The sequence below is a fragment of the Poeciliopsis prolifica genome, unplaced genomic scaffold (assembly GCF_027474105.1).
Source record: "Poeciliopsis prolifica strain line A6 unplaced genomic scaffold, Auburn_PproV2 SCAFFOLD008, whole genome shotgun sequence".
NCBI lineage: Eukaryota > Metazoa > Chordata > Actinopteri > Cyprinodontiformes > Poeciliidae > Poeciliopsis > Poeciliopsis prolifica.
This window is the reverse complement of record NW_026562383.1, coordinates 15,175,530-15,463,887: the sequence shown is the minus strand read 5'-3', so window position 1 is coordinate 15,463,887 and position 288,358 is coordinate 15,175,530. Positions and strand designations below refer to the sequence as shown.

Genomic DNA, 288,358 nt, shown 5'->3' with positions numbered 1-288,358 from the left:
TTGCTTTGAGTTGGTCTATCACAGCCTATCAAGTCGCAATAAAATTCATTATTCATTGACAAAATGTGTAAAAGTTCAGAGGTTATCAATACTTTCACAAGGCAAGTGTACATCAAACAATCCAAAATATTTTTGCATGTTCCACAATATGTTTTGTTCTTTATCTCAAATGAATGAAGCCACAGTAATTCATTAACTGAAAGGATGTTCTCTACACAGTTATTAGTTGTAGTGTTGAGCAAGCAGTGAAACATCAACCCTGTGAACAGAGCTGCCCGTTGCAGCTGACCCCAAACTCATGGGGTCAGCTGCATTCTAGCAAATAGAAACCCGAAACCTGGATCTTCTCAGCTGACCACCAAATATTCTAAAGCAAATTCTCACAAGATCACCAATCTGAATCTTTTTTATTGTTTGTTTTTGTTTGCATAGTGTTCCTAACATCACACCTTACTTCTCTGTTCATATTTTAACAGTTTTTATATCTTAGTTAAACAGTGTTTTCCATTAACTGTTCAGCTTTTTTTAAAAAAAAATTTAAATCTGTTTTTATGAGCTAAATTAATCTTGTGATTTATTTAAAGTTTTGTCTGTGCAACATCAAAATGAGAGAAGGGAAGGGGCCCATCCTTAAAAATATAGGCAGCATTTTAATTATTACCTAATCTCACTACAAAATGTGTGTCAGAGATGAAAATTTGCTTCAAGATTTCCTGCAGATCAATGAATCATGCAGAAATGTCCATGCATCAGCAGCCTTCTGTGTTTCTTACTCAAAATAATTTCTATGAAAATGTATGTTTTTGTCTTGCTTTAAGAAGATGTCTCAGTCTTTGTAATAGTTACATTCAGCATCTGCTCATTTGAAATCAATTTACTAAGGGAAACTCTATCAGTGCTCATAGTCCTGGAAAACCTACTCTGCAGGATCATAGATATTGAACTTCACATATTTCTGAAGTGAGGTGAAGTCATTATCAGTAAAGATAATGATGTTAGATATCAGAAAAAATAATGATACCAGATATCAGTAAATCTTTACTGATATCAGTAAAGATTATCAGTACTTTACTGCTTCAAAAAGATGTCATTTCAAAAAGATGTCATTCAAATTTATTGCCATCTCATAAAAGATAGCAATAAATTCTCAAAGTGGTGGAAGGCTAACACCTAGTCATCTAAATCAACTTATGATATGTGATTTTAGTTATTCAAAACAGCTCAAACTGAAAATGTTCAGATCCTTGGCATATAACCTTTTTGGATAACAACAACCTCAGCAATAACCTCCGTTTAGACATCAGATTTTTTGAGACCTAAAAATACATGAAAAGAAATCTTTAATATTTCCATATTAAATGCAACATACAACTACATCTTTGCATTTTTCATCATTTTTATGACTCATTTCTGAAGTCAAGCGGCTATGATATAGATATTTTACATGTAGACTGGAATATTTCATTCCTTTACTTTTTATGATTCCAACAATTAGTGTTAAAAGAAAATTAAAACCTTAAATAAAGAGTCAGACACTTAGTTTCCCTAAATGGTTTCTCGGCTGGGTCTTGGAGGATCCAGCTGTCTTGACAAATGTCCCAAAAGGCAATCACTAAAGAAGCGAGTTGTTCACAGACTTCTGTACCTAAGTAAATTTGAAGAAAGCTGAGTGGAAAGAAAAAGTAGGGTTAAAAAAGGTGCATCAGCAATAGAGACAACAGCAGTTCAACTCTCATGAAGAATTTGGGGGAGCTTCTCAAGGAGTGGACTGAGGCTCCTATGGGCTACAAGTGCCAAGCCACTTCTGAACCCGAGGAAAATGTCAGAGGCACATTCCTTTGCATAAGAAGAAAAATAACTTAATTGTTGCTCAGCGGTCCTCTATTTCAGATGACAATAAAGTTTGGATTTCATATAGAAATCAAGATCCCAGAGCCTCAAGGAAGAGGCACAGGATCTATGTTCCCTGAACTCCAGTGTGAAGCTTCCACCGTCAGTGAGGATCTGGGTGTATTGTCATCTGCTGGTTGGTTCACTATGTTTTTGTTTTTGTCTTCAAAGTCTATCAGTTTGCTCTGGAGCAACCAGCTTTGGTTCTCAATTGGAAAAAACGGTGACCACATGAGGAGGGTGAGAGTGTCAAATTCGCTTCAAACACCACGACTGTAATGATTAAACTGTGAACCCATCAGTCAGACACCTGAGATCTCCAGTGAGAGTTTATCAAATCTGGAATGTAATGATAAACTGAACTTTAAAAAGCATATCCTTGTTCTTTCTCCAGTATGACAAATGTGTATCAGATGAAAGAAATTTGAAAAATGTGGGACACAAAGAAAGCTATTTTTCTTTCATATCTTTATTTGTTTAGAGGTTTAGATTTGAGGAGAAAGGAGAAATCTGTTTAAATTCCAAAATCTCTCTGTTTGCTGGGAGAGTTGAGTGTCAAAATCAGAACAAGATAAATATCAATATAGCATAATTTATTTGCCCACTTCCTCTTCTCAATAATATCCTGTGCACATTCTGTTCTGGGCCTCCCAGACAAGAACCTAAACATCAAATTTCAGGACAGGAGTGGCCTGCAGACACTGAGAAATAGAGTTATCACAGAAGCCTTAACTAACATTTGTGTATGCAGGAGCGGTAAAAGTTTGGCATGTTCCAAACTAGCCAGAGGAGTGAAGATGAGTTCAGAGAACCAACGGGAAAGTCAAATGGGATTTGGATCTCTGCTGCACTCTGTCAAATTTGACTTTAAATGAGCTGCTCTCAGGGGAATAGACAGCTGGAGCTTTGCAGACAGATGAGACCCGGTAACATTAGCTATGGCCTGATGGCTTGATGAGAGATGAGAAAATTAATATTTTATAAAACATTTGTTGAAGATTTTCAGACATATTGGATGTGCTCTTGAAAATTAAAGTTTTTCCCCATAAAATATTGCTCTTGTACTTGGAATTATTATTGAAGAAAGAGTTTCTAATGTAAAATTAGAATAATAATTTCATATATCTGGAGGAGACACTGTCTAATTTTGATTTATGCAGTGTGGGCGTGTGTGTGTGCGTGCGTGTGTGTGTGTACAAAAGGATTCAGAGAAAATGGTGGGGGATGATGGCAAATTAGAATGAATAGCAATGGTAGCAATGAGTGGCAAGATTATCAAGTTTTGTCCAAGTTGGAGTCAGGAGCACTTCATCAGAAATGTTATTTTCATGCTCCAATGGCAACCAGCACCATGGTTGATGTATTTCTTCATGGGATTTAAAGAAAAAAAAAATATTATACATACAATGAAAAGGTTAATATATTATTGCTGAAAAAAAATCGTAAAGGCATTTGTGATACATATCTTGATTTATTTCTTTAAAAAAATGAAGACATTGATTTATTTAAAGAAATCAAACAATCAACCAAACAATCTTCTTGGTTGAAAGAAAAGTTTAAGTTAAATTCTGCCAGATGTAAGAATAATTTTGTGATTAACTGTTTGTGAATAAATAATTAGAATCCCACATAAGTTCATTTTAAATCTATCGTTACCCAGCTGTATTTACTTGTCTGCAGTAAGTACATATGTTTACCACAGTTGTTACAGCAAAAAGCAAAAATCCTCATTTGGCACATTTTTGCCTGCAGCTGTACATAACAAATGTATACAATAGGAAATTTATAGTGCTTTTGGTATTTCAGGAATCCCACACAGGATAAGTCATAGTTATTTATCCACTCTTTATCTCACAGTTTATTTTCTCTGTATAACACCAATCAGGCCCACAGAATTAGAAAAGGACCTTAACTCAGACTTAAATGTGAGATGGTCAAAAAAGTATTAATAGGATATGAACGTTTTTTTTAAAATGACACAGTTTGAAGCTCGAAGGGTGTTATTTATGTTGGAAGATGGTAGGAGTGGATGTTCTGAAACCTCTTATATGTTTCACTTTGGTGAACACTAACTTCTATATCTGGGTATCTGGGTGAGAAATACTTTAGTCCTGATATCAATGTTTCCTTGTCCTGAAACATTTAGCAAGAAACTTGAGAAAAAAAAAACATCTCAGCCAGGAATGTACCTTATATATTATTTGTAAAGTATTTTAGCCTATGAAATAGTGATGTATAAAAGCACAACAGTTGAATTGCTTTAATATTGTTAATTAGTATGTAGTTGTTGACAATTAGATTTCCCCTTTTCCACCAAGATGTCATAAGTTAAACCAGACAATTAGTTAAAAGTATAATTAGTGACAAAAAATTGCTGAATACCTAACTAAGTACCTTGAAATGTGACCTAGAATGCATAATTCATAAACTGTTTCCTGTTCAACCTGATGCAAATGTAAAAAGTGCTGCACTGTGACCTCTTTGGACTCAGTCTATTTGTCTATCTAATTATCTAGTTGTGTCTCCTTGGTAAGCAACTGTTGCACTGGCCAACGCTTCATTTAAAGCATTGAGTTTTAATTCAGATGTGCAACACAGCCACACTGTATACATTTTGCAGAACACCAATGGGACATTCAGTTGCATTCCTGTACAAATGGTCAAACACAAAACCACCCTGTATACTGTCATAGTATATAGGGTGACGTATACTGTGTCAGTGTGTACAAATGTATGTTTTTCATCTTGCCATCTGAGGAATGAAAATTGGTAATAAAAGCAATGGTCTTGTTTCATTCAACATTTCAGCTTCCCAGCTTAAAGCTCTGCTGTTCCTGTTTCCACACCACATTTTGTGTTCTCAATTAGTTCAGTCAGTGAATTGGTTCCCCACTAGTTCCCCATTGTCTCCATTCTTGAACTGCTGCAGCCTCTTGTGTGTAAATTTACCAGCTTGGAATGGGGGAGGCACAGGTAGATCCCTTTTTAAAGAAATAAGTAAAGAAAATTTAATCTTCAAATATCTATAGCGCAGGCAAGCCAATGAAAAATAAACAGGACAATAACGAGAATTAATTAAAGGAAAACATTAAATAGAATAATTATTGCTTTATTTTTTTTACCCTTAAGATTTTGGTCTGTCACAGTTTTCCTCCTGTACACCTTTAGTTTTACAGGGACGGCTTAGACTGAAACACACTGAGCATTTGATGAGAATACTGCATGCTGAGCAAACAGAATGAAGAATTTAAGACTGTAGAGCAGAGACAAAACAGAAACCAAGTGACCCATGAAACTCCTTTGGACAGTTCTGGACCCTTTTACTAATTGCTCAAAGTTATCTAATTATGGCCTGGCCACAAAATGTTTTGCCATCAAAGTAAGCATTACTTGTGGTAATAAACACTTTGCATCAGTTCTCATCATTTTATTGGATGAACGAAACATTTAAAAGGAACTCTCAAAAATATTAGCTGCTGTTTTGTTGTTTGTGACAAAGACATGACATCAAACACATGACTTAAATAATGAAAAGATTTCATGTCTTTCCAGGATTTACATTTTATGGCATACAAATTACAAGTATTTTTTTCTTCATAAACTGCTCACTTTTTAAACAGTAAGACCATCTGTGATTATAACTTTTAGAAATGTACCTTTAAAAAAAACAACAACAAAACGTGTCTCTTCACATTGCAGACAAATCACATAAATTCTTTTCTGACACCTACACTCTTCACTTACACACAACTTTACAGCAGTTGCAACACTATCGTAGTATCTTATCTTGCCATCTGAGGCTCATATCAGTTTAAATTTTAACAAATTATTCATTGCAGAGATTTCAAGATTGCCAAATAAAATTAACCTCTGCTCTTCAAATTTACAGACTGATGTGCATTGTAACAAAAAGTTATATTTCTCCTTCTTTTAGAAAGTGAATCGCTTGCATTGAATCAGCTTGAAGTCTTTGTTTAGTTTGGTTTCATGAGTAGATTTTCAAACACATGCAGAAGCTCTATTATCAATGTGAGATCCCCTCAGTTGTTAAGTGAGGCTCCTGCCTTCCTGCATGTTTATTACCAGTGTAAAACCTTTTTCCTATATTGCCTGACCTCTACAAAACTCTTACAAAAACATTTCTCAAGGTCTCAGCCAGCGGTTTGTGATGCTATGACAGCAGATCCAGCATCCCAGAAATTTTGCAGTTAAAAAATAAAGCACATACTGCTTTATTTAAAGCAGTAAATCACTTTCTAAAAGAAGAAAAAAACAACAGAGAAAAACATTGCAGACAAATCGCATTACATTCACCCCCAAAAAACATCTTGACTTCTTTCAAGTGGTAAAATGATAAGACAAACTAGGATGATTTCTATATTGTAAAAGCTGAACTCTACACTGATTTAATATGCACAAATGGTGATCTTTGTTTCTTTTAAACTTTTTTAACAGACAATAAAAAAGTTTTGCATGCTGACTTCACACATAGTAAAATAAACAACATCCTGTATAACAACTCTTTTTTCTTCCATTTTTTACTAAGACAGTTATGCGTTTTATTTGGTCTTTATAGTGATGTGCTATTTTGGTCTGAAAACACGTTTGTAAAATAATAAAATGTGGAGTGAAAACTGATAACCAAGGACTTTGTACTTGAAACAAGCTCATTCCTGGATCTCGTCCAATATGTTACATTATTTGCTCTGACCTGCTTATTGAGAGTATTGGAAACTGAGCTTTTAATTACATTCCTGTCAGATAAATAATGTAGGTCTTTTTCTGATTTGGCACCACGTGCAGACCTTATTGCAATATTTTTTATTTACTTACTGTCCTCTCCTTTCCTTTCTTTGACTTTTTCCTTTTACGTCTGATCAAGATAGTGCAGCACAGTCTCTGTGGATGCTCTCACACAGAGGAGATCACCATTTCCTTCCAGTGTTGTTTTAAAAAAGGATCAGGATATCTACAAAAGTTGCCTACTGTTTTAGAAGAAAGACTACCATGGAGGTTGAGGTCTACCAAGTAAAAACTCAGTGCCCTTCCTTTTCCATTATATTTCCTATAAGCAGGTAATTTCAGCTGCATTTATTCCCACTTGTTAGATTTATAGCCCAAAGCAGGAAGCATGAGTTATCCTGTTTGTCTGCTTCTTACCCTCTGGGACATGTTTTACTGTCAATCATCTTGACAACTTAAGTCAATGAACTGCAGGTAATTTTTCCCCCTACTGCTATTTTGCTAGTCAGCCATTCACTATAGGGTTGACAGTCAGTGTATAAAAGTGCTTTCACATGAAACATCTGGTTTGTTGTAGATGTTATACTCAGAAGGAAGCAAATAAACACTAAAATGGATTCTTGAATTTAAAAAGAGAGATGAATTGTATAACTTAAAAACTTGAATTTCATCAAGCTAATTTATTCACCAATTTGATCAAACAAGTACCTTGTTGCAAAGTAAATTGTGACACAATATTTTTCAAGTATTTGCATGCTTCTCCAATATATGGAGAAATGACGTTTCCACTGAAGAAAATTCGCCATTTATTTTTTAAATTTACAAATAAAAATTTGACTTATTATTATATTTAACCACCCTGAATTAACACTTTGTAGAACCACCTGGTGCTAAAATTACAGATGAAAGTCATTAAAGGTCTTTTTTTTTTCTTTTACCAGTTCTGCACACTTAAAGACTGAATTTGAAACTTTTTGTTTTGCAAAATAGCTCAAGCTCAGACAGGAAAGCATCTTTGAATGCCAATTCATAAGTCTTCCTGCAGATTCTCAATTGGCTCTAAGCTCAAACTTTAAATAGGGCATTCTAACACATGAATAAGATTTGAACTAATTTATTTAAGCACAGCTCTATGTATATGTTGCTATCCTAACTGAAGGTGAAGCCCAGTGGAGCGTCATGTTTATTGCCTCTACCTTGCTTAAATTGTGCAATATTTAGCTCTCTTCATCTTCTCATGAACTCTCACTAAATTGGATTTCCACAACATATGGGAATGAAAAAGGAGTATTTTGCAGTGTTTGTTTCTGTCCACACATAACATTGTGATGGTAGGTCAGAAAGCTTTGATCGTATTTCACCACAAGTATCCTCTGCGTGGCTTGTGACAAATTATAAACAGACTTTTAGTGACCCATTCTCAACAATAAAACTCTTCTTATCACTTATCACAGTTATTCTGTCAACAATTTCTGCCATTTGAGATGTGAATTTCTAAAATTCCTCTGGGACAATCATGGACCTTTATCATGTCTATCTTGTTAATTCCTTTCTTGGCTCTCTTCTCTGTTTCAGTGCAAAGTCATTTCTAGCCAGGCTTTCCAGGGTGCCTTATCCTTTCCACTCTAGATAATGGATTGGACAGTGTGAACTGTCTAAAGCGTAAGATATTGTTTTATAACCTAAAGTTGCTTTAAACTTCTACACAACTGTCCTGTATTGTGCGGAACTGTTTAGAAGACATCTGAGACTTTCACAGGTCAGTTGGAGTTACAGTCAGAATATATAACATGTAAATAATATTTAACTTCTAAAAGCAATTGGCTGCTATGTAATTAATTTAGGGGTATCAGAGCAGAGGAGGGAGATACAAATGCATTTCAGAGTTTGGAAATAAAAATGTGAAGCTCATTTCATTTACAGCTTGATCATGCATATCGTCTTCAATGACTGCATGCTGACACAACAGCAATGCATGTTATTTTTACATGTGGAAACAATGTATATTGTACATTTATATTTTTATATGTCTCTTAAAATATAAAGGTGAAGGTTTTGCATTTGCATGGCATACTTAACTTTATTTACATGTGAAACTCCTGTTTGAGCCCAAAAATCTTCCAACATGGTGCTGGCTTGTCAGTGCTGGTGTGTGGGTGTGACGGTAAATGCACTGATTTGTATCAGTGAGTTTATTGGGTTGTAAATTGCAGAGAAGCCTTTATCAGCCAAGATGTTTTTTTTTCTTTTTTAGATAAATGTTAGAATTTGCAATACATCAGAACTGTGACATTATGTCATTACAACCCTTTAAACCCATGTCGTCTCAGTAATTACGGTATTTCTACAAGTCAAGTCAAGTTTCAGCCTATGTGCTTTCATTCAAGATAAAATTTGCATGTAAACATTTTACTGTTATATGAATAATGTTCATTATGGTCCGCATAACAACCATATTAGTAAATCTGAATGTGCAAAAGGAACTTAAACTGCAAAAAAGTCAACTTTCTTGGCAGCTCGTGAATAGGTAAACTATTTCCAAATTGACAGCACCCAGGAATGATTTAACGTTATTATGCTACACAATGTGGGTGCTTATTTTGCAACACAGACACACACACACATATGCATGCATGGAAAACATATCTTTGCAAATGATTATACAATTTAGTTGATCAAGTAAATTCATCATTTTCAATAAACTTGCAAAACAAATTAAATCATTATGAAAGGTATGCTGAGGTTGCTGCTCAAACATTTTTCAGTTCAAAGAGATTTTACAGATCATTTTGCAGCTCCACCCAACATAAAAACTCAATAGATTTAGAGCACAAGCTGATAACAAAATGTATTACTGTATCAATTACAATCTGATGTAAGCAACAGGACAAAAAAATAATAAACATCTTAATAAAATTGTATCCAGCCTCTTATAACTCAATATCAGTTATTAGAGCAATCAGTTAAAAACGCTTGCAGCCCTTTGCCACAACACCTAAATGTTTTGTCAACCTTGTTTACTTAATGGCCATATAAACTCAATAATTACATGACACCGAAAGATTGACACATTAAGAAAATAATTAAAATTGGTTAGAAATGATTTTGATGCCCTATGAGTAGAACCATTATTCACAGATTGTAAAACATGGAGATATCATATTCTATGAGAAGGAGAAACATTTGAAAAACTCTGGCATAAAGTCAAGCATCACCTTCAACAAGCTAAAGGAAATGAGAAGGTAAAAACAAGGAACTGGTGAACAAATGTTCATTTTGGACCACCATCAGCTCAGTCATATCATGTGCAAGGTGCAAAGGGACTCAAAATTCTGAGAAAAGAGGGGACAAAAGACAAAAGACACGTCACTGGGAGACTGGTCGTGGAAACAGAGGAAGTTGCTGACTGTGGAAACTGTGAAAGAGTTATACAGCAAGACTGGGTTGCTGACAGGAAATAATATAAGACCAAGGAGGCTGGTTAGAGAAAGATAAGAGATCATGACATTGACAAGGTGGAAAGGTACAAGGCGGTGAGCAGATTATACCAAACATTCAGAACCTGCACAGCCTGCTGTGAGTGTATGGTATCATTCATTTAATATATGATTTAGTTTTAATAAAAATTAACTGATCATGAAAATTGATAGCTTTTAATAAAACACATATGAGAAGTATAATATTAATGCTGCATTATTCCATGTTTCCTTCAATTATATATCTATATATCTATATATCTATATCTCTCTCTCTCTCTCTCTATATATATATATATATATATATATATATATATATATATATATATATATATATATATATATATATATATATATATATATATATATATATATATATATATATATATATATATATATATATAGATATATATATATATATCTATATATATATATATATATATATATATATATATATATATATATATATATATATATATATATATATATATATATATATATATATATATATATATATCTACATTGGGATGTCATTCAGAATAGAGAAGTGCAGTCAGCTGGTCACAAAGAGGGGGAAGGTCATTCACACAGAAGGGGTCTCACTCCAAGAAGGAACAATAGCAGACATAGAGGACAGTTACAAATACCTAGGTATACCACAAGCAAATGGCAACCTTGAAGAGGTCACAAGGAAAGGAGCCACAGCTAAATACCTCCAACGAATAAGGCAAGTCCTGAGAAGCCAGCTCAATGGCAAGAACAAAATCTGTGCAATAAACAGCTATGCCTTGCCAGTAATCAGATACCCTGCTGGAATAATTAGCTGGCCAAAGGAGGAGATAAAAGCCACAGATATTAAGAGACAGTTCAGCACATAACAGCAGGGTGCAAGATACTGGCAGGGAAAGCGTACATGGAACGACATAACCAAGTGGCAGGCATAGTGTACAGAAACATCTGTGCAGAATATAGACTGGAAACCCCGAGATCAAAGTGGGAAACACCCCCAAAGGTGGTGGAGAACGCCAGAGCTAAGATCCTGTGGGACTTCCAGATCCAGACTGACAGAATGGTAATGGCGAACCAACCAGATATTGTCGTAGTGGATAAACAACAGAGGAAAGCCGTTGTGGTAGATGTAGCAATACCAAGCGACTGCAACATCAGGAAAAAGGAGCACGAGAAACTGGAGAAATACCAGGGCCTCAGGGAAGAACTGGAGAGGGCCTGGAAGGTGAAGACCACAATGGTGCCTGTGGTCATCGGGGCCCTCGGGGCAGTAACCCCCAAACTGGAGCAGTGGCTACAACAAATCCTAGGAACAACATCAGACATATCAGTCCAGAAATGTGCAGTCCTTGGCACAGCCAAGATACTGCAGGACCTTCAAGCTCCCAGGCCTCTGGTAGAGGACCCGAGCTCAGAGGATAAGAACCACCCGCGGTGGGTGAGAAGGGAATTTATATATATATATATATATATATATATATATATATATATATATATATATATATATATATATATATATATATATATATATATATATATATATATATATATATATATATATATATATATATATATATATATATTATATATATATTATATATATATATATATATATAAAATATATATTCCAGCATTGCACCTTCAGCACATAGTCACAACAATACTTCTAATTATGTCATTAACAGCCATTCTTAGGTGTGCTAGTTTGAGAAGTTTTTTTTTCATCCTTATTGACCATTCTCTTATCTGTATGTTATTGACACAGTTGGGCTCAAAGGGGAAGGTAGGTGCAAATTATTGCCTTTATGGCTTTATGGGTGACCTTACATCTCTGCCCTGGGGATAAAAAGGATGTCACCCCACTGGTCAAGACACAATGCAAGGAACTGGGATGCGAGGTCTGAGATCTTTATGACAGTAACTAATCAGATAGCACAAAAGAAGACTGCGTCAGAAGGAAGCTTTTTTAGTTTTCCTCTATTGCAGATGCTCACCTCAAGAAAATACACATATACTCAAACTTTGACTCTGCTACTGTTACCGCTACAGAGAAAAGTAACTGAGATTGTCTTGTAGTGCCACAGTCTATCAAGACATATTCATGCACCTTGAAAGGTTTTCTGTTTTGGAATGTTAACATACTGTCAGTTGTTAAAAGTATGTTAACAACAGTATGTTACTCCTTACATTTGAGGAGTGAGATTATTAATTCTGGGAAAGAAACATGTGAAATACCATTAATTCTGACACAGCTTCTCAAATAAAAGGCCTGATAGTTTTATGTCTTTTTGTGTAAAACTTGGCTCTACTTACATCTTCCAACTAACAAACAGAATGTTCCCTGTTGGGAAATGAGGGAGAACCCTCCTCTTCTTTCCCTTCCCATGCCACAATCTTCTCCAGGAGATCCTGTCTCCGTAAGAGTCATTGGTGAGGGGCGTCATTGTCTTTGATCTAGTGAAAAGCGGTGGCCAGAACAATGTGGGGGGGATGCTGCTGTTTATTGGGCTGTGTCCCAGGTGTCCCAGGCTGTCTACCAGATTCTTGGTAATAATCAATAATGATATTCTGAGTAGTCTTTTTCTGGTCGAGGAAGAGAGTCACATAAGGTATTCAGGTTGCTTTGAGAGGCCTTGTTGTCCAAGGATCTACCATTGAGTCATATGGAGAAAGTCGCAAGAGTATGTGTGTCCAGAAATGTCTGACGTGCTCAGATATTGTAAAACAAGGTCCCGTATCCCTGCCAGCTCCGGACCTGACGTTCGTAACTACTAATTACCCTACTGGGAATAGCAAAACATACAACAACGGAAGAGCATCCTAATATAATCTGATCTGATCATTTTGTACACACCAATATTTGTAGGAGCTTTTCAGAGAATCCTGATTTTCAAAAACTGACTCACAGAGATTTTCCTGACTTCAAGAACTTCCAAGAACTTTGACGTAGAATAGAAACTAACAAACAAAGAAACAAACGTTTCAAAATTGGCTGCTATGACCTAACAACAGCCGTTAAGATGATAAGTTGCACTTGGAGACTGGAAAACCCCTTTAGTCCCTTGGCCATGACCGAGGAGATTTCTTTTTAATGGTTGAGGAAGGGCTGAAGAGAGGAAGTCAATAAAGTTTTATTAAAATTAGTCATTGTAGTTTTCTTGCAGTAAGTAGCTGACATAAACCATTCAGCACTGTCCAACAATTTGAAGTCCAGTGGAGTACCTCACCAAAGCATAATTTTTTAAAATAATATAACCACAAAGTGTTTTTTGGGGAATTTAACAGAATACAGTTTTAGATGCATCCACCCTTAGCTGAATGTCTTCAATAAGGTTCTGTTTGTCACTATCATGAGCAGGACATCAACGTGCTGCAGCTGTGGTCAAGTCTGCTGATGGATGCAACAACACTCAGCAATGGAGAACCTTCAGGTTGTGGTTTTGATTAATTCAAATAAACCGACATTTAATTTAGCCTTTTAGGAAGTTCTTGCTGGCCCAAGTATAATACTAAAAACTTAAATCAGCAGATAATTTTGACATACATATAAATATACATTCTGGCACTTACATGCACAACCTTTTACATTTAGGAGCAGTCAAAATATTTAAGCCAAAACCCACACATTGACTTTATATATATATATATATATATATATATATATATATATATATATATATATATATATATATATATATATATATATATATATATAATAACAAATCCAAAATAAAATTAAATTAATATGCAGTTCAGGTGCTTCACAGATAAATTGCAGCTTCACCAGAACTCTGATCACAGATGCACTATTTCTCTCTTCTTCATTGCTGTCTGTTCTTCAGCGATGAGGTGCTAGCAGAGCTGCTAATTCAAGATCATTCTGCTCCAAAACTTACTGCATGTATTCCTGGAGCTGCTTGTGCTTAAACTCATAACTTCCTTCCTCCAGCCCGAACAGCTTTCTGATAGCAGATGGCATACTGTATCTGCAGTACACAGCTAAACTATATGAGAAATGTTGGTTGGAGTTTGCTATGAGGTAATCACGAGCAAGTCAACAACTGAGGTCAGCTGTCCACAAAATAGTTTCTTAAGTACATACAAAAATATGAAAAGAGTCAAGCAGAGCCACTCCAGATCTGCAAATGGACAATTTATCTGCCCTATGCAGAGAAGGACAGCACCTATTAGGGGTCCTTGGATGGAAAAGCACCTACATAGCTATATTATCTTACTAGCAATCACTAATGAACCGTTCATTTGATTGGGGATGGGATGCATCTAAAACATGCATGTATGATTATATTTCTTGATGAATAGACTTGGGTACCCCTGCAATAGACCAACATAAAACATTTCATAAGTATAAAGTGGAAGGATAACAATGCATCCTTGAAGAATTTGATGAAGGTGGTAGTTTCAAGGTAATTTGTGAAGTGTTGTGTTTTCTCCCACACAGTTGTTCAGTAGGTTTTTGTCTCAACAGACAAGAGCATCTTCTGCCCCGTATTTGCCGTGTCCCTTGCATGGCTTTTTGCTAACTTCAAACAGGGTTTGCTCTAACTTTATTTCACCAATTCCTTTCTCTGTATTTTTATTGTAACCTTTTTTATTTTGTAATTACATCACAATGCATGCATTTCCTAAATGCCTTGCTGACAGCAATAAATCTTGCATACAAACCATTCTGTCTACTGTTGAAATCTCTGAAGGTTGCTAATCAGTGGGTGGTGGACTGGGAACTCAAGGAGAACTTCGCTGTTGTCTATCTAGCAGGTGTTGGCTCCAGAGGCACAGGATCTTCTCACAGAGAGCTGCTCCCTGGGGCGTAAAAAATGACTCTCTTGTCTCCTATTCTGTAGTATTGACGGCCTTATCAGGGGAAGGAAACAATCTGGGAGCTGCTTCCCTGCATTGTGTGTTATTGTTTCCCCTAGTGAGAGGGGGTGGCATTAGTCAGCAGAGAAAGATAACATTTCAGCTCTGGCTCAAGGTGTTTTTGCTTATGCTTTTGAAGAATTTCAAATCTGGTTTGGCTCAAAAATGTGGCTTATTTTAAAAATAGCAATAACAGTACAGCAAACAAAAATGGACTCTAGGACAAACCTTTCCATAAAAGGCATGTAATATTCTGAGGTTCTGGAACCCTGTGGAATCATTTCAATTTTTATAAAAACTAAGCTCCAATTTTGACACTATTTTACTACAAGAAGCAACTTTTATTTCACTTTAAATCTGTTTAATCAGTGAGTCGTGTTACTGAATAGCAAGAGGCAGACCTATTCACTTCCACTCGCAAAGAACGGTGCCAAGATTTCACTGTGCCAGATTGGTTGAAGAACAAAGAATTTCCTCTGCCATTTATTTAATGGATAGCTGGGCTTTGTTGTCACATCGTTGGCACTTTTCCCACTGCTTATCGCCATAGATATCCAACATCTACACATATTAGTGAGAAGTGCAAGACAAGGTGATTCAATGTGCAGACTAAGTAGTGAAATGTTGCAGTGATCTGAAAAAAGCAGATTCATGTTTGTTAATGTTCACTGTTTGATGACGTCCTGGCCTGCTGGTGACGCAAATCTGACACTTCCTTGGGGAGCAAATGAGTGTCTTTGGTGAATAAGCCTCGAAGGAATTCCACTGAACATCTCCATGTTTTGCTTTATCCATCTCTGACAAGATGATTATTGATATTCTTGGGGATGGCATTGCTTGTAAAACTTAAGAATTTAGAAAAAGAGAAAACAAATGTTTTATTATCCAGCAGAAAGGGAAATCCAAACACTTATTTTATTATTTCCTTCTGAATTTTATGTCTTACTAAATAGATATTTGGATATGGATAATTATAACATCAAAACAGTAAAAATGTCAAATGTACAAATCTTCAAGTTTTTTAATCTTAAAAAAATATTTGTAATCAATCAGACATGTTACGAATTCATTGGCGAGAGCCCAGGTTTTCACTAGCTGAAAACCTGATATTCAGACCATTTTTATTGTCAAAATAGCTCAACCTCAATCAGGTTGGATGGAATAATGTTCAATTTAATTCACAATCCACATTTCAGAAAACAGCATTTCAATAAATTTGTACCCTCTAAATTTTGGACATTTTCTCCAAGCCCATGGATTTGCTGATATTCGTCATATCTAATTATACCTGCAGCAATTCCTGCGGTGTAATGTCTTTGTTTAGTGAGTTAGTATTTAGAATGTAATTTGGCAGACCTCTTCTTGTTAATGTTCTGAGTCACACACAGGGTTGGGATTCATTGGCCACAACGGTTTTTCTTCTCCATTTGGAGATCAAAGGGTTTTAGGCCATCAGTATGAAAGTGCTACACTGTCTGACCTCTCCCTGTTTTCTCCACAGATTTTCCTTCTCAAACAATTTTCACCTGTTAAAAGCTGTTTGATGTTTCACTCCATGGCTAAGAAACTGGATCGAAGACAGACACTGCAATTTTACCTGCAAAAGTGTTTCCTAAGCCCACTGTGTCGTTGGAATTTATTCTTTTATTCTCATTCCTTCTAAAACATAATAGAAACTATAATGTTTTGGCTTCTATTTTACATATTTTGAATCCAAAAACACATTTGTAAAAGTGTAACTGCAATTAACCTGGGGAACAAAGCCACAGTTTATGTCCTGCAGGTGATGCGCCAGCTGAAGGTGAACATTTGGGCTTTCAAAACCTTCCCTGGATTGCACAGAGCATAGATATGTAGCACTTTGATAGATGGTGTCCTCCATGCCTCAGCATAAATCTGTCCGCCCACCAGAGGGTAAATAATTACTGGCACTGAGATTTTATTGGTCAGTAGCTTAATGACTTCAATTCTTAATGCCATTAGTGAAACTGTCACACCTTTTGATCTAATTAATCTCAGATATAAAACTTATGTAGGACAGGTTATGTCCAGCCTTTCAATTTCCAAAAGATATTTTCATATATTTTTATAAAATGTTTTTGGCAGGATCCTAGAAAAATCTGACTATTTGAGTTTCACCTTTATGATGTGGAACAAGACAAAAAGGAGTGTCTTTTATACGAGTGGCTCACCTTTCTTTTTCCAAAAAGGAAACAAAAAATAGCAGAATGACAGTCGTTTTCTTGAGTCCTTTTTGCCAGTCTGTTGCTGCAGTTTTCAACAAAGCTCCCATGGAGAGTAATAAAAGCTATTATAGATTCAGCACGGGTGTAGGGCCTCTTCGTTGAAATGGGATCAATTGCATGAGCAGAAGGCTGTTTCAGACCTATGCTAATGAGAGAGCTCTGCCAAGATGTTGAACAACGCTAAAGCCTAAATCTACCGCAAACACTCTTGTTTGTAAGATCGAAGAATAGATATAGATGGCTTTTTTAGCCCTCTTGTATCAAATGTGACTCACCAGATTGCACAGCTCTGTGGCTAAGATGCACATAAGACAAAATATCTGAAAATCTCTGTGATTTCAAAAAGTGTCAAAAAGTGACTCATTCTAAGTCTACAAGAAACAAAACAAAATACATTAGACCACTTTGATTAGAAAGACTCCCATTCATCTCTTTTAAAAGTATTTACTCAGCGTAAGGAGAGGCAAAATGCATCTTAATGGCACAACTTCAGGGATGAGGTATCTGCAAACAAAGCTCCAGACGCAACTGCATGCACAATCCACAAAATATTTTTTACACAATGGGTTAAGGTAGCGACGCAACAGATGTTGTCTACAAATCACGGCTCATTTGGCACAGGGCCAGTCATTGTGTCTTTAGCCATTTTCAAAACATGTGCTCCAGACCGAACTGGTTGACTTGTTTTCTTCTGGCTGGTCCGATAGGAGTGTTGCATCCTGTCTCAGTGTGCATTCATTCGTCAGTTTGTATCAGCTGGTGAAAACATTTTATGTCTGTGCAGACAAAATATTTTTCACCAAGAAATAAACAAATCATTATTCTCAAACTTGAAGATTTGATTTGTGAATGCAATTGGGGCCAGAGAAGGGAACTGTTGTCACACATTCTTTCACAAACTATAGTCCTGGTTGAACTTATGTGATTCTTTTGTGTGCAATAAACCATAATCAGGTTTTCTTGCATAATAGAGCAAACAACTTTTTTCACATCAGATAATGCTGCATTTTCACACTGAGGAACGGTCCTTTGTTCTGTACAAATGCCACAGAATGCTGAGTAAAATACTGTATCTGTATTTTTGAGCAAAAATAATGTCTTCTGTGCTTTTCATAAAGAAACTAAGGTTTCAGGCATTATTTTTATTGGCTTAAAACAAGATATTGTTTGATTTGGAAAATTCTGGATCTTTTTTAATTAATTAGTTGTTAGTTGGAGGAAAATGTACAACTTGTACAACTGGCTCTACAAGTTAAATCTCACAGTGACAGCTTGTCACTGTGGCTGTGTGGCAGAGTTGTCGTCTTGCAATCGGTTCCAGCTTCCTCCTGCCATATGTCGATGTGCCTCTGGGCAAGGCACTTAACCCCAAATTGCCTACCGATCTGCGTATCAGTGTATGAATGTGTGTGCGAATGGGTGAATGTGACTCTAGTGTAAAGCGCTTTGAGTGGTCAAAATGACTGGAAAAGCGCTATATAAGTTTAGTCCATTTATCATTTACCAAAGTAATTATAGAAAATAAATCCCGCGATGTACTTTACAGTGTTGAGATACTGTAATTGAATCCAAAGACTTTTGTCAGTTTTACAATGTTTTATTACCGTTTAGATTTACTCTCATATTTCTGGGAATGTGAAACGGGTGGACAGGAAACATTACTATTGTCAAAGCACTTGTACAAATATTAGGATGACATACTGATGAACTCAAAACAAGGAAGGTATGAGATTCATGTTATTGCAACTCAGTATCCTGCCATTGAAAGAGAGGATGAGTAAAATTAAGTTAGAAATTATGATTCTTTTGATTTAACTACCCAAAAAGTGCATTACATTTTTTTTCTTTTATATTGTGCTCTATTCATAGATGATCCAAATCATCTACAAATCATCTACAAATAGATTATTTTGGATTGACAATAGGTGTTTTATGATTATTGTGAACTGTTCTGTCCTCATTATAAATAGAACAACTCTTAAAATCTTTGGTTTTACACACAGTCCATATATTTTAACAGGGTTGAAATTAGGGGCATTGCAAAAATTTTATCTGCTTTGTCCTTTTTACAAACAGTTTTGATGCACCTTTGAGTTTTGTGTATTTATTTTTGCTGTACAAGTTGTGGTTGTTGATTTATGTAATGGTGTTAGATTACCTGAGTTTTTGCTGGTTGTAGCTCATCACTTCACATTAAACTCAAAACTTTAGAATTTAATTTGATTTCATCCTCTTTAGACCACTCTTATTCTGGAAGCACTGGAATTGAAATCTTTAAGCTCCACTGAAAACAGCATCATTTTAAGATTTGAATTTGCTGCCAGGGGTATTGGTGCATCCCAACCCCGTTAGGGAGAAGGGTGACCAGAAAATGGATGGATGGATGGATGGTATTGGTGCATTGCACCAGGTGAACAGAATAATAAAACACCAGCTAAAATCTGGAAAAACATGGCGCTTCTGGAATGACATAAAACTCTTTTCTGCTGAAAAATCAGGTCGGTGTCATAAAAGCAAACAATCTTGTAGGGATTTGAGATTTTCTGTGTTTATTTTGGTTTCTGTGTTCTGTGGAGTCTCTGTGTTGTCCTGTCTACCCCTGATTAGTAACGCCTGTTCTTTGTTTCTCCTGATTGTCTCCCGTGTATTTAAACCCACCTGTGTTCCCTGTTCTTTGTTGGGTCCTTGTCTTTAGTCAAGTCTGTTGTCAGTCTATTTTTTTTTTGTTACCAGTTGCTACCAGTTTTGAGATTTAGCCTTCTGCCCATTCTGTGCTGCCTGCACTTTTGGATTATTTGTGTGCTATTCATCATTAAATTGTCACTTCTTTCATTTCAACCTGGAACAGAACATCTCCCTCAGCATCTCTATTACTGCACATAATGACAAATTAAGTTGAGTCTGCCATTTCCGATAAGAAAAACATTTAAATTAGGCCAGAATATTGTTGGTGGTAATAAAATGTGTTTTGTTTTTCTGAAATTTTCAAAGGGATTTTTGTCAAAAACTTGTTGGACTGTATGTCTATTTAAGGATGTATGTATAAATTTGGATTTCTAGAGTGTTAAACCTTTCTGCAGCAATGCTGAAATGGATCCTGCTGCTTATAGCTCAGATGAGAAGAGTCATGTGGATGACACAATAAGTGCAGAAGCAAACAATAGGAGTGAGATACAGCTATGTTATCACAGTTATTATGCAAGTGAAAGAGCGTTATGTAAAAGCAAAGCTGCAAGCATGCACAACATGTGAGAACTAAGATTTGTTGTAGCACATAAAAAATTACGTTAAAATTAAGTGAGCCTCCTTAATTCCACCTGTTGATTGATACTAAACTTGGTGTGGTACGTCTTTTGGGAGTACAGTTAAAACATAAAACTTGTGTCGAGCTCTTGGTATCTTTCTTGGGTGTTCATAATGATCTGATAAGTCAGTTAGTACTTCTAGGAATTTGAAAATGTTATCTTCTACACTTCTGGAATGTTGCCTTGTGGGAGGTTCCTTGCAGTGGAAACATACCCTTTACTTGCAGGCCACATTTATGTCTTTTTGCTGTTCATAATAGCAAATTAAGAAAGATATATTAGAAAATTTTATATATATATATATATATATATATATATATATATATATATATATATATATATATATATATATATATATTTTTTTTTTTTTTGTCTTTTCCAAACCGGTCAGAAACTTAAAATTTCTTGACTCTAGTGACTTGAAGTATATTCTAGAAAGATTTATGCTCCTACCAGATGGTTTAAGCATTGGAGCCCTGAGAAGCATTAACAAGGTGGGGTCTGCAGTGCAACATAAATGGAAGTTCACTGGGATACAATACTGTTAAACTCACACATTCATGCTGCGTGACATAGGTCTGATTGACTCTTGTCACCCCTGCAATCAACATAATGCTCCAAACAGTCTGCCCTCCTGAATGGATTTCATTGTTTACTATACTGCAAACACTTTAAATAGCTCAGAGCTTGAACTTCCTTCACATTATGCTTTGTGATTACTTCCAATATCAAAACAAGATCATGGAAGTTTGCCAACAGCGTTTTCTTCATTTCTGATTGTAGGAATTACATAGCTCCTCGTTGCATGCAGCTCCCAGTCAATTATTTCTTTTCTTCCTTACATGTTATGATAAGGAAAAAAAAACACAAGCAACATGTTCCTAAATCATGCGTTTGACAAACAGCCCATGAACTCCTGGGTCAGCTCTCAAAGGCTCATTCTCTAACCTCACCGTTGCCCTCTAGTGAACAATGAAAGTTTTGATCGGTAGTAAATGCTTTTAGGTTTCATTTTAGTTCCAAGCAAATATGCATATTTCATCAGTTGGCTCTAAATAATTAAACCATTCACACGCCATTTAACATCTGCAACTTTTATGTTTTAAAAACGACAGGGTGCAGAGGGTGGAAATGCAAAATAAATTTCAAATTTCAACTAACATGAGAACTTTTCTTTTATCCTCCAGCTTTTACCCCAGAACCTGCCTGAGTGCAAAGCTTAGTTTGTTACTTATGAGCCTTTGTATTCTCATTAAAACTAAACATGGCTAAGAGATAATGTGAGTCACTATCAAGATCTTCAAACATATATTTATTATTCAAGAAAAATTACACCAATCTTGTGAGTGCTCATGTAATTCTACACTAATATGAAAGATAAATATCAACATAACAAGACCTGTTTCCTAACAGATTTTATTTCTAAATTAGGAGTTTATAAACTTTGAATAGTTAGACAATGGTAGTTAAGATGGGGAAGATTAAGAAGCCTAGATTTGCAGTGTCTTGTGAACAGTTTCACACCTAAAACCTTCTTCTTAGTTGGTGATCCATAAAGTTATCGAGATTTTAAGTGACAGACCAAAACAAAGTACATTTTTGTAAAGTGAACGAATAATGATGGATGTTTTACAATATTTGTCCCCCATATAAATTTGGGTTGCATTTATATTCGCTCCCCATTAATGTAGTGCTCTTAAATACAATCCAGAAATTTAATCTGACAAAATACATCAATGTTTGTGGCTGTAAAGTGGAAAAATATGTAAAACTTCAAGGGTATGATTAATTTTACAAGGCAATGATATCCACACACTTGAGATATCTGTATAATTTGGTAGCTTTTATTTGTGTGACCTGTGATGAGGCCTCCCTTCACTGTGTGTGTGTTTGTATTTAAGGTTTCCAGGTCAATTAGAATTGGCTGCAGCTGGTCAATTTTGTCAGGGTAATTTACAACACCATTTTATGGGAGACTCCCCTACCCCGCTTCTTCGAAGAAACACAAAATTAGTTAAACAGTTTCATTACTGGGTTTCTCTTAACTCTTTGTGGCCCCTATGCTACACACAATGGTCAATCTTTAAGAACAATTACTCAATTATTGTGCAAATAAAATTAAATTTTTTTAGACCTCTAATAGGGATCTTATGACACATCATCTAGAAACATCAAGTTTGAAGAGAGTAAATCTTTACTTGAGCTTAGATTAAACATTGACTCCTCCTTCAGTCCAACAGAACTGAAGAGTTTTCTATTACTGAAGTCAGAAGTTTTTCAACTCCATTCCTCAAAGGCTGATGTCTTACAGCTGTTAGACGTGTAGCTGGTCCAGCACACTAGAAATGGCTCAATTTCCATCCTCAGTCAGTATGGATTCAAGTTTTCCAGAATCCTGCTAATGACCTAATTATTTAACTTATAGAAGCAGAAACAAAAGTCTAAACGTTGTAGGACACCAGCCCTTCAGGACTGAAGTTGAAGACCTCTGACTTAGAATAATTAAGCAATGTTATGGTCTGCCCTGGAAAAAAGTCAAATTGCTGCAAAAAATTATAATAGATAACAAAAAATATGAAGAAAATTGCTGTAATTTTCATAGAAATACATTTTTAAGTTACAAGCCATAGATTTATTTTTTAAAAATCATGTAAAAATGTCCATCTGTGTAGCAGATGGGCATTTTCACACCTCATATTTAAAATAAATGGTTTAATAAAGTCAGGATGATTTTCTTAAATTTATATATTGCTGAAAATACTAGTATTTATACAAATTTTAATTATTATGAAGTTATATCTGTAATGGAAGACTTGACCAGTGCATGCCAATGTTCCACCTGCCATCTCCACTGTGTGCACTAAAGGCTCACTGTTCATCTCAGTTTGATTCTGAAGTAAATGTTTGTTGCTTCTGAATGCAACATTTTTTCAAATGACATTTAGCTTTAAACCAACACACCCAGCACTAACGAGCACAGCCTAAGGGCTCCTAATTTTACCTTAAGTATATCTCCAGGGCTTATGTGAAAATTAGGAAGGTAAATACATTTCACATATGGTTCACTGACATTTGTGTCAAGTCTGCCCTTTTCCAAAGATATTGATTTATACTGAATAAATCAGGATTACGCCAAACTCCTACTCTGACTGTTTAAAACGTTATGTCCTATGATGGAAATGTTCTTTCTATTTTATTATTATTTCTATTTTCATAATAAAATCTCACTGGAAACAAGACCAAATCAACAATCCTCACAAAGCTCTCCAGCTGGGTTTAATTTACTGCCACAAGCTGAGCTGAATTATTCTGGCTGCATTGGGTAGTGAAGATGATTTTCCTCATTTCAAGTCTGTCTGCAAAGATTCTGAAAGACTGGATTTTAATGTTATTGACTGAAACCTTCACATCAGTCAGTAACAGAGGAACAAACCACTGAAGTGAGATCAGTGATCGAGACAAAAGGTATATTCTGTGTTGACGCTATGCTCCGTGAAAAACCTTGTTTCAGATGTTTGCAGCAGGAGAGCCCGTCACTTAGACTGACTTTGCTCTCTTTGAACACTGGCAAAGCTGTCAGAAAATATCCTGGAGTGTTGAATGGCTTTGCAGACATTACATACAGTGTATGACTGAGAATAAAGAGCAGAATTTCAGTGCCTTTGAAAATTGTATCATTATTATACCAGTCAAATTCTTTCAGTTATACCTATGAGTCTGTTTAAGGAATTTTGTGTTGAAAATGTTTGTTTCAATAAGGTTTTGTCCTGCGCAAATGATGTCCACCCTTCAGAATAAAAGTAGCTCTTTAATTCTTTAATGTTACTAAAATATTGCTTTAAATTGCACATTAAAATAGTTATTTTCATAACTCTAGCTGTCTTTTTATTAATTACAGAGTAAAAATATATAAATGTTCAATTTATAGTGATTTCCAGAGCAATTGAATTCATTGAGAAAATTGCAAAATTACTGTATGTCAAAGTGCTGTATTTAATTTTTATTATTATTTTGTTACTTTTACATTCAATAGCTACTTTTTATGGGTCTATTAAGGCTAAATTTGAAACAAATTATTAAATAAAATCACTGTCAAGCTGATTTTAGGACATAAAATTTAAGTACAACCTTTCAATATAAAAAATATTAGTGCAATTATTAAGACATGTTAATTTAATTTAAAATGTAGAAATTATTGTGATTTTACAGTGGTTGTGGTTGCAAAATATTAATTCACTGTGTGAAATACAGTCTAAGAGGGTTTTGTATTGATTTTTAATTTTAGAAGCACCATCTACATTTAATCAGACAGATGATTATCAGTGGCATTTGGGGCTTCCAAAAGGATAATACAGCAAAGCAAAACAATTCTACATCAGAATAAGAAGAATAAAAAAACTGTTTTACTGTCAATCCATCATGATAGAGGTATAAAGTTGCAAAGTGTGTGGACCATAAAGTGAAAACATTACAAATACATTAACCTGTTTGTCATTAACAGTAGGTTTTGGATTTGATTTGGATAAAGATGAGTATATAATGCGAGTAAAAAACAATGCCTCCAATGCACAGCTGAATCACACTGTAATTGCAGATAGACACATTATTTACAAAAACATGCAGTACATGTTACATATGCCTCCCATATATAGTAATCAAAAAAAGTCAGTGGGAAAGGGTGAATTCCAGTTTTTGAAAAGGATTAAATGTCCAGCTTCCGCAGTTACATGTGTAAATGAAAGGAGACCATTCAGGTTGTGCCGTTGCTTTTCACAGAGAATAACCCACTGTCCAGCAGGGGGCAACACTGGATGTTTATGTCCATTATAATGGTCCTCCCAACATTTTAAATGCTACTCATGTCCATTACACAAACTGTGTTTACTTTTTACAGCTGGAAACATCATATCTTAACAGTTGAAATTTTAGTCTTTCATTGACATTTACATCTAAAGCTTTTCACTTGTCTTTTTAAAAGTTAACATGGAAGTCAAATATTTATTTCAGTTGTGCATGTGAATGGGCTGATCTAAGGCTTAATATGCACATCAGGTTTGCATAGTAGAGTATTGTTTCTTTTCCTCCAGGCAACATGAATATGAATGTGAAACATGTAATGTATCCAAACCTATAAATTAAGTTGTTGAAACTTTCAAATTATGATAGTGCCAGACCTGGTGCTCATGCGTTTAATAAAAATGATGAGTATTCACTCATCTGTACATCCATCAGCTCTCCTACAGGTAATTTTTCAACATTTTGGATGAACTCACTCTAATTTACAACCCAATGTTAAATTTGCAATGTAGAAACCACCACTAAGAAAAAATTGTAAGAAGATATAATAAAATTTTAAGAGAGCATACAATATTGTTAATGAAAAAAGACATTTTCTTTCCCTCCAGGCAACATGAATTTGAATGTGAAGCATTTGATGTATGCAAACTTCTAAATTAAGTTTTTTTAAATCCTTAAAGTCTTTCAGAGCTCTAACATAATTTCATCACTTAATGTTGTGTTTTATGCTTGGATTGTGATATAGATTAATATCTTATGTATTAAATCTAATTTAGTGGCTTGTAGAAACAAATGTCACTGCATGTCAGTAGATTTTCTCCATATTGTGTTAGAAATATAAAAATTTCCTCAGTGAATGTCAGGTAAACGATGTTTAAAGTGAGCCAGACAGCAACATAAAAAATATGATTCCTTACACTATGATTCAAACTAGTGATGATATCTAAATCCAGAGTGAAATAATCTCATCTGTCAACCATCCCTCCTCCCCTGCTTGCTTCCTGACAACTAGATAATCTCTGACACAAATCCACTATATATGAAGCCTTGAAAATCACCTTATAGGCTGTCTTGCCAAACACTTACTCACTTACGTCCATTAAAACCATTAACTCTGCATGCATAGTCTGATGTAAAAGTAACAGTTCTCTCCAGCAGGACTCTCCATAGTGAAGAAAAATCTAAATGACCTTTTTTCATTGGAACTCCAGTGGATTGCTTTTCTTTTTTTCTTGTTTTTCTATATATATTCTGTGATAATGATTAATTAATGAGCAAGTTGTCTCCTCATCATACACTTATTATGAATGGAGGTGAGCAAAGCTGGAAATGGCATGTTCTTTTTCTTTTCTGGGGAAAAATATATTCAAATAATGGACTTAACACACAATGCAAAAAATAAATAAGTACATTGGAATAAGTGTATTTGCATTGTGGATTAAGCACACGTTGCATGATTACAATGAAAGCTTCATAAAACACTGCTTGGACCATTGGCTCCATGGCGTATTTGCAGCCAAGTAGTTTGAAGGATTAAAATCCTGCAGAACACAAAACACATGGTGAAACAGTCCAGAGAGACTGCAATATTTATTGATTGACTGATAGTCAGATTTTGCAGAGTTTATATAGAGTTAGTTTGTGCTTTTACAATTAAATAGCAATGCATTTAAAAAGGAGCAATTAGATACAATTAAAGACAATTAGACTTTTAAGAGTACAATTAATCTGGAATAATCATAATTGACAACTACGGTGATGAACAACAAAAAATCATTATTTAATGATCTGGGTGATTTTTCTTGCAGTAAACGATGACACATGGTACAGAGGTTCCTCAACAATGCATTATTCTTTGTAAGAATGACTCTGGGGAATATTTCTAAAGCATTTACAAGCTCTAAAAGGCTCTTCAGCAGCAGTGAATATGAAACCAGTGACGCTGAAGAGGTCCATAAAAGGTTTTTTATTTTCCACACAGGCAATAGACAAGTAGTGAGCCTTCCTAATGGGAATATGGAACATTTATTCAACATTCATTGTTAGTCGGAGAGTTGCTGTCCAGTTGTCATGTCAGCAGTTTGTTCTTTCAGTACGTAGAATATCATGAAAAAAGTTATATATTTTTATCACTCATTTCAGAAGATCACATTCATGCTTTGAATAGATTCTTTACAAACAGACTGAAAAACATCAAGGCTGTATTTCTTGACATTTTGTGGATCATGGCTCACAAATCATGAAAACCCAAAGGACGTTGGTGAACTAAACTGAAAAGGCATGACACAATTCAGAGAGGATCCATACTGATCAGCCAGTATGGCTTGATACTGATTGATCAAACTGAATATTAATAACATTGTTGATAGGCTGCCTTTAACACCCTGTTTCTTAAACACATCCAGAAACACAAACACTATGTGAGACATGTAAGCAGTGCTTGCTAACATGCTGTAGGAGTGCTGCTTGGTCTCAAGACATTACTGGTCTTGGTCCTTCTACTAAAGAAAATACTTATTTGGTGCTTTTGGCTTCATCCTGCATCCTTCATTAAAATGTTTTCTCTTTACAATTTTTAGTGCCACCTATTTGTCTTCCTGTCTTTCTCATAACTTGTGAGTCTGTTCTCTTCACTTCTTAATATGTAAAATATCAGGCTGACGTAGTCTGAGGTTTCACTGCCCATGAAGCACCAAATCTCCTATGAGGATAGTGCTGATGTGCTTTCTTACAGTGGAAAAAAAAAATAAAATAAAAATTACACACACATTATGACCACTACTAGATAAGACTGACAGCTCAGAAAAAATTCCCAAACTACAATTAGCTCCCGGTATCCATTATAGTCTTATCTGTCCATTCAGCAGAGATTTGGAAGTCCCCAGAGGTAAAGCCGCTTTATCCTGAAACAAACTGAAATGTTCAGTGATAAATTCATAATATCATAAAACTTCATTTTCCCCCTATTCAATTTTATTTTTTTGGCATAGTAATAGGAAAAAAAAAAAAAAAAGGTAAAATAGAGGTGAAAAACATTGCAAATAAAATATTACAAATCTTTAAATATAAGAAGCAATGGTAGACTTCCCTTCCTTCTTAAAAATAAATAGACTTTGGTGTGAATTATCAAGGATATAACCATATTATCAATCAAATTTGAAGCAAAGCAAATAAAAAAGCACCTAACAAATATTTTTTGGGATTCACCACCAAAAAAATCCATCATGATGGTGAATTTAACATTTTATTATTAAATTCACAATAAAATATCTTCAGTGGCTTCAATATTTGACAAAGTGAATAATGAAGGAAACTGTTAAAGGAATGCACAATAATAGTATTTTGGGGGAACATGTTATCCTAGATTTCCTAGGAGACTGGAAATTTTATGGCTAAGCAGCATGATAAAATTACTCTTTAATAGAAAATTGCCCTTTTGACAGTTTGCTGAAATAATATTTGATATGAAACTGAAACTACTAAAACTGATTTCAAATTGCCGCATACCTCCTCTGTGCCTTCACTTATTTTGTCATATTGATGATAATAAGAGAGAATACGCTCAGCAACAAATTATCTTGATCTGGACTCAGCGTGGTGTAATCCCTGAGGAGGCTTCATGCAGGAACTGGAGAGCTTGTGTTATTGAGTCACCTGCTGCAATAAAGTGATTGCAAAACTCTTTACAGAATATTCAATATCCATTCAAAAAACTCCTGCAATTTAATGAAGTCATTTTAATATTTGATAATATAATTGTTCACTCATACAGAGAGCGGCAAATGATTTTGCCTTTTCATCAAGATATAAATTGTGTCAATAAAATAAATAAAATGCTAAACAAATGTATTAAAAGATGTATCACTTAGAGTATAACAGACTTCATTTTCTGATTTTGCTCCTGCCATCTTCTATGGAAGATCTACAGCTGAGAGGAAACACTGAGATAAGATAATTGGAAAGTCCAGCACAGTCCTAAGAACAAAACCTAGTAGCAGGCAGAAGATCTCTGGATAAAATAAGTTCACTGGATAAAATAAGATCACTGTTGGCCAATGTGTATCACGACATGCATGACGCTTGTTGCAAAGTTGGTGAGCTTCTTCAGTTACAGCCTGCTGCATCCCAAGTAGACAAAAAAAAATTCTTTTAAACACAGTATGCTATTTTTAGTGACTGTTCAGTATTTTTTTGTTTCATTTTAGTTAAGATTGACTGAACAGTTATTATGCTGGCATGCATGCTTGCATGATAACTGGGAAATCTTTTTTCAGATTTCCCTGCTACATGTTCTGGTTGATTATGCTGTGACTAATTGTATGTTTAAACTGCAAAGGTTCTGCTTCTTAATGATTGCATTGAAAAAAAAAAATTGTGTGCGTTTGGGTCTCTTTCCTCTCACATTTGCATTAATTTTATCTCCATCAAGGAGATAAAAAAGCAACCTTATAAAGGCTCCTAGAGATTTTGTGCTGAACCTCAAAAAGGGACAGAATCTTGATCACCTAACCACATCTGCAATCGGACCAAAATCTATCTCAAATGTAGTGCCCACATCCAATCCACAACTGTGTGGAATGACAACCCCAACTCAGTCTAAATGTGGAATCTGGAAGTCACGTAGATGTGGCCACATTTTGAATGTCTTCCTGGTGGCTCACATCTGGTCCCACTGTAGATAGTAAGTGTGTACTGAATAAGTGCTGATGCTGGGATACATCTTAGAGGCTTATTGTTAAAAAAAAAGAAAAGAAAAGAAGAAGAACAAACTATAATGATTAGGGAGGATTGGAAATATTAAACCTCATTTTTTTTCCCTCAAGAAAAAAAAAAAGCCCATAATAATGGTTCTTAATTTAATGCCCTTTAAATGTTACATAAATGTTGTGCAACTTCATTATTGGCACAATAATGAAGTTAATATGCCCTTTCCTTTTGATTTTTAAGACTACATATTTATTGTTTTATAAGTTCTGTTAGGATTAATTTGGTCGTTTTTCCATTCACTACATCTGTTACATGGTTTGTTTCTGTCAATGTTGCTTTCTGCCATTCCATCACAGATCAGCCTGCTTTGATAATTATCACGCCTGTCCTACGTTCCTCTTGTACTCCTTCATTAATAATTAGTTTCCTAGTTTTCAGTTGTTCATTGCACTGTCCATCACCTACACTGTTTGTTCTTCATGTCAAGTCTCATTTCTGTCCTTGTCACACTTGGTCCTTCTATTTGTAATTCAGGTTTTTGTTTTTGCTTTTGAAGGGCATATTATCCTTGCCCTTATCTTTCTAGAACTCCAGTTTGCATTTAGGTCCTCTTCACTTCTGAAATCTAAAACATGGTTATCTGGTATGAATTACAAATTAAACCTGCCAATCAAGTCACTCTTATCTCCTTATCTGAGGAGGATAGTATTAGTGTTCAAATCAATGGAGGATGTCACTTTTAATCTTTCACATACAGTCCATGAATAATTGTCTTACAAATAGTGTGAAGGTGTTTGACTGTGCTTTAAACCACTCTGCATCAAATTCTAAATTTGCCTGCAGCAGTCTGTGAAAATGAACTTGCTGATGTTAAACTACTTTGTAATGTTTCATGTTTTTTATATTTTATGTCATTTAGGTGACTGCTGTAGATAGGCACCAGACCCCTCATGACCCTGCAAACATAAGCATGTTAGATAATGGATGGATATTACAAACATTAATAAACTAGTAACTGGTCAAAGAGGATTAAGGTCAAGCTTGTGGCTCAGTATGTGAAAAATATTGGAATTTCAGAGGCACAAACCTGCTGATATATTTTTCATGAAAGAAATTGGACCTTTACTTATTTCAAATGATGTAATAGATGCACAAACAACAAAAAGCCTTTGGTGTTACATATAATGAAGGCTATCAACTTAAACACTTCATCAAAAATGTCATTTTGTCATCACACTTGTTATTTTTATATTAAAACTATTATTTTTATGTTACAATTTTATGTTACACGTTACATGTCGGCTTTGCCATTTACCTTTGTGTGCTGTATTTTCTGTGTCACCCAGTTAAATGCATTAATTTAAAAAAAAAGCCTTTCATGTAGGTTTACCATAGAGTACTTTTTAATTTGTATTCTTCTTATCCAAAGAAGTACTAAAGGTAAATGGAAATAATAGATTCAAGTAGAAAATAAACAATGATATTGAATCAATCATAAAATGAAAAAAATAAAATAATTCCAAAGCAACATGGATAAAAGTAATTACTCAAACGTTCTTCACACTTTACTCTCATATTTAACCCTCGTTGGGATAAGTTTGGTCAAAAGCAAGACCCAATCAGCTAAAAAGTATAGCACCTTTATCCTCTATCAAAGAAAGACATTTCTGTTCTAAAGCGGGCTCACACTTCCATGCCACTCAGAAAAGACACAGACACATCCAGACTACAAAACATATGCTTGAGAACAGAGAGTGAATTACCTGTGGCATATCAGCTACTAAACATACCTCTGTGGCAAACAAGCCAACAGTATTTCATAAGTAAATGCAAATTAATAATAAGGTTCCAGATCACTGAGCTCTAGTTCTCCTGCAGGTTGCAGAAAGAAGCTCTCAGATGATTGACCATTACTATAAACCATTGATTGCAAAGAATAAAAACAATCAAACTAATTACATGGGGTCAAAGACAATTGTAATCTTTTGATCTCATTTGAAGAGAGCAATGATGAAAAGAGTCATAATGGCAACTAATAAAAGATGTATTCTCTCTGGCGACAGTAGATTTGTAATTACTGGACATCAGCTGACTGTTCACGAGTTCAGGGATTTGGTTTGAGCCACTAAAATTTTGTTGACATGATAAGTCCACTTTAAATTTTATAAAACCCATCCATTAATTAATTATTCATACCCACTTATCCTAACAAGGTTCTGGGAGGTGCTCAGCATAATAACTGTTCAGTCAATCTGGTGCTCAAATGCATGCTCGTTTAACTACTTCTTGAAAGAAGTAGTTAAAACCAGTAAAGTAAAAATATATTTATATTTGCAAGTAAAATATATTTTCGCCAGTTTTGGTTTATTTTAATGTATCAGTTAAACCAATATAATCATGTAGTTCCTATTATTTTCAAATATGCTATATTATAAGGATAACAAGTTTCTAAGGCCAAAAAACATAGAAAGGCCACATAGGTAGATTTAAATCAAATATTGACATTTTAATTAATTTAAATAAAACTATAAATGTATACTTTAACGTAAAAATGAATTTAAATGCTGAAATAATTAATAAAATACAAAATAAAAACATTTTATAATAATGGGTTACTCTAGTTAGGCTGCTGTGCCACATATTAGATCAAATTTTATTTGTATGTCACATTTCAGCAGCAAGGCATTTCAAAGTGCTTTACATCATAAACACAAACACAAAGTCATGCAACATAGAATAAACAATACATTGTTACATATTACATTTCAAATACAGTTCTAAACCGGTGTGTTTTTAGTTGAGATTTAAAGGAAGTCAGGGCTTCCGCTGTTTTACAGTTTTCTGGAAGTTTGTTCCAAATTTTTGGTGCATAGATGCTGAAAGCTGCTTCTTCTCTCTTGGTTCTGGTTCTGGTGATGCAGAGCAGACCGAAACCAGAAGACCTGAGAGGTCTGGAAGGTTGATACAACAACAGCAGATCTTTGATGTATTGTGGTGCTAAAACATTCAGTGATTTATAAACTAACAACAGTATTTTAAAATCTATTTATTAATCTAAACTGTTCTCATTTCTAATCCCTGCTGAAATGCTGCTGCTTTTTTCAAACACTGAACTGGGGTTAAGTGAGCTGGTCAACAAATCCACTTACATCCTCATCAGGACTTAAAGGGGAACTGTTAATACAAAATTCATATTTTTGTTCTTCCATTTGTGTTTCGGCTGCATCGAAAATCTGTAAAAAAAAACCAAGAAAACCCACACAGCTTGTTTTTGGCAAGAAGTTTGTCTTTTGTGATGTCTGGAAAATGAGTCGTTTTAAAAACCTCCGGGATGAAATGTGAGCAATCAGCAGGCACTTCCCTGTTACCTAGAAACCCCGGCAAAACCCAGCCCGTTACCTAGCAACACAAGCTGAATTCTGGTAGGTTAGGTCAGGGATTACTTCCCGGAAGCGAAGTACACACTTTCCGGAAGTGTAGGGGTTACTTCCCAAAAGTGAATGGATTACTTCCCAAAAGTGAAATACTCACTTTGAAAGAGCATCTTTCCTACCCAGAAGTGAAAAAAACACTTCCGGGAAATGAATAGTTACTTCTTGGAAGTGATAGGGCTATTTCCCGGAAGTGAAGTGTTACTTCCCGGAAGTGGAGTAACACTTCCAGGAAGTGAATATTTACTTCCCGGAAGTGAATAGATATTTCCCGGAAGTAAAAAAAACACTTCCCGGAAGCGAATAGCTATTTCCCGGAAGTAAAAAACACTTCCCGGAAGTGAATATTTACTTCCTGGAAGTGAAGTCGCTTCCCGGAGGTAAATATTTACTTCCCGGAAGTAAAAAAAAACACTTCCGGGAAGTGAATGATTACTTCCCGGAAGTGAATAGTTACTTCCCGGAAGAAAACAGTTACTTCCTGGAAGTAAAATAACACTTCCCGGAAGTGAATAGTTATTTCCAGGAAGTTAAAAAAACACTTCCGGGAAATGAATTATTACTTCCCGGAAGTGAATAGTTACTTCCCGGAAGCGATAGGGTTACTTCCCAGAAGTGAAGAGTCACTTCCAAAAGTTACTTCCCGGAAGTGGAATAACACTTTCAGGAAGTGAATAATTGCTTCCCGGAAGTGAATATTTATTTCCCGGAAGTGATTGTGAAAAATCACTTCCGGGAAGTGAGTAATTACTTCCTGGAAGTGAAAGAACCACTTTTGATGGGTTACTTCCCAAAAGTGAATAACTTACTTTCCGGAAGTGAAGGGGTTATTTTCCAGAAATGAAATAAACATTTTCCGGAATTGATTGGGTTACTTCCCGGGTTATTATGTTTTCACATACCTAATGTGAAAACATGTTATGTTTTCACATTAGGTAACAACAGTTATGTTATGTTTTCACATTAGTGTCTTAACTTGAAATTACCAGACCTTGATGCAGTGACACAAGTTTAAAGGCCTTATATTGAGCCAGGAACCACTGCAGAAACACGTCTGGGTGAAAGGGTGTAGACAAAGGTCTTCATAAGATCCTTGGTAAATTAAAAATGACTCTACATAATACATACAGTTAAAGTTAGCTGCACTGTGGATATTTTAAAGTGGTATACACAGCTTTCTATTCACAGCTATGTTCCTCAAGGGATCTCTTCTTAACTTTACAATACATTTTTAAGAAGAAAGTGGCTATTATTATCACATCATCATTGGCTGTAATGGCCAGAGGTGATCTAACTTTAGATCAATTCTTCCTTTACAAAAAAAAGATTGTTTATTAAGCCCTTTTGCATTTTTCACTCCGAGGATTTGATTACTTTGTGGTTAAATACATCTTTACAAATTACTTTTGGCTATAATCCCTTTCTGGTATTAGCACAGTTTCAGTGCTATAACTATTAATGTTATTGCAAACCAATCCGATTATTCAAGTGAACTTCATTATGCTAATGGCCTGATATTTATTTGGACTGTGGCTATGACAATGGAGTGAGAAGCAGCGTAATGAGCCGGCTTCATCATAAAATCCAAAAGACAAACAGAGGATCGAAATAGCTCCATTAGTGGCTCTGAGCCAAACATCTTACTCACTGTCTATACTGTTATTAATTCCTTATATATATTCCAATAATATTCTTTTTTTATAGTTTGATATAAAAATTGCTTTTGGCAATAAGAAGGTAAAACTCATTCATATGCTAAGATCTTTAAAACAAAAACATTTTCATAAAGAAATGAACATTCCAATGTTTGTGTTCACTAGATCTTTTATTGCATCACAAATCAGAGTTAGTGAAAAAGATTCCTTTCACACAGAACTTTGAAGGGTTAGACTTCCAGAAGCAAATAGCATAATACAGATAAGTCATGAATAGCTTTACCATACTTCCTATCATAATATGACTCAAAACTTTAACAAGTTGTCTCTAATGGATTCTAATCAAAGCACATCTACTCTGCACTCATTTGGTGACCATAATCAATTTTAGTAGAACTAAATCCAGTAAATGTCAAGTTGTCCAAAATATCAGCATTCAAAGCTGAGTGAGCGCTGAAGGACAGTCAGTAAGCCTGAGTGAATAATTGCCTCCGTCAGGACATTTTATAATGCTGATACTTTCCAGTGCTCGATTGCACAGCCAACTGTTTCTTTGAGACTCTGGTAGAGAGGCAAACATGTTTATGTATAATATGTTTTCACATTAGTGTCTTAACTTGAAATTACCAGACCTTGATCCACTGACACAAGTTTAAAGGCCTCATATTGAGCCAGGAACCACTGCAGAAACACATGACTAGTTAGCATATGAATACATGTCCTTCACTGATGATATTCCTCATTTTGTGCTCTTATCATATTACTGTTCCGTACAATTCCATTAAACTCACTGTATTCGCACCATAATTGAAGTAGGATATATTTTAGCATTCAAATGAACTCAGCTATGACTTTTATTCTTGAAATATGCAGATGACAGGATTTTCTGAAATATTACAAAATTGCTGATGTATGTATGAAGATAACTGCTGCTTTCTAATTAAGTCCAAGATTGTTAGTTTTTAACAGCATTCAAGGGAAAGTGGGGGATATTTAACAGCTAGCACTTTCCTATTTTATTATAATGACCATTTAAAATGATCTGAATGATGCTTTATGTGGTGGAAAGCTTAAATTTGTCTGAAACTGTGCAGAGATTAGCCGGGCTTTTGATTATGAAGATGATCAACTCTGAATTTTCATCCTTAAAATACTTATTTTATAGTTTTAATTTTAGTTTTAATTTTCTTTGACTAACAAGAATGCATTTAAGAAAAAGTCAGTCAAGTACTCAAGATGGTATCCACACCAAATGCAATATAAAATTGTATATTTAATCAGATTCTTTGTGTCTCATACAGTGACAGAAGTCAGATACCTAAGACTTCTTTCTCTCTGGGAAGTGCAGTTTAGGGCTGTTCACATGAATATTTCACAATCTTGATCTTTCAGACATATATTTATTCATTATAAAAATGTGAATCAAAGGGAAAATTCACTTCAACAGATTGTCATGAAGCTCTACAGAAGCCTGTTAAATACAGATTCATGTAAACCATTTATCTTACAACATATAAAACATGCAGAGGAGCGTGTTCTGAGAACATGATTCAACAAACCCTGTCCTCCAGCCCAACACTTCCCCAACAGATCTCATCAAATGAAGAATTCACACAAATTAATCAAAATATTCAATTAATGTAAATCTTTAATCAAAAGAATTTACTTTGATTTTAAAACAAACAAACAAAAAAAAAACACATCAACAAGTTTAATGGCTACGTGATCAAATGATTATTTTTGTTTCATTTGAGAAACATGGTTGCTTCAGGAAGAATAAAGCCCCGTATTCAAATGACTAGTTCTCAATCATCTTGTAACTTGAAGCAAAGGATGATGAGAAGGAGTGGCAGCTTGCTGTCAGACCATCAAGTTGAGTAATCAATCAAACTAACAGCCTCAGCTACATCACAACCCACATCATAATTTAAATATACCAAGGTGCTTTTTTTCAAAACTTATCTTCCTTTAAATAAATTACGCAACAATCAAATTAGCGGTTTTATGAAGCGGTAAGTCTTTATTTAATTCAATATTTTTTTATTGTGAAAAGGATCTTTTTGATCATCAGTACATTCTTTTCTCTTTTGTGCGCTCCAGGTTTGACCCCTGTGACTTATTTCTCATTAATGTCATTCAAGGAAAGAATTATGATTGGCATTTTTTGTCTTCAAGGCACAAAACCTTATTAGCAAGTTATTTGTGACTTATCCAAACCATAATTATAGATCATGCATTAAAGTATACACTCTTAATTGAATTTCAGAATAATGGTGCATCTCTGCATACAAAATATGGTCTGGAGATTTCAAGGACAGGCACTGTAATTTCTCCATCTGAAAACACTTTCAACATTTCCTTTGAGATACTTGTCACCAAATAGAATGTGATGGATCAATGCTTTTGAAACCTCATCCATGGATTTTCAACTGATTTCTTTCATACATGTGTGAGTTTAGCCTGAAGTCACATAAAGGGCCTTGTGCAACAATAAATCAAGTAGGATCAAAATTATTGAGAAAAAATGGTGAAAATCTTTGTGTTTAATAGAAGTCAACCAACTTTGTTATTAGTAACTTGCATACAGAGCAATATTATTCATTTCAACTTGTATGTGCATATTTGTTTAAGTCCATCTATGAATAAAACCAGTTTAGCTGGATTGGCAGGAGCAGTGGTGTTTTTTTTTTAATAGATGACATTACTCATTTTTTGACTGAAACTGCTGTCTGTAGGGAGGGGAAGGAGAAAGGAGTCTGCCTCACCACCTCTCGAATGCAAATCATGACACTGGGTACTCCAGGTTTCTACCAACTGTGCTGTAAAAGTGGTCTCAAATTATGTCTGAAGTGTTAATCATCTTATCCCAATTGTGTTTCATTTAGGTCCACGTCCTGTAGTTTTTGTTGTTATCTTATGACAATCTGATGACCTGTCAAAAATGGACTACATTTCCTCCTTAGTGACTGCTAGAGATGGACTACATCTCCTTGGTAACTAAGGACTGATAAAACAGATGTAGAAAATTGCTTGGTACTTCTTAAAGTTATTGGATGAGTTAATATTATAGCATTCATGCAAGAATCAACACTTGAGGCAAGTTTTTCATCAAAGTAAAAGTTTAATACGTACATCAAGTAAATTATGGAGTAATTATGGAGTAATGATGACCTGTTTAGTGGGCTGACTGCTTTGTCATTTGTTCAAAATTAAGGCCTTTTGGATTAACAGCATTCTTACAAAGCAGAGACATTCATCCAAGTTGTATTATGAAAGGTAAGTCAAATTGTGGTAAAAAAAGGAGGATGCAAAAACTAATTTTGACAATATAAATCTAAAAGAAACACAGCAAGGGAAGATGGCAAAAGCAATGAAACGGGGACAAGAAACGTTCTTTCAGAAAATACAAGGATGAGTAGCTGAGGACGGTAAGCAATTCGCAATCAATTCTTACTACTGTGAACAGAATGAAATTATAAAGCATGTTATGTTAGACTACCAGAAAAAAAATAAGATTAGGGCAAGAATTTATGATCCCAACAACCAAAATAACAGGGTGGATGTCTCTGACTCACAAAACAAAACAAATGAACTGATCAAAGCAAGATTCTGTTATCCAACACATTTCAAAAAATATATATTTTTTTTAGTTTTAATAAAGAGCATCATTCCCAGCAAGTAGAGTTTACATAATCAGGCAGTTTTAATAATCATCAGAGGAAAAGGTTATGAGAAAATCATCACTTTCATTTTTGTTTTGCTTGTCCCTGGAAGTTAAACTTTACCTGTAGTTTGTGTTTCTGTTCTACTGCCTTGATGTTTATTTCCTTTGTTCCTCAGCATCTCTCGTCTCCTACCAGGAAGTCATGGCTAAGAAAGTTCATGATTGAGGGAGATATAAGTAGACAGAAGTAGGACACCTGTTTGCCCACATCTTCTTGTAAGAGTATATTACCAGTGAAGCCTGCTTTACAAACGTTGTTCACATATGAAGACTTGTAGCTATGCAACAGTTATAGATAAAATTAGATCATATTGACACTCATTGTTTTGTCTGCAATATTAATGTATATCACTATCTATGTTTTCTATTTTGATTTGTCAAGTGGCAAAAGCTGTGGATCCTTCTTTGCATTGACAATCCTTCTACACATAATTTTTGAAATAGTTTGAATAGTAGAGTGATTCATTAGATATTTGTGGATTTTCAGTTTTTCAACAGTGAAATACTGTAAAGAAACATAAGTTACACAGAAGTCTTTAATTAAGAGCTTGTGTGTCGTCTCGGGTCCAATTCCTTTCATGATCCCCCTGCTCCTGTGATTGCATTAAAACTGCTTGATAAATCACCACCAAGGGGAGAAACGGAACTGCAGCTCCCATCAATCAACTTTTGTTTGCTGATGTGTTTGCAAATCAGGCTTCACAGCCACTTGCACAATACTTTAATCAGTGCCATGAAAGTCACTGAATAAGCCTCACTTTCAATTTCCATTCTTTAGCCATCTCCTGGGGCATTTGACCTTTATCACCTGTCAGACATGATAGGAGCAAATTTGATATTTTATTCAAGCTTATAACAGGAGCTTTCCTACCATTTCTGCACTCTAATTATGTTTTTCATTGCAAACCATTACACTTGTTTGCAACTATGTATTTTTCATGTGGATTGAGTGCATTTTTACATCGTTGACAAAATTAAAATGAATATTCTCAATAAAAAATAAATATACCTTGTAAAACACTAGATTCACATATGTAACAAAAAGTTTGACATATACAATCTGAAATGGATGTGTAGTTTAAAATAATGAAAAATAAACAAGAAATATTACAGTAACCAATGAAAACTCTTAAAATATGTATTTTATCTCTAGCCTCATTTAAAGCTCTAGGAAATACACATTAAAAACACCTTTCAGTTTTTGCCATGTGGAATTTTTTAATGTTTTTAAACAACTGTAAAAATTTAATGTTATTACCTTTGAAAAACTTTGCGACACACAAGCCTGAATGTGTTAAAACAATCACATAAGATAAACTGGTGAAGCTGTAAAAACTGTAAATGACAAGTGAATGTGGCAGTGGATATTCTGAGAATTGTAAATGAGTAACAGATTAATAATGAAGAAGATTAGCTCAAAGACACATTTCATATGCAGGGACAGGGATCTGGGAACAATAGGAACATTAAAGCTTCTTCTGATAAATTTCCAATTAACACTATTTTATTTTTCATTCCTTTGTGTCTTATAGAAAGATCTGAAATTTAATTTTAACTGACGTAATACTGTGGAAGCAAATTAAATTTCCTTCATCTTAGATCTCAGCAGGGATTTCTTTATTTCTCTCTAAGGAAACCTGTGGACGTAGATACGCCTGCACAATTTTTTTACATCTAACTGCTACTCTGAGTTCTCGCTGAGCAAATTCGATTATCCTGTTTGAATATTCTTTCAAACTTTGAGAAAGAAAAATTGACAAGTTAATATTAAAATAGCATCAACTAATTTCTGGGGTCAAGACAAAATTTTTTATGGATGTTAGAACATTCTCCAGGAGTGGCATGTAATTTCAGCAGACAGGGAGCAGGAAGCCAATGACAAAGGAAAAAGATACCAAGATGTTGTTTTCTTGGAACAGGAGGGCCTGTGATATCTTTAAGAAATAAGAAATACTTATATTCATGTATCTGCTTTTTTTTGACATAGTGCAAAAAGAGAAAGCTAGTCAGGAAAATTTGAAACAACTTTATTCGACTATAATTCCTATTTGTTTGATTTTTGCCCAATTTACAGTTCTGATGTCAGGAACAATCTGCACCAGCAAGCACATCATGCTGTGTCTTCTCACATTAACAGAATCTGGGAATGAGATATTAATTTGAGTGACAGTCTCCGCCTCAACTTCAGTTAAAAATTTAGATTTGTACATAAAGAGCGGTCGGTGCAGAACAGAACAGGACACTAATAATAAATGAGATGATAAACAGAAGAAATTCTTAGTACTGGAACTGGACAAAGTCAGGTCACTTAATTTTATGACAAAATGAGCTAGCAGTGGTGTAAACAGTAAATGACCCTTTAACTCAATAAATTGATAAAATTGATGTCAAAATATGAGCCTTATTAAGAGGAAAAAGAAAACCACCCTTTCTCTGTATGAAAAAAACAAGTGTCCCTTAAAATTGATAGGAGCAAAAACAACCAACAAAATTCAAACAATTTTATTTAATTAACAAAAATTTTATCTTTTTAAATCAAGTTTATTTGTATGACATAGTTCAGCAACAAGGAAGTTCAACGAGATCAAAACCCCACAGGAATCATCCATAAAACGGGTAACAAACATTACATTTTCTCAAATCATCAAGAACAGTCTTTATCAAACACACATCAAGTATATGAATCAATGCTTCAGCTCTCAAGTGTTTTTTAGTCTTGATTTAAATGAATGCAGTGTTTCAGCAGTTTTTATATATTTTTTACTTTAAAGTAACCTTAACTTTCTGAAACTTTTCTACACTTATAACATGTTTAATTCTATTATTCAACGTTAATATTTAGTTTGTTTTTTCTTATAACATTGAATTATCAACTTTAGAGATATGAACTGTGCAGCAACTGTAACACAGGAGTTTGCTACAGAGTTTGATCAATTCGATTGACTTTAATTGGTTTGACAAATCATGTGGTCTGTGATCTCTGATCAGGTGCAGTTGTAGAGTACATGAAATCATTTCAAAAATCTGTAAAGCCCTTGAAAGTTATGTAGCATATTACTGTTTCAAAGTGAGCAGAGAGTTTTTCAGGTAGAAAAGGTCAGAGTCCGAGGCTTCAGCGTCTATAAAATAGTTTTAGCATATGCACCTACACGTTGTTTTGTTTTTACTGTTTTTTGCTACAAGTTTGTCAGTGAGGAGACAAGTATCTTTCTGTCATGGAGAAAATGACAACTGACCACAAGTTGTGATGAGCCATGATTTAAATAAAAGAAGAGAAAATCTCAAAGGAAAGCATTAGCACAACTTCTTGTGATATGACTTTAACCTGACAGGGTACATCAAGAGCTAGCTCTCTGTCAGGGTGCATCAGCTGTTGTGAGGATTTGCTTATTACTAATCTGGTCCCAGAAAAAGCTGAAAAGGCACTTAACAAACCAAACATCCTTTGCAGCTTGAGAAAAAGCTCAGGCTCATATTTCTCCCTTAGTTTCTTATTATAAGGTCTCAACCAGTGGTAGAGAGACTGTCTTTGTATGAACATATGTTGTATGAAGTGAGTTGGCCAACATGACATCATTACTTGAAGAATTAAAACAACGTTACAATTTTGAAAGTACATATGGTTTGCTATGTGGTGTAACAAGCTTTGCTTATTAAGAATCAGCAAATGCAATGAGAAATACAAACGTATCCATAAAAATACTGCTAAGAGTTTCCTACTCAATAGAACCATCTCTGTTGCAAATCTTAGCTCTAACTCTGTATCTTTTCATCTAGTCAATAAATTACCAGCAAATTACCATCTAATTTGCATACTTTGAATAGAAACTATTTTCTTTGTCCATCTTGTCCAGACATTCCCTTTACATTGCCATGAGAGATTGTGACTCAGTTTTTCACCCACAACCAAAAACATGTGGAATGAATTTCCTAAATGTCATTTATATTTCATACTTTTGATAAGTAAAAATAAAACAGCATATGGTGAAGAAAGTAAACTTCTTCACTGGAATTTTGAGCAATTGCCAGCACCATCACTTTGCAACAGGAAAGTCAATTTTAATTGAGGCCTGGGGACTTTCTTGATGGAGTTTCTATATTCTTGCCAGCCATGTGTGGGTTGACTGCCCATGACTGTGGGCTACCTCCCACAGTCCAAAAACATAACTATTAGGTTAATGGCATAAGTATTGTCCTTGTGGCTTTGTGATGTCCTTTTGACCATTTGAGAGTATACTCCACCTCTTTCCTATTGATCCCTGGGGATAGGCACCAGACCCCCTGCGGCCCTGAATGGATACGTGGGTATGGACTACAGATTGCTAAATTCTCTTCATTCACTAGTTTATGACATTGAAGACTGGACAGAAATAGGGTTGGCTTTCTGCTGTTCTGGGTGAAATAGACATGAAAGCATATTGTTGTGTGATATATATTTTTTTGTCACAGATCACTCAATTAGGGCAATTTAGTTGGTCTAAAAGAAGAAGCTCTCCAATATACTGGTTGAACTGGCTGCTTGTATGTGCAAACATTAGAGGCAAAATTGTTCAGTTATGAGAACACCATGCCATAGGTCCTCGGGGTTTTTTTTTTTTTTTTTTTTGCAGAAAAATCAATAGAACCAGCACATGTTGCTGTGTGACTAAGAGAGAGAAGGTGAATAGAAGGAGAGCTAAAATTATCCTATGCTGTGAAACTGAGACCAAGTGAGATTTTCTCCATAAATAGCAAGAATGCAATGTGACTGAAACAGCATTGTTCATGCAGCTATATGTAAACATTATCAGCATTCATATTTCATTCTTTAAAACATTTGTGATGAAATTGATTACTCTACATAAAATACCACATGATATGGATTGCTAAGCTAATTTATATTATCTCCAATTCACATGTTGGAGTAAGTGTATTGAATACAGTGCTAAAGAAATGTATTAGCCCATTACCTGGGCTTGGTGTGTCTTGTGGATCCAGCTATGTGAACATCAAAACCTTTTTCTGGTTAACATTGATTCAATACTGACTTGCCACATTTGATCTTGGTTACAGTGGCTGTTTCATTTGTTACTCTAATCAGGACAAAAATAAGAAATGGACTGTGGTTCTTCTACAGAGGGACATCAGGGGTAGATTGATATATTATTATAATATGTGGTAAGTTTTCTGTATATCTTAATTACATTTCAGTTTTAAAACAGCATGAATGTTGGTGACCATCCATCTATAATAAAATGTTTTACCCAGAACTGCTTTTCTGTTATCAGGTCATTGCACCTTTATACAGCACTTTATGGTGACTCATTGATACCTGTTTTCGGTATAAAAATCTGTTTCATAAACTGAAACATTTAAGGCAGTAAATACTTTTTTACAACTCTTCTTAAATCTCACCAACCTGACATTCAGCCTCTGTCTCGGTTACTGTAAGTTTGTAACTGTGAAACAGAAAGGAAGCCTTTTGGTCTGAAACCAACCTTTGTTCATGCACTTCTCGCACCAAAAGCAATAATGTCCTAATGCTGAAGCACTGCTCCATTAGACCTGAAGACACAATTAGGCTGGCAGGTACCTACCAGCATCTTCAAAGCTCGTTAATTACCATGGCGAAGCTTATTTATTTAAGCCACACAAAAAAGGGAGGTGAAGCCGTTACCCTGCTTCCAGCTTTTATGCTGAGCTGACAATCTCCTGGCTTAAGTGAAACTGGATTTTCATTGAAGTGCAGTTTTCCTCGGAACATTTTTTTCCCTCACAAGTTTTGTTCTCACAGTCCTCTTGTTTGACCAGACCAGTAAATACCATTAAAATCAAGCAACCATGTGAACAATCCTTGTCAAAATCTTGTTTTTGTCTTTCAAAAAGAGTTTGATCAGTGAACTGTAGCTAATCTCTAACTTACGGATTTAAATAAAACCCTAACGTTGTTACATGTCTATGATGTCCAGGCACTTGATTTATTTCAGCACTTCTTCATCCATCAATGTGGTCTTAAAACTTGAGGGCAGTGGGGTGTCAGTTCAACCCCAACAAGAATTGCTTATAAATTATGTCAGGTATGTTGGGTCAGTCAGAAACTTTGGAAAGTGTGTGAAAAGGGCATTTGACCAATGGCTAGGAAGTTATGTGGCAATACATTAGTTGTATCACCAAAATTATGACCTGTAGTTTCCAGGTGAAGCTGAAAGTGTTTTTATTTCTCTTATCTGACTGTTGTCCCATTGCACCCAAATATTCCCTTTCATACCACTTCATTGTAGCATTTTTAACTTCAACATTATGCATAACGTTGTGCTGATCTGTCACACAAAATTCCACCAAAATATTGAAATTTGTGATTGCAGTATGATAATTTGAGAAAGGTAAAGAGTTATGAACACTTTTGAAGGGAGTATATCTTCTTCACAGTCTCTTTTCATTGCAAGTGTTTCACTTCCCACGAAAGCCTTTTTTCCAGACATAATTATCTAATTTTTATAGGTGATGGTTGTCCTTTGTCCTGCAGACAGCACTTATCTGCCATCTGATTAGGAGTCAGTGACACTAAATGGCAAAGTTCTCCAATGATAAAAAAAAAAATCTTTTTTTTATCATATGCTTACCTTCTATTTGAAGGTAAGCATATTGCTAAGATACGTACTTGATAGACTTTTCTTCACCTATCTTTTATTATCATGTTACTGGACTAAAAAAAGCTTCTTGAAACCCTAGTGAAGGTGTTATGACATGGTCTCTTGGAGCCCTGTGTGGGCTTCATTTCCATACATCCTGTTGTTGCGAAGTGTCAGATAAATCCAGAGGCTGAATGAGTGCTGAGAGGCAGCTTGGGGATGGGAACAAGTTCTAAGGCATAAATATGTACATGGTCATTAGACATCTAACTGGAACAAAAACACAAACATAAAGACCAAACTTTCACTGAAAAGTATCCTCCCCACAAACATTGAGATATTACAGAAGGAACAATACTAAGGACCTGAGGAAAAAAAAAAGAAAACATTGTTGGAGAAGAGCAGATAAATATATTGTGACCAGGACTGGTACTGCTAAATGCAGTTGTGAATGTACTTAAAGTGAAGTGTTGATCAAATGTTATTACATATATTAAGTTGTGTTTTTGTTCCATAGCAAAAACATTATAACTAATTTCAGATAGAGAGCTTAATTTATTTAATGACAATCTAATACAAAATACAAAAAAATGGGAAAAATGGCCATTGAGTAAACCATATGGGAAATAAAACATAATAAACAATAATTTCCAAAATTGATTCAATCTTGTTGCTTTAAAGTAACTTTAAAAGAAATGCATACATGATAGTGAACACAGTAGTCATCTCTACCACCCTGTGGCCTATTCATTATGAATATACTGGAGTAAATACTGATTTTTAAAGCTTTTTCTACATCTGTGGTAGAACTGAGTGTTAATAAGAATTTGATAAAAAGAATTTTGTTAATCAAAGTAGCTTTAGAGAGTAAGAATGAGTTTTACATTCTCACTTTGGTCTTATTCCATTTCTGGCATTATGTCAAAGTGAGGATGTATATTCTCTGAAACTCTGCTCAGATTTATTTTTACCTCTCCAGATTCTCAAACAGCCATCATGACTTGCACAGAAAATCCTCTTAAAAGTGCCTCAGCACGCCTGCCTGCATGCTTTCATTTCTGAGTCAAGTGCAAGGAGAAGCATCTTGGATAATAACATCTGGTCAAAGGTAAAGGCAATGCAGAATTGCTTTCTCTTGCTGTATGACAGGTTGTGCCAAAACTGTCACCTCTATTATCAGAGTTATAGATGTTAGAGACCATAGCCTCTACAAGTCGGTTGTAATTTATGAGCTGCAGAAAATTGAGATGATGATTCTCAATGTGAGAACTGCTGGTGGCAATCAGTAAAGATGTTTTCCTTTTTCTCTGTAATATGCATCTATAACACTCCTGGTCAATTGTTATTTGCTGCTCTCTCTTTGTGTTTCAGATCTACCTGGCTGCCACAGTTGCAAGGTGTTGGAGCTCGTCAGCCACCCCATGTTATGGCCCAAGGGCTTTCTTCTGGGTTTTAACTTTCCTGTTCTAGAACTTCTCATTGGTGCTGATTGGAAGCGGAGGCCTCTGGCCAGTGTCTCCATAATGACATCAGATCCAGGTTAAGATGCGCCATTCCTTCTCACTACTCTATCTCATTTCTTTCTGTCTCTCTGCCACTCTCTCCTCTTTCTCCCTCTCCTCTCCAACCAGTTATAATTTTTGTTAAATAAATCCCATTTTAAGTTGTCCCATGCGTTGCTTCCCTTTAATTTGTTATGGTACGAGAGCCAGACCATAACACCCTTTTTCCCTGGGCCTTGATCTGAAGTGATCTTGTCTGTCTGGTGACGGTTTGTGAGGACTTAAATAATTTTGTTGTGAGCATATTGTGAAGAATCAAGTGTCTAACTGAAGTAGAGTTTCTATTCACAGTTGAAGCTGGTAGGGGTTCTATGCCATTTTGTTAAACTGTTTTCTCCTTTTTAATGGTTAGCCAGGGAGTTCAGGTTTTGTACTTTTTTTCCAGTTCTCCTCTAGAAAGTATTTTTTATTTTACAATTAAAAGGGGGGTGTTTTGTTTGTTGTTTAGGCCTTGGAGACCCTGAAGCTTAAAGCTTCAGGTATTTTCTGCCTCCTGTGATTTAGGTTTTACCTGAACTGTAAAATAAACTTTCTTCTGCTACTGACATCAGCTGTTTAGATTACTGATTTGTGTGTGACACTCAGTGCCAGAATTTACCCTTGGTGATTTTGGGGAGGTGTTGTAACATATAAGAACACAGAAAAAATTATTTAGTTAATCATTTACGATATATAATCACAACAACTGATTGCTGTGCCTGTGCACATGAAGTAAATATTAACACATTTGCTGGAACCAGGCCTAATATCTTTCACAGAGATATTAAACTGTTCACAGTACACCAAAACCCACAGTTTTACCAATTTTATCCTCACAGTGAATAAAACGCTTCCCTAAACACAAAAAGTAACCTGCACAATTACTGGCACCACTAAGGTGATATCTGGGAAGATCATCTCAGAATAATAAAGTCCTTAAGAGTAAAAAGCAAGAAAATCCACCCAAAAGAGCATTTTGTTTTGGTTTAATTATGTAACCCACAAGCCAAAGATAGCAGCTCTACTTAAGAATTGTAGCATTTGATGAAGCAGCTGCAAAAATTTTAAAAGCCTGAAATTGACCTTTGTCCCAAGAGTGAAGTTTCCAAAGATTCTTCCTTTTAACTCAGTGATACTTTACCAGTGAATGTTTGAAGCACTTTCTGTAACACCTGGGGGACACCGCTTGGTTAGGATCTCTTCTGTCTCATGTCTGTAAATGATTAAATGGAGGTTCATCATTGTATCATCTTCCAGTTTTGTTCACTTAAAAGCACAGTGAACTGAGCTAAATTTGAAACTCCTCTAGTATTTGATTTTTGAATCACATTCTGCTGGCAAAAAGTTCTCTATCTGAAGTAAAGGAATATTTCAGAAATTGAATTTTTGACCTACTGTACTTTAGGAGCAAAAAAATCACACACATGTGATGGTGGTGGAAATAATATATATGGGAGATGTCTTTTTTTGCCAAGTGGTTTTGGAAAGGTATTAAGCGTGTCCCTGTTTTCCTCATAATACTGTGATGAAGTTCACTGATCTAGTGAACTTCTTAGAAACAAAAGCATGTCTCTTCACGTTTCTCTCCTGACACTCTATGCCACAATGCATAGTGCTTGACATCTTGACCTTACATATGCATGCTCAGAAAGTAATACGCTACTTATTGAGCAAAATCACGTCAAGCATATAGGAATTTTGTTTTCTCAAATTAACTTCAGATAAGTGAAAGAGTAAAGTGCATGTATCCTACTTTTCAATTGCAAAAGACAAACAGGAGTAAATTAAATACCAGAGACATTGATTGCTGTGAAATGAGGAAGCATTGAGGAGTGCACTGAATTGGAAACAGCTTCACTTGTGCTGTGAGCGATGCTTTTAAACTGTATTGAACGAACATTTCATGCACAAAATTAACTTTGCTTTTTACTTAAGAGAAATGTAGTGAGAGTGTTAATTTTTCTTCCTGTCTGTGCTCTATCATTTCCAGTACTTCCTTGAGTTTGCAGAAAACATTAACAAAGCAGTGGCAGGAATGTTAAATCAGCTCTGACATTAAGAGTCTTTGCTTGAGCAAATTAGTTACACACACAGGAGCAAATAATTGTGAGCAACTGAAGTCAGGTATGCCCTCAGGACATAGTGGATGAAATGCAAAATGTTGCCCCAAATACCATTTTAAACTTGGTTTGTATTTAAAGCATGTGAAAAATGGAAAACCTCAACAAAAACACTTTGTGAAGCAACACAAGCCTTTCTTTTCATTTAAAATAATCAGTACGGCGTATACTGTGCAAAAAGCTATCTGTCAGAGTTGAATTAGTTGTATTTAGAGTATCTCAATATTGGCAACATTGAGTAGTCATGACTTTCCATGAAGGAGGAAGAAAATAGACACCTGACATACTAATTTGTCTTCATTCAAATCAGCTGCTTCCTGAGTCTTCCCAGTGGCTAATGAGGAATTCAGAGTGACTTCACATCTCAGCTTATCATCTCTAAACTCCATGGGCTTTCCACTTACATTATGTTTACTTGACGGACCCTTCAAAGTGAGGATGCTGCCATTTGCTTCACACAATGATGTTCAATACTGTGCTTTAGGAATAGAAAAGCACATTAGTTGTCTTTTTTAACTTATGTTACTATATTTGGACTTTTCCACAAGCTTTCAAACATCCATTTTTGTTATAGCTAATATGTAATCTAAACTCTACATGCCTGGACAACCAATGAAATCTGGAAAAACTTTTAATGACATGATGGCGGCGGCTGATTGCTTTAGAGATGTCTTCTTCAACAATTAAAAGAAAGTTGGTCAGGATGGACGGGAACATGGATGTGGCTAAATGCAGGACAATCCTGAAAGAAACAAAACAAACAAACTGACAAGTTCTGCAAATCACTTGACCAAGTGGAAGCTTTACCTTCAAGACAACTATAAAGATATTGCCAGAACTGCAACAAATTAGAGCAGATCAAACCACCTTAGGAGCACGGGCTTGATTGTTTCTCTTTGTGTTGCTCTGTGACAGACTGGTGACATGTTCATAGTATTCTCAATCTCTCACCTCTCACTCTTGATATATGCACTACCACATCTGTGACCTTACAATGATTTGAAGAGATTCTGATGAATGGCTGGATATGCAAAAGTGACAGGAACACATCTCAGAACACTTAGAGGTACAACGGCCCTGTCACAAGACAAAGAAATAGTGATGATGACAGGGGTGCTAAATATGAAAACATCTGTGATATACCTTCAAATTCCAAAGATGTCTTGTTTGATTTAGAGCTGCTGAATTTGAAGACAAATAACCATTGCAAAATGTTTTCAGGTTGGTGATGTGGCCCATTATCCTTTTGTAATCAGACATCAGGAGATCAGTACAACTGAAATGGAAATGGTCAGATTCTGAGATGAATGGGATAGAAATAGTTGGGAACAGCATCCATATTATTGGAACAGATGCAAAGTGAACTCAGATTATTTTATTCTGTCACAGCACATAAACTATTTGAAAAAGGAAACAAAGAGATTCTTTAGAAGACAAATGACAAAGAAAAGATTAAGTAAATAAATTGTAATTTCATTCACTTATTTAAGACTCACATTTAAAAAATCTGACAATTTCTTTACAGAAAAAGAAATAAACCAGCAAATTTATCCACATGTCCCTGCATGCTTTTAAATTTAGGAATTCAAAGCTGGATGTTTTCTTGATATAACCTCTCACACAGATGTACATATTAGTCGAAACATTATGACAACTGACAAGATGACCCCTATTAGACAGCAAGTATTTGCCGTTTAGGTTAGCAGGTAATACGAAGACAAACACTGGTGAGCGACTTTGACAAGAACCACACTATTTGGACTAAAAGGATGGGTCAAAATATTTTCACTTTCATCGCTCCTGTTGGATTATTTTTGCTCTACAGTGATAAGAAGGTCGACCGAAAAGGGATAAACTAATCTGAAATCAATAAGTTTGTAATTCTCTGAACTGGAACACAGAACAATGAAAAATAGAAGTGTGCCATGCCATCCATCTGGAGAATATCTTGAAAGACAGCTTGTACCCAAAAGTGGTGCTGATCACCACATTTCTCTCTTTCAGGATATTGCATAATGTTACAATTCAAAATGGAAGACTAATGGAATCCTCACTTATTGAATCTGGGAATTTGTCACTGAAGGGGGATTTATATGATATTCTGTGTGTTTTCATTCCCTAGACTGACCAGTAGATAATCCCTAAAATAAGTCCTGACTCAACCCTAAACTTCTGCTTAGCTCCTGGTTTGTTAAGCCTCTCAAAAATATGGCTAGTACTTTTTTTTTCTTAAGCTAGAGTTATTGTGAGACATTTGTACCTTATTGAGATAGAAAAATACTTGAATGACCTCAACTTGGATAAGAAAAAACTGACCAACAAGAACAGAGACCAGATCAAACATAATATTTTTTTTTTATTCAAACAAGAACTGCTTTTATATCCAAAGTAGCATAAAATGGCTTTCAATTGAAATTCTATAAATCTTGAGTCTATTATGTACTGCTTTACTTTGGAGCACCTAACATTTCAATTTTGGGCCACGTGACAAATGTGGTGTTTGATGCAAATGTGACAGATTCGAAACATATAAAATAATGTTTTGAAATTTAATCACATTTTGAGATTTGAGTTTAAATTTGGGTTGAGATAACAAACAAGAGGGATGTTCAGGCATATGCTGTGACAGAAGGCTTCATTTCACGTCTCTTCAACTTAGTGTGTTGCAAAATTATTTTTGACCTTTGAATGTGATGTGCTAGACCAACACAAAGCAATGATTAATTTTGAAGTCAGTAGGAGGTGTTCATATGTTTTAAAATTAAAAATGTGAAAGGATTGTTTTGTATTTCCGTTTGCAAGATACTTGGCAGAAATAGTTGTGGCTGCAGTCACTCTAGTCATTTTGACCATCATCTCCGTCAGGTTTCCACAGTTGTAGTTATTTAATCCATTCTTCCATTCAGGCTTAGTCACAATAAACCTTTCCATAGTTTTTTTTTTCAGTTTAAATAAGATTCTAACACTGACAGGGCTAATTTTACACAAGTATACAGTCCTAATTTGTGGGTTATCCTGTTAGAAGGAAAATCTTCTTCTTATTCTCAAGTTTTTGCAGCCTCTAAAATGTTTTCCTCCAGGATTGTCTTAGCTCCATCCACATTCTCATCAACTTGTTGATTGCACTTCCTCGCTGAAGAAAATAAATCTCTTCAGCATGAAGTTCCCAGCATCCTGTTTCATCAAGGTCGATGGTGTGTTCAGAGTGATGGGCTATATTTCTAAAACATGTAGTGCTTTATATATGACTAAAAATTTTAATTTTTGTCTTGTCTGACCAGAACATCTTTCTTTACATGCTTCGTTTGTGCCTTAAATCGCATCTGACAAACCTTACTTGGATTTTTTTAAATTCTTTTTTTTAGAACATGTGCTTTCTTCTTGTCAATCTTCCACAAAGGTAAGATTTGTGGAGTTAACAAATAAGAGCTGTCCCATCGATAGATTCTTTCACCGAGGCTGTGGACCACATTGTCTCCTCCAAACTTATCGCAGACCTTTGGACCTCTGTTCTTTTCTCCTTAGCTACCAATTTATTTGAGCTGCTTTGTCTTGACAAGTTTTTAGAATAATACCATTTCATGCCAATCTACATTACACCTTAAAAGTTTCAATTGTTCTTACATCTAACAATTGTATGCTGCAATTGTTAGGTGTAAATATTCCCAACAAAATATGCAAAAGTCTTTATATTTTTAAGACAAATTAGGAAAAATGAATGTAGACCACTGTGTGTAATATATGCAAACAACATACATGTATAGAATTTAATATTTTCTCACAGCATGGCAGGTAAGTATTTACTTTACCTCAAAGTCACACACTGACCCAGCATTGATCGTGAAAACTATACATTAATTTGTAATAGAGTAACAGAATTTGCAGCATCTCACATAGGACTCAGCCCCTTTTAATGACCTGCTTTTTCAAATAATGCTGAGAAGATGCAGAGCTTTTAACTCACCCTTAAAGCATGGCTTGCTGCCAGTGATAGCACCTTGTATTCGTCATGGCTGTGCTTCGAGGCTGTGTTCGCTTTGAAGTGTAGGCAGTCATTAGCAAAGATACCAGTGACAACAGTTCATTTAGTATAGCAGTTCAATTGTAGAACACTTGCTTGCCTAAAACCCTCAGAGAGGTTATTAATGCTACTTAGAGATGAAAGTCTGTTTAAACAAGAAAACTGAATTGACCGGCTTAATGGGTGCTTTATGCTGGCGGTGTAAACTTAGGTCAGACTCAATCGACGGGTCGAAGTCTTTCCACTTTTAGGATTCATCTCAGTTCATTTGTCATCTTAAAGTATAAAACCATTTGAATATTAGAGCTAATGCATGAAAAAAAACACCTTTTTTCTAGCTGCAAATATCAATATTTCAATTGTGACCCCTTTAAAGTATTCTACTTGATCCTATTCCAAGATGCAGATGTTTACCTCTGGTTATTATGCTCTCAATCTGATCTTTGATGAGTTTTTGAATCACAGTTGCAGGTTACTTTTTGTCCTGTGGAACCAAAGTACAGTTTTGATCCTAACAGTGTTTTCCTCTTTTGGTTTGCTCTCTTTAACATATTTTTGTGGAAATTTGAAATTCTAAAACATAAAATGCTCTGCAATTCTGCAAGATCCAGTTATACACTCTCAGAAATTACTTTGGCCATAAGTATTCAAACCCAATGAACATGTTAAAATGTTCTCAAAAACATTCGACTTTGATGTACTATATTTAGAGTTTTGTGTTTCAGAGCAGTACATAAGTGCTCACAGTTTGAGATAAACTTGTTTTTAGTACATGCCTAAGTAACCTGTAGAAGGATGAGTGCAAAAATTAACAGTACATGTCATCCTGAGCCACTACAGGCACAATGGCAGCAGCATGCTTTGGGTACACTTTTTTTCAGCCGGGACAGCAAAGCATTGAAAGTCCAGTGGCTGTCTCATTCACAGCAGGCCAAAAAAACCATAACATCATCAGTGGTATAAATTAATAATTCTGTTTTAGACTCAAATCTAAAAATATTGACACTTTATCTGCAAGACACTTTAGTGTTTGCAGTCATCAATCTTTCTGGAATTTTAATGTTCAACATCATATAGTTTCCTACATAAATAGAATAGAAGCTCAGAACAGAATTTTCCATGGGTCAATCAATGTTTTCTATCTCTGGCAATTTCACAGTAAACATTTAGGTTTCCCTTCACAAATACTTTGTCCTCTTTGTCCTATGATCTGAGCCTTAGGGCTCAGATCATAGACGTTTTGGCGTTTCATTAGACAGTGACTCACCAGAGCATGCCACAGTTGGCATCAGCTGCACAAATAAACCAAATTGAACTGGTCAGATCTTCAGCCAAATGAACCTGGGAGTCAATTGACTAGAAAAAAACAGGGCTTATCACTTATGCCACCTGAGCACTGCTCGGTATGTGATTTCTGAGCCAAGATGTCAAATGCCGCCAAGCTTTGATTAACTCACCTTCAGGCCTGCACAACAGCGCATGAGAATATGTATTCAACGGCTGTCATTTCACAGAGTGCTGTAAGTAGCTCTCACAAAACCCTGCAGTGAAGTAAAGCATCTCAGCCTGACTCACAGGATCATTTTGTCCTTTTTATGTGTGCTGTACCATGTTATGTACAATCATTTGCTGCTGGTTTACTGTATAATTTACAGTCTGTTATTAACTTGCATTACTTTAGATTATTTTATCACAGTGGACAGTAGTTGGGTTTTGTTGTCCAGTTGGAGTAAACACAGATGTTTGAGAAAGTAAAACGTTGTGATTCCTACAATGTGACCATGTTGCAGTTGTGCTGTGTGCCAACTTTCTAAAAAAGACAATTCTAAGTACCGTGATATCTATGAAAATACAACACTTTGTTGTTTTCTTTAGAGAAATGAAGCCATCTTCATAATGTTGAGCTATCAAAATCCTTGCAAAACCCCATACAAAATAAAAAACTCAGGAAGAAATTAAATGGTTGAGTAAGACATTTTATGTATTTCTAAAGAAATACATAAAATGTAAACATTTCTAAAGAAATACATAAAATGTTCATGACCTTTATTATTCCGATGTTAAACAGTAAAAGAATGTTACTTTTCTCAAATTACAAGCACAGTGGTCTAACCTCTGCCAGGTTTTTTTTAATCCTCAAGGTTTGGCCTGACCATTTGCTGCACAATCCACCCTCTACTCTGTGCTGTCTACCTCTTTTCTTTGAGCGACTGAGCAGAAAACAGCACCTTCTCTGCAAATATGAGGGACTATAAAATGGGAAAAAATTGGAGTCACAGATTGAATTTGACCTCCTGCCTGTGACATTTTAAAGACATACATGAGGAATCTGCAAGGATAAAACTTGTTCACATGAATTAGATATTTCTAAATATGGTGACATTGAAAAAGACTCACCTGCAATTAAGATTACTAGCTGTTAAATACTTAAATTAAATATGAGGACTTATGACAGGGTAAAAGTCATAATTTTCTCAGATTTTAGCTCAGCTTCTGTAACAAAGTATTTGTGATTTCTCATTGTGTGATTAAAAAAAATCATTTTATTGGGTTCAATTTGTAACTTTTTGGGGTTGGTAGCCACAGACTTCGTTCTTCTTTCTTTATTATGATTTATTTGTCAACTGAAGTTGGAGCCACTGATTTTCTCACGTTAAGCCCATGGGCTAATCCAGTCACAGCTTACAAAGACCAGCAGGACCTCGGTTGCTGCCAGATTGCCCATCTCTTGCTACAGTAACTTGGTGCTCCTTACTTCTTATATCTATATGAACTTTTCTCCCTTGTGTTCTACCACCACTTTCCTGAGATTGACCTCCAGCCAGCATAGAAGCTGATCCACTATCATGTGATTGTGTCCTGGTTGCAGTCCTAAACTGGAAATCCCTGCAATACCCAGGAGTCCTGCATTATTCTCAACTGTGTCTCCTTCTTTACCATCTGCTATTTAATATCAATATTATCTCTGAACCCCTTACGCTTGTGCTTGATTTTTGATATTCTTTTCATTAGAAACTGCCACCTGAGAGAAAAGTGGTACTTGCCGAATTCAACGCAAGTGCCACAAAAGTCGAAATCCTGCAGGTTTTCGACTTTTGTAGTAAAGTTTTCTCTCAAATTATTTAACTTTTTGTTCAGTATTTGTTTCCCTTCATGTGGATTGACTTAGATTTTCAGGTTTCAAAAATATGTTTTGAAATGTGAACTTACAGAGAAAACCAGAATCCCAGATAGGCGCCATAGTAATTACCATCATTATGGAAATTAGGAACTTATTAGTATTTTGTGCCAGCTGTCTTCAGGTGAGGAAATAAATTATTTTTTGATGCTGCCATTCCTGTAAAGACTTTATTATTATTTGTTCAATTTTCAACATGGAACAATAGAAAAAAGAATACAACAGACGGTTTGTTTCATTGTCGAGGGAAGCTGTGTGATATTTAGTAGGAGCAGTGAGGGAATTAATTAACATTTGGGTGTTCTATTCTTAGCAGTGAAAGTACAAGTCACATGGTCAAGTCAACATTCAGATTCTTGACAGATCTCTGCTTGTGTGATCTAAAAGCATGAAGCAGAATAATGGGACATAGTAAGACCTGGCACTCAATGAGAGAGCCTCCTTCTCATATAAAGGTCATGTCTCAGATTTAAAAAGTAAACAGCCAAGATATTATACTCTGCTATGATATACATTCCCAGTCTAGACACATTTTATTGGAAAATGTTTCAAGCTCTAGATACCAGGAATTTATACTATATGTGAATTGTCCTTTGTTTACAGTTTTATATTCAGTTTACAACACTAAACAATTCAATGCACTGAGCAGAGAATATCTGCTTATATTCAAATAGAAGGAACTTTTTTTACTTTTTGATATTCACATGTTTGATTAATGCATTTGGCGATTATGCATTTATTTACACATAACATTACTTGGCCAGCATCAAAATGAGTGCCACAATTGTTTGTTTTAAAGATGAGTCTTTCTGCCTAAGGACAATTTTTAGGGAAAAACATTGTCTGAAACTGTAAAAAAATTTAGCAATCGGAACTAAACTCACACATATATAGATTGCTACATGGGTAAAACAGTATGCTTTTGAAATCCAATCTTTTTAAATCACTGTTTTCTAAAGCTGAACACTAAATTTGGAGAAAATAATGGCAATCTGAATAATTATTTTTGAGAGGTAGAGCCAGTTAATCTTTTGTTCCTTTGGTTCCTTTTGTTTGGAATGTGGAGATTTTTTTTTTAATGCTGGATTGTGTTTTGTTTCTGGTTTGTTCTTTTTTTTCTAGTTTTTGTGTGTCAATTTCTTAGTTCCTGTTTTGTATTGTTTTCCAGCATGTCATAGTCCTGCTACCCTCACATTTATCAAGTATCCAATAAATTGACTCTCACTTATATTTATCCCAATGATCACTTCCCTCAGTATTTAGTTCATTCAGTACTTGTTAAATTATCTTGACATTCTCCATGTCTCTGGGGCTGATTCTTTGCATTTGCCTCATTTGGATCATTTTTCTGCCTTGAACTCAGTTTCATAAGTTTTCATTATCAACAGCAGTACGGGCATTTATAACACTTAATTCTTTTGATCAGCACTTTGGCAGGTTTGCTAAATCTGAAAACATTTAGGACTTTTTGCTTGACTTTTTGTAAATTCTAAAGCACAAATTTAATAAAGTTCAACATCTGTGTTGATGATCTATTTATAGAATTAAGAAAACTTCCAGTGAATGTTTATATTCATGCTCTCATTTTGAAGACAGTGACAATTGTTTACACTGTAAATACTTTTCTGTTCTGCTCTTCCCTCTCCTCAAGTTCACGTTTTTATGACCCCCCCAAATTTTATTTCAAACAAGAAACGTGCAGAAACAAACTAAAACATGGTTGGAAGAGAACAAGATATGACCATAAATAAAATATCTGGACTTTATACTCAGAATGAATCGATGTAGAACAACAACCTGTAGTTCAACAGTAATCACTTATGTCCTGCCTACTTTCTGATTGAAGACCTGCCATATCCAATTAGATAAAATCAGCAACAGAGTTAGCAATACCCAACAGTCGTGAAACGGCTCAAAGTCAATCTTCAAGCATCAGTATCTTGAAGACTGACTTTACTCCCTTGGCAAAGAGCAAGTCAAAGTTCTGCAGGTGCCTGCAAACGAGCAATCATTTGTTTATTTGATCCAGGTGTGTATTGCACCATTGAGAAAACTAAAACATGTTCTTGAAGACTGACTGGACACCCTTATGTAGACGGCATAAATATACACATTTTATGAACAAATATTGAAAAGTAACTTAACAACTAACGCGTATCAATAACTTTCTTTTGAAGTTAGGAAATTCCACCGTCACCCTTCACCGACACTTTGCCATTTCAATGTTTCCGACTTTTTCACCGTAAGCTAAATAAACTTGACACTTGCGCTGCATGTGTGAAATGTCAACCGCCCCTGATGTGGTCAGATCAGTGAGCAGACTCTCTTGTTTGTCTCTCCTTTCACCTTTCACCATGGACGGATGTATGGAGCGGATGAGCGCGGCTCTGATTGGCCGTACAGGGACGCGCTCCCAGAAGGCGCATCAGCCGCTCTCCTCTCCTCTTGTCATTTCTGCTCATACGACTCACATGCCCGTGAACGCCACTGGGCTCAGTGCGCGCATCTCTGCTCCAACTTCAAACAGGTCCCGTCAGCTTACTGGAAAGCAGACGGCTTTCACGATGGATGCTTCCGTTTATGATATCATACTGGGAGAGCTTGAGGAGCTGAACTGTAGTTTGATAGAGCATTTTCAAGACACTTTTTATGAAAACGCTTCATTGGCTCTGCTGAGCGCTGATGGTAAGATGGATTTGTTTTTTGTTTTTTTTTTCTTTTCTTCAGATTTTCCTTGTGTTATTGCACCTTGAAAATACCTAACAGTCTGATTTATTTGTTTTGCATATCTTGCCCTGTCCTAAGGTTTATATTGCAATGTCACTACTGATGAAATTGGAACCTGCTGGCCGCGGAGTAGCACTGGCAGGATTGTGGAGAGACCGTGTCCTGCTTACATCAACGGAGTAAAGTACAACACAACGAGTAAGATATTTAAATAACAGCAAAAGTTTGATTACATATATGGAAGGCAAAAAAATGTTTATTTCTTAAAAATAATTCAAAAATAAAAGTGGGCTTTTTTTAAGCAATAATTTATTTACATAGAAATAGGTCTTGAGTAATAATGCTGATAATTGTCAAACGTCCTGATTTCATGTGATGGGATCCACCAGTTTGCTGATTCACCATTGGCTCTTTTTAGAAATGTTTCATTTGTTGTAGGTTCATTCAACCTTTTCTTGCTTCATTGACCTTCCGTCTGCTCTGATGTAAAGCATTACTGACAGTAACCTATTACACCTGCTGTTGTTGAAACTACTACTTGAAATATATTTTTTTCATGAAACTTTTAAGGGCAATTCAATTTCTCAAAGTGTAAAAGTATCACTACCTATTCTCACATTTTGTTATGTTGCAGCTCTAAACTTCAGCACTTTCCATTGGGATTTTTGTGACTGTCCGTCATAAAAAAAAATTACATGATTCTAAAAGAAGATTTGTACAAGATTATATTTGGCTTTGAAGATAATTAAAAATTGTGGTGTGTCTTTAGTCATCTTAAAATAGTAATTTCCCAGAACCTCAGTCTGCAATAGTTGCAGCTGAGAATCTTTGGAGCTTTTCTTCTGCTCATCAAGGCACAAACATCATTGCTTATTCATCTCTTGCAAAAATAGTTTAAGATCACATTAAATAAAGACCATCTATGAGCACCAGTTTTTATGGTCTTACCGCAGATCAGGGGTTTGAAGCTGGAAGTAATTTACAATAAAACTTAAATCATAGGTCTTCAAACTCTTATTCAGTTTTTAGGTTTTTCACTTAATAATTGCATTGAATAACAGAATGACACTAAAAGTACCAGAAATTATTATTTTTTTTTAGATCTATTTTTTGGCAATAAATTGCAAAATGTAATCTTTTTGCAAAAATAATTAAAATAAATAAATAAATAAATAACACCCCTTGCAAACATTTATTTTCTGATATAATCTGAAATTAAAATTGGTTCTTGATCATAAATAACACATTTTGTATTGTATATATTTGTCAAATAAGTAATCTTTCCTTTAATAGTCATGAAATATTTGGGGTTAAAATCTTTGTTGAATTTAGATGTATTAAACACAAAAATAGCTCTTTATACTGTAAAGGCTCCTGATCCCTGCAACAGACCCTTCATTTCTGACTGGTTCATTCTTTCGCATGACAACCGCTTAACCATTGTATTGCATCTCTAGCTGTACGCTTAGCGTTGTTGTCATGCTGGAAGCTGAACCCAGTCCCCAGTCCCAAGTCTCTTACAGTATTAATAATGTTTTCATTGAGAATTACCCTGCATTTTACTGCATCTATCTTCTTCGTTTCCCTGCCCCAGTTTAAGAAAAACATGCTGCTTCTGCTATTTTTCAGCTTGCAGATTTTGTGTGGAGCTTGACATGGACGGTTCTAGACAGGGGCCGACAGGGCCCACTGCCTCTGCAGAACTAGTCCTGCCCCCTGTTTTATGCAAGGTGTTGCACTTTTAGCTTCATCTGTATTGAAATAAGACTAACAGTTTTCATCTGTTCGGTAAGGAGTCTGCAACCTGCAACCCCAGAGCTGCATGTAGCTCTTTGGAATTGTGGCTCACTTAATTCATTTTTTGGCCTCACTCTGTTAAAGCTGGTCTAGAACCAGCACTGATTGACATGCAGTGTCAGCTTTGCCAAATAAGTTGTTTTGGTGGAAGAAAACATGGCTTCGATGACAGCTGACTTTGAGCTTTCACTGTTGACCTGTTTGTGTGCAAACAGAGCATGTTGGTTATGTGCTTTATGCAATTTAAATATAGTTCTATGAACAGGAAGACTCGGGCCCAAAAACAGTTGCCACATATTAGTGGCACACACACCTCCAGTAAAAATTTATATTTATACAAAGTGAAACCAAAAATGTGAATCAAAAATTGCATCTCTTTTTGTTCTTCCCAAGTTTTCAAACAAAAGATTAAGAAGGTAACTACTCCATAAATTGTTGATGCTGCCAGAATCTACAGACTGTGGTGCTGTTGTCAGTGGATCGCTCACATTACTGCAGGTAGATGCTAAATGACAAACAAACCCTGAAAAAAAATATCACGCATTTCTACACTGTCCAGTCATCAATATTTCAATAAGGTGCCAATATCCTGTACACAGAACAGAGGGATGCATAATCAGATGACTGGAGCAAAAAGTAGCAACTCACATTTAAACTATAAAAAGCGAGGTAAAAGATTATAACTGTTGGAAAGTCAGCACCTCACCGATTGCATATGGATGAGGAACCTTTGAGGTGATAATGTAAAATGCGCTGGTGTCAGCACAAATATGATGTTGCACATTTTACAAACCGAATTAGGAATTAGAGATAATAACTTCTTCATGGAAGCACTAAAAAGCTTTAAGTAAGTTGATGTAATAAAGGTCAAAATGGGAGTAAAAGCAGTACCATGCTTTCAGCAGAATATCAAATCTGGTGACAGCTCAAAGGCCACATAATTTTACAGCTGTAATATGAGTTTGTTGAATTCAACAACATATGCCAAGTGGGTGGTGTTTATTTACCGGCTTATAAACTCAACTGGCTATTAGCATTTGTAGTAGCTGAGAACAGCCTCTCTGAGCACAGACACTGTCATATTATGTAACTCCTGTACCAATTATGAGACCCACAAAGCCATTAGCTCAGTTTTACAAAATAACAACACTCCTCTACTGTTCCAAAAATGTTGCGTTTCCTGTTTAGTTATGGCCTTTTTCAAATAACAAAGTCACCAGATTGACCAACATTAAAGGAAAAAAAAAATGTTGTTGTATTGACAGCAGTGATGTCAGTGCTGTAGTTTATTGCTCGGCCTGTGTTCTTTTTGTTAAGCGTTCATCCTGACATTTATACTGCAGGAGGTAAAAGTGTGGTTGGAAATTTGAAGTTCTTTCAGGCTATTAGACCCACAGATGACAAAAGGAGGGTGGGTTGCTCTTTTGTTGAGATTGATTGTTTCATGAAGCTGCTGTTTTGGTTTATTTCTGTGGCTTTAATCAGACAGGGCTCTGATGTCATGTTCACAAACGTTTTCAAAGAGGATGAGAAACTGTAGCCAAAAAATAAGGCTGTCTATCCCAGAGACTAGAAGAAAACTACAAACTAGCACTGTAAAACATCCACAATTTCTTGCAAAAGTATTCAAACACCACAATAAAGTATTTTTTGCATTTTAGCAACTTACAGCAAAAACATAAATATATTTTACTGTTTATTTTTTATAGAGCATCCTAATTGTGAGGTGAAAGGACATGGTTTTGATATTTTAAATAAAACAAACTAGCAAAATCTGTAAAGTGTGACATGCATTAATTCCCTTTTAGTAGATTTCAGACTCTACTGTCTGATCCTAAGAAGATTCTGTCTCTAAATGCCTGTTAGGGTTTTTCTGTGTGAAGTTTTATGATTTCCTGATCCATGCGTTGCTTTTTTCTGGGTATGTGTAGATAAAAATTAGTAGTGATGCCTATATGCTGTAGGGACTCCTTTCAGCAAGAATATAGAAGCTGGTTGGAGTTGATTGGAAGTTTGGATTGAGTTTAAATAGAGCAACCTTTCTTCAGGCTACAAAAGGCTTGAAAGTGGAATGGAGGGTCACTTTCCAGCTGGACAGCAGGTCTGAAGATACAGCCAGAGCTACAGTAAAATGGCTGAGTTTGAAGAAAATTCATGATTTAGAATGGCACTGTCAGACGTAAAACTTGCTTGAAAATTGATGTTCAAATGCTCTCCATGCAATGTGACTGAGCTTTACTTCTTTTGTAAAGGAAACTAGGAAAATACTTTTTCCCTGTAGATGTTTGAAGCCGATACATGTGTCACAAAAACAGAAAAGGGCGATTTTCCAAAGAACTGAGTCTGGTGGACTGAATACAAACACATTTTTAAATATTTTTAACAACAATAACAAAATCAACCATAAAAATGTTTAATTCACATTTACCATGTTTGAAAATGTTTTCTTGAACCTCACAATAGTATTAGTTTCTGTTGCTTAATAAAACTAAAATCAAAATGGAAAACATTGAGGCTTATAGTTGTAGTATGATAAAAAAAGTAAAGAAAAACAATTCAAGAGATATAAATACTTTAGCAAGGGACTGTATTTGCCTGACACTCAGTACTGCTCATGTTCTCCACCTTACTAGTTTCTCATCTGTATTGCATGAGCACATTGTTACCTTTCAATTCAGAGTTATTCAGTATTGCAGCTTTGAGGTTTCTTTTGAGCTTAACAAATGTTATGGTTCCTTGCTTGCCTTGAGCAAATAGTTGTAATCTCACATAATTTCCTCTGCCGCATCTTTTAATGAGCCTATGCAATTGCATATTGTCCGATTAACTCAAATTATGCTCCAGCTGTTTCATTTGTTTTTAAGTCAGGATATAGTTTCCTCTGGTGATTCTCTGCTAAATTTCTCAAGTGTGGTATTAAATTCTAAGTTGGTTATTATAGACATTTATGTTCTGTTATGTTTTTTGTGATGGCTTCACCACAAGCAACAACATATCTAATTAAAGTTTATGAAAAAGACAAGAGCCTAATGATGGAAGTATTATTTATTATGCTAATTATGCAATTGCTGTTTATTTTAAATAGATGAGTCTGTTGGTTGCTCTGTGTGCATGTCAGAGCTGTAGGTAAAATTAATTAATTAGTTTTTCTCTGTCGCTTTGGTACATTTCTTGAATCATCCATAACATTTGTAAAGCAGTAAGTGCATTTCTCAAAACAGTTTGTTCAAAATGGCAAAACTCCACAGGTTACCTTCAAAATCCTTAGCTCATCTCTCAAAGTAAATATATGTAATTGAATGTGCCAGTCTCATTGGAATGACAAGTCCTTGTGTCATTGTGTACAGTTAAGACAGTCCTGCTGCTAAGCCATGTATTGTCAATAAAACATTTCACAGTGGAATTATTTTTTGATGCAAACTATGGCTTAGGTTTTGATGAGACTTGTAAATTGTAATTCTGAGAAACTAATTTGCATAGTTTCATATTTATACTTTTACTGTTTATACTATAATTTGTTCACAAACCAGGCCATTGTAATACAGAAAGGAGAAAATAGTAATGGAGAGCTCAAAGTAAAACGCAAAAAACCAAACATGGGAACATAGCACAATGTTCTTAAGAAAAACAGTTTTTGCAGTGCTGCAGGGTTTACAGTGAAGTCTTCTACTCCTCCTGAAGCTCACCGTGAAGTAATGTACCATGAACAGATTTGGAGAAAAAGACAACTGGGAATGTATAGAAATATTCTTCACATATTATAACTTCTTCTATCATTTTATATGTACAGGATTATTGGGTGAACTTATGCTTAAATGTTGTAAAGTTTAGACGATTCAACAAAGACCCATGCAATACATTCTAATCAATATGACATAAGTAATTGAAATTAAAGGAAAGAGCAGACAATTGGATGTAATCACTTGTAAGGGTGTACAAAAGCGTTGGCAGCTTGTTCAAAGAAATTGAAAGTGGCTTTTTTGATGTGCACAAGTGAGAAAAACTAATTGCAAAGAATAAAACAGGACGTTTAGTAAATGTAAAGACATCTCTGTGGGTGTGCAAACAGTCATTATTACTCTAGACAGTAATAGTTCCCATTCTGCAGCACACAATGGGAACTCTTCCGGAGTGCTCCTTTCCCATGAAAACACCTCTTTTTCCATCGCCTGCAGTATTCATGCTGTCTGACCCATGGCCTAAACCTAAGTGCTCTTTCTTGACACGACCCATTTCTGGTCATCTTCGGTGACTTACTTTCATAACAGTTCCATTTGGATGTGAGTCTTGACTGTTTGGCACACACACATGTATATAGTCTGTGCTAAATAAGCAAATGAGACAGGCACCATACTGGAATTATAAATTCACAGTAAACTGGAGGTATCCTTGTGGTGTTTCCCCATTGAAACTAGGTATAATTGATGGTCTAGGAACAGCTTCAACAATCATAGATGAAAGATTTTTGGCACAAATTAGGGAGAGATCTATTGCTGAAAAGTGGGTTCAAGGGTGAAGTTTTGCTCCTGACAGGTGGGTTGAGTGCAGCTGTGGTTCGAATCGCCTCTTCACAGCCAGACAGTTCTCGCATTGACCCTGCTGGTTGGATTTGCCCTTTCTGTGAGCTGTTTGCATCATCAGAGTGTAATCCCCCACAAGCTGAATGTCAATTTGGGCAACATCCAGCCCTCTGGGACCCTTCCCAGTGTACAGCTGTCATATATAGACCTTTATCTGAAAACCATCTTCTCGCATTTTACAAATCATTTATTTGTAAAAATTTTGTTTTCTATTATTCTTAGTTTGACATGTAGTAGAAAAAGTGAGTTTTGAATACATGAAAGCTTTTCTCTATAAGTATATTTTTAATATGTATACTGATGTGATATTCACACCAGATGTTGGTAACAACCCAGGTAATCCACCCATGCAAAAAAAGCAACAACAAAAAACAAACAAAAAAGAAAAACAAATTAGTCCATTAATAATGCATAAGGTGGCACTAGGAGCTGGCATTAAACATGGTTCTGGAAATGCATCAGCTGTGATGGCACCATAGGTAAATCCTAATCTAATCACATTCCTGAAGTGCAATTTTTTTACCAAAAGATTTTCTAGTTTCTGGTGCCTTCTTCCTTGCACTTTAATCTTTTTTAACTTTTCAGTTTGTTCAAGATTGACTGGACTATAGCAGTGTTATTGATTTTCGTTCAGAAAATCAGTATATGGATTCTGTCATTGTCTAGCATCCATTTTGCTCTCTAATCTGATGTAGGTTGTTTATCTGTTCAAATAAACTGTGCACTATAATAGGTACATTTCACAGCAGCTGAACTTCTATATATATATTTAAATAGGTTCATTATTATAAACAAACATTTTGACTTAAAAGCATCCATTTTTACCATCAAGACTGTCTAGATGGGGTTTACCAGGAGATTTTCTATTGTCTTTAAACTTCAGTTGCTCAGTCAAAAATTGACATGAATGCTCAAAAATGTGTAAAGGATTGTTGGACAGACAATTCAAAGCTTCAGATTTTCTATACATTTTGTTTCATTTTCTGTCCATAAATAACAACCACAGCAAAAATCAGATCAGAAAACTTCCTTGGGCTAGTCGCTAACCTGATAGTTTTAAAGGCTGGAGATTGATACTCCAGATTGATACTGCTTTATGCAAACATCCCTTTGAATGAAGCAAGCTGAGGGCGACAGGTACACATTTAAAAAAAGGGAGATGCATAGGCTTAAATTTCAACAGAGTTTTTGTGAATCTGAATTTTTTTCTTGCCATTGCTGTAAGACAAGGACCAGGGTGACACAGTTAGACACGCACACCCACAAATAAATATATGCAGATTAAAAAAAAAAAACTTGTGTTTGTGATTAAGTGAATAAATAATGGTTTCAATAGACCCCAATTACTGTTCATGCACTATGGTACAAGAGAACGTGCCAGTTAAAAGAGAACTTGCTGTTGTGCAACCTTAAACTATGTGCTTTAGTTCTCTCCTAGTTCCTCGCTTCAAAAGCAATGTTGTTCAGATCAACTTTCTCAAAAATGGTTATATGAACTTGCACAGATTGAAAGCAGGGCTGCTTTTTAATACTGGCACTTTTCTGCTATTTTTTTTTTTTTTTTTTTTTGTGACTTTCACATGTTATCTTCCATTCCACTCTACTTTAAACTGCAGGTACAGGTATAGTAATTGATGTTTTTTTATATCTTAGGTTGACTTGGGTTATGACATTTGGTAAACATATCTTGTCAATAGCGCCATTAAAATATTAATGAAGAAAATTATTCAAATGTTTGGTGCTTCTTTTCCACACTTGATGTTTAAATGTAAAAACATAAAAATATTTTAGCTCAGCTATAATTCGAAATCCAGAAAGAAAGCCCAGACATCTTCTTGTCCAGTGATTCTCTCCAGTTCCTTCTGGTGGATCTCGAGATGTTACCACACCTGAAGGCAAGTTGAAATAGAGCATTTCAACTTGCTCCATTTCAGCAAGTTGAAATGGAGGTGCCAGGAGATATACTGATCAGATGCTGAAACATCAACTAGCTCCATGCAATGTGGAAGAGTAGTGGCTCTTCTGGATGATGGAGAGCCTCATCCCATCTCAGAGTGAGCTCAGCCACGCTATCTAGGAAGCTCCTTCTTGGTGATCCTACACAGAATGTTTTTTTTATTTTTTTATTTTTTCCAAGCTTTGGCTCCTGGGGCTGCATGGTGCCCATTTCAAAGAGACTATTAAAAGCCCGTTTCACATGGGGCCACACCTGCAGGGAGGAACATTCAGGTCAGGTGCGAAGGGTGTTAGGTGGAGGCAAGGGTGGAAATCTGGGTGTGCAAATCGCCTGCCTCACAGTCTGACTCTCATGACATACATTTTCAGCTCAGTCTCAAAATCATTTTTGCTACATTAGAGTTCCTGTCATGAAATATTCAGTGAATCATTACGAAGATTCAGAAGTGAGAGAAATTAGGCAGATTTAAAATTTTTAAGGACGAGGACAAGGAAAATTAATCTCGGTGTTTCTGTTGGAAATGTAAGTAGTGTAAAGCACTTGATTAATAGGATTTTTTTTTGCCCAGCAGCAAAAACATTTATAGAACTCCTAATTGCACAGCTGATGCCAATCTGTGGAGGGCTTCTAGGTTCTACAACAAAATGACAAGACTCCAGAAACATTTAGATCCTGCTGGGTTACAGTGAATCTCGTTTGCTGCCAGAGCGAATGTAAAATGACAAAATAGGTCAGACCAAGAATAGAATTAGGACCGAACATCCCAAGAGCAGGTGTTAATTAACACAAAACTTTAAAACATGCCAGAGTAGGTAAAGTCAACCTCATCAGACAGTTGAGTACATTGTTTTGCAGTCCAAGGTTTGATGCATTTTGTTGTGTTAAACATTTTGAGTTAGGATGGAACCAAGAACATATTCTCCTTCATTTACCTCCTGAGTCTCAGGGGTGAACATTTAAGGTAACAGATTTGCGTGCACGAGAAAGTTGACCTACTCTCATATTTTCAATACAATCCCTTGTGCTCTGAACTCCCAGTTGTTGAATTTTTAAATGATTTAGTGCAAAACCTTGGTGGTTCTGAATATAAGCTCAAAGTCAGCAAAATGCATCAGTTCCTTCAGAAAAATTAGTGATCTTACATATCTAACAGGCCTGTTCAGGTATGTGGTTATGAATTCTTTACCATTTTTGCAAGTTCATATTAATATTAATGTCAATGGAGAGTGTCTTAAGAGCTTTATGCATTTTTAAACCTCAGTGCTCCTGTTTTTTGGGGGGATGCATTTATGTAATTCTCTGGTCTACATAAAACGAACATTAGAGTGGGACTGAATTTTCACATGCGATTTCTCTGCATTGCTACATTAATGTAATTTGCCTTCTGTCAAGCCCCAGGCAAGATTACATGTTCAGAAGGCTGAAAATTATAATATCTATTTCGAAGTTTTAGTTTGGAAAATTAAAGCAATATTTTGGTGGTCTGTTTGTCTTTTTTATGCTTACTCATACTGACAAAATATAGTTTACTTAGGGAATTCACTTCTTTCAGGTCAGAAAACAAAATACATGATACGTGTTGCATGTTGTCCACACATTATGACCCACCCATGTCAACATAACTCACAGCTCAGATTGCTTTTTCTGCAATAGAAATGTATTGATTCTCTTATCGGGATTAATAAAGTCTGAGACTTATCAGGACCGCTGTGCATCTTGGACTCAGAGAGGACAGTGAACCTTTATCTCTAATCGAAGAAGATGAGTGCGTGCCACCCTGCTTCACTGTCGGGAGTAGAGATAGCACGGAAATGAGATGATTTAACTGAGATATCCATGATCATTGAACCTAAAGGCAAAAAAATAAAAAATAAACACAGGCTGGAGAACATATGCAGTAGCTCAAAAAGGTATTAATGTAACACTTGAACTTTTTCCAGTTTTATCACATTATAGCTACATACTTTGATGGACGTTTAATATGGCACACTAACACAAATCAGCACATAATTGTAAAGTGAAAAGACAATATTACATAGTTTTTATGAACAAAAATATGCATGGAAATGTATTCAATTCAAAGTAAAAAAAAAAAAAATTAAAAATTTGGAAGAAGGTTCTCTGAGTAGTTAAGATCCAAATGGAGATCTTATTTTCATTCACAATGGCTGGATATAATGCACAGTTGTTTGAAAGAAACTTTTTAAGACCTGTATAATTTTCCGAGCATTTTGCATTTATGTTTTTCTTGTTGATAGCTCTAACAGTTTCCCATAAAAATGCTTTGAAATATTCTGTTACAAGTTCAAGAGGTAACTAGACTTTTCTGAGATACATTTCTTGTGGTCTAAAGTCACCAAGTTCTGCTAAAAGAAATGAGACAGTTTTCTGAATAACATTTTGTGTCCCAAATAGAAAATTTGGCTTTTATTTCCATGGATCAACAGTTATGCCAAAGTTTTGTGACAGAGCTGTCTGCCAATGACTGCACTGCTGTCTGGGTGCCAGGGTTTGGTTCACACTGCTGTGTTGATGCTGTGGGCCAATTCAAGATGTAACAAGACTGCGCCCAAACAATTCCTCCACCCTGATATATTCCTTGAACAGCAGAGAGATTAAGAATGAAACTGTAAATCAAGGATATTTCTATTGGGTACATTGTTTAGGCTGTTTGCTGCTTATGCTGATGTGAATTGAGTCTCTGGGTATTCTCTCATATGGAAACAACTTGGTTCATGGCTAATGCAGTGTATTTTGTAAACACATCCAAAAGAAAAATGAGGAGTGGATATCTGAGCTTGTCATTATTCTAGACCTCCGGTCAGAAAAAAAAGATTCTTGCTCTACTGTAATTGTAATTTTCTTGTTAAAATGCATAAAAAGTTTTTGCCTTCAAGAACCTTGTTTTGTTAATTCACAAGTTATATGGTCACCTTCCTAAAATAATAGTCTAAGTATTTTTTTGTCAAATGTTATTTTGGCAAAAACAATTCTATCTCTTTATTTCCAAAGGATGTTCTAAACAAAACAAAAAAAGAAGAAAAACACTAGTGGCAAAACATAACTGAGACAGTTATTTTGGAAAGGTGATGTAAAACTTAGTATTTTCCCTGAACACAATATAATATCTACAAATTATGTTTCAGTCCATTTGGTCCTTTTAAATTTTTTGTTGTCATGTTGCAAAATCCATTTTAATATGTGTAAATTATTTATGCCCAATCATGTGTAGTATATTATCTCACATTTGACAGGGTGCACTCCACAATTTCCTAAAGCAAGTCCATAGATTTTAGACCAGGGAACATTGTCACCTTTGAAGCAAAATGGGGAGATTTGGAAACCTGAGAACCTGTCAAGGGTGACAAATTGATGTTTAGCTGCTCTGTGGGTACTTAGCTGCACTACGTGACACTCGTGGATAATTCTGCACAATACAAGACCTTACAAATGGAAGAATTTGGAAGGAAATTCAAACTATTCTGACTTGATGTACTGATGCGCTCTGCTGCTATAACCGACAGAGGAGAGTGACTATCCCTTCAGGCACTGGCTCCTAAAACCCTTTGCAAAGCCCCCAAGCGCAGAGGAGGCACATTTTAATACAGGTCACATATGTGTGCACTCAACTGGGGAGCGTGTCATTTGGCTCCTAAAGTGAGGTATTTTGCATTGACCATTTAGGGTTGAATGGGGATATGGATAGGGCAGAACTAGAGGCAGAATCTGTTTGCAAACCTTGAGGTGCATCTATAATTTATGGTGTGCGTAATTGAAAAAAGCTGGATTTTTTTCAGGGACTTACCTAATTTTCGGCTTTAGGACGCATGCGCAGTATTTTTAATTTTTTATTTTTATAGCTCCTATGCAATGTTGTCTAAATAAGACCTATTCCTCTGCAGAGCTCAGTGACATGCTGATGAGGGAATTTTACTATATAAATCTTTGGTCTTGGAGAAAACATACATCCGAATGACACAGGATAAGAGCTTGAGAAGACTGGAAGTAGGGACTCCTGTGCTGGACTGACGTTAGTTTTTCCATGTGTATTTTAATAGGACTCAATAATAACTCTTATTTTATTATCTTTTGCCACTATAGCTGGTAATGTGTGAGAAAAACCTACAAATTATTTAGGGTTACAGTCTTTTTACTGAAAGATTAGGGAAAAATCTTTTTAGGGGAATACTTGGCTTTGAACATTGTAATTATTAACTAGTGTTACAGAAACACACTTCTCTATTTTTTTTCTCGAAGTTTCTCTACACTTCTGCCAGGTGAGAAGTAGCTCAGAAGTGATGCATATAAGCATGGTTTGCAGTTTCAATTAACATATGAGATTAAATACCTGCAAATTTTGGAATATGCTTACATAATGTTAAATTTATAACCATTCAGAACACAATATAAATTACTTTCATCACAATCGAGCAATGGGTCATTGGTATAAAAATTTTCAAATGTTATATATTTGCACCTACCCAAGCTGGATTTCTGTTTGGGTTTCATGAAGAGATCAATGGACCCATCTTTTCTGTGACTGCTCAGAATAAAGTAGCTGCACCACAGCTGCGTATGAAATACTTTTCCTGCTGTGAATTTACCCACTTGAAGCCTTTGATACACCCTTTCCTGGTTAGACATGGCAAGAGGTTGGTCCTTCAGCAAATTCAGGTCAAACATGTTGCAAATTTCACTAGTCACTGCACACAAAGTCCCCTATGGGGCCCAATAAGCACCAGCCTCCTCTGGCTCTTCTTACAACTGCCACAGCAGGCGGACATGACACAGTGCTCTACAGAGCGTGACAGAAATATCTAAATCATACAGACATTTAAGTAGACAGTTTTACTGAAAAAAAAAGTGTGCCCTCAAATTTTGGCTTTTGTGGTGTCCTGTGAAATTAGATTGATAGCTGTTGAAAGAAAGGTCTTGCCTACCTTGCTGAATCTGTTCATATACAATGCTTTGCAAAAATATTAGTATCTTGTTGACTTTTTGTCTTTACATTTTGTCATGTTACAAAAGCAATTTTTTTTTTTCTTAAAATCAAAGGTAGGGTACACGTTTGTAAATTTTTTAAAGAATTTGCTGCTCCACTCTGTCAACACCAGTCATCTTTTATGTACATTTACAGTCTTTTAGAGTAAGTCTCTAGCAGCATGTTTGCCCATTTGTCCTTGTAAAACGGCTCAGGCTCTGTCAAATTTGGTAGAAGATGTGTATCCATAAGTTTTATAGCCTTTCTACAAATTATCAATTGGATTTTGATTTTAACTGTCACTGGTTATTTATAATAAAATGGTTTCATTAGTGGTGGGACCGATACATTTTTTTTTATCAAGGTAATTGCATGATATGTAATGAATTATTCACTAGTTGTCTACATTTGATCAGAAAAAGTGTTTGCTGCTGCTTACATATATACCAGTCTAAACTCAGGAAAGGGAATAAATTTGTCCAGAGGTATGTACTAATATTTACTCAATTTCTGCTTAACTCAGCGTTCGTTTGAACAAAATGTACTTCTATAAGTATTTTTCCTCAACCATGTAGTCCCCATCTCATTGATTCTGCTATGCATATAGCTGTGAAGTGAAAATATCGTAAACAATATGTTATTTCTGGAAGTGCTTTGCATTACTCTGACATATGTACACTACTTAATTATTTCAGAAGCTTTTTGTTTCAAAAATAGATCAAGAAATTAGTTTTTTCTACAGAAGAATTTTTTTTCACAATGTCAGAATTTACACATTATTTTGTATTTTACCTACCTAATTATTTAGTTTTTATAAATTAAATCAAATGTTATGGTCCAACACTCACTCAGTTCATGTGTTTAAAAAAATCTTCTCTCATTGGAGTCATATTTTTATTTCATTAAAAATATGTTGAAGTGCTTCAGTTAAATTTTAGACTACTCTGTTGAAATCTGTATATGTAAATGACGGTCATCAGCACTGGTGTAATAGAAAAACAATGTAGTATTCTGACTGTAATTTTGGAATGCAATCAACCAAACCTCAGAAATGTTTCACACAAATTCCACCCACAATCTCATATTCCACCAAATGGAAGGGATACCAGAGGCAATGTTTCGCGAAACCCTCCCACGTCCCCTTTTAGGACCATCAGACCACATTGCTTTCTGCTCATACTGTCAGTTTATTTCCAGCTGTTGAAAAATGGATCACCACATTCTGATGAGATCCTTTTAGAACCCTATCCCCAGGCGCATCAAACTAAACGCTCAGACCAGTCTGCATCCTGACCAGTTTGCATTTGAAGCAAACAAACCTACAGGGAGTTTCATATCCCCTGCCTTATATCCCATCATCACAAACCCTGGAAATAATGATTTTGACACAAGTTTTTAATATCTACCTCATGAAAGTAGTAGGACTATCAGTGCTGGATATTGGACTTCCTCACAGAGAAATTTTCGGCTTGATAAGCAGAGGCACTTCTCTGTGGTGCTCAGCACAGATCTGCCTGGCTATATTCCCGCGGGGTTATTTGCTCATTTGTCCTCTCTTTAAAGTTTAATAAATGACACATAGACAACTCTGTCATAAAATCTACCAACTCAGAAAGGGCACTGAGAATTCACACGGGGGAAAGTAGTTAATTAAACCCAAAGCTCAAAGTCAACAAAACCAAGGATCTGATTGATGAGTTTTAGAAAATAAAAGACCAAAACACACAAATCTGTCTACACAAATAGAGTAGAGGTGTAACGAGGTAACATATTGAGGTCTACGGGAACCTGGGAAAATTAGCACACGCCTAATTGTTTATTTAGAAAACCTGGAGAGAACTTCACTTCTCAATTATTTCTTTGGCATCCACAAAGGAGCCATAGTAACATCACTTCTATGTTCCAAACCACCAGGAACACAGAAAAGGGGAATCTGAAAGGCCATTGAAGGAGTTGGACACCTGCAGTGTAGGTTGTTGCATGAATGGAGTCCTGAATAAGACTGCTTCAAATTAATCAGTCATTTGATATTCTGGGGGGTCGATAGGCAAAATGCAGTCGAGTCCTTGAGAAACCTCTCTATTCTTAGCAGCAAGCAGAATCTTTGCCACTCTGGGCAAGTGCCTCAATGGCTCATCTCAAAAACCGCAGCTGCATTGACAACCATCGATGAATGAGTATTTATGCAATGAATTTCAAGTAGTTTTATGTAGTGGCAGTTTCCTTTATAGAAAGTTATTTACAAAGGTTCTTCAGTTTACATTTCATATCTACAGAAATATGTTTTAGACAGATAAAAAAAATACATAATTGCTGAGAATACTGTAAATGTTCACTAATGTCTCTCTGTTTTGTAAAAGTCCATACATTCTGCCCACTGTCAGTCAGTGTCTATTATTAACAAGCATGAGATTAGCGAAATAAGGGACAGAAATTAAGCAGGAGTTGAGGACAATTTTGCATCTCGGTTTTCAGTCGCACTCACTGTAAGAATTGGAGAAAGTCTGTGATATAAGTGAGAACAGAAATGCTTAAGAGTACAACTTCAGAGTGTAACACAGGGCATTTTATTGTATAATTGGGTATTTCTTTTCTTTTTTTGAGAGCTATTTTGAAAATATGTTATGAAAGTCTTAATGTACTATGTTTATTTTGCTGCCTGTTGAAAACTCTCCATGATAATAGCTTTAGATTTAAAGCACTGTTTGCCTTTTAGATGTGAAACTATTAAATCATTTTTAACATCACTCAAAAACTTATATTAAAAAAATAATAATTAGCTGACATAGGTTAACGTATTATGATTACACCAAAAATAAATGTTGATTTCTTTTTTGTGAACACAAATTAATTTTTACTTTATCTGAATCTAAACAATGGTCAGATTAAACAAATAAAAAAGCTGTTTTATATATTTATGCTGGGTGAAAGTTTATGAAACATGACAACATGCTGTTTTAATGTATTCTCATTATCCAGACATGCTATGTTCCATGATTAGCTTGCTAGTTTCACTGAAGGCCATACTTGGCACACAGCCCTTTGCTCACATGTTCTCGCCAACTGTCTTCAGAATAGCTACAAGGGGCAAGTTTTTGACAGAAAGCAGGGAAGAAAGTGTTTGCCCTTGCAAATATACCTAACATGTCATCAGGCCATGGTGAGAAACAAGAAGCCTTAAGAGACACAGCTGTGACTAAAACATCTCTGCCTTAGGCTCCATTAGTGCTTCAGTGGAGATAACAGTCCTTCTCAAGAGCAAATTATTATTCTTTTCTAAATAGATGAAGCAGACTGTCCCATCTTCTTTTCACACCAATTCATATGACATGCAGAGATGAATACAGTTATCTGATTATTTGTTCTTTTTGCCACTTGATCCAGGGCGAATGTTTGCATTACTTAAATGAAATAATTGTTATTAAAACAATTGGATTCAAATCATACCTTTCAAATATGCCCAAAAGTCTTTTCTATCAGTTATTTCTCATAGATAATCTCAAAGAAAAAGATAAGTTACCATGTGACCCCATGTAAATTTCATGGGATTGTTTTGTAAGGGAAAAGAAAAAGATAAGTTAGCAGAAATACATTTTAATTTTCCCTCCTACAATGAGCATCTTAGTAACGAGGTTTTACAAAAAGACTTTTTAGTAAGTATACTGTTACGCTTAATAAATTTAAAGCAAATTTGTTTCCATGAAATCCTTCCGATAATGTTATTATACTACTTAAATTGATACATATGTTCCTCATATTGGTCTTATTTCTTATTATGTAATGGATATTTTTATTGCTTTCATACATATTTATAAAACTAACAACCATGTATGCATTTTTGTTTCTCTCTTTATAGACATCTCTAAGCTCTAAACAGGTTGACTCAAAATCCATTCTTATCGAATAGAACAGTTGTGAGTTTTCATAATTATTTAAGATTTTACATGTTATAGCACAGTTTCAGAGCTAAGAAGAATATATGTTGATTTCAGTAAAACAAATATAGTTCAATGAAATTATTAAAAATTACATAAGGATATTAGGTTTCAGTTCTATTACCTCTCTTTTAGAAACAGCTTTTCCAATCATGTTCATATATTTTAGTTTTCCAATAAAACAGCACTAGTCCTATGTCCATGGTAATATTTGAAACTCTCTGAGAGCTACACTTGTCTTTCTTGACATTTAATTTGAATTTGCCATTATGAATCACAGCTGATTCATAATTCTGAGAGGTTTACTTTGTTTCAACTTTAAACCAATAGATATATCTGGTATGATAATAAATTATTGTTTTAAAAACTATTTTATCTACAGAATTGCTTCAAATAATATGTATTTTTAATGCACTGCCATCCCACAAATGTGTCTCTAGTGTTTCCCGCCAATTGCGTCTGAAACTCATGCAAACTGTTCCCTTCGCCTGAGTTTATCTGGAAAATCTACCTTCTTTACTTTGGATTTTCATTTTTATAAATCTTCCTGCCAGACATTTACTAAGCTAATCTGCAAGAGCAGACCCACTGCAGGTGCATAAATGTTTCACTAAATGGTTATTTAGGTATACACATGTTTAGAAGATCTGTGGAGTGTGCAAATGCAAGAGAATTTTTAGCTTACATGTTGTGCTCCTGGGTATTTTTTCCACCAATTACTTGAAGCATTTGAAGTGGAATAAAAGTGCCAATCATAGATCTTTCCTCTTTCTTTTCCGGGTGTATGAACGTTTTCACTTCTCTCGGACTGGCCAAAAGAGAGAGGCCTGGTAAATACTGAAATATATCCTGAAACTTGTGGTCATGAATATGTTTACATTTAAAACAAAACTATCCTTTTTTTCTTTTGCCTTTGAATTGTTGTTAAACATATACCATGAAAGTGGGTGAAGGCAGCACATCTAAGTTAACTAAAGACAATTTTGCACAGTTGGCAAAATAAAGAAGAAAAAACTGCAAACTCAGACCATCTTGATTTTATCTTTAATGAGAGGCATTCATGCACTCCTCAAATGATTCTGCAGTAGTCATGGGTGTTTCCCAGCTTCAGCTTTGATCATCAGTGATGGTTGCGTTGAAACCTCACCATCTCATCAGTAACTTCTGCAGCTCTGGCACAAACAGCAACAAATCTGATCTGACAAATCTCATCTTCTTTGTGATCTTGACAATGTTTCTATGCAAATAATTTAGCAAAAACCAAAAATGTGGATGGACACCTTATCAAATGACTGTGCATTCCATGTAGAATGTAACAAGATTGTGTTTAAAATAATTTCCAGAGAGAATGAGCATAAAACCAAATCTCTGCATCTGCAAAAAATAAAGGACACTCATTCCAAAAGGCAATTTAGAAATATTTAAAGGTCACCTAAAGGTCTGAAGAACTGTCCTAAACAATACAAATACATTGTTTAAATTTGCTGTTCATCTGTGCCTTCCTTGTGTCCAAGAAAGTAATTGTTTGCAGAATAGGATCTATGGACACACCAACAACACTTTCAGAGAAAAATGTTCCTGACCTGCATGGTTGTAAAATAAAGAGATCATATTGATCTCGCTGCTGCTTGGGTGAGCAACTTGCTGTCAGAGCCTTTACAATAACCCCATAGGACTTGAAATGCTCAGCAGAGGTTAGCCTGGGCTTTTGTTAGCAGACAGCCCCCTGCCCGCTCGGCTGCTCTGGGTAGCAGCATCTCCGACTGAAATAATTGTCAGATGTAGAAGGAGGAGGAGCATGGCACTGTGGCTTACAATAGTTCTATAAAAAATAAAGCTAAATCAGGCTTCTTTTTTGATTTTGTCAAAATTGCCATCGTTTTAACGCATCAGTTCCAAATCTTGTATGTCCCTTAAGTTAAAGCATATTTGAAAGTATCACAAGCATCTACTGTAAAGGTGGATGACTAATTTTGGCAGCCGAAATATGCCAGCAACATTCCTGCACAACTCTGTCTGCCTGTGTGTGCATGACACAGAAAAGGATGTGTCTTTCTTTAGAGTTGCTCCTTCCCCGGGGCTGTGCTCTTTATAGAAGCGATGAGTGTGCATTGATTTCACAGAGGAGTCTGATTACAGAACATCTGATTCGGTTTGGTAAATATCCGTCTGATTTTCATACTTATAAACCTTAAAAAAATGTCAGAGATAAGAAGCAAAACAATTTTCCAAATGGAATTTAAGTGAAGATGTATCATTACACCTGAAATCATGGGTCACACGTTATTTTTTTCCTATTTTGTACAGAGACTCAGGTGATAACGATATTGTAAGAAGTTTTAGGCAAGGTTATTAATCTAGAAATTGTGAAAAAAAAGCCATCATCAATAGAACAGCAAGAAAGTTTGTTATTCAATAATATTAAATAATTTTATTTGCGTAAGTAATCTACAGAAACATAGGTTTCAATACAATCTTGAAATGTCTAATTTCTTGTAGGTGATCTAGTCAAAATCTGTGTTGATAATATCAGAGTTTAAAGTTCATCCCCTCTGACACAGGGTCTTGTACAGCAAAATGAATGTGACAAGGACGAGGTTGTATTTTCTTTTTTTTGTTAAGTTGTGCTGCTGCCAAGTTTTATCCTATCAAACTTGGGTTACTTGAGGACTTTAAAGGAGTCATAAATCACATTGGAGTCATGTTGACTTGCTCATGTTATTTTATTAAAGATGAATGTGTGAAAAAAACAACAACAAAAAAAACTTAATTTATACAAAACAAAATTTAATCTTTTCTTTATTAGGCAGCTTAATTGAAATTTATTTGTCATATGCAGCATGAAAGTGCTGTTTGGCCTTTGTGAAAAGCAAAGGAAATCACATAAAACTTAAAGGAACAGACAAGATGTGCTGGTCCAAAAATGGAACCATCATGACAGTGTGAAGGCAACGTCTCACAATAACATGGAATCATAAAATGGCTTCATGATGCTGTATAACCTATGAGCAAAAATGACCACAGCCTTAAATATAACTTTCTGACTTTTCCAAAGTCCCACCTGAAGTAACTGTTTAACAAATGCTTAATTTATTATGCTAGGGTATAATTTTCCATTAAAGTGTTTCTTTAATTGAATTTAAATGTACTTATATGTCCTTATATATAAGCTTTACTTAGGTTGTTCTTTCAAAGATAAATATAATTTATTTATCTTTGATAGTTTTAGAGAAAAGCAACCTAAGTAAAGCTTGGTAATAAAATCAAAAGTTTGCATGTTCTGTCTATGCATTTGTGATTCTCTCTGGGTCTCCCACAAATCAAAAATATGACTGACAGATTAGTTGGTCTTTCTGAATTCTCCTTTGGTGTGACTGTGTGCTTGCATGGTTGTTTGTCCTGTGTCTCTGCGTTGCCCTGCGATGGACTGGTGAAACTGTCCAGGGTGTACCCCGTCTCTTGCTCAATTTCTGTTGGAAATTCACATCAGCAACCCAAAGACAAGTGGGTAAAGACAATGGTTGAATGATTTAAGTGTAAGTGTCAAGAGGCTTTTTGGTCCCTGAGCAATTTCAGGGAAGTGGTTAACTGACTAATTTGACTTTTATCTGAGGATGAAAAGAAAAGGGAGGATAAATTCAAAGTCAATGAATAGGGATGACACTTAATTGCAATCAATTGGTCCAGTAACATTCTCAGAACCAGCTTGCATTCCCAATATGGATGCTCTTACACCTCTATCTCTCCATCTTGTTTTCATGTCATGTTCCACTCTAAAGCTGTATGTTCTGGTGCAGGTTATTGGTTGGTCATTCTGCATTTACAGAGCTTTACTCAACACAGACAAATGTAACACAGCCTAAATGAAAGCAACATTTATCTCAATTAAAACTAATGAGGATGATTAGTGCAGGCTTTGATTCATCCAGGTAAGGCTTCTTTATGGCTTTTAATTCCTGGTTTTGTCTTGTTTTGCTGTCTATATTAGGTGATGACATTCTTCTTGTAGCTTTGTGCTGCTTTAGGTACATTTTACTCCCTGAGTCTGTTCTCTTATGTCTCTCGTGTCAAAATTTTTACGCATTTCCTTCCTTTCCTGGACATTTTGTTTGTGGCTTCTTGCCTGCAGCGCCTTTTGTTTTGTTTAAGTTAATACATTTATTTCTCTCTCTGTCGGCCTACATTCATGTCCTCCTCTACCACACCTCATGACACTGTTCCGATTCATCCCAACATCCCTGCAGTTTAACAATATTGGTCATATGAAAAGCAGTTAAAAAAAACCTCATTGAATTTATGCACAGCCATCTTTCCTATGCACTCTTCACCATTTTCAAACAAAGCACAAAGTCTATGACTTCTCAATTTGTGATATTTTTTGAAAATAGAGACAAGGAGACATGTATACTGACCTTTTTCTTTGCAGCAAGATTCACTGGATGTCTTCTACTGTTTTAATAGCAGTAGGTTATTTTTTTCTTTCTTTCCTTTTTGCCATTTAAAAACCTCCAAAAGGAATAAACAATTTTTTAAATAGTAACTTGCTAATTTAAAATGATCTTTGTTAGTGATTTGAAGAATATTCAAAATATAATAGCAGCATTTGTATTTTTATAATGTGTGACTCTTTTAACATTTTGCTCAAGTCATTGCATTGTAGACATTTGCTGTCTAAGACATGCCTGAGCCTGAGTTGTTTTTTTTGTTTTTTTTACCTCACATACTTGAAGTGATGACACTGGGAGTCAGAATATTCTGACTCTAGCACTGGCAAAGCAATGTGAAAATTAGTCTTACCATTTCAGATTAACTTTTTCAATACACATTTAGTTTTACTAAGCTTTTGGCTTAATAACAAAGGCTGAAGTTATCACAACTGCTTTACACCACAATAAATTGCAAGAGTAAATCAAGCTCTTAACATTGACAATGATAATTACCAATATATCTGTGGATAAAAACATTCAAAATGTAGATTTTCATGCTCTCTCATATCTGTTGTTAGTTTAAATATATTTTACAAAATAATTTGAGTGACTAATACATTCTTAGTGCAACAAACATTATTCCACCAATCTCTCTGTTCAGAAAATGGTTAAACATTAAATCACTGTAACAAACATATTTTTATTACTGGTGAAAAACAAAACTGCTGTAAATGTTTGGAACATCTCTGCTCTATGAGGCAGCTCAGGTTTTGTTTTATGATGAGGATTTTCACAAGATGTCTTGATTTTTTTAAATCTTTTTTTTTTTATCTTATATTATATTTTTTTTGAAGTTTTGTATCCAAACACACTCATCTCTGGGAAACCGAACATGTCTCCTTGCTGAACAGTATCATGGTTAGTCATTACTATGGGATTTATCCTTGCATATAATTTTTTTTGACAGTTTGAATGGAGCTCCTTGAGGCATCTAGAAATTGTATCCAAGAATAAATCAGACTTGTGAAGGTTCACAATTCTCTTCCCGTTATCTTCCCTGGCATGTATTGATTTTCTCGCAGTTTCAAACTGCTTCTGTACAGGCTGACTTTACTTTGCCAATGAGTTCAGGATCCTGTGATCTCTGCCTTAAACAAAACACTGCTTGAAAAAAATCTAAATCAAGTTGGTGATTTGACAAAGTAGGCAAAAAGGGAATGTAGGAAAATCAATAATGTTTTGGAAGTTACTATTGTTAGCCTTCAAACCCACCTTGTTGGCGCTGATGCTGATATGCAATAGGCATCAGTAGTAAAAGGTTAATGAACAGCATTTTTTTCTAATTTTCAGCTCTCTAAATATTCTTACGGAAGATAAGTTTCAAGAAATAAAATCTGTGCACCCACTTCAAGATGTGAATGGAATTAGTTATTCTTAGTATAACTAGATGAACTGGACTGAGATTTCTGCCTCATGGCAGAATATAGTACAGGTGACAGAGTTTAATGAAATGGGTGAATGTTTGTTAATATCCTCTCCATTAATATTTTAGTTTGTTGATATAATAGGGTTTTTTTGTCTCTGTGTAGCCTCTGACATAGGTGTGTATCATACCACAGATTTGCTCCAGTTCCTGTTGTCTTCATAAAATGTCAAGCTGCAGTGAGCTGTATGATTCCAATGCTTTTGCTATTCCCCAGTTTATTCAGTACACAGCCTATGAAATTCAATTTCATTTGGCTTGAGAATATCACAGAAGTAACTGGCTCAGGTGTGGGCCAGTTACTGGGGCTTTCAGGCCTCAGTTTTGAGATGATAATCTCTACTGCCACTTTAACCTCATCCAGTTTCAAGCACTGATTTTACAGACTGTTCAGCAAAATCCAGAGACGAAGTGTGTAATTTATTGAGACAAGAGTGGTAGTTTGGCTTTTGAGGAAACATGTCACTATTTATTTCTCTTTTTTTTTTATTGAACACTCATATGGTGCTTGTTAGTGACATCATATTTGTTCATGTATAAAAAGTGAGACAGCTTGGCTTTGTTGGCAGATTCTGCATCAGTTGGTGCATCAGTCACAAAGCTCTTCCTACTATGCACTTTTCCACATTTAACATGTTGTTCTTTCTGGATTCTTATCAGCACAGTTAATAAGAAAAAAAAGCACAAAAAAAATACATACAAAAAATACAAAAATACACATATACATGTACATGGGCATCCACACAAGCTCACTTTCTCGCTATTCTCTTTACTTCACTAGGAAACTGAAAAAGCAAGAATTCATATAACTTTTGACGGGAACCTTTTCTGTTCCCGTGGGCAAACTCCACCCACACTGAGTGACACTCAGCAGAAATTGGGTAAAACATAAAGACTCTCTGCATGACTCATTTGTCTTGATTTGAATCAGCGTGGCAATTTGACCCAGAACAGTATTCGCGTCTCAAATTTAATTATCAAGATCACCCCTTGAAAAAAACAATTCAAAATGCAATATAAAAAATGTACAAAAGATCAATTTCAAGGACAAGTATTGCTTTTTTGTGTGTAGGTATTTCCAGGTGTAAGACAAAATGGGGGTTAAACATTCCACAGGTCAAATTGACCCAGGAACATTATTGGTGTATGTCAGAAACAAACATAGCAGGAGGGTTAATGCACAATGCACAGATGGTTTGTCAGAAGTGCATTGTTCCTGCACTCATGCTTTGAATTAGTCTTGCCTCAGTGGAATACTCACAGAAGCGAACATCCCAACCTGCTTCTTAAACCCAGTGTGTGCACCATCACTGCTTGTTTCATAAGAACAGCATGATATTTGCTTTAAGTGCCTGTGAACTTATAGCTCAGATGACATGAAGGTGCAAATCCCTCTTAACTCTGTTTGCAGATATCTACAAGCTACAAAATATGTGAGAGGTTGGAAAGGATGCTTCGATAAGTAAAAGGAGATTACATCCTAGCATTGGCAGAAAACACCTGCTGTGTGACTTGCTGGATTTTACCTTCGCTGTTGCAGATGCTGATTATTTTAAGCTACATATAAATTAGGCAGTTTCTTACGTTTACTTCCTCAAACGGCTGCAATGTTCTTTTTCATGACTGTGAAAAAACAACAGGATAGAGGATTGGATTATACTAATGTGATACTGACACTGGAACAAAAAAAAATCAAAAATTTGAGTACAACCTGTTTCAAGCTGGATTATTTCAGTCACTCTGAAATGGAACATTAAATAAAACATTTTTTCAGAAATTGATTACTTATACCACTTAATATTATTCACAAACATTTGAAATTTCTAAATTAATTGAGCAGTTGTAAAACTGAAGGTCAAAAGCACAACATTTAAACTCTGATGTCATCTATTTAGAACTATTTTTTGACTAATCATCAGGAACAACCTAAAATGGGATTGTTAGGGCTTTAAGAATTAAATTTCTTAAACAAATGTAACAAGTGCAGCATAATCAATTAAGGAAAACTGATCTGTATATTGCTTTTGTACTGAAATTATTCCTTGGTTGATGAAGTCAACATTGCGATATAAAGTGCCAGCACTGAAAAAACTACAGCTTAAAATCTTACCTTACTGTTTATCTAACACATTTCTGGCTGCTGTATTCACACTGTGCAAGAGCAGCTATGTCAGTGCAAATATGACAGGATTTAGATGCACATATTCAGGTTCTTGGAGAAATGTAACCTTTCCAAACTTCTGTTTGTCCGATTTGACATGTGGATTGAAAACCACTTTCCTCTCTGAATTGTCACCAGAGAGAACCAGGGGAGATGTGTGGGTGTGCTATTGGTGCTTCTGGCTGGAAACAGGAGCTCTGTATGTATGCTGAACATAGACATTTGACAAGCCAGTTCAAGGCCCATCTGTTGAATTAGTGTGTGGCTGAAAAGAGACTACAATTTGGGCACAAATGATAGAAAGATGCATGGCACAAATTTATCTATTAAAATGTATTGGAAAAAAATTCAAATTGTTATTTAGATGAGTAGAATCAAAAAGTTGCATGACAGTCAGTTTCACATCAGTTTCAGACAATGACAATTTGTTGCAGGAAGAGTGCAGGGAAAAAAAAGTCATCCTCCTCTTAAAAGCATTGATGTAGCCTACTTAATTTGTAAAATAAAGTTGTCGAGTTTATCTGAGACTGATTGAAACATTATTTGTCTAGACTGCACATTGATTCCACATCATGTTGCACCTCGTCAGAAATACTTATTGTGTATTTAATCTGTCTCTTGGATTGTATCATTCCTTCAAGTTCCCTTGCCTGTCTCCTGTCTTTGACTTGTCATAACAGAGACACAAAACAGAGTGAGATCAAGGTAATACAGTTTAAAAATAATGTGTTATTTTTCTTTTAGGCCATCTCACCGCTTTCCAATGACAAAATGTCCCATAATGTAACACTAATTTCAATGCAAATGTTAATCCTCTGCTGCTGTCATTGCTTCAAAAGGTCCTAAAGGCATTTTTGAGGTGCTTCTTCCTGTTCCAGCATATTGCTTTGGTGTTAACGAGTCTCTGTAATTCAGGATAAAACTGTCTACACCTGGGTCAGATTTGTCTCATCCCACAGGGAGGAAGCGCATGTAGAAAAGAGATTAAATTATTTATTCATACCTTTATGTATTTTGGAGCAGTAATTCAGGAATTAATTTGCTGAAAGACATCATAAATTTGTGATTTGCTTATACAAAAATATGATTCCTTTTAGTACTGACAGCATTAATCTTAAAATCACATATCAAAAGAACTTCAGTGGGACAGTAGACCACGTATCTTCAGTGGAAAGATTGAAATACTCACTTGAACTATCTAATGAGAGCAAAAAAGGAGAAAATCACCTTTACATGTGCAGTGCTGCTGTGTTTCAGAGCAATTCTGTTATTTAGTGTAAAGCAGATAAGGGGCTCACTGAATGTGCTCTGAGGAAATTCAAAATTAAATATTCAGTTCAGAGTTGATTACGAATAGCAGGTTTTTAAAGATAGGCAAGCAACTGACGGTAAGAAGCTTTGCATATCCTTGGCATGAATAAAAATTGTCCTGCTCAATTGGCATTCAGTGCCAGCATCACATAGATGGTATAATTCAACTTTGGACCGAGCTTTGAAGAAATTACTAAGATGTTTAGTGTACCTGTGAAGCACTTTATAAACACTCCACAAGGAATAAGTTTTGCTCACTGTAGTGTTAAATGTCATGTTTTCTGGTGATTATCTGTTATATGTATATACAAATGTACTATACTGTGATGTTTTTGAGGGTAATTTGAACTGAATTAGTAATATTGAATTGTTTTGCAAACTGTAAATATTACCATTGATGCCATGCATCTGGAGTGAAAAATAAAGATTTTGTTTGTTTTACATGTTCTACATTGTAAAGCATTTTTTTTAAATGAAAGAAATCTGTGCTAGTTGTGTGTTACTAAATAAAAAAAAGTGTCCAGCTCAACACTTGCAAACCTACTTTAATGCTCTTTAGATATGCACATTTGCATTCATATCAACATTTCATAGTATTACAGACACACATGCACACAGCAGTATTAGGGGAGATGGGGAGTTGTTGCAGGAATGCAGTAGATCTTAACTCTGGAAGCAACTCGGTTCATTGGGGGGAAAAGGGCAGAGTTTAACCTATGGACTGTGATGTGTAACCATGCATGTCAATTGCAGTGCTCATAGATTGTGTTATAGCATCATAATGTTCTGTTGTCCTGCTTCATAACCTTAACACATTGCTTTGACTGTTGTCAGCTTTAAAGACTATTGGCACAGCTTCTGTTTTTGTAGCTCTACTGGGAGAGCTTAGGATATGTGTGTAAATCACACACATGATACAGACAGATGGGAGACTTAAAACAGTCTTGCTCTGTTATCCTATCAAGTGTCTAATGTTTTGAAAAACGTATATAGATCTGTTAGTAAGAAAAGTGAGCTCAGAGGATAAGAACCACCCCCAATGTAAGATTTTCTTTCTTCAATAAATAAGAATGCACTGCAAAGAGAGCAAATTTCAAAGATCTTCAACTTTCTCCTTCCAAGATAAAGCAAATGAAGCATAAAGTGGGACTTGGGTGATGTATGATAAAGCAGACATGCGGGTGGAGATAGGAAGGGTCCAACCTTCCTATCTAGCAGCATTTTCTTGGCAGTGATGGTAGTTGTGCTTTCAAGCACAGAAAAGATTCTTGTGAAGGAATGTCATTTTTTTGTTTTTAAATTTTCTTCCCTCCAGCACATTTCCATTCTATATATAATGTCTCTTTAGATTTAAGACACCTTTTTCAAAAAAAATTACAAATTCCTCTTTTATGTAATGCATTTGTATTGACTCCCATTACTCTTGTTTTGCAGGAAGTGCTTACAGAGAATGCCTGGATAATGGTACATGGGCATTGAAGATCAATTATTCCAACTGTGAGCCCATTTTGGAGGAGAAGGTTAGTGTGGTCACATGAAAACAATTTCTCTTTTTTTTAAATAAAAATACAGATTGCTATTACAGATGAATACTCAAAAATATTGTTGCCACTTACTAATGCTCATTGAAATGTGCTATTTTAATGATGCAGATACCCCCATCAGCCCTCAAAAAGCAAACAAAAATGCTGTCCTGCCTGTTTAAAAGCTTGAGGAAAAAGAGTGCTGTTCATATGTGTTGTGCCTTGACCTGGTTACCTCTCATTTTCTCTCCAGACTCAGTATTTCTGGGTCTTGCTCTATTTCCTTTAATAATTTTAAGCCAAGACATCTGAAGTGTGTCAATGACATTTGCTTTTCAATCCTTGTTATACAGATCAAAGTATATTATGGATTTCTTGCTGTTTCCCATCATTCATACGGCAAAGAAACAATCTGCAGTTGTACTCTTTAGTATTTGCAAAGTGATCTAACAAGGTCTGAATTTGTAAAACGTCTTCTTTACATCTAGCTATCTAATAACTAATGTGTGTGTTTCCTTTTTCAGAGAAAATATCCCATGCATTACAAGATAGCTCTGATCATCAACTACCTAGGCCACTGTATTTCTGTGGGAGCCCTAATCGTGGCTTTTATTCTCTTCTTATGCTTAAGGCAAGTATAGAAATAATCTGAAATGGGGCTCCTGTGTGCAACAGCCCAGATAGAAGATAATCAGTGAAACTGATGTTGCATCCTAATGCTGCTTGTCATTAGCTTGCTCATGTCAGATGAACAAATCTCTGCAGCTCGACTCGGTAGCTGACTCTACTCCCAGACCTGATGCATATTTTCTAACACATCTGTCCTGAAGGCAGCTGCAAGTGCTAGTTTCAATACAAGAAGCCTCACTGTTAAAGTTTAATTATTATGTAACTGAAAGAAAATTTGTATCTCTTACTGAGTCAATCTACTGTAACACTTAATATTGATTACATTATTCAATATGGGTCGTACAAGCACTTTGACCTTTTTCTTGAACTCTCTGCAATCTTAAGTAGCTTTCAAGATAGTGACCCATATTTTAAGACCTAAAATCTCAGTTTGAATGAATATGCTTTTATCTCTGGAGGCATGGCAATAAAACACAAAGGCTATGACTACATTTCAACAATAGGTTGTATGTCAACACTTTGGGATGTCAAGTTTTAAAGTATAATTGCATAATGATGGTGTAGTGAAAAAAACAAACCTATGATGCTCCCTGCTGCCTGCCAAAAATCATGATTAATTTCTCTAACATGCATTCATTAAATTCAGCAAGACTATAGCCCTCAGGCCCTCATGTTTTCTTTCTTTTCAACTGTTTTAGCAACTGATTTGAGGGGCATAGAAAGATAATGGACTTTCATAGGGTATTTTGCACAGATTTATAGTATAGAAGGAACAGAGTATCTCAACTTTAGTTTATATTAACACTCAAACTCAATTCAACTCATACACAGCTGTGACTAGCACTTGGCAGACTATAAACCCTTCCTAGATACATGCATTTATTTAATTCCTTTGAGCCACAGATAGTCTGCAGAAACCTCTGTGAGAGAACTGCTGCATAAACTCTCGGTGATGTGACTGTAAGCCAAGCATCTGTTACACTAGTCCCACTCACACCGTAATCCTTTCATCACATATCAGCTTCAGGCATGCCAGGCGTCATGTTGGTAGTTTATCCTAAAGCAGGGGGTGGGCAATTATTTCTTCCAAAAAAACACACAAGTAGCTATGATTGTGGTGGAGTGCCTGATTGTTGGCTAAATCAATTATTCCTAATATAAATGTGATAATAACCCCTAAATATGACTTTTATTGTTTGTTTGTTGGTACCATTAATCATTAACACTGAGCAAAAAGTGCAACGCACTGCAGAGATAACTGGACGTTTATATTATGTTATGTTATATTATGTTATGTTATGTTATGTTATGTTATGTTTTAGGAGCATACGGTGTCTTCGAAACATTATCCACTGGAATTTGATCACCACCTTCATATTGAGGAACGTTATGTGGTTCTTGCTTCAGTTGATTGACCACAATATCCATGACAAAAATGAGGTATTAACATTTTTTATACTAATAGTAATTACAATAGGCAAGAGAAATGACAAATTACATCATGTTTATTGATGCCAGTAGTCTGTACAACATAAATAGTTTCATAATTGTAACTTGATTTCTTTTGAATAATTTTGTCTCTTTTTCTTCTCAGCCTTGGTGTCGATTGAGTACGACAATATACAACTACTTTGTTGTGACCAACTTCTTCTGGATGTTTGTTGAAGGATGCTATCTTCACACTGCTATTGTTATGACCTATTCTACTGATAAACTGAGAAAGTGGGTTTTTCTTTTCATTGGTTGGTGTAAGTATGCTCCTGGTTTTATACCATATGTAAGGCAAAGGTGAACATGCTGACATTAGAAGACAATGTTCATCAAAAAATAGAATGGAGACATTTCTGAGATGATTTCTTAAAGATGAATTCTAGTATCAACATTTTCCACCAAACATCAAAAGGAAATTGTTCATAATACGGGGAATTATTTGTAGTTATGAATACAGAAAGTATCCTGAAATATGCCTAATTTTGATCCAGGAATTTAATTTATTTTTTTTTTTTTTCTGAAAAAAAAAATCCTAGTAGGACTAGTAGCCCTAATAGGACTTTCCATAAGTTAAGGTATTTTATTCTGGCTAGAAAACCAAAAAACAAAAGAACTATGTTTTTGTTCGTTACCTCCAGTAAAAATAATTTTCTTTCATTGTGGAGCAAGTACATAAGCAATGAGTTTAATCTTGTTCTTCTTAAAAATCAGTTTAACGTTGAGCAGTGTCGTCATTAGGTCTTTCCACCAGTATCTGATGCTATAAGCAGTTGACGTCGGAAAACATTTTTGTTACAATTGTCACAGTTTCCAAAATAATAACTAGTCAACAGAAAGAGCTTAGAACATACAGACAGTTGTGTAAGTCAGCCAGTCTGACCTTGGTTTTCATCATGTAGTAGACATGTCATCAGAGATTTTTTGCAACTACACAAAGTTAATGGATCATCCACGATCCGACAGAAATGCATAAATAAATGTAGTTTGAGTTAATGCAGCTGAAGCACACCTCCTGGTTTGACTGCTTAAGTGTAGGCAGCCGACTCTTCTTTCTGCCTCAACACTCAAGTGAGTCGAGCTGTTCACACTTCAACTGCCTTAATTTGCTCATTCTACCCTACATCGTACATGTCAAATGGAAAATAAGGGAACCAAAACGGAAATACTCGTTTAGCCGTACTTGGGGGAGGGAGGGTAGATCTTAAGTTTCCAGGTCATTTTTGATTTAATCTATTTCTACTTTTGGAACAGTTAATGTTCAACATGATTTGTTAGAGTGCCTTAAAAAAGCACTTAAATTCCTGGAATTAAATTAATTCTGGAGTTACCAACTGTCTTAATTAGTGACTGAATAAAGATCCACAGATGTGTCAACATGAAAACTAAAATTCAGTCACTCCACAGATCTCACCTTTAAGGGTTCACAAATCATGTAAGGAACAAAGCAAAGAGCAGCAGTGTAATGCTACAGGGATGCTTTTCAGGAACAGCACAGCTAATCAGAACTTTTGGGGAAATGGTTTGAGCTGATTTTCATAGGAGAATGGGAAAAAAAATCTAGGTCTCCATACATGAAAAGCTGGTAGAGCCATTTCAAAATACATATTTTTTTTCATGTCTCATCTATGTACTATTTTTTATTCAGTAAAATCCCAATTATTTTTTGACACTTTTTGAATTTGACACTTTTGAATCAAAATTTTAAGGAGTTTCATAACATATTGTCTAGTAAACAATAAATAAATTATTCAAACCATATCCACAATTTATTTGAGTCCATTGTTAACTAAACAACTTTGTTGTAATGACAAAACTTTTTCTCTTTCAAGAAAAATAAATTTAAATTACTGTTCAAGTTTAAGCTGAGTTGATGACACTTTGATGTGGCTGGCATAGAATATTTAATGAGCATTCAAAGTTCAACTCATGTGACACTTGACAGATTTGTTTAAATGTTTTATTTGTTTACCATTTTAAATAGATAGGAGTCAAACTTAATATTGGAAAGTTTAAAGCATGTGAGAGTTTTATAACAGAAATTTTTCTTAGATATTTAGCATGTCAAGCCATCCTCAGTGTTTTCCTTACACTTTGGATCCATCATTGGTTTGAGAAAATTAGTTTTGGCTCCCATGATGTGGTTTATGTCTGTCAAGTGTCTTTAGCTGTAAAGTGCAGTTTAGGTGAAACCCTTTCAGAGAATGATAATGGGTAGATGTTTTCGACATGTTCGCTTTCCTTTAATATCACCATTAACTGATTATTCTGACCTAGTTTTTTCACTGCAACCTTTTGAGATTAATGGAGATTATTTCTTCAAAAGTCAGAAGAGGACTTTTAAAATGAACAAGTGCAAACATACTGCTAAACAAAATATGTATTTTAGATCATCTTTCCTGTCTGTGTTCCAGGCATTCCGTGTCCAATAATTGTGGCTTGGGCTATCGGAAAATTGTATTATGAAAATGAAAAGTAAGTATTTTTTGTTTGCATTAACATGACAAAAGATAGGAAAATTGATGCATTTTTTCATCTAGATTTTTTAAAGATAGTTTAAATGTATATTTCTTTATTTTTTGTTGTATTTTTTACTTTCAACAGATGCTGGTTTGGTAAAGAGCCTGGGAAATATATGGACTACATTTATCAGGGACCAATTATTCTTGTGCTTCTGGTCAGTAGCTGCAAGAATCTTTAACATGTTGAAAAATGTTGCAGTAGACTGATGATCTTTGTTTGCAACATCAAACTCAGGCATCACTTTATATAACACAATGTCCATCAAAGAAAATAGTAATGAACGAAGCTCTAACCAGAGTTCAAGTTTGATGATCTATCAAAATAGGACAGCAAGTCTGGAAAAAATGTGGATGATTATTATGGCATGTAGACCTAACAAACAGGTGAATATTAAAGTGCTCTTTGAAGAGCAATGTCAACCTATATTCACCACAGTGATGACTGATTGTTAATGACAAAATAATATGTGGTAAAACTAAAAGTCTGGAAGTATTTATACAGATAATATTTCTGCTGCAGTTTTGAACAGCTCTGTTATTCTAACGTGCATAGACATTCATTTGTCATCCTACAAATGACTGACGCAAGAATATTTTATACGGAGCAACAATACTGTGATTTTTGTAAGTCTGACTTTCTCCTCATATCGGTCAGTGTTTTACTCTTGACAGTCTAATTGCACCAAGTAGTTGGTGACATGTTATGTTGAGGACGCTATCTCGCCACTTAAAATTTACAATTCAATCTGAGTCAGGTTTCTCTTATGATGTTGTTTGACCCTAAAAAGTCACTTTGAGCCAACCCTACTCGTAGTGGTAGGCGGGGAAGTTAAAATCCTCAGACAGGATCTGTGCTCAGTCATTTCCTTTCTTTAGTGGGCTTATTTTCCAGCCACATAGAGGAATACATATTGCCCACAGCTAATTTATGTTAAATATTTAGGAGGAAAGAAGACAGAACAGGCATCATAAGTATTAACGTAACAAAATAAAGCACTTTGTTACCCTACAAACATTATGCTCATGAACAATGGTCTGACTGTATACTCACTTCATTTGTCGTGTTGTTGCATAAACTGTGTTGTAGTCTTCTCTCTCAGCTGCAATTTGTTTATTGCTTGCATGTACAACAATTTTATACATTTCTGTCAGGAAATGAATCTTGGTCAGAAAACAATCTCTATGATCTCTGTAGTCATAGAAAGCACACATGTGATTCAGGATCATGCTCTTCAAGACACTACAAAGAAAATAGATGTGTGGTAGAGCCTTTTTGTAGTGGAAGCCATGGCCCAAAAGTTTCTTTTTCTTTTCTTTTTTTTTTTCTTACCTGATAAGCACATCAGAAAATGTCTGCATTGAAAAACAACATACCAGCTGATTGTGACTTATGTTTTATGGCTTCATATTTAATTTTTTTGGGCACTAGTTTAAACACAAAAGTGAGATGTTTCAAAAATAGACCTATGAGTAAAATTGTGAAACAAAAGCTATTCCTGTATGCCATCCAGATTTTGGATCTATAAAGTGAATCTTACTATTTTCAAAAAAGGAAAAAATGACTTTTTGTGGGACAGTTTTATGCCATCCCGTACAATTATGTGTTATTATTGTAACTACCTTGGATCCTTTGATACAATGTGTTCCTCCCTGCTTTGCTTTGAGTTGTGTTTTGACTTGGGCGGTTCTGTGCTCTCACAGCTTACAGACAGCACAGCAAGCTTACCAAAAGCTCACTGAACTGTCTGTTCTCACCAGATAATTGTCCTCTGTGTTCTTCACGCCAGGTCATTACCACAGAGCTCAACTATGTTTTGTTCTCCCTTTTTTCTAGATAAACTTTGTTTTCCTCTTCAACATAGTACGGATTCTCATGACCAAACTGAGAGCTTCAACCACATCAGAAACAATTCAGTACAGGTAAGAAAGTTCAGTGTATGCTTGTAGTCGATGATCATGCTTTCTACTTCTTCGTCTTTATGTAAAAAAACAAAACAAAAAACTGCAAATTACTTTTGATTCTGAAATACACTTTGTGGTATACAAAATAAACACTTTGGACTATGCACTAGGGCACATTATGGGTTATGTATTTATAAACTGCAAGTGTTGACACCTGGGATAAAAACTCCAAATACTCAGATCCTAATGATCTTTTCTACTTGCAAATTAAGACATGAACACATCATGCAGTGACAGTTGCATGACCAACTTGCTTTCAGGTCTGCTGATGTTTCTAAAAAAACGGATTCACATTGATTAGTAAAACTATTACGCAAGAGGAATATCCTCAGAGTCAAACGGACTTGCCCTTTTATTCATTATTAGATGTATGTTTCATTTTTCCCCGAGCGAGTGTCACCCTGCCCATGTCAAATCCCTTCACTGTGTCCTATAATTGAAGACCAAGAGATGCAAGCAAAAATTTTCCTCATACACTTTCTTTGAAAATAAAAATATTGTCATCTTACCATTTAAAGATTGCTGCAAGAAATTCTGTCAATTTAAAGCTAAGATCAAATTAATCTGCCATAATAATTGTTCCCACTACATCTTCTTGCCTTCTGTGTTTCCCTTACAAAGAACCAATAGCAGGCATCAGGTTTGGATTTAACACTGTGAACACAGTAGAAAGGTTTTGGATTAGATGTGTCTGTCATGCTTAAGTCCCATATCAGAGTGAGGTTGGGGTAATTATAGTGCTTTTTGCAAAAAGACTCTTTTATTTAGTCCCACCATTAACCACTAGAAAAAAGTGGAAAACCTCTTATGTGCCTGATCGCTAAAACAGCAAAGCTTGTTCTCAACAGCTGCTATCAGTGTACTTTTTTTTTGCCTTCCCATGGGAATATGTTGAAGAAAACAAAGTGTTTGTGGCATACCAGCTCAGACTATTTATATTCAAATTGAAGGTTTTGAGGCTGGCTGTGACAGGAGTTTGTTTTTGTGAGCTTTGAAGAGATAAGCAGATGGTATAGCAATATGTAAAGCATAATATGCATAACATATTTTCTTTTAAATGTAATCTCCTAATTGTTTCCAATCTGAATTTACATTTGTTTCTAGTGTTTATCAGAAATAAACATTAGGATTTATATAAATGTCAATCCTCTCACAATCTTCGATGTTTTTAAAGTGGATTTCATGTGACAGGCCAACACTAAGTAGGTCATAATTGTGAAGTGTAAGAAAAAGCATAAGTGGCTTTCAGAATTTAAAAATAAAACAAAACATAAGTTAGGACACAGATAAACAATTCAAATACCAGAAAGTCAAACAACCAGAAAGTCAAACCCAGGAGAGATAAGCAGTTGGTACGGCAATATGAAAAGTCAGAACCACAAGAGCTGACTCAAGTGAAAACTGACTTCCCTCTTTTTAGCCTTTCTCTGCTCAGCTCTCACTCTCAGAGGTTCTGCTCTGCTTTCAGCAGAACTCTGGTTTAATTGGTGGCCTTGTGACAAATCATATGTGAGGATATAGGATCATACCACTATGTGGAAACAGAAAGGTGAACAGACATGACAGTCAGGTGGATGATCTCTCTGTCCTCTCAGTCAGGGGAGAGGAGGAAAGTGCATCGAAAAAACTCATAAATAAACTGACACCATAAACAAACAACATCTGACTGCAGTTTAATATAAATAAAATAAAGATGTATCATTATTAAGGTTCTGTTTGTGAGATTTGTCTGTAAAGCGAATTACACAAGCTTGTTAATTCAGTTTAGTGTTTAATGACAATTAAAAGTTTGATTGAAATATTACACAAAAGTAATAATTGCTGCTTTAACATTTCAACAAAATAAATACATAAAATTGCTCTGCATGCAAAAAAATATTAAATTAAAAGAGCTGAACTGCCTATCACTGCATCCAATCTGTCTGAGCCTGAGCTATTATGATTAAAGATACTTGGATACAAGTTTGAGTTTCCAGATTTGCCAAGCTGGTGGAGATGAACCACAGAAAGATTCTGATGTAAAACTAGTAAAAGGTGACTGCACTAAGTATGGACTCATGGCCAATGAATACAAATGGACAGCATATCTTTCAAATTTGTATAAAAAAAAAATAAAATAAAACATTGTACTCATTTAACTTTATTTTGCCAAATACTGATAAAATGCAATAACGTTTGCCCTCATCACAAAATAAGGAATATTCAAAGAATCATGTATGTAGTCTTGGAAGGAGCTGTTTAAAAGTCACTTATTGAAAAGTAGTCATTGGCTTAAGAAAACACAGTCTCTGACTATCTTGTGACTTGATATTGTGATGGGGAAGTGTTATTTTTTTCTGCACAATGTCATATGATTCCCAGAGTAAGATATTTCTGTAAGTAAAAAAAAAAAAAGAAGAAAAAACGCTGCTGCTCATGTTAATTTCTTGTCTTTGCAGAAAGGCTGTGAAAGCCACACTCGTCTTGTTACCTCTGCTGGGAATCACCTACATGCTGTTTTTTGTCAATCCGGGGGAGGACGACATCTCTCAAATTGTTTTCATCTATTTTAACTCCTTTTTACAGGCTTTCCAGGTGAGAATGATTTTCTTTCACACAGTACAACAGTGGGCAACCGTCAGTGTTTTTTTTGTTTGTTTTTTTTTGCCAGGGTTGCATCATTTATTTGAGCGGCTTTTGAGTTTTCTGGTAGGAAGATGATTTGAGGTAGCATTCTGGCTGTGCTTACACAGTCTATTTCCCTCCTGCCTTATGTTCTGTAATCTCACATGTCAAGAATAGCAGGCCCATGTGGGCTTGATTTCTGCTCTGTAGCTATTCCTTTTATTGGTGTATTTTTTTAAATCTATGAATAAATGGAAGGAGGGCTGGTGAATCATATTTTTTCTGGAGTATAATGGTAACTTTTTTATGTGAATTGTGTTTTATAGCATTTGAAAATATATAGTCTTTTATTCTACTTATGCTGATAATGTGTCTTATTCTACAGGGATTCTTTGTGTCAGTCTTTTACTGCTTTCTAAATGGAGAGGTAAGTCACTGACGAAAAAAAAAAAAAAACATTAATCACTGTGGGTTTTGATTCATAGTCCTAATAAGTCCGTTACGTTTCCTCAAATATTCCTCATTATATTTTAAACTTAATCTGACAGAAGCAGCTGTAGCTGCTTAGTCTTAGTATTTCTCAGACTAAGAAATAGTCTGAGCTGCACATTGAAATTTTCACTATGTAATTATCATCTGATTAAAAATAAAGACAAATTCACAGAATGCCAGTTGCTGTCTGACAGTAATCAAAACCAGATACGTTGCTGGCTCTTCCATTAAGAAAAAAGTCCAAACTTTAGGGCTTGCTTGAAGTTTTAAATGTTTCTAAAGATCTCATTTTGCACATCCAGTGGAATTCAAATAGAATGTAATAAAATGCTTTTTAATCTAAAGAAACTTTTGTTCATTTTAGCAAGATGTTAAAATGTCAAGTTGAAAAGGCAAGTGATTGCTTATTTTATACTCAAATTAATTTAGTTCAGCATCTTCTACAAGGTTTACTTTATGTAATATGAAGCTAAACAAAACTATTCCTATATATCAATGTTTTCTAACACTTTGCGATGAACTGTTAAGGTACCAATTTATATTATTATTATTTATTTATACTGAAGTATAAATAAAAATATCTTTTGTTTCAGAGTTTTCTGAAGAAGTTTATACAAAAAGAAAAGTTGGACAAATTGATAAATCTCCATGTTTTCCCTTTGGACAACAGTTAGATAACAAGGTCAACACCACTTCTGTTTGTTCATAAGAAACGTTCTTCAAGGACACGGAAAACTGAAGAGCTTAGGAATATGAAAACAGCTGAAGCTCACTCTGTCTTAGTCTGCTAATTCTCATTTTTATAGAGATAATATGGAGTCGTGTATTGATTGTTGCTAGATTTTTATCTTTTTTGAATCTGATTATGATTGTCACTGATTTGACTTTGCTCCACTTTGACTGCCAGTCAAAGCGGAGCATGTTTTGTTTGGCTAAGTTCCTGATCCAATCTTTTACAGATTTTGGTAGTTAATAGAATTTACAGCCAAAAGTCTGGCTTTAATTGTACAGGAGACAGGCAGAGAATTCCCTTTTTCTTGCATTTGGTGGTTTAAAATTAGTCTTTAAATAATTTGTTACTCTCAAATTGACAATAGAGTGAAGATCTGTTTAGCCTTAAATGTGTGTCAGGTTCATAAGTCAGCGTTTGACATGTCATGCAAGGAAGATATATATTGTCTCTTTATAACCTGCTGTTTTTGTTCAACATTTCAGGTCCGTTCTGCAGTGAGGAAACGGTGGCACCGTTGGCAGGATAACCATGCTCTTCGAGTGCGAGTGGCACGAGCCATGTCCATCCCCACATCGCCGACCAGGATTAGCTTTCACAGCATCAAACAGACCACAGCTTTGTGAGCGTGGGAATAAACTTCATCCCTTCTGACATGCTCATCCACAAAACACAGAACAGCCTTCATAATTTTGGTTCAGCATTCTAAATTAGGCTGAGTACTTCACAGTAAACTGCTTAGTGTTGTGTGCCTAAGTCAACAAGACACTCCTTTTTACTGCTGAGGTTTCAAATTCTCATAAATTAGTTTGTTAGACGATGAATTGTTTTATGAAAATGTCCAGTGTGTAAAGTACACAATTTGAAAGTCTTTGAAGAGTGTTTTGCAGCAAAGACGCCATTCTTCAACAAAGTAGGTCTTGTTTTGTTTTCAATTTCTGTCAAATAGCTGCTTAGTGGTTATTTATGGGAAGACAAGAATTTAGAATTTGCAACTCATACACTCATAGACAGGATATTCTTGTTATGCTGAAAGAGTGCAATCGATAAAACTTGAATTGTAATTGACCACAATGCAGCCACTTGTCTGCCAAAACAACCATTTGATCAGAAACAAAGAAAACCTAACTTTAAAAAAAAACAAAAAACTAAAAATAGTTATTTTGGATGGAGGGGGTAAAAGGGAAAGTTTTGTCTAATTCTGTTCTGCTTTAGATGTTATCCCGGCATTTGTTCACATAATTTTACATTCACCTTTCCTCTTGCTATTTGTTCCCAGCATTTTTATTTCTCCTGTGTGCAAAAACATACAAGAGGGTACTGTCAGAAAGAATTGTTTACTTCAGGACATGTTTTATGCCACTTTTTCTCCAATCCCAAGTTCAATCTCGAGTCCAGACAAGCAAATCTAAGATTAGCTATTATTTTAAGAAGTGAAAGTGATTCTTAGCCATTTATGCAATATTTGCATATAGAGTACAAAGTGTTGTGCACGGACTTATCATGCATGTGAAGTGAAAGCAGATTAAATTCTTTTTGGCTTTATGAAATCCTTGTGGCTTTCTCATAATCGGTGTCGCAACTAAGCTTTTGCTGCTGAAGAGGGGAAGCCTGATGGAGAGGGAACCAGTCACATCCCTAAAGACGTGCTTCGGTCAGGTCAGCGTATTCTCTCAATGTAATGCCAGCTTTTACGTCTCACAAGGCTTATCCCACAAAGTCATGGAAACAGCCACGCTTTGGTATTTGCCCCAAAAAACTTTTTGCTGAGGGATTAAAAGAGGATGAGAATTATTGTTTTTTTGGAAGAGATTACAAAAATAAAAAGCATGTATTTGAAGATCTAAAATGCTACTGATGTTTAAGCCTGAGTCATTAGATCATCTGCTTAATTCTCTGCAGTTGTTGAAAGTGTAGAAACGAGATTTTCAAAAATAATTGTATTAATTTTTTAATTTCTGTTAATACTCCAAGTAAGCGCTTACCAGTTTTCTGTCATTTGTTTATGTCACACAGTGCGTCAGTTAAATTGCTAAATTTATACATGTGTATCTCAGTACATTTTTTATTTAAAGTATTTATTTTTGGTTGTTTTGATTATTATGGTTTATTGCAAGTGAAAACCCACATTTCAGTTTCTCAGAAAACTGAAGACCAAAATATATTTTATTTAAAATAGACATGTTGACTGACTAAAAACTTTGTCCACTACAATATGCGAGTTCATTACTACGAGGTTTGTTTTTGCATTGAATTAGAACGTATCTCATCTAGATTCATGGTCCGCTAGTCCTGCTTGTCTTCTGGGCAATACTCTATAGGTTGTTTTGGGATTAGGTCAAACCAGTTTGTCACATCAAGCACAAAGACATTATGATTATTAGTGTGGTCACTTCTGACTTTGAAAGAAACTCAGCATCTCCATAAGGTTTGTCAGAATAGGAAAGCATGAAGTGCTCTAAAAGTGCTATATGTAAGGGTCTGCTGACTTTGGATAATAGACCAACAGTGATACATTAAAGAGCTTTTTCTTTCCAATAAATTCTTGAATAAATCACTTTGTGAAAGAGCCTGCGTGTTTGGCAAAGATCTTTTTTGACTTGCGAGGAAGATGTTAGTGGCCTGTTACTCAACAACAGTCATATCAGCAGTCCTGACAATAACTATGAAGGCTATAAGACGAATTTAAACGAGGCATAAGATCATTCTATAAGATAACCTGCTCTCAAATTATTTTTAATTAGCGGTATCTAATAAGATTTTTGGAGAAAATGGGCTTTCATTACCTGTACGGGATAATCAATAAAAATTAACACTTTAATACATTAACACTAGTAGTTTTACCTTTTTTGGAATAGATTGGTGAAATAAGATAACTTTTTGATAATGTTCTAATTTATTGAGAGACACCATGCTTTCTGGAGTGTACATTGTGGGGTCTTGGTAAAAGTTTGACCAAAAACTGTGTTTAAATGGCATGTATAAAAAATAAAATATGTAACCATCTGTTTATGTAAAAATGTGCTTTTCATTGTTATCTTTGTAAACTTGTGTTAAACTAAAGCTAATTTGTTATTGCTGTTCTGTTCGACTACACTAATAGTGGTTAGTGTAGAAACTATCTACCCCAGACTGAGTTGTAAATATTAAATCTGCTTCATTTCAGAGTCACAACATGTGAAGCTGTACTACAGCACATCTTTTCATGATTCCTACTAGTTAGATAAAGTTAAAAGGACTACATGATGCTACTGTTGTAAAAATGTGAAATAATCTTATAAAAACATTTATTTAAACTCACCAAAGAGATAACCTTTGTTTACTAACTTACACTTTTTATTGTCTACATATTTATATTGTTGTCAGTGGAATATAGTTATTGAATCTGTTTTTAACATGATTTTTTTTACATCAATTTCTGAACATGAAGTGTAATCCACAAAGTCAGATGTCAGATCTGTAGATTTTAAGGAAGCTACCCATACTGCCTTACAAAACAACAAGAAATGTATTTTTGTGAAAAGGAAGTCGTCTCTACTGGTTCCAATAAAATATTCTGTGTTATTGTGCCACTGATTTTTACTCATTTCTGAACAGCATACGCATTAAAACTGATTCATATCTTTCACAAAATGCAATAGAAGAATATTTTTTAATATTACAACAAATGTTCTAGCTGATTTTAAAGGGGGGTTTCTGCAACATTATGTTACATGCACAGACACATGTGTAGCATAGTTACTTGATTGTGTTAAAAAAAATGGCTGTGTGTATGGAAAATACATAACGCCATCCTTTCAAGCGTGTTTCAGCAATAGTATTTTGATGATTTACCCTTTGTGATGAACTCAGTCTTTTTTTCCATCATCTCAGATTCTTGTCAGGACTCTGGCACTTCAGGACTTTTATTCCAGTTGAGAATATTTCTGACAGGGATATGAGTAATTTAGGACCTGTCTCTTATTAATGGATCTTGGATTTTTGAAATTTCTTTGAAATTAGTAATGTATTTTTAATTTAATCAAAACAAACCAACATCAAAATCTATGTGAATATATGTTTTAGATAATGTGATTTTGATATTTTAATATTAGTTTGAATAATTGTTGCTTTTCTAATATGCAAAACCTCTTGGCCCATGTTATCCCTTTTTCTGTTTTAAAAAATTGTGTGAAAATTTAAGTACTGAAACACCATGAGATAGTGTTATTCTTACTCAAGGAGATAGCTTCTCAGACAGGCCTTTGCCCAATAATGCTAAGTAATCTGACATTTCCACAAATTGCACTCATATTTTTCATTTGTTTTTCCACAGGAATAAATTCAGCTGTTCTTTTTTTTTTTTTTTTTCACTGCCGACATACAAATCGTTCCTCTCTACTAGCAGAGGGGGAAAAAAATCAACTTTTCATGTTTCATGATATGTAAACACTAAATAATTATTCATTGAAATGTAATCATTTTAAACTGGTGATGAAAAAAGACGGCGTAGGAGAGAAGGCTTGCTAGATGTAGTTTTGTACATTTCAGGCTCAAGTGAAATGGAGCAGAAACTACAGCCTTTGCCAGCAACCCTCAGGACTCATCAAGCCATACATCCTCAGACAAAGAGATAAAACTCTAATACGCTTTAATGGATGCTTGTTGAATCAACTAATAATCTTGATAGTTGTCAGTATAATGAAAGAGGAACATTAGATGTCAGGCTTTCCTTTACTGTTAAGTAACTAACCTAAATTACATCACATTTATGTAAAATGTGTTGTAACAGTTATGACCTTATCTGAACATATTACAGTTTGGGCTCTAAAATAGCAACAAAACTGAGGTGGATGCTTCTGATTTGGTTCAAAACTGACCAAAATTAATAAAAAGAAATTGTTGCTGTGTTTGTTTATTAACTGGGTGATAGATAGTCGTAAATATCTATCACCAATATTTCTCCTGAAAACTGATCTGATAAATAAATGCATATTCTGAGTTTGAAGAAATGGTGGTAGGTTGTAGGTAACAGGCTACATTTTGACCACTGCAGAATATGAAATAATGAACAAGAGTGGAAGCCTAACTGAAAATTGGTTTTGGCACTCTTCCAGAATCTATTACACAGGATTTAGATTGGGGATAATGAATCTGCTTCCCTGGAGGAATCTAAAGGTCAGATATTGGTGCTGAAAACAGCAGTATACACATTTCATGCCTTTTATTGCCAATCATAGTTTCATTCATGAGGTTTATGAGATATCTAAACACTACAAAAAATTTGATAACCAAAAAATAAATAAAATAAATAAATAAAAAATCAAGTCTGTGAATTAAAATGTTTAGAGTGAGGAATCTAAAGCCACAAATGCAATGGATGGATAGAAGAAAGACAAGATTCTTTTCTTTCAAAAACACATCCAGATCTGGCTACAGTATATATACACATTTTTATATACTCATAAAAATGTGTATATATATTTTTTTTAAATGATTGAAGCTAGTTTTATTTTGTTAAGTCACACAAAATCTCACCTTCTAGCAGGTGTCTGGCTGGAAGGTGGATTTGGGTGGTAAAAACAACTTCTGTTAGTTTATCTAGCTTTTTTCAGACTTTTATATCCACTATCTAACTTTGCCAAGCTTACTCCCAAAAGAATCACAAACTGTCTTTAAATAATAAAAGAATTGAAACTTGCTGCAAGTTTGCAGTATCATAGCTGAAGAAATTAGTACTTTCCTCCTCTAGCACAAGGTGGTCTTTCCTGTCTTGTTTCTTTTTCTGCTGTCCATATTTATTTATGACAGTGTCCCCTGGTCACCACTTCCTCTCTCTGTAGGTGGAGCTTTGGATTCTTGGCAGACTGACTCCACACAGCTGTGGATCATCTATGTACTCATCACCATGCAAGTCCATCTTCTCTGAACTTCCCTCTGACTCATCAGTTCCTGATTAGACCCTCAGTGTTCTTACTTTGTCTTCTCACCTTCTTGTTAACATAATTTACATGTCTTTTTTTTCTGTTTTGTGTTTTTCTCTATAATCTTGTTTTGAAAATTTGACATTGTTTCACAGAGAAGACAACTGATGCACAAGGAAAGGCATAAAATGGGGTGAGAAACAACATATCAAAGGAGGTGATGTGTAAAAAAAATGACACATTGTCAGTATAGGTGGAGTTTGGTGGTAAAAATAATAACTCCACCTAGTTTATTTATGTCTTTTGCTTTGAAAAATGTTGCAATGAATCAGGCTGCTTTACTTAATATTATCTTGATAAAAAAGTGGGCAGAGAATTCAAGTCAGGAATAAAACACCAGCCAGAAACATTGAGGGCTGTCAACCTCTAACTTGAGCTTGAGTGTATGCAGTGATTTAGTGTGAACTAGCAGGTAGGAAATGTCTTGTAGGTCACAGCTCAGATGTCAGATGAAGCATCTGCATTTAGAGAAAATTAAAGAAATAGGGTAGGAATAAGAGTGTATGTTTGCTCATTGGCAGTGCAGACACAGGCGTCCCCAAAAATCCTCTTTATATCCTACAGACAACAAAATGGATGTACTTCAGCTAAACCCTTATGAACAAAACATAGACTAATTGGAAAAACAACACTTCATTTGCGCCCCTTCATTGTTTCTACATTTTACACAACCACTGCTCAAGAAGAAAAAAGTTGAAAGAAAGCTAGAAGATGCCCATTATGAAAAATTGATCCAGTTTTTCTTGTCAAACTGGTTTATTAAAAATTCAGCAACTTTAGATTTCAAATATGAATTGCTGATCATTTCTGCAAATTAAAGGAATGTGAAACTAAACAAAACTAGAGTTTTGAAGATTAAGAAAAAGATGAAACTATGATGTGAGAAGCTGTTAATGCAAAGCATTCTGAAAAAAAACAGCAACTTTAAAACTGTCTTAAGTTCAATAAAAAAGACTGTGCTAATCACTAAGCCTCATTTGTTAGTTTTTAAAAAATATTTCTTTAAAACATGTCAAAGTACCGTAATCATGCTGCCTTACAAAGAAATGTTGATCAACACCTCCCTCTGCTGGCTACAAAGGGGAGTTCACTACCTATCCTTTGGATAATAATTAAATGTTGTCATTTGGATGATGATGATGATGATATATATATATATATATATATATATATAATTTTTTTTTTTTTTTTTTTATTTTTTTCTTATGTAAAACCAGATTTGCTAAGAACATTTATATTTGTAATTTTTACTTTGTGTACAGGCGTTCATTTATTAACTTATTTTAGGATAATTCATTTCCCTGTGACACTTAAGAAATCCTGACAAATAAGCAGTTTTTAGGGTAATCTTTTAATATTTCTTGTTTTAAAAAACAATAGACTGTCCTGTCGAAACGGTGCAAAGAGCTGTAATGGATTCCTCTGAAACACAGAACTCAATGAAACATATTTATGTACCATGATCTGAAAAATGTGCAGAGAGGCACCGCATCAGCTTGATGAGTCTTAGAAAATGAGATGAAGCATTTATAAATGTATCTTTCATGACACATGCAAATGAAAATTGTTCAAAGTGGATTTGACAGACATGTAAATGCCTTCTGTTTAAAAGGTGATATAATCCTTACTTGACAGTGTAGAAAATTACTTTTTTCTTTTTTTTTTACTCCAATTGTCTTTTTGTGTGTCTTGAGATATAGCACCAAAACCACATTAAGGCTTAAATGGCTATTTTATGATGCCATGATGTACTTTACGAAAGCTTCATAATTTATACAGCCATTAGCATCTTCTTGGTTTTGCATCAGCTGCTCCACTTCATCCTCCCTCATCTTCTCCCCTGAAAGCAGTGACACTGTCAGCTCAGTGTGCATCATTATTACCAGCGTCTTATGAAATCTGCTAACTAAGACAATTCCACTCACCAAGGGTTGCCAGCACGTGTCTGAGCTCAGCGCCCATCACTGTACCATTTCCCTCCTTGTCAAATACTCTCAAACCCTCAACAAAGTCTTCAAACGTTCCACGGTCCTTGGCTTTGCAGATGTGTTGGTAAATTGGAAGGAACTGGTCAAAGTCAAGCATCTTGGTCTGCATATCTGTTGAAAGTATTAAGAAAGAACAGTGTTTCCTAAAGATTTTCTTCTGGGCCCCCCATTGGATTACAATAAAATCTACGCCCCCCCATACCCACTCAAAAAAAATAAATAAATAAATAAAAATAAATCAACTGGGCACACACATTGTTCAATCAGACATAAATCAATACGCCTATATTGTTTTAAACTCCACTTTCACACTTCAGGTTGCAAAAAAAGACACTACAAACCATCTTTACAGTGAAACACTTTTGTGTAACTGTTTTTTATTATTATTTTTTTCATTCATCTATACCGCTTCCCACGGCCCCCTGTAATGGCACCACACTTCTTCCTCATCACTGAGAATGAAGGTTTTGGGTGATGTTGTATGATGATTTAACCTTTAATTTGAATCTTTCATGTACAGGGATTTTTCTGTTTACTTTAGATGACCAATTGCACCCAAGAGGAGTTGTTGTTAAGAAATGTTTGTTTTGCATTATATGCTGCTTTATTTTCCTGTACATTTGACATGTTCGTCATCAGTTGGTAACTTTCTTTAACAGGTAACTGGAGTTCTGAATTCAAAGTTGAAGATCCCAGATGCCCTAAAAGCCTAAAAGTACCAGGAGAGGATGACCTCACATCCCCTTTCAGGAATGACCTTCAGGCAGACAGAACAACTGCTGGGGCAGAGGAGACTCATTGTATAGCCAGGCAAAACATTAAGGTGGGTAAGTGGGGGATTCTCAGAAAGTAAAAAAAAATAATTTCACCAAGAACAGAGAATATTTGATTATGTTTTATGGCCAATATTCTGGCATCTCCAGACACTTGATAATTGTAAGGGCTTATGTCAGTTTAATTCTCATAGGAAAGATCACCTGATGATTTGTAATTCTCAGTCAACAAGCATGATATACAGCACTCTGAACAGTTTTCCACAGTGTATTTTTTTTATTAGTTAACATCTAAGTGCAAATTTGACAATAACAAAAAAACATTAATCAATAACTGACTACTGTTTCCTTGTTCATATTTTATTTGCATTTATTATCAACAAAATTGTAATTATTTTTACTCAGAGGGAGGGTGTAATTAATGCTTCAGATCAATTTCATTATTTGATAGGTCACTGAAAGTTTCACTTTAATCACCATTGAGACTGGGTGATTTCTCGACATTAAAGATTTAGAAAGTAACGAATATATGTAAGAAAAAAACAGATGGCTGCCCTCAATGTGATGAAGAAAAAATAAAAAGAATGACTAAAATTGTCATACAACTAACCTTCAGCTTTGGGTTTCCCAAGGACATACATGATCTCTGCATTGGTGGGATTCTGGCCCAAAGCCCTGATCAGGTCACCACACTGGGCATAAGTTATTTTCATCTCACTGGTTGGTGTTCGGTCAAACAGCTGGAAAGCATCTTTGAAGTCTGTGAACAAAAAGAATAGCTAACATTCCTTCTGAAATTAATTTTTTGCTCATTTCTGTGTCATCTGAGAGCACGAGCAGATCTTTCTGAAGTAATTATCTGTAATGTCATTCCTCAGATAAAAAGCAGCACTGCAGCTTTCCTGAAGGGTTCCACTTTTCTTTGACTGGCATGCACTTCACGTGTTTCAGAGGACAATGACATGAATAGGAAATAATTATTAAAAAAACAAAACAAAAAAATAACATATGTTTGATCTGGTGAAACACCAGCTGTTGCAAAATGTTTCCCACACTGAGAACGATGCTGTGAGTGCAGCCATTTATTCTCTCTATAAATAACCCCAAGCCCATGCAACACAAAGGAAAAGGCAGCAGCTCTCTAAAGCCTCACCCTCAAGTTGTTCTGGTGTAAATTCCAGCTGGGAAAAGACAAACCAAACAGAGCAATTAGAAGACACTAATCAGTCAGAGCAACAAATAAAAATTTAATTGAAAATAAAAATACACAAAGTTGGGGACAATTAAGCAGTCTCTTTTCTTTCTTCTATTTTGAAAAACAGTTGAGGTTACATTTCTTGATTATAATCCAAAGGTTTTAAGTGACCTTAGAACTAATTCCTCCATCTTTAACATGCTAACTCTGCACTATGCTATTCATCCCAGCTTATTTTAGGTGCATTTGATGAGTATTTTCCATTGACTAAAATGTAAAAGAAATAAAATGACATAGCTAAAAATGAACTCTTATTTCTGCTCAATATTCCAAATTTCTTTTTTGGCCAAAATAATAAATTATTATAAATAATAAATAATTATTATTAATTATTTGTGACATTATTATGATTTTTTTTTTAATCTCTATATATTACATACATTTCCATTATAAGATCATGGTAGCATATTCATTTGAAAAAAAGACCTTCCTTATATAAAAATCAAATCAAATCAAAATAACATTTGAATATCAGACTTTATTAAACAATGTTTCTATATTTTTAATTTGCTTTATTAACCTTTCATTGTCTAAACTAAATTGTTGTTTCTCAAAGTATAAAAATTAATAAAGATGCACAATAAAATTAAAAACTGTGGTACAAAATGCAGAATGAGACAGACTTAAATGTAACCATCCTGTGAGACAGGAGGTGTCCATTGTTTCAGCAGTTCATAGTTTATAAGTGACCTTGGATCAGCCCATTGTTACCACTTGAACTCTATACTCTACTGTGGACTTTGTGGAAGTTTATTTTTAGGTGCACTTTATTTTAATAAAAGGAAAGCAATATATTTAAAATGCCCAAGTAAGAAATGAAATAGCATGCTTTAGAGAATGTCTGTACATGTTGACCCTCCGTTTGATTCATCAAGTCTATGTTTAATGTCTGGATTTTTACAAAACCTCAAACCAGAAAGACTCCGAGAAGCTAAGAGAAAAAAAAAATCCAAACCTTATCTAAGCATGTTTTAAGATACATCAAAGTGGCTATAATTATCTACATATTTTCTTTCTTACCAGTTTTCCACCCTTGTTTCCCTGTAACAAATAGTGTGGGTGGTCTGCTATTTGCAGAAATTAGAAAAAAAAAAAGTCATATTTTGTGGCTTTAACCACACTCTATTGTAACATGGCGGCTAACTCGACCTAAAACAACATTCATCCCCTCAGAAAGGGGCCAAGTCAGCATAAAGTATATTTTCCATGATGTTTAAAGCACCAGTTAGTTTACATCTGTACCTAATACTGAGACAGGCTTACAGCTTCCTTCAATAAAATATCCCATTTGGTTTTGTGTGCTTATAATTTATGAGATATTCTACAAAGATGGGGAATGAGAGAGAGAGACAGAGCTAAGGATAATTAGCTGCAGTAAAATGTTGGGCTTGCAGTGCCAAGTTTAGATCACTTGGGGTCACTGATGTTCATCAAGAAAAAAAAAATTAAGTCAACCGAAAACATTATTATGTCTAAATAGAACAATGTGTATCTATGCTAAATCATCAAATCATTTTGCACTTCTAATTTAAAATGTTTTACCGTTACTGTTGCTGGGTCAAATTCAGGAGTCTTTGGGCGCTCCGGTTCTGGGGGCTTAGGGGCCGCTGGTGCAGCAGGCTTTGGCTCTTCCTTCTTCTTGGGGGCCATTTCTAGAAGCACTCAGGACTGTGCAACAAAATGCTGGACACTGCAGGCAGAAGTGGGTGATTAGGGCCTCCCTTTATGTTCTGGCCACAGGTGTCACCTCCACCACCCCCTCCATGCCCAACCAGGCAGCGAACAACAGGGAGAAGACTATAAAAGGATATGGCTTTGTGCTTCTATTTAAGACAAACGTTTGTTGTTCTCTGAGTGTGTCTGTCTCTGTAGGTGTGTGTGTGTGTGTGTGTGAATGGAAAACTACATTAGCTAAAATCCCAGGACAGCAACCTTCTATTAAACAGGCTATTTTAATCAGGAGAAGGGAGACCTCATTCATATTCACCGATCTTCAATCGCTGACCTTGTTCGATGAAGTGTGGCAGTTATTAGCGAGGAGAGGATGAAGAAAACGATAATTGTTGAACAGAAGAGGAAGAGTTTTTTAAAAAAAGTTCCTTCATCCACAATGAAGCATGATGAATGGTAATTATTCTTGATTACCATTAAAACTTTCAAGTGAGAGAGGGTTATTCACAAGTCTTTATGATAGTCGTTTATCTCATATGATCAAAGGGATTTACAGGGCTCAGATTTAAATCCACCTCAAAATAGGGGTCATAGAATGTTGTTTCTGTCTGATCTTGGCCTTTAGTTAAATAAGTCGCACTAAAGCTCAGAGTCAAAATAATAGAAGTTTACATTGTTATTGTCATTACCACTCAAATAAAGATGAAGTGCCTGATGTTTGTATGGTTCACACTATAATGGATTAAAGGTAATACAAGTCAAAGTAATTCAACTAAACATTTAATTAAAATGCTAATTTTGTGGAGTATTGAGTCATAAGGGTCAAGCTTCTTCTCCATGTTGTCTTCATAGCTCTTACAATTTTCAGACTTGACAAGTTCGGTTTAAGATTTTTTTTTTTTTTTTTATGATGGCTACCAGCAACATTTGAAACTGTTCAGATGGACAAAAGCTGAACACAGGACAGTCTTGGAAGGAAAACTTGCAAGGAGCTGAAAACGTCCTGTGTCTTGGGCAGAGGTTCACCTTTCAGCAGACCTGCAACCCTAACCAGGCAACAATACATTGGACAGGTTCAGATCAAATTGTTTTTGTGATCTTGTGCTGCAACCGCAAATGTCCAGAAGCAAATTGAACTGAGGCCCTGTGACAAAGCCTGAAACTGCTGTAGTCACAGAGGCTCTTCATTAAAGCTACCAGATAGAGCCATAGAAAAGTCTTTTTACAAGTCTTAGCGTTAGTTATCATTGCTGTTTTCATTTTGATAACAGCAACTCATATATTTTGATCAGTATTATGCTTACCAAGCAAAAAATCTGAAATTTAGTAAAACTCTTCAGCAAGAAAAAGTGTATATATAGTGATTTATGTACTTTTGTCTTAAACATATCATCCATAGGAATTAATCTTTGGCATCTCAATTTACATTCCTAATGACAGGTAAGATAAAAATTCAAGATTATATGCTTATGGATTGAACCCTTCAACATGTGACTTCATAGTCGGAATCAAAATGAGAAAGGTTAATTAAATATAGAAATATATAAATATCTTTGCACAGCATGCCACAGTAGCCCTTCTTCTTCTAGGTTGGACATATTATGTGTTCAGAAGTGGTGTAATGGTTAATTTGGCTGCAGCACATGGTCATCTGATCTACTTTCGCCTTTTTATTATGTTGAAGACATTTCTATGCGCACAGTTGCTGCTCACTAAGACCTTTTCTGTTTCTCTTTAAAGCAATGGTGGTTTCTCATTTTTTGAAACAATTAGATGATTTAACTAGCTTGTGTAACTGACACTCAGATACGGATGAAAACCTTTTATGAGAATCTGAGCATAAAAGAGATTAAGCTTGCATAGGTCACTGATATGGCCTCTCTGCAGTAACCCCCTTTTACTGTAGAGAGGTCCATCACTGACAGGCAGCAACTAGAATTTACAACACAACTGGCCACATAACATCAAGATCCTAAAACATCTAAGACCTGTGCAGTTTGCTATTTTAGAGTTGGTCTGTTGTCTAGCTGGTATGTACCTTGGAGGGCCTCCAACCTTTGGACAAAGCCAATTGTTACTCCGACACATTAGATGACCTTGAATGCAGATGAAAGAAGAGTGGATAAAAACATTGCTGTTGAATGACAACCTCAAAATAGCAGAGGGGTTCTTTTAAAGCCTCTTTCAAAATGTAATAGTGTTGACTTTGAAAAGAAATCTTAGCGTGAATATACATGAATTTTGAAGAATTGTGTCTGTAAATGTCTGAATGTGCTACAGGAGCAGTTGTGGAAGAAAAATAATGGGCAGAGACGAGGGAAGAAATTTCAGGCAGAAAATTCAGTTGTAAAGTTTTAATGCAGGTTATGCATTATAATATATATAACAAAATTTCAACATTTCGTTATATTTCTTTAAAAAGATTGTGTGGATCTAGAATGAGACAGTTTCATAAAAATCCTTCACAGAAACTCAGGTTACAGAATACCCATATCAGTTTTAATATTTGTGCAGTAGTTGAGGCACCTGACGAATTCCTGTTTGATGTGTTTAGCGTGTTGCCAGCTGCAGTAAGTGTACCATAGTGAGAGAGCATGTAATTAAACTGTCACCTATCCAACTTAGACTTATTGTAGGACACAGTTTGCAAAGCTTAGGCAGAACCCATGCCAGTTTGAAGGGGCTTAAGTTTAACACAGACTTTGACACAGTGTTTCTTGGCAGGAATTAATTTTGTAGAATTGATATGCTTAAACAAATTTGGGGGTTGGCAGTAGGGGTATGGGCTGACAGATAATACAAGTCTTAGAAAAAGATACTGTTGAAAGAAATTACACATGGATGATCCTGAAGTTGGTGCTTATATTTCTGCAACGTTCGACTGTGTCCTTGCTGCAACTGCATCAACACATCTGACCCTAAATATTAGGGACAGATGCAATCTATGTAGCAGTGCTACATGGATTGAATTTTGAGGGGGGAACTTAGCTATTTGAGGTGTCCTTGGACCAAGGACACCTCCAAAAGTTGCAGGACACCAGCCCTTGATGAGTGGACTTCAAGACTTTTCCACTGAAAAGAATCTAAAGTGTAGAACTATAAGCTTTGACATCACTTTATTCACCATCAATAATTTACCTTGAGCCCCGTGATGCCTGGAGTTTGAGTTCCTAGTTGAGAGTCTGGTCTGTATTTGGTCATTTGTAGTTCGAAATCTTACATATTAATATTAAACATAACTGAAATGAAGTATTACTAATGAGGGATTCTTTGTTGTTATGATTTATTAAATCATTTATCTATTTGTGCGAACACACACACACACACAAAACTGCATTTTGCATGTCACATTTTCTACTTACTCAATGCCAGCCTTCTGATCCTTGTTAAACCTTGTAAGCGTCTGTGCTGTCGAGCAGCCAAAACAACAGCTGAATCATGCTGCCCTCCCTTGGTCACAAATTAACTATGAAGCCTGAGAACTGTTGTTCTGCCCAAGAGATCTAATTTAAGATCGTTGCTTCTTTTTTCCTAAAAGTTTAGGAAAAGAATACTTATTCAGCTTTGAATAAATTAATGTGATTGGAAACTCAGTTAAATCACAACTTTTTTTAAAATAACATATTCAAGTCTGAATGAGTTGCCTTTGCCCTCCTGGAGTGATTTTGGATAGACCAGCCACTCTATGGAAGGCTTTGGGGCTTCTTTGGGGACCCTGACCATTAATGTTGGACAAAGTTATATTCCACATCAGCTATTGTTTGGTGGTCTTCTTAGAAAATGTTACTCCATGTAGTGTATAAAATGTTTGTCAATATCCAGGCACAAGGAACAAAATGACCAAATTATCTCTAATTACTCAGTAGATAATTTAGGCCATCAAAAAAAGACCATCCCTGTTAATTATGAGAAAAAAAATTGAGAAAATATTCACTTGCTACTTGAAGAACATTCAAATAAAAAAATTCTTCAAAAGTATTTTTGAGATAATTGAATAATAGCATTGGCATTAATGGTTGCATAGCATATGTGTACGAGAAAGTTGAAGTCTTTTGATGATCTTGGTTCCTTTTATTCTATTTCTGAAGTATCTGAGTGGGTGATCTGTCTAAACAACACAAGGTTTTTAAGAAGAAAATGAGTTGACCTGAATCCAGCTGAAAATAACTCCCCAGGAGGTTTTATTTGGAACTTGCTCTGAGACAAAGGACAAACATTGACCATGAGGTTTGTGACATTTCCAGACTATAAATCCTAAAGAGAATAAATGGAAAAGAAAGAGGAAGAAAAGAAAAATCCTCTTAAATGAAATGACCTCACTTTGGCAGAGGGTACAAGTTAGGATAGGCTAATCTGATGAGACAATGATTTTAATAACACTGTAATTACTTTTGTTGTTTGGATTATGAGAAATATAAACTTGCCCAGACAAGTAAGATGCAAATGTGTGCAAAATAAGTAAATTTTTAAATGAACAAAGTATGAATCACACACATCCCTTTTAAAAAATATGGCTAGCAATAAAAAAAACACATAATTTTGCCATAGAAAGGGACTAGTAGAAGCAGATGTTAGTAGATACAAAGAGATCAACTGTGATGAGTTGATGCTGCTAAATACAGGACAGTGAAAGTCATTTCAAAGTAGCAGAAATGGCAGCAGATGAAGCAGAGAAAAAAAAAACTTCAGTGTTCTTGCTGTCTTCACATGAACCTGAGTCAAGCCTCCTGGAACATTGCCAATTATGCACATCTGGGAAATTGGTCCCAAACACACTGACAGCTGAATCTTATTATTCAGGTGAAATACAAAACTCTGCATGAAATTTAGTCATTTCTAAGAAAATGATCCTTACCTGACACAAATGGGTCAGGTAATGATTCCCTTGTTCACTAGTTCATATGTTCAAATGTCTCTTTGCAATAAGGTCTGATGAGGTTTGTTGCCTGTCACAGATATAAGCTGCCAACCAGCTGATTCAGAACAATGATAAATGATGTGAGAAAGATGATAAATAGTAATATATAGGGGATGAGACAGGTAGAGATATACAGACTGCTGTCAGTCCAGTGCATGGTTCCTTACAATGAAAACAGTTTGGGGGGGTGGATATTAATCATGCCAGATGAATGTCAAAGATCAGAAGCACTTTGAGTCTGTAAAAAAACATGATATGAGCTGCATGGAGCTGCAGTAATTAGCTTAAAGGCACATTTAGCCTTTTACAAAAACCTTTCAAAAGAAAGCAAGAAAAAAAAGGCAGACTCCAATCAAAAATAAATAAATAAATAGATGATATCATGAACAGAGTTTCTCTCTGTTAATTATTTGAGTGCTATTTAAACTATTTGAGTGCTATTTAAACTTTTGAACTGGGAAATTTTGGATCATCATCTTCTGCATGGAACAGTCAATCACATCTTTGAACTATTTCCACAACATGCCAAGTACCTTATGAATAAAGCTCGCCAAATAAAATACCTGAGACTCAATTCACAACCCTGAATGAGAAAAAAAGTGATGAAATTGTCCACAATGATATAACAACATTGAACAGACTAAACGCATACAAAGATGCTGGACCTAAAGATATTTTGGTCATAACATTGAAATCTTCTGCTGAGTAAGCAAAAGCTGCAAATATCTTTGCCATCTCTCACCAGCAGTCTTTTGCACAGTTTGTCCTGCTTTTTATGAGAAAGTGAATTCAACAACTTGTCAAGAGCCACATTAAGCACTCCTAACACCTTCTCTGACCCTCTATGTTTACATATCAGCACACAGTGTACTGAAACCAAGACACAACAGCAACATAGTCAATCAAATTAAAACAGGCATCCCTCAGGGGTACTTAGTCTGTGCTCGCCAAATAATCATTGAGTGTTACTAAACTCAATGATTCTGTACAAAACATCTTTTTTAAGTTTCTAATGACACAGTAGGAGCTCTGATACAAACACTAAAACACATTTTAGAGGTTGCATGGCAATTGGATTAAAGAGTCAATAAAAGAAAAAGCAGTTTGGGTACTTCAGGAAAAAACAACTCATCCTCACAATTTTTCTGCTGGACTGAGATTTCTGGAGTGGCTAAGCCCCTCCAGGACTGTGCTGTTTTCCTCAGTCACTTTTAAGCATTCCTCAGATCCTCCTCGACATTTGTCAAATATAATGTGCATTTCTCAAAATGTTTCATATAAACAGTAAAACACACTGCATTACCTACGGAAGCCAGTCTCTTTCACAAAATCCCCAGTTCATCTCTCCAGAATAAATACCTGTCAATAAACATGTCAGTGTCATTTGAATGACAAATCATTGTGTCTTTGTGAACAGATAAGACAGCCAAATTGCTTAGTCATGTTCTTTATATAACAGCGTACTCTGGGGGATATTTTGAGTTAAATTCCAGCTAAAGTTTTGATGACAATTATGGCAAGTTGTAATAGTGACAGATTATGTAATGGGAAGATTTATATTTACCCTTTCAACGTCTGCACTGTACTGTAAAAGACAGCAGTGTAGAGCTAAATAAATAAATACATAATATGCATACAAGAGATTGGAAAATATGCCAATATTATTTTATTTATTTTTACTTTTATTATTCAGTTATTTTCTGAAAATAAAATAACCTGATGTATGTCAGGTCGTCATCTGCCTCAGCTACGGTATATATTTTACAGCTTTTGATTAATTTTTGATTAGATTTTTTGATAATTAATTTTTACCTCCATTTATCGTTCCATGAGCACTGACTGGTCTTAATCACAGAAAAGAATGCCCCAGTATGCTGCTGCCACTGCCATTGTTCAATGTGACTTCAGCACTTTTCAAGCACACAGCATTTTGCAAAGTTATCTTCTGAACAGAGCACCTCAATACAATCCTTCTTAAATGCACACTCTGTTTTTTCAAGCTATAAATTCTTGCCCCGAATCAAACAGTTCATGAACCTGTCAGTTTACACCACTTTTGGTTCTATGTGGTGGAGGACAGATCTAATAGCCATGTTCTCTCTTTGTTTTTGGACAATGGATCAGTTCACACAAGTTGTCTGATTTTAAATACTACTGGCATTTAATAATTTTGTGTATTATAAATGAAGTAGGCTGTACTGAATTTTATTAAAGGGCATATGAATAAAAGATGATACATATTCCTATAGAATTGCATTTAACTTATGAAATAGACTGATGTAAGGTTGAGATTGGATAAATAAATGTTTCACAATTACATTGTATTGTAACAAGTGATAAGAGAGTGGCTTAGAAGTAAATTATTTTTTTTATTTACTTCAGAAACTTAAAATGTTGTTACAGTCCTTACACCCATTAGAATTCACCATCATATGGCGCTTCATCCGCTGCATTATGTTACTGTAACCCAATCCAACTGGATGCAACTTTTGAGAGACTGCAGGGGGAAAAAGCGGTTTGGCAACGGCCCTGCAATCTGTTGAATGTGGAGTTTGTTTTAGGAGTGAGAAAATATGTCATTTGGGGAGTCGTGGTTTATTCCAACGTAAGAGCGAGCGCACCAATAAGCGGCTTTCACGCTCCACCCTACCTGCCTCCTTCCAGCCCCCACCCTGCTTCCCCTTTTCCATCCACATACTCACTACTGAGCCCGACCTGCCGCTTTGCCACATCTGGACTGGAGACGCTTCCCAACACGAGAAACTTCAACTTTTTTTTGTTTGTTTGTTTTGATTTTTGTTGTTGATGCTTTGACTCTGCTAAATTATACCATAACAATCACTCAGGCGTTTTTGCGAATTATCAGTCCGTTAAGGTGATTTCTTTTCTGTCTGTCGATAGTAAGTAAAGATTGTTGAGTCTAAGCTGGCGTTTCTGTCTCGTCTTAGGTAAACAGAGTCTCGGTTTGGGAGTTTCATACATTCAGTTTTGTGTTAGATTGCCACGCTTTTATTCAGTGCGCTGCACGTTTTCAGCCAATGACACACGATCTGCAGCATTTTGGTGGAGAAGAAACGAAGGAAAGCGAAACTCTATCTATGAAGTCTAAACACGCAGATTAAACACATGTACATTAGTAGTCGTGAATTTCACTCTTCGCTCTTGTCATAACATTGTTAATATTTACTTTTAAATGTGAAAAGTGAAGCGTGTCTGTGATCAGTGCGCTGAATGAATGCGTTGATGGTGACATGAGTCAAACGGAGTGAAGTTGTGAAATTCAGCAGACTCTGGTGATGGAGTGAGACAATTTGAGGTTTTATTTTATTTTATTATATATATAAAAAAGAATCATATTTATTTATTTATGTTTGCGTCTGACTCGGGAGGGGAAACTGGAAGAAACCAGTAGGCACAGAGCTCCATACTGAAGTGTTTAAGTTAGTCTGCGGGGAAATTTAAAAAGACCTAAAAATACAGCGTTGGTTTCTTCCCTACAAAGAATCATTTGAACTTCCCACCGCAGAGAGAGAGAGCGACATAAATAGTTCTGACATGTGGATGTAATTTCAGAAGTGAAAAAAAGGAAAAAAAAAAAAGACAGATGCGCAGAAATAAAGCGAGCGGGCTGAACCGGACCATATAGTAGATTATAGGAAATTAAATCGAGGGCAGAGCGGGCGATTAGAGTTATGATTTCACAAGCAGCCAAGAGCGTCGAAGGGCCAGATGGAGTGAAAAGACGCATCACGCTCCACTTTGAAGAGAGTTAAGTAGATTAAATAATTGCTTTCTGAGCTCCATCAGCTGTGTGTTTGAATGACTCTCACTCTTGGAGGTAGAGTTGCCTCAGGGTCAGGGATGGGATCTTCTCTGCAACTCCATAATCTGGACTTTCTTCTCATCTCACTCCTCAGCAGCCTTTGCCTGGTAAGTCATTCATTTACTGTCTACAGTGTAATTAGCGTCATTTTGCTGTGATGTTGCACATGTGAAGCGTGGGGGTCCAGATGTGCTTCCTCTGCGCTGTGACAGCTTGTCAAACACAGAGAAGTCAAAGTATCAGCAATTGCAATTCTCTCCACATGTGTTTTGCATTGGGAATATTGAGGAGCATTTAACTAGGTTTTAAGGAAGAGTTAATTAAGCAACCCTAAGTACTGCTGGTGTTGTCATTGGTCTTAATTTCTAATAAATCTCCCCATTATGAATAGGAGTCTAGTTAAACTCTCTTTCCTCCAGAATTAGAAAAAAAGGAAATTGACTTTTTGCTCAAATGACTTCAGTGTAATTTACTAAGTCTGTGCTGCATGTCATAGTTGAGTAAATAGAGGAATTGCAAAATACTCCTTCCAAACAGTGGACATTCACTGTTTATATACCTTTTTAACCAGTGTCCAGGGGTGGGTTTCAGTGACTGGGGGCCTCTGGGCTAAGACTATATGAATATATATTACACAAATTTCTCTCACCCATGCAAATTGCAATAGAGTAATAGAGTATAGGGCTTCTGCTTGTGAAAAACTATTTTTCCAGAACACTTTTGGATTTGTAAAAAACATTGCTTCAAAAAATATAGTCATCCATACAAAGCAACACACAAATGTAAAAGTGTGCCTGCTCTGTATGTCGCGATGTAACACAGACACTGAAACACACCATAAACAAAGAAAGCAAAACTTGCTGTTGTGATGTTATTTTATGTATTGTTTTTAGATAAATGCTTGTTGGTATATGAAAATCAAACACATTAAAACACAGTTCCATATGCAATATTTTCTTTTCAAATAAAATACAGTATGAAATTTTTTTAATTATTGCACTTGCAAAAGTCCAGCGAAGCCATGAGCTTATCTTCATTTTTCTTTTTTTAATAAATTGTGGCTGTATTTATTTAGAATATTCTGAAATCTAATGTGTAATATAATTGAGTTGCATGTTTTTTTTTTTTCATCAAAACTTGCTACTGCTCAACTCAACTTTTATTTTGTTTAATCATTTTCAAGCTCATGGCAACCTAAAAGGTTTTAATAGACGTGCTGTAAAACTGGCTCGTCTTACACTTGCCAACTTTTTCTTGCTCATCAACTTTGAGGACAAAATGTTCACTTGCTGACTAATATTTCCCACCTACGAACAGTTGGGATGATGAGTAGATAATCCCTATTAGCCTCTTAACCCACACTGCTTTAAAACCACTGTAGGGAAGCTACAAGCAGCATGTCTGATAAGCAACTGGCTGCAGGCTAGGTGTCTGAGGAGATAGCCTGACTAATTAAACCAGCAGTTAGGTTTAGTGGCTGTTTCTGCTTTGTTTTTGGTAAAAAAAAAAATAGATTCGAAACAACATAAAGAAAAAAAAATATGGGTAATGTTTTCTTATTTGTATGAGTACAATAAACATGTTGCATTATTTTAGCAGGAGTTGGAACAACATGATTTTTGATTTAATTAAAGCAATTCTAAAATGTTATCTTCTTTTTTCTTTAAATTCTTTTTAAAGATGATGATTGAGTGAAACTGTATTATAGTTACTCACAGGGGCGCCATGTGGGGGGAAAAGTGATGACAATTCAAAGGGCCCTTGACCACAGAAGCCCCCACAAAAAAAAAAAAAGAAAAAAAATCGGGGTCCTGTAGGTATCATAGGGCCCCATAGGGCTTTCTCTGTGTCTTTGCACTTTTTACGATTACACAACAAAAACAATTTATTTGTTGCTGACAGAAATTCAAGCAATCTTTATAAAATGACAAAAAAAATAAATAAATAAATAAATAACAGCCTCCTATCTGGTCTGCAGCTAATCCACACAATTTTACCTTGGCTTGCATCTAAATTACAGATATCTATTGCCCCATCCCTCCTTACCCATATTCTCCTTAGAGAAATTAAAGCTGCAGTATGTAACTTTTATAAAAAAATATATTTTTTTACATATTTGTTTGAACTGTCATTGTGTTGTGACAGTATGGCATGAGAGACAATTTGGGAAAAAAAAAAAAAAAAAAAAACATTCTGCTTTCTTCCAGTGCTATCTAGAAACAACCAATCAGAGGTAGGAGGTGGGTTTTAGCACTGTCAATCACAATATCCTGTCGCTGCTCATCCTCCCTCCCCCTGCAGCTATACAGCTTGTTGTGAATGCTCAGTCTAGTTAGCGTAGCTACCAATGACAGCAGATAAGCAATTTTTCTGTAACAATAAGTTGTTTTTCCATTATTAGCACATTTAGCAGCAAGTGAATGAAGTTGATTAACAACACTAGGACCCTCCTCCTGGTTCTGATTGGTTGTTTTTGGTCAGAACGTTGCATTACTTTAGCTAACAACACTTTAGCAACACATTGCATTACTTTAGCTAGTAGTTCAGGGAAGAGGTGGAGGAGGCAGATTTTTTTTATCTGTTTCATAGCAAACCATCATGACATGGTAACAACTTTAACAAATATAGAGGACGCATATTTCTTTATTAAAGTGATATACTGCAGCTTCAATAAACTACAACTACATATTATATTTTGAGAAGTCTGGATTGTTTTATGTATATTTTGCACGTTGTCTGTGATTGTTGCAAGTGAGAAGAGGCATTTCAATGTGATAAAACTAATAATAAAAACATTAAGCAACCTATTTGGATGCAGTATGTGGACTGTTGCATGTAAAATTCACTAGCAGTAAAAATTGTGCCAGTATCATTATTGGACCAAAGAGAGCAAGGCAGTTGTAAGCCTTTAAAATTGTCATGCTTTTGATGGGTCAGATAAGAAACTGTAACAGTAGTTGTACGGGAGGGGCGCTCAATCTAATTTTTTTGTGATGGGTCCCAAGATTCCTGGCGACGTCCCTGTTTACTCAAGCTTAATAGGCAATACTTGCCTATGCCTAGTGATCCAAGTCTTGTTCCATTTTGTGTTTCCTTCCTCTAGCAATAAGTGAAGGAGTATCTAGCTCCTGTTGGCAAATAAATCATTTTAAAGCTCTCACCTGGCTAAACTGTGATTGTCAAAGTGCTTCATTTCTGCAGTCTAAATTCCCATTTGTGTGGTTTACTTTAACACAGGATACTGTGACTTATAAATGCCTTTTTAAATATTGTCATAGCTGTATCTATAAAGTCTGCTGCATGCACACACAGCGTAGGCAGAGCAACACACTGTGTTGGTTTTGTGTGTTTTGGCTAAAGCTGTTGTGCATTCAACAGGCAGTTTGCCCAGTCTCTGAGGTACAGTGCATTTTCCCAGTGATGTGGTTCATCACTGCGCCACAGTGGACCTCTGAGCTCAGTGGCAAAGATGGCACAAGAAAACAATTAAATGAAACTGTATTTATAGCTGGTTCAACATTTAGCTGCTAAAAGGCTCTGTCTGTGAATGATGTTTACCCATTTTTATGTTAGGTGTTTGCTCAGTCTTTCCCTCCACCCTAAAAAAAAATAAGTTGTGGCCATCTAAACTTAGAGTGGAAAGTCTGGCTTTTGAAAGCTGAAATGAGACTTTTTGAGTTGAAACATCCACTTGTCAAATTGCCAGATTATGCCTTCCAGGGGCTCTGTATTGAAGCGAGAAAAATCTGGAGATTACAAGCTGAAATCTAAACGTCGGAAAACATTTTGACATTAGCATCTTCACAGCATATTTATCTAAATTAACCAACAAGAGTTGTGTAGTACCTATTATTGTGTCTTACATCTCAGCAGTTAAGCGGCAGTGACATCCAACAGACGAAGCATTAGCTCACAGCACCTTTGTTCGCTGTGACAGGCTGCCTCACTCTATTATTACATTTATTAGGAGGAAGCAGAGCTTTCAGGAAACCTTAGTGGGGATTTAATTTCTACCTCATGACTGTGTTTTCCTCCGTGATGACTTGCATGTGTCTGGATACTCAGAGTGGATTTGAATCTGCTTGCTGCAAGTTTTGTGTAAGGGCTAGATTGACAATACATAATAGCAAAGAATGTCAGCTTTTGTTATGATCTGGGCAAAATTAATCTTCTTTATTCGTTGTTCATAAAAGCAGGCTTAGAAACCATGATGAAGAAGTTTAATTGGAATTATATTGCTAAACTTCCACAATGCTCATATTAATACTTCAGATGATTATCAAATAAAATAAAACTAGTCAAAAGAAAATATTTATTTTCCCAGTTAAAAGTAGAGTAGAAGCTGGACAACATGATACGTTTTACTCCATGGAATTATATTTGTATTTTACAGCTTTGTCAAAATGAATCCAACAGAACAAAGGTACACAAATAACTTTTTTTTGTTCTAAAGCAGTAATGTCAAAGCTGCTAAAATTCATACTTCCATGCCCAGCATAATAACATTTTCTGAAGCTTTATTCATTTGTCAGATTTTCCCCAACATAATTTTAGAATGCAGTTTACAGTGCTGGATAATCTCTTTTCAATCTGTCTCTGGTAATTAGACTCAGCAGATATTTCTCACTAATTTGAAACGAAATGGGGGGAGTATTTGTAAAATGGACTTTCATATTAAAATTCATTTTTGCATGCCTTTTGACTGATATCCAATATGACCTATGCTAATTTTTCCCCCCACTTGTGTGTGTTTGTATGGAATGTGTGAGTGTATCTGAAAGAGCAAGGCATGAAATATCCTCATTAATGTATTCCCCAAGTCTGTTTTTCACTCAGTGATGTTGATGAAACAGCTGAGACTGCAGTCTGTTTGATTGCTTCTTTTGATTGGTCCTGGTTGTTAGCTTTCAGTACAATTAGTCTGCAGGAAGAAAAAAAGCAAAAAGTCTGAATGCTCATTATATTCCAGGTAATTTATTCTTAATTCAAATTATATTAATTATAATTATTTGATTCACATATATTCACATATATAGTTATAACATTTTTAGACAGATTTCTTTCTTTTTTTTAAATTTTGAAGTGATGATATAGTTTTACAATTTAGAATGAAATGGTACACACAGTCATATTAACGAATCAGGACACCTTTCAACAGCCTTTGTCTTTTTAACATAGTTGTATATATCAATACAGTCATATTCAATATATTAGGAAACAGATCTTAATGAGTCCTGTTTGTCAGGTTAAAATAACAACCATTAAGCAGACATTAAAGATAATTTTAGTTAAGCCCACATTTTTAAAAATAATTTTTGTGGTCTGATGTAATATTTTCATTTTAAAAGTCGTGTTCTCATTAGTTGTTGGCTGAAAATAATTAACATACGTAAACACTTTCAAACATCCATCTGTGTGGAATTAATCTTTATAATGTGTTTTACTTAGTGATAAGTTCCTAAAATAAATATATTTTTCAATATTCAAATTTACTGATTAGGTCTACATATAATATCAACTTTAATAACTGAAAATATCAAGTAACAAAATATGACATTTACAGAAAAATTTTATGAAAGTGATATTTTCTGGTGAGGAACAAATTAGCCATTTAAAGTTACCCACATTGAAATGACTGACATTAATTACAGATATAGTTATATAATATAGTTATTAGGACATCATCCTTTTGGTATTTTGAGGAAGGTTTGTGAAGTTTAAACCTCAGATATATAGTTTGAGATGCTGAAGTTAAAACCATAGTAAAAATAGTAATGACAGTAATAATAAAAAACCTGCCTGAGTCTTTCAGAAAAAAAGTAGCAACCCTTTGATATTGTAAGAGAAACCTAAAAAAGTTTTGAAAATGACTCACAAGTGGAAGTCTGAACATCTAAGCACTTTTGAGAGAAGGCCACAAGATGCTCAAAGTAGTCTCCACAAACTCTAAAGTATCCACATCAGACTTACTGCAGACTCTTGTAAACATTACTAGAAAATGACATGTCTTCAAAATAATGAAGAGATTTCACAAGTTTAACACTCATGGGAGGTGGTTACAGAAGAAGTGTAATGGTTTTAGTAGGTTTCTCAACCACAACACTACACTAGGACACAAGTAATAGAGAGTACTTGAGGACATTGTGAGACAATCCTTAAAAAACTGAAGCTGGACTGCACCTTGCAACATGACAATGACCTAAACCTATTCCATAGCTGAGAATTAAGAAATGGAAAGTCCTGGACTGAGTCAAAGTCAATACCTTCATCCCACTGAGACACTGTGAGGTGACTTGGAATAAGGCGATGCATGTAAGAAACTGTCGCAAAATCTCACAGCTGAAAGTCAATAAGCAGCCTAAGTTTCCTCAGGCTGATGTCAGAGTAGTAAATCTTTATAAGAAGTGTGTCACTGAAAGTACATAAGCCAAAAGTAGTTACAAGGTGTCCTAACTTGTTCCTTAATTAACTTTTTTTTTCTGTATCTTCTGTTTAATGAGGAAAGTAAAATATTTTGTTATTTAAGTGTAAGTAAATAACACTCTTTTCAAGAAATAAGAAATTATTCGATATTAATGTGTGATGATTTCTTAATAAAAGACAGAATTCACATTTTAAATGGCAGATTTAAAACAAAGCCAAAGCTGCTTTATTTAATTATTTTACCCAATATATTATTATTTCACAATAAGTGCAGTGATCATTTCTTATAAGTAATTTTCTTTCTATGCCTATTGTATCAAACCCCTGACTAGCTTTAAGCTTTTCTTCCTCACTGTTTCAGACCCTTTAAATCTGATTTCAGCCATTACCAAACAGTTTTTGCAAAATAAGTTGGTGACCACAGTTGACATCTTAGAATGTTTTACCAATTGGCAATATAAATTACAATTTGACAGCATTTTATTATACACACACACAAAAAAAATGCAATGTTTGTAATTCATTTTAGACTGTCAATTTTATTGCATTTATTGTTGATTTAACAGTTTCTTGTTTTTATTTCTGGATATAAATTTGACTAGTGAATTAGGGACAAAAATTAATTTCTTATTTAAGATATAAATACTGATCCTGGTATTTGCCAAAAGGGGCTTGTGGATTACTCACCCCTTGAAAGCAAACTTTTTATATACACATGTGCACACACGTCCAGACATAACATAATCTGACCAAGACTGAGCCACAGGCTCACAACATGACATTACATTGGGCCAAAATTATCTGTTATTCCACAGACTGCACTCCAGCAATTGTGAACATGCAATGTTTATTTGCTGTTACACTAAACAATTTATTGACCCTCTTATTACCATCAAGCCAGTGCAGACAGGGCTTGCCATGAGGCTTGTTTGGCCTTTAAGGCTTGTTTGGCCTTTAAGCTGTTATTGCACAGTAGGAATCCAACAGTAGTGGTCAGAAATTGCCAAAAAAATGAAAGATGCTGTTTGCTTACATTTCATTCATTGGGCATTTTTGATAACCCTACAGCAACAAAATCAAAATAAATTCATGTTGTCTATGTATAATTTTGGTCGAGAGGGAGTAAAGATGCAAGTCAAGTCTTTCTACACTAGTTAAGAAACTTAGTATTGCTTAGATAAATTTTTCTAGACAATGGTTTACTTTTTAAAGTTGTTTCAAAACAAACGTCTGTCGGAAAATGTTAACAATAGATTCTTTTTGGCCATGATAATAATAACGTGCCCCAACCTCAATGGCAAAACACTTCTCTGTGGTCCATGCTTCACAGAATTATGATTGGGCAACTTCTGTGTGCTGGTTTGTGCTGAGTCAGTGCCAAGAAGATTGTGAGTTTATTTACACAAAGGGCAATTATGAGATTGAACCAGTAACATCAAAAAAGAATCCCAAATTTAACAATGGACAAGTCTGATCTACTTTTTTAAACATGGTTCTGTCTTTTTCACATAAAACATATGATATGTTAGATCTGAGTAAAAGGAAAAACAAGTGCTTCTACTATTGCTAAAACTTTACAATGCAATAAAGGGTTATCTATTGGTAAATTGATTTTGATGCCATTAAATTCATGTCATGGTTGGCTAGTCCTTTTTTTTTTGTTAAAATTGAGCTTAATTTTTTATTTGCAGCTCATGTAACAATGACAAGATTTCATTGCCTTTAATTTTAGTCAGTATATTAACAAATATGAGATTTTTGTATTAGCGGATTCTAATATACATGGGTGGTAACTCAAGTAGAAATGTTCCCATTTTCTAAAATCAGTGTTGATTACAGCATCCAGCTCCATAACAAGGAGCTGCTGTGTATTAAACTACACCAACCACAAGAAATGATGGGTGGAAAAAAAGGTTCCCTGTTCTGCAAAAATCACATGCCTCTGCTTAGAGCTGGAGGAGATTATAGATTCAGGCCATTAAAATGGTGTTCTGGGGTTCTAGTGATCCTAAAGACACGGGAGTACCACTGAGAGTAAATGATTACATAAGTCCCAGTATTTGTGTCACTGCCTTTTCAATGAGAATCTCAATGGGATGTGTTTATACAGGCCTTTGTGGCTGCAGGGATGTGGTATTTCTCTCAGCCACAAAGACTTAATTTATGAATGCAATTAAGAAGGCGTCAAAGCTCCTGGGTTTCTATTGTAATCGATACCATTCGCTGTCCCAGAGCCAGTTAATTTTTAGCTTGCTTAAGTCTCAGAGTAGCTTTTTTTGCCCTTTAAAAGTTAAAAACAATGTTTCTAACCAACATTTTAGGTTCAAATCATTTAGACACAGATTAAAAGATTGATTGCTGATATTGTACTTTCCAGCCCTTCAAGTGCACCATTTCCATAAATGGGCAGCGCTTGTCATATCGCAATTATCCATTTAAGATTTTCTACTTCTGATGTACCATTGCTCAAAGAAATATGACTCAAGTCATCATGTCAGTAGCACATCCTAGCAATTTCCTATTCACCAACCTCTGAAAGCAGTTCCTTTTGAGTTATCCGGATGTCCAGTGTGAACTTTATGCTGCTCCTCTAATTGTTTATTTCTGTTTGGTCACTTGTTAATTAAAGTTGCAGTTCATTTAGCCCACACAGTGAGGCACCATTTTACATAACTGAAAATCTGCTCACCAAGAAAGCAATACAAACATGTGCACATGTTAGATTGACACAAGCCTCAATCCAAGCAGGAGAAGATCCATTTTAGGGTGTATGAGGTGTATCAGTCGAAGTGGAACGGTTTCAGCGAAGGCTTACCAGAACTAATCATCTGTATTCACGGCTCATCAAAAATGTTTTAAAATGTGCAGTGTTTTGCTGCTTTAAAGATCATGTTCTCTGTGTTCTAATTTCATTTGGAAATGTTGCTCTTCAGTCTACCATGCAATGTTCATTAAACAAAAAAGACTCAGGCAGGATGCAATGCCAGCCTGTAGTGTTTGCATAATATATCCTGTTTGATCATTTTCATTAGCTTTTCAATAGTCTTCTTGAGCTAAGGATCTATGGTGCAGGCTGTTTATTATTATAAAGCTTTACAAAATCATGTCAAGAGAAACTGAAGACCAGACCATCTGGCTGTATCAATCTTATCTGAGAGAATCTATTTATTGAATGATTGAGCATATGGCCTCAGACTACTTAGCTTTGTCAGTTAAACTGAACTGAACTGAACTGAACTGAAAACCAGTTGTATCATTCTTGGGAAATTTTGAATGAAGATGGGATGAAAATAGACACATTGACAAAACATTGTAAATGTACAGTAACATTTTTAGTGATAAACTCTTCATACCAACAGTGTTACTAGAAGACTGATATTTGTTATAATACAATACAGTGTCACATTTACATTTCTGCTATTAAATCTTGTTTTTATTATTATTTTTAACAACCAAAAAGAGATAAATTAATTTGAACTCTTACCAGATGTCAGTTCAGTTAACCTTCTGGAAGAACAAGTCTGGCACTTATTTGACTTTACCAATGTGCTCATTTTGTTTGTCTGATATCAAAGGTCACATACAGAGGTCTCACAGAGTCCGTGTCTGTGTGGGTCAGAGCCTTTTAAAAAGCAGAAGAAGGCCAAAACATATTAAGCTTTAAATGTTAATGTTGGCCAGTATTAAAGCCAAGATAAAATGTTTTGATCCACAAAGGAGCTTCTTGCAATCATTCACTAAATCTATTTGGTTATAAAATCATCAACCATAGAGCTCAGTGTTGTGGGCCCACATTTCATTTAAATCAATTAATGAAACCTGGAGTTAAATTCACCTGCTCCCAGTTTCTCAGCTCATCTCTGACCAGCTGACCAGTGCCAAACTTACAATATTTTTTAAATATCTGCCAACATTTTTACAAGCACATGCATTCCTGGTATCTTGCTATAATACATATTTTTATTTATATATTCTAAGCACTGAATCCTGAATTTTAAGAAGTTAAAAGTCATACACCCCATTATGCTTCAAATTGGTTTTGCACAAAAACTCCCAGAATTTGTAACATTTTACATTTTTGGTTTATGTATTTGTTTTTTGAGTTGCTTCTTTTGTTTTTCCTTCATCTGTAAGTAAATATTGACCATCGTTAGGAGTTTTGTATCACTGAGAATAGAGTGCATTAGTTTCATCACCTTGTAAGGCAGAATTATTATCACATAAAAACAAAGACAAAGGGGGAGCTTTTTAAACTGTTCTGTCCAACATGAGTTTTCAAAACTGACCTTTTCTGCAGTGGTTACCTCAGAATTGTTCAATTTATCAAACTTGCTCCACATTTTCAGTAATGTAATTGACCAAAAATATTTCACCACCTTCTGCTTTGAATGTGTTCTTTATTTGGAAAAATCTAATATATTTCTAAATTTCAAATACTCCTACGTCACTATTCTGGACAAACATAGTGGTGATTCTGTAGTATTTTCATCCATCTAGTCAAACTTTCTTTCCATAATTTAACATAATTATAGAAAGAAATTTGCCAGAAGCAAATATATCTGTTTTTTTTTTTTTTGTTTGTTTTTTTTTCAGTTTTTTGTTGAATTAATTTTAGTATATTGTGATGGGCTGGTGACCTGTCCACAATGTATCTGTCTTTCACTCAATAGCAGCAGGGCCTACTTTTGGACATGGTTGCTACTTACACACACAATACTCTGCTGCTATTATCTCAGTTATGTTAAAACACTGTTATATATTTAACACTCTACAAAGTGCGTAGGGAAAGTAGAATATTTTATTTTGTTATTTGTACATTGCTGAATTGAGTTCTTGATTCTTTATAATGCTTTTCTTTACAATACTGTAACTTAAACATATTTATAGAATCATGTTCTACATGCATTCAGGTTTTTAGCTAGCTGGTTAGAGTGGACCCATCTGGCCATTCTGAGCACTTGTGTTACATGATGGGGTTGTTTTGCAGCTCCCAGTCAGTTTTATAGTTGGTACTTGAAAATCAAATCTGTCCATTTAAGTCCACCCTCGGTCTATTTGTAAACTGCTTCCATTCGTTATTTGTAACCAGATTACCAGGAACTCTATGCAATATTCTCATCATATGGTTCAGAGGCTCTCCTGCTGCTGGACAGAATAGAAGTAAAGTAACTAAAGATCAAATGTAAATTAAAAAAACACATTAGTTGTACTTGACAATACTGCTGTCTGTAAATGTATAGCTCACGAGGCTTGAGACTGTATTATACATAGGAATGGATTGCTGTATGTGTTGGAAGTTATTGAGATTGATGGGACCTGGAGCAGCATTGCTGTCTTTAGGAGTGTCTGACTGGACACCTGTCAGTGGACCTGCACCAATTATGCTATTTCTTGAATTCTCAGTTCTGCTATTTCTTGAATTCTCAGTACTGCTGCCCCCTTTCTGTCCTCTTCCAGCTACCAGCATGGACCTCATGTCGGCTTGAGGAGATTTTTTTTCTCCTTCCATTCTCATGTCAAACCTTTTTTGTCTCATATAAGTCAGTGAACTTTCAAATGTTGATGGTGTTTGCAGCATTACAAGTGATTTGCCATAGCTGTGACACCAACACTGTACTTTTGCTCGTATGTTCCAGTACTCCAGGCCAAATTTATTTTAGGGTAACCTAAATGTTCGCCAGTTTCAATAACAGTCACCCAGTAGCCCTACAGTTCATTTAAACATTTGGGCCAATGCCATAAGGAATTGGCTTAGAGGACTATTATAAGAAATATAGTGCTTAGAGGACCTTGCTAATAACAAGAGGTGTAACAATATGATGCGCATTATGAGGATCAAATAAAAAACTGGATTTCATAAACAGATGTTGATAAAATTAGCTTAGTGAAGAATTGACCAGTTAAAGTTTGATTAGTAGCTACATGTATTTTATATGTTTTAACTAGAGGTTACCAAGCGCAGTCAACCTTGAAATAGCCCTTTAGTTACTTTAATACCACTAAGCAGCTCAAAAGCAGATACCAACTTTAGCATTGTTATTGGCTGGTAGCCAGCCAAAGTACTCACTGTGAGTTATGTACTTGTTTCTTGTCTATCTAAGATGGACTGAGTAATAAAAGACCTTGTTTGGTTTAAGGCCAACAGATTTAGTTTTTAAACCCAAAAGACAAACTTGAATAAATGATACAAAATGAGAATATAAAAGAGGTCCAGATAGCTGAATGCAACTCAAACAAACTTACCTAAATGAGACAAAGTACAAAAAGGGGAGAACATTCAGAAATCTAACTGAAACTAACATAAAATCCCATTTCCTCCCCCCATGATCCCATTGTTTTGGTATGAACCAAACTGCTCCACCTCTTTTCCACCTCTTTGATTCCCTCTGAGGAACTGGAGCAGCTGACACTGAGGTAACCCCCAAAAAAGAGATTAACACTTGACTTAGTGTAAACTGAAATGTGTGCACTTCTTGAGCGTTTTGATTGTGTAAAACAAACATTAATTGTTACTCTGTAAATTAAATCCTATATTTAAAGAAACAAAAAAAAAAATTGTGTGTTGAGATTTACTATGATTGATTGTAGCAGTGATCATTACCACATTTGTGTGATTGTAGCTGCAGACATCACACTGTCACTTGGTCAGTTTCTTTATTTTAAACATATGCCAAGTTTAAAGGTGATTTACACTACTTCAGTGCCTGTAATCAAGTGTTGCCAACTGCACCTGGCTAGCACTTAGCCAGGTACAGTGAGGCACAGTTGGCATCTGCCATAGGCCTTCCCACCAGGGCTAAACTAACAGCTGTTTGACAGCTTTTTAATTCTTTAGACTATATTTATCAACTCTGTTTGAAAATATGTTCAAGTTAAAAATATAAAATACTGAGACTGATCAAACTGGAACTGAATGACATTGTAGTGTAGAGAAACACTTTTAAACATATTGTGATGTATAAAACATTTGCTTCATCAAGAACTCAAGTCACAGTTTTTATTAAAACTGTGACTAAAACTGATACTCTTGAACACTTGAGGTGAAAAATGAAATAACCACTTTTTGTTTTGATACGTTATGTATGCTGTATGTGCTGAATGCAAGAATCTTTGCTTGTAAATACACTTGTCTTCCTGGAGAATGGACCAGATAAATAAATAGCATTTTTTGTGAGATACACCTTACACTTTTTAGTCTGTAAGAGTGATTCAAATGAATTTTTTGCCAACTATTTAGAAACAGAAACTATTTTTTCTCATTTTTGCTGTTTGTAATTTGTTACCCACTAGATAAGCAAAGACTGGCTCTTAAACCAATAATAGTCAGCTTTATATGATACTTTTTATTGAGAGAGGGCTGATGTATAATTCTCTTACTTGTCATTAACCTCAAAAAAAATTATGATTTTATCACCATCATTTGCAAGAATTGTATCTAAATGGATACTGTTTGAGATATTGATAGTGTTTGTAAAGTTAGAGGAAGCTCACTGCAAATATTTTTCTGCAGTCTGTGTTTAGGTGAAAGATCATGTCTGGAAGTCATCGAAAAAAAACACCTGAAATTATATGTCTGTAGTCTCCAACTTTGAGAGCTTTGTGTGATTGCGCAGAATAGTTTGAGAGAAAATGGAAATCAATTGAGGCAAGAAAGTGGAGAGATTTAAAAGTGTCAGGTTTTCTGCACAGATGGTAATAATATTTATCACAAAACAATTATGTGTTTTTTGTGGTTCGCTTCAGTATGTTGTAGATTTTCAAATGTGAACAGTCAAGTTCCTGCGTGAACACTCATGTTGCTATGGACTAGGAGTTACTTGCTGTCGTCACAGGTCACTTTACATGTTTGCTTGAATTTTCCCCCGATAAGCGCAGGGATTCAGCTCACATATGCAACCATTGGGAAAACGCCTTTTATACACACTGCAAAGCTTTACAGTAGCTGAAAGGCTACCTGAGATTATCACCAGTTTCTTTTTTTTTCTTACAAACACACATTTCTCTGCTCATTTTTGTATTGAGTGACATGGCACTTGGTTTTCATAGGACCTATGTGTCCAACTTGTACTTACTTGTGTTAGTAAAGGGAGGCTCCAGTTTCACTTGCATGCTAAGGTTATGCCTTTGCTGTGTTTGACTCAGGAAGAATTTGTTTTCTTAACTTACCATGACCTCTGCAGCTTTTTTCTCTTAACTTTTCCACTAAAAGAATGTGTAACTTAAGGCCACTGGACCTCATTTAAAAAACGAATGATAGGCCTGTACCTCTACAACATCAACATTTAATATATTGGGTGGCTGCATTTCAGGCATTTTTTTTCTCTTTGGTTACTTATGCTTTTGATTTATTTATTTATCTTTTTTACCTTGACACTTCTATTTTGTTTATATTGATTCAATGATCCCTTTGAATTCTTCATCATGAAACATGACAAAGGTTTTACTAAATCCTATCTGCCCATTTCAATCATAAACCTCATCTAAAGCTTTTCATTTTCTTCATAATAATCAGGTCATATTTTAATTGAGTGACACTGGCCTAACTATTTATTTCACAATATAAAACAAGCTCCTTTCTTCCACAGCAAGTCTTTAATAGTTTGAAGTTGTGTTTTTTGATGAATTTAGTTTTCTAAATTTATGGGGTAGTAAAGTATTTTAGTGTGTGGAACAAGTGGATTACATCAACAAAAATCTTGAGTCATTTGTGGGATAGCAAATTGTCAATATTGTGCTGAGACCTTCATTTTGGGCAATATGTTTGGAATTCCAGACTGGCTCTGTTCAAGTTGACATGTGAAAATTCTCTGCAATGCAAAGGTTTTTCCCATAGACGGACAGTCCACCGAAGCCTCAACCCCATCCCCACCGTAAAATGATAGATTACATTTCAAGTATTCATATCATAAACTTTCAGTTTGCCTTTAGTTTTTTTTTTATTACAATAGGAATACAATTTAAGATAGAATTCTGAATGAATTCCTTAATTATCACAGCCAGAAAGAGTAGTATTTCACACATGTGACCCAGTTGTTTATATTATTTGGATCCAGCTCAAACTCTGACCAGGAGAGCTCCCCAGTTGGATTGCTTATGTCAGAGAGGAAGCTGGATTTCTTAATAAGACCCTTCTTAGTTTCACTGCAAAACTCTGAGGCTTATGGGGTTTAAAGATGAATTTCACAAACTTCCAAGTAATACAGGAGAAAAATTTAGCCCAGTGGAAATCTCTGACAGTTTTCACTCAAATTATGGCGCAGTCTATTCTTAATATTTAGAAATCAAAAGCTTAACATCTTATACTGTATAGATGTTTTATTTAAGTGGTGCATTGGTTCAGTTGTGGAGATTCAGATCATCAGATTGTATAATGACTGTTTAATGTGTGCAACAAGGCAAACTAAACAAAGTCAGAGTCAGAGATATTTCCTATTTAAATGTAACTCATCATTATGTAGTTCTAAGAAGGTTTTGAATGTAGGTTTTTAATGAATAATGAATTGATCCCATTTTTACAATCTTTAATATGATGTTGCTCTCCAATTGGAGCATGCAAGCAAAACAAACAAAATTAAAAAAAAATAAAATTGCTGCCTATTTTCAGATTGTTCCTAATTAAAGAGAGGCCAGTCACAGTTCTATTTTCTACATTTTAATTAAGAGCTAGTGGTTAATTTGCTACATTTAAATTCAAATTTTACTTGTGAGAATGTAACAGATTAGATACAAGAGACATACTTTATTTAAGTGAAATCTACACACAGTCATCACACAAAGGATAGAAAAGCTCACAAATATCAGATTTCTATTTAATATACGTTTAATGACAGCAAGTTACAAAAACGTCAAAAATCTTATAGTCCTGGTAAGATGTGTACTAAAAATATTTTGTTTTCAAAACCTGAAATTCAATTATTGTGCAGAAATGTTAGCCTATGTCTTTATCACTATTGGGGTTCATGAAGTTTATTTTGCTCTTGTTTTGTTTTAATCTTGTTTTCATGTTAATCCTGTTTAAACATACAGCGCCCACTGTCCTGCATATTTTAGGTGTTTCCCTGACTCCACTTGCCTTATTTAAATAGAACACAAATATGAAAGACAGTGGGCTCTGAGGATCAGCAATGAAAACCTGTTATAAAAGCATTGAAAAATATTCATATTAAATTGCTTTTTTTGCTACAATTTAAGCCGTAATATTTTTCTATTGTGCACATAATTTATCTTTCTTTTACCTGAGATTTTAAGCAATTTTCAGTCAAACGGAAATTAAAAGCTGGCACTGACAGACTAACTGCAGTCTTCTCAGTTGGAGCGTACTGAGTTCAGTACATCTTATGTCTGTTTGTGTTTCCTTAACACACAAAAATGCCTGCGTGTCTTTATCCTTGTCTATTTACATTAACATTTATTTAATTAAATCTTAAAATGCACTTAATGATCTATCATATATTTTGCCTGGGCTATGATCCAGAAATGTCTCATTATATAATTTAAGAGCATTTCATACTGCATGTTTTGACAGAAAAATGTTCTTATGTATTAAGGAGATCTGCAAGATTTGTTGGCGTATTAATTTCATTTTCATTTTTTTCATTAATTTAATTGAGCCAACAAGGTCTTGAGATTAAGCCAAAACCTTTTGTTTTGGTGAAACAAAAGATTTCATCCTCAGGGTTCCAAAGAGAAATAAGTGCATAAAAACCTGCATGCTGTCATTCATAAGACAGAAAATGCTTACGCAGGAGAAATAGTAATATAAATGCAAACTTGGCATGTCTGCAGTCCAAAAAACATTTTTTACTTTTGTAGGAAATTATTATGTAAAACAGCTGTCTATTCTGAGTGCTATGTAAAAAAGATTTTAAAGCTGCTTAATTGCAGAAGTGTTTCCAAGGTAAAGGTATTGAGCAGTTCAGTCCATTGGGAGCCATAAAAGAGAAAATGCTTATTCAAGCTGTGAATCACCCTGGAGATGTTTAACATTCATATCTTACCACTGCTGTTGTGATAGGATACAATGCAAGAGGCATGGTCTGCATTGGTTGGTTACCTAGGTAATAAAATCATTTAGATATTTTCGGCGATATCGGAGCAAACTGATTCTGAAAATTGCCATCTGTGAACCTGCAATGTGACTTATTTTACAAAAACTGTTCATGTGGTCTAGAAACCTTTTATTGGGATACCCAAAAAAGTGCCAGATTGAACACAGTTGTTCTGTTCCTTGTCAACATGTTGCTTTGCAAAGCAGACTGGTAAAATAGAAATGCACTTTTTACTTGCAAAAAAGAAAAAACAAATCATTATCTGGAGTTGTTTCAATCTAAAAAAAATCTAATATTCTTTTTCTGAAATTTACATAAGCATAATTCTTTACATTTATTAAGGGAATTTATTCATTAATTTATTTTTTTCATTTGATTGGCAAGTCTCATTGGCAGTTGACAGATAGTCTGAATACATACCCAGTGAATATAAGCTTGTTATACTTGTGTTGCTTTATGTTGTAAGTAGCAGAGAAGAATAAAAGTGAGTAAAAGCTACTTCAAAACCTTTTTTTTAATTTATTTTAATCATCTAATAAATAAATGGTATACTTTTATTACAATATGTTAACTGGATCAGGAATTATTGTTGCTTTGTACTTTAATTGAAAGCAATTATATACTTTTATGATTTTTTTTTACTTTTTCTTACTCTTTTAATGCTTACAGTGGTAGTTTTGCAAGATGTTTATTTTAGTGCCTGCTCCTCACGTGGGAGTTGTTGGTTTTGTATTTGTAGTTTTTATCTATTTTTTATAATTTTAATGGCAATCATATATTTATATTCCCGGATTTTGCTTGATTTTTATTTGTTTATTTATTTTTTTACAACATTTTATTCTTGTGTCTTGTTCATGTTTCTTGATCTGGAAGCCATCTTTTATTACATATTTGTTTTTTTCTTTTCCGTTCGATTTTCATGGCAAGTTTTTTCAGTATTTAAATTTTATCATCCTCTCAGTTTGTTGCTCATTTCTGCTCTTTTGCTTTCTATTTTTTTCAATGAAAATGCCTTCCTGCCATCTCCATTAGTCTGCACCTGGGTTCCTCCTTCCATCTAGCTGCAAGACATAGGTCTGGTTTCGAAGCAGGTACTTAGTGTCTCTTTGCATGGGTAGGAAATTAGTTTTGCATTTACAATATTTCTGTGTGTCAAAATAAGAACGTATTATATAACAGTAAATGGCATGAGCCTTAACATCTAAGCCTTAACATCTGCCTCAGATGTTATTAATTCATTACCAAGTTTATGGATTACTTATCAGCCCCATCCACAATACTTGTAAAATGTTTTTTTATTTTTCTTTCTCTACATGTAGCAAATAACTCAACATAACACATAATTGTTGGGGAACATCAGTGTTATGACTTAATATATTTTCACTGCCTGTTCTTGGATCCTATATTATAGTAAATCCTTAGTTAGAGTTACAGATCTTTCTTTAAATACTGAAATATTGCCACTAAATGCTATTCTGTAAGTGATCCAGTTATGGTTCAGTTATGAATCTATAGCTGAAATTCATAGAGTAATATGACTTTTTTTTGTCCTGGTCAGATTTTACTGCTGTTTTTTTTTTTTTTTTTTTTAAGCATTGGGACAATATTGCAAACAATAAAAGTGAAAGAAAAGTTTCCAAGCAATTTGTTAAACTTCCTAACTTTCATGATGACATCTCATCATCATGACACTTTCATGATGATGACAATGTCAGCATTTTGATGGTGACAGTTAAGGAGTTAATTGAAAAAAAATAACTGAAACTCAAAACAATAAAGCATAATGGGCACAACTGTCATCCAAACATTAACCTTGAAACAAATCCGCAGCTTTCTTTAAATCATTTTGGTGAATTATTTTAAACACTATTCAAGCAAAGCAGTGCTACTTATACCGTTACAAATTCTGAATTGTCCAGTTCTCTTATCTTTTCTGTGTAGCACAAGTTAGTGTCTGAAGCTCAGTGGAGTGGACCTTAACAAGTAAGAAACACCTTGAATAATTATGTGATGCCTAATTAGTCTAGAATGGAGTTGCTTTATTTAGTAGGCAGTCACAATCAGGGGGTGTTGCAGAAAGAGTGTCCTTGTCCTAATTCTGACAGGCTGCGGGAGACTTGATTCCTTTGCCTAACAGAGGAGAAATGGTTGATTGGAGTGGTGCCCTCTAAATATTTCACCTTTTAATGTTTAAACGTTTTCATCGCTGATTGCAATGTTGAGCTCAACTCTCATCATTTACAGCTTATGGTGCAATAGTTGAGTTTTATCACTTCCTGAAAGAGTTCCCTTAAGTTTGTTGTTATGGCATCAAATTATATTTGGTAAAATACTGTTTTAGTTTTTCTCAGTCAGTTATACTTTGTCACATTAGGGTTAATTAACACAGTGCAACACAATGCAGCACAAGGACTGAATAGGTGGAAAGATTTGTATGCCGAATGGGCTCAATATGGGTTCACATTCAATTATCATCAGTAACCCTTCTTTTTTTCATGTCAAAATAAAATATGAAGCTGAAATAATCTATGCAGGGAAGGAGTTACTTTGCTGACTGTGTGTCAGGATTGCAAATCTCATGGCTTTGCCTTTACAAGAGCTTTATGAAAAATTTCAGTGACGTTGTGAGTTGATAAAAGTGAATTCAAAAACAGCAGACAGCTCACCTGAGCTTGCATAAAGTTCACCTTCATCAAAACAGTTTATATTTTATGTAATGGATCAAACAAAAAAATTAAAAATAATGGAAAATTGTATGTGGTTTGCATGTGTTTACTAAAATATAGTAAGTCTATAAAGTGTGGCATGCATTTCACCTCTTCTGAGCCAATACTTTGTAGAGCTATTCATAGATATTCCAGCTGCCCTAATGTTCATGTTATATTCTGCCAGTTTTGCTAATCTAAAGTGAATTTTTTGTGTATTTGTCTTTGGAGAATAACTCAAACTATGACTGTAAAGAGAAATATTTCTCATCTTATTAGAGATTGTGTAATGGATTTACGCGTGAAGTTCAAATGTGACATTTTAACAAATGGATATTTTTTGCATTACCATGGCTCTCTTGGCTGCTTCTGTTGTCATTGTTCTCCTTTCCTGGAAGTTTAATCTAAAATTTTTCCGGTATTAATTTGTTAAGAAATTCAAAAACGCGTATTCTTTCAACTAAAACGGAAAATTCAGCTAAAAGACATTGACGTTTATGGTTGTGATGTGCCAAAAACTCAAGGGGTGTGAGTACTTTTGCAAGGCACTGTATTTCACATATGTACTAGCATTTATTGAAACTCATGGTCCTAACATTGGAACCACCTAACTCCTAACTACTATCTGTATTTTTAGTTGTCTTGGTATAGTCATTAATATATATATATTTTAAATATCCAAAGTATCTGATTGTTACATAATATGTTGTAGTTTTAAGCTTTTGATGAAAATTGAAATGTTGCATTTGATCTGCTGAACAGGAGTGACAGCCCTTTCTTGCTTACATAATGCAAAATTTATCCTCTTAAAATTTTAGGGAACATTGCAGTCAAAGCTATGTGATTTGTCTGTTTAAACATTCACACACACACATCCTTGTACCTACAAACTGAGGACCTTGTATTGACTTCCATTTATTTTAGCAACTGTAATAATCCTAACCAAAACTAAATTCACACCATACCTCTAAGTAATAGAGCCCAGTAGAAGTGTTACTTTCCACAGATGACCTCCCTTTGTTGGTAAATATTGTGAAAGTAGATCTCTACAAGTCGCATATACAAGTACGCGCAAACACATGCACCCAAACGCACACAATGTTTCCATCTGGGACAAAAGTGCTGTTCTTTAGGCTTACGACCAAAGCAGGGTATAATTAGGAGCTAAATGCTGCTTCAAGTCAGAATGTGGTTTGGAGGCATTTCCAAAGGACAACCAGTCTTGTGGTTTGTGGTTTTTATCATCAAATGTAAATTGCACAGTTGAAGAGGAGTGGCACTGACTCATAGAGTTTAGAATATCCAGGGACCTCATCCGCTAAAACATTCATGTGGTACAATATGTCAGAAGTAACATATTCATGTTTTTTCCAGATAGTGGACAGACGGGTAAAAAGTAGTTTCAACACAGTTGTAATTTACTAGTCCCAACAATTTTCTGAAAAAAAAAATAAAACATAGTTCTCGGTGGAAAGTCCAATACACCTTGGGACAGAACTTTGAATGCATGCCAACAATAAGGAAGTGAATGTTAGCCTATGGTGTAAAGAATGGCAGATGACCAAAACAAGTACATAAAACAAACATTCTGCTGTATTTGCATAAAAGAAGCTCTTCATGGCAACCAGAGTAAATATTATTAGAGCATTATTTATCGTCCATGTGATGAGGTGTGATCTGGAAAATAAAGTTTAAACTTTATAGCTAAGTTTTCCCTAATAACTTATTCCCACTGAACAATCAGTGAACAGAGAGGGTTCTTATTAGAAGGCTTTTTTGAAATATAGACATTAATATGAGTTGTGTTTCGAGTCACACTGTTGTGATGTAAGAGTTTATGCTTTCAGAACAAGAAAATGATGCAGTATAGCAATGTGTGTGCTCATTCTTTGTGTCTTAGTGATCATTACATACCCAGATAATTCATTAATTGCTTGATTACAGAGTGAAGTTTGTCTTGAAATAAAAACCAGACATTAGAAATCCACTGCAATATTTCCCTCGTAAACACAACCACTCAGAAAAAAAGAGGAGCCTTTCATTTTATACTTTGAAACAAAGTTATTTCTTTAGAATTACTGTGTCAGTTATATAGTTAAGTGAACCTACTGATTCTTTAGGGCGCCTTCACAAACCTTGAGCCATATTACAATTACTCCCTCTGGGTCAGAGTGGAGTCTCAAGTGGAGGAGTTCTAGTATATCCATTACTTGTTCATGAGTAGTGATAGGATAGCATGATAGATGGATAGACAGCCTTGCCTCTAGTAATATAAACTCTGCTCTGATTGCCTTAGTAGAGAAAGATCAGTCTGTTTACTGGCCATTGGGATTAGCTAGAAAGAACAAAATGTTAGAGACTTGATGGATGGATGGATGGATGGATGGATGGATGGATGGATGGATGGATGGATGGATGGATGGATGGATGGATGGATGGATGGATGGATGGATGGATGGATGGATGGATGGATGGATGGATGGATGGATGGATGGATGGATGGATGGATGGATGGATGGATGGATGGATGGATGGGATGGATGGATGGATGGGATGGATGGGATGGATGGATGGATGGATGGATGGATGGATGGATGGATGGATGGATGGATGGATGGATGGATGGATGGATGGATGGATGGATGGATGGATGGATGGATGGATGGATGGATGGATGGATGGATGGATGGATGGATGGATGGATGCCTTCACATTGAAGGAAATTCTTACTACAGAATCTAGTTGCTCTTTGCAGCATCATGTGGGATATTCAGAAGTGACCTTTTCATCACTATTGATTGAGCATTGAGATGACTTTGTGCATGTACAAAACTTCCATTATGCACACAATAAAAAGTGTGTCCCAAATGTATTAAATTATTCTGATATATTCTGATAGCTACTGTAAGTCATTTAATAGTAGGGTCATCATGCTGTATAAAAACTTTCTTAAAATAGGTTTTAAGAAGATTGACCTACATCAAAGTCTTTTTTTCAATCAGAAAGGGTAATGATATGTTCCTCAAGACTGCTGTGCCTTTTGTTCCACATTAAGAAGAACCAAGAGTTGCCTGTTGACTGTAGGTAATTATTTCAGAATTGTGTGGTTTTTGTGGTCTGTTTTAACTTCCTGCCTTATCAAGATTTTGTTTTGTGCTCGCTACCTCACAAAGCATTTAACTCTCTGATTCACTGCTCAGCATTTCAGGAAATGACTCTGGTTAACCATGAGTTTTTATTAAAAAAATAAAAAGAAGAAGAAAAGAAAAGCAAAAGTCAATCCACAACGAGGGTTTGCTAGCAATGTAGCAGAAACCCAACGTCTGCTTGGCATTTGAATGGCGCCTATCCATATGACTTCATTTTTGGTGTTCAGTTAAAAGAAAATGTTCTTTCATCCTGTTTTCCTGACTCCTTTTGAAATTAACACATGCAGAGTGAAGCTGTTCAGTTTACATTCACTCTACAAACTGTCCAAAGTGACCAAATGCCCAGGCAAACTGAAATCCAAATGTATCTTCATTTATTTTTTTAAATTAGTTATTAAACATAAGTGGCATGACACTGACAGAGCAGCCTGAATACATTTCTGCCTTATATTCTTGCAGAGCATTGCAGCTGAAGTCGTCATGCTGCAGTTTGCATAGAGAAACAAACTTGTGGTTTGTATTTGAGACATCATATATCTGTGGAAAACACAGATATATGATATATATGTTTTCTGTTTTTTATACTGGCACAGACCCAAAAGTGGTCAACAAAAAGAGACTGTGTTTTGAATCAAATACAGTAAATAAGAATGTTCACGTTTCTCCCCATGAAAGTTGTGTTTGCCTTGGAGGTTTGGACTCTGGCCAGCGCAGGAGGAATAGTTTTCAGAAATAATCTGAGGGCATACTTATTTACCCAGAATTCTCCTCTTGAATTTGCAAACGATACTCTTCTTCCTCATGTTTGAAGGTAAATTAGAAATAAAAAATATATTTTTTGTTGTTTTTACAAAAAAGAAAAAAGAAAATATACATCTGTTCATAGTTTCTGATTTTATTTTCAGCTTAATTCCCAACAAGAGTTCCATCTGATAGTCACAAAAATACTTATTGCAAATAGTGAACTCATTCTTGCTGCATGAATCTTTTCACTATCCATAGCTGGTCATTAGTTGACTGAACTTTCACCTAAAGCAAAATAATGTCTCAATTCTCACCTCACTAACTGAGGTTAAAATTGAGGTAATGTCTCTGGAGCTGTCAGTGGAATATTCTATATTGGCATAGTTATTCCAGTAAACAGGTTGTATCTATCCTTGTTCGCATGTGGTCAGATGTTGTTCCATCTGTGGTTGTTTACCATGCAAAGCCATAAACGTCTTCATTCTGTAGCCTTATTCAGTTCCCAGACTGGACATCCTTATTTCTGCACAGAAAGCAATGAAAATATTGATGGATTGAGGTATTGTGGGTTTGTATGGAGAAAACCCTCAAGAGCTTGGTATTTTGCAGTTTATGTAACGATTGCAAAAATCAGAGATTTGTTTTCAAGGCAATTTATGCCAGTCCTTGTACTCAAATTGTCAGAGATTTTATTTTTGCAGAATATAGATGGATATTCCAGAGTTCCATTATTTTACAAATCAAGATATTTGGATATGAAGGGTGAGAGTGATGTTCAATTTATTTACTTAGGATTCCACCACATTTAATGTACTTATTTTGGCAATCTGAAAGACTGAATACAAATAGAAATTTACTAATGCCAACTTTATATATATATATATATATATATATATATATATATATATATATATATATATATATATATATGGCTTATGGTTTGAAAACTTTTTTGTGAGTTTCCTGAGAAAATGCTGGAATGACTGGAGGAGTTTTTTTTTTTTTTTTTTTTGTTGATGCAAACATTCACATTTGTGTAAAGCTATATTAAAATAGAAGCAATTGCTTGTGTTTTCAGTGAAACGTGATTGTGCCATGAAGTTGCCATACAGGCCTAGACATAATAAAGACAAAAAAAAAAAAAAAAAAAACACCAGTTAGGAGAATTGTGAAGTACAAAGCTTACTTGGGTTATAAAACAATCACATAGTGCATGGAGCACTATTCCATTAACCATCCAAAAACTAAAAGTATATGTACAAACTGATAGACTGGCCAAGGAGATCAGTTATGTAAGGAGTATCGTAGAGGTCTATAGCAACGCTGGAGGAGCTTTATAGATCCATAAATGAGTTGGGAGAAAATCAATTCATAGGGCAGCTATTAGTAATTGCACTCAGCAAATACGTCCTCTGTGTAAAAGTAGCAAGAAGAAAGACATCCCTGAAAGAAAGCCTTAAGGTATTCCTATAATTATTTCCATTTCTATTTTTATTTTAGCTAATTCTTAAATATAAATTATTTTTCTTATTAAGGATTAATTTTCTCTAAACTATTTTAAACAATTTCCCCAGACTTTGGATGCAACATAGAGGTTCTTATTTCCTTTGCTGTGTGGAATTTTTACTTTAGGCCTCCAAACAAAATGAAAAAAAGTCTCAAAACAGCAATATTAAAAAGTATACACATTTGTTCTTATCTGTCCTTTAATCCTGAGCATCCTGTGAGCATATTTATATTTTTATTTCAACCTTTCTTGTCACGCTCTGTTAGAAATGAATGTTGCTGCCTACAAAGCAGTCACATTTGTCACTGCCAACAAGTGATCCATGAGCAAACAGCAAGTCAGTCAGTTTAACCCATTAGAATGAAAAATGTTTCCTTGACTGGAAAACCGCACCTGAGGCTCCATGTCAATCGTCATTACATAGCTCAAAAGATCAAAATGCATAACTGTGAAAAAGCTTTTAGGAATACATGTTGTCAGTTTTGACTTTCATCATGCACACACAAAAACAGTGGACACAGCAACCACAACACAGACTGCAGCTGTAAACAGCATGTGAACACTGTTTATCCATGAGGAAGAGTCTGTCTGAGAGGGCATTTTCATATTTATTCTTTATGGCATCAAAGGCAGAAGTAAATACAGCACTGGACTCCCAGATGCATGCATGTCCTCCTTTGACATGTCCTCCTATGTGGCCACTGTAATTTGACCTTCAGAAGACGGAGGAGTCTGTCAAACATCCGGTCAACTATATTGCCCATCCCTACTAGAGATCCTTTCTAAACAGGACGGACTGCCAGCCTAACGCTCCGGCAGCTATTCTGTCTTCCTATTTAGATCACTTAAATTCAAAAGCTCTTGGTTCTAATTTGGCTTGGAGCAAGAGCGGTTGTAATTTGGACTGACTTGCTGCAGAGCCAAGAAAGAGGAGATGAAAGAAACATAAATAACTGTGACTGCTGATAAAAATGTGCACCTGCTCCCATTCAAGGTTTCTTGCAATTATCATGTTAATAAAATCCCTCACTAATTGACTAATTGACATTAATTGGTGTTTTAAGTTAATTCAACATGGATTAGTTAGAAACATTTGGTGAAATGGTAAAATATAAATATCAATGGTTTAAATGTACAGGTTTTTGGTCTCATGTTATCTTTGTGTTTGTTTTTTGAATATTTCAAAACAATCTTTATGTTTCACGTAAAAGTCATTTTCCACAAGACAGAGTGATTGACACTGTCTTTTTACATACCAGTATTACTTAGTGTTAGAGTTCTTCCTTTCATTTTATTGCTCTGTTTTGCAGGTTTATGCAGATGATGTGCTGACAAAAGAGGAGCAGATTGGCCTGTTGGTCGAAGCAAAGAGAAAATGTGAAGATAATATCAAGTCAAGGGGTAAGATACCTGGTGAGTACCCAGTGAGTAGAGTCTGGCTCTTTGCTTTTGGGTTTCTGATCCTTCAGTGAGTATTTTAATTTTGTCAAACTTCAATAGGCTTCTGTGTTCAGATCCAATCTTTCATATTTGAATAACTCCTGATGTTAATATGTTACTATCCAAAAATGAAATACAAAGTGTTGCTCTTTGCTTATGTTGTTGTACAAGCTATTTTGAGTATGCCATATAGACACTGCTAGCTGTGCTGTGGCACTTTATGACAATATGTTCATTTGTATGTAAGACTGATAAAATCTTGTATGTAAGACTGATAAAATGTGAAATTACTAAGAATGGTAATTTCATGTCATTCACCTCCATGCCAACTCCAGACCAGGAAAAGTCTCCCGTAATGTTCTGTATTACAACAAATTTTAAGAAACTTCTGATATAAGTAACGCTATGACAGTATCACGAAGAGGATGCTCAGGATTGTTCATAATTTTCTTGATTTATGTAAAATCCTTTGTTGCACCATTATCTGAAGAGGTTCAACAGAAGTCCCCAGAACCAGCCTTTTTTAATTCAACTTAAATTCAACTAAAAAATACTCTATTTCTCTGGATAGAGCACTGACTCTCTTTCTGGGAGAAGTGAAAAAGTGACAGGCTTTTGTGCGAACCTAAACTCTTTTCAATAGCTACCTTGACATTTTTCACATTTCCCATCCAACAGTCACCTTAGAACTTGCTTAGCAGTTATATGGTTTATAAATGACATCCCCTTGTTTGCATTTCCCCCCTGTGTTTTTCCTGAAACTGAAATTGAAGTCGATCATCGAGGGTTTTTGTGTTTATGGCTGTCCAGAGAAGAAAATTTTCCACCAGACCCCATCGTCTGCTGCATTGGTGGTTACTGTATTATTCTCATCTGATTGTTCAGCAAAGACTGAGGGTTATACAACCAAGTCATTTGTAATACTATATTTGTAACCTCAGAATAATGAGGTCGGCACTAAATTCTTTGACCCTCAAAACGATACTCTTTGTACATGAAACATATGATTAAAAACATACCGTTCACAAAAAAACAAAGCTATTGTTGACTCTCCCCTGTGGTCACATTCCTTTCGGGGTATTACCCAACATTTTATGGTTTTCATAAAAGCCCATGAATCTTATATTAGATTTAAAAAGTCATGCTTACACTGATAACTTTAGTAACTTAAGAGCATCTTTTGTTTAGTCAATGAATGTAGAGCATCCTCCACACTTATTGAGCTGATGCATATATAGTCTTAAACCAAAAAATTGTTTATGAGAGTTACATAAACTTGAAAGAAAATATTTTAGACAAAATTGGTCCATGTCATGGGAAAAAAAAAGTCTGTCAAAACATTCTTTGATCAATCTGTTTATCATATGTACACCAATATTCTTAATCTATTTTGGCATTTCGAGTGATGTTTGTCTGTTATCAGCCTTCAGCATAACACTTCTTTAAAATACCATTTTAAAAACAAGCTTGGGTAGCATTACATTTAGTCTTGACAAAAATTGCATATTTAGTTTATTTAACCAGTCAAGTACAGATAAAGTTTTAGTTTTCTTCCAAAGAATTTGCAAGAGAATAACTGTGTGTCAAACAGAGACCTCAATTAAAAAATGCAAAAGACAAAAGGGCAAAAATATTTAAATCTCTGTCTGCTGTCTTTCTGCAAGACGTTTGCTTAAATGGCTTCTTTTTGGGTAATTATTGTTGGATCACAAGGCTAAATTTGAAAATTGTCTACATTTGACTGATTGCAGGAGCAACACATTCCACTTAAACCGATTTCACTCACCAACATTCAGATATCAGATGGGAATTCTCGCGAAACCTCTTGAGGTCAAACATAAATTCAGAGTTAACAAACATGACTGAAAAGGAAAGAAGCAATGGTGATAGTTTGTGACCTATTTTTAAAAGAGACAAAATAGAAAGAGACGATACTTTCTGTTGTGTGATGGTAATTACTTTTCTCTGTGTTTCTGTCACCTCACTTTCTCGTTGGTTACATATCACATTCAAAAGGCTGCATTCTTGTTTGTCAATAGGAGAACACTCCGCACACTGCAATATTGGGCCAAGACAATCAAACATGATGAATTTCCCCAATTTTAGATCAGAGCCGTTCCAGTGTGCCCCAGAGCGGATCAGATCACTCTTAGCACTCAGCAGGAACATGTTGAGATATTCCAACAGATAATCTCCTCAGATTAGAGCCATTCCAACAATTAGGGTATCATTAAGATTGCTGTAAGTGGAAGATCGGGATCAAAATTAGCAGAGAAATCTTGCTGTGTGAACCTGGCATAAGCTTGTTCCCAGTCCAAAGAGCTGCATGTTATTAGTTCAATTCATCTCTCTAAATTTCCCTTTGGAGCTAGTGTATGTGTGAATGCTTGTTGGACTTGTGTTCTTTGAAGGACGAGTGATCTGTCCAGGATGTACCCTCCTTTTATCCTCTGAGTGAGGGACATAGGCACGAGCTCCTTTGTAAACCTTCAATTATAAGCTGGTAGTCCATGGTTGGCTGGATGGATTATCTTTGCATACCAGGCTTGGCTTACTATCTCTCTCTAAATAGATGTGTTTATTAGAGTACAAAAGAAAATCTAGGTTAAAAGACATATAAGTGCAATTCATTTTACTACTTAGTATCATAGGTGAAGCAGCTTACTGCATGGCAAAGACTCCTGGCTGGTAGATTATATCAAAGCTTTAACCATATCACTTTTATCAGGAAAAAATAGCTCTGAATTGAACAACTTTGAATTGGACTATAACAGAAGAAAAATGCTTAAACTCTAAGTGAACCAGATTTGAATCCATACTGACTCGACAGCATCACACGGTTTCTGCAAATTTGAATATAGTCAGCAGCAATACTCTGGCAGGCTGCAGCATTTGAATAATGCTTAATTTGTTCTAAGCAGTTAAAAGTGTTCAAAGTAAAATTTGCCCAACATGCTATTAAACCATTAATAACACCCTGAACCGAAGATACAAAGCATATGTTAATGAAATTCACATCATATTCTTGGTATCTGAAATGTATAGCTAAAATTGAATTTTCTTTAATATGAGGAATGTTTGTTGGATCTGCATGAGCTGTGTACTTTTAGTTTACTGTTCATACCTGAGTATGAACTTTTGCTCTGTAGCCCATTTGCTTTAGGTTTTGACATGTTGGGCTTTTATGTTGTTATAACTACCATAATTGTTATAACTAGTTATTTGAGCAACTGTGGTATTTCTATCATCTTGAACCTGCATGCTCATTCTCCTCTGACTTCTGACACCAACAAAGCATTTTTGCCCCCATTTTTTCCTTTCTCAACCAATTTCTGTAAACCTACGAGTTGCATGTGAAAATCCCAGATCAGCCCTTGGATGATGCCATTTGACAGGCATCACGGTAACAGCCTTTGAGCACTAGTTTTAGATTTCCAATAACATGGCATATTTTAAAGAAAATTGGAAATAATTGTTAGTGTCATGGGTTGTGGTGGAAGAAACAAAAGCAGGCTGGAGGAAGGTTCAGCACTAAATAAAAGGACAGGGAACCTGTAGTGTTTCAAATTAAAATATGTGTTCTGACAAGGCTTTTTTTTAACATATTAAACATATTTTAAAAATAACAACCTTTTAGAAACTATTAACATAAATTACGTTTAGCTGACACTGCTGTGTTATAAGCAGTTTATTTAGTTGGCTGATATGATTTTCTCACCTTCTAGGAAATTAGATATCATGTTTTCATTAACTCTACACCTAAAAGCATAATTAATGGAAATGAAGATTTGAAAATATCAGCTTGTGTGTGATTACTACACATAATGCATAAAACATAATACATAATACACTCCTTTCACACATATTGAAATGAGTTACTGGAAGAAATAAACTTTGCAGTAATATTCTGAGTGAAGCTCTGTTTAATGCTGGAGGCTCTGGTTTGAGGCTACATCAGAGCATCAGTGTAAGAGAACTGACCCTGCATACCCAATAATTCTGTGCTACACTGTTTGTGATTCATCTGGCATGTATGTGTCTGCCTTCTGACCTCTTTTGGAAGGTTGAACATGTCAGTTTATAAACAAAACAACTGAAGAAATTAGGCTAAACATGTTTCCTTAATGACCAGAAAAACATTTCTCTGATGAGCTTGTGGCATATGCCTGGATGAACACAAACTACATGCTTGCTTAAAGTATGTGAATGGATTTTTGCTTTTTCTCTCAAGATAATGGTTTTTGAATTGCTCTGATTTTGCTTCATTTGATTTTAAAAGCCACATCTGGCATTTTGTAATAATTTAAAGTGGAAAGCAGGAAAAATGTCTTTTCTAATTTTATAGTTCAGTTATGTAGACTTTTAAGATCTTCTGATAAATTCCTGTAAAAACATTGCTCTTGCTTTGTGATGACCTGGCTAAGTGCAATTACTTAACATTTGGAAATGCTTTCCTCTCTTGAACCAGAGGGTTTTCTACCAGATTACTGGGAATTTAGGGGCGATGCGCATCATCCCAAGGTTTTTCCCTATGAGCAGAGATCTCTTATGATGTTCTTGGGTTCTGCATATTTATGTATCAAGATAATTGCTTCCAATGCATCTATTAGTACAGCTTTTCCTATCCACTGTAAGGATTTCTTGATATCAGTTAGTTCTTTAATCTGCTGGTAGTACATGAAGTGCAGAGGCTTATCTAGTCATTGTTCTTTGTGGCCTTTTTGCTCCCTGTGGTTTTCACATAGGATGTGTCTGCCTGGATGTTTCATCTTTAATCCCTGATAGAGGTTATCACTAGTTTCTGACATTTCAACTTATGCTTCGTGTCTTGCAAAAAGGTTTTACACTGTTTGAACTTTTTCACATTTAGTCAACTTATGACCACAAACTTTGATGTATTTTATTGGCATTGTATAGAACAACAAAAGTGAAATGAGACAGAAAGAAAATAGTACATGTTTTTTTTTTTTAATGTTCCATCTAGAAAAATCTAAACCTGTGGTCAAAATATTTTGCTTTCATACCTCTAAATAAAATTAAGTACAACCAATTGCCTTCCTGTCATCTAATTACTCCACTTGTGTAATCTATTCTCTATGTAAATCCAGCTGTTAGTCCTCAAAGATTTGATAGAGAATGTATCATGCAAAGTGGTTAAAGTTGATCCACTTCCAATAAGACAACCTCAAACATACAACCTAAGCAACAAAGGGTATCATGTGGGTTTGATAGTAGTTTAATTAGAATAAATGAATAAATAAATACAAATTCTTGAATATTTATTTTAATTTCTTTTCACTGTTTTGTTCTAATTTTGTCACATAAAGTTCCAGTTTGTGGATGCAATGTGAAAATAACAGAAAAAGGTTTAAAGAGTAGCAGTGCTTTCACAAAGCACTGTATATTATATATATATATTTGATCTTTTTCATAATTTTTCTACAATGTTTTGATAGCACTGCATTTGATTTGGATTCTTTAAATAGACAAAAGTCATCATTACATTGCTGAGACAATGTTTTCCTTGAGGGGGAGCATTGAGGTTTGCCTGGAGAGGACAGTGGAGGGATGTGGGATCAAATCGCCAGACCTTGCCAGTGTGAAAATAGCTCAGCCCTGAAGCTTGTGGTTTTGGGTGTAGAACAACACCGGGGATCATTATAAAAGAACGTATGTATGAGGAGAAAATGCAAAATGTGTTTTGACATCTGCAGCTTGGAATCAAATGGGTTAGGGGGGGAAAGAAAACTTTCTAAAAACCCCAGTGACATCACTAATACCCAAACGCCTTCATAGTCACGTTTATATTTAAATCGTGGTCAAGAAATTTACGGGAAATTGCACACTTGTGTGTGTGTCTTTTTTGGTGTTTAATTTAAGCCTGTAAGTAGGTGGTCTTTATGGTAATAACATCTATGGCAAAAGGAAAGCAGCTTTTCTACTTTTACTTCCAGGATGTGTGGTCAGTGTGATTTTTGAAACTAAACTATGTTTTTCTCCCACCAATGATCTACAGGAATCAGTCAGCTCCACCAAGTCTACCCTTTAATTTCATGCACTCAGTGACAAACGAATAAAATGCAAGTCGCTGTAGCGTCACATGGTTCTTTGCAACTCACTCAAGGAATGAGAAAATAATGGATCTACTGCAAAGACGGGATCATTTAAGTTTTATGTACAGCTACTTATTAGTGGTCAGAGTGGTCAGATGTTTTCAATAAGACAACATAAATGCCAAGCCTTGAGAGGGAATTTTGCCATGATTTTGTGGAGAAAAGAATGCTACTCCCACTATTACATCCTGGGATCAACAAGCTTTCTATTTACCAGACTATCTCTCAATAGTTGGATAAATGGATAGACCTAGAAGTAACCTATGTCGCACAGTAATTAAATTTATCCATAATAGTCCATTTAGAGTGCTATTATGCAGCCAGTTTTGCAGAAAAAAGTTTATAAATTAGATCCATGCTGAAACCATTTCTATACAATAGAAAACTTGTATGATTCTCAAAACAATAAAGCACTTATGGAAACTTGGCGCAACTGCCAGATGTGGCTTTTAAAATCAAATTAAGCAAAATCAGAGCAATTCATAAACCATTATTGTGTTAACAAACACAGTAGATTCAATTGGCACCTTGTTGTCAACATACTGGGAACACGATTATGTTGCAACAAATGGGAAGTAGTGTGAGAGTGTGCGTTTCATTGAACGACCCCTACTTTCCTTTGACTCAACACAAAAAAAGGTCTTATTTACTGTCAGACTCACCGCAAATTACACGGTTGCTTCTAATTTACATAAACACACAACTCGAGGGACTGGCCTACTTTTTAAAAAGAAAACACTACCCTAAAAAATGAACACCACTGCTGCTCTTCTGTATGTTAGTTGAGATTTGTTGTAATACTGTAATCATAGCAGAGAGCAGAGCTTTGTGGTCTTTTTTTTTAAGTCAATGTTGTTTTTGTCCTCAGATGGCTTTTGTTCACCAGAGTGGGATGGCATTGTGTGTTGGCCTGAAGGACATCCTGGAGACCTTGTGTTCACATTGTGTCCAGACTATATTCATGACTTCAATCACAAAGGTAGGACTTGGTCTCCAGAGTTGTGACTTTTTTAAATTGATTTAATTTGATAGAAAACCCTTTTCTTAATTTACATGTAAATTGGCCCTTTCATATTTTGAACTCATTGTTCTTTGGGAATTCTGGATTTAAACTTGTGCTGCCTCTATCTGATTTTACATTTATGAGAATTAATGTGAACAAATTCAAGATTTTTTTTGAGTCTTTAAATCCTTTTACCAGATTTATGAGCTCATTTTAAGCCAGGAGCAAACCAAATTAAATGTAAGTGATTTAAAATTGGTATGCTTCTTTCAGAATGATTTTCCTTATTAGAAAGGCATTTTTGCCCTTTCCAAAAATAATTGAAAATGACTTTTTCATAGATCATTTATAGTACTTGAATTTTATATAAGATATCCATATGTCTAACGATGTTAGAAAAACCCACAGGCAGTCATAGCGTCCCGTTTTTCACATGGCTGTACATGTTTTCTGCAGGTTTTAGTTTATGTATCCACTGTCCTAAACACAAATAATAATACAAAACGCCGGCTTATAAAAACATGCTGCACTTTAATTGTGATTTTTAGGATAGTTACTGATGTTTTACATATTTCTCCTGTGAGACTTGGTTGATTATGCAGCTTGAATCTATAATTAAAACCTAATGTTTTTTTTTTCTTCTCATCCTTTTGGTATGTAGGACTGGCATACCGTCGCTGTGACAGCAATGGAACGTGGGAGCTCGTCTCAGTCAACAAAACATGGGCCAATTATAGTGAATGTTCAAAATTCCTCCACATTCACGACTATATCCATGAAAAGGTGGGACGCTTATCTTTTCTGCTTGCATCCCTAATTCTAATTATGAGCAACAGCCATGCACCAACAGGCCAAACTCTCATACTCAAGACATTGCAACCATCCTCAGTTACACAACAAAAACATGTAATTAGAATTCCTGTGAAATGAGTAACACATTACAGTATATTTTTTCATTATTGTGCAGCATTAATAAACTATTATGTTATGAGTTTAATTTTTAGAGATAATGAGAGGGTGGCAGTGTGGTTGTGCTTTGAAAATGCATCTAATTAGCTAAATTCCTGCTCAAATATGCAGCATTGTCTTATTTCTTTGATTTAATAATATGACATACAAATTATACTGCTCAAAAAGAAGTTGGTGTTGAAACACTGTAGCTCCTCTCTTTATACTAGTTTTGCGGTTTGAGAGAGAGAGAGAATGAGAGAGATAGATAGAACAGTCTTAAGGCTAAAAAAGTCTTACTGCTGTTTGCCTCAAATGATTGGTAAGGCGACATGGCTGCAACTCATTCCAGATCCTCAAGGTGTTTGATGGAGTTTCTGTCAGGGCTCTGCACAGGATTTTTCAAAGTCCTGTTCACACTTTTATCAAAACTGACATTTTCTGAGCTGTTTGCAGATTTCGTCCACACTCAAAAGATTCAGTTTCTTTCAATCACAGTTTATGTTGCATATAACTGAATTCACAGAGATTGTTAAAAACAATGTCCTTTTTGGTTTGTAACTTTCACTGAATTGGGTGTCATTGAGATTAAAAATATTTTATAGGAGTTTCCTGGTCAAAAGCAGCACCAATATAGAAGTCAAGTCTGCAGGATCGCATTTCCTTTCGATGTTAGAAATCACAACCACAACAGAATGGCATTTTATATAGGTTTATTCCACTTCTGTATCACCTTCTCCTGCCTGTGTTTCCAATAAGGTACAAATGTAACTTGAACAAGTTAATGCCTGAGTGGACAGGTGATCAGTGTCAGCAAAACACAATTTACAATTACAATTTTTGGGAGTCATTGGCCTAGCACTGCTTTAGACATGCTGTTAATCTTCTAAAATTTGATGCAGCTAATGCTAATATGTATGACATTATTTTAATTGGAATTCCAGTGTAGATACATATATTTAAATGACAAAAACTACCAGTTTGATATAATATGAGAAGCTGGGACCTAGATCTGAAAGTCAAGTGGCTCTCACTTTGGCCATGAAGACATTAACAAAATCTTTGAAATTCTACCTGTGTTATTGTTATTGTTATGTCTTTACTAATCATCTTTCAGTGCAGTTAGATAAGAGTATAAGCAGAGTAAGTCCACAGATGTAGTTTTATCCATGTTGAACTGTTTTTTCCCCTAATGACAATATGCGTCCTCATGTTTTGACTTGAGGGTATTTTTAGCTTGTTCTGTCTTAATGGTTGGAGAGAAAAAGCAATAATTACACAATTAGGACCAATATTGAGATGATGTTTAGCACTAGCTGCTAAAATTACTTTTTTTAATGCATCATAAAAGTATGTTATAGTCCACATGTTGTAATGAGGACATGGAGCAATAAATATGCAATAGCATATATTTAGCATAATAAAACTTGCAAAAAAAGAGAATAACACATTATCATTGTAAATTCTGTGTTCTTACCTTTTTCTATTAGTCTCATTTTCCCACTTAGATGCTATTGTATCTTTATAGAAGATACATTTAGTACTCCTGATATTAGTTATGTTTGTATTCATGACTCATTTAAAATACAACCTCCAAACTTTTAAGTCAAAGGCACTTTTCAAATAGTGTTAATGTGTTCTAAACTTTGATTCTCTCTCCTTTTAGCTTCTAAAAAGAACTGTACAGCTGTCGCTTTAATGTCTTCGGAAGTTGACTTTTTCCCCAAGGAGCACTTCCAGTAGTTAATCAGAAATAAATATGCACAGAGTGAAGCATGCACAGAAAAAGCTGCCATACCGCAGACCCTTGCCACAACTGAGAGACACGTTTTTCCTGGCTCAAGATCCTGATACTAAATGATAACAGCAGCACAGCTTTCAAGAGGTTCATTGGCTTCTGAGCATATTGATGTAGAGGTTTTGGTAGAGGATCAGTTTACCAGTTCCTACCTGCCAAGCAACTACTGCATGTTGCTTTCACATTTCAAAACTTGACATTTTTCTTTGACAGGGTAGGAATAAATTGACCAAGCCCTTAAGAACAAACTTTGATTACAATGATGCAAGTACTCATTATACAAAAGTTATTGACTGTTTGACTGTGGTTCTCAAACTGTGAAAAAATGGAACTTATGTTATTTTTATTTGTTATATTTTTGTAGAAAAAATGCACAAGTTGAACCATAGTATTTTGAAAAAGTGGGAAGAATTATTTTCTTTTTATATGATTATATTTCATGCTTGTATGGTTTAATGTAAAGCTTCATTTGTTCTTTTTATGTATTTGTTGTATTCATATATGTTCTTTGATTTATGGAGAGCCCTTTGATCTACCTTGTGTATAAAGGTGCTTTCAAATGAATTTGCCAAGTCATATGGTGTGTTCATTCGGGAGCTGTAGCACACATTTGTTTTGGTCTCTGGCGTGTTAAAGATATGTAGATTCATTCTCTACAGATCAAAAATAATCTGTGACAGTCAGGATCTTATGGTGATCAAACTGTTAAAAAAACAAACATAACATACTTAAAAGAAAATAAAAAAATCTGGGTTTCTTTTATTTCTGCTTGAAAATCATATCTGGATTTGTGGTGCAGCATAAAAATATTGAGATCAATATCATTATGCATTTACAACAGTTTGTTTCAAAAATGATTTGATTCCCCTAATTAATGTTGGGAATATGCAAATGAACTCAGTTGTATGTCTGTTCATTATGGCTTGCACTATTTCTTTGCTTACACATTTACTTCAGATGTTGATGATGTGTCAACTTCTTATATTTACCTCACAGAATAGGTTGTCCTATAATGTTTGAATAGAAAATATATTTTTTTAAATCTCCCTAATAGAATATGAGGGATTGGGGTCAAAACTTGCACTAAATCAACATTTTAAAAGGAACAAACATATCTCTCAAATAGGTGCTGTGCTGACGCTTTGCATATTTATCTTTCACAGGAGGTTTTCCACCGTTTGTACATCATCTATACCGTTGGATACTCCATCTCTTTGGGCTCAATTATGGTGGCTGTTGTCATCCTGGGATATTTTCGGTGAGTCTACTCCGTTCCCTTCTTTTATTCTTCTAACCTCAGATGTTCCCAAGGGACAGATTTTGACACCAGGTGAGACGCTAAGGGTGGATCATCAGGAAGTTTGATGCTTAATAATAGTGAGTGGATTTTTTTAGTCATGCAAGGAGCACATAAATGTCAAGATGATTGTTAAATCGAGCTGTCATTTAAAAACACTATTTTCCATTTATTAAGGAATTAACGTAATACTGCATATGCTGCATTACATGTGCAAACTGTATTAAACACCACATTTGATGTTCACTTTGACTTTAAACAGAATACAATCTGATTACGTCTCAAGCACTGACTACCTCCTGGCTTGCAATAATACAGACCTCATTGCCTGACATTTACAACCTTTTTAAATTTTCATGCTGGATTCTGATGTTTAGACTTTGTATGTGTGCTAAGAAAGAAATCATTATTGTATAGAAACAATTAAGAATAAAATGTTGCTTCAAAATGTTTGGTTTTGTAATAAAAAATGTCCAAATTGGTGCTGACAGTGCGGTGCAAGAATAAACAGTCCTCAAATTTTATCAAGGGCTGTGAATACATGTTATCTCCTTCTATGGGATAAAATGTAATGTTTTATGTGAATTTTCTGTTATAATATAACTTAAAGTTGTACAAAATTGATCCTTCTCAGGTGTTTCCTTTTACAAATAAAAATCCAAAAAGGGTTACATGCAGTTTCAAAGTTCACCGGAATCAATACTCTGCACAGTCATCTTTCAAAGTAATGACAGACATAATCACATCTTAAGTTTGAAATTTGTTACCCATTCTTGTTCTGAACCTACATGGCCTTGTGTGAAAGAGTAATTGCCCTCTAAACCTAATAACTGGTTGGGCCACCCTCAGCAGCAAAGACTGCAATCAAGCATTTGTGATAACTTGCAATGAATCTTTTACTGTGCTGTGGGAGACTTCTGGCCCTCTCATTTTTGCAGAATTGTTGTAATTCAGTGGCAAGGAGGGCTTTTGAGGTTATGACACAGCATCTTAATAGGATTTGCGGTGGTGGTGCAAGGGCGTGGCATGTCGGCTTGGATTTTTTATCCCTTAATAATAAACACCTCCCTTTAAGTAATGCATTTTATGCTTACTTGTGTTGTCTTCAACTAATATGTAAAGTACTTTGATGTTCTGGAACACTTTAGAGTGACAAATACATGAAAAAAGGAAATCAGGAAGAGGGCAAACACTTCTTCACGCCACCTTTAACAAGTCCGATCCTTGAGAGCTGTCCTCCAACTGCGAGATTCATCCCTGCTCCAGCACACCTGACTTATATTTCAGAATTACCTCCTTGACATCTCATGCAGCTCTGAAGAGACCTAGATTCAGGTGTTAAACCCAAAGAATTTGTTTAATAGTAGGAGTAGTAAAGCAGCTACTCCTACTATTAGGAGTAGTATAGTAGCTCTCAAAGCCTGGACTTGGCCAGCCTCTATCTAATCCATTCCATTGTATCTTTGGCAGAAGGCTTTGAGTTGTTGTCCTGTTTGAAAGTGACCCTCCACCTCACTGGCAATTGGTTATACTGGACTTAATTTAGGAGTAACATAGTAAAGTGACTTGTTAGAGATTTTTTTGCTTTTGCAAGCCAACCAATTAAAAATAAATCTTCCAGTTAAAAACTATGTTTTTGGTTTATGCCTTAAATTCCCAATGAAAAATCCTGTAGTGAAAAAGTTTTGTGAATACTTTTCCTCGGCTTTATAGTTTATTTTACTTATTTTTCTTAAAATCTTACTTCTGAAATGGAGAAAAAGTCTGTAACAAGGTTGAATTTAGACCATTTTGTTTCACGCTGAGCAGATTGGTCAGTATTTGCTTATTTTGTGAGGCACAGGGAGTATCAAGAATCGATGTAAAGGCCCTGTTTACTAATGTTCCAACTGACGTAACTTACAGTACACACAGTCAGTCAGAAAGGTTTTAGGAATGCTTCCAACTGGCACCAGGAAGTATACGTGCCAAATGAGTTTAATAAGTTATCCCAGGGGCCCATCTGACATTCTGGCACCAGACTGCGAAGTGCAACAGCCATGTCCCCCCTTCAACACATCAGCTTTTAGAAAGGAGAGCTCATAAACATTTTCCAGAGGGAGCAAAGGGATATTTTACATTAGCACTTGCTTGCAGGGCCTTTTTTTTTCACCTGGGATGTGTGCTGGATTGGTTTTTCCTGAATCAATAGTCCTCTGAGGGCACCTTGTCAGTTCATTAATGAGATTTAGTGAAAGAAATTGTGGACAGAGCTGATGGTGGATACAGCAGTTTCATTTCTGTCTCTGGTAGACGTGTAGCCTTAAAATTGTTGGCACCAATAAATAGTCAGCAAATATTTCCTTTGCCATTTTTTTACTGTAATAACTTAACCTTAAAGTCTATTGACCCAGCAAATTGAGCCCAGCGGATCGTGACGCCAAAGGTCAAGCCGCAAGGAATGTTTAGGATGTTCTGGAAGTGTTTGAGACTGATAAAATTTGCATACTTCTCCAACTGCTGCACACATGCTTACAATTTGTTTTACACTTTAATTTGAGCATGGCGATCTGATAACCGTGCTTTTCCTAAAACTGAAGAATGTGTTATAGTCAGCTCAGAATTCAGCTGGCTCTAATTAGGATGAGCATAGTTTATGTTCGATGTGGTTTTGGCCGTTCAGACACTAATGCACACTTTTATAAAACTTTTGAAACTGTTTAAAAACATTTTTTTAGTAAATAACCTTGCTGATGTTTTTTTTTTTTTTTTTTTTTTTTTTCCCAGACGGTTGCACTGCACCAGAAACTACATCCATATGCACTTATTTGTGTCCTACATGCTACGAGCTGTAAGCATATTTGTGAAAGATATAGTTCTCTACCCTGGATCTGCTTTGGAGAACATGGAGGGAGTCACAATGGAGGACTTCAAGTCCATTACTGAAGCCCCACCTGCCAGCAAAACACAGTTTGTAAGTTAATCCCATGAGTCCTTTAGTAAATGCAGGAACATAGAAACTGTTTTTATGTGTGGTCAAAGGCATGCCTATTTGTACACGATCAACTGTGAGATCTATTTGCACACAGATTACTTGAGTATCAATGTTCACTAGAGTTTAGCATTCTGCTTCCGAGGTGGAAGTGATGCATGGCCTAAAACTCACCAACTTTTCCTGCATTGGAGAAAATGAACTGCCCTGTCTTTCACCCTGCCAGGATTTTACTAAGCCAGCACTTGGCTTCCCCTTTCAGAGTAAAGCTAGAAAATGGGAAATTACTGTTTACCTTTCACAGTTACCTTAAAATACAAACATTTGTGTAATATATTCTTACAGGTCACAACTTTCCTTGTGTTTAACTAAATCAACCAAAACAAACTACAGAAGCTTTGAACTTGTTTTTTTTTATGCATGTATTTTGGCTTGCTGTATTAATTAATTCAAACCATCATTCAAGTTAATAGAAAAAAAAGTAAATATCCAAATGAATGCAGAAACTGGTCTTTTCTATATCATATGTTACTAAATCACAAATAAAAACTAAAAGATAAACAAATTTTGTAATATATGTAAAAACTACATTATGAAAAGTTCCAGGCAGGATGACTCCACAATTGTTAGCACTATTGCCTCACAGAAAGAATGTCTTGGGTTTGGAAAGCCACATTTTACTAAGGTTCATAAATCAATGAGTCTCACAATCTGTTAAAAATCAATCAGCCTCATAAGCCAATGGTTCCCAACTCAGTGACAAAACCTCCAATTGTATATTTTTGGACTCCTGGATACCACCTAAATGGAATCAGTTGTTATTATAAGTAGACCAATAGTCCAATGAAAACACTTGGAAGGTATTTGGAGAAAAGCAGTGCTATAACAAACAAATTCAGATCTTTTAAATTAGAAGGTGCAGGGTCAGACTTAAAGTTAGGTCAGTCCCGACAAGGAAGACAATTACAAGAGGCCACATCCATATTTCTCTGCATAAGGTTAACTGGTCACCATAAATTGGCCAAAAGTATGTCTCAGTGTCTTATTGTTTGTCCATCTTGTGTTGCTTTGTGATCTTCTGACTAGCTTTTTAGAATATAGCATGCTCCCCACCCATTGACCAATGGAAGCTTAGGCCAGCTATGACCCTGCAAGATCGATGCATATGAAAAATTTAAGTGTACATGAGGAAGTTTCCTCTCTAAAACAATTGGACAATCTGAACTTTTAAAGAGTATATCAATAATAAATCACAAAGGGATGTGCTAAAAGAAGACACCAGTGACATGTTAGCAGCAGGGAAAGATTACATTGGATTCACAGCTATTAATGACGACACACCAGTGCTGCAGCAATAGCTGCAGCCATGTGGAGGTTTGACCTCACTTTGAGTCAAATCAGTCAATGGCTAAATCAATCTTGTCATCTGTGACACATCCATATGATGTCAGTACACAGCAATGCATCTGTGCTGATATAAAATAAGTTTGACTTATTATCAGAAGTGTACATTTTGTCAAAGTATTTGTGGATTTTTACTTTAGACTGAGAAAGCAATATATATGTATTTCTACATCAATGTTAATTCTTTTTGTTTTTCAAATTAAGTAGGATTCCTTATTCTTCCTACAAGGCAGCTACATAAAAGCATTAATTTTTTTCCTTTTAAAAGATTAAAAGTAGCTACAAGTAAAACCTGCAGACATGCACACCTTCTACTATATGTTTCTCTGTGATGATTAACTCAAAGCTTTAGCATATTTTATGTAAATGAAAAATGATAGAAATTGTCCGATAAAGTTGACATGGGAAAAGCTTTGTCTTTCATAATTAATTGAGGCTCTAGATTAGAGAAAGAGAGCTTAAAGGCAATGCCAAAACAATTTTGCATACATTCCTTTAAAAGGTATGCATTTTGTGATGTAGCTTTCAAGAAACTGGGATGGCTGTATCAAAAGAAAGATTTTCTTCTGAGAGATCATTGTTTAAAGTTGCTTTTAAATGAAGGGTTTGCTAGTTCAGTTTCAATTTTTGCTGTATGACACATCCACAACACAAATTATTTTCATGACAAGGATCTGAACTATTTTATATTAATGCGCTATGATAAAATTTTGAGAGCAAGAACTTCAATTAGAAAAAGCAGTCAGTTTGGTTAATTAGTAGAAAAATAATTGTAGTCTGGATCAAATAACATGACTGATGAGCGCTAACTGAAAGCACGCACCAATAACTATGTAAATACAGGCAAGATGGGAATAATGCATGAGGTTAGGGAAAGAAGGATAAATAAAGCATGTAAAGAAAAAAGAAGCAAAGAGAAAAGGCTTTCTAGGAGCTTAAATGAGGGAAAACAAAACAATCCTTGCAAAACAACATTTTTAATTTTGTACTCTCTGCAACAGTTCATGGAACTGAGAGTTTCTTAATTAGAAATAATGCTACAGTGTGCCACATTTGTTTTTAACCATGAGGATATCTGACAAAAATTCAGAGAAATCTTGGGTGTTTATAAGCATTAGTGATAGCAATAAATTAATTCTGAGAATTACTTCATTCAGTGCATTTTAAGTTGGCTTTGGTTGTGTTTTAATTCAGTTCATTTCAACTGATTCCTGTGTGTTGCTAAGATGCGCCACTCAAGAATCATGACAGTTACTTGGAGTTGCATAATTAACTTGACACTGTTATTGCGATTCAAGTGATATTTGAATGTTGGACTCTAGAGTTGAACTAAGTTCTTAGCAGACATCGACAAGATTAGAATCGGTAAACATAATAGCAAACCAAGGACATCAAAATAATTCACCTGGGTGGTTTTTCATGATGACTGTTGATTAATTTGCTCTGCTGTGTCTGCTTTTTTTTAATAGATTACCTGCAAGGTGGTGGTGACCTTGTTCATGTACTTTCTGGCGACCAATTACTACTGGATTCTTGTGGAGGGCCTTTACCTGCACAGTCTCATTTTTATGACTTTTTTCTCAGACAAAAAGTATCTTTGGGGATTTACACTGATTGGATGGGGTGAGTTCTGATACTTTTATATTGCACCTATTGGATTGACCCACACTAATTAGTGAAGAATTGTGAAGTGAAAAACAAAAAAGAAATGACTTTCAAGATACTTTACAAAAAAAAAAAGATTCTTAGAAAGAAAAAGCATGGTATACATTTGTATACATATAGTTGGAAAACAAATCTCATGCAAGAAGCCCACTGATTGCACAGGATTTTATTTTGATATTGAAGAGGAAGTGGGACAGGATAGAAATGTTTGCCAGACTCTTTAGATTTTTACATGGTAAAAATTTTCCGGTCCATGTAAATCAATGAAAAGTGTCAGTGCCCACATAATCGGTATCTATTGCTTGAAGATTGCTGTAACATGAAATAAAAAAATTCAAAACTTTTTTGCAAGATACCTGCATGAAGATTGTTACTAGTTCTAGACAGTTGACTTTTGATCAAACAAACTTTATTAATTATAAAATGTCTGAGTTTTTTTTTTTTTTTTTTTTCACTTTTATGAAAAAAGTTAAAAGCTGTAGGAAGCATTGTCACATTGTCACAATATCATTGATGATATTGATTTATGGAAAAAAGTAAAAGCAGTGAGTAAAATCTCTGTTTGAACGTGGGTTTTACGGTTCCTGCATTGTACACACTGTGCGTATAGTTCACATAAGCACAGCGCATACAATGTGGATGCTGTCCTATCCAATTTCCACTCATACAAGATAATCGAACATAGCAATTTGGACACTTTTCAGAATATGCTTACATGAAAGCAAATTAGAATTTTTTTCTAATTAATTTTCTAGGAGTACCAGCTGTGATTGTGACAATCTGGGCCACTGTGAGAGCCACGCTTGCTGACACAGAGTAAGTGATCTGCATAATTAATATCCCTATTATTCCTGTCAAATTTTTATCTGATAAGGCTGATGTTCCTTGAAGCTGATGATTAATGATCTTGAATCAAGCCTCTGTTTATAGTTTAAGTATTTTTAAGTTTCTATATGTTCTATAGTCTGGCCAGCACCTTGGAGGTCAATTTTTATCTTGAACCTTATTTAATTCGGTAAATCTTAAAAGGTAAAAAAAATAACTTTTAACTAGAGATACAACATATAATTAGAAAATTGCTTATGATTTGCATTAATTGTGCATTGCACTTACTATTTACCCTTTACCATGAGCATTTGCAATATTTACTGAAAAGTGATGTCATCAGTATTTCTAGCTATTCTCTTTGAATGTCAAAGTCCAAAAATGCTTAATAAAGGCATCAGATTTATTTGGCATTTAAATGTGTAATTTTGTCATGCCACAAATCTGAATTTACTACTTATTGCGAAAACCTTGGGATGTGAATTAAGAAATATTTAAATGAATGAATGATTCTCAAACTCACTGGTTAGTTGGTGTAGGAAAACCTTGATGTTTTTGTTCATATTTCCTTGTTTAGATAGTATCTTAAAAAAGTTTCAGTCAGAATAATGGACTTTGCAAATCATATATTAGCCATTGGCCAGTCACTGGCATCAAGGTACACTAAGACTTTAAAAAAGGTTTACTGTTTGAATGTCTGACATTTTTCATCATTTAATATCTACTATTAAAAACCTTTTAAAAGTGACTCCAGCTAACTTTGTAGACAAGAAAGTAATGTATTATTACCCACTGTGCAGCTGTCTAAGAGAAGGTTGTAACATTTTTATTTCTTATATTTCCCTAAAAAAATGATAAAAAGAATTAGTCACTGACTAAAATTCACTTCTTTTGGTCTCAATTCCTGCTGCCCCTACCTGAACCGGAAAAATTAAATTTAAAGTCAAGCTTTGAAGCTGACATAAAATAAATGGAGAGAAGTTGTGATCCACTCTCAAAAGTCCAACTCATCAGGCAAAAAATGACAATGGCAAGGTTAAACATCAAAACCCTCCGATAATTACCATCACCTTGAGTGTCTGCTTTGATCTGTGTTAGGACCGACTGACACTGTGTTCAGCACCTGTTGAATGGAACTAGACCACATATTTTCCTTCTAAGTGGGTTGAAGTCCCAAAGATAATTTCTGCTTACATTCCAGGTCTTTTGGGGCAGAAAAAAAAACAGCCCAGCATGACATTTACAACTTAAGCATTTCCCTGAAGCTGTAAAACAGCACAGAGACAGCATAGTGCTTAGATCTAGATGCATGAGTATCAAACTGAAAGGAGCGGATTCAGAATCAATATATGGAATATTTAGTGATTTTAATTCCCAGCAAGCGAGCAATTTCCTTAGCCCTTTGAATGACACAGAACAAGTTGGAGAGATGTATTTGAATCTCAGGAGGAATAAATCAGTTCAAGGGGGATTAAAATCTGAACTTTAATATGAGTGCTTTGAAAAATCTAATTAGTTTTCATATAACACTTGTGTCTGGAGGTGTTATAAATCTAGAGAAGATGGGGGACAAAAACAATGTCCTGTCAAATCTCTGTCTCATTCCTATTACATCGTGAATCAATGCCAGATATCATTTAAGACACTAAAGTGGAGAAGAGAGATTCTGAATCTGCTTACCCACTTAACCCTTCTTTAGCTTTTCCTGAACCCTTACCTACTCATCTTGCTGTTTATTTCTGCAGGTGTTGGGACTTAAGTGCAGGCAATTTGAAATGGATATATCAAGTGCCTATTCTGGTGGCGGTGGTGGTAAGTATATGCTTCCAGTTTGTACTTTATTTCCTTGGTGTGCAGGAAATTACACCACTTGACGGCACCTGTGGCCTAACAACTGTTGAATGAGAAAGAGCTTATTATGTTTCCAATTATACCTAATCCTAACATTATGTTTCTACTTTCTCTTCAGATTAATTTTATTTTATTTTTGAACATCATCAGAGTCTTGGCAACTAAGCTACTAGAAACCAATGCTGGGAGATGTGATACCAGACAACAGTACAGGTATGGAGAAGTCTTAGAAACATTTGATTCAGAATTCCTGAAGCTGTCCTTCTCCATTGGTTTGTCATGTGTTGTTTGCCAACAGCAAGCCCTCTTCAATGGGAGTAGATGGAATTGCATGTCTTATGTTCTTTATTACACCTAAAATAGAATCAAACATTTTTTAAAATACAATTTTTACACAATTTTTCTTTTAGAATATGTTGGTAATTGCAAATATCACATCAGTGTTACAGGATCACACATCAAGATTAATTTAGAAGTGCAAAGAGGAGGAGGCCCACAATTAACTTATGGAAACAATAAAACATTTTTTCTTCAAATAGTTGGAATATCTGGCCATATGTGGGATTTTGGTCATTTTATAGACCTATTTCATCTCTTTCCACAAGATGATCGTGTCATCTTAAAATGTCTTTCTTCATGTCTCACCCCACTTATGTTTCATGTTCACATATGACAACAAATGTAGTGGGGTGAGCAAAAGTGTGAGAGTAGCTATAATTACAAAGTTTGCATTTTTGAAACTTGTTTTTGCTATTTTTAATGTTGTTGCTTTTCTTTTGAAAATAATCTTTAGGCTGTGAAATGTTCTGTTGCAGAAAGCTCTTGAAGTCTACGCTGGTGCTGATGCCACTGTTTGGAGTCCACTACATTATATTTCATGCCATGCCATACACAGAGGTCTCTGGAATACCATGGTTGATACAGATGCACTACGAGATGCTTTTCAACTCCTTCCAGGTACAAAAATCAGTTTGACCTGACTGGGATTTGTCCACAAGGTTTATGTTATCATCATTCAACAGCTACAGATTGTCAAACTGTTTTTCATTGTTTGATTACCGATTTCTTAGAAGATCCTCATTAAGATACAGAAAATGGCAGGGATACTGATAACTGTGAATATCAAAGAAAATGTCAAATTACACAGCTTAAATGCCATATTAAGCATGTGCTCACTGCTTAATTTTGCATAATGTATAAACCAGATTTTTTTTCTCTCTCTCTTTTAGGGTTTCTTAGTTGCAATCATATACTGTTTTTGCAATGGGGAGGTAAGAATTGTGCTTTGAAACATTCTTTTCAATGTCCATGACTGTAATCTTATATAAATCAGTTGATTATTCTTTAAGGTACAAGCTGAGATCAAAAAGTCATGGAGCAGAAGAACCTTGGCCCTTGATTTCAAGAGAAAAGCTAGAAGTGGGAGTAATACTTACAGCTATGGACCAATGGTATCACACACCAGTGTAACCAATGTCACTGCCAGAGGACCCCTGGCCGTCCATCTCACCACAAGGCTAGGGCCTCTGCCTGTAAACGGCCACAGGAATCTTCCTGGTTACGTCAAGAACGGCTCGGTCTCAGAGAACTCTGTGCCTTCCTCAGGACAGGAACTTCACATACCTGAAGAGGAGCAGTCCGCACAAACACGGCCTACTGTGGAAGAGAAACCCACTCCTGTTGTCGAGGAGGAGAGGGAGACGGTCATGTGACCTCTAGAGCACAGCATATATAGCGAACAGACAAATTGTGAACACTCTGAATGGTCTGAAGGAGGAAACTGCATGAACCAAAAATATTGGCTCTTTTCCTCCTGTAAACTGAGCCAGCACACTGCAAACTGAGGAGGCTCGAGGGAAAAGAGTGTCTTGATTTTTCAACTTGGCTGAGAGATAAAGACGGCAAGTTCATAAAGGCGGATAGTTTTTGTCCTTGCATCCACCATCTGCCAAAGACAATTTGTGAAAGCCTAAATCAAGGTGAAGTTTCTGACTTTCACTTCACTGCCATGACTGATTATATAGCTTCCTGTTCGCTTACAAGGAAAATGTGTATAAATTAAGCATAAGATTGAGAAGACATCAGCCTTACTCATTTACTGTACATTAAAGATGGGAAACTTTTCTCAGCAAGGTTCAATATGAATAGAAAAACTCATAAATGCTACAATTTGTAAAGCCTCAGTTCTACATATTGGCATGGTCACATTTGTTCTCCACTGACTCACATCTGTGTCAATGTAAAAGGGAAGGTACTCGGGTAATTGAGGTCCTTTGTTATCACACACTTATTTTCATACTTTTCAAGAGGTGATTAATCGAATTGTGCATCTCCAGAATCTTCAATGTTCATGAAGTTTTGCCAGGTTTGTTTTTTCTTTTCATTTTTTTTACAGCTTCAGGTTTTTTAGGCAATATAAATTTCAGTCAAATTAGAAAAAAATATGAAGGATTGAATTGAATTTATAAATTCCCCAATTTTCTGTTAAAAAACTATGGTCACACTACATCATGGAGCCAATATGAACTTTCATTGACATTTCTTGGTACTTTCCTTAAACTGACATTTTCAGGCATTTTCATGCTGGGTAGTTTCTGGAGTCAAGCTTTATTACAAGGTTGAATAATCTTTGGGTGCTTTCTGGGGACTTGCCGAGAAACTCCATGGACCTTACATGTAATGTTTTTCTTTTGAATCTCCTCGAATTTGCCTGTAAGTAAATATAAACAATATGTAACTTTCATAGTAGTTACCACCAGCTTTCCACTACTTACAAGAACTGTTCTGTGTTATAAATTGATGTACAATTTAATAAGATTTTAAATGAAATTAATGACCATTTTTAGGAGCTTGACTGTATTGTGAGTTGACTCATAATGAGTACTTTCCTGACTTCAATGAATTTTCACAAACTGCAACAGTGTATGTATATATTTTGGCATTTTGGAAGAATGTTACTTGTCACAAATATGTTTCTTGAAAGTTCGATGAACGTTTTATAAAATCTCCATAAGATTTTCAGAAAACCATCTGGTAAGTTCGATAAAATTTACATTAAATTCACCTGTGACTTCAATAAGACTTTACATAGTGAACATTCCACAAATGATAATAAGAATATCAAAGTAAGAATATTTCAAGTGGAATTTGAAGTAAAGGTAGAACATGAACAGTAATGGTTTGATTTGTTGTCATAAGGTTTTGAAAGTGAAAATTAAATCCATGAGATTACATTCCCCAAGAATTCAAAGAGTAGTATTTATGCTAGATACAACGGATAAAGGATTTTCACAAAAGGCCCACAATGTGCTGCTTCATTTTCGTTCACATTCAAGTCGCAGTGTTTACAGTACATTCGCAGTTCAAAAGTACATTCGAATTAAGAGCTGAATGTTGTTCCAAACATACAGTATATGTTTTGTAGCTGTTGTGTCATATATTTGCTGAACTGTTAAATGAATGTCGGAATTATACGTTGACTTTAAACACAGGTGGTAAATGTATTAACATGTGACAGATATTGATGGAGTCAGTTACTGACACATGCCACAAAACATTAAACTCAGTAATTAATTTGCACGGTTGACTGTAGGGCATATTATTTAAAAGGCATGGCATGTCCTCAAAAATGTAACACTTCAACATATTTTTGTATTTATGCCCAGTATTAATTTAAATTTACCAAATCCTCCCAAAGATAGTGAAATGTCTTCAAAGATGTTGTTTTGAACTTAGAATCTGAAATCCATAATTATTAGATCAGATTTTTACCTATAATATAAACTCTTGTGATGGATTATTTATACGCATTCAGGATGCACTACCATTTCAGCCATATTTTAAACTACAAACTCAAATTAATTTTATACTTTATTTTTTTAGTTTTTCAGTACATCTGTCAGTAAGTCTATGAACATAATTGCTAAAAGAGGTTAATGTGTTTCAGTTCCTTTTGTTCATCTGTTCAGAGACTTCTGTACTTCAGCCATCGTTTTCGAAGGAAACAAAAACTGCAAAGTCTTACAAAGTCTGTAACAAAGGGAAGTTACTTAATTTTTTTACAGACGGCCTTCATCCTAAAATAATGGCAATGCACACTAGTAGCCAATTAAAAAAAACAAACAAAAACAACTGAAAAACACACTTTTTGCGGTATGTTTTAGATACACATTGTTTTTGCGGTGAGGGGGATTACAACTTATGTATTTTTTACACCAAATCTGTTAAAATGTCTTGTGATAATGTCTTAGCATATTAAGAGAAACATAATTTTCTGGGATATTACAGAAGTATACATAAGCATTGCAGAAATTTTGAAATTACTCCATATCACTTCCTTAATCCAGATATCTTCCACTTTATCAGTCACAACTACAACACAAGATTTAGGGGATCCAATTCACCTGATGCAATGGGCCAAAAAATATAAGCTCCTATAGTAAATATATCTTGAACAAAATGTGTTCAGTGAAAACAGTTTGATTATTGTTTAAATGCCTTATGTAATAAGGTCAGCCAGAATCCGAGTACTTTTAGAAAGAAATGCTTGCAATTTTTATAGTAGCACTTTATTTTCCCTGTTATTATTTTTTTTTTACAATTCTGTTCTGATTTTTTTTTCATACAAAGATTGTGTTTCAGAATTTAAAGGTGAATTTTCATAGAGCTAATGTTATAAGTGTTTATATACCTCCTCTGGAAGTAAAAAGTGTGTTTTGTCATTTATTTATGTGCAAATGTATTCAGTGGAAGTGGTATTTAGTCTCAAAGCCTTGTGTAAAACTGTAGTATATATATTGGCAGTATTTGGTTGAATACATCTCTTCGGTACTCTGTAATTAAGGCATTTGTAGATGTCAGTGTAAATATTCTAAACAATGGTTTCTCTCTTATGTTCATCAGTAAATTGTAAGACAATAAATCTGTAATTTCATTATTTTTTTGCTGCTTTTCCTTGATTTCCACTCAAAAACGTAACAACAGTGTCTGACAGTGTTTAACTTTACTTTTAATAGAATGTACAAACTTCATTTTAGAAAAGAATAGTTTTTTGCTAAGTGAAATATAAAAGTTATCTTTTTCTTGAAGAGGGATCACAGTTCACTTTTGTGATTTTCTGCCTCCCCCTTTAGCACCTCCTTTGCCTCCTTTTTCATCCTTCTCTCCTTTCTCGCTCTTCTTGCCTTTTCCTTCACCACCTTCTTTCCTGGATGCTTCTTTTTCCCCCTTGTCCCCCTTTTTCCCCTTTTCCCCTTTCTCTCCCTTTTCACCCTTCTTTTTTGTGGAAGCCTCGTTGTCATCCCCTTTCTCTTCTTTGGCACTCTTGTCTTTCTTTCCCTCTTTGCTCTTCTTCTCTCCTTTTTCACCATCCACTTTCCCGGACACTGTTGGAACCTCAGTTTTTTCTTCTGGCTTTGCAGCTGAAAGAAGTAAGAAAAAAAGAGTCAAAACTTCTAAGCAGCAACCGTCTCTTCCTGGATATTTCTAGAAACAGTTGTATTGACACCTTTCTTGAGGAATAGACACAAAATGCCTTAAATGGCCCTATAAGAACCTGATCATTTATCCAAAAAAATCATCAAGAAAATAAAGAAAAAAACATCAACTGTCCATATCATATCACAGAAGACTTCTCTTGGACTAGTAACACAGCATTGCTGTGTACATTTTCACTTTTTCTGCAGCCTAAGAAAAGCCAGAACACTAGCTTATAACCATCCTGTCCACCTTCTTAAAAGGCACAATCAAGAGAATCCTGACCAGCTGTACCACTGTGTAATCCCATGTGTTTTGCAGCAAGACCCTCTGAGCAGGTGGAAGGTCTTGCGGAGGCTTTTTGCATGAGCTGGGAAGCCGTTAGTATTGTAGGAGATGCTTCTATCTTCACTGGTTTTCACTCTGCTGTCATCTGGAAAAAGACTTCAGTTTCTGGGCCAAAGAGGATGTACAAAGTACAATTATTTTTTCAATGTGCAAAATTTTCCCCTCTGAATATTTTTTTTCTGCATTCTCTGTGCATCTTTGTCCTACTGCAGTAAACACAGGAACTGGCAAGTGTGCGAACAAGTGAGAATGGCAAATTAGAAGATAAAAAGCTAAATGAGAAAAGCACAAATTAGTGATCATTTTGATCAAATATTTAACTTAAAGTTTTGGAACAACATTGCCAGGCCTATCTACTAATATGTTCTAAAATAAAAATATGTTTTAAAGACTGCTGCATTTAAAAAAATAATTTTCATCATATTTTGTTGCCTTAATCTTTACCTAAAATATTAATCTTCCAACATGTAGAGCATCAATTTATCAGAATTATTAAAAGAGGAATCTGCCTCCTAAAAGAGCTGACACTGTTCAGACATTTTTGCTTTATTCATGCAGCTATTGTGATAAATTCCACTTAATCAGTCCAAAGGTTCACAGGAAACAATTTTGTTTCTCAGCAACAGCTTTTAAACACTTTAACCGCTCCTCTAATTGGGGGCTATGTTAAGCCTGACATGTTTTCTCTTTCTTTTGTCAAACTGCCAGTCTGTTTTTTTTTTTTCTCTTTCTTTTTGACATCTCATTGATTAATACCTGGTTGACTTTGTGTTAAATTGAAGCAGAAATAAATGTTTGATTTGTTCTCTACTAATTTGCCATTACAAAATGACACTATTGTCTGGAATAATTTATCACATATAATACAGTGATGTATCCAGATTTATATGGAATTACACATCTTCTACTTGGAATTAAGCGGGTATAAGTGGAGGTGAAAGTAGAGAAATGAAGAACACACACACACAAAACTATGCATAGTACTTTTGGATAAGGAGGCAAGAGGGAAGGCAGTTAAAGACTAAGTCTTGTGACTTCCAGCATTTTTTTCCCTACTCACTGACTGTATATGTAAGATATAATGCCTCTGAAAGAGGAGAAGCTCATTATTTTTCTTGCTTGACTCTACTGTCCCAGATATGTTTCTCCTCTTGGCACGTTTGAATATATGGCAATATAGAAATCTTCAATCTGTAAAAAGTTGGGAGATCAATGTTGCAGGCCAGTTTATATTCTTCACAACATCTAGGCCCAGTATTCGTACAAACATCCATTCCCTTTCACGTTTTCTCCTTAGAAAAGTAGTCCCATAGTAAAATCATAGGTGAACATAAATAATAATAATTTCAAGGCTTTAGAGAAATGCCAACTCCTCAGTTTTCAACACCAACAAGTGCTCTTAAAGCTCTTGTTGAAAATTAAAAATGATTGCTCTCAAAAGCCCATAGAACTCTAGGATTACGTTATACTATTTTGAAATTCTTTATAAGTATCACACTTGCCAAAAAGAGATTGGCATAGTTCTTTGTCATTCTTAAAACATGAGCACAAAAAAAAACATATATATAGTTTTTCCTTAATTAAAAAATCCATGGCATAGCCAGAATTTTGGCATCTTGTGTTTATTTATTTTAAATATTAAAACCAAAAGTCTGTGAAACATAATCGCTAATTTATTCTCACTGTGAGATAGATACTGCTTCACATTCAGTGACGCTATTTTCAGCATGTATTACTAGTTCTTCCGGGATGTCAGATGCTGTTACCGATTTAATTTCAGGCACACCAACATCTTGACATAATCCGGAAGGAAATGCATAAATTTACATATTCATTTAGCATTTTTGCTGCCTTCCTGCTTAAGTCATTCAGAGCCAAACGGTGGAGCAAAGTTTATCTTACAGAACAAGTGATAACTCCATGTTCATTTTCACCATTCCTATATGGCTACTGTCCCTCTTCTTATGCCAGTGACATGGTGAATTAGCCGCATAGTGCCACAGATGAGTATCCACATGCTGACATCAGAAACTAAAGCAATGTGGAGCAACAGTAACTTCATCATGTTGTTTTTATTCTCTAATGCCAGTTTTATTTCAGACATGCATAAAGGGGAAAAAATACTTAAGCGTGTCATTGCTCTATATCAATTACTCATTACTCAACAAATGCATTTCCTTGACCGCAAAGAAGATGAAGCAGAATCAGCAGAGAGGATAAGACTCTTCTGACACACTAAAAGTAACAAATAGAAATGGCATCTGAACTAAAAACAGATGTAAAAGAACAGTCATGATAACAGCAGAGTCCAAGCTCTTTATTTTATTCAAATCTAATCCCACAGTTAGGAATATGATGATACAAACAAACAGGAGGAGGAACAAACACCATCCTACAACAGGTAACAGGCATGCCGCATACATGGCAACTCAGTCAGGCTCTTTTCATTGCAGTTTTGCTATTGCAGCTGTTTCAAAATCCATGTACAAAAATATCATGCAAACATTCAAATATTTCACAACTCAACCTAGAGGTGCTTTTGACATGCTGTGTAGGGCAGCAAAAACTGGGGTATTTTGTCTCAGAGATTCTTGGGGATTTACACATGCTTCCATGTCTAAATCAAGTGGGATACTTTACTTGCTTCATACCAGAAGTTGTTTAGCAACAGTTAACACAAGGCACAGTTAACACAAGTTTAGTAACTTCAGGTGCCATGTGTCAATTAAAATAGCTTTTTTGTGTTCTTTTGGAAATCTTTGACACATTTTGTCATATTTCATTCAAAGTCTGAAATACAGGAATTATAAATTCATTAGATCTTTCAATACAATGAACTGAATACAATATACAGAGATAATTTTAAAATACATTTTGAGAATATGCAACTTTTAGAGTTTAAAAAAAAGAAAAAACAATAAAGTAGCATTTTGAATACTTTTTCGGCATTGAGAAAGATATCAATATTACAATTTTGACCAGTTAGACCTGGGCCTAATTATTCTACACCAATTACAGATTGAAATGCAGCTTGAAATTTGTGACATTTCATCCATAAGAAGAAGCATGAACTCTGAAAAATTGAAGACCTCCAACATCAACAATTTAACAATTTTAGGAAGAACTGAAAAGTAAAGCCATTGGTATCCATTGTTTTGAAAAGAATTACAAATAATTTCTTTAGACTTTGAAACTGAAATTGGATATCCTAAATAAAAGTCAAAACAAAAGTTTTAGAATGACCTAATCAAAGTCTAAATTTCAATCCAAATGGAATGTTGTAACCAATCAGAATTGGTTGTTTACAGTTGAAAAAACACTATGGCTTGGTTAAAATCAATTTGCAAAAAAAAAAAAAAAGAGCAGGCAAAAATTCTTCTACAGCAATGTGAAAACCTCTGTTATCTCAAATACCTTATGGTAGTTGTTACCACAGAGAATGGCAGGAATGTGTTATTAATATTAAATGTTATAAGGGTAATTACTTTTTACATGGGGTTATATTGGCTTCTTCCTTTCATGACTTAAACTATTTCCAAGCTGCAATTTTTCTGTACCAGAGTCACGTTCGCCTTAGGTTAAAGAGTGGCAGGTGGGGTAGTTCATTTTGTTTTTTTACCACTTTCTACATATATAACATGCACACTCCTAAATAAACACCAAGTGTGGTGAAATCCACAAATGTTCTAACCAAATCTTATTGTAAAAGCAGCACCATGTATATTTAGTAGTTTCATTAAAGTTTCATTAAAGAGGACATCAATACCAAGCAAAGCCTGAAAATTTTGTGCTTTCTTTTCTGGCAGCGTTTTAGAAGTGATACTTTGGTGGAGCTAAAGGGATTGATTTATCTTTTGCCACCAGCAGTTTTTAACGAAAATTGCAGGAGCTGAATTGAGAGCGGAATAAAAGCATTTTTGGATAAATGAATGAAGGTGCCTATAGAGTGGCTCCTACTGTAAACACTACACTTTGCAAAGCAATTGAGCCAAAGATGAATGGCTGGAGGAAGATAAGAGCAGAAGAACAGGTGGGAAAAAGATCATCCCAGCTCTGGCAAAGACAGAGTGCTGGGGTGGTCCTCGTTCACCCTAGCCCCAGAGAGAGGGCTGGGGTTAGGGTTTTGAGTCTGGACCTGCTCAGACACTGTCTGCAATGCAGAGGCATCTGGGGTCGCTGGAGGAAAAGAAGGAAGAGAAGACAAGAGAAAAGGAGAGGAAAAGTGGAGATTTTAGGAACAGGACTTTACAAGCATGAGACAAATATAAAACGAAGAAAGAATATATGATTTAAGAGGACAGTGTGAAATAAAATAGCTGTTAATCAGAAAGTGTGTTTGAGACAATAATGAATTTTCTGGATTTTATTTTAAATTTAGTGTTCCCTACTGTTCACTGTTAATAGCAAGTAGACATAAATAAATCATGAACTGCTAGATTGAATAAAAACCACTGCAGACATAGATGTACAAACACCCTCTGAGAAAGTCAAATCAAGTATTTATCTGTTTTTCTCCCATGCCAGAAGGAGCAAAATTTTTAGCTTAAGAACTATGGCACAGAAGGAAAATTAAACTTCTAATGTCAACTTCAGAGCTAAAGCCTGCTGCTGCTTTTATTACCAAAGCACTTCTGTCATGTGTAGATTCAAATGGTATTACAGAGAGGTACTTACATCCTGGGATCTCAGTCAGCTCATTCAGAGGTGGCACTGTCTCTAATGTGTTGGCATATTTTTTGGCAGCTTCTCTTTGTGCATGTCGTGCCTCAATTTCCTTTTTTGTGCGCGGGATACGGCATTTGAAAATACAGCACAGAGTAATAACTGAAAGAAAGGCGGGGCAAAAAAAAGGACATGGTGAGTTTAAATTATTTAAACCTCTTATTCATCAAAGTGCAAGATGCACTGCAAAATGAATGATGCAAACTCCAAAACACACATAAAACAACAAATGTGGCAATCACAGAAAACAGAAGCAAAAGCTACCACCAACAAAATAAATGCAAAAATAACAAAAAACTGCTACAATCACAATTCACTCCACAAAGTGGAACAACTTCAGGCCACCAGAAGTCTGCAGTAGGGAATATTACTAAATTTGTTGCTCTTATAAAATTGCAAAAGACTGCATGTTTGAGAAAGACACAAAACAAAATGCAGCTTTTCTACTTTCTTCCAGCTTTCTTCTGGACATCCCGTTAAATCATGACATACTGTCTTTACTGAGAGTCCAGTTGTATATGACTTGGTGGCCGATTCTCACTAGTGGAACACTTGGAACGAGTTTGCAGCCTTTGTTTTTCTCTATTTGCAGCATTTTCCCTTTTGCTTCTATTTCTTGTGGTTGCAGAAATTTGCCTATGTTTTTTCTTTTCCATTTGGTTTAGTGGTTTTAGACTTTTGCTTCTCTTCTCTGTGTTTGCAGTAAATTTGCTGCATTTATTTTTGCCATTTGCACGTCAACCATTGTCCAAGTTATCTTCCCGATCTTCAGTCAGACTGACTCCTCAAGAATTTGATAGCAGCTGTTAATAGTTTTCTCTATTTAATTTGACCTTTAAACCTGGAAACTATGCTTCTGATGATTTCTCCAAGACTGTGTTTTTTCTCATTTTTGCATGCTTATTCCTGTTTGTGCAAATCAGTAATCTGTTCTTTGAATTCTAACATAGTTTTCGTGTGATTTGGGGAATCTTTTTATCTCAACCCCATAAATGAAACCCTTATTTGGTCACATCAGGTAAACTTGAGACCATACAATCTTCTCAAATACTTGCTTTTATAAAGATTTTCATTGCATAAGTTTCAGACTGTAGTCACTGGGTGACAGATAAAATACTTGCATTTTAGATGTGCTTAACTATTAAAAAAATGTTTTGTCAACATTTGAACAATTCTGAGTTTTCCCAATAAATCAAATTTGTAGGAGGGGTTACATAATGGTAGATGTCTTGCAGTCATAGCTGTAAGAAACTGAATTGACAAAGGCATACTTACCAACAGCCAACACAAACACTGAAAAGATTCCAATGACCTGCCATAATCTCAGCCCCCAGAAAACGACAGTCTCTGAGTTGACAGGGTCCGGCTTCTTCGGGGGCTCTGTGGGTAAAAGCTATAAGAAAATGACAAAACAAACAAATTTTTCACACAAACCAGAATTTTGGCACTATAATGTGTAATACTGTATGTCTCTAATTCAGAGATCTAATTAAGATCTCTGCTAATAGTATTTGCTGCTAGACAATTTGCTACAGATGTGTGTAGAAGACATTTTGAAACATTTATTTCAGCATTGACCTCTATAACTGGAGCTTGACAAAGAACAATTATACGTTTTCCCAAAAGGACATGTTGTCGATGCACCCTCTGATAAAATCATCAATAGAATATTTCCCTGGCTGCTGTTTATTGATCACTTGGCTGGATGTGGAAACTCTACACTTTAATCCATGAAGCTCCAAGTAATTGATCTAAAAATAGGCCATAGTTGTATTTGCTACCATTACTGAAAACACTGCAAAGAGATAAAAAAGAAAGAAAAGAGAAGCTGGATGTCGACACAAAATTAAATCAACATTGGAGCTTTTTCTTGTTGAAACCAAATTATTTCAGATTTTAATCTCTGTAAATTCCACCTAGGTTTAATGTAAATTTCAGAGTAGAGTTATTAAGTTCACTGATCTGCGTTGTTCCTATCAGTAGTATCTGTCAGAGCAACAGGTTTGGGTGTTTTGCCACAAACTCAGACAGAATTACACATTTTGACAGGTTTTAAATATTTCACCTCTTCAAAGCAGTTTGTAGCTTTAACTTGCAATTGCTGCAACTCAGGCAGTGGAAATACTTCAATTAGGAACCTGTTGTTTCTCTACATTGCAGATGCAGATGTGACATACACATCACATTTAAAGCCTATGTGGAGCCTCAGCCCAAGTTTAAGATGTTTTCGTCCAGGATCACCAAATAGTAAATGGACCGAACATATAGCGCTTTTCCAGTCATTTTGACCACTCACTGCGCTTTATAATAGAGTCACATTCACCCATTCATTCATACGCAGACCAGTAGGCAATTTGGGGTTAAGTGCCTTGCCCAGAGGCACATTGACATATGGCAGGAGGAAGCTGGAATTGAACCTACAACCTTCCGATTGCAAGACGACAACTCTGCCACACAGCCACAGTCGCCGTGACTGGAGCCTTTGGCTCCGATCCATTTATCTTTCTGTCAACTCCCCCCATCTTGCCTGTCCCTGCCCACCATCAGCCCAGAGCATGATGCTGTCACTACCATGTTCCACAATGGGGAATGTATGCTAGTTTTCCTTACCATATGAAGCTTTCTATGTTGACCAAAAGGTTACATTTTGTGTATCAATGTGGTTGGCGAGTCTTCAGGACAAGAGTTATGAAGAAGTTTATTTCAGACTTCTTATGGCTTCCTTTCAATAATGACTTTCTTCATGTCATGAGTGGTGTGTATGAGGCGAGAAAACAGGCTATTCTTCTTCTTCATGTACATTATAGGCTACTGTGCAACAAGCTAAAAATTTACACCACATATTTATCAAGCATTTAAAGTATTTTACCACAGGCCTGAGCTTCAGTCATTTTGCTTTCAAAGCTCAAAAGGCAGCATGTGAGTAACCAGAGGGACTACCTCTAGAAGTTTCTGCCATTTTCTCTTATCATTAATGAAAAACCTGTTTGCTTCAGCCTTTTGGCAACTGAAAATATCTTATATGTGGTATTTTTGTACATGAAAAAAGAGAGAGTTCTTCTAACAGAAAAGGCAAGTTGTATATAAACATTTAAAAGTAATACTTGTGTCTTGGTTGTTTTGATTTCCCATGGGGAACCTTTTTGGTAATCATATCTGACTTGTCTTAGATGCTATAACGTTGCTTTTGTCAGTGAAGTAGCTCATTCCCTCTTATGTTTGTGCAGTTTTTACATAAACCTCTCAGTTTCTAAATCATTTCTTATCTCCTTTTAGCTTTTTATTATGTCAGACCAGAAAGAAAATCAACTTATCTCTCTTCTATTCAACCTGAACACCAAAGAAACAGCAAAAACCAATACTTGTCACAACAACCCTGCTTTGCTTTTATCACCAGCTCATGCAGTCGTGTTTTTTCTTTTTTCCCTCAAAACCACCCAATCCCAGTAAGAAGACAAGTCAAGTGACATAAATTACTTTTATGGATGCTATATGTTACGCAACTAAACACCTGCACCTATATCTGTGAAGACTATGTTGGAGGACATGGCGTGCCTTCAGGGTCTTACCTCAGGATCCGGGACCTGGGAGAGCACGGAGGACAGGCACTGAGACAGCAGCAGAGTTCTCCATCCCCACAGGAGGAGCTGAGGTGTCCATCCAGACCGTTCCCCGACCATTCTCTCCCCCTGGTTCTCCCTGCAGCCACCCTGCCCCTTCTTCCTTCTGCTCTCTCTTCTTCTTTCCCTGTCTGACTGCCTGCTTACACTGGCGCCGTTTACAGGACGGGACCACAATGGCCCTTTCGTGATTGATAGTGAGAATGATACTGATGCCTATCCACTGCTGTTTTTTTTGGCTTTCCACCACAACACAATCTGAACCAAAAGAAACAAGTGATCCCCTCTGCAGCCAGCTGAAAACTACTCCAGTTCAATGGAGGAAGCCGGTCTTGCAGTTAGGGGACATTAATTAATTAGCAGAGCTGGTGTGGTTTACAGCCGGCTCACCCAACTGAGGACAGGCAGTTAACTAAGAGAGGGGGATGGGCCATGCAGTTGGCCATGATGAGATCGACCTATTCAGGTACAGCGAAGCGAATGGCTGTGTGTCATCGCTTTTACAGCCTCAGAAGGTTGTAGAGTGAAAATCCCCTCAGCCTCATCCTTTCAGGGTGGCAAAGTATGATAAGCTGAGCTGCTGCTGACTCCAATGTTTTCTACAGGCACTTGTCCAAGGAAAGTAAAAAGAAATGAAGAGTAACTGCTACAACATTGGCATAGACTGCAGTGACTTGGTTTTTTTTGTTTGTTTTTTCTTTCTTTTGGTTTTGTTTTTTCAGTTCGGTGAACTTATTTTTGCCTGGCTGTCTCTTATGTTTTTGTTTTTTTTTATTACGCACAAGAATCAATTTCATTAATGAAAAAATGCTCAAATTATGTCACTAATGTTTTTGACAAGATTTTCAGCTTTTGTTTGAAAATGCATTGGTGATTTAATTATATTGGCAGTCGTTGCTTGAGACATTTTTTAAATTATTATTATGTAGCATATAGGGCAACAATGACAGCATTCATTTATTTATAAAAATGGCAACATTTTTATAAATAAAAATGTTGCCATTGACCTGCAAAGTTATTACTGCCGTATATACTTTCTACAATGTGCCACATTTCTACAAAAAAAAAGCTTAGGCTTTTTTGGGGGATTTTATATACATATAAATATATTTGGATTTAATGCCATACCTCTAATTTAGAGCAAATGTAACCAGCTGCTTGTCATCAAGAGAAGAACTCCCAAGTTGCACACTCCATAAAGCATTTTTTTATAAAAAGCAAGAAAGTCCCTTGTGAGAGAAAATTTTTTGGTAAACTCAAATTTACAAAAAACCATGCACAGAAGAACATAGCAGATGTAAGGTACTGTTTTCAAATATATCTAAAATTTAACTTGCAGGTAAAACTTAATACATCAACCCTCCAATGAAACATGGTGGCGGCAGCATAATGTTTGGGGATTTTTTTCAGCACAGGTTGATCATACTTGTTTTGAAAACGGTTGCACTGAATTTCAGAATAATCTTGAAAGAAAACTTGTTCAGGTTTCAGTCTCAGTCTCAAACTTTACTAACAATTTTCTTACAACCCAAAGAATTTTTTTTAGATTTGTTTTTATAACATCATATTTTCTCTAATTTAGAGAATAAGGGAGAGAACTTCACTTTCCAGTCGGACCCTGAAAAAACCTTCAGAGCCAAAATAAAATTGTTCAGATCAAAGCTGGTCAGAGATAAATTACAGAAAATATGATGTCATAAAAACAAATATCATAAGAAGATTTTTTTGGCTAGTAAGAAAATTGTCAGTAAAGTTTGGAACTGAATCCCGAACCTGAATGGAGCGCAGGAAGATTAAAGGACCTTACTGTCACAAATTAAGAAGTTGTTAGAGTTTAAGATGGCATTCTTGTTGAAACTAGTTCTTAATCCAGTGACATACATATGGTCATGTAAGCCTAAATCAAAGTGTGCACCTGAGTTTAGGTCTGGTGACCGTAAAAATCACAACCTATGACTGACATCCATTTCATGTTCATCAAAAGAATCCTTTACCTTTTAATTCCAAAGGATGAAGGTATTGTCATTCTGAAAGAGGCCAAATCCATCAAGGGAAAAATGTTTCATATTTTCAGTGACATTTTTTCTGCTGAGGGGTCAAGCGGATCAAAACCAGCTCTGCAAAACAGAGTTATCCTCAGAGCCACCAGCTCCTTTTATGCTTCTGATATTTTATTAAAACTGACACACCCTATATATTATACACAGAAGAACAGTGGATTTCATTCATGGCTGCACTATACATTTAAAAGGGCTTGTTACATTATAAAATGTGGTTAAAGTAAAATGATATAAACAACAACAACAACAACAACAACAATAATAATAATAATAATAATAATAATAATAATAATAATAATAACAATAATAACAATAATAATAACAATAATAAAGTATTCGCCTAAAGTATTCACCTAAATCAATACTTTTTAAAAAATAAATTTTTGTGTAGTGAACACAAGCTCCCAGATTTGACCTTTTGCAAACATTTTATTGTCTTCTTCAAAAACACTGAATAATTTTGTGTAGTGTGATGTGGATTGTGATGTGTCTTTTTCTGCTGAAAGAATGTTTTGCACAATTTATTTTGACCAAATCAGTTTAAAATTTTAATTGCAATAAGTGATTTTTGTATTGTATTTTTGTTATAAAATTTCTATTACCAAATCAAATGTCTGTTAGTTTGTCCTCTGTCTCTTCATGGGCTCTGTCACTCTGACTTTTTACACAGTCAGAGCATTTTCTGAACTCACCAACATCTAGAGAAAGCCTCCGCAGTACTACTATCCAATCACAAGAAACATTTTTTTCAATATTTATTGAGTTACAGTTAAGATTTTACTCATTCATGCACCAGTTTATAGATCCCGAACCATCACTTTGTTCAGTGTTATGCTTTTGTGTCACTGTTACCAAATCTTGAAAACAAAATCAGTCCACAGTTGTTGCTCTGTTTTCAGTCACTGTATGTGCAGAAGGTCTCAAACTGTGTCGGTGGTAAATTTGCTGCAGACCCCACTGTGTGAGGTTGATTTGTTGTTTTCTCTGAAAGCAGGTCCCTCCTGAGTGTTGACATTAGACACAGAGAGGAGATGAGAAAATAAAGACGTTAAAACCCCCTGCAGGACACAGGCAGAAGCAGGAGTTCATGTAATACAATGATCAAGCAAACATGTGAAATATTGATTAAAAGTGAACATTTTATGGACCACAAATATTATCATTGTAAAATACAATAAACTCCATCTTAATTTAAAAACACATTCTTTCACGCATTTTCTTTTCTAAAAGGAATGTTATACAGTGTTGTACAATCAATTACAACACAGGAGAACATTTTACTTGCAGATCCCTGAGATTGCTTACTGAGAATACATAACTCATTTTCTAAAGGTTATCCTGTCAAAGGCAATGCAAAGTAGATTCAAGATGACAACGCAAACATCTACTCAAAAATCCACTGAGTAAGTGCTTTATCTGCTTTACCTGCAAATGCTTACTGTAGCCAGTTGAGTTTTTTGTTTTTTTTGTTTTTTTTCATGATATATGACTTTTTATGTTGCAGATTATGGGTATTTTTAGTTGTTTGGTGTGCTGATTTTTTTCTTTTCTTTTTTCTTTTATTTTACAATCTTGTAACATTGTTGTCTTTGTTTCACACCATTTTATTTCCATTTTTTCCTCCTGCTTTCAGTTGTCACAAGAATTTAAAAACTCTGGCTTTCATTTCTTAGGTCCCTCTTGTTGTTTATTTCCATGTAGAATTTTGTTCATATTTATGTCAGTTATTTCACTATTCTCTCTTATTCTTTTAGTTTTATTTGTGTAAAGATAAGTTTATTTGCTCCATATTCTTGCCAAACTCTGTCATCCTACTTGTAGGTTTATATCCCACCTTCTGAGACAAAACTCAGAAAGTATTCCAGCAGATGGAAGGACGCGATGGTATTGTCATACTATCTTGCTTGTTTGGCTTACAAAATTCTGAGTAAAGTTCCAAATTAAGAAATTTAATCACTTTCATCACACAGTATTTAACATGTACAGTTGCTCTACTGTTTAGTATTTCTGAATTTTTATAAAATCTTTTATGTTAGTTTTTTGAGAATGAGAACACAATTTGATTGGATGCTGATTTTAAATGATTTAAAATTTAGATTTAGTATTTCAAAGAATTGGCAAGTTTACTTTGTAAAAAAAAATAAAAAAATTATTTGTCTAACTTTTTGTTTGCTTGCTATGCTTTTGTGTACCTGCATCAGAAATAATCCTGTGTATCAATGAAAATTACTCTATTGAAAGGTTGGTGATTCAGTTCAGAGGGAGGAACCATGCCATTCCAGTTCCTCTTCCAGGGGAAAGCAGCTTTTACCTTCCTGGAAAGACAACATTCAAACAAGGAAATATTCATATGCAAAATTCAGAACTGCATATCCTGACATGTAGTTTAGTTCATTTAGTTCAGTTCAATACAATGAGTCTGAGCAGTTTATTTAAGGCCATTCTCTAAGCCTCAACGACCTTCTTTAAATTTACCTTTCTGTACTATTTTATACACTCCGTTAGATTTGAGTATGTGGGCTTCAAAGCAGGGAAAGAGAGAAAGACACAATGATAGATACTTTTGATGAGCAAATAGTACTATTAAGGTTCAATCTCAATTGTGTGAAGAAAAGTTAGTACTTTATGTTTACCTGTTAAAATTAAGTTCTTGTGTTAACATTGTAAAACTGAGAATAAATATATTTTCATTATATAATCATATTCTTCTCTAAAAATATACACATTGAGTGACAGGTAGCTTTTTTAGAACTGATTTGAGACTAATTAAAAATATTATGGCTTATTAATGAGAATTTTGATTTTTAGTACATGGATATAATTAAGTAGCTTATCAGTTGCTACATTTAATGAGCTTTCAGAAGAGTTCCTAAGAAATGTTCCTTGAATTTTTACCTTGAAAGAGTCTTTCATTAATGCATTTCTAAAGAAGTACAATACATTGATCTTCCTTTTCTCTTACTTTGGCTGGTTCTTGGAAAAATTAGCGCCTCATCGCTATTATCATTCTCTCTCAAACCAAACCTCTATGCATCTTTTCCATGGTCTTCATCTTTTCATCCTTCATGTTAAGTTACACATTCAAAATCTCTTATCTGAGATTTCCACTCCCGCTATGCACATCTCCGAACCACTTCTAACTTATCTTTCTTGCTTTATCTTCAGATTTCTTAACCTGAGCTTTTTGTTTGACATACTCTTCAACTTTGGTCACTCCTTTAAGTCTCTTCTTGCCCTTGTGGAACTCTGTCATGCCTGCTTTCCTCCTTCCATACTGAAGTATCTCTCTTGGCACCTTATGTATTTTTTAAAGATCAAAACATACATTGTGGATGTCTTTTTTTTCTTTTCTGCTGTTTTGTGTCTGTGTTCTCAATAGCAAAAATTGGATCCATAGTGCCTGTTCTTTGCATGAAGCCATCCTCTTCACTGATAATTCCCACTTTTTCAGAGGGGCAGTATTGTGTATTTTGCAGACACATAATGTTATTTCAAAGCATAATTAAGTAACTATGTTATCTTTGGTTATTATAAAAATGATTTACCATACATATCAAACACAATTTCAAAAGAAATCTTACTTTCCAATTTGACACCAAAAAATTGGCCTCTATTTCTTTAACACGCACCTATTCTTTCAGCATGTCATAACAACAATGCCTTTTCATTATGCTGTTTACAACCGTTCTTTGAAGTGTTGGCTTGAGATGTATGATGAGTTCAGCAGACACTCAGCTCTACTATGTGTTTGCTAATTGCTAGGGCCAAGTGAGAAAGGTGTGAGAAAAGGTTATTTTATAAGGCAGAGCTGGGAGGCTCCATGGCCAATTCAAGTTTTTCTCTAATATGGATTAAAGAATCAAAACAAAACTCCATGTATGTAGGGAGAAAGCTAAAAAAAAAAAAAAAAAAGTTAAAATAACATCCCCTCCCTGCCTTTAAGCTCACTTCAACAGTTATTTCTCATATTTCATTGGATGGCTCTTTGGCTTTTTCTCTCTATTTTTATCCCTCAAGGATCAGCTCACTCCCAAATAACATTTTACAACCCAATGGAACCTGACCATTCCTGTTTCTGCTTATTAAAAAATGTAATGTGCATTAGGGACCAAAGCCGAAGGGATTTTGGGAATAATTATTAAACCCTTGTCTCAGACTGACAGAAACAGCTCCTGGCTATGTAGTTGTGATTCTTATATCCAATTAAAATTATATTTTTTAAATAACTGAGGCTCTATGTAAGCTTCTTCATCATTTTTATAATACAACAGTAATTTTAAAAAGTCAGTAAACGTGTGTATCACATGTATTTATAAGTAACAGAAATCTTTATGTTTTAAAAGACAAGTCAGACATGTAAAATATATGACAAGAGCTGCTACTTGTGTTCTCACTAAAACTAGAAAAGAAAACACCACTGAATGATTAAGCACCAAAATACATGAAAGCTTGCACTCTATATTCCCAGAATCAGAACCAAACATGGGAAACAACATTCAGATGTTATTCTCCTCTAATCTGGAACTAAGTTCTAGACAACTGCAAAAATCCTGGAACACTGAGTTCCTTTAAAGTTAGTCATTTTGTCTAAAGCTCCCTTTGATTTGTAATAATAAGAACATCATCAATTGTAATCTGCATTCTCACTTGTCCTTACGTTCCTTTAGTTTGCCACTGCTATGTAATGTTTCTTGCTGGTTTGCTTTTTTGGATTTTTATCATGTAAAACAGTTTTGAATTATCTTCTTATACAAACACACATGCATTGCCTTGTACTGAAAAGTTTTTAAACCATAATGAAGTGGTTTAGTTATGTAAGAAAAATACTAAACCAGCTTGGATAAGTATGGATCTACATTGATAACACATGGACTAATTTGAGATGTTGAAAAAGCTTGCAAAAAAAAGAGGGTTTGAAAGATCTGAGCCACTGCCCTGGGTCAGCATTCGACACACACGATCTCCTGGTTTATACAGGATATACGTTACAACCTGTTGTAGTAAAGGAGTTGATGAAGAATTTGCTTACTTTAAAACTTGGTGATACTGTTTCTGAATGCTGAATTCAATAGAATTTCAAAGTATTTCAATTTTACAACTGCAGTAAGATTCAAAAGAACAGATGAAAGTCGCCACTAAAACAGATTCACTTCTTGAGGTGATGGAAATTTGACAGTGTCTAGTAATTTGGTACCGATCCTGTAATTCTGTTTCTTCACATCTTTCTGTTGGAGCAACAGCATCAGGGGTAGTAATTCAAAGAAACTATCTCTGTTGGGAGCCCCCTGGAAACCTCTTGACTTGATTGTGATGGAAAAATTGTCCTGCAAGTATCTCTACATGATTGTCTCCTTTTTCTCTCTCTGTCTAAAGGCCAGCAACATTCTCTGTCTGTGCAATTTGAGCATTGATTTAAGCGTAAGATGTGTTTACTCCAAATAAAAAAAAACAAATAGTATTTGTACCAAGTGCCTATTTAATAGATTTACTTGTATGGTTACAAAGGGTTTCTCCCAACGTTCCTTCTCTTGCAGTGTTCTTTGTTAGAGTTATCGCTTTAAGTAATTTTCTTTTATTTAGCTTTTTTTTTTTAATTACATCAAAATTACTGTTTCATCTCTGAGGTTACAATACAGAAAGTCAACCTGCATGTCCATTTTCTAATATAGGAAGGTAATAGATATGTGTGTATGACAGTTCCGGTCCACATGTCGGGTCGGTCTGCTGAGCTAGATTCTGTACACCAAATACTACTGGCAATCAGCAAGGAAAGGATGAGGAAGGAAGCAAAACTTCCACTAATAGCCTGGGAAGCAGACAGGGAGAGACTTCCAAAATTAGATATTATCCTACACCATACATTCACTGTGGAGCCATATATAAGGTAGGGCAACAAATCCAAAGCTATAAATGCTTTTGCAAGTAATTTTGCTCTTTCGTTTAATTTTAGAATTTGTATTGACTTACACACAATAGATAAGTGTCAGGAATCAGGTTCAGGTACTTTAGTGTCACATCTTGAGTTTGATGATCTTTGACTGTACTCCACCTTTACATTGCAGTTCAAGAATGAACTGACTGGGACACATTGTGGACCAGTTAACTATAATTAGTAGATCCATCTGTTGTGCTACAACAAACATTTGTACATTGACATTCATGTGACGTGCAAGGACATTATTTCTGTGAACAATATAAGCAGTCTCTTGGGGTTTCGTGGTGCACCAGCTTGTGTCTTTCCTAATGAATTTCTGCCTTTCTCTATTGCAACTTGTCAAATGACAGAGAAAATTGAGCCAAACCAGAAGACTGTTATCAGTGGTGCTGATGCAAATATTTCCAGAATGTGGACCCTATTGCATTCATGAGTAAAATGTCACTGCCATTTTGCCAGGACACAATGAGGGACTTATTAAATAACTGCCATAATGAAAAAAACATACCTTCATAGAAACAATCCTCTTTTCTTTTTAGATTCCTTCCTGTTCATCCAGTGAAGAATGAATAAACCCAAAAAACTAATTGCTTTTTCTAAATGCAAAAACAGAGCATTTTTATTTACCAAAAGTTTAAAAGCATATTAAACAGCAACTCCACAAACTCAATTATGGAGCTTTAAAAGAAATCCTAACAAAACCATATCTTCAGCACAAATGTTGGAGATGTTGGAGATTGATTATTTGACTGAAGGTGCAAGGAGTTCAATCTACAGTGAGAAAAGTCTTGAAACAAGCGCGAGCCACGTGTTAAAAGTAGCAATCACGTTGCAAAGATGACTAGCAGAGAAATAGCAGCTTTTAGTGGGGAGCTGTACTTTGTTGATTGCAGCTTTACAAAAAATTCTGTTTCCCTTGCCAAGTAACTTTGTTTTATCATTGCCTTTTGCTAAGTCTTAAAAGGAAAAATGAATCTGATATGCTGAGGAGTGCTGGGTACTCCTGTTCTGGTGCTTTAGAAGTGATGCATTTCTATCTCACTGTGTTAAAGAAAAAATATACACCTATTTATTCCATCAAAAGCAAAAACAATGCCTCTGAACTGCATTTTCACTTACTCAAAAAACGAAACAAACAAAAAAAAGAAAAAACCTAGATGCCATTTTTATCATTATCTTGGTTATTTTGTTTAAGGGCAATTTGTTCAATGTCAGATGAAACTGTGAAAAGGAAACCTAATGAAGACAAACTTTTTCAGATCTTTAACAAAAGGAGGCCCAGTGCCAAATAATGACCCTTCTCCCCTGCATGTTAGTCTGGCATTCAGACTTGAGAGAGGCTGATTGCTTTGTTCCAAGCTAGTAAGATTGTCACAGAGAGGCCAGCATGTTCAGCTGCTGTCAAACTGATGAAAACGACTGCATGCCCAGAAGGGTTTTTGTGTCTCTACATTCTTAGTGTTTGCCTCAGATAATTTAGTATTTTTGTAGACCTTCTTTTTTAACCTGTAGCTGTTGAGACGCTAGTAATCTGCTTTCACCATACCTAATGAAAGCAATTATTATACATTACAGTTTTTGCTTTTCAGTAATTTTAAGGGTTTTCTCCAAGTCAGAGCAGTTTTTCAGCATCACATAAGGTCTTAAACACAGCTTAAAAATCTATTTTGATTTGAACTTCTTTCGTATGAGGCCCTTTCATTGTGCTTCTATACAAAACATTTTTTTCTATACAAAAAAATCCAACTTATTGAAAAGTCTTAGGATAATGCATCTGCTATGTCAGCCATGTTTGATAATTTAATATTAGAGATTAGGGTTTAATGTAGTGTATGTCGGAGTGCCATGCAAAAATTTTCAGACCATTTAGACTTTTAAAAATTACATGATAACTACAAACTTAAATAGATTTTATTTGGATTTAAACCAACATTAAGCACAGGTTTGAAGAAAAATAATAATTGTACAATTAGGCAGCTGGTTCCCTTCAGAAGTCACCTAATAAATAAACAAAGTTTATACATGTGTAATTTAATTTAAGAATGAGTGCAGGTGTTCTGTGAAGGCCTCAGGGGTTTGTTAGAGACCATTAGTGTACAAAAAACATCGTAAATCCTGGAAAGACAGAACTTGTGGGGAGGTTTATTGCAGTGTTAGGTTGTAAAACATTCTTCCAAGATGTTCAAAACAAATGCAAGTGGAAAAAGTATGATACAGCTACAAACCTAACGAAAGTCTGTGGTAAATCAGGAGGAGCTGTAGCGATAGTAGCAAATCATATCTTAGAATGGCCTACTCAAAGTCAAAATCTAGACCTGCCAAAGTCTATATTAATTTAGAATCTTTGCTAAGATTGACAAGTTCACAGGCACTCTAGACTGTTGGGGTGAATGAATTTTGTCAAAAAAAAAAAAGAGGTATCAAATTTCAGTGTCTACACGTGCAAAGCTATCAGAGACATCAAAATACTTGTGGCTGTAAGTGGGAATTCCCCTCTAGTTACACATGCACACAGAACTTTTCAGATTTTTAAAGTGAAAAAAAATGCTTCTGTTAAATTCAGCTGTTAAAGTCTCTGGTTGTAATGTGACAAATTGCTGAAAAAGAGTTCAAGGGGTCTGAAGACTTTTTCAAGGAATTATTTATTGTAGAACTAGTCGCATTTTTTCTCCACCCTTTTCAATAGGTGAAATTTTAAAATAATAATAATAAAAAAACACATATTTTCTTGAAATTGTGAGTCATTATGTTTTTCCTACAGTAACTTATATTCTAAAGAGTTTTATAGCACTTTTGGCTTTAAATCACATGGTACCACGCAATGTCAATACAGTTTCTTAATAATCTTAGGTACATCGGCGGACATGAGCAACTGTACTGCCATCTAGTGATACCACACCTAATTAGTCCCTGAAAAGAACATAAAGTGATGATCCAGTGAACATTAACGTGACCAATAAGAGTCTAATCATTACTTCACTTGTATACCATTTAAGTTGTTATTTAATTTCTAATTACTGTAAATGAGCACATTAGAACTGTTCTGTTTATTTTCTTTCCATTACATGTAAATGAGAGCCACAGGGCAATGAATAAACTCACAGAGGAGTAAACTGTTTTTCTGGCCTGAGGAAAGTTCACAGATCCCTCGTACACTGATTGCTAACTTTAACCTCTGCGTTCACAGCTGCACTGTTTACTTTAGTTTCTGGATGCAGTCAATGGTCTGCAGGAAGCATTGGTCCAAAACGAGGGAATACCTCTGAGGAGAACGATGGAGAAAGGAGTCATTCAAAGCTGGAATGACAAATAGCCGAGGCTGTTTACGTACGCTGTGTTTACATAAGTTTGTGTTTGGTTTGGTGGCTTATTGGGCATTTTGGAATAAATCTCCACCTTTCTGCGTAATACAGCTACATAAAACAAGAATAAAATTGTTTGCCAAAGTGTAATTTATTTGAAGGTGATGACACTCCGAAATAACTGAAGTCAAGAGCAGACGCATTAAGCTGTGAAATTAGCTTACCTGAAATTCCACTATAACCTCAGTAGTAAACAGTAGGAAGCTTCATAAAAAAAAAAAGCTTACTGAAATATTGGAAGTGCTTGACTTGTTCCTATCAGTTAGTATTTACACATACACATGGTGTGCTCAAAAACATTTAACATCTTTCAGGAATCACATGGAACAAGGGACAAAAAACACAATTTACTCCATGGTACGAATCATGTTGTGTAATTTATGCCAAATCAATTCAGATCCCATTGTCACTAACCTGCTCATGCACTGCCACCAACTCACTGTCACCTAAAAAGGTTTCTCACCCTTCATCTGGGAGGTGCTCAACACAAGATGTTTTTTGTTACTGTGAGCATAAAGGCTGTCTTCATCATGTCCAAACTCTGATATTTTTGTCTTGTGGCTCTTTCTCACCAGGTCCAAATGGGACCTGCCAATCTCCCACAGGGTGCTGGAAGACATAGTGCGGTATTTGAATCAGCACACTAAGTCAGCCATGGTTTTAAATTAAGCGTGATGTGGAGAGGATGGAGACGACAGGCGGGGCAGGTTTTTTTTTTTTATTCTGAAACACCTTTAGATACATTAAAATAACTCATATGTACGTATGTATGTAAACGCTACACCCATCAGCAGAACTGAGACAACGTTTGGATTGAAAGTCTTAGTCTTTCTAAAGATTTTATTCCAGACATAATTAGTAGTTTTTCATTAACGTTTTTGCTCATTTCTAAAGTACAACATCTGCTTAAGGTGGAAAGAGCAGACAAAAGCAAAGCAAGAAGGTATGAAAAATAGGAAAATGGAGAAAATGATGGTGAATGAGGCAAATAACTAAGGATAAATTCCCTACTTTTTTCAAATGCTTTCCAAGATGTCTTGGATCACTGATCAGACTTTATTCTGTAAATGTGTGATATGCTCTGGGAAATGAATTACAGTCAGTTTGTGTAGCTTTAGTTTGCATTCACTTCTAACCACAATTCCCACACATCTGGTTTCAAGTCAGAAATAATTAGTGTGGATATTTAACAGGAATATCAACTTTAGGAGGAACCTAACAGAGGTTTATGCAATCTTGACAGAAATTTTTCTCTTTTATTCGCAACCATTCACAGCCAAAATGAGTAAAAACAGGAAGAAAATACAGGTAACCCATTTAAAAAATTATTTAACAAAAACTTAGTTTGTTTCAAAAAATAAAATTGATTTGTCTAAAACATAAAAAAACTTACAAGGATATATATTTCTACAAAATAAAAGTGTCAATTTACATTTATGAAATGACTATCGGAGACAACATGACACGAGGGGGAAAATAGATTAAGGTCAAGCCATTCGCAAATCAGCAGGAACAACTGTCTGCTCCTATCAAAGTTAAGCAGGAAGCTGTTCCACAAAAGTTCTTCCATAGTCCTTAACCTTAAGTCACCTGGTCTGCATTGCAAATCATTCAAACTGAAGTGAGAGTAAGATATCTCCATGATTTGTGTGTGTGTGTTTGCGAATGCGTGTGCATGTGTGTGGCTCAGGAGGAGAACTTGTTTCCTGCAGGCTGTGGTTTGTCACATGTGACAAGAGAAGGTAGGGCTGAGCAGCAAGAGAGCTTGAGCAGGGAGCAGCCAGTTCTCCTGGTTAGTGTCTTGACAGTGCTGTCACAGAGCCTCCAGGAAAGAAAAAAAAACCAAAAAAAAAACACGCTCGACTTGTCTCATCACGTCACCATAGAGCTGTACGCCGTGATGGAGAGTGCTCTTTTGGGATGCCTTAAGAGACTGCGTTTCCTCCAGCTGAATGACCAGACAGGAGACAGCGAACAAGAGCAACATAAACAACCAAATGATGATGGGCAGAAGCTAGCCCTGTGCATGGGAGTTGAGGCTGTTGCCTCAACACATCACTAAATTTGCTGTGTGGTTAAGTTTTCATGCGATGGAGAGCAGATAAACTGTCATGTTTAAAATCAGGAGCAGCTCACAACATAATAAGATTGCAAGGTAAAATTTATTCACATTCCAGAGTTTGATTTGTCTGTTTTTTTTCTGCCTTGTAGCTCTTGCCCTATTTCTCCTGAGGAACAGTAATGACAGCATTGAGTGAGACAGACAAGGTTGAGTTGAACAAAGGTATGCTAGAAAACCCTTGGAACCCCTGGAGTTGAACCCTGGGAAAACGTTTTTTTAGCAGAATGCCCACCTGGTCATACTGGCCCTTATCTTTCCCGTGCTCGACGCAGAGTCCTTTACTCTGTTCACGCCCTTTCTAACTGCTGCTCCAGCATCAACGTTTTGCGTCGCTCCTCTTGGTACTTCTTCTCTGCCTCCAAACACATTTGTTTCATGTCTTTCTCTCTGGTAGATAAACATTTTTTGTCTTAGATAAAAGAATTAAATCATTTCTTAATACACACACTTCATGGCTTTTTCTTTGGACATCTAAAGCAACAATAAAATGATTGGACAGTGATTCTGTCTATCATTTTCTATCATTATTAAACCTTAGACCATGGATTTACTGTTACAACCTAAAAGATGTAAAAATGACCCATAACATTCTTGTGAATAGATGTTTGAATGGATCTCAGCCAAAATTTGGATTAAAATCAATAAAAAATCAAGAGTTGAGTTCAGATTTGGTTGTTTGTTATAGAAGATTGTTCTATCCATGTCAATGATGTAGGAGAGTATTTCAATGGAAATGAGAAAAACTAACTTTACTGAGTTCCAGGATATTTAACTGAAATCAGTTAAATATACTGATTTCAGTATATTTAAAGTTTTCTGGCAAGCAGAAACATTTGTAGAGTGTGCATTACTTGATCTGTAGAAGCCTAACCAGCTCCAGGAGGCGGTCCTTCTCCACGCTGAGGACTTTATACGCACTGCTCTGGGTGATCAGTGCACTCACATCCGCAGAACAACCCGGACACTTTGAATGACTTCTGAGAACATCAGACACAATCAAACAGTTCATAGTTTTAATTTATTTAACATTGGTGCAATAATAACTGACATTTAAAAATAAGAAAAATCATATACATATACAGCTTACTTACTTGAATTCCATCTCACCTCCCACAGATGCAATTACCAATTTATGGCCTAATTTAGAGACTGAACTGAAACAGATAAAAATATGACAAATCATAAAATGTTTTACTCTTCTTGCTTCTTCTGTCATTGACCTCGAGTCAGTTATTAGTTATTCTTTGTAAAACAAGTGAGCTTAGTTCCTAGTGGAGATTACCAAATCATGCACTTTATACCACAAAACCAAATTTATTATGTTTCAGAGAGTAGTTTTTATGTTTCTCTTAATAAATGAATAAATTGACAATAAAAAGAATCAAATAATTCAGATATGTCTGAAAACATACTCTGCTGGAATTCTTGTGACACTGTCTCCATCTTCAGGGTCGATTCCTGAACTGCAGCTTTTTATTTTAGGGCTTAATTGTCTGTCCACACTCTCTTCCTTCAGTTGCTGTAAAAACAGATTTTTTTTACAGTGGTTGCTACAACACTAAATATTTCTGCTATTTTTTACCTTGTTGGAAAGTTGTTGCCTTTCCCGCAGCTCTTTTATTGTAGCGTCTTTCTCTGCTACCAGGAGCTTCAGTTTCTGGATGAGGCATTTGTTCTCTGGGGGCCCACTGTCCAGCTGTTGTCTTGGGCTGTGTTTGTGGCTCTTGATCTGTGTGCTCTGCTGTTGGCCGAGTTGCTTCAGCGCTGCCTGCATCTGGCTCTGCTGTTTCTGCCAGGGGTTAACAAAACAAGGTTATGGGAAAGGAAGGACCCAGAATATTTCTCTTTCCCACTTTTATCTTATCTAAAGGCTTACCAGCAGGGCATCCACAAGCCCAGTGTCATGTTTCCCCTTCTCTAATAAGGAGGAAATCTGCATTTTCAGAGTTTTGATTTCCTCTGATTGAGTTCTGCTCCTAGCTTTAGAGGCTTCAAGCTTTTTCTTCACATCCTCATGTTCTTTCAAGAGCCCCTCGTGATCAGCTGAGATCCTCTACAAATTTACCAAATGCATTAAGCAAAAGAATATTAGTGCCTTCATGTATCATTTCGTTTTTAAACTGAGTTATTGTTTAAATACCTCAAATGCCTCCCTCTTTTCCTTCTCTCTGGTACGGATGTAGTTGAGGTTTCTATTTTGGGCAGAGGGTTTATGATGGGCCGCAGTACCAGACAAATCCTGCTCCACACTCTGAACATCTGCCTGTCTTTGCTGGCACAGCTGCTGCTCTAGCTCCCGCACCTGTTGTATGAATTCAGCATTTTCTGTGACATAACTTTCAAGTGCATCAAACTGTTCTTTTTGATAGAGATGCACATGCACAATCATAATCCTGAAAACCAACCAACTTCTTGAAATAAGTTTTCATAATGAATGATGGACATTATAACGGACATTCGGTCACCATCTATGTTTTCCAGCTTACTCTTGTTTGAAGAGCAAGAATCTGCTGCGACCGGCCTCTAAAGCTCCCAGGGTTGTTGAGCATCTGCTGAAGGTTGATCTCTTCTCCAACTTCACTCAATAAAACCTGCAATAGTTCATCATTTTAAGAGTAGACATAGACAGAATTTATCATCACTAAAAGGCACATTTAAAATGTACATAATGAGCAAAAATTTGTTGTAAGCTTCCAAAAATAAAATAAATACATAATAATGAAAAGTGTCATCATAAATATATAGAATAAAAATAGATTAGTGAACATGTCATTAAAAATACATCATGTTGATGAGGTATGAAGTAAATAAAGTGTACATTATGGACATTATGGTTTACCTTTTTGTTTTGTTTTTAAACTGTGCATTATTTCTGTAGGGCAGTAAGAGGAGTGTGTATTTAACAAGGCAAATTATGCTACTTGAATCAAATAATCTATATACCACTAATGACAATAAATATGGAGGTTGCTGTATCAGTCTTGGCCAGGACATCCTTATAAAATTGGAGACTTCATCTCAAAAATATTATTTCCAGGCCATGTGTCTTAAAAGTTATTTTTATTCGTCTCACTTTTCAAACTTATTTTTGAAATGCAGCTTGTGTGGTAAGAAAATATTCACAGTCCCATTTCTGATAGTCAGAGATTTTAGGGCCTTCAGTTGAAAGGCCCTAAAATTCAATTAAGAAGTCATAAATAAGCATGATTAGAGCTCTGTCAGGTGGAAAAGAAATAATGAGATTACCTTCTGAGCAACCTTCAGCTCCAGTTTTGCAGACTGAACCTGGTTTCGATATTCTGTCACTTTAAGCTGGGCAGCTGCTAATTTTTCTTGCAGAGACTTGACCAGCGGGTTTTCCTGTTGCTCAGAAGAAAAAAATTATGTGATTTAAATAAAATGCTATCACTTCAGGTTTCGAATCAAGAGAATGGCATTACTCAGTTTCTGTTTACCTCATGGTCTTCAGACAAGCTCTTATCCAGGGTTTTTTGTGTGGTTTTCTCTCCAGGTACAACATTCTCCAAAGCACACTGCAGCTAAACAAAATGTTGCTTTTGATGGGTTTTGGCCTGTAATTTCAACTTTCCATCCAATAAGTCAAATAAACAGAGCTTTACCTCTATCTCGAGCTCTTTGATCCTATTGCTGCTTTGCTTGGATCTAGTCTTCTCTTTCTCAATTTCTGCAGTCAGCTCTCTATTCTTCTTGGACAGCTCAACAATCTTGGTGGCAGCTACAGCTCCTGCTAAGCCTGATGAACCTAAAGGGATAATTCACAAGATGATTGTGAAGCCCCATTAACTCTTATATGTAAAATACATCCAACTTGTCTGCTTGTACCTGTTAATGCTAGTCTTTCTTCTTCTCTTTTCTTCTTCAGATGTTTGATCTCAAAGTCCTTTTCACTCAGAAGTTTGAAGAGCCTCCCATTTGCATCTCTGAGCTCTCGAATTTGGTCTAACAGGATCTCATCCTGCTGCTTTGACAGACTTTGAATGACAGATGACACACCATCATCATATAATGACTAGTTATTTATGTACTTGTAAGCTTCCAAAAATAAAGCTGACACAATACCGTTTAATTTGAACCAAGACCAAGTGAAACTACTTACCTTTCTTCAGGACTGTCTTCCTGAACGACTTGCTTCGACAGATTTAAATCATCCTGATTACCTGTCACACTTAAATTATTGGGTTCTTTTTTCTTTTTTCCTTCCAGCTTTCTTTTTTCTTGCTGTTTTTGCAGCTCTTGGAACTGAAGCCGCAAGTCATTCAAACGTTCATCACTCTCCATGATAAACAAGGTAGTGGAAATAAGAAACTACAAAAAGAAGACAAAATTATAGTGTGTTAAAGAATTTAAGATGCTAATAACACCGGCATCTTAAGGTCTGTTGCTTCTACTTCTGTTTTTCATTTGTTCCCACCTTTCAAACACACACTGCCCAAAATCACTTAATGCTAATCGTGAATCTAAAGTTCAAAAGTCCCAATTAAATCTACCCCAGCAGAGCTCCCAAATGGCTTGTTGTCACCTAACCTGCTGTGCATACAATTTACTAAACTATAATTTAGAAGCTAACATTGTGCTAATCTGCGACAAGAAGTGACATGGTAATAAGGTACCTTTTCTTCTTTTAAAATTCGAACAGAAATCTGTAAAGGTTACAGGACATCTAAAACTGTAAAACCGTGATTATAACATACCTGTAATTTATACCAGAGTTAAGATATTTGACTTTTTAACTGCATGTTTTGTTAACTTTGAAAATGAATACGTCGCTCCCTGAAGGTGACGCTATTGTCGCTATAACAACACAAAGATTGTGACTGTGAACGCGATCTCGCGTGAACAGGGAAGTGCGTGTTCTTGTTAAAATACACAATGACAGCGGCCATCTTGCTCAGAGTTTCTGACATCTGTTCTTGTTTATTGACAGGAGAGAACTCAGTTAAATTAATAGAAACTACCGGGACACGATAGTGCATAATGTATGAACCAGCTTGTTAGTTTACATTTTTATCAGTATTATGTCTCTCTGCTGTTTTTTTAGTTTAATTGTATTTATTTTTTTCAACCATCTAAATAATATTGAAATTATTTTTTAGGCTACAAGACCTATTTCAACCACATGGTGGTGCTGGAGACACTAGCGTTTGGGTTTACCGAGTAGTGCTGATTTGAGGTACTGAGACCTCAATTATTTTTAAATGCTATCTTTAATATCTAAGTATTTTCTCTGTGCAACCAGTCATCTTGTATCAGTAATTATAACTACAAAAACTTCTAAAATAATTTTGATTTGCTAATTTTATTTAGCATTTACTCACTCTATGGAAGAAAATCAACAAACAAAAAATAATAAATAATAAAAACAATAAACTTATGTTCTTTATTGTAAAATTAGATCTAAGAAAATTTAGAATTATGACGATAACCATTGATTGTACTTTCTTTTTTGTTGTTGTTGTAAATATTAATGTATGTGATAAACATCAATCTCAAGATTATCGGCCATCACTAAAGATAAGAATCCCCTTCATATTGCAAGAATGTTTTGGACCAAGATTTCATCTTAATTAAATATTAAAACAAATAAAAAAGAAATAAAGTAAATTTAAATCTTAAGTTAATGAGAGGATGAGCTCCTAAATGTGTCCAGTCATGCTGACTCTGCTTCTCCGGTGTTATTGTTGTGAAAACAGGAGGATCGTGACATCCGTGCTGGAGATGGTGAAACTTGATATGCAGCAGCTGTACACGTTGATCCATTTTCTTTACTAAAAGAAACGTAACCTTCACAGCGTGCTGTCAAAGACACAGTGGCACAATGTAAGGATTATGGTGCTATAATCAAAAAGCATCCAGTGCATGTCAAAGAGTAGACCGCCATAGAATAGAGCAGAGATTAGATTGGAAAGATAAAGATAAGACTTTTCTTTTTATCACAAATGACAAACAGAAGATGTCTAAAGCACCAAAACACCACCAGTAAATAAAGACAGTATAAATACAGTTTCCAATAAATAAATAATTTTGCAATAGCTGTTTGTTTTATTTAAATAGAATGTTCAGTTATGCATATACAAAGTTGATTAATAACAATAATTAAAAAACTTTAATATTTTTAAAACCTTTTTCAAATACATGGGGTACGATGATTGAATTAAAAAAAAACAAAAAACAGGTTTCATCAACAAGTTTCAACAAGTGAGCGAGCTTCACAATGACTATCAAATTCTGAATGAATGCACGTGATGGGGGCGGGACATTAGAGGCTTCTCAGCAGATCAGCCACACATTTTATTGCATTCATGGGAGTGTTTCCTGTGTTTCGAATTGGAGTAAAAACAACATATTATTTTACAGTGTTGTTTATGGTGAGGAGGGACACACTTTGCATCCCTCTTGGGACAACAGCTCCTTCTTGAAAATGAGATCCAGATCTCAACGGGGTTTACCTGGTTAAATGAAGGAAATAAAAAAAAAAAACTGTGTTTGAGTAATTATTATGGTTGAACACACATGAAATACAGTTCTTCCTTATACAAAGGTATAAGGAAGAACAAAGAAAATTCAGTAAATATAGTTTTATGAAATGTTTGTTTAAAGTTAATGTTTGCAGCCAAAGTGACAAGTTCAGCTGTTTCTCAAGATGACAATACAAATACAAATAATATTTGTTATTGAAATGCTAAATTGACATCACAGTGTGTTCAAAAAGTATGTGTAGGAATTTGGTTTAAAAAGCATCATCACTGATAGCTCACAAAGTAGTTCAAGAATTAATTTAGCTAGATTTAAGTTGTAATAGCCTTAAGTTAATAAACACATTTTAGCTTGAAGAATATTACATGAAGAAAATAATTTATTACAAAAACATTATTGCCCACACTGCTAGACTGATGACTTGTCTGTTGTCTAGCAGGCAGTAATTGGTACCCCCCAGAAAAATGTAATTAAAGAGGGCTTTTCACATAATTCTGCATGGAAAGTAGAGTGGAAAAACTAAAAACTGCAATCTACACAAACACCACTGTACATTATGTCACAAAAATAAATGGGATGAAGCACTGATTCACTAGCCTGTATAAAATTATTAGCATGTCTAATTTGCCTTCTGTTGTCCACAATGAAAAAATTGCCTACATTTGATTGAGCCACTTATTACACGAGTACAAACATAATGTGTTGTAAGAGGATCAACAATTTACTTTAATTTAGAAAAAAAAAAACAAAGTTAAAATGCTCAAATTTAAGAGAGCCACAAACATTTCTCTGGATTCTTCATCATATCAGTTGGTTTGAACATAAGTTCATATTGAAACTGATTTTAGAGCTGCTGCTTTTTTATTCAACAGTCTTTAGAAAGCTAGAAGATTTGCTGAGTCATGCTGACAAATCCACCCCAAAGGTATTTTCACGTTGGAATGCCAACCATGCTCTGTGATGCAGCCAGTACTTGCGCAACCTTTCCTGCATGTCAGGTAGATGGTTTGTGTTGCCAAATAAAAACTCATCTTTACAGCAGCCCTTAACACACTGCCTTCATCAGAGACATACTGCAATGTCAATAAAGTAATTCACTAAAAGCTATGTGTGTTTCAAAGAATACAAAGCATTTTTTTAAGTAAGGGTAAGTAGATTATTTAATAAATGAAGAAAGGACACAAGTTTGAAAACAGTGGTAGCTCAATTAAGTGGCTAGCAAAAGCAAGTTGAACAACTTGCTGTGCATATCATCATATAAAACATGAAACTAAGAACTGTTCCAAGTAAAGCACATAATATAAGTATACACACAGCAGAGATTCAAAACTATTTCAGAAAATGAAGGTGACTTTCACAAATAGCCTGGTACATACTTGCATATAATCAGTCCTGAAAATACCTCAGGAACTAATTAATGTTTGCCACTAAAACGGGCTACATTGTGTTTAACAATCTACATCACAGTTTATAAATATAAAACTCACTTGATTTTTTTGTATCATTAATATCTCATTGGAAAAATATATGAAGAAAATACAGATAAATAAAAAAGAAAATGGTTACGGTACAATACAGAGAATCTAAATAAAAAAAATCTGCATTTTTATTCATTTGTATTTATAACAAAAACATGAATTGTTCTTGTGACAGTGTGCAAACATCTGTTAAAGCTGTTGTCAGGAGAGGTGTACATTTTACAGAAAAAAAACCCAAAAAATCCAAATTAAAAGGATTTAATGTGGAAATGCTTTTAATTTGGCTAAAGCCAAAAATGCAACATAAAGGTATAGCTGACTTTCAACAGGACAATGATAAATAAATACGAAAGCCAGAACCTTCTGTTTGTGGTCATTACTAGAGTCAGATTTATCCTGGTCATATATACTGTCAAATTCGCCTGCAACTAATTTTGTTTCAGTGTAGTATATAAAACATTAGAAAAAAAATACATCAGTGTTGTCATAATTCTCACCAACACCCACCCCAGGTACGTTTGGAGTGGCAAACATTTTCTTTAGAATGGTACACCATCAGTTGGTTTTTAGTCATCTGTTAGCCTCCGAATATACATCTATAAATGTGAGAGTATTAAAGACACAAAAAAACTCATTGTAAGAGTCTCTGTTCAGTTGTGTTTTCCAGTGTTCTACCGTTCTTTAGGGGCCCTGATGTAATCGTTGTACATTGAATACAGGACTCCTAAAAGAGAGAAAAAAGCAAGAAAAAAGTGAATACATTCTAATGTAAATGAGATGAAAGATATCAATAATATAAAAGCAACCAAGATAGGAAACAAGATAATAAATGATACATACCTACTGTCATGGCTCCAACCACAAAGCCCTGTGCAGCTACACGCATGTGAATCAAGTGCACTGACATTTTTGTGTCCCCTCGATTTTTCATTTTGTACAGCTGGCGTGCAACGATGCCAACAAATCCAGCCAATCCTGCAAAACAACGAGGGATTATATAAAGCTCAATTTCAAAACTGCATACTGCAACTACAAACATGAAACTTCATAATTCAACATGGAGTTATTTACTCTATTACCATGGAACAAAACATACTCACCCAATGGAACAAAGGGATTCTCCTTCACTTTCCTCATTAACTTTGAATCATTTCCTTCTTCGTAAGAGGACATCTTGACTATGGAGCACACAAAATTGCTGATTTTTAAAACATTTTCACAGTAATTTTCAGAACTTTGACAATTCAGTCAGTCCAGAAAAAAAGCTTATTATACAGTTGGTTTACTGAATCTTATCTCTCCATATTTTTAACACATTCTAAAGTTACAGTCTTACTGGTTTTAATTTACTTTGGCTGATCACGACCTGATAGAAGGTGACATGAAGGACAAGAAAGATACATTTATAAAGTACGAAATAATTTAATTTATAGATCGTTATAGCAGACGTAAGTTTTTGTTTTGTATTTCTGTTCAAAAACGAACGTTGCTTTAGTCTTTTGAAACAGTCGGAACGTTAATTCAGGGCCTAAGCAGCCAGGGAAACATGAAACAATAAAAACAAAACGTTCATAATCGGCTGTTTACCAACTGACGTCATAGTTTTAATGTAGAGAGGGGAAAAAGATTTTACCTGCTTTGGAGAAGCTTTGCAAAGTGACTATCTGATGAGCTTCGTGAGAGCTTCTTCGGACCACAGTTTTCACGGAAGTAATATTTGTAACACCGCACCGGCAAGGCTCTGATATAACTGTCTCTGACGCCGGGCTGACGTCACGCTCCCACGTGGTTAGTTCAATATTAGAACGAAAAACACGTAGGTACAACTACCGCAGTTCGAGTTGATGGCAATTTTATGATATAACAAGTTCAGCTTATACTAAACGTACGTAGAAAATAAAAAATAAAAAACTAATAGCGCTGCCGTCTTATAAAAGCATTTGAAAGTCTTGCTAATTTAATCGTACCCTATTTTGATTTGTAATGTAATGTGTAACTTAATTTAAAATAGTAGTATGCATTAATATTTTTCCGAATGTGACAAAAATTACATTTACTCGATTCCAGTAGACAGTTATGGACATAGACGTAATACAGAGTGAAAATGCGCCAAAAGTACAGGTAATTCCGTGATGTCTTTAAAGCAACACTAGCTTACGTGCTCGGACAGCGAATGGCTCCACCCCCGACAGAATTTTAGTAGCGTCATAGTGCTTCCCAGCCCTGCACGTGTGATCTTCCTTCTAGGACATAATGTGGAATAGTGAAAGCAATTGTTTTTTTTTTTTTTGCTTTTTTCTTATGACCTAAATTTGCTGACACTGTAAAAATATGATGTGACCAATCAATTGCAAATAGTTGCAAGAAATGAATATTTTACTGCAGCAACAACGATATTTTCATATGACAAACAAACAAATTTGACCAAAATACTGTATTTTGTTCCTTATTCTTATTGTCTGCATTTTAAAAGAAACTAGAATCTTTTTGTTCAGAGTCGTGCCCATGTGCAGTAAAGAGCTATGGCCACTCTGGAGGAGCTGCCAATATCTGCAGGTCCTGGTAAAATGATCTGTTGATAGAACAACTGTTGTTGTTTGAGAGAAGACATCAAAAAACAGATCTGAACCCTAATGACCATGTGGCATTTCCTTTATGTAATTACAAGCTCAGAGCTGAGGGATCAAGAACCAGATGTACCAGATGTACTGTCAGCCTTAATATGAATTGAGGCTCAGAGGTGAAAGAGAAATTACCAAATCTCCCTAACTTTCACAAAGAACAGTTAAATAGATATTTCCCTTTGTTTCAACTTTTCTTTGTAAAATGTTGTTCTCTCATTTATGCATTTATCTCACGTTATTATCTCACATTCATAATTTTTTATCACCTAAAATTATAATTATCAAGTACAAAAAGCTGACCTATCACACTTAGATTTTTACATGGCCTTCTTAAAAGAGACAAACATCTCAGAGCCTAACCTTGTTCAAAATAAAATCCAAACTGTAGTCAAACGGTGTAAACATTGAGGCGACAATATTCAAAAAGGATCACGGCTCCACTTAGTGGTCTATTACTGAAAGTGCACTAAATTGAATGCAGTGCAAGTTCAAATTTATATGAAATACAGTACATTGCATCCTTTGCAAGTTGGTTGTGTTATCTTTACAATCTCGAACGTCGTTATTGGGATTTAATGTAGTAGACCAGAACAACAGTAGTGAATAAATATGAAGTGAAAGGGGAAAAATACACATTTGGGCTGCAGAGTGGCACAGCTTGTAGCACTGTTGCCTTGCAACAAGTAAATCCTTGGTTCGATTCCAGACTTGGGGTCTTTCTGCATGTTATTCCTGCATGGGGTCTCTCTGGGTACTCCAGATTCCTTCCACAGCCCAAAAACATGCCTTTTGCCTGATATATTACACAGTTTTAAACATTTTCAGCTAATATAGATTTTTGAGGACTGGTTTTTAAGGATCTTTGTAAAATGATATCCAAACAACTGCATTCAGAACACCAACTGTATTTACTGATAGTCAAATTGACATCTGCATAAAAAAAAGGTTGTTCTGTTATTTAATTATATATATCTATATGTATAGATAGATATAGATATATATGAAAACCAGTAGGTGGCACTATAGGTCTGCTGATCTGCTGATCAAAACACAAGGGCAGCTGGGTCCTCCTTCTTAGTGTAGTATACTTTGCAGGCGCCATTGGCTTTTAGTATCACAGCATTTTCTTATTTTTAAAGATCAAGATAAAATGATGGCCTATTTAGAACATACAGCATTTTCACCAGTTTTCTGTCCAGCTATTTACCCGAGACTGTAAATGTTTTTGATGAAAAACAATCCTCCCATTTGTAACCTCTCTCTAACACATTTCACAACTTTCTGTCTGTCATTTTGGACTGCATTGCTAACAGACAAACAAAACACAGAATTAGACATGCTTCTGCTGCAGTCTAAAGTACACATTGCTCTCTCATGCAATAAAGATCGCATCATCGTTGCAATTTAGTTCATGGCCATCATGATAGCATGAAATACATTTCCCTCATGGACCCAGCAAAACCAGTATTACCGTTTGCATGTTCAACTGCATAAAGATTAATCTTGAACAGATGATAGGGTTGTGAGCAAAATGAAGGTCAGTGGACTGTTTCATCAGTAGTTCAAGGTCTAAATGTTTTCAAGGTTTTCTGTTGAGTTTACTTTGTAACCAGAACATGTAGTATAATTATAAGAGAGTACTAATATAACAATGAGGTCACTTGATTGGCTGTTTTTTTAAAGTATGCACTCAATACATGCTGAAAAATGAAATAAAAAATAAAATGAAATTCAAATAGAATAAAAAATTATCTCCTGGTTTGGTTTGAAAATTAACATTTTCTAACCAGAACAATTAAGTTATTATTTTTTTGATTACTGTTACTTCATTTATTCCTTTCAAATGCGATTGAAGCTTTTTCCAGTCAGTGTCCTAGAAAAAATTTCACAATTTCAACACTTTCTTTCCAGGCTTCTGTAATTTTTTTGAAACTTTCCAGGCTTCTGTAATTTTTTTGAAACTTTTCTCTGCAGGGTAAAGATGAAATAGGCAATCTTAAAAGTTCAGACATCAACTCCAGTCTCAATATCTTTTGAAATTTTATGCTGGTTTTACAATTGATTTCACATACTGTTTCCTGACAATTTCAGTGTAACTTGCATTGTTCCAGCTGATTGGTGTCACACTCCATCAGTCAGCTTCTCTTAGATGGTCTTCTTATCCACATTAAGACATGAAGGTAATTTGTTGCTGTGGCATCAAACCCATTGAGAAGCATTTCTCACAATAAACAACAAACAACTGTAATTATTGATGTTCAATTCAGAAATTTGTGCTTTTGTAAATTTATTCCACTTTATTGCTTTCCCCTCCCCCCATTTGCATGTTCTTGTTCTGTGGGACAATCCAGGCATAATATGGGAAAACATGCAAATTCCACACAGAAAGGTTCCATATGATACTCTGTTTTATAAGATGTCTGTTAAGTTGACCACCTCTTTATTACTCTGCTTCATTTGATTTCCATCTGCTTCTTTTTATCTTTTTGTCATATGGAGTTTGTTTAGTTTATTTGAAGTTTAACACTGACATTCCACCCAAAAAATGAATGTCTCCATTTCAGACTCTAACAACAAAATAAGAACACTTGTTACATACTTTTTTAAAAAAGTGATTTGAGTCACTTTATTTTTGGATATTCTTAATACTTTTTCTACTTTTTCATCTATGACTAGATCATAACTCATTCTCTGTCATTTTGAGATAACAGTTAACTTGCACTTTTTAACATTCTAGTTAATTGGTAGATGTATGCTCTTATATAGTATGACATTGGCTGACATGTCACTATAGAGGAAGTCATTTTTCCAGAAGCAGCATAACACACGGATTTCAGCTTGCAGATGTGCTTCGCTGCAGTTTTTCGGATTTTGGAAAAAAAAAAAAAAAAGCTGTTTCAGTTTCCGTGATGCAATTTCAACAGTGTTTGGCTATGAAAACCACTGAACATTTGGAGCAAAAAAGGGAAATATTACAAGCCTGAAACTATTCAGAATGTTAAGTACTGGGGTGAAAGTCCTGTGAGACAAAGTTCCAAATACAATTTCTTTATTTGCAGAAAAGAATGAAAATAAACTTGAATCTAGATCAAACTTGAGGTGAATATTTTTGTCGCTCTTTTTCTGCTGAGGGATTTTATCTCCTTTCCTGGAAATCTGCAACCCATTTTTTGCAGATGGGAGGAGCAACATGGTGCTTATTACTCTGAACCAGGACTTCATTTCAACACCACTCTGTGGCTGCCAACAGAAACAGTCATGGGTCTGTTGCTGCCTGTCCTCTTCAGCTGCTTGGTTGCTCTGCTTGGAGGGCTGTACCTTCTCGGAGTTTTCCGAAAGAGGCGCCCAGGAGAACCCCCTCTTGACAAAGGTCTCATTCCGTGGCTGGGCCATGTCTTGGAGTTTCGCAGAGACAGTTTTAAGTTTCTGGAGAGAATGAAGAAAAAGCATGGTGATGTTTTTACGGTGCAGCTTGGAGGATATTACTTTACATTTCTGCAGGACCCCCTCTCCTTTGGGGCTTTTGTTAAGGAGAGTCGAGAGAAGCTGGACTTTAATAGTTTCGCCGTGCAGCTTGTTAACAGGGTTTTTGGCTACAAAGCTATCCAGAATGATCACCAAGTCCTGCAAAATGCCAGCAATAAGCACTTGAAAGGGGAAGGGCTGGAAATAATGACACAAGCCATGATGAGCAACTTGCAAAACCTTATGCTGCACAGTGTGGGCTCAAGCACAGGTCAAAATCCTTGGAAAGAAGATGGACTGTTCATCTACAGCTACAACATTGTTTTCCGAGCAGGTTATTTGGCTTTATTTGGAAATGTGCCACACAAGTCTGAGGGAGGTGAGGAGAAAGCCAAAAAGAAGGACAGAACTCATTCAGAAGCTCTGTTTTATGAATTTCGTAAATACGACCAGCTCTTCCCCAATTTAGCATATGGAGTCCTTCCTCCAAAGCAGAAGTGGGAAGCTGACAGACTGCAGTCCTACTTCTGGGATGCTGTCTCTGTGCAGAGCATGAAGGCCAAGGACAACATCAGTCGCTGGGTGTGGGACATGGAGCAGTCCAAGGAAGAAGTGGGCATGGACGAGTCAATGATCAACAGGTATATGTTTGTGCTTCTCTGGGCCTCTCAGGGCAACACTGGACCCTCTTCATTCTGGCTTCTCCTCTTCCTTCTGAAACACCCTGAGGCCATGAAAGCAGTGAGGGAAGAGGTTGATAAAGTTTTGAAGGAGACGGGGCAGGAAGTCAGACGTGGTGGCCCCTTGGTAGACCTGACCCGTGAAATGCTCATGAAAACTCCAGTGCTAGACAGCGCAGTGGAAGAGACCCTTCGGCTCACTGCTGCACCCCTCCTTACCAGGGCTGTGATGCAGGACATGACACTCAAGATGGCTGACGGACGTGAATACTTCATTCGCAAAGGTGACAGGATGTCAATCTTTCCTTACAGTGCGGTCCACCTTGACCCAGACATCCATCCTGACCCACATGCATTCAAATATGATCGCTTTCTGAACCCAGACGGCAGCAAGAAAACTGACTTTTTCAAAGATGGAAAGAAAGTGAAGTACTACAACATGCCCTGGGGGGCGGGAGTCTCCATGTGTCCTGGGCGATTCTTTGCCACCAATGAGCTAAAACAGTTTGTGTTCCTCATGTTGGTGTATTTTGAGTTTGAGCTGAAGAACCCTGATGAGGAAATTCCTGAAATTGACTTCAGACGTTGGGGCTTCGGATCGATGCAGCCCATCAGAGATGTTCAGTTTAGATACAGACTCAGATTTTAAAGACCTCTTTCAAAACATGTTATAGTTATTCTGTGAGTATTATTATGTGATTATTGATCGATTAAAGAGCCTTACACTAATCGTATGGGCGTCTTGTAAAAGCTAAACAAGAATAAATAACATATATTGTAAATTGCTTAAACACCAATTCTGTAAATGTGATCAAAGAAATTGTTTTTCTGTATGTTTCAATATCTGTTTACATACCATTTTCTTTTTTCTCCAGAAAATAGGAATTTATTCAATTAACTCATTTTGTAGACCTGTCTTGTATTCAGAATAAAATGTAAGAATTAAATAATTAAACAAGTTAGGCAGCATTCCACAATGTTGTTGTTGGTTAACCATCGACACTTAATCTAAAAACTAAATCTTTCTTTTGTAAAAGTGGAACTACTTTTTATGGAGTTGTTTTTGTGAAAGGATTTTGGCATCTCTTTGGGTCAAATTGACCTCTCATTGCATGCGAAGCACAAAATTGGACCGAAATTTGACCTCAGAAGTATGCTGTTTAGACAGATAAGAACAGCAATTTGTGATTAATTGGCTTATTCGGCAATTCTGAAATGGAACAGATGTTGAGATCTAGAGGTCCGATAATTTCTAAGGAAGTCCAACACACACTCAGTCTAGGGGTTGCCAGAATCCTGACATAAATTAAGTGCAATATGTGATTGGTCAAAACTTTCCAACATACATCAGTGAAGATGAGAATGTATGAAGGTAGATCCTAAGAATACTTTGAGATTTTGGGGGAGATTTTGGGGACTTTTGATTTTGTACTGACAAATCTGAGTATCAATAAATCTCCACCTGTCATGGCAAGCAGTAAAAGAATCGCGTCTCTGAGTGTTATTTGTTTAAGTATAATTTACTGTGCTAAGATGTAATTATCCTACTCTAGTAAACAGATTTTTTTTTCTATACTGTTTTCATATGGTTTTATATTGTTTAATTGTGAGCCCTAAAACTGTGAACAATTTATAGAATAAGAGAATAAATGTGCTCCTTGGCTTCCTGGGTATAAGGTCTATAAGCAAGTTCTTCCATCATTAGTCTCTCTATTAAATCCAAATGAACTTTTATTTTGTGTTTCTATTGTGCTCTCTTTTTCTTTTTCTTTTTAACACATAACTTTAACCCCACCCTTGACTGTTTCATAACTGCTGTGTGACATGATTGCAGAATCAGGTCACAGAGCCTGGTTCTGTGTTCTTCCTTTCAAAGTTCTTCCTCTCAACTTGCCAAAACTATGAGTCAGTTTTCTGCTTATACAAGAAAAGCTTACATGAACACTTAAGCTTTTCTGGCATTTTTAACATCACAAATAATATAATCAGTTGTAATTTTGTATTTTGTAATTTAAAGCTTAAAATCACTTACTCACATCAATGGATTCTTTTGGATCAATTAAAAAATGTAATGTTAATTTATTTGGCCACAAAGTCAAATGTAAGTTTATTAAAGTTTTTATTGTCTCGTCATTGTTTTACATCCTCAGATAATTAACTAAGACTTTCCTTTCCAAAAAGAGTTTAGACAAATATATAAAAATTCCCTTTTTATTATAAGTTATATAACAAATGTTCTATTACATGAAGTATCTGATAATTTTCCAGTACACATACAAAAGATTGCACTTATCACCAAATTAAGACTGTGTTTACTTCCATTTATTTCAATTAGTCCATTTGTGCCAAAGCTTGACAATTACACTAACTTTTGCTCTTACAAGTGAATTCTTAACCCTAACTTAAGCTTGACCTTCTCTTTGTTATAGCACAAAACAGGAAAGACATCAGCTGTGATCTTGCTTATGAGATAAAAAAATAAAAACTGCCAGTCCTTCATTTGAAAATATCTGGAAAACATTACAGACATCTGCTTTGGAATGAATGACACAGCAAGAGAGATTACATCAGAGGCTGAATCACCACATGGCACATAAATTTTGTAAGCCTAAGCTGGTAAAGCAACCACAAAAATGCTAAGCATTGCTTGTTTGAAAGCATTGTGAAAAGCATTTTTCACTACAAAGTAGATATTTTTTTGCTCCTCCTTTGTTGCCTTGGTTACACATCTTTTGTTATTATTTTGCAAGAAGACCCATTCACAAACCATACACTGCACGAAAAGTGATGTTCTTGACCCTGTACACTCACAGGAATGCGCAAAAGCACTTCACCAGGCCAACGCGAGATCTCTTATTTAGTCAATGGATGAAAAAAAGTGACATCACAATTCATCACTGACGTGACTGGTTGGTCGACGTGTCCCCATAGCACATGACTTTATCAATAGACCCCACTTCAATCAGTATTTTTAATGCTGTAATAAAATCTATATAAAAAAATACAAATATAATTTTTAATTTTTTTAATACAGTCATTGCTGTTTTTTTTAAAAAAATGGGTGAGCTACAACAGGAACAACAGTCAGAAAGGCAGGTGCTCAATGGTTGATTTACATTTGCATGACTCCCAGCAACTTCTTTCAAATACAAAAGCCTCTCCTCGGCCCAAGAGGAGGGGAGTGATAGGACAGACACACACAGTTTTTGACAATTGTTGACAAAAAAAATGTTCTGACTAATATCAAGAGGTTCTCTGTTCATCATTCCCCCCAATGTGTTGCAATCTGTCAAGAAACACACTAAAATCGTAATTATTACACTATCGTGTTTTATGGTGTTGTTTAATCCATACTGACCATTTAAGCATTTTTCATAAGTTATTTGCTTATACATATTGCCTTTTTAGTTTAATCCTTGTGTTAGTTCACTTATTTTTATTGTTTGTGTTTTGGACTTGTTCCCTAAGCACAAGCACTTACTGTTTATGCAAGCTTATTTTTTTTCTTTCATCAAAGGTTTTTGTGTGTTTGGTTTGTTCTTTCTCCTTTTCCCAGCTTACAAGAATGCCTTCCTTTCCAGATCTTCTCCAGCTGCCTCTATTTACCTATGGTTAGTCCCTCTGGTTCCTGCAGCAGTCTCTTCTCTCCCTTTCTGTATTTAAAATTTCTAATTTGCATTGTTCTCTTCTGGTTTCTCTGACGAGCTTTCATAGTTCTCAGTTGCTCCCAATTAATGTTTGAATTGTAATTTAACTGTTTTCCTATTAGCTGGAAGAAAAACTGAAAGTGTTTTGCCTACCTTGATTTATGTTTGTGGTTAAGCAGTTAGCACTAAACAAACTGGTTAAAATATCCATATATCATGTGAAATATGTAATAATGTAATTTTATTTAAATGGTTAATTCCACAGTAGTTTTTCCATACAGTAAGTTCTATGCTGTTTTTTTTTTTTTTTTTTTTTTGCCACTGTGAACAGAATACATTTTATATCAGTAGCTTATACCTTAAATCTATGACACCTTATTTCTGAGTGAATGAATGTGGTTGTAGGGTTGTGATGCTGCCATCAATAAATAAACAGTTTGTCAGTCACGGTCATGTAGCCGGATGAGCTGCAGAACAATGGGTCTTTTGGTGGCATGCTGGTCTTCTGAGAGGTCTGCCTGTACTTGGTGGAGAGGGGTTTTGATGAAAAATAACCCATTGTCGTTCTCATCCTGCAACTGAGCCAGTACACTGAAACGATTCCTTTGGATGTCAGTAAGGATATTCCTCCATTAAGTGTAGAAAGAGCTAATTTTTCCCACATGTGGACAGGTAAGTAACCTCTTATTCCCTCTTAACTCCCCCACATACACCTTCTTTTCCCCCTGTCCCTCTTCCCCTCTTATTAAGATGTAGGTTATTTCACTTGATTTTGTAATCTAAAATAAAAGGTTGTATCTGAACCAGTATTTGTGTTTCACTGCATACACAAGTTGATGAAATAAGTTTGAATAACAAAAAATCAAGGCAGGAACAACATCTGCAAAAAAACCACAAACAGCAACATGATTTACGCAACATCCTTTTGAGATCGTTTTATAGTGGTTTGAAAGCGATTTGAAGTAATTTAAACATCATGAAAAATTTCCGTCTTTAACAGATTAACTGTGTGATCCCAACACAGTTAACTTTTTTCTTCCAGAGAAGAAAAAAGTTTGTTTTGGAGTATAAATACGAGTGCTTTGTTTGTCTTTTGCATAGTTTCTTGAAATGACTATGACTGGGAATTGATGTTGTACTAATGATTGGATTGACCTAAATTACGACAAACTGGGATGTATCATCTAAATCTGCAATGCCTTATTTTACTGACCACATTTCCAAATGCACCAAATGCTTATAAATGCATCAACCTTGAACTCTTCTTGTTTGCTGATATTTATTTCGAAAGCCACAGCAACAACGCTGTTATCGTTTCACCTTGTCAGTAACAAAGTCTGGACAGGTCATTCACCTGTTTTTGATAGAGCCTGAGATAATCAATCATTTAAAAATGGATATAAAACGAGCATAGAATTGATAAAAGCAATGACTTCCATCTAGTGGACATTTTTTAGAATCAAGCTAATGAATGGACTCTACTATAGATGTGTTTTGTTGTTGTTGTTAACCAGATCTGTTGTTCCTTCAGCTGCTATTTTTTACAATGACTGAACAGTTAAGAATTAACAGGGTCGTTTTAAAGTTTTGACATTTTGTCGTTTTGTGACCTAAGGTATCTGATTTTGTTTATTTGGATCAGTGTTGATTTTTGCTGCCATGAACAAAAAACAAAACAAAAAACTTGCTCATGCAGAATATTTCCCCTTCTCATTTGCAATAAACCTTAAGTTCAGTCAGACTAGATGGAGAGAGCATTTATGAACACTGACTTTCAAGTGTTGCCACAGATAAATAATTGCATGTGGAGTATTTCATGATGAGATAGGCCATGTTATTATATTTAAGATAGGCAAATATAATTACATGGCACATTTCAGCTACATCACAACAGAGTCTTTGTAAGATGAAAACATAGTTTTGAACCAGAAAATTCTTTGCTTTATTTGACTTGCTCTTTCTACAGGACTACAGTGTTGCAGTCCATATTATCTTGCTGGAAAATGTTAATGATTATTTAAAGTTCTTAGCCACACATTTCCAAGAAGTTTACAAAAGTTTAAACAGTTATGAGTTTGCTGCATACAACATTGCCATCTGGTGGCTGGACATGTTTAGTAGATGTGCAACTCACCTACATAATGATTCAGTTATTGTTGGCAGGTTATATTCTTGGGGTTGGGGAGTGTGGTGCCTGTTTGTGTGGAGTTCTCTGCTATGAATGACTGGGTTTTCTCCAGGTACTCTATTTTGCTCTGAAAGTCTAAAAACATGCCGTTTGAAATTATCCTAAGGTATTAGTGTGTCTGTAATTTAACGGGTGGGAAACCCATTACTTTTTTACCTTGTATAGCAAACACTGATCACTGCAAATAGATAATGGTTTTCATTAATCAGAATGAGGGAATCAATTTGGACATATAAAAGTATTTCAAGCTTAAAGATTTTGTGGGATTGTTGTAGCATCACACAAATTCTTTAATTTGCTTCACATTTCCTGACCACATTAACTAATGTTTTGTTTTTTTTCTTTATGGCAGTCACAAAACCTTGACCTTCAAGGTTAATATTACAAGCTGATTGCCTTCTGTTGTGTCCTCATTAATAAAAAAAAGCTAATGCACAACACATCCCTTAGTGTATGCAGAGTTGTGGTCCGAGTTTTTTGCATCAGAGTGCATCAAACACAATAGCTCTACTGCAGCAATCTGAGGAAATCCTGTAGCATTGCTAGCAGTGTTATCAGTGTCTTGAGTTCACTGAGTTATAGAGGAAGGCAACAGCACTAAGGAGAAACAACAATAATGCATCACTGATAGTTGGAATGACCCTGACTAGGTCTACTGTGCCTTTAGTCTTGCCTCAACTCCATCACTGACATGGTCAGTTAAGACAAGATGATGCTTAAGATTAAAGCTCTGCAATTCTGAAAACAAAGCTTTGATGTTTTGACCATTAAGATTATATTTCATAAATTGAATTCTGATTCCTCAAAGGAAAATCTCTGCAGCATGTGTACAAATTACCTGAAAATGTTAAAATTATATATTTATATTTTTTTTTTCTAAAAACATTAAATATTGCTAAAAATGCTGAATCATATAGTATTTTTTTAAATGACATAATTTAATCATTGTTTTTACAATTTTATTTCTCCTCATGTGTCATTAAATAATAAAAACTAGATATATATTTCAACTTCTTTCTGATTGTTTGGTAATTTCCACCAAACAGTCAGTGAGCTGCTTTGTTGAAACATGGGAGGCTGAGGAAAGTTGTTGACATCCTCCTCAAGGCTTTTCATCTTAGTTGTTTCAGCGTTATCCAGCCTTAGCTAAACTGGCACGGGACGCACTCGACCCCAGGGTAGGAGATGCTCGGCTGAGAAACCAGGAGAAAAAAAAAGTGAACAAATGCGATGGGACTGCCACCACTCACAGGCTGCCTGTGGGACAGTCCCTCACAGCCTGGCGAGGGTGCTTTAATGATAGCGTTGGGAGAGGATGAGAAAGGAGGAGTCCGAGCACTAAGCTGAATATGTCTTTATTTTCTTTTTCTCTTTTTTTTTTCTTTTTTGCTTTGGTGTCTTGTGTCACTCTTTTCTGTGAGGGGTAGAGGAAGAGGAGGATAAAGGCGGGCATCCAAATCACAGACTCAAGCTTGATTTGTTACATAAACATGGACCTTCACAGCCCCCAGTCTGCTCACATCAAATTTGCTCTGTAAATATATGTGGATGAAACTCTTGGCATGACATTGGTGGTGGCCAAGGAGAGTTGTCTAGATGTTCACTCCACAGCGCTGCATCACTTCACCTCACAGCTCACAGAAACCTCTCAAGGCAAGGCTCTTTGTAAATAAAACCATGACTTTTTTTTCTTAAATTATTTTCTTCATTATCTCTTATAACAATAAAACATGTATTTAATATTTTAAAAAATATGTGTTGTTAGTAAATTATTAAAACCTACTCTTATAAATATTTACAACATTTTTGGGCAATCGCATAATAAGAGTCCTTGTAACAGGAGCAATGTCAAATAATGTCTTGCAGGGGAACTCTGTTATATTTTTCTGGCTATGGGCTGTTCAATCAATATTTATCAGCACCAACAACCGTTTCCCAAAGCTAAAACAGCCTGACTCGTTCGAGGACAAAGGGACAGATCTTTCTTTTTTTAAGTTAAACAGTTACTGGGCTGGTGTTGTGCTTTGACATGTGTTTCAAATATTATAAGACACTTCCAGAAAAACAAACTGCTACTGTTTCCTAATTACCTAATTATCACATTATCACAACATGTAGCTAAAGCTACATAAGAGATTTTACAGGCTCTCAAAATATAAAGATTTTTTACCTTTACAAAATCCACAAAATAATGCTAAAGAATATGCCAGTGTATATGGACAGCTTAATGTTATATTTTTTCATAACTAGCATACAGTATTTAAATCCCTACTCTGTTTGCTTCAAGGCAATCTGGAGTAGAAAAAATTGAATCTAACTCATAGGATTTGACAATATTTGACTATATATTCTACTTGCAAAACACTCTCTTTTTTGTTTTTTACAAATCCACTAAGAGACTTTCTGCCAGATTTTAAATTCTGGCAATATTTTACCAAAACTTTATTTTTCTTACTGTGAAGTGACTTGCTGATTTCGATGCATGGGTGATCTAACTATAATGATAAAAACGTAAAAATCTTCCTTTACATTCTGCTTTTTGACAAAAGTGACTCGTATTTGGATTTTTTTTTTTTTCATCTATTGTTTGTAATCTCAGTTACATGTGAACAAAACTAAATCGGAGACATGATGCGGCCACCACCCTGTTTAACTGTGGGCATGCTTGTCTCTTGGTGATATGCAGCATTTTTTTAGCTTTACTCATCTTTTGAAAATGTGGCGGCAACTATAAAATATTCTTTGGAAGATTTTAGATAAGCCTGGATATTTTCTTTTCACATTGTAAGCACTTCTTCTTTTCACATTGTGTTATTTACACTGAAGGAAGGACCTTTCTGTGTCGAGTCATGGAATTTGTTAAAGGCAGACATAAGTTGGGTCATTCAGGTGTTTAAAAACAACCTTTGTCTCTATGTCAGTCTGCACAAACATACAATAAGTCTGATCATTTTAAGGCTCACATTAAAATCCGATACACTAAAAAGTTATTTTGGTATTTTAATTGTGTGACAACTCAAAAGCAAAATGATTAGCACATGGTTGCGGTCAGATGCGATGTTTGTCTATCGCATTTCAGATACTGTAAGATGGGGCAGAAATTACAACAAAAAATGATTTAACTTGACATGTTGATGTGGTAACTTGATGTTAACTTGATGTTACCACATCAACAGTAAAAGCATTAAAAGAAAAACTAAAGTTTAATTTCCTTACCAACTAAACCATCTGCAGTTTGTGGGTCATTTCTGAAAAATGCAGAATGTGTTGCAACTAAAAAACACGTGTCTGTTGGTCCCTAGGGCTTATCACATGTCAAAACTCTAAATAGTGCGGCCAATCCAACAGCCTTTCCTTTTCTCATTTTCTTGTTGCATCAGTTCTCTTAGATGAAGAGTCTTGCCTCTGAGGTGAGGCCTCAGGTAAAACGGTTCTGCAGGTTCAAATGGTGAACTCTGGGGGTTCTATTTAGACCAAAATTCACTCAAACAAGTGATTTTGAGGCAAATATTTCTGATAATACTTGCAAGTTCTGCTTCCTTTCTGTTTTTGTGATAAATGGTAGATGGCTGTGTGATTTGGATGCTAATCAATTTGTCAAATTGTAACCAATCGGGAAAGGGATTTGTAGTAGAGACCATTCAACCCAAGAGGCCAGCACTGAGATGGTTTGATGTAAAATATTGCAGGATTTGACAAATATGTATGAAAATATAAAAATGTTGCACATAAAAATAGAACAAAAGCGCCCCATAGTCAACAGAAATGAATTTATTTGACTTTTAACTTTGTTATCACCATTATATTCTCCTTTACGTTGGAGTTTGTGGCTGGATGAGACAAAATCCAACCACAAACTCCAAGATCAATGACTCCTTTTATAAGGCTCTGTAACAAATTTTGTTACTGCTGAAGCTACAATCTTATTAATGTAAACAAAGTAGAATTGTTAAGCATTACTCTTTGCTTTATAACCATATAAATATCACAGCAAACGATTACCAATGACCATGTAAAAGAAACACTGTAAAACAATCACTGTGACAATGACCAGGCCTCTGTCATTAATGCAAACCAGACACCAAGTCGTTTATCTGTCCTCTGTTCAAAAATAATTTCTCGTTCCAAATTCTGAGAGCAAGTTCTGGCAAACAGAATAAAGTCAGGAAAGAATCAACTTTCCAGTTTTAATTTTCCATGAATCACACCCCAGTCCCCTTCTGTTCTTTGTTGTCTCGTTACTGACTAAAACAACTGACTATGTGTGTGAGAGCATTTGATAAAGAAACTTCTCCACATATGTGAGAAAAACTCAAATATATTTGATAATGGTATCCATTTGGTTGCAGCAGAGCAAGGTGACAGTTAAAAGTTTGAACCCAAAGTTGGAAAGGACATGTTGCGGGAATGCAAAGCGTGACCTGTTCGGTTTTCTGTTTTCTGGCTATCTGCCGGGATGAAAGATCTAAATATTATGACACTTGACATGACTGAGCGTACCTGCTGGTTATATTTTAGCTGATCTGCACCAAGGCAAGGTGGCTTATGTCTTGGTGACACTTCTGTTCTAAAAGTCCCTTTCTTTGTCTCCCTAAAGTTGTTTCTTCATAACTGTCACCCTGTGTAAACTCTTATGTAATCGACAAATAATAAAGAGGTTGCAAATCTGCAACTGTGAAACCTATGTGATTGAATCGGAAAGAAATTAATGTAAACATATCACAGGACCCATTTGTGAAGTCTTAAAATTACATATCCATTTACTCAGTGAGCTATTGTTGTGTATAAACATAAAACCAAGACAAAGATGGAAAATCAGAAGCACAGAGACCAAGGCAAAGTAAGAGAAAAAGCGAGAGAGGGAGACTCATCAGCTGTTGCAAATGGGGTGAAGGGATGGTGGGAGGAAGGGGCGTTAGACTGTGTTGCAAATAACACGTTCCTTCAACTGAGTGTTCGTTTCAATCTGCAGTACAATATCCTCAAGTCTGAACCCTTGGATGAGGGTCATTTGCCAAAGGAGGATTTTTTTCCTTTTTTTTTTTTTTTTTTTTTACGTCTCAGATTTTTTTTATACTTCCTTCTTGGGCAGAAGACTGGTGTAATAGAAACCAGACACAAGCCAGCATGTGAGGCATCCGTCCAGTATAGCGAGATCTTTCTTTGCAGACTAGGCTAACAGGATAAGAAGGAAATTCTCGACCAGGAAATTAAGCATTCCCTTCAGTTTTTAGTTAATCTGGATGTAAATATGACGGGAAAAAAACAAGTGCTTAGGGATGGAGTTGTCCCATAAAGAGTCAGGTTAGGCAGAAATAACTAGGGAGGACAAATGAGGACTCCAGAATGGAAAATTCATGTGCAACTTTTTCAGGTGAGTTAATTCTGTTACATTTTTTTTCCAAAATGCATTCTGTGAAATTCTACTGGCAACTCTTTGCTCGTGCTTTTCACTGATATGATTATATGTTTTTTACTAATATGCACGTATTTCTTGAAGGTCCAGATTCAAAAATCAAAATTTTTAAATCTGGACCTATTAGATTCAAAACTAATAATAATGCTGATCTTTTTCCCTATTATTTCAATATATATGTTTTATTATACACTTTATGTATTGATACAGTTTTTGATATAATGTAATGTTTAAAATGAAAAATATATACATTTTGGTAATATATGAACAAATAAAACAAATTGATCTCAATTTTAATTTTAGAAAAAGCTGAAATTTATATATAGTAAATAATTTTGCATGCATTTTCTGTGTATCTTTTTCAGTGGATTTTCTTCATGTTAGTTTCAAAGCCATACATTACTGCTCAACCATGCAAACTATTTTGACTGACTGAACTTTTGTTTTTGGGTTTGATCTAAGAGTGGAAAGAAATAGTGTGCAACAAAAATCTGTTCTATATAAATGTACTGCAGTTGGTCAAAATAATTTTTATATATGTGTTTAATGATTAGTTACTTTAAATCAAAATCAACATAATGTAGGATCATAACAAAACAAAAAAATAAAAGAATAAAAGGATAGGAAAAAATGTATACAAAAAGCATGACTCTTAATTAATTTGATTTAAAAAAATATATCTTATATATATAATATATATATAATATATCTTATATACATATATATATGTATATAAGATGCATGTTTGTTAATGTTGATGGTAAATATGAAGTGCATGGTGATGATTTTTATTTATTAACTTTTCTTAGAATGTTGATTATTAATATTTTGAGTTTATTTTTCTTCGTATTGATTTTTTTTTCTCAATATAGGCACGTCAGTATCTACTATTTTATTCAGGCTAGATAATGCTGCGACAAACACCTTAACCGTTATTACCCAGGTCTTTCTTGAAAAAGAGATTTTAAAATCTCTATGATACATTAAATAAAGGTCATAAACAATCAATAAGGTGTATTTAAATATAAGTAACAGAACTGAACAGGGCTGTTGTAGTACTATTCTGGAGCAGACATTTTAAACTCGTCATATTTTCAACTCTCTCCTGCACCGGGAGTCCTGGTAGAAGAGAAGAGACTTTCTGGTTGGGGCAACAAGCCTCTACTGTTCTCTCAGATGGTTGGGTGGATGGCATATCACACAAGGCACTACAGTATCACAGTCGTGAGATCAACATACAGATTGAAGTTCTGTAGAGTGAATGTAAGTGCTAAGCTGTCTCCTCTTCACAGCTCTGATTGCCTCACACTATCTGCAATGATGTTGGCCGTGAGGAGCGTATGACCCTGTGCAATCTTATGTCATCCTCTTGTTTTGCTTTTTGCTCTTGTGCCTAACTAGCAGCATGTTGTGCTAAAGCACTCTGACAAGATCAAACTTTGAACTGTGAATGGTCTTTTCGCCAATCCACATGGTTGCCATTTTATGTCCAGCTGTAAGGGTGTGGTGATTAAGGGCCTGATTCAGTTATGACAATGACTCCTAATTGTAGTGCCTGATGAAGGACTTTGTATTTTAATCTATTCTCCTCTACTTTGTACATTTTTCTTCAGTTTCAGCAGGTATTCTTTGTATCCCATATGTTTGACATTCTGTTTGGATTGTGATCAAAATAAGTACAAGAAACTACATAAATTGTTTGTAATGTATTCACTGGTTGTTTGTTGTGTGCTTTTTTTCCTTTACTGGTATTTTGATTGAGCAGAGAAGAGGCACTAATAAAAACTGATTGACCCCAAATTACAAACAAAATACAAATTAAAAGGGAAAGGGATAAATTTGTGTCAAGTTTTATGTTTTCCTTTCTATGAAGTGTATAAAACTGTGGTTTGGCACAGTTTTATACACTGTGCCAAACTATGAGTTCAATGTCTATCAATATGTCGGTAGAATTTCTAATTTTGTCTTTTGTTTTGCAGATCGTAGTTAAAAGCTTGTAGGAGCAACATGAGCTGGAGTTTTCTCACCCGCCTTCTGGAAGAGATTCACAATCACTCCACATTTGTGGGGAAAGTGTGGCTCACTGTGCTCATCATCTTTCGCATCGTACTCACAGCTGTTGGAGGTGAATCCATCTACTCTGATGAACAAGCCAAATTTACCTGTAACACCAAGCAGCCGGGCTGTGACAATGTGTGCTATGATGCCTTTGCCCCCCTCTCGCATGTTCGCTTCTGGGTCTTTCAGATAATCATGATTTCCACTCCATCCATCATGTACATGGGTTATGCCATTCACAAGATAGCCCGATCTTCGGAGAATGATCGCAGGAAGCACCAAAGACTCCGCAAGAGGCCGCCTCCTCACACAAGATGGAGAGAAAGTCAGCCTCTTGAGGGAGTCCTGGAGGAGGAGGAAGATGATGACGCTGAACCAATGATCTATGAGGATGCACTGGATGTCCAGGAGGGCAAGGTAGATCCTGTGAGCAGCACTGGCAAAGATCCACCAAAACATGATGGCCGCAGAAAAATTATGCAACAAGGCCTGATGAGAATCTATGTTCTCCAGCTCATGTCACGAGCTATTTTTGAAATTGCTTTCTTAGCTGGACAATATCTACTGTATGGATTTCGAGTTAGTCCCTCTTATGTGTGCAACAGGGTACCTTGTCCACACAGGGTGGACTGTTTTATCTCCAGACCTACAGAGAAAACAATCTTCCTCCTTATTATGTATGTGGTGAGCTGTCTCTGTCTTGTGCTAAATGTGTGCGAAATGCTTCACTTGGGAATTGGCACATTTCGGGACACTGTTCACATGAAGAGGAATCATGGCCGACGTTCCGTATCCTATGGCTACCCGTTTTCACGCAACATCACATCCTCCCCTCCTGGGTACAACCTTGTGATGAAAACAGACAAACCCAGCAGGATTCCCAACAGCCTCATTCCCCATGAGCAGAACATGGCCAACGTAGCCCAGGAGCAGCAGTGTACTAGCCCAGACGAGAACATCCCCTCCGACCTTGCAAGCCTGCATCGACACCTGAGGGTTGCTCAGGAGCAATTGGATATGGCCTTTCAAACATATCAGACCAAAAACACCCAGCAGACCTCCAGAACAAGCAGCCCTGTTTCTGGGGGCACCGTGGCAGAACAAAATCGATGCAATACAGTCCAAGAGAAGCAAGGAGCAAGGTCAAGATTAGCCACAGACAAGGCAGCAACCATCGTGAAAAATGTAAAGACCTCTGTATGGATATAGAGATTCATCTATTCTAGAAAACTGATGTTAAAATGAAGTTTTAACACCAGAGTTCGAGAGATGTAAAGGATGAAGAGAGTTAACTATGGACAGCAACAACCTAGATTTGAATCACACCAAGAAAAGGCATAGGGACATTAATAGTCTAGTTTTGAATATAAATAAAAAAGTAAGAACATAAACTTCAAGGTCAATATCATAAATCTTTACTGTAGTAATAGATGTTGGTTATGGATAATATGTACCTGCTTAGTTTAGTATCTTTAATTCCAGCTACATTTCTTTGCAAACTTTTATTCTAACATATCATCACAGGAAATTGAAAGAGATTCACTTGGAGCAAATAAGATTTGCAATTAGCAATTGTGGTGGAAAATGGAAGTGAAGCACTTGAATTGCACCATGAATCTTTTTTTTACATAGACTGTAGCTAGAAAAGTGCATGTTTTACATTTAGATAATATTTTTGGATGAGAAGCAATTTAAATAGAACTATTTTAATAATAGCAGAGAAGAAGTAAGGATGTTTCTGGGAAACATTTGCACAGTTTTGTGATCTTCAGACTCAAGAGTGTGCAAAGCCCTAATGTCTGTCATAATCTTCAAAAAAAGCTTTGTTTTATCATAAAAAGTAGTGAATAAATACAAACTGTAACAATTCTCTCTACTAAAGAGTAATACATTTGAGCAGACTATCCATTGTTTACAGCTGGAACCAGTACAGACTGTAGAAGGAATCCTGTTCCTGTTTAGCCATTTAGAAAACTCATCTTAAATTCAGATTGATTCAAATGGTAATTTTTTTCTCTGTTATTAAAATTAATTCATAACAGGGGATACTTCCTTCACTATGTTCAAATCTCAAAGTGCCTCAAACTCCTAAAGACTGTTTTAACATTCTCTTTATGGTTAAATTAAATAATTTGAAATTTCACCGAAAGTCATTGAATCTTATTGCCCAAACTATGGTGTGTCCCTTAGAATACAAGTTTTCTATGCTAAACTTAGAAACTTTGATAACAGCTATGCAGTGACAATGCTGTTCAAGTAAAAATAAATCCAAGCTTAGACAATTTAGAATACTTTAATTAAATGATTTAGCTGAAAATAATTATGTCACATTTCACTAATCACATATATTTAAAAAACAGTTTTCCATAACTGGCAAAGCATTGGACCCATGTTAATTCAACATAGTAACACAAATAACTTCAAATTATGACAGCTTATTTCTCATAAAATTGCTTTGATTTACTAACATAAGGTTAACAATGTCTGCAGTCCAAAAGACCTTTTTCTGTGTGTGGTCAGTGGGACAGAGGAGGTTTTTGTCCATTCTTCAGATAATTAAGTAGTGTAAAATTATGATGATTTCCCTTTTTATACAAGATAAATAAAGGGATTGAAATATTGGGTGTGCAGAATTATTTCTTTTTCCTTTGGCTGAAAGCATATGTGATCTACGAATGATGCATCTTGGTATACCATTTGCTCACACATGTACAAACCTTGAGGATGTTGCACATCAAAAACTGTTACAAGTACCGAGACTAAAAAATGTGTGTCCCTTCATAAATAAATAAAATAAAAATAAAAGGGCAAGCAATTAGGTCTTGTAGCAATAACTTTGTTGTCATTTAAATTAGTAGGACTACAGGAAACAGTAAACTTGTAAAATAAAACACAGCAATATTTCTTATTTCTTAGAGTTTTAAAAGCTTGTTTCAGTGCTATGTAAAAGTATTTATACCATTTGAACAGTTTGAAGTTGTGTCACATTATTCAACCACAAACCTCAGTGTACATAATCAAGATTTATTTTATTTGAACACATGAATATGCTAAGATTGCTTAAGCTCAGTTCAATCTTAGATTGAGAGTCTGTAGACTCTAAACTGCAAGTGAGAATCCTTATGTTGTGTTTTCTGCAACAGCTTTCTTTAAGCCACTCTTCCAGTTTTGTGGAATGATTAAATAATAGTAAATAAAATAGATTTTAAAATAGATAAAATAGTAGCCTGTGCAACTCTTCCATAATTATGATGGACCTCTTATAGAAGGTTAATTCATAAGATAAAACTTATGGATGGTCCACCGTGAATAAAGTGGATTTCCTCCACTTTATTCACAGTGATCGCTTTATTCCAGTGATCACTGTGAAGTGAAGGAAATTGTGAATGAAGTCTCTAATTAATGCCTGACCTGTCGGTTTAGTTGGACGTCTGTGTCTTTAAGAACTGCACTTACCCCATATTGCTTTCATTTTCAGATCATAGATTGAGTTTTGCCTTCTGAGATGTTCAAATCTTAACTAAAATTATGTCACAACAAGTTGAACTCTATTTACTGATTAGGCAATTTTTAAAGGCAAAGAGTTGTACTTGATTTTATTTAGTGTTGTTGGATTAAAGTTGGCTGAATCCAAATGTACACCACATTATTATTATTGTTTTGAAGAAATGTTCAGAACTTGGCATTCTTATTTTTACACTTGACAATTACAGGCTTTTTTATGTCTTTAACATAACATCAAATAAATGAAAGATATTGATGGTTTGTGACTAAAGGGATAAAGTGTGAAACGGTTGAATGGGTATGAAAAATGTTTAAAGGCACTGTATATGAAATGCTGTCAAATGTAACGGAAGAAAACACACTTTGATCAAAATTTTATGTTTTGATTTAATGTACTCCTTTAATTTTAAAGGAGTACAACGGAAATACAACATAAAATGGGTTTGCCAAATTTGTTTCTGAGAAGCTATTACTTTGGTAAATTTAACTGTTATTAGTATTTCTGCATGCAGTCTTCATTTGTTTACATTAAATGAACAATCTAGCAAACAAAAATTGTGTAAAGTTAGCAGGAACTTCAAAAGGCTGCCGTAAACATAGTTCTACTCTTGCTCAAACAACAGGTATCCCAACAAATTTCAAATTACATTTATTTTAGAATTAAGAGAAAACTTAAGAACCATAGCCAAAGTGAAAAGTTCTTCACAACACAAAAATGGATAGGCCATACATTGTATTGCTTAGAAAGAATTAGCACAGTTTGCAGGCTTCTTTGACTAAAAAAAGTACCAAATTAAAAAAAGTAGCAAATGAAGTGTCTTCAACCACCTAGTTTGACAATCTGGACACCCTGAAGCCAAAATCCTTTTGAAGCAACTTTTAATTCAGTTCTAGTCGTCTGTCTGCATGGGTGCACATATACATAAAACAAATCAGATTACTGTAAATAAATTTATAGTTTTCAGACAGAATAACACAGTCATCAATAGTAGATGACTGTCATTAATACAATGACAGAAACAACACATCTCTGAAAAAATGCTACATACACAGTGAAATGTGGTAGTTACACATCATGATCTGGGGTTGCTTTTATTCAGATAATACCAGATTGTCCTCAAGGTGGAGGAAATTGTGAATACGTTATTATAAATGTCAGAGAATTTTGACAAAAATCTTACAAGGGGGAGGGATAAATATTGCCAAGTGAAAATGTGAATTGCTTGCAATCTAAATCCAAGAAGACTTGAGATCAGAACAGAATCAAAAACAAGTTCAATAAAGTACAGCAGCTAAAAGAAAGTATTAAACGATTCAACCTATTATCAGTATAAATATTTCTATTATTTCCATTGACACGATGTTCACATCTATGAATACTCAAATAAGCCACAGACACAGAAAAAAAAATTAAACAATTTAGTCCATAAATGAATCTTATGTGTTTGGCCTATGAAAGGGTATTCATTGGTACAGTATTGATAGGTTTGATAAAACCAAGGAAGCGTTCACACAAAACTCTGTTTTAAATCATTATTATTGCATTGATTCTATGCATTTCTAAACTTCTGAATGTTCCAGTGATCATCGCTGGAGCAACAATCTGGACATGGAAAGGAAGAAGATGTAATCTGGCAGTGGGAAGGAAGGAACCGTGACCTGAAAATGTGAAGGACATCATTTCAACGTAAACAAGCCACAGTCACGCCTCTTTTAAGATTTCTGAAAAGTGATGTTTTTAGGTGGGAACATCGTGATGTGTGTTATATTACAGAATATGATATTGGCAGGTTTTATATAGCTGAATCAATGGTGAATAGAAAAATGGACCAGGATATTTTTGTTAAGACTCCAAAGTTGTAAAGAATAGAGTGAATTATCATCTAGGAAAATATTTCCAAAGACACAAACAAATAATCTCTTTATTGGTGTGTCCATTATGCTCTATGTCATTCCAACATTTTTGTGGTAACATTATTTGTGGACAAGTCTGCTTTGATTAATTTACATGTGCAGATTGTTTGGGGTTATTACTAACATCTGCTGTGAATTTCACATCAATACAAATTTTAGAAAAATATTCACACAAAAATGTTCAATATCTATTTTACCCACTGTCTAAATGTGTAGGTTATAATCTCCATGCAAATTATGGCTTTTGGTAAAAAGGTGGAGGGCAAGCAAAGTACTTGTGGGACACTAACATATTTTTGAAGCCCTTTTTATATTTCACCCATTAACAGATTTGTTTGTTTTTAAGTTGAATTGTATGGCATACATACAATAAAGGTGAAAAAGTTATGAAATAATTTATCTTGGTGTCATTCTTGTATCATAAAAATGTGGCATTCTCTGAGCGTTTTCACACGCACTGACACATATCTTATATCTTATCATTTAAAAACCATAATTAAGTACGGCACTGTTCAAGAAAGAAAAAAAAAAATTGATGAGGTGAGCTAAATGAACTGGATCCCAAAAGAGAACCAGAATTCCCGTTAGTGAGACCTAACTGAAAAAAAAAAAACAAAGAAACAAAAAAAAAAACAACAAAAAAAAAAAAAAAACACTGATCTCGTGCTACGCTATTTTGGAGCAATGCATTTTGGGACACCAAGATGGCGTCCTCTATGTTGATGTAGGTTGTTGTGTTCTCAGTGATGCAGATTGATTCTTTGTAACTGAAAGAGTTTAAATAACTATCACACTGCTATGTCGCCGTTTAATATGGTAGGTTTTAATTTTATCCGGGGAGGGTTCACTAGTCTCGGTGTTAAAATCGGAAAACACAACGGTTTGTCCGAGACGCTTCTCTGGGGAGCTGCAACTCCAGTGAGGATCCGGGTCCGAGGGTACACTCTGGAATCCGGTAAAGATGGCCACGGTCAGTTTGTTTGTTACCAGCTTCCACATAGGACCCTGTTGAAGATTCAAGGACCGGACACAAGCCCGTTTCTCCAGGGGATTATAACCAATGACATGAGGCTGCTCGAGGAGCCTGGGTGCACTGCTATGTATTCACACATGCTGAATGTGCAGGGACGAACCCTGTATGACATCCTGTTGTACAGGTGAGAAATTGTTGCACTTGTTTGCTCAATATTTCTCATTTGCTCACCTTTAATTAACTATAAAGTGACACATCTTTGCTGACAGGCCTGGAGCTTGTCGTAAGTGAGAGAAACAGACATGTATAGAAAGTGAAAAACATGTCCTGCAAAAGTAAATATTCCTGGTAGATGCTGAAATGTTTCACGATCCTTCTTTCCAAAGAAGCTCAAGCTCAGTCAGACTGAACGAAGAGCGTCTTAACTTATTCTTAACTGAATATAGGTCAGACTGGTCCATGTTAACACTTCATATGCTTTCATTTAAACTATTACACTGCGGTTTTGCCTGAATTTATGTGAACATTTTTCTAAACTGTTAGGCCTGCTATTAACCAATGCTTCACTCTCTGTTGATCTGTTCCTTAACGGGATATAGAAAAATACTTTGGTACAACAAAATGCAACACACATAATTTAAATTTATAAATCAGAATGATTGAGAATTTTCCATTTTTAACTTTTAAGTTATTTTGCAACTTTTCTTGCTATTCTCTGTTGTCTTCAGTTACAGATATACAGGCTGAACTATAGCTGGCATTAGATAAGGCACAGGGTGCACCCTGCACAAGTTATCAATTGGACACAGAAACACCAGACAGTAAAAATAAAGAACATGCGCACCAAAGAGACATTTCACGCAAGCATAGCTAGACTATGCAAACACCATTCAATCTATTTGGCCTGGTAGGCTTGTTTCCACTAATCCCTGTCATGCACACAGCTTATACAGCCAGGTTATCATTCAGTTATCTAAAAATAATCAACATGGGATGTTACATTCTCCATCACAGAATATTTTTTGTTCATATCAACAAAACAATCTTCATCAGAATGGCTGAACAAGAAAATAATCAATTCCAGATCTTAACTTAAACTGGTGGGACCTTCAAATAGTTCTATGTAGATATGCTTGCAAAGCCAAAACTTGTGAATGAAGTTGCAGGAAATGAGGGAGACCCGAGGTCCAATTAGCGTAGAAATAAATATATTTTTTAAAGGGAATCTCATAACTCACAATTTTCAGATCCTCATCCAGGCCAGTTGGCATATAATTATTAATTGTTGCAATATAAAGCCTGCACATACTTGCTGTATTTCCCTCCAGTCTGAAAGAAGCAGAAGGAGGACATGGTGTTTTCTTGGAGTGTGACAGCACAGTGGAGAACTCAATCTTGAAACACTTGAAGGTGTACAAGATCCGGAGAAAGTTGAGCATCAGCCTCTGTCCGGAGCTGTCTGTGTGGGCAGTACTTTCACAGCAAAGCAACCCAGATCAAGAGACCAGAAAACCTGAGCTGTCTGCCCCTGAAAAAGCAGTGGTATGGGAGGCTGATCCCCGAGCTGTGCAGATGGGATGGAGACTGGTGTTGCAAAATCAGTTTAACCCCTTGGATATCATTGCATCTTGTCAAAAAGGAGATACAGTGGATTACCACAGACATCGCTACTCAATAGGTACGATAATGATTAAGAAGATAGTTTTTGTCAGACAACAATAAAGAGTTTGAGTAGTCTTAGTGTATGCTCTTGATATTCTGTGACTTTCATTTTTCCTCTGCTTCCATGCAGGACTTCCTGAGGGAGTAGACGATCTTCCCCCTGGAGTCGCACTACCGCTGGAGTCTAACCTTGTCTACATGCAGGGTATCAGCTTCAGCAAGGGTTGCTACATCGGTCAGGAGCTCACGGCCAGGACTCATCACACTGGGGTGATTCGGAAACGCCTCATGCCAGTGCGCTTCTCATCTCCGGTCCAACAACTCGAGGAAGGAACCGCACTCCAGACGCAGTCGGGCAAGCCAGCTGGTAAACACCGATCGGGCGTCGGGGAGCTGGGTCTAAGCCTAATCCGCACTGCTCACGCCAAAGAAGTGTTGACGCTGAAGTCTTCTGACGACACCTTAGTGACACTTGAGGTCTCTGTGCCAGACTGGTGGCCTAAAGACGTGAAAATTAACTGAAGAGGAGGTCGTTTTATAGCTCCTTGAAATGTGACATGGATCACATTTGACAGATTCATGACCGGCAAAACCCTCAAGTAGTTTGTTACACTGCCATTGCTTTAAACATGTTTTTTTCTGAACCAAAACCTACTTATTTATCGCTTATGTATTGTTTATTATTGATAGAAAATTGTATATCTAAAAGATGATGCTGTGTTGGTGCCTATTAAAAAAAATGAAGATAAAAGCAACACAAACACTATTATTTCTGCTTTTTATATGTCAGGCAAAAACAAAATTCAAACAGACAAAAGCGGGACTTTAGACAGCAATGAATGTCATTGCTTTATGACAACATTTTTTATACTTAATGTGGCACTTGTTTAGATGTTGGGCACAATTATTCCTGATAAAGGAGATGCTGCCCTCTAGTGGACTGTATTGTGTCTCTGATCTGCTGTAGCAAGGTTTCGGGTTGCAAAGTCGAGGTTGAATGATCAAGCCGCTTAAAGTCCTCGTTGCACAGTAGGCATTCAATAATGTGGACCACTCTCTGTAGATCGAAGGCAGCGTGGTAAGGTCCAAGAGCGGTGAGGGTCTCTGAGAGATGCCGGGAGTAATCAGAGGAATCTCCAGAGGAGCAGGCATTCAAAAAGGCCATCCGATTTTCAGCAACAATTTTCAGAAAGGAAGCAAATTCACTGTAGTCAATGCCAGAGCAGGCTTTCATAATGACCTGGAGGAAATATCAACCAATAATCACTATCACATTTTAAGCATTTCTTGCATATTTCCAAATGATTGTATAATCTCATGTACACAGTACCTGACAATGCTGATGCCATGAATCCATTGTGTTTCTCCACTCCTCTATCTCTTTCTGAACAGAAGACAGCTCATTCTGTAGGAACTGCCACATGATGTCAATATTGCAGCCATTAAGCCAATTATGATTAATGGAGATGGTGTCCTCCTATTAAAAAAAACCAAATATAAACAAAAGCTAAATTGTATACTTTGATATCATAAAAAATGTTCATTTATTTTCATAATTTGGTTCAAGATGTGAAACTAAGATTCTTAGTGGAATATTACCAGTGTTAGTTTCTGTTAATTTCTGATAATTTTGATGATTATTGGTTACAGCTAAAAGAAAGACTCAGATTTTGCAGTAAATTAAACAACTTGTTAAGCCACACCAAAACATTATTGACTTTTTGAAGAAACATGCTGATGAAGTTAAAATATGAATTTATAACAAAATCTGGAAGGAGTACGAATAATTTCGGTAAAGAAGAGTGTTGCTTTTTATCTGGTGTTCAGATAATGATTACATTCATTGTCTGGTGACCCAGAGTCTGGAGGCAGAGTGAAGAATCACAGAATTCAACTGGGTTCAAGTCCAGTGTCACACTTCTACAGTCACTGGTGATTTGGGGAGCAATGTGGTCTGCTGGTGTCAGTCTACTGGCTTCTATCAATTCAAATTCCAGCAGGGGAATATACCACAATATTTTGAAGCACTTAAAGTTTCCCTCTCCTGACAAGTTATATAGGAGACGCAAATTTTTACAGTCAAGCTTGGCTGGGCACCTAGCCAAAAGAATCAATACCTGGTTAATGATACTGTGCTTCACTGGTCAGAAGACTGACCAGACCTCAAGCCCACAAAGAATCTAAACGGTATTGTTAAAATAGGAAGAAAATTATGAAAGGCAGCAGACCAAGCAACTCAGATGAGTTGGAAGAAACTAAAGCAACCTGTGCTTCCTTTAACACTTCAGTAGTTGCATGCTGATTTCCATGCAGCCGCATTGATGCAATTACTCAAAAGGGGCAGAAATATATGACTGTCATGAGCTGATTCGTTTCACTTTTGAATGAAATTACTCTTTGAATATATCCTTGCCATATTCTAATTAACTCAGATGCATCGTTATACAAATAATGTATATTTTTTTCACTTCTCACCAGATTATAAACTTGGTGGTGCCAGCCACTTGGCACAAAAATAATTTCACCAGCCTCTTGAATTATTTCAAGCGGTTGGCAAGCTTCTTCAAACTGTGGGAAAAGGCCTCTGTCTTGCAGTTCAGCTGAAGTAACATCATACGGGAGGTTTCCATGGGTGTCTCGTAGAAAGTCCTCCTGACCCGGAGGATACAACAGCCACTTCTTCCTGCCACATATATTTGCAGACCAGCTGTACGAGCGGAACACATCAGCATGGAACGGGGTCCTGGAGACAACAAGTACAATGGAGTTTTCCCCAAGAGATTGAAAAGGTAACCCCTTCCTATGGTATCAGTATAGTTGGATCATACATTAAGATTTTTATACCATGAGCCTTTGGGTCCCATGTAGACAAACCGGTAGTCATCCACTTCAAGTGTATCCCAGTATTCATTAAGCCAATCAGAAGAAAAGAAGACTGGTGTAGTGTAAACATTATGGTCTGGAAAATCCCTGTTAAATAGGATACATATTCCACGTCATTCCAGATGTCTTTGTTCATCACCTTATTTGCCTCTATGATGGTTTATTCTGTGGGGCTTACTGTGTATTGCTTAATGTGTAAATTATGTAATCTGATCATAATTAGCAAGCTAACTTGGAATAGGTGTGGGACAGTATGAGATTTTCAAATTAAGCTAAAAATAAAACAACACAGCTTCATTTTATATTCACTCAAAAATATAACAAAACATTGCTATAATTTCAAATAGAGAAACAAAAACCAGTAATATATATTAATAAAACCTAATATAATAAAACCTGTAATATATATTTTTATTTTCATTTTGATGCACTTGACAGCTACATTAAGTAGTAACTTAAAGCAGCTACTTGACAGCTTAGCAGTATCTATAATGTTGCAGTTTAAAGAATTTCAGACAAAAAAAAATACATAATTTCTATCTCATCACTTTCTTAGTTTTTCAAAATGGTTTGCAATCTTGTTTTCTACCTTATACATGCATATATACAAGAGAAATTGTATTCTTCTGAATAATCCCTGTACCTTGACATATGCCAGTCTTTCAGATAGAGGCATCCTTTGGGTGATGAGTGCCCATTCTGGATGTACTCCTTCCAGTAATGTATAAATTCCTTCAATGGCATTACTTGTTTGGGGTTGGCATTGTATTCCTTCGCATTGCAGTTTGCAACTGGGACAGGAGTCTCATCTATAAAAAAAAAATAAAGTGGGACAGAAAATACAATAATAATAGTCAGTTAATATGACGATGTTCGTTGCAACTGTGGATGAATAAATAGTCTTGTTATTTACCAAACTCTTGCAGCAGTTTCTGAAAATTAGGTTTGCCTTCTTCTGTCACCCATTGTTTTCTACATTTCCAGTCTTCTGTGAATCTTCTTGAGAACATGCACGGGTGATTAGGCAGCAAATACTTCCTGAAAAACTTAGAGTAGCTCAGCTCTTTGTCAATGTAGTCAACAAAATGCGAAGACCAAAACTGCTCATATGACTGTCGCGGCATTTTGACAAGGCTGCTGCAGTTGTGGTACGCTTCTCTGTCCATGGTGGTAAACAAGACCCCGGCTAACAGGCTACCAGGCTTAGCCAGCTGCTACATCGAAAAGCGAGTGAACAAATTAGAATACGTCCGCCATCTGTTTTATTAGAAATTCAAATACATTTTAAATACATTCTTTTTTTCACTACGACAACAGGTCGCCATATGGCTAATATTTCTTAACGACGAAAACATAACACCGACACCTTTTCTGCTTATGTCAGTAACATTGGCATTTAGTTTCTTTATCGCGAAGGCTGCGGTTCCTCGGATGTATCCATTAAAATGACCGTCGTAGTCATAACTCGTTATTGAACCCCTACCACAAGAACAGTGACGTTTAACTGTGTAGTGCAGACATAGGCATAGACGAACTAACGCCGCATGTGAGTGCATGACCTCACGTTAGGGAATCGCCATGTTGTGGGTGGCATGTAGGAAAATCAGAGTGACTCCAGTATTTGCATTTTATTTGATATTTTATGGAAATGTGTTTAATATAAACAAATAACCTAATGCAAACTGCCAATCCCCTTATGGTTCTCTCTGTCTTTCTCTTTTTTCTCCCTTTCTCTCTCTGTGTGTGCGCGTGTATGTGTGGGAACGAAGAAGATACAAATATTTAAAGCAAAATAAATTTTGCTGACTTCTCTTCACCAATTACACGGAATTTGCTTTTTTATTGCTTACCATAGTTGTGGAATGTTATTCCTAACAAGCAGTTGCAATAACAATGACATTATGATCATTTTTGTTATTGATTACCACTTGAATACGAGTAAGAATTTTATATCTGCCATGTAATGTTATTTTTTGTTTTGTTTTGTAACGAATAGTAAACTGTTTCAAAGAAATTGTGTAAATGATGTAAAATTGTAAACGATTTAAGGTGAAGTTATAAATTATTGAAAGTGAATTTTCTAAATTATGAATGTTGCAGATTGTTTATAGATGTTTGTCTGTTTTGATTGACATTGTTGGTTTAATGGTATTTGTACTTTGTAATATTTATTTTTTCTTTGTTTTGTACGTCCCTGATAACTGTTTTAAACTTAAACGAATAATTCAAAATTATATAACCCTGATCTGATGTTTTACCTAATGTACTTGTGCTGCTTTACAAGTTTAACTTGCCACTCGAAATACGGCGGACACGCTCGCGTTTGTTCAATAGGTGACAAAAATCTAGAACTGCTTTCAAGTCGGAAAGTTAACTCGCCCGTACCCGGGTGTGACATCACTTCCGTGATAAACAACGTTACACGGAAGAATACGTGGTAACGTCATGCCCAAGCTGGTGTTTTCGCTGTTTATGTTAGGTTGAAAAGACATTTAGCCAAGAGTAAGCAGGGTACTTTAATGATAATGGCATTTTGTGGCGTGGATGACAAAACGGAATTTGTCTGATCAGGCGCCTAATCCGAGTTCATTGGTTTGCCTGCTTTACTTTGAGGAAAGTATGTTCCTAACCAGGACACACGTAGATCACGCAGCAAAGCAGACTCGTAATATAACTGTGTAGATTAGCCTAGCAGCAACGTATGTATGTTGGCTCTGAAACCTGTCTGCTTTTCATCTAGGTGAACTTGCTTCTCTGCTTTCAAGATGAGCCGGGATGCTCCCATCCACAGCTGGCCTGGCTCTTATTACTTGAACAGTGAGAAGAGGTGGGAGAGCGGAACCCTGTCCCTCACCAGGACCATGGTGCGCTTCATCTCAAGCCAGAGCAAGGAGTGTCTCGCCAGCTTCCGCCTGTCCAGTGTCATGGAGATGAAGATGGAGTCATCTAGTTTCATCTTCAGCACCCTCACAGTGCTGGAGGAGGGAAACATCAAGCACTGGTTTGGTTCTCTTAAGCCCAACCGGGTGGTGGTTTTTAACGTGCTTGAGCATTTCTGGAGAGAGCGGCTTCTTTCACCCACCTCAGAGGCTCGAGGGGCCGAGGGCCATCCTTCAAAGGGAAGGGAGCTGATCAGCCTTGTAGCGGGAGCTCAGAGAAGACTGGAGGACACTGGCAGAGTCCTCAGCCACCAGGGAGAGCAGTTTGACAACATGATGGAAGGATTGGAGAAGATTGACTCTGATCTGGGTGTTGCTGATAAGTAATGATCAATTTTCTTAATTTAGCTACTTTTACTATATTTTTTCTATAAAAGCTGAAAACAGTAACAACGTAAGTCACATGCAGATCACTAAAAAATGAACACAAATAAGTGCATCTATATTAAGTGGAAGGAAAATGATACATGGCTTGCAAATCTTTTTTTTTATCCCCCCCAAATATAATCTTTGAATTGTTGGATGCACATGAAGTCACCCCGTTCCTGGACCAGTTGGTTGCTTTGTTCCAAAACAATTTTATCTTGCACTAACAGTTTATGTTTGATGTCCTGCTGCATGCATGATTTCTCAAGACTTTTTCTTAACAGTGGCTTTAATCTTGCTACTCTTCTGTTGAGGAAGAAAAGTGATCTTGTTTCCACTTGTGTTTCAGGAGAGGGCTGGGTTTGGCTATGTGATATTTGTACAGTACTTAACAGGTGTTGGTTATGCCTAATATTTTGCATCCATTGTTATTATGGTTTGTTAAACTTCAGCAGAGAAACAAAATGGGTGGTTTGATCGGTTTTACATGGTGTCGAAATTGTAGGAAAATGTAATATATAACATTGATTATTGCCCATATCAGCAGTATTAATTTTGAATATCAATATCAGCCCACATTTTCATATCACTTTATCCTTAGTTTGCAGTTGTCCTTTCTCTTAGAATGTTTGAATGATGGAGTGAATAGTGTAACCACTCAGTTGTTTGGTCTTCATAATGTTTGCGCTCTAATGTCTGGTTCTTGTTTTCAAACTTGGGGTCTTCTGAAGGCAATTGGTCAGGCTGGATTTCATTTAGGATATCAGTAAAGGGGGCTGAAAAGAAATCAACGTCTCTTAAGATTTTTATTTGTTAGAATGTTTATTAATAGAAAACACATTTTCTCCCTTTAACTTCACAGTTATATATTATTTTGAGTTGATCACCAGTAGTTTTGTCAGATCTCAATAAAACATTTTTAAGTTTGTGACTATAACATAAGAGAGCATAAAAAAAGTACAAAGGTTACAGGTACTTTTACATGGCACTTTATGTTATCTGTGTCTCTTCAGACTTCTTTCAGAACTTGAGTCTCCATCCTGGTGGCCTTTCGGCAAACTCCCCTGGAAGACTCAGCAGGAGGCCAAGGCTGAGGATGCCTCCAAGGCTGCAGCTGCCTTCTCCGCAGGCAAAGTGTCCAGCAGAAGCAAAGTGATCACGAGTATCCCTGCAGTGGTGTCCAAAGGCGGAGACTCGGACTTGAAACCTGGTTGTTTGCTGGTGCTGGTGTCCTCGCTGGAGGTGCGAGACACCAACTGCCACCTCCTCCACCGATTTGAACGCAACGAAATCGACGAAATTAGGGTGCACAGCCCCTACGAGATCACAGTCAGGCAGCGGTTCATAGGGAAACCAGATACATGTTACAGGTTTCTGTCAGCCAAGATGCCAGAGGCCATGTCTGTGTTAGAGATGCAGTACAAAAAGAAGATGGAGTTTACAAGTGAATACGTGGCCTTCAAAGCAACTCCGCTTTCATCTCCTGACAAAGAAGGGACGATCTGGAACGACGGTAAAGCAAATGTTTTTTGTTCTTTTCTCATGCTGGGCATACCCTACCCTGACCACTGAGTGGCAGTAATGATCTATGTTCTCAGCTTGAAGCATTCAGAAGGGCATCCACATTGAAAAACATTTCACCACAGTTATTGGTGTTTCTTTGTGACAAAAATATATTCGGATGAGTCAATTCACCCTGATTGCCTCAGTTGCTGCACTCAGAGTTTGCTGTCTGGTTTTCTTATAAACAACATATTGTATTCACTCTGCACTTTTTCACCACCTCCACCCAATGGAAGTAGATTTGATGCAGAAGTGCCAAGACACAGAGCTCCCAGTGGAGGTCCCGGCAGGAGAGCTGTCCCAGCTGCAGGTGCAAGCCCTCCAGCCGTCTGTCAGTCAGGCTGAGGCCCAGGAACTCAAGCAGGTGAGAGAGCTGGATTTCCATTCCCCGTATTAAAAAAATATGGCTGCACTATGGAGGTCTTAAACAGGGAATTTGTAAAAACAAAACAGGTGGCTGAGCTGAAAAAGCCCACATGTTGTCTGCATAGTGTCTCAAAATGACGTTTGCTGTTATTGTAAATAACCTTACAGTTACAGCAACATGTATTTTTATGTTTCCATTCCAAGCCACAATTTTCTGCTATGATTTTTATTTTTTATCCCATGTATTTAAATGTTATTTGATGAGCCCACAAACCAAAAGTCCATCCTGGGTTTAAGAGAGGAAAAGAAGTACGGTCAGTTATTTGGTCAGTGCCTTTTCCATTCAGTACCTCACAGCACTGAGAGCTGTTACAGACATGGTCTGTGGTGGCAAGAACTAAATAGTGACGCAAATTCAGGCGCATTGCGCTGACATTTTTTTCTTATGTTTGTGACTCACTGCTTGAGGTTGCTGAGATCTTGAAATTACATGTGAAACTTACAGTCACCCATTTTTGCCTTGTTCCATAAGTTTGAAACATGTAAGACTAAAATAAATGAATGACTGTAAGATTTACCTACTGCATACACTCAATGGCCGCTGTTTTAAGTACACTTGTTCATTTGCTTGAAATCAGTCAATTATGTGGCAACCATCTATTGCATCCAGGCATCTACATACAGGAAGCAATAAAATGTGGAAGAAAGAAGGTCAAAGACACTTTTAACATGGCATTCATGTTGGGGCCAGATGAACGGTACTGTTTCAGAAACATTAGATCTGCAGGGTTATCATGCACATTCATCTCTGAGATTTATATGATACTGTCTAAAATAAAAAGAAAGTATTCAAGGAGGGCTAGGTATGTTAGCAAAAAAGGCTTTGATGGTAGCCGAGAAGAACTCCACGGTCTACTTCTAGTGTGGTTGCTAACCATTTCCATCCCATTATGACCACAGAGTATCTTCTAATGGCTACTTATAGCAGCATACAAAGTATCAGATTATCTCAAAAGAGTCAGTGAGTTTTACTCTATGCTAATGGTCTCCTGGGTTACCAATTCTGTAATATAAAACAACTTTGGGATGTTGTGGAACGGCATACTAGCATCATTAATGTGCAGTCAATAAATCCGCAGCTACTGGAGGGTGCTATCATGTCAATATAAATCACAATCTCTGAGAAATGTTTCTGACATCTTGTTGATTCTATGCCATAAAAATGTAAGGCAGTTCTGAATGGAAAAGGTGAATCGAGTCGACAATGTACTATGAAAGCATACCTAAAAAAAGGCAGATCAGTTAAAGACTCTAGTACTCAGTTCAAAGTCATGTGATAGCGTGTGTGATTCCAGAGAAGCCAGAAAACTGAAGACCCCAAAGCTCCCTGGGCCACACATTTCTCAAAGTCTTAGGTTTGACAAGTCTACAAGAGTTCCTGATGGTGTTACAGTATTCTTTGAACACACTTCATGACTATTCTCCTATCCCTGTGATTCACTGTTATGACCCTTCACTATAAATTTAGTTAAATATTACACAGCGCTTCGCTGCTGCTTTGGCGTAAAAGCTATGTCTTAAATAAACGTTTGAAACCATTTCCAGCACTGGGCTGGCCATAAAGCTCAGCTTGGCCATTGTGCTTTCAAATGTTTTATTGTCCTCTGCTGATAAGGGTTCACAGGCTGCCAGTTCCAGGACACTATGCAGTACTAGTGCACACACTACGCTCCTAACGTAATTCAAGATGACAATCTCGTCTTAGATACACCGTCTTAGACAGTGTATTTAGGCTCGCTGTTCCGAGGCCTGATTTAAGTGCTGATACCTACACTGCACTGCCGTATGGGGGGAGTTACAAGGCATTAGTAAAAGTAGAATTAAGAATAAAGAATATATATTTGGTTTAACACTAGACTGGAAGAAGATAAATATTATTGCCTCACTAATATGGCAAAACTTAAATCAGAATAGTGTGGATTTGCTTAAATGTTGCTTTTGCAAGGACATCACGCTCTTAACTTTTTCCCTTACTACTTCTGCACTTAATCTGCAAAAAGTCAGTAAACTAGCAATCATGTCATAGATCAGTACAAAACGGAACTTTTGAAACTGAACCATGTCTGAATGTTGAACATTTACTACAAAATAAATGTGATGAACCATAAAATCTATTTACTATTTGAGACACAAAAATCTTTTGTTCCATGCAGACCTGTAATGTGTTGAAGTTTTTATTCGTTTTTCAGTTTTTCATGTCTAAACTACCTCAACAATTTTCACTCATATTATTCTGTGAGCTGTAGCCTAAATGTTTAATTTTGGAGGTTTTTTCATGATTTATAATCTCGCTATTGTGTAAGCAATTACTGAAAATACTGCAAGGCATGACGCTGTCATGTCATTTTAGTTTAGAGTGTGAAGTCACAGACCTGAGTGGAGTAAAAGCACGTGTTTCTTGGAGTGTATTGACATTATCTGCTTTCTAGTTTGTTGCCTGTGACTGTTTTCATGCCCATGTGGAATGTCCACAGAAAGCAGTTGGTGAAAATCTGACATCATCTCAGCTGCTACACGAGCATGGTTTGCGTGAGTGTGTATAAAATAATACAAGCTAGACAGTTTGGTAAAGTTTGAAGTGAGTGTTTATTGAGTTTTGTGTGGCAGAGTGCAGTATATTTAAACTGTCCTCCCATTAGTCATCACAAACAGTTTTTAGACCGTGGACATGTAGTCACAATATTCCCTAAACTCACAGAAAGTAGTACATAAACAACACTCCCCTGAGAGAAGATAGCACTTCTTTCTTGCTGTGTTGGCAAGCTGTGGCAGCTGAATACCCTTTATATCCTCAGTGTTAACTTATTGCATCATAGATCCTCAGACATTGAACATCAAAACATATTCCTTGAGAGCTAAAGAAAAAGATTATAGTGCTTTAAATTAAGACTGATGCCCAATGTATTTGCAGACATTTTAACACCCAGTCGAAAATGCTATGCCTATTAAAAAGTATTCATACCCATAAAAGTTTTTCAAACATTTTTGCCATAATGATTTCAAATTTCAAAGGATTTTATTGGAATTTTATAGACCAACATGAAACACATGTACAATGTGAAACAAAGAAATTCTTTTGGGGTCTAGGGACTGCAGTTTTTGCCCATTCCTTTTTTAAAAATAGCCAGAATGCAGTCAGATTGGCCAAAGAATATGCTGTGATTCAAATCAATTCCATCTCTGGCTTAATGTAAAGGGTTGAGGTAAAAAATGTAGGCAGACCTTTACCTTCTAGAATGTAAGATTCTTCCACCTGAGTGCATATCTGCTGCTTGCCCCTGCCCTGGGCCTTCTGGGTTTTTTTTTTTAATTAAATAATAGTCAGTCTGGGTGGACAGGGATGTCTGCGATTACAAGGAGTACCATTGTGTTATATCCTCTGGATGTTTGGTAAAACAGTGCTCTGTTAGATGACAAATGCTTGGGGATGTTGTTATAACCCATATGGGTGTAAGGCAATATTCACACTGGAAGACTCTAGTTTGTAAAATTGTTATTACCTTGGTTTCTACTTATTTATGCATTTTCCTTTGGAGAACTGTCAGCCGTTTTACCTCAATCACATTTTGTATCTCTTTTATGCAAAAAGCAGCACAATTTTGAGGGCATTCAACTGCCTTGCTTTCTTGTCATGACAGTTTGTTATGCGACAGATAATCTGTGAAAACACAAATCTCCTCCAGCTCCTCCCTGACCTATTACTGACAGCTAAAGATTATGAGCTACAGTGCTAAAACCCATCTTGTACCTCTGATTGGTTGTTTTACTGGGAGAAGGCAGATTAATTAAATGATTCTCAGATAGTCTCTCAACATATTGACACTCTCAACAAATATGTACTTTTTGTTAATAAAAGATGCATACTGCAGCTTTAATTTCATTTAGGAGGGAATGGTTCAACAGATATCTGTAATTTAAATGTAAGATAAGGCAGGATATATCCACAATATCTGGTCTGACAAAAGGCTGATTTTTATTATAATCTAATAACCCCCCCGCCCCATATAGCGCCCCTGACTCTAAAAAACTGCTCTCTTGGTTAGTGATTTTGAAATAGTCATCCCGGTATGTTGTTACATGGTTACTCGTGCTCTCAGGAGGCTGAAATGTGAAAATATTTACCCAACTGAATATATCCTTCTGTGTGGTGTTATGTTTGTAAGCAGATGCTGATGCAGCTAAAGAACCTTGCACTGGAGGCAGAGTCGGAGCTGGAACGCCAGGACGAGGTCCTGGACGTCCTGACGAGCTCAACAGACCGAGCCACCATGCACATTGGGAAGCACACATGTCGCATGAAAAGACTGCTGTAGAGGAAAGACTTGGAAAAAAAAGCATGTCGCTTCGTGATGTGCCTTAGATGGCCTTCTGCTTGAAGAAAGCATTAAAAACTGAGTGCATATCTGCTGCACGCAGTCTTGATAGTCCTTAAGATTTAGTGCTACTTAAAGATGTAACTGGATGGATCTCTAATTTGTAGGGCGATCCTGAGGTGTCCCCACAAGTCTAGTTTAAATATTACTTGCTGTGAAAATAGAACTTTGGCTCTTCAATGCAATTAGGCAACACATACCTTCCAAAGTTTGCACTACTTCTTTAACAAAATACTGTTTTCAATCTTTATTTATTTAGCTGTTTAAAATGTATTTTCTTTTAATGTATGAGTTTCCGTTTGCCAAATCAGAGTTTAACATTTCAAAAACATCACTTCCAGCCTTGTAGTCTCTTTTTTTTTCATGATTTGGAAGGATACAGTTAACTTCTCTGATTTCATGATTTTATGATTTTTATGATTTGGAAGGATACAGTTAACTTCTCTCTTCCCAGTGATGCATTTGTTCTAGATAATGTATTGTAATAATTCAATGTTATGTTTCTCAGGTTATGTTTCACTTTTTGAAAAAGAGTCTCTGTCTCTTTCTTATGCATGTGTCAGTATGACTTATTTTACAGAAATAAGGGAAAATGTTATTTGAAAAAAAAATCAATATATAGTTGAACACTAATGAAACTTTGTACATTCTATGAAAAGAGAGAAATTACACATTTATCTGTAAGATTAATTTATGTTATGTTATGTTAACATTATGTATCCTTTGTTTTTCAAACTCTGAACTTTTATGTTTTAACCTTTTACATTTTTATATGCTCTGGGTGATTTTTTTTTGTCTGTTTTTGTGAAAGAAAATGCGAGAGAGGTTATGTGTGTCATGAGATAAAAAATTGACCTAAACTGGAGCATGTCAAAGTACTGTACCTTTGAAGCAGTATAGCAACTTCTGAAATTACCTATGTCTATTTCTACTGTTAACTTAATTTGTCATTGGATGTAAATAAGTAATTAGCTTCAAATATCAGTAAGATTAACCTAATTTCACTTCTATTGTATGCACTGAATAGCATAACATGTGCAATAAAATTGAAATAAGATCATCAAATATACATATTTTTAACTTTTAAGTTTTTGTGGAACCTCTAATTAGCACATTGAATGGTTTGTTAAAGTAACTGTTACATTATTACTTATTACAGTTGCTGTCTGCAGAACTTTCTTCTTTTTTTTTTTACTGCTCATTGATTTTCTTCACTCCTCTTGCCTACTTCCATTGAGTGAAGTAGGAAATCAATACAAGCCAATAACGTCTTTTGACATAAAACTGCTTAATATCATTTAAATTATTTTATTATGTAATACCACTAACATGTCTTACTTTAAGCTGGTCTTAATTGCTTTTCATTTTTAGCAACATTTTCACTTTATGAACGTTCAAACTTCAATGCCTTGGGCCACCATTTTATTCAGCGCTGATACCCAAGAGAAACATTTTATATGATTGCCAATTCTCTGCAAGTTTCCACTGCCTGGTCAATAAAAAAAAATATATATATATATTTTTTTTTTCAGAGGTAAAATAAAAACTAAGCATTGTGAGCCACAAATTGGAACACAATTAAAAAGAAAACGTCATCAAATTGATATATTCCCACCAAATTAGTGTAGCCAATACCCTAATGCCAAAGTGTTGTAAAAGTTTACATTTGTGTCATAATGTTTTACATTTATAAATCACAGTATGAAGTATGTATATTTTGTATGTAAACATGTATTTTCCATGAGCAGTGAGGTCTGAAAACCAACCCAGATGGTCTGTGCTTGCTATTGCTACCAGCTGCAGGAATACTAATGCTAAAGTTTCAAACTTGTTCGCAAAAAGTCCTATTTACACAGAGAAAATTACCATAAACATGGTTTTAACTTCTTTGGAAGATGTTTACATTACTCTGTGAACAGATTTTATCAACAAGTTAAAATGCTAATTACAAAACTTTTAGTGGAAGTTGACATCATATAAAAGGCATGATTTTATTTGTGTAAATTGTGGTCTTAGACATCTTCCATTATGTGGCTGTTGTTTAGGTTTTAAGTGATGAAAATCTATTAAAGCAGTTTAATTTTTGTAATGACATTTTGACCTTAACATGATCAACATTTTGTGCCATAGAACTTGGTATTAAAAGAGAGGTATTCAAAAGAAGGCAGACAGTCTCATTCCAGTCTGGTCCCAGTGAGCGTAAACTTATCACTGCCATGAAAAATTGGATCATGAAAACACTTAGCACAACACAGAGCTCTTACTCTTGTATGACACCATAAATATTCTTGCCCAGATGAGAGTGATTTAATTGTGGGCCATTTATTTTGTTGATTCCACTGATAAACAGTGAAATGTTTGGAAGTTCCGAACTTCAGAAGCACGGCACATGGTTTCTTGAATTCCAACCTTTAAAAAAAGAAAAGAAAAAGCTTAGGGAAACAGACTACACGCTGGCGTGGTTTCGAAGCAGCACTCGCAATACGAGGAAGTGGCGGCGGTCTCGTCTGACCACAGATACATGAGATCCGGCTTTGCCTTCTAAACGGATGGTATGGAGACACAAGGGATTTTGTTGGCCTTGACTTCCAAGCCTGTTTACATGATAGTCCTGTGGTAAGAGCTTTCATTCAAAGAGGCATGTCTCTACTGAAGGCACATCACTCAGTGCTTACAAGGAAAAAAAAAAAACAGCTCGAGACTGTGGGCAACGAGGGCATGAGGGTTGCACTGCACTCCAAATGATGAAGTCATATTTCTCTTCAATTGGGTTTTCGATGTGTATTAAAAAAAAAAAAAATCTGCTCTTTTGTTCAATTTCCACTTAGCATTGTAGACTCACTTCAGTTTTAATACATAAATTATGAAAGCTAATATTACACATTTGAAAGTATAACTTTTGTGTTAATTAAGCCAGACCTAGACACAAGAGTGAATTACTACAGAAAATCTTGGTTTTAGTCTGTTTGGCTTTATCTGAGTATAACATCCTGATTCTTGACTCACATCTTGGACAGACCCTTACTATTGCAGGTGTTGCTACGTTTTCTTTTGCTGTGGGAGTTTCTGGTTTCAGGAAACAAGGTCCTGCGCTTAACATTAGAACTGGGAGAATACATTCCTGGAAAGAAGGTGCCTGAGCAAAACCAGGGAGTCAATGCGCTCTTGCACATAGAAAGTGGTATGACTCTTTACATCAACACTTTCTGTGTTCCTCTTACTATGAGATGATTTTTTCTTCTTTATTTAGGCAAAGTTATATATCATATATAAGTTAGCATGTGGATTTCTATTTAACCTTGATTTTATTTAATGTCCATATGTGCAAATATGTTGTTTGGATTTGATTCTATCTATGGTTTCTATCTACTCATGAATTTCCTCAGCATGGCTATTAAGGTACTTTCCCAAATGCTGAGCTGCATGCTGAAATCTTGTGCTGTTGCTCATTGTAATGTTTTTTGTTGATCTTTCAGTGGCTTGACTCTTGGTTTTCTGGCTTTTCCCATTTCTGTGCAACATTGATAACATCGACAGGGCCAAACCAAACTGGCCGCTGTTTTGTACAGCAGTGTCAGTCTCAAATTCACTCCAGGTGAAATCTGACATTACAGCTAACCATTTAGCAATTTAAATGTGAACAATGTATTGTTTGCTGATTGTATTACTTTTGCTTAGGGTGCTATGCCTCCACCACAGGCATTGGTACTCGTAGTGTTGTATTCTACAACTCTTGAAGGAAAAATTTAGAATAAATATTGTAATAGAATAGTTGCTTGGAGACCTACCAAACTGGCACTCGTAGGCTTTTTAAAGGAGCTTACTATGCCCATGTCTGACAACAGTGATGAATTTACAAATTGTAATTTTCTCTACATACTCAGATTCTGCCTTACTTATGAAGGTAAAATTGCATTATAGCAGCGCAGCAATCAAAATGTGCTTTAGAAGACCTTCTGAAAAAAAAACTAACTTTTTCTTCAAATTTGATCAGGATCCACCTATGTGCACAGGCATAGCTTAATCTTCTTTGCAGTACTTCTATGCAGTGCTTATGCAAGCTTTCATTTTCTCTAAATACTCAGTTTGTGTCTTACCTGTGATTGTAAATGTGCACTACAGCAACACAGCTATCAAAATGTTATTTAGAGGACAGTGTCTGTCACTCTACCCAAACTTTGTAAGACCATCTGTAGTTAGTTCATTGGCAAAAAGTCAATTCAGTTTGATGCTATGTGTGGTGGATGGATGCAAATTAAAATACTGAAATACAATTACACTGCAGCTGTATTCAAACTCTCTTAATTTGCCTCAGATGAGAAAAAAAACAGACACAGCTGAGGCTGATTTTTGTGGCTAACCATGTAGAAGGGACATATGTAGAGAGCTGTGTTTGATTTACTGCAATAAGAAGACATTTTGTACTCACAGAAATCTAAAAATGTATAAAATGGATAAAAAACAGCTACAGTTACAGTTAGGTGGTCTGGGTGTTAACTCGTTAATCAAGCTAGTCAAAGCTACAGTATGAAGTGTGTTGAGCACTCTTCCCTCAAAACTTGAGTTCTTACTTACCTTAAATCAAAGATTTAAATTGAACAATCCTGAGTGATAGCTGTTCCTTTTCACCTTTATTTGCATCAATTAACGATGTGGGAAAACTTATCTAAAACAGCAGTCCATCAGAAACTCTTGTTCCAGATGACATGACACATTTTAAGAGCGGTATAAAGAAAAATTTTAATTTTAAAATTAAATTGAAATTAAATCAATTGAGCTTTATCGAATTTGATTCCCTTTTTGATGACAACATCTAAAGCCTGTCTATGTATACCTCCCCCAAGCAGGTTGTCAGGGCATCGGCCATTTCACATAGCATTGGTACTTTTACAAGTCGGCCCCCCAGAAACCCTTAGCGAGTCTGTTTTTAGTGGCTCTTACTGCAAATGGAAACACTTAACTCCCACAATAAATTACCTACCAGACTCTTGCCACACTGCAGAACCCCAGCGTTTGGAGCTATGGATTTATATTTCATTAGAGTGTATTTAAATCTGCTATGTTGTAACGACTTTGGTTGAAATTAGCCGATAAAAGGGCTGGAAATAAATGAGTCAAGTAAAGGTTGTTGCACCAGCCAGCAGGGGTTGATGTCTGATTAAAGCTAAGGATGTGTTCCACAGCCACCTCTTTGTTGGCTGACACCAGGGTCATTTTAGGATAAAAATACACTTTCCTGGTTACTTATTTTCTGTATTAAGTAAACAGTCATTAGTATGACAGGCCATTGATCTCAAGGCATTAAGTCTAAACTATTGTTTATGCTGTGGCAGGGTAATTAAAAGGGACAGTCATATTGCCTGTGCTGTCTAATAGTGGATCCATAACAAAAACAGTAATAACAGCACAACTCCTTGGGGTCAAGGTCTGGACACCACTTAAACATGCAGAAAAGCATAGCTTGCCTTAAATCGCTGTATTGGATGTTAACTCTTGTTAGGAAATAAGGCCCTCATTTAGGTTCCTTGCTAGCTGGGAGCCTGTTAACAAATCCTAATTATCATTATAGCAAACATATGTATTACCAATCACTCAGTAGTTTGGTAAACTACTGAGTGATGTAATCACAGCTGACCAAACAGATTGTTGTTGAAATATTGCCCTGCTGTTATAGGTATGATGTGACGGCATTGTGTGTTCACCAAGAGCTGCCACAAGAATAACAAACTTAGTTGAATTTGGGTTTTGCGTTTCAAACCCCAAATTTGCAGCGTCTGGGTCAGACAAAGGATGGTAGCCATGGACAGCATGCATTGGTTCTTTGCCTTATGGTAAAATTTGTCAGTATGATCTTGGAGATTAATGTAAACATCCACAAATTTCTGAATACACAAGTTTGTGAATACCCCTAAAACTTTTGTGTCCATTTTTTTTTTGTGGCAAAGAATGGCAAAAGGAAAAAAAAATATATATATATATTGAAATAAAACTAAAAAAAAAAAATTATCAATTATAAGGTAGGTGCTTTGGTCATATTTGAATGATCTCTCCAAAAAGTGGTTCAAAAGCTATGCTGGGACAATAGACTGCATCTCTAAGATGCAAAACCAAAATTCTATACATATGGGAAACACATATGGGAAACTAACTCTGGAGACTGACCAGAATACACAGACACCTTCCTGAAACATTATAGTGGTGGCAGCATCACATTGTGGGTAGTCACTTTTTTACATGGGGCAGATTAACTGGATGGAACTAAATGCAGAGCATTCCTGGAAGACGCCAGCTACATACACCTGCCAGAGGACACACGAAAGTTCACTTTATATAAGACAATGACCTTATTGAAGCTTTTCATTAAAGCATAAATGTGGAATAGTCCAATCAAAGACCAGACTTAAATCCAATTGAAAATCTCTGGATGCATTCAGGTACTTCCCTTACAATCTGACTCAGACTTACCTATTTTGCAAAGAATAATTATGAAACTTTTTAGTTTCCAGATGTGGTTTTAACTGGTAGAGATACACCTCAAAGTTGGTAAAGCCAGTAAAGCTGTTTCCCAGAACACAACTGTAATTTGAGTGAAAGGATGTTGTAAGAAACTATTCACTTGTTTTATCTGAATGCAAACTTATGTCCTTATTTGTATAAAGGGTCAAAATCGATCCATTATTTTCTTTCCTACTCACAGGTATGTACTTTGAGTTGGACTATCACAAAAAATAAAATTTAAATTATTTAGGTTTGTGGCTACAGCATGACAGTATTTGAAAAAGTTCAGAGTACTTTTGCAAGGCTCTTTACATGTTTTGAATGATCTCTCCAAAAAGTGGTTCAAAAGCTATGCTGGGACAATAGACTGCATCTCTAATGAGGGTGTGGACCATCAGCTTCAGGCTGAAATCATTTTCTTTTAATAACTTCCAAAGTGAAGCCGGCAGCTTAATGTCATGGGCTGGAACTTTTGAAGTCAGTGAAACCACAAATCAAGAGAATAATTGTAATCATTTTTGGTTTGGGAGTGGGTTTAAAGGAAGAACAAAGGAAAAGTTCTGGTGTGATCTTGGATCAGAAATCTGTCCTTGAGTTTCAGAGCAACTAAAAACATATTTTTTCAGGTTGTCTTCATTTAAAAAAAAGAAGGAAATTAGTAACAAAAGAAAAACACATTTCTATATATACAAGGTGTCATGTTCTTGAGCCTATTTCAGTTTTTTTTCATCCTTACAGTTTTTTTTAAATTTTCTCTTTTAGTTACTTTGTTTCTACAACTGCACAGATTTTTTGAACAACACGTATTTTGTAAAGACCTTCCGCAATCCCAAATAGTTTGTTCTTGTAATCTCAGTTGAGTAGCCAGCAACTATGTAATTGGAGAAGATTGAGTACACACAGCAAAACCATAGCCTGGTGAGCTCTTGAGAAACTGAAACAAAGATTACCAGATGTTTACCCTGCCCTTCCATATGCAAAGGGAAAGATGAACTTACCCAGTGGCTGCTAGAGGCAGACTGAATGAGTGACTACTACTGGTAAGAGAAGCTACGATGCAGCTTGAGTTTGAAACCAGTGCAAAACAATGACGTTTTACCTTGTTTGGTTTTCCTCTAAGAGGAAATCTAGTGTTCCTCAGGATATTACTCAGGAATCCCCTTCGACTGATGGAAACCATGAAGCCTTCCAAAACAAAAGCGCCATAATTCAGCTGTCTGGTTTCAATTAAAGCATATTAAATATCAAAGACAATCACTCCCATTTTTAAGAGCAATTTTTATGGGTTCCTGGTTTATTTTGATTGGAAATTTGTGGGTGGAGCACATGCTAATAGATATGGAAAACTTGCACCTGTGGTATAGCAATGTTTTGAGTGTCAGAAACACTGACTGTTTGCATACTTTTCGTCTGAGAGGGAGCCTGGCTTTATCCAAGGAACAATTCCAGACTGGGCCTGACCTGTGGGATTGTCTGGAATAAAAATCTGCACAGTATTTGTGAGATTGTAAGCTTTGACTTGCTGTGTGTAATTTATGTCATCAATCATTGTTATTGACCAGCCTCATCAATAACAAAGCAGCAGGTTCTTTGGTAAAAAATAGTGACCATGCATGGAATTAGAATTTTATTTATTTATTTATTTTTTTACTGACATGTCACATTAAAATCATGTCAGACATCAGACTTTAAAAATTGAGTTTCACAACAATGACCACACAGCAGTTCAACTTTACAGATCCTATGGAGAGGTTTAAAATACGTCAAATACAATTCAGCAAGATTGTTTTTTCCCACATTGTTCACTATCATAAATAATAAGTGCACCTACTCATGGTCATTAGGTAAAACTGATGACTTTTATTTTTTGATGGGTTTAAAACAGGACGGTATAATACAGCATCTTTGTGTTATTCCTTCCTGTTTTAAACACATTCTTGTTTGAATATAATCCTTTCAGGCTACAGAAAACAAGAACTATACAGTCAAGCTTAATCTGTTGACACTTTGAAATTGCTACAATGAATCGTACTATTGTTTATTTCTTCTTCATACATTTATGAATAAGTAATGTTAACTTAAAAAACTTATGACTTTAATTAGCACAGGAATAGCAATTGAAAACTGCCTATCTCAATATGTCTGTGTTGTTTCTTTGTGCGAAACCATGTGTGTCGGGTGGATCTTTCACATTCCATCCATTCTGGTGATCGAGAAGTGGAATCGCCATGTCTATATGTAAACACACCAAAAAATTGAGTTTTTCTCCACCCTGCTTTGTGGTTTTCAGGATTTGAAGGGGATCTACATTGTGTGTAGTCTTCTTTCATTAGTGGTGAGCTTTGATGTTGAGATTGGGGAGTGCATGATTGAATATTGCCTGCGTATGAAAACAGGAAGACATATAATGACAGATTCCCTTTTATTAACCCTCTGATGTGTAAGCGGGTTCTTTGACCCGGTGAGGTCATCTTTTAGCAATATCTTTGTAATGAAAAGTTTTTATCACTTCATATTCCACATATTCCTCTTGATTTACCAGTCGATCTAAGTTCCTACCCTCATCTATGATCATGAGCTTTGGGTCATGTCCGAAAGAACAAGGTCACAGATACAAGCGGCCGAAATTAGTTTTCTCCATAGGGCGCCTGGACTCTCCCCTAAAGATAGGGAGAGAAGCTCAGATATCCAGGAGGGATATCCAGAGTAGAGGCTCGGGCATCTGGTCAGAATGCCTCCTGGAGTCTTGGAAACACTTTGAGATTCACCTGGAGGAGCTGGAACAAGTGGCTGGGAGAGTGAAGTCTGGGCCTCTCAACATAGGCTGCTACCCCCATGACCCGACCCCAGATAAACAGAAGAAGATGGATGGATGGATGGATGGATGGATGGATGGATGGATGGATGGATGGATGGATGGATGATGGATGGATGGATGGATGGATGGATGGATGGATGGATGGACAGATAAATGTACATACATGCACAGACTCACAAACAGCACAATAGAATACAGTAATGTTAGCTTGCTTGGTTAGCTGGCTAGTTTCAAGAAACATGCTCTTTCGCACCCCAAATGCCCACGCCCACACTCACACACACATAATGGATGTTGACATTGTCCATTTCATCATTGCTGTTGTAAAATTGCTGTTGTTGTCATTTTGGTTTAAAAACGTTCTCCAAAGTGTCACAAATGTTCTACAAATTGTCATAAAAATGTTTTCAAAAGTGAAAAATAAAAATATTTCAAACATGAAATAATTCTTGTGTGAAATAAAACACATAAGAAGGTATTATGCAAAACATTATTTCCAAACAAAATGACAAAAGTAGCATAAAAACACATTGAATATAACCCGGGTCACGGAAGACAGAGGGTTTAAAAGGTTTCCTGTGTTGTGACAAAAGAATGCACCCATAGCCTAGAATTACCTGGTTTTCACCAATAACTGGTAAAAGAATTATCTTCAACAAACAATTGTAATCTACTCATTCATTCTTCATATACTTGTACATGTATTACCATGTAAATTTGTTTCTTCAAGTCCCTACTAAAAAGGAGCATAACACATAAATTTCTTCTTAAACAACTTCAGAATTACTTGGCAGTACACTGAGCTGTAATTCGTAGAACCATTTCTCTTGGAAGCTTTAGTCATCTTGATGACAAGGATTGATCATGTTGGAACTATACTATGCAACAGTGTCTTTAAATACGAGAACGTTGCATCGTTTGTCACTGATCATAAAAATTAGAGTTAGAAAAGTAGATTCTTGGTATAAAATGCCTGAAAGCAGAGGATCCAGAGAAAAACATGTTAAAGGAAGCAGGAAACTGAAAAACAGTAGTCAATAATGTGCTTGCAAATATGTTGAGTTACTTATTTTTACTAGAATTATTAACAGAGAAGGCAGATGATGATAACTGTCAGAAAAAAAAATCTGATTTGTGGTGCCTGGAGATGAGATGTAAAGCATCTAACAGCTGAATTACAATTGCAGGTATGTGTTCAGATGTTTCTCTGGCCAGAGCGAGGGCTGCATAAATTCAAAAAAGGAACACAGATTTTAGCATGCAACCATAGTCTCAGGCTGATGCTAATCTTTTATTTTCAAACATGAAGTAAGAGATCACAGTCATACTTCCTCGGCTTATAAATTTGTTTTATTTGTGGACATCTGCTGTATCTGAACAGCTGTTTCCAGCGACTGGATTTATGGTTTCTACAGCAAATAAATCACTCCATTTGATGGTAGTTTGGTGTAAAACACAAACTTTCAATTCCCTGCACTCTATTCAAAAAATCCTTCAATGTCCAGATGAGAGACACACCTGGTTTATCCCATTGATATCTATTGGAATTTTGAATTTAAATGTAAAATTGTAAGATTTGTTTCCTTTGAAATAAGCTAATTTCAGACAAGGATTTCAGTTTTTGATTACAATCCATATTTCTGGATCATAGATGAGGCTCTGTACATAAACAGGGCAGTAGATTATTTTGGCTTCATTCTTTCTTCCCTGTAACCGACCAGAATGCCCGTGATATACCAGATGAGGCCCAAATCCATCTACTCATCTCCTTCTCCATCCACTTTGTGTGACCTGCAAATAAGGCATTCCATTAGAAAAGGAGTCAAATGACAGTTAAACCATTTTGGATTCCAAAAACCATTTTTCTTCATGTCTATAGGCCACATTAGCCTCCTAGTATGATTCTTTTAGTTTTATAGGTCCACTGTGCAATATTATAAAATTTTTTCCAGGTGTTATTTGAAGTGATTTCATATAAAAAGTCATTTGCTGTGAAATTGTTATGGTTTTTATACACGCACACCTGCAGTTGATATGTTCTCCTTCAGGTCTGTGGGGAGGTAATAACCACCATAGATTTAATGAATTCTTAGGACACATCCTGCATTTTTATGGTCCACTGAAAAGGTTCTGAGAGCCTGTTACCCTTCTGACGCAGTAAATGATCTTATAACAATGTCACCATGACAATTTGTGTTATTTTCTTCATGTGTCAGTGTGCCTTTTTAGAACCGTTTGAGACCCAGAGCCCTTTTTTTTTTCTCTTGCACATTTTTGTAGTAACTGTGACCATCAGATTTTATGCTTTGAGTAGATTTTCCTACTTGGACGCAACCCAGCCTCTTTTTTCCCTCTTGATGAACCAGGGATTCACTTCGCCATGTGCTTTTAAAGAAGCACAGAAGACTGCCTCTTTTGAACAGTTCGAATGATGAAGTCCATTTTCATTAAACTGTTGCTATATCTGGAATCATTTCTCCACAGTTATCAAGGTATGACTTGCAAATGACACTTGAAACTTTGGTATTTTTGCTAGGGCTTTTATTTTTGCTGTTTAAACAAAGCTGACATGGCAGAGTTTGGAAGTACCTTTTCAGGTGGGTGTTCAAGGCTCACCAGCAAAGTAACTAAGTGTTTCCTCTCCACCAACCCAGAAGCGTTCAAAAGGACAGACTGTTTTAAAAAGTAAAGTGTTTGAAATTAACCATTATTTTTCTTGCAACAATGGATGAGGTCTTACAGTACACATGCTTCATGTGGACCATATTTCCTCAGATGTCATGAGGACACTTGTGTCTTTAAGGACCCCATTATCTGACATATAAGTGTCAGATGATGGCACTTATATGACACTTACACACATGTAAGTGTCAGATAATGGCGCTTATTTGGGGTGACAGTTAAGGGATTAAACAATGTCTCCCAACCTCCACTAATTCTCATTTTTGTTCTTCTTTTACTCCTAAATTCTCATTCAACTTGTGTGGTTCTTTTTTTATTAGACATGACAAGAAGCTTTATCATGAGTATGAAAAATCAGAAAAGCACCTTGGATGGCTGAACTCAAGTGACATCACCAGTAACACATGACTATCAACATAGCTTCCACTGTGCAAACATTCTTACTTGGTGTGTGTCTGCTTTGACATATCTACATTCTTCATCACACTGAAAGAAAAAAACCCAACAGTTTTAAATAATATTTGTCTTGTAATGAGATTCTCTGCAGGGACCAGAGGGGTTACAGAACACACAGACGAGTCATGACATGACTCACCCCACAAAACAGCATCAACAAATATGTGCCTAATGTTAATGACACCATGTCTCGAACATTAAAAGTGCAGACATCCGTGAGAAAATATCAGGCACTGATTAAGCATTTCCTCTGAGATATGAAAATTCTGAAAATGTATTTTGAGATAAACCAGCAGTTAGTGAGAGATTTTAAAATGATGAATAGCTAACCTGATCGCTTTTTGTATCTATGAAAGCTACACAAATTAATTCAAAGTATGAAAAATAGCCTCACCACTAAATAGGTTATTACAAAATACTTTTGACAAAAAAATGCCATGCCATTCTTAAAACAATAATGAAGCACCAAATATAGATGATGAAATCCTATCTGTATCTAGAATAGAATAGAATAGAATAGAATTCAACTTTATTGTCATTGCACTGTCACAAGTACAAAGCAACAAAATGTAGTTTGCATCTATCCAGAAGTGCTATACAGGATATAAATATTTATAAACAAGTGTACAAAGATATGGTGTATAAACAGAGAATAATAGTGACATTCTATAAAATAAAATGTTTTGAGAGCTATAAATATAAATATGAGAGCTATGTACATATTATACAAATTACACAGATTATACAGGAATATGAAGAATGGATTGTATGTATATTAGTTGTTTTATAATAGAGGATAAATAATGGCAAATTAGATTTACAGATTATATAAAGCAACAGTCTAATATGCCATTTTAACAAGAATAATGACAAATTCATGTACAGCGCTTAAATAAAAGACAACTGGGCCTCTTTCGTTTCTTGAAGGTGTTTCATCCCCCCCAAAAGGTTACTTATAAGTGGCAATGTTCAACATTTATGGCAATGTCAAACAACAGGCATGATTGTCTGGTTGATGAAAAAATGTTTGTTAATGGCAGAACATTTATTCCACTGTGGAGGACCCGCAAGAGGATGTGCTGGAACAATTCAGCCAAAGCGCCTGGCTGAGATTCAACAGAGCTGTGTGTAGATAATTGGTCAAGCAGCAGAGGAATGACCTTAAGTTTAGATTTGGGCAGTTAGGAGACCTTGGAGACTGCCTGTATCCCCCAGGCTTTCCCTCACATGGTTCTACACAAGTTTGTGCATGTAAAGTCTGCCACTGGAGAAGACCACATTATGCACCAGGATAACACAAGGTTGCGAGTTACATAAGTGTTGCAATATTAACTTTATGCATTTTATATGGGTTCCCTCTTAAGTACATGTCAACATCAACAAATGGACAGTATGAGACTCTTAATGATAAACGGTATGGTTTCATACCTTACTGTTTCCCCCCAACAAGAAACTTAGTGCCAGTGTCAGTCTTACCCTCAAAACCCGTGAACATACAAGTCTTGAGTGACTCTGAGCTCAGGGACCCCCTCGTTGATCAGTAGTACAACAGATTCCAGATCCAGCCAGCTGGGGCAATTAGCTGGGGAAGCCATGTTCTCCTGTCTGCAATGAGGTAATACTTCAGACATCTGCAGGAGGTTCTAATTATGCCAGAATAGCTTGGTGTCTGACTGCTTTTTTGGCAAGATGAACAGCCAGCACAAGCCCTCTTACTCTTTAGGCATATGACATGCAGGCCCAGGGAATGCCCTCTCTCTGCTTGGTTTATACATGGAGGCTGTTATGTAATTTTGTTACTGTCTTTGTATTTTGAAAGCTGAAACAAATATCTCACAGTCTTTTTGCCTTGTCCCTGGCCTGAAGTGGAGGTTCAATGGGACAACAACCTCAAACATTCAGCTACAATGGAATAATTCAACTGGAACAATATTCATGTGTCAGAATGATCTGTTTACAGAGGTGCTCCATCAGTCTGATAGAGCTTGACTTATTTTACAAACAATTGGGAAATCTGGTCAGAATTAGAGCTGTAAGTAGGTACATACATTTACATAGGTATTTAAAACATTCTGTTTTCTTCTATATACGAGTTTTTAACTACATAGTGTTGGTCTGTACATAAAATGAGAAAAAAGTATGCTTTAATTTGTGGGTTTGAAAGATACTAAACAGGATGTTCTGCATCTCTTGGTTGTACTCAAAGTGATATTGTATTTCCTCGAGAAAGTTATATTTTAGACTCCAGCTTCTTCATGACTCTTTAATCTCTGGCTATGCCATAACACAAGGTGGTGCTACTGTATCTTCCTGCTCTGTTGTTTGGTAGCTGGGTGTTTGCTAACAAGATAAGAGCCATGTGTTTAAGGCCTTGACTGTTTTGAAACTTATACATTCATTTTCATGTTCTCCACATGAGGTTTTAGCCAATGTGTCATGTAAGGGGAAACAGAGCAACTCTTACATTACAGAGCTGTATGATTTTGTTCATTTTGCTCTTATAATTAAATAGCTATTTCCTTCCATGTGACAAAATGATAGGCTTATCAACAGCATCCCAGGCTTAAAATAAGAAGGTAACGAGGGTAAAACAGCATGTTGGATTGAAACCCTTTATTTGCGTAAACTGTAAACACCAAGTTAACAGAGATCAACACAAAAACATTGGTTCCTATAGTAACATGCCTCGTTAAGTAGGCGTACCTGATATTTAAGTCTGCATTGCTTTATTCTGTTTTTTGCTGCATTGCAAGGAGACACAGCGATAAAACTAACTATTTAGATCTGAGCAGATATTTTGTAAATCGGCAACCAAGTTGAATTAAAACACTGGACATCACGGGATGTCCAGTGGAATTTGAAACCAGTGAACTGTGTCCTTGCTACAGAACGGTGTACCTGTGGATTCAGCTTATTACAAGGAAAGACACCTAAATGAAATGAAAATGAGATTTTTTTTGTTCCTTTTTGCTGATCACATGCGATTTTTTTTTTGAACAAAGAAATGTCTAAAGTGAAAACTTTCTAGAAACACCTTCCTCTGTAATAACAAGCGCAAGTCTTTTGGGGTGTGTTTTCACCAGTTTGCACTTCTAGAATGTTATGTTTTTCCAGACTTTTAAACAATGCTTTTCTGATTTGCGCTGCATTTCATCAGTTTAGGGGTAACAGCCAAATTTTTTTCATGCTTGCAGCTGTACCCTCTGATTTCCAACTTTAGATTATGGACAAAGCTATGATTTGTGAAATCTTAAATGATTTTAACCCAAACGTGCTTCATAGTGTTTTAAAATATCGTTCTTGGTGTACATAATATTGCTCATTTACTGATCTTCACTTTCCAGAAATGCATTTATACTCAGTAAAAATTACATAGATTTGAGCTGTGTTTATTCTGTTAGCATAAAAATGATCAAAATAAATAAATGAAAATCAATGTCAAAAGGTATTTTGTTATTCTGCTTTATCACTGCTTCTTACAAGGCCCAAAGTCTATTCTCCTTAAGAAGTGCTGTTTTGGGTTATGTATTAGCTTAAGAGCTAAGGTGCGGGTTGAGTTTCAGGTTGGTTTTTGAGTGAGTCGTGTAATGGTTAGGCTACAGAAATGACTGGAAAACTAATGGAAGTTAATGCAAACTCCTTGCAAAAAAAACAAAAAAAAAAAAAAAACAGGTAGCCTACCATGTGTGGATATGCATGTGTGTACTCATATCCATTCACAGTTATAAATTATGAACCTCTGAGAATTGGAACATTTTGGTTTGTTTTTGATGGTAGATAGCTGTAATTGACCTCAGGTCAGCAGACAGCTTGTTCCAGAAAGTAAAACCACAGTTTTGTAAAGCTGCACACCCATCGCACTTGCAATTGCTTCTAGTAACAGCCGAAAGACATCTGATAACCTGAGACCCGATTAGCCCATAGACAGTGAACAATGTTCAAATGTACTGGGGAGCTGATCCAATAATTTTTTTGTGGTTTATATATTAGCTTCTCAAAGGTTTTTCTATTGTGCAGTGGGCAATGCAGATTTATCTTTACTAAAGAAGTAATATGTTTACATTTCTCTGGTTTAAAAAGTTGATGTCCTGCTAACAGCTTTGATAAATGCAGTTAGCATTTGCATCTTTGTTTAAAAGATACAAAGGCATCAACCACTTTTTCTGAACTCTTTTGGTAATTCGTTGACGATTAACAAGAACTGCAATGCAAATCTTAGTTAGAATTCTATCTATAGCATTGCGCCCAACAAGACTCAAATCTCCCAGTTGCTGGAACTACACAGGATGAGAGAAAACATTCTTCAACTCCTCATACAGAAATAGAGTGGCGACAGTTTAATGGTCTCTGAGCTCGACTCACCAAACCGTTGCCACTCTGCAGTATATAAGAGACCCCAGTACCACTCCAGCTTGTGACGTCAGGTGCTAGAACCTGCTCTACAGAAGTTGTAGTTAATCATCAGAGGTGTACATTCTCTGAAGTGACGATATTGCAATTTAACACCACAGATGGAATAAAATTTTACCTTAGACCAGTTGAAGGAGTCAAAATGCTCTCAGTTAATAATAATTTATTTATTCTAATCAATAACAAACGGATTGTTTCTCATTTTTAGATGATTTGCTATGTTGATATGGCTAAGTGATGAAAAAACTGGAAGGACCAATGGATTTTTTAGTGCTTTGGGAATTCTTTCTCTGTTGAGAGAAAAGCTCATTCTATTGAAACAAATTCTCAACGCCTGCCTTAGTCCTTTGTCTATGCTTAATATTCATTAATTTCCCCTTTCAAGACTTGTTTTTTCTGAAAGTTAACCACATTTTCCTGCACTTAATGAGCCATTCGTGTGAGGAATAACAACTTACAGACTTTCTGTCTCTCTAAACCCCTACCCCACAACAAGGGGACTTGATTTAGACAACTGCTGAAAGTTAGCTTGGACCACAAGAGCCTCCCAGGCTTGACAGACAGTGTTTTTCTGTGAGACTCTCCAGATGGGATCCTACACTTTGAGCTGTCCTAACAACCAGTGGTACTGCCAGAATCATAACTGAAAACCTCTGATGTGACAGAGAAGGAAGGAGCATCATTAATAAACATAATGAGGCGGATGGGTGTTCTAATGGGTGGCTGGAGTATACACTGCAGAGTCAGTCGGAGGTTAAGGCATCGGGTTCCCTTATCGGGAGAGGCTCGGATGTAGAAACCGGATGCTATGGTGTTTATGACACTAAATGAGCAAAATAAACATGCCAGCCAGTAAGTGAATACGAGTTTTATCACCATTTGAGGCCACAAAAAGAGTTTCCCACCTGCAACATGACAAAGCAGTGAAAACAAATTAAGAGAGAACATTACTAAACTCTGCATTCCTCCAGCAGTGCTGGACTGACAACTGAATCTGAAGCAGGAGAAACAGAGACATTGTCTTTGTTTTTACACACATTTCTCTTTTTGTCAACACCTTCCACCTATGAGGTTCGCAGAGGAATTTGATTATGCTGATGTATCTTGTGATCACAACCAGAAAAAAGAAATCTATCGTGTCTTTTCCCAAGCTACATATACACTTAGACCTTTGAAAGAAAGCTTAAATTTGAAGTCACACGTTATCCATACCATAAGATTTGTTCAGTGTTTTCTTTTTTTGTTCATTCAATGTTTCTAAAACTTTTTTTAGTTTTTAGTTGGTCTTTTGGAGTTTGTTTCACTGCCTTGCAATCATATGGTTGATTCCAGTTTCCTCTCCCCTCTGAGTGAATACTTTCCAGCCTACCATGTCAGGTAAGCTTTTAGGGTGCATTCACATCAGCCATGTTTAGTCCACTTTAATCAAGCGCTAGATCGTTGGTATAAAAACTTCACTTTATATCGGGAGGGATTGATGTGTAATCAACCTCTCATGTAGACAAAAAAGCGAACTCTGGTCTGCCTAAAAACCTAGGTCTCAGCTTGTTAAACTGAACACTGGCGCGGTACGATTGCATATCAGAATCTAGCGCAAGCAAAATTACCAAAGACAAAAGAGAAATTCTACTACCAACAAAATTTGAAAGCCAGAGGGGAGAGGTGTATTTGGTTGGAGGTGGGAAAAGGTTAATCAATTTATTTGGATCGTTTGACTGTGCAGTGTGAAAGAGAACCACAGCAGCTGAAGCTTTAACAAATGTTGCAATTTTGGTTGCTAATTGAATCAAGTCTACCAGACCATCTTGTGTGAAAACACTAGAGTTGAGTGGAAGGTGGACTGAGCTGCAAATGATTTGAGGCTGGAGTGGAGGTTCAACTTCCAGCAGGAAAACAAGCCCTGACATGCAGTCAGAGCTAGACTCAAACTGTTTTGATAATTATACATTTGTTACAACGGCCCCCCGTCAGAGTCCAGAACTAGTTCCAAGACGACTACAGATGCCCCTCATTCAATCTGACTGTGTATGAGCAAATATTTAAATTTAAGCAGGTTTCTGCACAGCTAAACAAGCTTTCTGGATTTTTATTTGTACCATTTTCCTTCCATTTGACAATTTTATGCGCGACTTTGTGTCAGGCTATTGCAGAAAATATTTGGCTATAATTAACAAATTTACAAATGTGAATAACCTTTTATTGGGTGCAAACATTTTTGCAAGCACTTTAGCTCATCAAAAATACTTAATAGAATCAAATAATATTCATGATAATAAAATGTTGGATAGCTTAAAAAGAGAAAAAGCTGAACAAATGTCCTTCAGAAATACATTTCTACCCGGAAAAAAAAACTTTTTGGAGACCGATCCTGTTTAAAATTATGTTCCCTGTGTGTAAGAAGTGATAAATTCTCACATGACAAGATCAAAAGCATGGCCTCTGAGAGACTATGAGGACAAACCTTACTGCCTTTGGGCTTTCATCCCAACTGGCTTCAAAACAAGCTGAGCTGGCGTCGCTATTCATACTTAGCTGATGTATTTGAGTGAAGTCTGTTTATGATAGACAGTAATAGACAGTTTATACTTCCAAGTGTTTTTGAATGTGCCAGTCCTTTTCAGAGTTTCCACACATGACTTACCAGATGGTTCTGTGTAAAACTTTATCTTTGTTGTTTGGTTTTCCAGCTTTAAGCAAAAATGGCAGCATTCTGCAACATCACTTAACCACTTCCCGTAGAAGGTTTGATCCAATATTCTCACCCCCTGACACCTTATTTTTTTTAAACAGTGTAAAGTACTATTCTTCTAACTTTACGCTGATGAAAAACTTAAAGAAGCTAACAGTTGCCATACTGCTGTTGGGCTCTTAATTACTGTGAGTCAGGTCAATACAGTTAGATATGCTCTGTATTTTTCATTGGTTAATGATGCAGTGAGTGCACTGAGCTTCAGATTGTCACCCCACTATCTGGAAAAACAATTAGTTATTGTAAAATGCTGTGATGGAATCTGCCAAATATTGTTGCCCATGAATTTGTGGTTTGGAAGCATTTTGACACAGAAACTAATCACCTTTTAGTCACTACAAGCAAATTACAGGCTGTAGAGAAAGTGCAACATGCTCGAATAAAAGTTCACTTTGAGGTAAAGTTAAGCAACATGCCATATAACGAAAGCGACAGCCACAAAAACTGCAACACTATAAAAGCCATTGGTTTGTTGGATAATACAGGTTTGTGTTGGCTTTTGCATCACCTAAAGCCTTTGTGTCGATACCAATAAAATATGTTTGCCGCCTTTTGTGCATTATATTGTATGGCATCTGATCTGGCTGGCATTAGATTTGCTAAACATAAATAGAGTTCATTACTTAATGATGTGACACAACTTATAGGTTCTGTATTGACACCAGTATCTGTAAATTCTCAGACTCAGATTGGCATAGGTACAAAAATTATATTTCTTGCTGAAAAAAAAAAATAGTGCATTCAATTTTGAGATATTTATGTTTAAAAACTTATTTAACAAGTGAATTCACAATTTTATCCCTAAGGCCAGAAGATAGAGCCCCCTGAGAAGGGAAGCAGCATGTTGATACGCCCTGTGGTAGTGGAAAAAAGGGCCTGTGTGAACTGTCAGCACCAGATGGACACAGAAGCAGCTAATCTGCTCCCAGGCCAGCTCTCACTTGCATGTGCCACTTGCACTTTTGCTGACTGACTTCCTCCATGTGCATGCTGAATGAAGAAGAGAGTCTGGGTGTACCCACAGGTGGAAATCCTGAGAGTAGATAGACATGCATGAGGAGACATTTACCAAACATGAGACACAACAAAATTCTGGGAAACACATCTCCCAGCGAGCAACTCCCCCTCAGAGGAGGCACTCTGAAAGCAGACATATGTGTGGGCTGTTCACAGATTCAAGACACAATGACATCTGAACAGAGCTGTATTAGCTCATTCTTAAACTGGGGGAGGTGTTGACATGCAGCATATGCTTTAATTAAATCTACTATTTTCCAGACAATATATAATGGATCATTTAATCAGCCACTCCTTGCTGAATGAGAAGGGCAAATAAAGGATTGTTTGCTCAGTGACTAAAGATCTGGAGAAGCAGAGATGGATACTTACAAAGGAGACCAAACCCCATGATATCATGCCCCTGAATGTAAATCTTCTCCCTGAACCTTAGTTCACGATTCATTTGTGCTGAACAGGGTTTGTCTTGTCATTAAGACCATTTGAATCCTTTGATTGCTGTTGAGTGAGAACCAAGAGTTGGTTTGCATGAAAAGAGAGGTTGTCACGACATTGAACATCAGAGGAATGATGTTACTGTAACATGTTTTGGGATAACTTGTGTAGCAAGACTACTCTCCACCTGCTGTTATTCCACAGTTTGGAGAATCTGTCTTTATCCAAACAAGTGCTGTCCAAAACTTTGCGGTTGACAGAGTGACCCTGTGGCTGAACTGCCTTCACGGCAGTCCAGGAACTGCCCTGCAGACAGATCAAAGTAGAAATCATGCCCCACCAATAGAGATAAATGCACACTTCCTCCTGCCCTTTCACACTGGTTTTTCCCACACTGTGGCACACCGTTGTGCTGAACCAAGACCAACTCAGGGGAAATGACAGACCACATCAAGAGGCTTGCTGCTGCTCTGGCATGACGTCTAGTACTGGCCTTCAGGACAGAGGGAGATGGTTTGTTTTTTTCTTGTGGAATAAAAGCTATTATTGCATCTCCAAAAAATACATGTTGTAGTTTTTTTTCAGAAACTGAAAGAAGCAATACTCTGAGAAATTATGTAAAAAATGCTATTACAACAAAATAAATAAAAAAAATATTATCTTATGTAGATATTGGGCAAGACCCCAGTATGTGACATCCGAACCCAGGTCGCAAGTATTTGAAGATTGAGCCTGAGCTAAGTATCGAGTCTGACACAAAGAGTTTCAACACATTTTTTAAGGGAAAAGTCCAAGAGAAATCTCAAGCTGGTAATTCTCAATTCCTTGCCCAGTCTCAAGTTTTTTGCCCTCCTTGTCAAAGTGATATGACTCCAACTCTATTCTTGACTGTATAATAAGTGAAAATAGAATTCTCTCATTATTTACCTGTCACTTAATCTTCCGGCATAAATGCTCCATGTTATAAATTCAAATCAGTATTTAGTTTACTTAGGTTCCTATTTAAGTTCTTTGCACTTTATGTCCAACAGTTTTTGTGGTTACCACAAGTAATATTTTTAATAAAATATGCAAAATGATACCTTTTGCAAATCAAAGACATTATGTACAATGCAACCTTTGCTGATTCCTAAAATACAGTTTTCCTGCTGTTTTCACCACACACATATAAGTAACCTTTATTAAATAAACCATTCACTTCCTACAATATAGTTTAAATGAACATTTTTTAAAAGATTCATCAAAAGTAGGATAGTCATTGTTGTGGTAATAAAGAAAAGTGAAAGGCTGTCCACTTACAAATAAGAGGGGTTTCTTGAACACATACTTAATGCTAATCATAACACCTAAACATAACTCATTTACCACAAACCATAAGATTTTTCTATTGACCTAACTGGCAAGCATAAGATTAACCAAACAATGACTGTTATAAGCAATTAATACAGACATTTAAAACATTGATAGGAGTTTCAGGTCAACTTTAATTCACAATTTGTGCTGTTTAGCTGTTAGCAGTGATGCATCACAGAAAGAAGACGCAGGGTTCACATCTTGGCTGGAGCCTTTCAATGTGGATTTTGTATGTTCTTCTCAGTGTTTTGTTTCTGGTTCCTCCGATTTCCAAAGACAAACACACATGACAGATTAATTGGTGCCAATAAATGGCCCTTAGGTGAGACGGTGTGCCGATAGGCGTCGATGAATTGGCAACATGCCAATGCGTTCAACAGTGAGTTGAATGCAAAGGGTTCATGTCCCCTTGAAACTCTTAGCAAGATTAGGTGAGTTTTGAAAATTATTTTTGAAGGATTTGCTTGCCTTACCTTCTTGCCAAACCAGTAAAAGGGCACTGTTCAGTCAGACATATTAAACTGCTAATTCAACCTTACTTTAAAAAACACCTATTAACTACGTCTCCAGAGAAGCTGACTGATGGACATCATCCCACTCAGTGACATATTACAGACAAGTACTCTCTTAAATGCATTTGTGATTAATGGAGATACGTTTTACACTCTGTTAGGCTGCTGGTTGTTGCTGAGCACTGCAGTATAACACAGCAAAGTGTGTTTATATAACATGTAAATTAGCCATATGATCTCATCTGAACTTTATATCGCAATAGCCCTTGGTGAAATTTTGAAATAAGTCCCAAACAAATACCTTTTTAATTTTTTTAGTGTTCCAGTATCCGTCACCATAAATTAGTGCTCAGAAGATATATTTTCTTTCCCTGGCACTAGAAAACAGTAGTCAAGAAACAGGTTGGTTTGGGGTTTGGCTTTAATCTTACCTGTTTCCTCAATCTATGCTTCCTAACAAAAAGGCCTCTCATTTTGAAGAGTGTACTGAGTAAATCAACTCTACCTTTAGCCAAAGCTTCATTAATATGATCCTTCTGAGACATGTACTTGTGATGGCAAAACATGACGGCTGCAAGGAAAGTCCTCTCTTAAAGCAATGAATTATGTTTAGGAATTCCCTGAACAGCTGCTGCTTATATTTTCATAGGGGGGATACGCAAGGCCACCCAAAATAAAATTGTGTCATGTTACTACACGAGAAAACACCAGATCCTCGTAACAGGGCTGTGCCATTTTTCCAGCTTTCTTCTGTGTTTTCTGCTCCTCCACAGGAAATACACCCATGCACATAAGTTTCCCCACCTGTTTGGAAACATCTTTTGAATCGTTTCTGGTTGCTGTAACAGATCATAAGCAATGCCTTTAATGAGCAAATAAACTCTGGCAATGTCTCGCACCCAAAACTGGAGAAAGTGAATCATCCTGCAGATTCATCCTCAGCAACACCTAATATTGTTTGTGATTCATGTTGAAATGTCAGAAAAGAACCTGTGGGAGAATGGGAAACTTAAACTAAATGTCCCAGAGCTGGATCCAGCTTTATTAAACCTAATTGAGCTTTTTATATTGAAATGTGCAGTTACATGCTGTTGACAGCTAGGGAATGTTCTTTGTGCTGATAATGCTGTTAATATTGGCAATATTCAGAGGAAACCTGTCTAGAATTAATGGACCTATTTCACAGAAGTTATCTTCAGTTACACACACAATTCAAAACACAGAGTTATTATTTTCAACAGACAATAAGTCTTGCTTTAAAGTGGGATAAACTGTTTATCTGGTAGTTGTGGCAGTTGAGTTTTAGCATGTTAGCGGTTTGAATAGAAAATTTAGGGTAATGAGTAAATGAAATATGTACAACTAGACTTTTTAAAACATACCACCTCTCAAGATAAATTAAAGTTATGGTTAACACTAGGCATGGGCCTCTTACCAGTGTCAAAGTATACCAAGGTTTTAAAAAGTTATGGTGCCAAAGCCATTAAAATTTTCCATTATATTGTTTTACAGTTTAAAGCAATTTTATGAGATGCCAGAAAAAGTCCAGGAGCATAAGCTAACATATTATTTCCCTCGCTCTGCTGTTGTTGGGTATCGCAGGTCAGTTGGCTCAAAAAATCTGCTACACTTTTACAAAAGCAAAAATCTGGCTGTTTCATGTGTTTCTGGTTATGCAAGAACACAAAGCAGAAAGCATCTTGCTTATTAGTATAACCATGAAGTCACCTAAAAAACTCCCTATTCCAGGTACAGTCATTTTTAATTTTGAGCTTCTTTGAAAAAGATTATTCTCAGGTGTTTGAGAAGAGATTTTCACAGTGGAGCCTTCATTGTGGGTGTACAACAGTGGATAAGATCTTTACCCTTGCAGAGTTGCTCAAGGACTATGTGAGGTTTGGTTGTTCAATGCGTATGTGGTTTGTGAATCTGGGGAAATCCTAATGACTTTCCCTCAAGTAATCTTTTGGCAGGTGTTGCTGCATTATGGGAAGCCAGGGATGCTTTGGATGCCTATTTTGTCTTTGTTTGCCCAAAGCAAGTGCATTGTCTGCATTCCTCTGAAGTCAAGCTTGTTCATTGAGGTGGCTGGACTTTACCATAGCTGCTACTTTTTCCTGATCCTGTCGGTAGCGTTCATGTAAAGCCTCTGAAGTTATCATGGGAAAAACAACAGGTTTTTCAGATGATGTGCTACTTGTGCATACACAGGAGCAGAGTGTGATGGAGGAGAGCCACCTCCTCTAAGTCTGAGATTATGATTCTCAACCATGAAAAGGTGGACTGTTTTTTTCCTGGGTTTTGGGTCTGTTTCTGAAAATTTAAGTGGAATAAATACTTGATATGGAATGGTTTAACAAAGAGTTGCCAAACATTGACAAAGAAATTCTATGTTTACATTCAGCACTGAATGTAACTTAAATAGAATTTAAGATTCTTCTTCTAAGAGGATCTTAAATTCTCAAACTCCAACATACTTCAGAGATCTGATAGTTCCATATATTCCTAAAAGAGCATTTCACTCTCAAAATGCAGTTTTAATGGTGATTCCTGTATAGTCTATAGTCATCAGCAGTGTTTGTGGAAAAATAATGATTACATGTACTCCCCTTAACGTCATAAAATTGACCAGAAACACACGTAATGTTTTCATAAATATCTGTCAATCAATAGATTAGTAGTTTTTTTGCACAAAAATGACAAAGAACAAAGCCAGTTCTAAGTGAAACTCACATGGGTCCAATTCAGTGCCTTGGATCGCATAATAAGTAATTATTTTCACTCACATTAGCTTGAGTAACTTTTTGAAAAAATAAAAAAATATATATATTTATATATATTAGTAGATTTATAACACATTTTTTTTTTTACTTTAGTAATGTTATTATGAAGTATCGCCACTCTAGCTTGTTTAAAACTTTTGGATACTCTACCACAAACATCCTTCAGAAAGATGTTTATGAAGGAGAAAGATGTTTTTACCAAAAATGCAGAAGATACAGACACACAGCTCCAGTTTATATCTTGTCATATGCTGTTTGCACCTGAATTAATTATCATTCAAAAGGTCCTCCCTTCCTGGTCTGCTCCACTGTATTCAGTTGCTAATTTGATTCTTGCATTTTATTCTTTATGCATTCTATTTAGTTTTCTTAGCTTAATGTTAGTCTTTCTTTTTAGTTTCTCTTGCATTATTCTCCCCCCCCCATTTTTATTGTATTCATGCTCACCAGTAATCACTCGTGCCATTCATCTGCAATGCATTATCATCTTCATGTGTTTCAACTGATCTGCCACTCAAGCTCCTTATTTTGATTGTTCAGCTCTGAATTATCCTTTTTCATGCTCTGATTCACATTTTTGTTCCGTTATGTGTCCTTAGAACAGGTTCAGACTGAGTATGCACATGCAACCAGCCCCCAGCTTTAATCTGTGAGGCAAACACCTTGTCTTCTTTTAAGATTAGGCTATAAAAGCTCCTTTTTGATAAAGCTTATAGTTAGGCTGGCTTTGATTATCTTGAGCGCTCTCTGAAGTTATGATGCTATCACTAAAAGCATTATTTGTTGTTTTTTCAACCATTAATTGTTGTATTTTTTTGTTACAATTTTGTCTCTCCATTGAAGCTTCATTTAGTCTGGTGTTCCATTTAGCCATGGTACCTTCAGGGAGTCGGGCATTGGCTGAAATAGTCCTGGTATCACTTAATCGTTCTTCATCTTGTGTTATTAAGTGTTTACATTTCATATAATCCTACATCTGTTCTGTTGTTTCCTTTTATTGTATGCTCTGTCTTCTCGGTTGTGGCAGATGGTCACTGGTACTGAGCCAGGTTCTGCTGGAAATAGCTTTCTGTTATCTGGGACTTTTTTCTTTCCACTGTTGCTACATACATGCTGAGGGACTGCTGCAAAGTCAGTAACACAATGCCAGTGATTGCCTACTGTTGTTACATGCTCATCCAGATCTGCAGGGTTTTCTTAGATCGAAACTTTTAAACTTATTTGATGTACTTGGTGAACTGTTTGATAACTGGGATTGTTTTGTGAAATGACTTTTTCTGTAAATGCCTTGCACTGAATTAGCCAATAAAAAAGTAATTGAACCGCAGCAAAATATCTGTGAAGACAAGTATTATGTGTTGTGGGAAATACATGATTATAGGTATTTTAGCAAATTGGGTAAATTTTAATAAATGGTTGTACAAATATTCTTCATCCACATATTCAGTACATGATCATAGCTTCAGAGCCACAGTGCAAAAGAAAGGATCAGATACCACTGATCCTCACTATTATTCATCTCTCCCTGCGATTGCAACTCAGTGACCTAATGGGTCTTACGTTGTGTCACTGTTTTTTGTCAAAGGATGTCAAGAAAGCCAGAGAAGATCCATTCTACTATAACAGTCAGAATCAACACATTGACAGAAGGAGAAAAAAGAAAGTGCTGAGGCTTTTTAGTAATCTGTTTGTTTATTCTCTTTTAGTTCATTTGTGGCTCTTTTAAAGCCTTTGGCACCAAGGTATTCCGCCTGGCAACCCCTTCTTCTCTACCACACACCTTCCCTCTTGCCATCCGTAATTACCACACTGTTTGAGCCCTCGCCTGTCCAAAAGCCACTGCAGGTTTGATGTTTTTGGCTTGGCTCCTCACTGACATGCCTGGGAAGGGCAAGGAAAGGAAATGGGTGGACCGGTCGCTCTCTGTTCCCCCGAAGTAGGCCTGGGAGAAGCCAGCCCAGTGTTTTTGACTCTGCTGAGCTTGTAAGGCAACACAGCCCATCTGGTTCTAATAAATCCTCTGTGGAGCTTAGCAACTGGAATTGCTTGACCTGTAAGGCGACATGAACATCAACACCATCATTTTGGAAAACAACAAAATACGAGTTTTAGAGCAAAATATCAGATTTATGATTCATTTTTAACAGAGTAAAGAAACTAAGGATAAATTGCTAAAATTTAAAGTAGTTGGTGTTAGATGGTTTCCATAATGGTCACCATACTGTTACAAGGGATTCCTGCCAAAAGTGGGCAGTGTATTACCGTTGGTTGAGATGTGACTGTTAATCAAACTCAGAAGTCATGGTGAGAATAACTCTCCTTTTCTCCTAATGAGTCTCAACTATTCAATTCACCAGTTTGTAGAGCTGTCACTGCCAAGAATGTTTTAGCTTGAGTGCAAAGACTTGAAATATTTAATTTCTAAGAAACAAAGTATATCTTTCCACTCTCTTTTAATGTCCTTTGGTGGAAATTTTACAAAACATTAAAAGCAATATTTTCAGTTCAGCTGGAAATGACCATGCCCTTTTTTTATTGGTATCACATTTCTTCTATTGCACTAAAACACTAAATCTATTTTGCATGAAGAAACTGTAATATGGGCACACCGAGACAGCATGCTACACCACGTAAAGGCTGCCAGATCATTAGGTCATGCACTGCTATGTTGGTAATGTCTGCCTACAGATCCCAGGCACATATTTATGACCCTTTGGCAGCAGAAGCCCTGCTGACTCTGTGTGAATGAAGTCAAAGCCATCACAGTGACCTCACTAGTAGACAAGCAGAACATCTGTCCTCTTCTTTTGACACCTTCAGTGGTGGGGTTTCCTCAGACCTCCCTGCTCCTCCCTGTGCTTACTGACTTCTGACTGAAAACACTTTTAATTCAATAATGGGATCAAAGAAGACAGAATTTCCGGCCAAATGAAGTGGAACAGGGAAGAATTTGGAATAGTGTGCGTAAACTTTACACTGACAACACAAAAATTTTGATACAGATGTAAAATTTCCTTGCATGATTTTTAAAAAGATACAATTTTTAAAGATCACACAGAAGAAAGAAACTGCTCATTCTGCATTGCAGAATGCTGGCATTGGTAACCTCACAAGCATTTGACAAAGTTCAACACAGACTCTGATCTATTTAAATTGCAAGAAATTTACCATGGCATTTCCATGTTGTCCCTGGGCTTGTATGGGTTCTCTGTGGGAATTCTGGCTTCCTCTCACATCCCCAAAACATGAGTTTTGGGTCAATTGGTTAAGGGCTAGGCAACAAAGCAATAACAACATATTTGGAATGGTGGGAGTGAAGCATATATAGTGGAGTTTGCTGGTAGGATTCAATTAATACATTTGTTTATCTGGCAATTTTCGGAGAAAGTAGCCGGAGAGCATCTGAGCTGCAGAAAACATTGCAACATGAAAATGATCGAATGCATCATCAGGATGATTTGGTTTTAATAACACCACAGCTAATTGTCATGGATGAGAATATTTAAAAAGAAAATGCAGCCATTAGTTTGTCTTTGTGCTCTTAGCAAACTGCTTCCATGTGTTTCGTTTTGCCAAAATTACCTGAAAACTAAAAAGATTTCTTCCCTAAAAGTTCTTGCTGCAGTTTTACAGAACTGAATAAGGAGCTTTGACTGAGCCATTTGATTTTGATAAAAAATAAAATTACAATATGTAAGTATTTAATAGAGCTCATCTCAGCTGCTCTATGTGATGTCACTACAGGCATGTTGAAGCCTGTTACTCAGATTGTATATATTTTTCTTGTTTCAAAAATGATTTTGCAAGAAAGCAAAACAAATAGAAAAAAACAATCATGACATGTTTTACAGGTGGGAGATTATATCTCAAATGAGTTTGATTGATTGATTGATTGATTGATTGATTGATTGATTGATTGATTGATTGATTGATTGATTGATCGATTTTTAAGTCCAGCATATAACTGGACTTAATCAGCTGCTCAAATTTAGCGTTACTTTTTTAAGAAACCTCATTAGCTGAATAGCAGTTCCATCCCACATATTTGGTGAAAACACATCACAAAAGAAAAGCATGTGATTCTAATGCAAATCATTTGCTTATTAATGATATTAGAAACAATAATGATCCAATATCCCACAGGTATTATCCTGTAATTAAAATGGGTAATAATAGGATTTAGGCGGGGTTTTACAGCAGGAGACCACACATGGGGTATGCTTGTATTGCACATGCTTAATCTGATTAAAACTTTAAATGTGATTATGAAAAAGAGTGACACATACTTCACAGGAATGCTGACATAAACTGGGTTTGCTAGTACAGTCGCTTTTAACAATTTGTTTGACTAAAACTCTCCTATTAGACATTTCTGGGAGGATTTAAACTCCAGTGCGCCAAGACAAACCAAAAGTGTTGCTCACACAAAGCAAAATGAGAAAAACTAAATATTGGTAAAAGACTCCGTATGACAAGTATTTTTAGAATGTTTGTTTTCTTTTAAAAATATGTATAAATACATTTCTAAATGAACTTTTCTTTGATTAAAATGTACAATTTTAGAATGATGTTTAAGTTTGAGTTTTCAAATAGCTCATGTTGTGAATGATTAATATCGTCTCAACATATAATGGCTATTTCTGGTCTTTATGAGTAAACTGTACATCTGTAATTTTTTCTAGTTATTGTTCTACACAAGGTGTCTTCTTGTGTCTTTTACTGACTTCACATTTGCTGGCATTTGTTTGCAAAATTAAGAAAAAATTAGGAAAGCAATACCTGACTGGATTACAAAATTTTGCTACAGACATGAACATAATTCTGATCAGCTCATGCTGGAGCATTTTAAAACTACAAAGAAAATCCGCATTTGTTCTTCAGTTGACATCAAAACCCATCACTGTGACAGTGTTAAATACACCGCCATGACAAATTCAAAACAGAGACTAGCAGAACAATGACCCACATTTTCCATGCATTTTTGTCAAGTGATGCTGCCCAACTCTGTGGTTCTAAAAGAGACACCATCAGTTCTACCTGACAGGGAGTGAAAACATCCATTCACTCCTCCTATCTTATCTGCTCACCATACTATATGTACAGATAGAAAATACTTTGCCTTTTTGCCTCATTTTGTCTAATGCACAGTCTGCCTGTCCAGGATGTTACAAACTATGAATCAGGCCGATTCATGAAACTTTTTTTCCTCTCTTGTTGTCCTGGAACTCCATCATAATAAATTTTCTGTGATAATAACAGAAACATCTGATGACCTTATGGGAAGCAACAGACTTCTTCACCTCTTAGACAAAGAAATGAAAATGTATTTTTGCAAAAGGATAGTCTGGCTCAGTTTTAAGGGGAAAGTTGTCTCTTGTGTAGTATGGCAATACACATTTTTTGTCTTTTCTTCTTGGAATAAACTCATTATCTTCTGAAGGCAATGTGAAGATAATACCACCTGGCATGGATCAGTAAATTGAAGGGACAACTGGGAGAGCCATTTGTTCACCTTCAGTTTTCAAAGCAGCTTCCATCTGTATCTAAGTGCATTTAAAGACAAAAGCAATGCAAAAGGGGAATTTACCATTGAACTTACATTTCTGGGGTTTAGGGATATACTTTCATAAACATTTCTTGTTAATGTTTAATAGGTCAAGCTTATGCCATTTGAGCTCAGGCTTATACAACTCACAGGATATCTTGAGTGCATTTGCCAAGACCATTTATGTGTGTCGGCATTGATTTCAGCTAGGCCATATTTACCATATCTGTCTTTAAGTGCACCAAAATGATCTGGATATCCCATTTTGCAGACTGTAATCCACAGGCATTCATTTATTTCTCCACAAGAGTACATCCAAACCATTAAAGGAATTGTTTGACATTTTGGGGAATAGTTTTTATCTCAATCATTTTTGTATTTTGATGGGTGATAGCCTGTTAAAAAGCTTGGGAACATAAACAGAATAAAATTGACAAAAATAATATTCATGGTTAAAGACATTTTTTTTCTTTAACTGTTTACGAATGTGGTGAATGAATTAGAGTCCAGATATTAAGTTGTGAATCAGGGTTTTAAAATACCTACTTGTTGATGACACTATCAGTGGAACAAAACAAACAAGCAACAACATTAAGATGAAAAGTCAACAACATTCCATGGCAGATAAAACCAAAAGTAAAACAGAATCAAAGATTTATGATGAAAAACATTGAAGAACTCTTGTATGAACTTTCTGCAAAGTCTGAATGTTTGAAAGATATAAATTATATATTTGTTCACCACTTCAAATTATTGATTTTTGTTATTTCTATGCTTTAAAACCTCTCAATGTATTGAGTGTCTAAAAGTCAAAGAGGAAGTAGTACTGTGTTTAAGCAGCGGGGAGGAGTTCAAGAGGGAGTGAGTACAGAAATCTTGGAAACTGGCATGCTTTGGCAACATGGTGTGAAGTCCTGACAGCCATGGCAAAGATGCACATTTACTTTTTCTGTTGTCAAATGAATCTATAAAAAAAAAAACTCTTACAAATTTAACATCTGTTGTCCATCAAGATAATATTTTTAAACACATTTTCTCTGCCACGTGGATGTTGAGTATCTCTGACTCATTATTTTAAACTGAGTGGCAGCATTGCATATTTTTTTTAAGTGGCTATAATAACAATTATAATAACAATAAAACAAAGATAAGTGTACTTTTCATTGTCTAGGAACATTCTGATCTAATCCCATGGGTTGGATACACAGTTCTGGCAATGGTATTTTTAAATGATCAGTAAAAAATACTTTTCTCCATGGAATGAACTCATTCATTCATTCCCTGACTAAACTCAGCCTCCTTTCCCAGTCGTAGTCCCACTTGTATGGTTTAATGTCAGATACATCCCAGGAAGCAGTAAAGCTATGTTCATCAAAGTACAATTTTCAAACGTCGCTGACAGCTTTCATGTGTGCGTATAGCTTGCAAAACTATTAAAGCAATTTTTTTCTGTTGATCCACGTCAATGTATTTGCATCTGTGGTGTTATGCATCCTTAGAGTGATGTTGACATTGAAAGACAGACTGCGCTAGACACTGTAACTCCTGACAGTCAGCCTGTCAGGAGTCTGCAACCTGCGACTCCTTAGGCCTGTCATGTTCACTTTTTATCAATGTAGTCAGAAATTATAGAACTGAGCAGTGACTTTGAAGTTTTACCATGAAAAATCTGTATAGAAGTTCCACAAAACAATGACAAGACTGGTACAAAGAATAGTCGCTTTTGTTCTTTGTCACAAATAATGTATTGTGTTCCTTCAGTTTTCATAAATATTGAATATTCACGTTTAAAAAAGATGCATGTTTTCTCTTGTTCTAAAGTCTTGATAGTTTCTTTTTTTCCCAAAAAAAATGTAGACTTGGAAATAAAATGCCATGTAGGTCTTGTGACTCTAGATCCAATTTATTTAATAGGAGTAAGATCAAATATAGCTCTTTACAGTGTATTTGCCTGTTCTATGTCAGTTTAATTACTCCACAATCTAATGGTAGAACTGCAAAAAGTGCAGCCAAATTAAAAATGTCTTATTTTAATTATGTGAGCAGGTTTTAAACAATAGTCTATATTTTGGTGTGACACTTTTTGCTATATACACTCAGCTCATCCACAGTTGAAATGTAAAACAGTGTTTTTTAATCTGAAATTAGTCTCAAGGTAATTCACAAAACAAATATCAACTCAAAGCATAATTATGTTAAATTGTACAATTTTAATTTATGTTGTTATCATTGCGGCATGTCAAATGAAACAATTATTTATAAATAATATAAAATTGCTCAGTTTTATATGCATCATTTGAAGTTCCTCGTTGCGCTGTCACTGCTGCATACATGACTGAAAGATACAGTGTGTAGGTACTGCCACACTGACAGATTGAATGTATACATGTAAATTTTCAAAGGGGGAGTGTGATATAAAATCAACATTTTTGAACTTTATATTGATGTGGCTGTTTTATATCTGAAAAGATTTCCATTGAGCATTGGAGGTTTATTGAGCAGATTCTGAGATTTATTAGGTTTCTAGTTCTTTCTGTTTTCTGACATTTCTTGGTGACTCTTTAGGTCCGTCTGTTTGTGCACCAAGTGCAATACGATGTTGATAGCAGTTTTAATGGTTTTCCTGTGTCTCAGGGTCTGTTGCCATGAATCATGCCCACCGCAGTATGCTCTCTAGACACTGAGGTGTCATTTCATAATAAATAACATGTGCTTGAGTGGGGGAGGAGGATGATAAGTGAGCAGAGAGAATCATCATTTACTCTGCTGGGGAAAACAAATGCATATGGTGGTTAGATAAACTTCAAACAGGGACAGACATCCTCCAAGTAGAGCTGTTTTGCATGTCTCTTTGGACTCTAGAGGAAAGAGAGATTTGGCTGTGTTTAGAAATCAGAAGGCCCTCCCGATAAGATAGATGTGAGATGTCTAAACAGAGATAAGCATATTTGTTGTTTTTTGCAACTGTGAAAGACCGACTTCTTCTCCATCTTTTGAAAATCGCTGTTGCAGTTTAAATATTTACCACGGTACATTTGCAGTCATTTTCAGGTTTGTTTATACACTTTCAAAGACTTTGTTGTTTTTAGAGTTTCAAAATGTGCGCCGAGATATGTTGTTGCCAATAACAATTTTATGACGTCTTTTTCTAAATGTATGAAACTATTTCATGTGGAATTTTATTCTTTTTAAGAAGTAAATAAACAGAAGTCCAGAAAAGACACAACAATTCAAAACAATCTTCATGTAGACATTCACAAAGGAAAAAGCATTTAGTTAGAAAAGGATTACCAAAAAAATCAGATTACAATTTGAAAACGCACCGAGAGACCAAGTCCATATTTCTGTATACATGTAAATTCTCAAAGGGGGAGTGTGATATAAAATCAACATTTTTGAACTTTATATCATGTTATAATGGTATTTCTTCTTCAAAAACATACTTGAAGTGAATCACTTATGGCAGCTATTGGGAGAGTGCATAAATATTTGCTGTCACAAAGCAGTACAGAATGTGGTTTAAACTGATAACCATATGCAATTTGTTAGAGAATTTTTTTTTTTCTCGTAAAAACATTTTGTACCGAATTGATAAGTAAGTCCAAATGAATAGACTCACATTGTTTCAGTACCTTTTGAAGTCAAGAAAGTGAAGCACATCATGCTTAACAGAGTACAACTTTAGTTAACTAAAAATTCAGCAGGTTCAGTGCAAGACTGCATTCATAAAAAAGTGTCAGAATTTCAAAGTGTTTGGTTTTCATTTGAGACGACACCCACAGAGCTACATGTACTTCACAAGTTCAAACAAAACACGAGAATCCATGTTTCCCCAGCATGATCCAACATTGTTCCAAAGTTCCTCTTTTGATATCAGGAATGCTCTGTTTTTGCAGTCAAAGTTCTCTGTTCGGTACAGTTCAGGTCAGATCTCTGCAAATTAAACTATGGAGTCAGATCAACAAATGTTTCCTTCAAATGTTAGGCATCTTTTTAACCTGAAAAAAAATAATAAAGCAAAAAGTTGTAGTATTAGGGATCCATTGAACTCTACTTGGTCATGGTAGAGTTCTGAAAACCGGCAAAAAGTGTTATTTAGGTTTTGATTTGTCCAACATTTGGCGTTCAATTCTGAACAAATAGATTAAATTCAGCACCTTTTATGGAAGTACTTGTACAAACAGTGTCCCATCTGAGGTCACACAAACTGCTGTTTCCACCTGGTAAGATACTGACAGATGGTAACTCTTTGGTTTCCAACGACAGGACAAAAAAAAAGTCAATACTGTTAGTTTATGGAAACTAACTGAGCACAGTCAACATTAACCTACACCAAATAATGCAAATACTTAATACAAAATTATTCTAATTAGTTTAGAAGGTTACAGATAAAAAGAAAACAATAAATTGCATCAGCTCTGTGGGTGAATTCATCTTTTAGTTTCATATTATTGGTTATAGTTCAGACAGCACAAAAAAGCCAAAATTAGTTAAACAAACAAACAGCTAATGGATAGGGCCCATAAACTACTTAGTGAGTGGTTTGTGTCTTTATTTTGAGCACTTACCTCCTGCAGCTCAATTTGTCCAACTGCCTCAAAATGTGGTTCTCCACCCTTATAGGGACCTGCAGTTTACAAAAGTGGCACCTGTCAAGTTTACACCAGCAGATAGGATTATTTAATCCTGAAAAGATGCCTCATAAGAATGCTATTTATCCCATATTACTTTGCAGCAGCAAAGAACTTGAGAGCCCAACAGACAGAGGGACTTTCCCTGGTGTTTTCACTAGAGAGCTGCATGTTTGTCTGGTACCTGCACAATGAAAACAAACCAGAAACACACAGTAGCTTTACAAATGGAAAAAAAATGGTGGAAAGCTCACAGAACATAGGATCACTGCAAGGTTGCCATGGTAACATGATAAACATCATCAACGTCAGAATAAAGCAAATAAAATGAGTCACTGATCCTCGTTTTTCATCCCTCAATCCACCTTGCATCAGCAACATATATGCTAAAGAAAACAAGTGGGCCTGAGAGCACTGGGTGGGTTTGTTCTTCAGTTTCGACTTTGGCTTTGAGGTTGTGAAAAAGCTGGTTGGGGGAAAATGTGAGCTGAGGAGGCACCAGCCAGCATCAGGTGAGTCATTTTATGTGTCACTTCAGGTTGCAGTAGGTCTGAACCACCCGCGTCTTTTCGTGGTCAGTATAGGTTAAACGTTGTTGAGAGGGAGAAAGGAAAAATCCCGGTGCAATAAACTTCTCCTTGTCTGTTGCAGGTATATTTTTGTGTTTTTATTTGTTTAGTTTACACAAACCCGTCTTTTGCAGGACAGGAGGCCTGCAGTACCCCTGCCAAATGACTGCATGTGCCACTTAGGTGCTTTCCAGGCCTTTTTACCCCATGACACAGACCAGACCAAAGTCTAGACTCAGGTCCATATATGAAACAAATGGCAAGTAAATCACACTTTACACCTTTTAAGGGCATGATCTGATGTAGCTCAAATGACAATCATGTGGAAGAGACCTGGTCACAACTTAACTTGCAAAACGGTGTCTAGCACACCATAAGGAAGGTTGTAATAATGTTATGCTAGATCAGTTTATCTTTGATTTTTTTGGGAAATTAATAACACATGGTTGCTTCATAAATGCCTTCATAAACACAGAATGCAGTATTATTTTACTGTTCTATTTTCTAAATTGCAGTTTATTTGTTTGTTTCTTTTTGAGGCTTTGTACATTACCGTTGCTGCAACGGGCTATCTGGTTTCTTGTTTTGCCCAACACTTTTGTGCTATGCTTCTCGGAGCACTGCAGTGAAGTAAAGGAAATCAACAATTTGGTGACATAATCCTCTAGGTACTGGAAATGTTTACATAAATTTGGGGAAATCTATTTACTTGTAGGGACTGTCGTTCTCTCAACCTCAGAAGTGCATAATACAAAAATCAACAAACCTTTGACATTATTATTGTCGCTGGACTGTAAGAAAGATTGAAATTGTAAGTTATCACCAACAGTATATCTGCAAACAAGTGATCTCAGCATAACAGCATTTCTGTATTGCCACAATTGATTTCCTACAGTTGTAGGAAATATTCACGAGGGAAACTGAAAAATGACTTGAGGTTATTGAGAACTGTTACTGGAAACCAAATGACAACCATCTTTGAAGAAGCAGAGAGAAGACATGCAAAGGAGGAGGTGATTTTCCATCCAGATGTTTTTATTTTTAGACAATTGTATTTAGAATCCAGTGATTGACCTTTGCTGCGCCTGCCCCCTTTCCCTGCCTCTGCAATATTGTTTAAGCCTTTAATCAAAAGGGCATCTGGATTGCATTGAGTGTTGCAGAAAAAGGCCTGATTACTGTTTAGCAGACCACGCGATGATGTCACTTTTCATTAATAAAGACGCTGCCCACAACCAAAGCATTTATCTTCTGTGTCACAAGATTCAGAAACCTCCAGCTGTGGGACATGACAGCGCCTCTTCGACCACTTTAGTCAACAATTGCGAAAACATGCAAATGCTTCAAAACAGCTCCGTGCACGCTTTTATGACAGAACCCTACCAATAAAAAGAATGTTTAAAACAAAGAACGCTTAAATAAACAGGTTAAAAATGTATTGAGTTGCCCAACATGTTTAAACAATCTAATTTTGTCAGTCAAATTTTTTCACAGCGTGTGCTCATCTGTTTTGTCCTGATCTTACAGTCTATGGAGCAGTTTAATCTTTAAATCCTTTCTGCATTGTTTCAAGATTTTCTTAGACACCACTTACACACAATTTAACAACATAAGAAAAAAAAAGTACTACTTAACTACTTTGTTGTACTTACCAGCAATGCATCACAAGCTGTTTTTATGTCTTTATTTTCATTCCATACTAATGGAAAACTACTCATACTTGCTTTCTGCCTAAAAAGGTTGACATCTATACATCCAAGCAAACCTGACGACCCAACAAAGCTGTGCTTGATAAAGAACTACTCAATGAACTTGTCAAGCCTTTTCTCTACAGCTCATCCAGTTCTGACAGTGAGGGGAGGGCTTGGTTTAAGACCATTGTTTCCACAAATCTAATCTGTTACTGTTGAGTCTACACCCTTTTCCCAGACTGTGTCATGACTGACTTGTATTCTGCATAACATTGTCAAAGCATAGTGAAATCAAATTAGATGATAGAAAAGAAAAAAGTGTTGTTTTTTTTTTTTCTCCCAAATAGGAAGCACGGCGTCTTCAGCTTTTCTGAAGCTTTTGCCTGTGGGTTTTAGTCAAAGAGGTAATTAGAAGAAACTTGTTGGATTCTCATAATAATTATTAATGCCTTCATAAACACTGAAATGTAGAAAATTTGTGTAACATGAAGGGTGAACTTTATGACCTTATGGGTCCAGTCTAGCTCTTTCTGGCCAATTAAACTGCAGTCTCACTTGACATGTACCAGTTTAAGTTTATTTAATAGCTTTAGCTTAAACCATAAAACAACCTTTCTTCCTTTACTGCATTAGAATGATATATTTTTGAATTTGTAACACTGCAATAATTAGTTAAATAATTATACCCTTTGCTGTTCTGCACTTTTAAAAGATGCACAACTGTAACAAGATGACATTAGCTGCTTCACAGCATGAACAATCTTAAAATGTGTCACTTCAATAACAGTGATCAATATCTCTCTTTTAGTTTCCACAAATTGACTATCTTCAGTTTTAGTGACTGGAAAGGCTGTCCAATACCTGAATTTTTCTCTCTTGCAAAAAAGGAAATCGTAGGATTTTCAGCCTGATATCCAGCAGTGTGCAGCATCAGACCATCTCAAGTCTTACTTCCTGACAGAGAAAAACAATGACCTTTTCTTTCACATCTTTTTAAAATGACTGCCTTACAATATCACTGGAAATGGAACTGACTTTGAAACTATAACTTTGTAGATTTGTGGCATACCTTAATACGGGAAGATGATTTAAGACTAGCTTGGACTTCATGGATATTTCTCCCAGTTTTGCTAATTTACCAACAGTATATCTGTATATCAGTGCAAACGATGCCGCTGGACGTGACCCGCTTGCGTTTGTGCTGCACAGCGTTTTCTACTACTGCCATGTTTGCTCTGATCGATGCTCACTACACTGCTATAGTAAGAGAAAAAATTTATAAACAATACGCCGAATTCAGAGATCTTTGGCAATTTTAAAGAGGGAACGACATCAACTCAGAAACCTGAAACTGAAAACTCTTTTCATTTAAAAGACGGGAAAGAAAATAGCTGATTTATCTTCCTATAGTAAGAGAAAAATATTTGGCTAAGGTGCTGCTGTTGCTTTTTGTTTCTGGTTTATATTGAGTATGACCCCATTGCCAGAGTTATGCTCAATCGAAGGAAAACAGACACCTAAAAAATTCTGCTTTTGGCGGAAAGCATCCAAACTACCACCAATTTCTCTTTTACAACATTTGGAGAATCTTGGGTCTGTGCACTTATTATTCAATAATGCGTAACATTGTTGAATGTTATTCTTTATTAAATATTCACAATATTTTCACAGAAGACTAATCTTTTGCAAAGTTGTCTTTATGTTGAATGAAAGAAGTTAAAAATTTTCAGCATTAGAGGGAAATAAAACTGCAGCTTTTAGCGACATGTCAGTCATCAATACTTTTTTACAGATCTTGACACTAAAATTGGATCTAGCGTGTATTTTCTAGCGATCTACAAATTTGTCATGTCAGACAAAATCTTAGATTTGGGTTACAAAATGCAAGATGAAATGAAAGATTTTTCTAATTCAGTGCACAGATAAGCAAGTTCTACTTTTAGTTTGGTTGACTTAAACAATAGGTATCCTCATGTTAAGTGCTATATATTTTACACTGTCTGATGATTTCTAATAATTTCTCTTTAAATGTAGTTTTTTGGGTGTTTTCCACACCTAATAGAATGACACAGTAAAGAGAAAAAAGAGACATTAATGTAATTACAAAACCAAAAACCTTCATGAATTTAAAATGCTTGGAAACAAATCAGTATTTAAAGATTCCCATCAGTGAAAGAGGAGCTGAGGTCTCCAAATTTGGTCACTTGCTCAGTGTTTTAAGACATTCCTTTGCCATCTGCTTTTAATAGTCATCAAACTCTGCTTTCAATCAATGTTAGGTCTTGTTGCTTTGGATTATCTGTCGTGGGACTTTAAAAAAATGACAATTCAAAAAGATTATTTTCTTAATTCAAAAAATATGACATATTGTGACTAAGCTGAAAAAAATGTGGCTTAGACAAAATGTATTTTTTCTTACTTTTTTGTTAATGATGGCCACTCAAAAACAACTGTTAAGACCACAAATATCTATCTATCTTCTGTACTACGAGCTTCTTGCTTGAAAGTCCTATTAGAGCATGGACTATGTCCAAATTAAGCGAGATGCAAACAAGAATGCACTGCTTTAATGTTTGAGAGTCCATTAATAAAAGCACAGTGCTTGAAAGAGTTTCACTGATTGCGTCTCTTATCCCAGTGAAGAGTGGGACCTTTCAAAAGAGGAAACCATTTATCTGTGGAGGGACAGCAGAGCTCGCCTGGAGAGCCTCACTGTGATGCTCTTATCATAAAAAACTTGAGGAGATTCAGTTTGTAAAGGCACTCATTGATCTCAATGGGTTGTTGGACTGCTGACCTTATCAGTTTTATATATCCAGGGTATTTCACCATCTCCCCAGTATAATTAACTGGGCCATTATTATTTTGCAACATACATGGTCAGCCACATGACAACAGCATGCAGATTTAAGGTTGAGGACTCACTTGGCTTGCTATAAAGAATCTGTATTTGTGTGAAAGGTTTTCACCCAGTAAATATTTCCATGAAAGCCTCTCCAGATTTGGCTAATACTTTTGCTTGAGAAGCAACAGCGCACCGTGATCATAGACAGGTTTCTTTCTGCAGAGACTTATTCCCACAACTAGACTTCTGAAAAAAAAAAGATGAAAGACCACATCTGGACGGGCAAGGTGGCCCTTAGCAGGTCCACTGCACCATTGCGTGCTATCTGCTCGATCTCCTGAAACCTCAAGGTGAAGGGGATGAACAAAAACACATGCAACTTGCTAGCAATTTCACACTGCAGAGGCAGGTCAGGTCAGGCTCCTTCCCTGTTTGTTTCAGGATATTTCTTTGAACCTTAAGGCCAGAAGTCTGCTAAGTCCATCATAAACACAACATGAATCTTTCTGCCTTCTCCGGTATGTGACCACAACTAACACTCTGAGATTTATAGTGTTCAAAGATGTTAATACAGCATGTAAAAATAGTTACAGTTTTAGATGCTTATACACAATAATCACAGCGGATGTGAAAAGTCCTAAAACCCATCAAAGTGCCAGTTTTTGTGTGACGTAAGAAACATACAGTCATAAATCTTTCATATTTCTTTAATTCATCTTTAATGTGATGTACTTAGTGTACAATTTTACTTGAAAACAAACACATCTGCTGGAGAGAAAAACATAAAAAAGTAAAGACTTATTAATCTGTTGTCTAAGTGTCCAAACTTTCAAACCACTTTGCTTAAACACCATCCTGATTCTGATTCAGCATTCAAAATTTTTGGTAGTTGTTTTGTAAGTCATCTTACATCTTGATTTGGCAATGTTTGCTTAATATACCTTACAGAAGTTATTTAACTATTAGAAAATGAAACCTCTTGCATCCGCAGAGACTAATACTGCTACCACTACTTTTTAGTATTCTTGTGGTGTTCTATAGCTGAGACACAGGATATGTTTTTGTTCCAAATTTAACTTGTTAAATTGTTTCAAATGGTTTAGTTTAGTTTCATCTGACCAAATACACAATTCCACGTGGCTTTGGAGGTTTTTAGCTCGACCTTGGTGTTTTCTTTAAAGAAAAGGGTCACTGTATTTGAAAAGTACTCTGGAGTACAAAGAAATGGATAATACAAAAGACTGTTATCCTAAGTAGAAAACCACCAGCACTAAAAAGAAATTCCTGCAACTCTTCAATGTTCTCTTTAGGATCTTTGCAATCTCCCTGGCTAGTTTTGGTTTTATATTTTAAAACATAAAATGGTTTGGAGGATGTTCTTGTACCCTACTGCTGGCAGATATGCTTGTTCAACAAGATCATGTTGACCCTTTGTGACCTCCTTGCAAACATGAACTCTATCTAAGGGTTCTACATAATTGATGGCAGGTGTACAAAAGAAGATGAAATGTTTGAATTGAATTAAAAGAGATTAGTTTGCTTTTCAGATATAGAAAATATTTTTTTCTGAAATAAGAATATGTTGTGAAATTACTTATCTTGGCCTTATTTTGTATTACAAAAATTGATATTTTAACATGGATTTGAACTTTATTGTGACTTTTGAAAGTCACTATAAAGCTAACCAGATGAAACAATGGATCAGATTTCTTGTTGGTGCAGTCTTAAATTTGACTGAAATAAGATGTAGCAAAAAACCAGTAGTCATATTTTAAAGACATACGTTACCAAACTTCCTTTGAAAGGATGCTTAGGGTGCTGCCAGACAATGGATGGACAGAAGGATGTAGCTGAAAAAAGACTGAAATAAAAGCCAAGCCAGTTTGGAGCAACCACTAGACAATTTTCTGAAGCGAAAATTTTGGCAAAATAATTTTTAAAACAGAGCTTTGGATAACAAAATGCAAGACAAATAAAAACAAATAAAAACACAACAAAAAATAGTGAACACTAAAACAAACAAATGAAGTATGACAGAAAACCAAAACAAACATTTGTTCCAACTGTAACGTCTTTCTTATTTAAGTCAATGCTTAATTCATGCATTTTGCATATTGTAAATTTTAAATTAATGTTCCAAACCAGTAAATTGTAGAAAATTGTTTTTTATTCGTACATTCAACTTCAGACAAAAAAGCTTAATCAATGCTTTATAAAATATAATAATAATAATAATAATAATAATAATAATAATAATAATAATAATAATAATAATAATAATAATAATAATAATAGTAAAAACATAATGTATTTCTATTGTTTTCATTCAGATTAATAACCGTATAGTTACCTTATTTTAAGGTGTGATGATTTATTAGTATTAAGTAATCTCAAACTGTTGTAGTATATTAAATGTGTCAGTAATGTTCAACCTGTTTAATATGATTAGGACTGAATGTTAGACAACATGGACAAAAATATGTTCAGGCACTTAAGAACTGATTTTACAAGTCAATTATTTTTTAAATCACAAAAGTAAAAATTTCATAAAATAAAGAGTGTAAGTCCAAACACTGGACAAGTACACAGTTTGAAATTTTCCTTTCATAAATTACTCCAGTGATTAACAACCAACTGCAATGTGTTTAGGAAAATGGTGATTTGAGACTTAGTTGGCTCTGTCCGTTCATATCTCTATTGCTGGCCTCCAGCATCTCAGATATGACCTGCTTTCGCCCACTGTGTTATTATGTTATCTGTGTGGAGCGCTTCCCCTCCCAGCTGGTTCTAACTGTTGGATGCAAGGCATCCAATTAGGAGGAGACATGTAGGTTGTAATGTGAAGATTTTTCTTGACAATGTTGGTGGTCATCAAAGCCAGTTATACAGCAAACTCTCATGCTGTGGGGAGTGTACATGTTCCTTTGAGATGAGGACTTGACTCAGAATTGATTCCAGTTTAGACTTTAATAGCATTTTACACCAAGCCTTTCGTATATTATTTTAATAGAGCTGACGTAAGGAGGGAGCACTGTTCTGATGGCTCTGAAGGGAGGGGAAACCAAACGGTTTTCCATTGTCTCAAATTAAGTTGGCAGCAAAAGTGGTTTACTTAGATTCTCACTGCATGCTGTAATTTGTGAGCATTATATTGATAACCTGCATTCAGCCTCACTCGTGTGTTTTGTCTGTTCTCTGCTGTAATAAGAAATGATGGCATAACTGAGTGAAGCCAAAGGGAATACGATTTCAGCCAGACGCTTAAGTGAATCACCAACTGTGTTGCATGTGAAGTGTACATTTGCGTGACTTGCTGTTTATTGCCCACATTCAACTTTGTGACTATCCTCAATGTCTGTGCCAAGTCTGAGGCCACGTTCCTAAATCTCTTCCCTTTGTTGGTTGGGAAAGTGGCTTGTGTTCCTTCCCTGGCCCTTTCTGTTCTGCTTCACAGTCACTTCATGTCGTGAGATGTAACATGTGGACGCACTGTATTCAGTTATCTTCAGTCATTTTATTTATTTATTTTTTAAAATCTGCACAATAAATTTATGAAGTTTTATAATAAAAGTTCTGAAATTATTCTTTGGAGCCTTCGTGTTCGTTCATCTGCGTTATAAGTTGTTTTTTTTTTATTGTTTTTTCTGCTCAGAAATGACAAGATTTCAGAGCTTGTCTGAGACATGTCACAGATGAATACCAGACAGGCTTTGTTCCCCCTTTGCTCCAAAACAGTGGGTTCATCCCAGTAAGGTCCAAGTTATCGCTCAGCTCTGTGAGAAATATGCAAAACCATCTGGAAAACAGACCCATTTTTAAATTGAATGAGACAGGAAATTATTGAGTCTATTGTAAAAGAATGGAACAAAGGTGTCAGTCACACAGCAAAAATTGACACACAGCAACAAGAAATTTGTTATAATAACAAGTAGCATTTATTTTGGAGTGCCTTTCATATTCTATTTCATGGTATTGAGTAGGTTGGACATGGCAACCTCTTGGCTGGGTCACAACATCGAATGGGCTTGATGTTTTCTGCAGACGAAATCCTTTCATTTAATCTTTCTCATCACACAACATACACAGAGCAAGACATACAGAATAAAATAGGGGGTTTTCTAGGACTTTCTTTGTTTTTCCTGTGATTACAATTCTTTTTTGGCTTTTTTTTCCCTCCTTTATTGTAAAAACACTTGATAAAATATTTGTTTTGCTGTACGCTTTGTACAAGAATCAGTATATATTGTTGTCTCCCTTAATTTATGAATCTGTCCTGTAATTGAAAGCAGATCATTCACATATTGGTGAACAAAATGTCAAAAATCAGGTATCTTGAAATAGGTGCATTTTTCGACCTTAAACAGACTGCAGGCAGAAAGTTGCAGTGAGACATTCATAGGGTTGACTGATCTATTGTTCAAACAATATGCTTTAAAAATGGTGGAGTGACTTATTGTTAATCAAAAAAATCTTCTTTCATTTCATAATTTGACTTGGAACTTTGTACAATTTTTTGGTAATCAAGTTAATAAAATAAGCTGACATTGACTGAGGCGTCTGGACACTTGACTTGCTTGCTAGTGGTGCATTGAGTGGTTGCCTTACGTCTGTCAGACCGCCATAGGGCAGCTCTGGCTGGCCATATGTGTGTAAATGGGTGAATGACTGACTGTAGTGTAAAAACACTTTTGAGTCTTCAAGCTTGATAAAATGCTTCTTACCATTTTTGAAATCCTTCTCTTTAATTTTCTCCTCCTGAACTGATTCACTTTAATCTGTCTGGATCTGATGTACATGAGGGCTCTCAGTAATTTTTCTTTCAGAACAAAGGCCCCTTTGCACTTCGTGACCCTAATCACATCTATGACGTACTGGTGATACTCTGCAGTCTGTCAGTTTTCTAATATCTGGAGTCGACACAGCACATCAGCAGACTGCTACTAGCGTCAGGAGGTTTCAGCCGACAGCGTCTGTAAAACTGGGAGGTGTTCAGACAGCAACAATTAAGAGTCCCATCTGAAGAGGGATCATCATTTCAGTGCCACTTTTACATACTTTCCCACAGCCTGTCCCAAGTCCACAGGGACAGCTGATCTTATCAACGTCCAAATCTGTTTACCTAACATGTTTAAAGCAAAACTTTTTGAATTTTGAAGAAAATAAAGTGATGTTAACCACATTGAAACATAAACCATCAACTATGCTACCATTGTCATTATTTGGAAAATAACAGTTGTATTTTTGGGTTTCCCAAAGTCACAGGAGACAGTAAATCCCCCTCAAAAGTTCATATTATCTAAAACTGATAGAAGTGGAGCTAATCCAAACACTGGCCCACCCTGTGATTGAATTTAATTACATGTGGCCTTCCTGACATCTTTTTCACTCAAGAAGCTTTTGCATCACTTTTTACAACCAAAAACTGTAAAGCAGTATCTATGCATGTCTTCTAAAAAACAGGACTTTAGCTCTTAATTATAAACTCCTTTACAGTCATTACAGTATTGTTTGTCAATCCAGCTTGGTTATGAGGTGAGGCTGGGTTCAGCACAGATCAAGGGGTCATATCCTTCAGTATTTGTCAAGTTGAAATATTGCTGGCAGGATAATTGAAAGGCACGAGGTTGTCAAACTGGCGGCACAGGCACTTTAGAGAACGTTGTTTTCCTTGGGAGCACAGTGAATCTCAGACTGCTGCTTTCTCTTTTTCCTGTATGGATTTCACATTTGCATGGAAAAATCTTTCTTGTGTGTTTGGATTTCCATTGTGTGGACAATATAAAGGGCGCTGGGATGGGATGTGGGAAAAGGGAGTGTGCAGTTTTCTTAAGTGCATGTTTTGATGTCTGCATGACAGCCTTGGTCAGTGGCTGATGTCAGTGCATGCACAAAGTTAACTCAATCTTCCTTCCTGCTCTAAAATCCACCGAGGAAAACCAATGAAAGTCTGCTCCGGCAGATATCCCACAAAACAAAAAAAAAAAATGCTAAACACTTTCATTTTTTATAATAATTGGTCATTATGCAAAACCTGGAGCAGTTTAAGCAGATGTAAAATCAAACATTTGTGGTTGCAAAGATCTAAAATTGATGGAAGGCTACAAATTGATCAGGAATTTTTGTTATGTGAACTGTAAACGGA

At 35.7% G+C, this 288,358-nt stretch overlaps 11 protein-coding genes across 15 annotated transcripts; 6 read left to right on the top strand and 5 right to left on the bottom strand.

The window, feature by feature from the left end:
- Positions 1 to 58,803: 58,803 nt before the first annotated feature.
- Positions 58,804 to 101,211, top strand: LOC129361952 (corticotropin-releasing factor receptor 2). Its single transcript, XM_055033210.1, has 12 exons — positions 58,804 to 59,017; positions 59,138 to 59,257; positions 87,126 to 87,211; positions 87,739 to 87,845; positions 89,167 to 89,284; positions 89,439 to 89,592; positions 91,747 to 91,807; positions 91,937 to 92,009; positions 93,689 to 93,774; positions 96,255 to 96,390; positions 96,806 to 96,847; positions 98,128 to 101,211. Exons 1-12 carry the CDS (start codon positions 58,804 to 58,806, stop codon positions 98,266 to 98,268), a joined length of 1,338 nt encoding a protein of 445 aa, XP_054889185.1. The 3' UTR covers positions 98,269 to 101,211.
- A 3,726-nt stretch (positions 101,212 to 104,937) lies between these two features.
- myl13 (myosin, light chain 13) lies at positions 104,938 to 109,337 on the bottom strand. The gene is made up of 5 exons (XM_055033211.1): positions 109,164 to 109,337; positions 107,520 to 107,547; positions 106,977 to 107,126; positions 105,531 to 105,704; positions 104,938 to 105,445 (listed from the first exon to the last, which is right to left on the bottom strand). The coding sequence occupies exons 1-5, from the start codon at positions 109,269 to 109,271 to the stop codon at positions 105,339 to 105,341; spliced, it is 567 nt and encodes a 188-aa protein (XP_054889186.1). The 5' UTR covers positions 109,272 to 109,337; the 3' UTR covers positions 104,938 to 105,338.
- A 7,618-nt stretch (positions 109,338 to 116,955) lies between these two features.
- On the top strand, positions 116,956 to 169,864 carry pth1r (parathyroid hormone 1 receptor). Its single transcript, XM_055033576.1, has 13 exons — positions 116,956 to 118,140; positions 144,920 to 145,022; positions 152,031 to 152,141; positions 152,827 to 152,948; positions 156,075 to 156,169; positions 158,975 to 159,161; positions 162,053 to 162,206; positions 163,004 to 163,064; positions 164,819 to 164,885; positions 165,043 to 165,137; positions 165,740 to 165,881; positions 166,154 to 166,195; positions 166,274 to 169,864. Exons 1-13 carry the CDS (start codon positions 118,030 to 118,032, stop codon positions 166,634 to 166,636), a joined length of 1,653 nt encoding a protein of 550 aa, XP_054889551.1. The 5' UTR covers positions 116,956 to 118,029; the 3' UTR covers positions 166,637 to 169,864.
- A 160-nt stretch (positions 169,865 to 170,024) lies between these two features.
- Positions 170,025 to 179,364, bottom strand: tmie (transmembrane inner ear). Its single transcript, XM_055033575.1, has 4 exons — positions 179,039 to 179,364; positions 176,745 to 176,862; positions 175,422 to 175,571; positions 170,025 to 170,344 (listed from the first exon to the last, which is right to left on the bottom strand). Exons 1-4 carry the CDS (start codon positions 179,147 to 179,149, stop codon positions 170,025 to 170,027), a joined length of 699 nt encoding a protein of 232 aa, XP_054889550.1. The 5' UTR covers positions 179,150 to 179,364.
- A 13,225-nt stretch (positions 179,365 to 192,589) lies between these two features.
- On the bottom strand, positions 192,590 to 197,374 carry ccdc13 (coiled-coil domain containing 13). Its single transcript, XM_055033316.1, has 14 exons — positions 197,281 to 197,374; positions 196,686 to 196,894; positions 196,412 to 196,560; positions 196,189 to 196,331; positions 196,024 to 196,107; positions 195,815 to 195,928; positions 195,055 to 195,159; positions 194,709 to 194,870; positions 194,445 to 194,621; positions 194,151 to 194,357; positions 193,981 to 194,087; positions 193,660 to 193,722; positions 193,420 to 193,545; positions 192,590 to 192,955 (listed from the first exon to the last, which is right to left on the bottom strand). Exons 2-14 carry the CDS (start codon positions 196,865 to 196,867, stop codon positions 192,856 to 192,858), a joined length of 1,719 nt encoding a protein of 572 aa, XP_054889291.1. The 5' UTR covers positions 196,868 to 196,894; positions 197,281 to 197,374; the 3' UTR covers positions 192,590 to 192,855.
- Positions 197,375 to 198,605: 1,231 nt separating this feature from the next.
- Positions 198,606 to 202,320, bottom strand: higd1a (HIG1 hypoxia inducible domain family, member 1A). Its single transcript, XM_055033844.1, has 5 exons — positions 202,175 to 202,320; positions 201,642 to 201,719; positions 201,382 to 201,516; positions 201,217 to 201,265; positions 198,606 to 199,035 (listed from the first exon to the last, which is right to left on the bottom strand). Exons 2-5 carry the CDS (start codon positions 201,712 to 201,714, stop codon positions 199,032 to 199,034), a joined length of 261 nt encoding a protein of 86 aa, XP_054889819.1. The 5' UTR covers positions 201,715 to 201,719; positions 202,175 to 202,320; the 3' UTR covers positions 198,606 to 199,031.
- A 4,090-nt stretch (positions 202,321 to 206,410) lies between these two features.
- LOC129362291 (7-alpha-hydroxycholest-4-en-3-one 12-alpha-hydroxylase-like) lies at positions 206,411 to 208,796 on the top strand. The gene has a single exon (XM_055033743.1). The coding sequence runs from the start codon at positions 206,424 to 206,426 to the stop codon at positions 207,957 to 207,959; it is 1,536 nt and encodes a 511-aa protein (XP_054889718.1). The 5' UTR covers positions 206,411 to 206,423; the 3' UTR covers positions 207,960 to 208,796.
- A 2,743-nt stretch (positions 208,797 to 211,539) lies between these two features.
- On the top strand, positions 211,540 to 226,648 carry gjc2 (gap junction protein gamma 2). Of its 4 annotated transcripts, XM_055032797.1 has the most exons (3): positions 218,187 to 218,519; positions 220,541 to 221,804; positions 225,705 to 226,648. In XM_055032797.1, exons 2-3 carry the CDS (start codon positions 220,569 to 220,571, stop codon positions 225,705 to 225,707), a joined length of 1,239 nt encoding a protein of 412 aa, XP_054888772.1. In that variant the 5' UTR covers positions 218,187 to 218,519; positions 220,541 to 220,568; the 3' UTR covers positions 225,708 to 226,648. The 4 variants fall into 4 exon arrangements, with proteins under 4 accessions (XP_054888770.1, XP_054888772.1, XP_054888769.1 ...); XM_055032795.1 differs by lacking the exons at positions 218,187 to 218,519; positions 225,705 to 226,648 and adding an exon at positions 211,540 to 211,629 and having other exon boundaries at positions 220,541 to 223,324; XM_055032794.1 differs by lacking the exon at positions 225,705 to 226,648 and having other exon boundaries at positions 220,541 to 223,324.
- Positions 226,649 to 226,835: 187 nt separating this feature from the next.
- On the top strand, positions 226,836 to 229,416 carry iba57 (iron-sulfur cluster assembly factor IBA57). The gene is made up of 3 exons (XM_055032798.1): positions 226,836 to 227,194; positions 228,339 to 228,688; positions 228,803 to 229,416. The coding sequence occupies exons 1-3, from the start codon at positions 226,836 to 226,838 to the stop codon at positions 229,192 to 229,194; spliced, it is 1,101 nt and encodes a 366-aa protein (XP_054888773.1). The 3' UTR covers positions 229,195 to 229,416.
- Positions 229,417 to 229,436: 20 nt separating this feature from the next.
- On the bottom strand, positions 229,437 to 233,118 carry jmjd4 (jumonji domain containing 4). The gene is made up of 6 exons (XM_055032790.1): positions 232,469 to 233,118; positions 232,199 to 232,364; positions 231,517 to 231,642; positions 231,148 to 231,415; positions 230,003 to 230,149; positions 229,437 to 229,912 (listed from the first exon to the last, which is right to left on the bottom strand). The coding sequence occupies exons 1-6, from the start codon at positions 232,719 to 232,721 to the stop codon at positions 229,577 to 229,579; spliced, it is 1,296 nt and encodes a 431-aa protein (XP_054888765.1). The 5' UTR covers positions 232,722 to 233,118; the 3' UTR covers positions 229,437 to 229,576.
- Positions 233,119 to 233,972: 854 nt separating this feature from the next.
- snap47 (synaptosome associated protein 47) lies at positions 233,973 to 242,309 on the top strand. 2 transcript variants are annotated; one of them, XM_055032792.1, is made up of 5 exons: positions 233,973 to 234,172; positions 234,296 to 234,817; positions 235,874 to 236,373; positions 236,663 to 236,787; positions 241,016 to 242,309. In XM_055032792.1, the coding sequence occupies exons 2-5, from the start codon at positions 234,321 to 234,323 to the stop codon at positions 241,160 to 241,162; spliced, it is 1,269 nt and encodes a 422-aa protein (XP_054888767.1). In that variant the 5' UTR covers positions 233,973 to 234,172; positions 234,296 to 234,320; the 3' UTR covers positions 241,163 to 242,309. The 2 variants fall into 2 exon arrangements, with proteins under 2 accessions (XP_054888767.1, XP_054888766.1); XM_055032791.1 differs by having other exon boundaries at positions 233,973 to 234,817.
- The last annotated feature ends 46,049 nt before the right edge of the window (positions 242,310 to 288,358 follow it).

Excerpts from the sequence above, each read along its gene's own strand:
- LOC129361952 (XM_055033210.1), top strand. The coding sequence starts at position 58,804 with ATGCCCGTGAACGCCACTGGGCTCAGTGCGCGCATCTCTGCTCCAACT. Across the intron at positions 87,212-87,738 it reads AGCCCATTTTGGAGGAGAAG|AGAAAATATCCCATGCATTA; the intron begins GTTAGTGTGGTC and ends TTCCTTTTTCAG. Across the intron at positions 93,775-96,254 it reads TCAGAAACAATTCAGTACAG|AAAGGCTGTGAAAGCCACAC; the intron begins GTAAGAAAGTTC and ends TTGTCTTTGCAG.
- LOC129362291 (XM_055033743.1), top strand. The coding sequence starts at position 206,424 with ATGGGTCTGTTGCTGCCTGTCCTCTTCAGCTGCTTGGTTGCTCTGCTT.
- gjc2 (XM_055032795.1), top strand. The coding sequence starts at position 220,569 with ATGAGCTGGAGTTTTCTCACCCGCCTTCTGGAAGAGATTCACAATCAC.
- tmie (XM_055033575.1), bottom strand. The coding sequence starts at position 179,149 with ATGGTCGGGGAACGGTCTGGATGGACACCTCAGCTCCTCCTGTGGGGA. Across the intron at positions 176,863-179,038 it reads CCCAGGTCCCGGATCCTGAG|CTTTTACCCACAGAGCCCCC; the intron begins GTAAGACCCTGA and ends ATTTTCTTATAG. Across the intron at positions 170,345-175,421 it reads GCTGACTGAGATCCCAGGAT|CTGCAAAGCCAGAAGAAAAA; the intron begins GTAAGTACCTCT and ends TACTTCTTTCAG.
- myl13 (XM_055033211.1), bottom strand. The coding sequence starts at position 109,271 with ATGGCCCCCAAGAAGAAGGAAGAGCCAAAGCCTGCTGCACCAGCGGCC. Across the intron at positions 107,127-107,519 it reads TACACCAGAACAACTTGAGG|ACTTCAAAGATGCTTTCCAG; the intron begins GTGAGGCTTTAG and ends TTTTGTTCACAG. Across the intron at positions 105,446-105,530 it reads ACACGTGCTGGCAACCCTTG|GGGAGAAGATGAGGGAGGAT; the intron begins GTGAGTGGAATT and ends CACTGCTTTCAG.
- jmjd4 (XM_055032790.1), bottom strand. The coding sequence starts at position 232,721 with ATGGACAGAGAAGCGTACCACAACTGCAGCAGCCTTGTCAAAATGCCG. Across the intron at positions 231,416-231,516 it reads ATGGGACCCAAAGGCTCATG|GACCCCGTTCCATGCTGATG; the intron begins GTATAAAAATCT and ends TGTTGTCTCCAG. Across the intron at positions 230,150-231,147 it reads ACCACCAAGTTTATAATCTG|GAGGACACCATCTCCATTAA; the intron begins GTGAGAAGTGAA and ends TTTTTTTAATAG.
- higd1a (XM_055033844.1), bottom strand. The coding sequence starts at position 201,714 with ATGTCCTCTTACGAAGAAGGAAATGATTCAAAGTTAATGAGGAAAGTG. Across the intron at positions 201,517-201,641 it reads GAATCCCTTTGTTCCATTGG|GATTGGCTGGATTTGTTGGC; the intron begins GTGAGTATGTTT and ends GTTGTTTTGCAG. Across the intron at positions 201,266-201,381 it reads GGTTGGAGCCATGACAGTAG|GAGTCCTGTATTCAATGTAC; the intron begins GTATGTATCATT and ends TCTCTCTTTTAG.
- ccdc13 (XM_055033316.1), bottom strand. The coding sequence starts at position 196,867 with ATGGAGAGTGATGAACGTTTGAATGACTTGCGGCTTCAGTTCCAAGAG. Across the intron at positions 194,088-194,150 it reads GGCAACAACTTTCCAACAAG|CAACTGAAGGAAGAGAGTGT; the intron begins GTAAAAAATAGC and ends CTGTTTTTACAG. Across the intron at positions 193,546-193,659 it reads GGAGGTGAGATGGAATTCAA|AAGTCATTCAAAGTGTCCGG; the intron begins GTAAGTAAGCTG and ends TGATGTTCTCAG.
- pth1r (XM_055033576.1), top strand. The coding sequence starts at position 118,030 with ATGACTCTCACTCTTGGAGGTAGAGTTGCCTCAGGGTCAGGGATGGGA. Across the intron at positions 159,162-162,052 it reads CTGCCAGCAAAACACAGTTT|ATTACCTGCAAGGTGGTGGT; the intron begins GTAAGTTAATCC and ends TTTTTTTAATAG. Across the intron at positions 164,886-165,042 it reads CTATTCTGGTGGCGGTGGTG|ATTAATTTTATTTTATTTTT; the intron begins GTAAGTATATGC and ends CTTTCTCTTCAG.
- snap47 (XM_055032792.1), top strand. The coding sequence starts at position 234,321 with ATGAGCCGGGATGCTCCCATCCACAGCTGGCCTGGCTCTTATTACTTG. Across the intron at positions 234,818-235,873 it reads GATCTGGGTGTTGCTGATAA|ACTTCTTTCAGAACTTGAGT; the intron begins GTAATGATCAAT and ends GTGTCTCTTCAG. Across the intron at positions 236,374-236,662 it reads AGGGACGATCTGGAACGACG|ATTTGATGCAGAAGTGCCAA; the intron begins GTAAAGCAAATG and ends CAATGGAAGTAG.
- iba57 (XM_055032798.1), top strand. The coding sequence starts at position 226,836 with ATGTCGCCGTTTAATATGGTAGGTTTTAATTTTATCCGGGGAGGGTTC. Across the intron at positions 227,195-228,338 it reads TATGACATCCTGTTGTACAG|TCTGAAAGAAGCAGAAGGAG; the intron begins GTGAGAAATTGT and ends ATTTCCCTCCAG. Across the intron at positions 228,689-228,802 it reads CAGACATCGCTACTCAATAG|GACTTCCTGAGGGAGTAGAC; the intron begins GTACGATAATGA and ends GCTTCCATGCAG.